This window comes from Musa acuminata, chromosome BXJ3-7 (assembly GCF_036884655.1).
Source record: "Musa acuminata AAA Group cultivar baxijiao chromosome BXJ3-7, Cavendish_Baxijiao_AAA, whole genome shotgun sequence".
Taxonomy (NCBI): Eukaryota; Viridiplantae; Streptophyta; class Magnoliopsida; order Zingiberales; family Musaceae; genus Musa; species Musa acuminata.
The window spans coordinates 319,253-553,506 of record NC_088355.1 but is presented as its reverse complement, the minus strand read 5'-3'; the positions used below and the strand labels follow the sequence as shown (position 1 = coordinate 553,506).

Genomic DNA, 234,254 nt, shown 5'->3' with positions numbered 1-234,254 from the left:
GGAAGCGTAACAAAGTCCTACTGGGCTGCACTTCTTTCGGAGCACGGCGTTAAGACGGATCATAGGAAGGTTGTACTTGCAGTACAACTTTCAGCATGAATTGGTCTGGAAAAGAAGGAGGTACAGTGACCGCACATAATCTTGCTCGAGAGCAACAAGCAGAAATAAAGAGCGTGCTGCATCATATCGAGTAGAAGAACAACTTTCAGCAGGAATTGACAGGGAAAAGAAATCCGGTAAAGAAGATTGGGAATGTGACCGTGTCAGAGATACTGTGCACTTTTGCCCACTCATCATGTGTGAGTCTCGAGTGTAAAGAGGTGCACAAAGCTGCAGATGCTCTTGTAAAGAAGAGCGAGCAGAAAGCATCTTGCAGCAGCATTGGAGGAGGAGGAGGAGGAGGACAGGGTGTGGCAAAATTGGATGGGCCTAATGAGGCATTCCAGGGTAGCCCGTCGTACACAGGAAGCTTATGAACAAAAGCAGGTGATGGAGATACGATAATAGTAATAGAGGATTCACCAAACTTTTTCTTCTTTCAACAAGAGATAACTCTTGTTCGCAATATCTCATCATAAAGGACCCATCATCAACTCATATCTGCCATTGGATGGGGTTCACTGACAAATGACAACATCTCAAAGTCAAAGTTACTGGACCAAGTCATTTATGAATATCTTGCTACCTACTTCATAAAGACCTTCGATATACAGAAACAATTTCATCACCAAAAAGAAGAGGATTTTGAAAAGAAAATATGTTTCGTTTAGAACTACAGCCATAGATGTGAATTTGCTCAGTGTTCTAATGTACGATCATAATAGTGTTGGTCGGTCACGTACAACATTGAACAACTAGTGTCAAATCCGACATGGGTTCTTATTTCTCTATCCATTACTGTCATGAACCCAATTAACAGAGGTATCCTATAATTCAACATAAAAAAAGGGGTTAGATCGATGCAGTTACCTGAAAATTTCCGACTTGCTGAAAGCGAAGGCGAGCGTTGTGTCGATGACGGTTGGGCCTAAAGCCCGTCATCCGGCCTCCAGCCTTGGCCTATGGCGCCGCTCGTGTCTCATGTTGTTCCGTTGCGGCAAATAAACAAACAGGTCGAGCGCAGGATGCGGCGTCGTCCGCAAACCCAAGCCTTCCGAGTGAGAGAAAGATGGGTTCTTCTGGGTCGTCGGTGTGCCCTCAGAGATGAGGGTTGGTTGCCTTCTTCTCGTGGGATAGCATTGCTGAGATCTCGGCCATGGAACATACCTCGAAGAAACGACGGAAGCTGTTCTCAGGCAAACGAAAGAGATCTCTGGATCACCAAGTCAAAGAGGCTACATGAAATCCCTCTGTTCGTAGGTGTTAGAACAGTAAATTAAACTGAAATCGAATCGTGGCTGCATCAGACTTTTCCATGTAAATTTAGATTTGAATTAAAGAGAAAAATTTTAGTAGCAAACTCTCAAGTGGATTACACAAAATTATGCATGACATCATCTCAAATTCGAGAAATAAACAATAAAAAAATCAGATGAAAATAGAGGTCTAAATAAATACGTTTAATCAGATTGAAAAGTAGACGAATCAAAGATTCATAAATTCTATCCCAAAACGGAACGGATAATTTCTGTGAACCGGTGATTCGAACACCGAGTGAGTTTATACCACCACAAAGATAGAGAACCGAGAACTGAGGTCGTGTCAGCCTGTTGCATTCCGTACTGACCGTCGAAGTCAAACTGAGACCACAGCATGATTGCACCAAAAGCTAGCAAGGTGGAGCTCAAGACCTTCTACGCTCGGTTGTGGCAGGCAGGCCTCGAGAAGGGAAGAATACGAAAGAGGATCGATGCAAGTGACAATCGATCGATTAGCTTACCTTGCCAGAGGGAGACATCAGCTTCTCCTTCTTCACCTGTGTTCCTCAACACAGTTTTATCAAATGGAAGCAGTGAGGTTAAGAAAGACTTAGCGGGACCAGTTGAATCCCAGGCACCTGCCGTGACCAGTAGAAGCAGATGCCACTCACTATCCTCGGCTTCTTTCTCATGGTTACAAGCGTCGAAGAGTTGGAAGTTGTGGCTGTTCCCATCCGCTCTTTCCCACCGCCAAACTTAAATACCATATTTGTCGTGTTGATCGACAATGGCGAGCTTAAATACCATTGAGGCTGGCGGTATTAATGATGGCGGAGGGTGGGCGAAGAGGAGAGTGACGAGACAAGGAAAGTGTGACTCGGTTTCCAATCAAAACAACAGCATCTGCGCTGGTGTCGGAGAAGAATAAGATGGGAAAAAAAGCGGCGAGTCAAAGAGGATTCCCTCTTTCCATCCCGAGCTCCACAACTCCACAGAGCCTCTTTCCTCCACGTGGTCAAAACCCCTCTTCTTCCTCGGAAGAGATGAAAGATGAAAGATGAAAGACGAAAGCGGTGTTGTCAACTCAATCAGTGGAACAGTGTCGTGGTCTTCTCACCCACCACCTCGCCTTCGCATCATCCAACTGAACAAACACTGAAACACTCGGAAAGTGTTCTAGAGAAGGGTGTCGAAGCCTTCTCAGGAGCAGTGGTCGAGGTCTTCTGTCTGTCTCTTTGACTCTGTGTTTCTTCTCTCTCACTCTCTCAGTTGAATGATGCTGAAACAAGTCACCCCAGAACATAGAGAAACAAGTTATTGCCACATCACTTGCATTTTGCATCTTACATGTGTTGTATGTCGAACAGCAAGTGGGAAATAGGAATGAGAATTAGAAATTAGAAAACTTCGTATAATGTTGTAGCACACTATTCGACTTGAGATATGAAGGCTAGTGTTGTTCATGTGCTCTTTCTTTTTAGTAGTCCCTCGTATTATGTTTCGACCACACTGCCATCTCGACGCAAGTTTTGACGAATTGACACACTGTTTCTCATGGAAACACGAGTGTGAGATAGAACAAAAAATATCAAGGCATGGTCTGCAATGATGGCTTGTTTCACCTTCAGGTGACCTCACCGAACATTTGGTTTCTTCCACCATTCTCGGCCATCACGAGAGGTCAGCCCACAGCAGAGGGATCGAAGAAGCTTTTGGGAAACGAATCGTTCCACCAAAAGAAGATGTTCTGCAGCGCAGCCGAGAAGAAGGACGCGAGCCTGAGACGAGCAAACTAACAAATTGCTGGAGGGGCCGAGCGAATCCGCGATAGAGACGGGGCAGCCACAAGATTCTGTACTTGTGCCGTCCATGGAGGTAGGCAGTGAGTGCCACGTCAACTCACTTATCCAAGGATTAATCTTTAAAGAATACTGTGAAGGGACTATGATTGGCTTCCCTTATGGGCCAATCCAATGCAAAGGATAGGAGATTGCTTTTGGATATCGGGATATTTTTTGAGAGTTGAGGTTTTTGTAAGAGGATTAGACCAATGTAATGCATGTGTAATTCATATTCTATTCATTTTTCTTTATTTCCATCAGGAGTTTTTTTTGTGACAGTCTGTATGATCCTAAATTGTTGCTAGGCCTGTCGTTCAGATTTAAGCGATACAAACTACTGCTGGGTAATCACTCACAAGATCATCCATTCTTGTTAATTATACTTGTTTTGGTGTTTCCAGTAACAAAGAAATGTCTCTGATGCATGATGAATCTGTTCTTGAACCAAAATTTCTCCTTTCACAGGATTCTCAGGTGTGGGTAGTAACATTGGGTTACAGTAAAGAAAATGCCATCTGTTACCCAAACAAACGGATTCTTGACATCCTGATCAATATTCAGAAATAAGTACTGGGTCAGTGAAAAACCTAAAATGCATCCATTCTAGGAAGAAAAATAAATCAATCATCCATGTCTTATATCTGATGACAAGTGATTCAGGAATTCTTCACTTACATTCCATTACTTTTCTGTGTAGAACATGCAAGCTGTACAAAAATGCTAAACTAGTATTCTGAACTCGATACTGATAAAAGATGTATAAGGCAAGAATAATACAACAACTAGTACAAACAACACACATTGTACTTTTTGGTTACAGGCTGCACAACTCTCAAACGCAGATCTTATCAAGTTTTCCAACCCCGCCGCCATTTAGATGATGATTGATGTTCTTTTTTCAAACATGCCTCAATGCGGATGATGATTGAGGTCGTCCCGTGATGTCCATCATTTCAGAAAAAAATTGGAAGACAATAATAATCCTACAAGTATTCACGCAAGTCACTTGGAAAACTAGACACCATCACGTTCTTTTTTCAGCTGGATCGCCACTGGCCGTTCGATATTGTGTCCTAAATCTGTGCTACCAAGGGAAATCTGGTTTCTAGAATAGTTATGAAGAGTGTTTGGAGAGATGATGCTTGCAGAAGCATTGGCATTCAGCATGCTGTGGTTGCTGCTTCTTGCTGCTGGCACATCATGGTTATGTTTCCCCTCATATGTTGTTATAACCGCTTTAGGATCCGTTGAAGCTCTTTCGACATGCTTCCTTACGTTGCATCCAGAATTAGTGCACTTGTAGTAGCTCCTGCATTTGCATCAGAAGTTTTAGATGAAGTCTGAGGACTACAAGATATAGTCTACTTGAAACCGGCACATCGCCATAGCCATTCAGTTGCCGGAGCCATGCACAGTAACAATCATTTCAAAAGACTCCTCAAGATCATTAGTCCATGAAATCCTTCTGAAAAGTTAGTTGGATGTGACAAATTTGCTCTCCATCTTGATCAATCAGAAAGTTTGAGTGTCATGATAAGCCAACTGAAAGATGATGAAATTTACACAAATCTTGTGATTATGGTGACTCAGAAAACAAGTTCTGAGACGGTTTTCAGCAAAATAGACCTTAATGCCAAGAAATAATCATTCTACAAAATTAAACAGAGGAAACTGAAGAAGCAATAGTCCATGGTTTTGAAAATAGCTGTGCGGTTGTCCCCTGTGCTTAACTGTAATCTAGCTGATTGATCGTCCATCAAATTCTAAATTAATTCAAGTAATAGCAGCTACAGATAGATTACATGTACAAGATGCAGAGGAGGTTAATGGTTTTGAAGCTAATTCAAAAAAGAGGAGATTCTTCATGGTAGGATGTCCCATCAAGCAGTATAAATTGAAAGATTGAAGTTTCATAAGATAAAAAATGCATTAGCATACATGTGATACAAATGCGATTATACAAAAAAGGTAAATCATGAGAAGGAATGTATTTGAGAAGGTTGCTAAGGTTATATCAAGATGGAAAGAAAAATTTCCTGATAAAAGTAAAATCTAAAAGGTAAGGTTACATCAAGAGGCTTTGCAGCAGCAATAAAATTATAATATTTGATTCAACATTTGGTAGCAGTAGATCGATCAAACAAGAAAGAGACAATTATTCCTAAAAATTATTGTAGAAAGCTGCATCGATTTAGACATTCTGAATTCTGAACTCCATTCTCCACACCAACCACAATGTTTATAGTGGAAAAATATCATGTGTCAGAGAGGATGTATCACCTGGGATGAGGATTTCCTTTCACCACTTTTTGCCCATATTTCCTCCACCTATAACCATCATCCAAAAGATCAACTTCACTTGTTGTTTGAAAAATAACTTTAGGCTCTGTCACTGTACAGTATGATGCTGATTGGTTGTTTCTGATGTCCATTTTCCTGCCAAATTAAACAAGAAGCTGTCATGGATTGAACTGGAAAATACACACAATCAGATCATATAGTCACAAATCTTACCTCCTCTTTAAATCTGGCTGATTTTCATCCAATTCATCTGTCCTCATTGCAATTTCTCCAGCTTCTTCATCATCACTAGAATCCGATATATACTTGCTTGAGTCATGATCAGATTCCAAGTTTCTCTTGTATGTAGTCTCGCTTGATTTGCCGAAACTTTCATAGAGACCTTGTGAAGCAGGTTCAGGTTTTGAACCGTTAGACCCGCTTGCCAAGCTACCACCTTCCTTTGCATGCCGATTCTGCTGAGGTGGCTGATGATTGTGCTGTCCCTTGTAAACTATTTCAGTCACTTGCCCATCAAAAGAACGCTCGACCTTCTTCTTAACTGGGCATTTCTGATGCGTACATTTGTAGTAGCTCCGAGGATATTCACCACCTTTCACCTGCTTCTGCCCATATTTTCGCCAATTGTAGCCATCATCAGCAGGTTTGTCAACAACAAGGGTTGAAGGTTGAGATCTTCTATCACCATGTGCAGATTCAGAAGTGGAGTTATATTGGGGCATCTGCTGCGCTGAGGAGAGATTAAAAGGTGTCGGCAGGTGTCTCAAGGAGGCTACTGCTGTTGTTGCTGGTGCTGCAGAGAGAGTAGAAGAATATGAAGTTGGATCATATGCATGAGACCGTGCAGCCTGAACTGTAGCTTGGGGTTGGTTCTGCTGATTCAATATTCCATACTGTCCCTGCATGAGTTCATTATCCAAACAAGATGTAATTATTTGCCATTGTTTTTCCAAATGAGCATAAATAATATTCATCCTACACCAATGGATTAAACTACAACAATCTCGCAAGTTAATATGATGTATACAAGCACATTCGTATCTCAAATATGCATGTAGTTCCAAAAAATTGATGTTCATATATGACATGATTATACTGACTATTTCAAACATCTTCAATATATTGTTCATGTAAAAAGTGTATGTATGTTTGACAATATCCATAAAAAGCATCAAACAACATTCACAGGTTAGGCTTTGCTAATGATTTGCCCGTTTCAGAGGAAAACACAAATTTTTTGTTCGATAATGTCCATGCCATTGTCATCCTCCAGAATCAGACCAGTCTTTGCTGATCTCAAACTGTCAAAGATCCTCTAACCAAAAGAAGAAAGAACAAGTAATCCTACTAAAGCCTACTTTAATCAGACCCAAAAGTGACCTGAACAGATGAAGGATGAGGAGGACTTCATCTCCATCTTCGTGTTAAATTTATTAGACTGTCTCTTTAACTTAATAGTATATGATCGCCCGTAAGAACTTGTGAAGTGACAAAAGTAAAAAGTCAATTCTGATTTGCAAAACCACGCACAGATTCTTCTTCTTTAACTAAAGCATTAATCCAAACAATCCTTCACCTGCAACAACAATTGTTGCAGGAAAAGCTTCGAATGCTCACCTGCACAGGGGAGAAGAGTGAAGGAGGAGATTGGAACAAGCTCGATGGGCTGATCCCCTGAGGGAACGTGATGAGCGGCAGCCGCGTTGACGTAAGATTTACCGGTCGGCTTTGTCCCAGGCTCAAAGCCACTTCATTTGCTCCTCCTCCGGACTCCCTTCTCGCCTCGTGCCAGAATGGCGGCGGCGCCGACGCCAGAGGCCCTATGGCGCCGGCGAGGAGCTGCGAGAAGGACGGATACTCCAGGTCGGGGTCCGCCAAGAGGCTCGACAGGCCGGGGCTGACGTCGGCGGGGCGGAACAGGCTCTCAATGGAGGAGCGTGAAGGGAGGGCTATCGCCGGCCGTGGCGGAGGCCGCTGAGCCCCGCCTTGGGGCTCCGCCATGGCAGCTGAGTGGAAAAGGAACGACCTTTTGGGCCTCGACTCTTCACCGGTGCGTCGATCGAGATGGCGTTACGACAAATTCGGTTGTGGAATCGGCAGTTGGAGATCCTGGGAGGCGGCCGACGCCGTGGTAGTTCTTGGTCGGGGGAAAGTTCTCCCCTCCCCTTTCGAAGTCAAGTCAAACGCATGCCCGTTCGTTGACTTTGAAAATGCCGGCCCTACGACAGTGATTGGAGTCGTTGACTTTAGATTTTTTAGGATCAAATTTGTCTGTTTTGTGTTTTAAGAACAGGTGACGAAAATACAAAATACGATTATTACGGCCTGAAGTGTTTAACACCTCGTTCATAATAATTTCCTCTTTTTTTTTCTTTAAGGGGGTTAACAATAAGATAAAAATATAATTATAATGGAAACAAAGAATGCACAATAATATCTATCATATAGCCTTGTAAAAGTGCAAGATGGAAAATATATTTTCTCCCTTAAATATATGCTTAGCTCATATGAGCATGCCATGAAGCTGGATGACTAGCCATAAAATAAAGATCCAAAGTCATGCTCATCAAACACTCTCGCCAACTCTCTTTCAAATCGATCACATGATAAATTTAGCCAATGGTCGAATTGAATGATTTAGTTATTAATGGGTTTAATTTACTTGGATGTGAAGTTTCCTCTTTGTTTTTTCGTATTTGTAGCTTCAAAACTCTGCTGCCATTGACATCACATTTAGTGCCTTGCCATCTAAGTTGAGTATTTTTAGATTAATAATCTACATGATCAAGACGTGTTGTTGTTCAAACTTTTGAGATTGGATCGTACAAACAATTGATGATGATGATGTTTGAACAATCAGCCATACTAATTGGTTTCTGTACATTATACAAAAAAAAAAAGAGAGATTATTATATGGCAATAAATTGCTGAATTTTAGGAGAACAATTTTTGAAGCCTGTATCAAATCTGGGATTTATTTCTGAAAACAATCACCTTCTTTCCATTAAGATAGTCTCATCCTGCAAGCATGCATATACACACGCTGGGGATCATATCAGTAAGGAATCTTTGAACAGAGTGCAATCTTTAAGATACTTGGGTATCAAATTACAGTCTCAGAGAATCATGAAGACCACCATGAAAAGCTTTCTGATGCTTTGCAATGAGACCTTATAGACAAAAATAGGTGTGTGTGTGTGTGTGTATATATATATATATATATATATATATACCAGCAGTTCAGACCTCACCAGCACTGATTTAATGAGCTTAGACTTCATGGAATTAACTGTTTTAATGAAGTTCTTTACAGTCAAATTCTTCTCAGTTTCAGGTAAAAATGCAGCATTTATTATGAAATGTACAGGCTGTTATCAAGAACATATGTAAACCACATTTCACCAGTGCAAGCATCTTCCACCTGCACTACAAAGAACTCGGTCCGAATTCCTCTATAGAACAATCATGACAAATTTAGTGCTTGCTTTCTACCTTATGGAGCAGGGAGACTGCCAGGGGGGCACCTCTGCCTACGACATCGCCTTGTTGTCCTTCCCCATCCGATCATACACCTTTCGCTGACTCCTATCTCACAATTGCTGGGTTGTGAATGTGTAGAGGGGCTGACTTGAATCTCCTCAGTGGTAATGGCCAAACTTCTAGGCTGCCTCCTTCCCTTTGTTTGGGGGTTCATGCCATTTCGACTCGTGTTTCGTCTAGTTAAACCTGTCTGACAAGGCCTACCTGATGCTTTCATCATCCCCCCAATGGTTTGAAGGTCCTCCGATACTTCATGTCTCGACAGTGATGCAAGACCAGGCAGGATATCTTTCTGGAAGTCCCTTCGCTGCCGCCTCTTTCTTGCCTGACCACGCCGAGGCTTTGTGTAAAGCAGTGAAGCTGCACCTATATCATCTTTGTCTTCTTTTTCATTTTTGTTCTCAAGCTCCTTAGGTCTAGAGGAATGCTTATCCATCTTAATCTCTTCAAGATTCAGCATCATGACCTCAAAGAAATCATAACCATGATCATCTGAAGATTGAGTACCGACATCTCCTCCATCACTCAGCAGCTTTGGATTTTCTGCACTGCATGATACAACCTCTGCAAACCAAGACAAGGTGTCAAGTCCAGGCAGAGATAACTGGTGGGAACTGATTTCATCTGAACGACCCCTGCAATCCATAGAGATAGAAACTAAATTCTCTGCAGCAAATCTAACGAGTATATCACAAGAGTAGTCCTTTCCCTGTGAACCATCATTCTTGCTTAAAGGAATGTATTTATGCTGATTATAAATAACAGTTTCATCCTGAGATATGGGTACTTCCAAATCAATGCCAGAAGGAATTTTTACACCAAATCTTGGTGTGTAGTGTGATGACTGAACTGTGATCTCACCTTGAGTTAATATATCTGGAGATACAGGATCATCAGTACGTGCAAACTCAGCATTCACATTTATGTGTTTCCTAAAGCTTGCACAGTTTTTTCCAGAACATATTTCTGTAAACGAACAACCAATGTGAATCTTTTCCTGTGAATTCAGAACTTTTGTTTCATGTCCCAAGTCTGAAAAAATCATGTTATAATTTTCCATAGACTTAGCATTGTCAGTTAAATGTCGTTGTTTCATATGTTGAACAGAAGCAAGCATGCTGCTTTGCTGACTTGTATTATCAATAATAATTCTTTTCCCATAGCTATCAGAAACTTGATTTTGCTGCATCTTGTTATCCTTAAACTGAGAATTTGATGCCACATCCTGTTGTTTGCATAGAGAAAAATCTAGCTCCATTTCTCCTTTCCTCTCAATTTGCGGTGCAACAACCATCAAGCTGGAACTAAGTGGAGGATGTCTATCACAGATGCTAAGATCCACTTTGGCAGCATGTTTCTTCAAGTAAACAGACTCATTAGAAGATGGTTTTATTCTAAGACAAGATAGACCCCCTGACAAATTGTCATATTTTCTGTCAACATCACAAATAACTGCATCCTGTCTGACAGCAAGCCTTGCTTCAACACCGGTTGCAAATGCTTGGTTTAGGTTAATGTTTATTGGAGTGCCTATATCCCTGCTCAGGAAACTCTTTACATGTCTTCCAGGTAAATGACCATGGAGATCTTTGTTGCTGCCATCAATCTGGTCTGGCTTGGATGCAAGTTTTGGATGTGGTGCTGATGCTGAATTAGAATCCAGATGAAGATAATGGTGAAATCCATTTGTATGAGACACCCCAGTACCAGAAAGGAGGCTTGTGTTCTGGTTCCCATCACTCTGCCACTTTTCACAATCAATGGGAGTTGGAGCATCTATCTTGGAATTCAAGTTCTCATTACTAGGATTTGATGATCCGCTGAAGCATGGAAGTGCTTGAAGCGCAATGAGTTTGTTGTTTATGCCGGTGGCAGGTTTTCTCCAAGATGAAACAAATGAAGATGCATGGCTGGTTAAGTCGATCTCACTAGCTGTGATTGAAGAAGACACTAAAGGAGACAACAAAGTGGAATTTGAGCAGGTGCAATGAGGGACTCCTACGGATGTCTGGATACTATGAGTTGGCTCTTGTCCAGAACATGTCACTGGGTTACTATGATCAAGTGAAAATATTTTTGGACATTTCTTAATGTTCGATTGTAATGTTTCACATGATGTTCCCACATTTCCGTTATTCCAGGTCTGAGCAAAAAATTCTACAGTGCTCCTTTTCTTACCTGTATATCAAAAACCAAGAAATAATGATGAGAAAGAAAAGGAAGTTTGAACAGGTCAGAGAAGTATAACCATCCAAATTCTGAAAGCAGGAGTTATACCATGCATAACACAAAGAAAAAGGACAATAAAAAAAAATTGAAGCAACTAAAAGGTAGGTAAGGCAGAATTTACAAGTTATTATAGTGGTTTAATAAGAGAAATTAAATGATTGTGCAGTTGATAACCATATAATTTGCTTGAAAATTCTATGGTTGAAATATATATTTTCTTAACATTCTGCAGTGGATATTCTAAGAAACCAGTTGAATCATGAGATATACTGTCCTTATATTCAAGCCATCAATTTATCCTACATTCTCGGAACCTCTTGGCCTCGTCAGCAGAAAAGAAATAATTGTCATCACATCTCAATCTCGGTGTTCATATGATCATGGATTTGAGTTTCGGAAAATTGGTCCATGCCTTATTGTGCCAGCATGGTGTAGGCATGTTTTTGTCATACCAAAGGATTGCAACATTTAGCACACTTCTGGCTTGTGCAGCCAGCATGGAATTCATGCTTTATCATGCCAGCACATCATGACATGTGCCGTGTTGGCAAAATTAAAACTTTGGGTACCTTGCTTCCTTTTTGTCAAAAAGCCAAATGGGGGTAAGATACAATACTCCAACAGATACGCACCACAAATATATCCATGTTAATAATATGTTCATGAAAACCTAAGCTGGTTGTCAGCTAACTAGTGAAATCCTTCAGAATTGTGATTGATTATGAAAACTTATATGTATACAAAACAGACGGTGTTAAGTAAGCATTCAATCAAATGCACGATAATGAACATCTAATACTGAAGATGTAATCATGCCATCTTAATGAGCATCAAATAATACAAGGACATCATATTTATTGATAAATGTTTGTAATCGTGCCATCTTTAATGAGACACCTGATAAGTAAATAATGGTTTAGACCAAGTCAATGAATAGGACTACATAAACAAGACAAGGAATCGAAGAATTACCAGAGTCATCAATAAAGAATGGCCATTCTCTTTTTGTGTGTACATCTGCATCCAAGTCCGACATAGCCTGTTGATCACCTGGCCCATCCAAGAAACTAGTATTTGATCCAATCGATAAATGATGCTCTTGATTCTGTGAACTGTGATTCTTCAAGACAAGTAATTGAACAGATTCCAAGTTTACTGGTGCTTCAAAACATACTTCTGTTTTAAGTTTATTTAAATCAACTATGCTGAAGGCTGATTTACAGATTTGTGTTGGTGAGTTCGAGATGTGACAGTCTTCTCTGTGATTGCTTCCTAGACTGAGCTTCACATCATTCTCAGAATACAGAGAGCAAGTTCCATTCTTGAGAATACTAGCACTAGGTGATACCTCAGCAATATTCGTCAGACTGTATCCATCAGTATCTTCAATATCTATATACTCGTCAGCTGGAAGTTGAAGGTCAAACATTCTCCTTCTCAGAGTCTGGCAGTCTAGTGCCTTGGTGTCCTTTCGAGAAGCTTCATTCAATACTGGGATCTGATCAGATCGAATGCTACCTTCCCTTGTGAAACAAAAATGGTTCTTCTCAGTGCGCCCAAAAGGTGTCTTTCTGCAACTGATCCTTCCTATAGGGAAGTGAGACTTCTGTGATGACATCTTTTTGTTGCATTCGGAATGCATTTGAGATGAAAAAGAGTTTGAGTGTGATGCTTCTGCCAGTATGGATGATCCATCAAACCCTCTAGTTTGATATTCATTCATTAGGTCCTTCTGAATTCTATAAAGACGATGAAGTTCATAGACCTGAATGACAAAGGCAACAATAATTATTACAAAAACTGCATGGAAGGCTTGAAATTAACAAGACAGACAAATTCAACAATAATTCAATGCAGTTGACAAATGCAACAAGAAGAGCCTACTTCTTCCCAAACACATCTCCTTTTCCATGTTCCCTAGCATAGATTATTTTGGCTTGGATTTCCTTATTGATTAAACTTGGTCCCATATTTGGACAAAAGGCAGAACAAAAACTGTCCGATAAGCTGAGCCTTCCAAAGATGTCAACTAGCTTGGTTGGTAAGAGCCTTGACTGTTATTAGCAAGGTCTTGGGTTAAATCATATCTTAATTGCTTATCCTTCAAAAAAAAAACCTGGGCCTTTCTTTTGTCAGTTTCTAAGTGCAGTGACCAGGGGAAATTAGCAGAATTTTCAATTAAACAAATTTCAATGAGATTAAAAATTACAAAGTCATTCTACTCCATTTTGGAATCAGAAGCAGCATATGCAGGAGTCCATACTATTTCTGAAACTTGAGAATATAAAAGTTTCACAGTAAGAAAGACTCGAAGATCATCAATTTTAAATCAAGTGACCTACACATTGAAGTCTGAGCTTCTGAACCTTAATTGATCGTTTAACTTATAAAAAAAAGCAGGGGACACTCCTGCCTTTTTGAGTTTATAAAAAACTTCCAAACAAAGAAGTACTGAAGAAACTTATAATTTTCAAATTACTATAAATCTTTAGAAAAGGATTCAATTTGAAATGAAAATTATTTTATCAAAACTATTCAAGATAATCTACAAGATATAAGTTATTAAGACGTCAAAAGTTGCAGATGACAAAAAGCCAAAATGGAGGAAGGTATGTCAATCAAAATATTATTTAAGAAAACTGCATTAACTTTAGCAAATTCATGTAAATGATGGTAAACTCCTCTTGCTTTAGAAGAAATTGGATCAAGATTTTAAAGATACAATACAATCTCAAAATCTATTTGACATGTAAATGAAAATTATCTGGCTAAAATCCAATTTAAGATTACATCGAGAAGGATTTTCATTGCATATTGGTAGCTAAAAAAGATGCCTCCCTTGTGATCAACAATTGTGATCGAAAAAGTGTTTGATGTTGAAATTCGTCACTTGGCAACTTCCACAAAGAACTTCAGAATAAATGTGATAAATCTCATCCATGGGTCACATATTAGAGCTCTGGGGATCCAAATCAACCAAAGTACAAGACAGTTGACATGTATTTAAACACAATTTGATACAATCAACTAAATTTTGTTGGGACTACTTGGTCATCAAAACCATTAAGCACAGATGGGATGTAATAGCCAAGCTATTTCACCCAGGAAAGAGATGAGGTGCACCCAAGAATGATAAAATTGAAATGAAAAAAAATTAATTCAACTCTAAGGTAATTTCTCTCTAAAATTGTAATTGAGAACATTCAACCTTTACCTGCCTCCTAAAAATAGCTTCATGTTCAAGCATTGTCCGCTTCAACATTTCTTTATCCTGTGCTGAATCGTTCACTGACTTTGGCATATAACTATTATAGAGATGCTCACTTAATTTCTCATCCTGATAGCAACTAGTCCAACTACTTGCATCCTCCTTAACATCCTGCAAAGGATAATAGCCTGGAAGGTAACTTTTAATCTGCACTTTTGTTGCCATTCCTGAAAGTTGTAAAGATAGTCAGCAAAGAAAAGTAAGAATATGATGCCAAAGGGACTCAACAAATTTCCTATCTATGGAAACACATGGATAATACATGAATCATGAACACTGGAATGTCAGAAGGGCTTTCATTTTCCCTATATGAAGTAGCAAAGTAATGCCTATATGCAAATTCTAGAAAGAATTAACGTTCAACATAAAAAAAATTTCCTCGATCCTTAAGGAACGTCTGCTGGTGGTTAACAAGAATGATATTTGCAGTTGAGATGGACCACCGCCACCACCAGTAGCAATAGCATCAAACTAAAGTAATATTAGTTAGTAATGACCATAATTTCTTCTTAAAATAGAAAATGAGGTTGATAACAATCACATTGCTTACATATCTTCACCGAGTGTCTGTTCAACAAGAAAGAAGATACAAGACAGGGTACATATATCATGATTTAATATTGACTATACGGTATTCATGCCTCCAATAACTGTCACTAACTTAGTATCGAACATAAAAATGTGTGACTCTATGGAAAAGATATGTAGCCAAGGAAACAATGTGGGACTTCCAAATTTACAAATGTTGCCAAAGCAGGAATGGCATAACTAAAGATCACTAAAAAGGTTACGGTACAAGAAACGCATGAAAAGATGGATAGTTTCCACTGAAATGGAACATACAAATCTATTTATAAAATAAAAGAAGAAGTCACAGTGAGACGGAATGCTGGAACCATGAGCTTCTGCAGATTCTGTTAACTAGGTCCACGCTTGTGCAAAAATTAGGAAGGGGTCTTTGTATTAGAAGTAGTTCCTGGTTCTCTTATTCAAGGAGGAGAAAAGGCCTCTAGAACATCAGCAATAACTCCATCGCAATAGATCCAAACTATTTCGAATCTGACTAAAAAATTAAGAATATCAATCATAGCATAATTTTAAATGGAAAAGATTGTACACAGAAGTAATGATACTAAACTCTAAAAAATTAGAATTCCTATGTTGAGTTCTCCAATATAATAACAACACAACAGCATGACAAAATCCCTGACTATTTGGGGTCCACTACAAGGTCTTTTCTCCACAAACAAGCTGAATAATAGAGATCTATAGCCATACTGGATTTCATAAGATTATGTATACCAGTTGTCTGCAACTAATGCAACCCTCCTATTCATGGGTTTTCTAAAAAGGGTTTAACTATGCACATAAAGGCTTTTTTTTACTGAAAACACAAGCTTTCCATTTGTAACTGAAGATCATAATTTCATGATGAAAATGAATGGTAGAAGATAGGTCGAAGAATCGGCCTACACAAATCGCTGTCTTGAATGGCTATCACAAGCACAAATCAATATGATATCTATAGCAAAGAATAAAACAGGACTTCATTAATCTTCTATCATCATCATAGTTCAGCTTCATCAAGACCAACATTTGTAATATTAAAAAAAAAAAAATTACTTACATGAATAGTTAATGTAGGATGTTGTAGTTACCAGAGTATTACGTGGATAACTGGAAAGAGGGAATACGAATCCAGTTAGCAAAACAGGTTACAGCCACTTGAATGTGATTCCCATTAAATCCTGGATAGAGTTGTTCAACATGGCTGCAGCAATCAGCAAGCGAATTATCTGAAGCACGTTAGCTAGAAGAAAGTACTATTTCGAAAATCGAATTGGAGTTTAGGCTTCAACGCCCTCAAGTTGATGCCCGACTTCACAACCAAAGCTGATCAATTTGGTCAAAAACATGCTCTTGAAGACTGTAGTCAGAAGAAAGCCTCAGCTTTCCCAGTCACGGAGAGACCTAACCATGCGGTATCAAGTGAATTAAGGAACATATAAGAAGCATTAAGCTAAAACATAATATGTCAAAGCACTGACAAGAATCATAAGTCTCGAGGCCAGAATTTGGAAACTTGCAGTCCCCACATGACTAGAAACTAAAAAATAGAAAATCCACCAAAGAAAGAGTAGAATGAAATCTAGCATGCACATCATGTGAATCAACACTAAGAGGTGCATTGGTTAGCCCAGTGGAAGCACAAAGAAGATATCTGTAAAATCACAGAAGGGGTGCAAGAGTTACCAACCTTAAGGTCAGCAACTGAAGCTGAATAAGCCCTTCTTCCCTGAGTCCAAAGTTCACCGAGGGAAAAAGAACAAGAAAGAAGAAGACATGACTAATCGACACGAAGGGAAACCTTTTGGTTTCATTCAATGGAAAAAGGACTTAAAACTCCATGGTCATAGACTGGGATACAATCACATAAGAACAACAAAACCATTTCTTTGAGAATAGAATTGGAGTCAAGCATGTTCTCGAAGACATCAAAACCCTCATCAGAAATCAAATCCACCAGAAGAAATTTTTAACAAAAGCCAAATGACCACCTATCGGAATCCAAATCAAGAAACCAAATAAGGAACAGAACAGGAATTTTTCGACGATGAAGGAAAAATTACCTCCGCCCACATCGCCGCGAACATCGCTGTAGTGGATTCAGCATCAGAACGCGGAACATCAAAAATCCAAGCGGCCGCGGGCCTTCCGCCATGGCAAAACGTCAACTTTCGTCGTACCGCACCAGTACCAGCGACAGGAGACGACAAGCGCCAAGGGTCTCAGCCAAAAAGACCGGATTTTTGGGATCAAAAGGCGCTAAAGGTGAAGAGACGGGCATCCGGAATTGGCCATTGGCAGGAGACGCTGCCGCAGATCGAAGGATATCGATCCCCCCTGGGCCACAAAGAAAGGGAGAGGAGAGAGATCCGAGATAAAAGGAAAAATCTCTCACAACAACGAACGACCTTCTCAGAACAGTGACAGGAAATTTGTCAACATCTGGTCTTTTGATTCCTTCGCTCTCTGTTTCTCTCTCCTGTGATTGGCTTCTCGTACTCGTCCAGTGAGTATCCTTTATTGGGTTTCGGCAGCAGCGGTCACGATGGCATTTTTATTTCCCTTCTTTATAGGCTCAGAGATTCTCTCCTCCCCTTGTTACCTTGGGGTGTGGGGGAATGGAGACACTCGAGTTGCGCTGCCACTCGAACCCTGCAATTCCGAGCAAGCAAACGCGATTCCTAGAGAACACACCAACCAATCCTTCTACCTTTCTTTTCCTATTGCAAACAAATCTTATTCTCACTGGAAGGTGAGGCGATCTAGCGCTGGATCTTTGACAAGATCATCTTTGTTGGCTCCCATGTTCCTTCCAGCTGACAATTTGTGGACTGGTGTGGGGGCCACTGAGATTGGGTGGATGCTGGGAATGCCATTTGTGCGCGGCCCAGATTTCGTAAGAAGAGAAAGATCTCGAGGAGAGTCGAGGACAGCCGAACGAGTCAAGAACTTGGTGGCGACTCCAAAACGGAGTCTTTTCCACCCTGCTTCCGGTTAACACAGGGGAGCCGGTGTTGGAAGACGGGAAATCTTTGATGGAGTAAGAGCGAAGCTGGATTTAAATCCTAGGTTTGATGGAGATTCCTTCGCCTGTGATCTGACACTGACACTTGGTTTAGGCCTCTTGTTTAGGCCCTCAGAAAGCACATGATGCAGCCACTGTGGGTTTGCCATCTGAAAAAGCACTGCTCTCTGGACCACAAACAGCTGCTTCATCTTACTGCAAACCAAAGATTGGCACGATTTATCCATCTCTCAGGCGTGATATAAAATCATCTGAATTATTTCTCAGATCCAACAGCTCTGTTCTTCATCATCTTCTTCTTCTTCTTCTTCTTCTTGTGGGTGCCTGCATCGGCTTGAAAGCTTGGATCATTCTTACCAGCGTTCCCTGATCAAACTCGTTAGATGTAAGAGCATGAAGTAGTGGTCCCGATGCTCGAATCTAGTCACGGAGAAGGCATGAAGCTCTTAACCGGCTGCTGCGTTCCGGGAATTTATGGTTGAGAGTTGGAGGTGGGTAGAGAGTGGCATGCAATCTTGGCCACGGCCATGAAACTATTGTTGTTGGGCCTTTATTTCAGGGATGGGTCACCAGCTTTTAGATGGTCTACCGGAGGAAGGATAATGTACATGGTGGTGGTGGTGGACATGGCACAGAACGAAGCAGAATGGCGCCGGGCACTGATGGCACACAGGCCACCCACCATAAAAGCTCTATTTATGATTTCACAGTCCTTTGGCCCGCATGTGAGAGAGAGAGAGAGAGAGAGAGCAACAGAAGCTCTCCGAGGTACAATGGCGAGCGACTGCCCCCACCTCTCATTCTTCTACTACGACCACCGAGGCAGTAGCATCTGCAACCATTCTTTACTGTCTTCGGTCCTGACTGTTAAAAGTCGATCTGGAAAAGTGACTTCAAAAGGGTTGGGGATGTGCTCATACGAGTAGAGGAGTGCAATTATGTTTACCATTCTCATGTTTGCGATTTCAAGCGTGATAATACTTGTTTTGGTTTTGCCAGAAATCCAAGGCTGTGTTGCATCCGAAGCATTCAACTATCTCTTCTTCAAGACTGTGGTGTCACTGAGCATACTTCAAATTATAGGCGGAAGGATTCTCTTTGATCCTTTACATCATAGTATCCTTTTGAATCTAAAAAGGATGTGAATAGCTGAAGGATTATATAGTATATGTGCTTTTAATAACTTGAATGACCTGCACATAATTTTAGGAATTCATGAACTAGTAAGCAAAAAAGAATGATTAATCAATCATATGAAAACATTAATTTTTTCTTTACAATACTATAATAGGCATTTTTATTATGATCACTGGTTTCGATAGATGTGAGAGATGGTGACTATATTGTTTTCATATGAAAACAATATATTGTTTTGATGGCCCATTATGAATTAACATGGGAAAATTCATACCTATATTCCTTTGTATTAAAAAAAAGAAAACTTCATCAATGATCAATGGACCCTAAAACAATCCATTTCTAATGGGAGTTCAAATTAGAAAACAATCGAGTCAAATGAGAGTATAAGAACATGCAGCGCTTTGGCTCTACTTCAGATCTATGTTTCTGCCTAAAATTGGATTCCATGTATTAGAGTAGCAATAAGAGGTTGAATTATTCACCAGCTATTCCTAATCATTGAACTTCTCAAGAGTTCCACGACTCTCTTTGTTTTGGTTGATGGTATCTATTATTATTATTATTAGATGGATATCATTGTTCTTATGCTTCTATAGAATAATTGATCCCTGTCTTTTTTTTTTTTAATCGTCAACATTCTTATTTTCTTTTCCATCATTTTTGTTTGGATATATATGTGAATGAATAAATATAAATGAATGATTATGATTATTTATATATCGAGAATAAGTAGGAGATTGTCAGGATGAACATGTCCCCACATGAGTGAGTGAAGGATGCTTCTTCATCTGCTATTAGAATTGTGATATGGGTTCTCTCCATCTGCTGTCAGAAGAAATAATTTTAATATTTTATAAATATTAAAATTATAAATTTTTTGAAGATTCTTATCAACATGTATGGTTGTTGATATATTTTTATCTTATATTTATTTTTAAAATAATATTATAGTTCTTAATAAATTTAAAGTTTAACTTGAAAAGATTTTTTAATCAGTTATGATCCTATCAAAAAGATATAATCTTTTTTCGAGTAAAAAATATTTATTATTATAAAGATAAAGATTTAAATTTAAAAATAAAAAATAAAAATATTATATAAGATATGAATATTAAAATAATATTTTTTATATAAATATGAGGTGTGATAATTAAGACTTTTTCTTTAAAAAAAAGGAAAAAAAAAATCATGAACGAAACAAGAAAGAAAGGAAAATTCATTTTTTTCATGTATCATGCAAGAAGAAAAAAAAGTGCTATAACCCAAGTCACAAATGGCGAGCAAAAATTGTGGCTGATGGAGACTGCAGCAGGCTAGTGGCAATCGTTATCATTTGGTAAGAAACAGATTTAGGAGGCTGCAATCCTAAATCTGTTCAATTTGGAAGAAGAAAAATATGGATTGATCGCATTTTAACAGACAACTGACATTAAGATAAGTGGACAATATAGTCAACGCAATATATGCAAAAAGAATTAACTGCACATTTCAATATCTCATGAAGACATCCTAAAGTTTCCCAATATGGAAAATGAGTTACTGTGTAGTTAATATGCATGTCCTCTAAATTTAGAGGACAAGTAAAGAACCAGAAAAGGTTGAGAAAAACTAATACAAAGACTTGAAAAAAAAAAAAGAGAGAGGAAAAGAAAATCTGCATGCCTCACAGGACAAAATAATCCTGGTTTCAGTATGTACTGGTCATGCAATCAGATGTTCCACCACTATAAGAGCATCATTTGTTCCAAAACAGGGTAATACACCCTCCAGAGTACTTTGAAGAAGCACCTTCAATATGAGAAATACTGATTACTATCCTGAAAAATAGTTAGAATCTTCCATGTTGCAGAAGTAACTCAAACAGGCCAATGAGAAGTATGTCCCATTTTGATTGCGTTGCTAAGGTAACTGAATTCTTGATTTAATCAGTGGTTGCTAATATCTTGAGTGAATTATGAGTCATCACGTTGTCTTCAGATATTGTTTATGCCATCCAGTTTTCGTGTCGTTATTGAGGCTCCAAGATATGACAGCTCCTTATGAAGTCATTGGTATAGTTTACATGCCTCGTCCAAAATGGCTGGAGGTGCTTATATCCAATCTCTAGCCATGGTTTGCACTGTCCATTGTAGTGAATTACAGCAGCCTTCCTCACACTATCTGTGTTTGTCATCTCCTGATAGCCCAAACCTAACATATGCCATGATGAGTCTATAGGATGCACATAACCTCTGAATGCTATCAGGGCTGGTGGCAGTGTTCCAAGCTTCCACAGTGTCACACTGGATTTTAGATTCTGCCGAAAAAAAAAAAAGGAGATAAAAGTTAGCAGCGATGCCCGATAAAACAGTAACTTTTATGCCATTGACACATCTAGAAAGCCTTTACTTATGAAAATAATCAGTTTAAGCATTTGATCATTTATATACTGCAGGTCAGAAGGGAAAATACGAATTGGGTATCGCCAATACTAACAAAGAGCAATCAAGCATTCAAAAATTGTATCGGACGATAAATACACTAGAGGTGATAGGTTTAAGATGGACCAAGAGTTCATGGGCAATCATGGAACACCTCAAGTAGTTCCATCATATGGCATATTGATAACCTGCTTTTTTTTTTACTTGTACTGATCCTAGCTGGCCAACACAGAATTTTTATGGAAAGTAGCAGCTAAGGCAGGCCCCAAACCTATCCCAGTTATAAAAATTAAAATCAAAACCTGCATTAGGATTGAGTCAACAGTCAAATGTTTTGGCAATTCCTAGTGGGGGATAAATCAAATATAATTTTGCATAACATCTTTGTTCATCCTTCATAATAATAATATCTCTGGGTTTACATCAATAACTTAGCATATCCACTATACCATGATTTGACCTTGTATTGGATTTGTACAAGTCCATTATGTGCCGGTGTATTGTAGTGACCGGTGTGGATCCTGTATGTGCCAGAATACTGTAAGGACTCGTACGAGTCCAGTACATACTGATACACACAGTATGCCAGCATATATTATAGAATTTTTTAAGACTTGAGTATACATGGTATCGGGAGTGAGTTCATATTGTCGAGCCGATAGGTCATCAGACCGGCACAATCAAGTGGTACATAACAGAACCATGCACCATACAGTCATTAACTAATTGAAGGAAGGGGCAGATAGTACATAGAGAACAACATATATAAATGTAGGCCTGCAACCTACAGCATGGTAGAGAAAGCGTAGTGCTCAACCAAAGTTGGAAGAGAACTGAAGGACATATGATATTTTGTACAAGTTCCCATAAATTTCTTTACAACTGTAAGAAGTTTGATAAACAAGTGTCACCTTACTATAGGCTCATTATATCAACCTACATATAACTAGTCATGATGTCACATTAAATTGTGATCGACTATATGAATCTTCTCCCCCCATTGAGCCCTATTTGGGGCCAATGTACTAAAACTAAGAGCATATTTTTTAAAAAAATTAAGGGGCCTTTTTAACATCTCTCATGATCTCCGCACATATCACTAATCTTAATTGATTCATCTTGTCTAACTAGGACTTCCATATATCCGTCTTGGTCATGTCTATATCATTTAAAATATTTTTTCTTATTTTCTTTTGGAGCTACACCCAATTGTTCATAAATGTGAATTTCCTATATATTTTTTCCTTTCTGATAATCCATCTCAATCTCCACATCCCAATAATACTAACTTTTTTATACATGTTGTTTCTTAACTGTCTAATATTCCAACTAAAGCATGGCGGACCATATAACTGTCAATAACTCCTTATGTTTATATCAACATGTTACTAGGATCATTTGTCTTCACTTACCATAAAATGCTTTCTTGCAAAATTAGCACCAACCATATGTACCAAGATAACCAAATTTAATCGACATTCTATGAAGGATAACAAGAATAATCCTAATGTTAATTAAACTAAATTTATAGACTTGTTTGGTGAGCAACATGGAGTAAAATTCAATGAGATATGAAAAGATAAAGAATCTTAATGTTCCTTTGTATAAGGAAAGTAAGACAGATGAAGACAAACGATGAGATGGCAATGGAGTTCAAATACTACCTCCATCACCCATAAAAGGTATGTCTCTCTGATGTTCGTCTTCCTCCAAGCATTCAAATCAAAAATATTCATCCCATATGCCCATGCACATTCATCAGGATCCAATTTATCAGCTATGAGGGGATGAGAGAAGTTGAAATACGTCCTGAAGCTCTTAGCCATCACCCACGTATCTTCACCTTTACAAGTTTCTACAGCACCATTTACTTTTCCAGAAAGATCAATCAGCCATAGTGGTGACAAGTCACGTTGAACAACGACATCATCATCCAGAAACACCACCTTGTTTAGGTTTGGAAATATCTGTTTAAAAGGTTAGAAAGAGCATATTATTAACATTTTTCATGAAATCGCTTTAAGTTTTGAACTGTAGAAAAGCTTTCTTTTTTCCTTTACTACAACATTGGTTCTCCAGAATCATTGGTTCAACCGTAAAAAATATATCAAAGTAAAAGGATCTCAGAAACATAGACTAATTTACCTCGGGCAGATATATGCGCAAATGGTTGAGCAGAGATATATATTTTGGACTCCTTGCCTGCAGTTTAGAAGCGAAGACCCTTGGATTTTCACTAACATTGGTTCCCACGATATGATTTCCATGATAGTGATTTCTAACACCATGGTAATTTGCAATAGCTTTAAGAACAGGTATAGTTTCTCTCCTTAACCAGTGAAACTGGTGAACACCTTTCACCTCAATTATAGCAGGGGAAAGAGGATTCAAGGCAAACCATGCATGCATACCCGGATAGGTTTTCTTGTCAGTTATGACATGGAAAACAACCCTTCCAGGATTCATTGAAGATCTTACGACCGAGGTGACCACAACAGAGGCTGCAAGAATGTTATCAGTGGCTAGAACAAAATGGTGACAAGAGTTATCAGAGAGCAAAGATAGCAACTCTGGCGCTGGCAACTGTTTACGTGCTCGGGAATTGGATGAATACTCATCAGTCAAGCGTAATGTGAGACAATGTATGCCTTTTGGAATAGAAGTTGCTACAAAATGTTTGTGCAGTTGTTCTGCTAGTCTTGATCTTTTAACTTCTTTGTCCATATTTTCAATCTGCAAAGGACATACAAATCAGAATTAGAAAACCACCCAAAATAAGTTCCTAATGATTGGTTCGGAGAAGGACTAGCATTTTTATCTACAAAATAAAAATAGATGAAAATGACCACATTTATGTGAAAATAAAAAGAAAATAATACCTGATCAGATAAAAATATTATTTAGTCAGATGAAAAGAAAAGTCTTTATTAGGATTTCTAAATCTAATAACTCAATTAATGAAAGAAACTTTGAACTTTTTCTGGCTCTGAGAATTGCAATATTTTCTAAACTAAATCTAAAAAAAACATCACTTTTATTATGGATATGCTAAAGAATATTAAATGCAGTCACATGGATGTTAAAGGCATGCCAGTTCAGTCTTGACAGGAATATCAATTATATGTAAACAGTTGACATGGATATACACAGGACTTCTCCATCCCATATCTGCTCGTTTTCAAACCCAATCCACTAAGGCCCTACAGAGGATTCACCTAACTCTCACATTGTTGGTGCCTGTGACAAATGCAGACACCATGTAACTTTTCTTATGAACAGACAACATCTAACTCGAAGAAGGACATGAAGGTAGATCTGGTAGTTTTTAGTTGTGCTGGATTAGACAATAAATTCTAAAATAAGAATCACATAAGTATCTTCAAAGATCATGGACTTATGCAATGATCATGTAAGTTTCAACATTGTGTTGGATGATAGCAGTAAATTGATGATAATATTCAGTATTATATATCAAGTCAGTTGACACTTGTAAAATGCAAATGCATTTTTTACGTACTCTTATCTATTCTTGTACATTTCATGTATGTTTATATAGGTAGGGTAGGGTTGATCTAGTAGTTCATGAGGAGAATTAATGCAAAGATCATCTAAACATATATTATTGATGGACATCTCAAAGGTAAAAACTAGTAGAGACTGTCTGCCCATAACAAAAACATTGCTAATATTCCATTCAATGACTTGAAAGAAAATAAACACACAGAGAAACAGTTTATTCAGAATATAGAATATACGAAAAATTCATTCTTGAAATATGAAAAAAAGACTATTTCGTTTAAATTTGTACCTTAAACATAGAAACATTTTATGAATACCAATATGGGAATATAATATGAAAAATCATCCAAAGAATCCATGCTTGAAGGTCCATTACAAAATAGGTATTGAGGAGGTATCTCATACTAAATAAAGATAAACAAGGAAGAGATTCACAAGGGCTAATGAGAACTCCAACATCTAAAGAAGAAACAAAAGACAAAAATATAAAATCTTCAAAAGAAGAAAAATGAAACAAAGAATAGTTCTGATAATCCTGCAAAGAATGACAAGCAGTATAACTTTCCTCTGGATAATCTCATAAAAATTACATTAATATGATGAATCTAAAAGCACAAAAGTTCAATGGCCAATTAATCCAGCAAGATTAGATTTGCTGAACATCTTTAGTTTTGTTCTGGGAAGGAATGTAACAAACAAAGGAATAATGAATAGCATACCATCGCTTTTAGTCTTATGGCAAATTTCTTGGCATCATACTCTTTATCTTTCATGTCAGACAGAAACTCACTGAAAGATTCTGGAAATTTCTCACTGTCTGGAATTTCCAGAGAGTTTACTTGTTCAAGTATCTTGTACAATTCTTTAACAAGCTTCTGTAAATGCATTCATGTGATTCTAAGTAAGACATCGTCTTCACGAAAGAGATAATTATCCATGAATCATCAACTCAAATCGCAAAGAATAGAAAACACTACCGTGGAATCATCACCACTCCAACCAAGAAAACTCGGACCTAGCCGCCTCCTCAAACAATCTGAAACAAACAAAATATTACCAACAAAATTGATGTATATTTGTCAAAGCTATAAGCGTTGCATTCAAATTATGTTCTTCAGCAACAAAAAATTAGAATCAGAAAAGTGGAACTAATTAGGTGCTTGGTATAATCTTCTTAAATTTTTGTGTCCATTCACTATATGGACATGTTTGTGGCATATCTTCAAGGAAACCCAGCTGAAGTAAAGCAGTAGAGATGTTGCAAGTAGCAGGTTAAAGATAAATCCATAGCAAACAGGTGGAGACAACAGCTAATTGCAAAACATAGAAATCCAAATATCAATACAAGTAATTATGATAGGAGAACGAAACAAGATGCTCCAATGCAAACATTGTCAGATTGCTTAAGAGCACGATTAACATCATTTGTGAATATTGTCTGAATTTCAAATGAAGTATGGTAACCAACTTCATGGCAAAATCCAGGCGGCTGAAAGAAAAAAAAAAAGGATGAGGAAATGCTGGTAAGCACTGCAGAATTTAGATAAGGAAAAACATATATATATGAAACACAGATTTAAAATCTGATAAGATGCCACATATGATGAAGGATAATGCTGAACAAACAAAATATCCAAGCAAGCCTTACTTCTAACAAAGTTAACAGAGTTTCCGTGTGGAATTTCCTTTAAAGTGACAGTTGAGGAAAGATCAATGCAAAAAGTAATATCTCAAACAAACAGCAGCACGCATAAGTTTGATAACTAAGACAGCAAGGTAGATGTTTAAATGAAAATTAATTCGACTAAAGGATCGTTGAAAAAGTGAAAAAGAAAAGAAAAGAAAACCATGCATATGCACAACTGCTAAACTAGTATAAAAATCAATTCGCAAGATCCTAGAAAGTAAAAACACCTATAACAATCAATTGTGTTCTGGTAAAAGGATAAGCAATTCCCATCAAAATTCGACTAAAGGATCGTTGAAAAGATTTAATCAGGTCAAGTATAAAAAGAGCCTAAAATTGACAATGTAATAAACCTAATGTTCAACCTAAGAAACTATATCACGAAGCAACACCACCACTAGACCTATACTGAATCCTGGATATGGAGTGAGGTATCGGAATTACTAACTTGTCAATCAGAGGGAAAGGTGGGAAAATATATATGTCAGCGTAACAACAGGCAATAAAATTTCAAGATTGACCAAAACGGATCAAAGGGGCAACAATCACCAATAATCAGATTAGCAATCAGCAAGTATAATATAGAATCATGTGAATGACGTGTTTTCAGTATTCCAAATGCAAATCATCCAATCTTGCGGCGTCAGATCCTTTAGCGCCGGCGTAACCAATCCAAGATATCGAAATGCAACCAATTCAAGACCCACGAGAAGGGGTTTCCGAAACCTACCCGAGGAAGAGCAATCGTTGACGCCCTCGAGAGTGTCGACGGCGGTAAGGATGAAGACAAACGGCAAGAGGAAGGCCAGGGCGAGGACGGTGCAAAAGATGGTCCGGTTGGAGAAGTAACGCGCGGCAGCTTTCACCTTCATCAAGTCGAGGAACCATTGCTGCTCAATACCTTGATGCCTCTCGTGCCAAGAGAGAACCTAACCTGCATCGTCGTCGTAGCCGACGCCGCCGCGCCAGCTGCCTCCGTCCACGTGGCAGCGCCGGCGACACCAGATTCCGACGCCTCTAAGCAAAAGAACGCGCTACCAAATCGCCGAGGGATTCAGAGGCGGAGATCGCGCTACCGGCAGCTACAAGATTTGATCGTTGGAGCTGTTCATGATCTGGCATTGGGTTTCGGATCGGAATCAGGACGAGAAGAGAAGAATCGGTGCTCGTTCTTGGCTTTGGTGTCCAAGAAATATTGCACCGAGATCTTTGGTGTCCAAGAAATGGAGAGAGAGAGAGAGAGAGAGAGAGAGGTGAGGGGAAGGAATTGGAGCGTCTCGTAACAAATTCCAATTTCTGTTCCTTGGATATATATATATATATATATATATATATATATATAATTTTCCCTCTTATTTTAATATTATTCAAAAAAAGATAAATTTCATTCAAAAAAAAGATAAATTTTAATATTATTCAAAAAAAGATAAACTCAAAACATAAAACAAGCTTTGGAAGGATCGCAGCAACACTTGGCTTCTAGTCGGAGGGCTTCCATGGGAGGTCAAACATGCACTGAGAGATCGCATTTCTAATTCTCCAATGGGGTCCATGCCATGCAGGATCTACTTAGAATAGAATTTAAAGATCATTATCATCTGTAGTTGCACTCCATGTCCATCGAACATGAATGCAGCTTTAGCTCTGGCACTACTAGCTCATGCAAATCCCATCGTCACTGTAATGGAAGACGGTAGCGAGACAAGCTGTAATGTGAAATTATATTTGACTCTAATCCCAATTTTCTCATGTTCTTGTTTTTTCTTCTGTTTGACTCTTTCGTTGGAAGTTATAACTTTGTTGTTGTTGGTATAGTATCTCAAAAATAATATGTATGAAAACAAAAAAGTATTGTTTGTTGAGATTTTCTCCATTGTGATATTAAAACAACCAAGGCAGGAAGAAGAAGAAGAAGAAGACCATATGCTCTTCAAGAAGCATAACAAGAATCTTGGGAAGAGAGACCAAGAGAGGGTGAAGTGGTGGAGCAAGAACACTTCATGCCACCTCTTAACTTGTACGATAAGATCCAAGTGACACATTTGCAGTATGCTCAAATGACACATTGCTTCTTCTCAGAAAAAATCAGTGAATTTTATTTAGCTCACCCAATGAGAAGGTCATCATTATTTTATTTTTTTGCTTTTTGCAATTTAGTAGGTGGATGCTTTGTTACATCCCCAACAGGACAATGAACTCTGTCTGCATATCTTCTTATCCCACAAGTGTGTGACAACCTTCCACAGAAAATGGCACTTTGTTCTGTGATTATCAACTTAAATTCAACGATTGACCTTATAACTGATGGTTATGAGCAAGCAAAGCATACAAGATCATCTAATACAACCTACATATCAGTTTAATTCTGATATTACTGATGTAGTGCTGCAAATTAATTTATCTACAACAACATGTAACACAAGTTACAAGTTAATTTAGGTATGCCTACATTAAATTAATTTAGCATCATGGTGACCAGGGAAAAGCATACCCTACTAAGGTGATGTTCAATGTCTGCAGCAGTTCGATGAGTCCTAGTAATCCGCTTGCCTTGTTGATGCAAGATATAACAAGAGTTTTTGAAGCATCTTCTCTAATTTCTTCAGCAACTCTTAGACAGACAGCCATTTAGTTTATTTGTGGTCTCCTCAGCCTTGTACACAGCATAATGTTCCGATTCATGAACTGATTGGTTCTCAATGCCACCTGAATCACGAAAGTCATACTTGTATCTGTCTTTTGCATCTGAGAATCCCCAGGATGGTGCAGAAGCTGTCCCTATTCCTTGATCTTCATTATCGCCAAATTGATGGTTCTTAAATTTTGACTTGTTGACCGCAAAGATTTAGTGGGCTTGCTGTTTAGGTCAAGTTCCGAGTCAGAAACAGAATCCAAAGGGTTATATCCAGAAAGTCCAGGCTTCACATGATGTTGCCTATTGCCTGGTAAAGGAGTCCTAGTGCTCACCTTCAAAAGGAATCAGTGATCGAGTGAAGAAGACAGAGATATCAACAGAAGCAGTATTAAAAACTGGACAACATGACCTTGAACTAGGGGAAAAAAATACAAGTATAAATGATTCATCAATATTTTTTTTTGTTGAACTATGAGCACAAGTACAAGAAGCATGCCATAAAACTAATGATAGCAAACGAATAGGAAGTAAATCATAAAACAAATGGTAATGAAAAAGAACTTGAACTCTATCATATAAGATATGACAATAAACCTAAAGTAATGCGCTGAGGCTCCTTCTAACGCAAGATTTGGGAAGGGTCAATCTACATAGTCTTACCTTTACAAGTAAGAAGTATGACTTTGTTGAATCACGAATTCTGATAATGAAATCAATTGATGAGTTTATTGGTCTAAATATGTTTTTGAGATGAGTGACGGAGGAAATACTTCAATCATAAACTTGGAACATCGAAGGGCCAACTATCGAGCCAAAGGATTGATCAATGTGTCGGAGATCGGACTTCATGCTATAGGCTTAGGTATCGTGTCGTAAGCATCGGATATTGCATCGAAAGATTAGATGTTGTGAAAAAGTCGGCATATCGATAGAATGGGCGATGTGCCGGAGGTTCGGACAAAGTGCTGAAAGATCGGATAACATACCAAAAGAGAGTACAACGTGCCAAAAGCTTCGTAAATGTGCAGGATATATGATTGATTTGTTAAAGTCTTGATTGAGATCATTTTGGGTCAATTTGAGTTGGTATTAGATCGAAACAAGGCCAACTTGTCGAGAAAGCCATTGAGCCTATTAGAAAGCCAAACTTATTGTTATTCACTTTACTCGTAATCCTTACTTGCACTCAATATTTGGATAATCGTGTTTCGATACGATCAAGCTTTAAAGTTGGTTAAAAATTTCTATAGCACTAATTCGGAGACACAAACGAATCGGCCAACGAAAGAAACAACAAAATGTGTAGCCCATTTCCAAAAGTTACCTTTCCGTAACCTGTTGGAGAACTAAAGCTATCGAAGAGGTAACACTACACTAAATCATGTAAATCACTTGCATACCTAAAAAGTAAGCTCACAAGATAACATTATTAGAACCAGAATTCCAAGAAAATACTTGAAAATTCTCAAGACTATCAACTACACAAAAAGCCAGAGGGGGGGGGGGGGGGGAGGACAGTTGAATGAAAAAGAAAAAAAAAAAAGAGGACTTTTTTGAGCAAAAAAGAAACCGAGAACAGAGACAATAGCAAACAAGAACATCAAAGAGAGGAACCCTAAGACAAATCATATAGCTTACAGCAAAACTAAAACAAATCACTCCTAGACCGCAAAACCCAAGAAAATACCTAAAACGCTTCAAACTATCACTTCGACAAGTAAACAAGGGGAAGAAATACCCGACCCAAAAATTCAAAAAAGAGACTTTTTTTTTTTTTGTGAAAGACAAACCGATAACAGCAGGAGAAGCAAACAAGAAGAGGAACGTACCTTGGAGATCAAACCCGTGTGCGATCGCAAGAATCAGCAGCAACGACTGTAAATAAAATCAAGCGAGAGGTTAAGAAAAGATCAGACTTTGCTCCGCGAGACGACGATCGCGGGAAAGAAAGAGCGCCGCTAGCGAGAAAGCGGAGCATTTCTACTTCTTGATTTGGTGACGGGATCCGTACACTGTTTTTAGATCGGACGGCCAAGAATGATTCCATCTCGGTGGATCTCAGGTTGGAGTTATTATTAGGGCGAATTCGCAGGAAAAACTTCTCTTTTGGGATTTTTCTTTTTTAAAGGCGCCCCTGAATCCCTAAAGCTCGTTTTTTTTCTTTTTCTTTTCTAATACAAGAAGTATCTTAAGCCATTTATTTTGCACGCTCGAGAGCCAGTTTACTCAACCGAAGTGTAAGTCTCGGACCAATGATGCGGCTCGTAGGTTCGTGAGAAATTATCCATTTTGGACGATGAACGTACTCATATGATTTTATCTTTTTTCGAAGCATGTGAGCTTCAAAAAATACCTCTACGGATAAGAGAGACTATGCGGAGTTATGAGCCCTTCGTTCCCATACTCCTCGATCAATGTTAGACTAAATAGCCTTATAATTTAGTATTATTGAAAATATTATGATTCTGTGTAAACACATTTAAACATAATATTTTTATAAATTTTATTATTGAAAATATTGTAACACAATGTAAAATATTCATATTATATTATAAAACATAATATTTTTATAAAATTTATTATTTACAAAGAGTAATTTAAAAATATTCATATTTTTTTAATTGAGACAGTAAACAGTGATCTCCCATTATTATCGGGCAAAATTAGGTACGAGTCCTTTCTAAGTCAATAGTTTCGTGGGGAATAGTATTGCAAATATTGCTACTCCTCGATCCGAGGAAGAGATCCGTACCACTGTATTAAGATTGGACTGATTCCGTGTGGTGGATATGATCCGAGGTTGGAGTTCCTATTAGACAAAATTGCGTGTGAATTCTTCCAAGCCAATTATTTTCGTATTTATTCTTGAAACCAAAAACTTAATTTTTGTTATCATGATAAAAAATATTAGAAATTGTTATCATTTTATTTATTAAAATTCAAAGTATGTATAGTTAGACGTGATCAATGAGTTCTCTAGATAGATATTATTTATAAGAGGGTCATGTACATGATATATATTTTATTAATATTTGTAAATTAAAATGGGTTATTTCCAAATACATATCATTATTGATATCATAATTGACCTTAAAAATTTTGCTAAAAAGAATTCGATATTTTAATGATATCGCATTCTACAAAATTATATGTTGAAAAAATATTTATGTAACCAACCTTAAATGATTATGATTATGATTATTATTATTATCATTTAAAATAATCGGATGTAGTTCTTCTCCTGTGATGAAGTGGGTCGATAAACTTTAATTGAACTTACTTGAGACGAGATGATGAAGACATGGAAAGGGATGGACTGAGTGCGAGGTGTTTCATCAAGTTTCAGGATTAAATTTTAATTTTAATTACTTCTCATGAAATCTGATCTTTAGAAAGAGTGTTGATGGCCTCAGATGATTGGCTGACTGATATATCATGTCGGCATGACTGTGAGGGTGGAGAGTAGAACCCTATAACATGGTTCCATTCCATCACACTGGGTGATGAAAGAGAGACTCTTGTTCGGATGAATGCTGTATATATCAATCATGTCAGCATTTATGCAGTACCAAGCCACAGAAAGGTTGATTGAGTGACAACAACCCGAATGAGAAAAATTACCTTGTAAGTTCCATAAACTCCTAGCGGTGTAATAGCACCGGAACTGATACGTCAAACCCTAATGAGAAAAGGGTTTATACTCGATAAGCTCAGTAATCTTGACAGGGGATTCTAAGCTTATCCTTTTAGTCGCCCAAATCAATCAGACAATGTTCTGTCGTAGACACTGTTGCATCATCGACAGCACTAAATATAGTGCTTACCTGTGGTACGAGTAAAGAACATGAGAACACGGCATGTACTGTTTCTTTTCTTTTCCTTTTTCCTCTTCTTCTTTGTTGTCACATAATTAATTGTAACATATTGATGTCCTCCTCTTAGTCTATCCTTAGCATTCTCTTTCTAGGCCATGGTGGTGCTGCAGCGGCAAATAAAAAGGAAATGGAAGAAAGCAGAATGAGTAACACGATTTTGTGGCCTCACTATCATCTCAAGACTGGTGCATGTGATGCGAAAGCATTGTAACATAAAGAATAAGAATGCATTTCTATTGAATTTTAGATGGTCTTCTTCTTCTTCTTCTTCTTCGGCTTTAACAGATAAAATATCTCTTCGTCTTTTTTTTATTTTTATGATATCAGAATTAAATCGGAGAGACCTGAATCAGGCTAACAGTGCATCACGCTGTGTAGGGTTTCCAAACGGCTCCTGATGTTGCTTTCAGACAAGATTGCGGGATATCTTCCAGAGCAAGGCAGCATCACCACTAAATGAAATGGCCAGAGAGAAAGCAGTCGCTCCACGGGTAATGGCGACAGTGTAGGAGCTTATTGCTGGAGTATTAGTGCCGTCACTGAAGTCATCATATGCGAACCTTATTAATGATACTCCAGACGGAAAAGAGCCCGCTCTCGTATATACTAATACGTGTACCGTTTGGAACATCTGAGCAGGTCAATCATCAATGGAGGTGATGCACTGTCGAGGGGCTCCAATGAGTTCCATCCGAAAGGAACGTGCTTTAATGCGATCCAAGTTAGGTTTCGAAAGATTCGAGCTGTGGCCCCACGATATCTCCTCCACTGTCCCCTTCACGGCAACAAATCGATGATAAGATCGCTACAAATCCCACCAAATCCTCGACTAACCAAAGAGGAGAAGATATCTTCCTTCCAATGAAGATATCCAAAGAAACTGTGCTCGACAGTATTAAACTCGCCTTACTTGTTATCAGAAAGAAGAAGGAATACTCGATGATATGTTGGAATTTTGTGAACATTTCACGATGCTGCACTACTGGGAGGTGACACAATGCTATTTGTTCCTCAGAAAAACATCCATTTGTCCAAGTAAAACACTTGATAAAATGCTCAAGGATTTCTTAGGTTGTGATCCTGAGATTTTTGCATGGCTTACATGTTCCCTTCCCACATCATGCCACGCATAAATTGCTAAAAGGTCTTTCTTCAAATATGTGGTGCACACGAAGGAGACAAGCTGATAAGAAGATCGCATCAACCAGTTGTCGAGAAATCTACAGGGCATACCCATCCAACAAAGACTTCTTTTTTGTCTTGACCAAGTCCACCTTAGCCGAAGGTGTATACATACGTACTTAGATTACCTTGTAGTCATCAAATTATAATGTAGTCATCAAATAGAGCACGGATAGAACGAAAGAATCATTACTCGTATAAAAGATTAGTATGAATTTTTGTGTTGTTAGGATATCTTTAGACACATCTCACTTACCTTTCCCTTCTTTCACCCCAAACATACATATACGGTGCAGAATGAAGCCTCCACATCAACACCATTTATTCCGTAATCAATCGCCATCCGCATGGTAATAATAGTTCATTTAATGAAACCCTCTTCGCTTAAAGGTTTTGGAGCAACGACAATGTGATAGGCGAGCAAACCGGGAGTGAAGTATATGGTACTACACAGTCAAACTCATGTCACAGTGGGATTTCAAGATGGTGAGTCTCAAATAATAAATAGTTCATGGTGCACCACAGTGCTGCTACTACTGCCTGGGATCCTCGAACTATCCTGGAGTTTTTACGATGATGAGTCTCGAATAAATTAATTTTATTCATGGTTAAAAATTAATTTTGTAAATGATTCAACACCATCATCATGTCAATTAGGTCCTCCTGTCACATCTACATTAGCATCTACTTGATGTAACTTCGAGCACTCAATTCTCTCGACACGTGAGATTAGGTTAATCATATATATAATAATAATCGTAATTCTTAAATTTTTAATAGATATTTTTTTTTGATCGACCAACTATTCCACATAATTATCCTATTATTTTCTTACTTAATTCTAACTATTATTTTCTTACTTACTTAATTTTAATAGAATTTTATATAAAATTTCACCGAACTATCTTATCCTTTACCCGAAAGCTTGTGACAAGATCAAGTCCTGAACTGGTGTTGGCTCCAACCATAATTTGTATCATATATATATATATATATATATATATATATATAGTGATTCTTCTTCCCGGGTTACAGTAAACTTCTAGGTACCTAATGTTGGGCCCGCGCGGACCCACGTGAGGCCACTATTCCAAGACCCATGACGAAGCGGGTAGTTCTGACGGGTCGGCGTCGACGTGACAGCCAAGAAAAAAAAGTAAACTGTGTCGAGAGAGATGGCTTTGGCGGTAGAGAAGCTTCCGAAAAGTACACCCCAAAAGCCTCAACGCGTCTTAAAAAGATCAAAATAACGTAATAAGGAAGACGAGCGTCCTCTTACTAGTTTGGCGGTGGGAGGGGGAGGGGAGGAGAGAGAGAAAGAGAGAGGCTGAAACACTTACCTTAACCCTACGGCAACCCTGAGGCGGCGCCAGCCGATCGGAACGCATGGAAGAACAGGAGGAGGGCCTCCCGCCGCTATCCGACGCGTCCTCCAGCTGGAAATCCTCGGCCGACGGCGCCTCCATCTCGATCGCCTCCCTCCGCGACCTCTGCGTCGGGGAGGGCCTCGACTGGGGCCTGCCCGGCGGGATCGGGGACGGAGTCCCGCCGGCGTTCGATCTGCCGTCATGGGTGACGGAGGAGCCGAGATCCAGCGACGCAGCCACGGCACTGGCGGCGTCGAGCTCGAGCGACGAGCGTCCCGGCGGGAAGCCCGCCGAGAAAGCGTGAGTCGCTCCGTTTCATAACCGAACCCCCCGTCTCTCTCTCTCTCTCTCTCTCTCTCTTCTCCGAATGGCAGACTCGTGATTATGTCGCACTCAGAGGGGAGCGAATTCAAGCGGCGGAAGGAATCGAAGGCGATCGGAATTCGCCTCCTTTTCGCTTTTCAGGGTTCGTTTCAGACGAAGAAAAGTAGAGACGTGTGACGGTGAGGGGCAACCGCGTAAATAAAGTAAAGTGTCGGGGGCATGGTTGGGATCGCAGCGAAGCCGCCATGGCGGCGGGAATTCCGTGTTTTATTACTTAATATTTCGAAGATTACGCGATTTTCTTTTTTATAATAATAAATAATTTCTTTCCGAAGTAATTAATTTATAGAATAATAAGCATTTTTTGGGTTATGAAGTCAATTTTAGTGACGTGTGAGCGGGGAAGACCGATGATGAGAAAAGCCAATTAATTTTTATCTTCGTTTTCTTTATCTACTGTATCTGTTTAGACTTGCGTCAAACGTCAACTCATCTCGGCTGGCTGTAGGAACACAAGTGCCGAAAGGGTGCAAAAGGGGACTCGTCAACCGAGGTTTGCATTCATGACCAAGTCTGAAGTGGATCACCTGGAAGATGGCTATCGGTGGAGAAAGTACGGACAGAAAGTCGTCAAGAACAGCCCATTTCCGAGGTCAGTCGACGTCCTCCTACTGCAGAAGCTCATCATCATATGTTCCTCGTTGCATGGTGTTCTTTTGCTCCGGTCGTAAACTTTGACTAGTTGTTGTTTTCAGAAGTAAAAGCAATTCAATATTATTTATTCCTTCTGCTGAAGTAGCTGTCACAGCTGAAGCAATTTCATGTTATCATTCGATCGCACAAGTTAGGAAGTCCCAAATGCTTTTCTCTTTCTTCTAAAGTCGTTCGATCGTGTTGGAGTACACAGTCAAAGATTGCTGGATGAATATGTGCGATGATGAAAACATCACAACCGATCTCACGACTGGCCGTCGCTCATGCAGGAGCTACTACCGGTGCACACACAGCAAGTGCAATGTAAAGAAGAGAGTCGAGCGCTGTTCGCAAGATCCCAGCATCGTCATCACCACCTACGAAGGCCAACACTGTCACCACACCGTCTCCGCCTCCCCTCGCACCGACGCGTCGCCATCTCAACAGCTTGCCTCATCGGCACCGCAGATTTGTCTGCCGGCGATGCAGTTGCATCGGAACCCTCCCGTGCTTCCTGTCATCCGTCCAGGCCAAGTAATCGGTCCACGGTACGAGGAGCGAACGTCGATGGCGATGGAGAGAACCTCGCCGGCTCCCACGGACGAAGGCCTGCTGGATGACGTCGTGCCATCTGGAATGAGAAGGAGATGACGAAAGTAATCTGGTATCGAAACTTTAAACTTGCTTATGGTATACATGTTTATGTTCTGCTACAACACATCACCGATAGTATCCTCATTATTCTACATAAATCTAAAGCAGCGAATCCATGATGAAAGATGCATGAGTTTAGGACATTTTACTCGATCTACATGAAATCTTATTCACTATGTGTAGATTCTTTAATGTCACAAGCTGATCACCTTTTCTATCTATCTATGTTCGTCCTCATAAGTTTGCTTCTCTTCGTGGCAACGATCTTTCTTGCAGGTTCCTCGGAAGAAATCGAAGCATGGAAATATATATATTCATCTACGTGGCTCCTCTTTCGGTTATTAGACTTACTTGATGCTTGGCAGGTTTTAGGTGTTGCCATCCGGGCTCTGCTCCTTCCCTCTCCTAATCATTTGTAGCTCTTCTCATTTAATTTCTAGATCTCCTTCTGTTGTTGTAAGAGTTCATGTCGGAGAAAAAGAGAACTCATAGCTATTCATGGGAAGAACGAGATCTCAACCTCTTTGTTTCCTACCTCGTTCGTCTCCGGTCCTGCGGCACCTGAGAAGAGAAAGAAGGTAAACAACCGCGTTCTGAATGATGACGGCGACTTCTCTTGTCTTGTCTCATCGGTTTCTTTCCTTTCTCCTCTCTCTCATAGGCGTTTTGAACTTGACCTAAAGGTCAGATAAAAGTGAGAGAGAGAGAGAGAGAGAGAGAAAAGAATACGCTGGCTTCCTCGGGAACAGGAACTGTCCTTCGTGGAAGAGTTGTACGTCAGAACCAATTTGCATGGCATGCACGTCATGTGCCCTTTTGAAGAGCCTATAGAGATCTATAGCAGAACACAGGGAATTGGGGCCTTTTGCCTCTCTATTCTCTCTCCTCCTTTTAGCTTCAGTTACATTATATGAAACCTAGATAGATATAAAGAACAATAAATATAGCACCTACATTTGGTCCGATCTAGCTCACAGTCATATGGGACGATTAATGACGTGACCAATTCATCATTTCTTCAAACGAGATATTTTCTGACACCATATCGAATTATTAAATCAATCCTATGGAGCAATTTCCTTTTAGGTTTTTTATTGTAAAAGTACCTCTGTGTTTTTTCAAGGAACGGTATGTTTATTTTTTATAATTCTATAAATATATCTCTCGTCCTCATTGCCATCGTCGTGTCCGCTCACTTTTGTCTTCTCGAGAGTGTGAGTGCGGAAGTGACATTGGAAGTAGGTGACAGATTCACGACAACACCATAAGAATAGAAGAGATGGTTGGGCAAGCAAGCAGCTATAGGGAGTGAGGCCCTACGGGGCAAGACGAGGGGGAAGGACAACGGATAGAAAAGGGTGTTCGGTAGGGAGGGCGAGATGATGAAGGTGACAGGGCGGAGGAAATGATCACCGAACAATGAACAAAAGACATTTACGATATTACTAGATTTAAGAGCACCATATGAAATAAAAATAAAAATAAAAACAGAGTCATTCCTTCCGTGAAAAACCCAAAAAAGCGAGTTTTTTTTTTATAAAGAAAATCATCCGTATTTTACTGTTTCCGTTGAAATAAGATCATTGATGTGACAAACTAATAAATCCTAAATCAACTGTTGCGTCACGAGTTCTAATCATATGTTAGGTTTTCAGTTCATTAGCATCGTGCGTTAGATATGTCACAAAGCAGATACAAATAAATTCCTAATTTCACTACGTCACTTGTTCAATAAGCAATGTTGCAGATCAACATCCACGTGAGGTATTGTATCCAATCAATATGCCCCATAAAAATTATTCGGGGTTTTGCTCTTTTGTTCCTTCAGCTGCAGATGAAAATTCCAGCTCCAAGGAAACATGACATAGAACAAGAATAAAATACGATTTAACGGAAAACACATTAAAACATAAAAAGCTTCTCTGAATCATTTCAGAAGAGCCAACCACTCTATTCGATCACCATACAACTCTATACATCACTTGGTTAATGGAGGCATAAAGCATAGCAGCAGATCAGGTGTTCATACGAAAGACAGTTTCAGAACAAAATCAACTCACGACCAGTCTGAAGCACAGATTACTATCTAAAACACTTTCCTACATTTAGAAAACAGAAACTAAGTTGTTCGATAACCCCGTCACTGGTTTTGCAGACCAAATTGATTGGTGTTTCCATATATAACAAAAGTCAACATGTTGCAACAAAGTTGTTCGATAACCCCAGAATTGAGCAAGGGCATTCTTATTGCCATCAGCTCTTGCTAGTTAAGATCTCCTGCTGTTTCTTCACCATGGCTTTGTGTTTCTGCCCAGCAATATGAATGTCAAGGACTTTTTGGCTGTTGCACACAACGTTGCATAGATAACAGCCTCTAATTGCATCTGCAGCCGCCCCTTGTTCCAAGACTTTCCGTCTCTTGGTCTCCAAATCCTGCTCCAATGCTGGTCCGGTCTTATTCTCTGTTTCCTCAAAAGCAGCTGGGTTTTCCATCTGTAAATCTACAACTTGATCATTTGTAGGCTTTTCTGTGAAGGTCTCTTGTAGTTTTTCCAAGTTTTTTTTATGTTTTTTCCCCATTTTGTGCTTGTTAAGGACATCTTCACTATTACAGCTGATATTACAAATTTCACAATACAGAGGCTGTACAATCCAGGAGGCAGTGTGTGAGCCACTTGTACAGGCTGGAAAAATAGTCTCATTGGGGGAAACCATAGATGGTGAATTGGAAAGTCTTCCCTGGGCCTGTAACGTGCAATGCTAAGGAAATCAGTTGTCACAAAGTCATTATATCTTGAACCGAACATGAATTGTTAAAAGATACAGTTAATTGCTGTAAATCGAGAATAAAAAGATTATGTAAATCAGATAGGTAATATTTGCAGGCAACACATGATACATGTAAAGCGAGATACAAAAGGCCTGCTCATTCACACTCTTATGGTTCAATAGTTGGTCTAAGCCACGACCACAATTGTGAGAAGTTTACAGAAAAACTAAGCCATGCTTACCAGACTTTTAAACAGCATTTCTGAGGAATGATGATTCCTTCTAGTACATAATATAATGATATTTTTGAAACACAATCCCTTTCTGATACATAGGAAGACCTCCTAATGCAAGTTTCAACTTTAGGGACTGTCAACAACCTTTCTAACACTCTTCTGCAATGTCCGTATTCAATGCTCCATGTAAGTTTAGCAAGAATGTATACCCAAATATGGCCCTCGGTCAATTTTATTTTTCCACAACATCATGACAGGAACATGTGCTGCTATTGCTGACTTGGTTAAGGACAGGAAAATGTTACTGCATTAGCAATCCTAAATATGCTGTTAATTAAAACAGTCAGCAAAGAATATAAGCTGAGAGAAAAATAAGTACACAAATCATGCCAATTTCTTTACACATCATATACAAGAATGCAGAAACCTCCTCATGTATAGGCTCGATATTCTAGACACACCATCATATTTCCATGCATATCAATGTAAATAGATTGTGATCCACTATAGTCAATTAAATTGGTTGAGCATCTGTTACCTTAAGGACGTGCTTTTCTCCTGCAAGATGGGAGGCAAAGGCCTTGTCGCTGTTGCATACAACATCACACAATGTGCAAACTCTAACAGATTCAGCTGCTACACCTCCTTGAATTACTTTTGATTTCTTAGTCTCCAGATCTTTGAACTTTGTCTTGGTACCAGTGGCACTAATCTGGAACATACATATCAAATATATATCTGAACATGTAACTTTTGATATAATGCACGTCAACACAGACAAGAATGTATTTAAGTACAGTCGAGCATCTATTTACCTTCATGATGTGCTTTTCTCCTGCAAGATGCGAGGCAAAGACCTTGTCACTGTTGCAGACAACATTGCACAATTTGCAAATTCTAACAGATTCAGCTGCTGCGCCTCCTTGAATAACTTTTGATTTCTTCGTCTCGACATCTTTGACCTTCGGAATGGTACCAGTGGCTTTCATCTGGTATGTACATATCAAAATGTACATCGGAGTATGTCACTTTTGACATAATGCACATCAATACATATAAGAATACATTCGACTCAATTTTATTGATTATCTGTTACCTTGATGGCGTGCTTTTCTCCTGCAAGATGGGAGGTAAAAACCTTGTCACTGTTGCAAACAACATTGCATACTGTGCAAATTTTAACAGATTCTGCAGCTGCGCCTCCTTGAATAACTTTTGATTTCTTCATCTCCAAGTCTTTGACCTTTACCTTGGTATCAATGGCTACTCTTATCTGGTAGATATTATAATGATATCTAAGCACGTGACTTTGGATATAATACACATTACCAGCTAAAACTAAGTGGCTGTAAGCTAGCAGGTTCTGTGTAACAAGAATTGTGTCTGTCCTTGCTAATAAACTATTTTAGAGATCATTACTAGAGCAATCAAATGCCTGAACAAGAAAGTACCCAGAATTAAATCACATAGTATTGCCAGTTCTCTAACCTAGCTTTACTTGATAAAAAGCATTCCTCAAAACTTTGAAGAAGCCAATTGAGCAGTCAGTTAATTACATTGCTACATATCACATTTTGTAAACCTAAAGGATGCATTATATTCAGTCCAAAAGTACATAAAGGTTTGAGTTCCCAAGTGCAACCTGTCTCCATGTACCCTCATCCTTTTAGCATATGCAGTGATGTGGTGTCCAAACACCAACCCTGAAAAGAGCCATTGCAGCCACAACAAGTTTACAGAGCGAGATGCTCCTTTTCTTCTTAAGTCCACATGGAGACAATCATCAAGAATAAGGTTTATCCTCCAATAGTGATAGCCATGCCATCACTTGCAATAATTCATGAGAAAAACATTGAAAATGGAGGGGCATAGGAGAGAAGTAAAAAATGAATATTTGTGGAAGAAGGGCAAAGCTATAGAGAAAAGCTCAACACTCATCAAAGCAATTAGTCTTATCTGCATTTACAGTGAGTTGGACCTCCCAACTCTATAGGAACGGTTTCCACTTACCTGCATCCATGTTTCTCCAACATTCACTTCCTTACTCCTGTGAACCATGATGGTAATAAATGAAAATGTAGTAGTTAATCATGAAACTAGAGCCCAAGGTGAAAAGTCTATCAAACTACTAGTTGAAGTAGCCTTTCATATGGGAGAGACCCCCCAATCCCCTAGTTCAAGTTTGAAAGCAGACTCATACCTGATGTGCATCAATGCGAAAGTGCTTTATCTTTCGTTCATTTTAGGAACTTATCTTTTTGTTTTGTAGTGAAAAACAAGTAATATGATGTCAATTTTATCATTTTATAATTGACAACAAGTAATATGATGTTATTTGCCAATGATATTATCCTAGTTGATGAAAACCGAAGCGAAATTAATTATAAACTTGAGCCATGGAGACAATCCTTAGAAACTAAAGGTTTTAGATTAAGGATGATTAAAACTGAATATATGAGATGCAATTTTAGTGATACTAGGAATACACAAGAGAATATAATTGAGTTGGATGGACAAGAAGTTCCTTTAGGTAAAAGCTCTAGGTATATTTAATCAATTATTCAATAAGATAGAGAGATTGATAAAGATATTATTCATAGAGTAAAAACATGATGGTTAAAATAACAAGGGGAGTTGTGAGACCGACAATATTTTATGGATTCGAGTGTTGGGCAGTTAAAAAATAACATATACAAAAATTTTGTTTTGTTGAGATGAGAATGCTATGATAGATGTGTGGAGTTACTAGGAAAGATAGGAAAAAAAATATTTTTATTCGTGAACAACTATATATCGCTTCGATAAAAATTAAGATGAGAGAGAATTATTTAGAATGGTATGCACATATGCTTAGAAGACCTTCAGATGCGATAGTTAGAAGAGATGAAATGATTAATGTTAGTGATACAGGGAGAGATAGAGAAAGACCTAAAAAGCCTTTAATAGAAACCATAAATAAATATCTAAGTAATCTGAACTTAACTAAACATATGACTGTTTACATATCTCAATGGTGGCAAAAAATCTATGTAGCCAATCCCAAATAGTTGTGCTTTACGACTTTATTGTTGTTATAATCAATAGCTTGGTTGCACAAAAGCATCTACATTGATAAGACCAAGTGGAACAATATATGAGCTCAACTTAATTTGGTTGTGTGGCATCTCAAATTCAACTTAACTTGATATTTTCTAAAATGCCACGTGCTTAACATATGGTAAATTGGCACTATATAAATTAAAAAACGAAGACGCTCATGCATGAATAAACTAAGTCAAATTCATGTAATTTACAGTGTGAAACTCAAAATGCAATAAAAAAACTAAATCAAGAATTCAATTTGACTCGATCAACTAAAGAAAGAGTCGAGCCAAGTTTTGTGTTCCAGACAGCAGTTGCCACCCTAATTCAAGACAAATTAATATCTGTCTATGTTCAAGAAGCAAAGATGAAGTTGACGTGAAAAGAGAACTTCTGTCAGTAAGTTTTGTTTCAGAACCAGGATCCACAAGGAACAGCTAAAAGCTCAAGCAAGGATGGAGTTCAGCACTAAAACTTTCAGAACTCCCTTCCCTTTGGATTTCTAATATTTCAAGACACGGAATTGTTTGATCCTCTTGCCACCACGCAAGACTTAGAATGACGGTCAATATTGTGCAATTTCTGCCAATTCCAGATAGAAATCACCCTCTTTTAACAGCACGAACTTCAATCTATCAATAAGGAAAAGAAGACGAATCGAAGGCCAACCCATAAAAGAAGATTAATGAACGGCTCAAGCTCGAAAAAATGAGACGAGGCAAGAGGCAACTCACGGGACCATAGCTCGAGGGATCCACATGAAACGGCAGAGCGGGGAACTCCTGCGCCTGCCCTCCGGCCATGTTATAGTAAGGCGCCAAGCCAATCCCACCAGCAACCGTCATCGCATAGGGCGTGGCGATCCGGTGATCGCGGACGTCGAAGGGGTTCACCCCCGCCGCAGCATCGGCGGCGCTCGGATTGGGGTTAGGGCACGTGAAGTAAGACAGCGGAGGGGAAGCGTAGGATTGGGGTTGGTACGACACCGGAGCCGCTTCGTAGAGAAGGTGGTGGAGGCGGCGCTGATCGTTCTGGTCGGCTGCCGGAACCGGAACTTGGGATTGGCGATCCATTCGACGGGACAAACCAATAGACCAAGAGAAGTAACGGAGATCTCATCACAATTATATTATATTTGTTTCACATTATATATATATATATATATATATATATATGTATGTATGTATGTATGTATAACACTAAAGCACTCCAAAAACACTAAATCATCCAAAGTATTACATGTAATCCCATAAATTAATAAAATTTATTATTTACTCACTTAATATATTTTTAACATGCTTTATATGGATGGTTTTTTTAAAAAAAATCCATGAGTCTTTCTTAAATATTTTTTTTTATTTTCTAAGATAACAAGAAAAGAGTTTTTCTTTAATAATTTTTTTAATTTTTAAAAATATTTTATCTAACCAGGGCTTTTAAAATGATATCCTTGATCATTAATTTGATGAAAATATTCCTCCATCCTTTACCAATCGCCCTCGACCACTATCGCTTCACCTATTCCTAGTCTTAACCTTCGTTGCCTTTATCACTGTCACCGCTGATCCAATCAGGGGCGATGTCACCCGTCGAACCTTCTTCCCTCACTCATTTCTCTTCTCCTCCTCCTCTCTTGTCGCTTGCCCTTCCCCGTCATCTATCGTCTTTTTCCTCCTCCCTCCATTTTTATAATTAATAAAATTTATTATTTACTTATTTAATATATTTTTTTACATTCTAGATATGGATGATTAAAAAAAAAACCTGCAATTTTGAGTCTTTCCTAAATAAGTCTTTTTTTTTCTAAATTTTCTAAGATAACAATATATAAGTTTTTCTTCAAAAAGTTTTTATTTTTTTAAAATTAAGATATTTTACCTAACCATTGTGCTTTTACCAAATGACATCCCCGTAATTGTTTTAGCATGTCTTTTTTGTTAATTTGATAAAAATGACTCTCCATCCTCTACCAACCCCCGCTCAACCATTATCACCTCCCTTTTCATTAGTCCTAACTTTTATCTGCTTTTGCCACCATTATCCTCACTCTCCTCACGAGCGATGCCATCCGTTGAACCTTCTCACCTTTGCCATTCCTCTTCTTCTCATGCTCCTCTTCCCTCGTTTCTTGCCCTTCCCTATCATTTGTTGCCTCGTCCTCCTCATTTTTTTTCTTCTATCTTTTCCTTATCTTTTGTGTCCTCTCTCTCCTTTGTCCTTCCCTATAAAGAAAGAGAAAATAGAATAGAGACGTTTCTCATGGTAAAAGCGATGATGGTCAGGAGAAGTGATAATGATAACGATCAAGAGCAATTAATCGGAGGCGTATTTTCATCAAATTAATAATATAAAAAAGGGTTCATCGTTGTGCTAAAAGCCCAATAATAATAATTTTTTAAGGTAAAACACCTAATTTTCTCCAAAATAACAAAATTATCTTGTTGACAGCGAGGAATTCACACCATCTCAGCTAATTGAACCAACCAAATTGGTTCAGTGTCAAATTAAATCGGTTATAATACTTTTTTAAAACGAGTTAGAGTATCGTGGTTCATTAATCGATAATCCTTTTGACTATATTTAAATTATTATATCTTTTTAAGTAGATTTTGGATCCAATCACAACTTCAGCACTTCAAAAAATATTGTAGCAAAATTGCACTGCTCAGAGATATTCTATTTCTGATGATTCTTTCTTCGGTGCATACATCTTGAGTTTTTATTAATAAACACCTGTTCATCATGTCCACGGCATGAAATGAGCAATAGATATCTATTGATATGCCACTTAGATAATAAAATCGATAGATAAACTTGTGAATAATGTAAGAAATATTTGTATTATAGATTCGGACCATCAAAGAGCCAAATGTCGAGTTAGAGAATAGTGAAAGATTATTGTATCAAGGAATTATATATTGTTTTATTGGGCTTAGCAACCTATTCCAAACAATGGTACTATCTAACACCCTAGATTCGGACCATCATGATATCGTTTTGACAATTTCGTAGTCGTATTAGTATTGCTTAAAGCTCAGATATTTTCCTTTATATATTTCATATTTTGGGTGGTTGAGACCTTAGGTTGGTGAGTGAAGGTAAGAGTTCCTAAGAGTTCTTCCAAGTGACAACTCTTTCACTTGTTTATATGAGTTATTCTTTGTTGAAAACCAAAGAGTATTGTAACATTCTCTAACTCTCCGAAAGAAAAAGTATAAATGGTTGGAACAAAAGTACAAAGTATAAAATATTGAGAGTGAAAGCAGGACATGATGATTGAATTTTTTTTTACTCAATTGAGATATTAAAGCTTGTCTAAAGTTTGCACTATTACTGATGATCCTATGAATCCTTATAATTAGTGGCACGGATTAAAAATGAAAAAAGCAATTCAGCATTTGATCAATAGTTTTTTTTATTTAAAATACAAAAGGTGAAATCATACATACATATATTTATTTATTTATTTATATCTTAAAAACTTGAGTAATTAAAATGTGCAAAAACCTTTAATACGATGCTTAATCCAACGGCTAAATCGTATGTTAAATACTTACCTTAAATCATCACCAACTAGCCGTTGAGAGGTCGCCGCCTCCGCACCCACAACGTTATAATCCCTCCGCCCCAATCCAACCTCAAAACTCCCACCTTTTTCTATCTCCCGCTCCTCTCAGCCTACTTAAACCCATCTCCAGATCGTCGAGCTTCGTGTTTAGATTCACTTCTTCCGCTTCCGACTAGCTCTGTGATCGATTCCGGGGACCGGAACGGCAGCATGACGACCCCTGTCAAGAAGTACCGTGCCCCGAGATGTTATCTCTCGGAGAACATCGATCCAAATGTTGCCGCTTCCACTCCGCCGAGATCAATCAGGTCTCCGACGATCCTGTCCGCAAAAACGAAGAAATCGGTGCCGAAGATGTCGTCGTCTCCTTCCCTAGCAAATGCTAAGCGAACGGCTGCTGGTGAGAAGGATTCGGTGAAAGGAAACAGGGATTTCAAGTCCACGAAACGTCGACAAGTCGCCAGCGATGGCCTCGGCACACCGCAGGAGAAGCCCTTTGCGAGAATTCAGGCAGATGGAACAGAGAAAATGAAGAAGAATCGCGAAGAAATCTGGTGTTCGCTGGCGGAAGAACCAGGGACTGGAGAATTGGAGGGGAGTTCGAAGATGAGGATGATGAGGAGAATGATGCTGGAAGAAGCCATGAGTAGCTTACCAGAGCCGGGGGCCGGGCGCGTGATGTATCTGGTGAAGACATTCGAGAGGCTCTTTTCAATCTCCAAGGAGACCAAGGGCGACGGCGGAGGCCAGAGCAAGCGGAAGGTGATGACTTGGGCCCTGCCAGCTTTGCAGCTTCCGACGAAGGTGGATGTCACTGGGGTCTCCTGTTCCCCAGTTGCCTCTTACTCATCCTCTTTCCATGGTGAGGACGACGACGGAGATTCCACCATGCAGTCTTCGGTGAACAGCAACGGTGATAGGTCAGTGATACTATCAAGACATCTTTTCTTTCTGATTATTGTCGGTAACCATCGATTTAATTTTGTTGCCTTCTTAATGTTGCCAACAGATGGAATAGTGAATCAGATGGCCGAGCTAACAGATGCAATGTATGAATTCTTCCATGCATAATCTTGTATATCTCCTATTGTGTAGATCCTGTTTGGCATATCAAATTTGTGTTGCTTCTTTATAGCATGTTTTTTACTCGATAAGTAAGGTTTACGTTTCTTTGGCATTAACTATTTATGCATTCTAGAAGAGAACTGGTTCTCCGGGAAGTAGCCTGAATAAGAAGCCTAAAGTGACACACCAACCACTCAAGCTGAGGACTGAGGTATTCCGACGTTTAGATACTGATATCTTCTCTTTTTGTACATAGAAAATGATAGAGAATATAGTGGGTTTGAAATTAGTTTATGGAAATGAGGTCCTAGAATCTGACATTTCATCCAAACACAGTATTGAGAGAATCAATTCTTCTTTTCCGATTAAAAGTTATTTGTACTCTTTTTAGTTTAAGAAAGAATGAAATGCATAGGAGACCTTTCTTTTCCTGGAATTCTTTTAGTCTAAGAAAGATGAAAGGCAGGAAGACTAGTGTGGGCGCTTGCCGCATTCGCACATGTCATGGCCTCAATTTTATGGATCTGCATGGGTTGTTGACTCTGCTTAGATGACTGATGACAAAGCCTTGAGAAACAAGGTAATTCATTTGAATTTGAACCTCAAGTAGTGGTAAATCAATGGTGCAAAGAGGCTTCCTTCTTCTTGGCAAGGAGCAAAAAGTAATCTGGAAATTCGTCGGATATTCAGTCTCAATATCGGCTGCTTCAAATCCACCTTGTCATAAAAAATGTCTACAAGAATTTTACACATTTCTTGGATAGGCATTATGCAAAATCTGTGTTCATTTAGCATGCTATTTCTGTTGGAAGGATTTACTAGACAAGTGTGCAATTTCTTTCGTATCTGTCCTTGTTCCTTTTCTCTTCCTCGAGATCAGGGTTAGTAATGCCTGAAAACTAAAATTCTGTACATAATTTCTAATCAGCCTCAGATAATATGAAGTTTCAAAATAGATTTGGTTATAAGCTTATTACTGTTCAATGAATCTGAACAGATTGAAAATTTTCTTTGACAGCAAAGAGGAAGATGCAAAGAGGAGAACTTTACCAAGAAAATAAGAGGGGTGCTTTTGGAGGAGGAGAAAAGAAAACCCTTCACGCAAAGGCTCACATGGAATATGGAAGAACCTGAGGTTTCACATTTAATCACATTCTTAATTCTAATCAGTTGCATGCATATCATAGAACAGAAGGCAGTATTTAGTAGAATATTCAGTGGCACTAATAGAGGTCCTATAACAACATGACTAATTTTTTTACCTATCTTCAATTTGATTATTCGGCAGACTGAAGAATTATATTCATGCAATACATATTTAGATCAGTGACGATTGAACAAAACCATCATAAGATGTCTGGTTAGCGTTAATTGTGACAAGAAATTATGCTAGTAAATCATCACAATAACAACCTTGAAACATCTCAGAACATAAAAGAAATGATCACACACAACCAAACCAAATGTAGCTTGCAATAACTGAAAGTATATATGCGTGTATATATATATATACACACACATAGACACACAATCTAATGAATTTTAAATATGAGTGCAATTTAGTTTCAACCTAGATTTTGTAAGAACTAAAATGGATCAAAATTTTATAGGAAATTTTGATTTAAACGCTACTGGATTGATACATATGGTCTGTTTTATATTGAAAATTGGCCAATCTGATTGTATTTACATATTCCATCACTGATAGTTCAACTCAAGATCAACTACCGATAGTGACATTGATCTTTGATGCAATGGTACCCGCCAAAGCCTGGCATAAAGGAGCTAACTGAACCAATTAATCTCGTTCTTCATTGTGAACATGTTGAGTTTGATCTTCACGTAGGCTTCTACAAAATTTTTGTTCAAACAAATGCCACTTTCGTTTAAAATTGTATTTTCCTCATTATTACATTGTGATTAATGTGAAAGGCTGCTGAGCATGTGGATTTTATCAAGCAGGCAATGTTAGAGAGAGAGAGGCAGGATAAGGTATACGATCTAAATTCAGAAGACCTCAGAATAGCTTCCGAACATAAAGTACGTTTCCTTTCTTCATTGTCATGTGTCATTACAGTTTCCCTTTTCTCACTCATCTAATATGAGTTCTGTTTGAAAGTTTAAAGATCAAGACAAGGAAATAGGAAGAATCAGAATCCAAAAGAGATATAGTACTGTGAGACCAGCCCATGCTGTACTTTGATCAACCCTTCAACCCGAGAAAGTAAGCATCTAACTTGTTTCTTGCTCTTCACTGTATTCTGAAACCTTACTACTCTTACGGAACCTATTTAGCTCCTTCATTATATGTTTCATTTTTGTAATAGAGATCAACAAAACCTTGCACGGTAGTTCCGAAAGAGTTGAGATTTAATCATATGCATTGTGAAGGAACAATTAGCGTCTTTGAACCAGTAAGCTCAGTGTCTTAAGTCAATCAAGGAGGACTAATAACGTGTGGATATTGATTATTTTGAGTCTTTGCTTGTCAGAAAATAATTTCTGGCTGGATATGATGATAGCCACAAGAGATGCTAATATAATTCATTTGTTTAGCATGTAGACAAATTCTATTTGATGATCAGCAAACACTTGAGATTTATCGATGATGGTATGTTCTCACTCATTTGTTCATGTTCTAATGCCAGGTAAATGAATCGAAGCGTGGATGCATCTGACAGACCAATTCTTTTAAATACCCAACTGTCGTTGGTAAACTAAATTCTTCTAGCACTCGTGAAGGCTCAAGTTCATTCAAATTGCAAGATGCATTCTCAGCTAAAGTTCTCAGCATTTGGAGCTGACCCTTTTGTTTGCCTGACTAAGCAACGTTTGAAGCTTCTATTTTTCTTGCCTTGATCTTTGTTTTTTCAGTTTGCGATGCAAAGAATAATCCATTTACATATTTGTCTGAGCAAATGTGAAAACTTTATGTTGGCACATTTGACTGCTTGCGATTAGAAATAACTGTAACAACTGTACGGCAAATGACAAGCCTTGTTCCTAGAAGAGGGTTAAAATGCATTCATTGTTTCTCGCCTCACTTGGCATAAACTTATGAGCTTGTAAGCAGAACCACATGAAAACCTCTTGCGACTGAGCACAATTGTCCAGATTTTTATGCATCATTGTAAGGAACAATGTCATTTGTATCACAACTTTTATTATGGAGAGAATAAGAAGGATTGTAGACATTGAGCTCAGCTGTAATGCACAAAACCAGAAGGTCAAAAGCCAAGACAGTGAAGCCAAGCTTTCCTACATTTTATAGAGCATATGTTCCCCCCTGACTTGATGCCTATAATAATGCCACGAGGATTTCTGAATGACATACAAAAAGTTTGTGCCGCCCAATGAAAAATAATAACACCTCCATCTTTCAAATAACTAAATTACCCGTATATGGAGGATATCATCCTCGAAATTATACTCATCTAATTCTTATAAATTGCTTTATCTCACGTTGGATGAGGAAACAAAAGAAATGTTATAATCTACTGAGGTTAAAATTAAAATAAATTTAGATAGTTACGAGAATCATGTAATCTTATTCTTGTCTCTATAATAGTTCATACCTTAATCTTTATCCAAGGAAAGCTTAATATATCTACTCTAAATTTCGTTTTATAGATTGACTCCCTTCATGTGGCTTGAGTACTTCACTAAGTTTCACGTAAATTGTTTTACTAATCGATTTGTATTGAGTTGATAGTGGACCTCGTACTTACTATTCCACGGGTCAGTCCTCCGTTAAGTCTGATTCTCATATTGGCTTTAAGTATGTCTTATAATGTCTATCAACGTATTACCTCGTGTGAGGTCATACAATGACTTCTCATCACTCGTTAAATCCATTGAGCTTTATAGAACTGTTGTCTTGAGGTACCTAATCAACATGTGCAGTTTATTACATATAATTCTCCCTCTAGAAAATTGAAACTTATCCTTCTTGGATATCTGTCCCATTGGAGCAATTTTTCTATTCTTATCTTTCTCTTTGGAAGTTTCAATACTACTATCCTCTTGGACTATTTTCTGTCTTCTTAAATAAACTGTGCATTATTCCTCACTATGAACACACTTACTAGATTACAACTCTCCGGCATTACAACCTCCATTATATCCCTCAAGGCTTAGTAACATGCTAAACCTATTATACACTTTAGTCTCCTATAGATGTATCATTCCTATACGGAAGAGAAAATTTTTATGCTTCATGACATTCAATTTGATTGCCTTAGTATAGCCATGGATAGAATATTGTCCACGTATAATCCTTTGCATAAGTATTGAATTCATCGAGTTAATAATTTTAACATAATTTACACTTACATGATTAAAATGATTATAAAAACTAATTAAAATGAGGCTATTAAGTCTACTATAAGCTCTTTATATTTTGTATAAAACATGAACAAAATTAAAAAATATAAACATATACAAATACTGTATCGAATATCCCTTGCATAGATTTGTTTATGATAACGAAAGGAATAACCAGCATGATGGAGGGAAGTGATTGATGGAGGCGAAGGCACAACCAGGAGAGAGCAGGGTGGTAGCCAAAATGGGTAGAACGAGTATTTTGAAAAAAAAAAATCTCTACTTGAATTTCTCTTGGAGTTTGAATTCATCCTTTATTTTTTATATCAATTTTTTTCATGTCATTACACTCATTACAGTTATACATATTTATCTAAATTTAAAAATAAATTTATAAATTTTGTTTCTTACTTAAAATTATTTTTAATTAAAAATAATAAAAAATCGATGATTCAAATAATAAAATAATAAATAAATAAATAATTTAATTAAAAAATCACTCTGATTCTTGTTTTTGAGAAAAAAATAGAAAAAAAAAAAAACGATTGATCCGGAATCAAAATCAAACAACGGTGAGGACTGGCTATTTACAGGCAAACGATGAATCAGATCAGATCCATCTACTGAGAATTTGGGCCTAGAATTTTGGGCCGGCCTTCGATTCCAGGATCTGCGGTTGATAGGCACACGATGGTCTCGGGTCAGATCCATCAAGTGAACCGTGCTCCCCAACTTTTAGAATTTTGGGCCGGTGAAGTCAGTGGGCTATGAGGAACCTGCCACTGAGAAATCTATTAAGCTCTCTCTCTCTCTCTCTCTCTCTCTCTCTCCTCCCATTCTCCCTTCCCCTAACCCTAGCCATGGCGATCCGTAAGCTCCTCACCCTCTCTCGCCGCCCCCTCCTCCTCTCCAGCCGATCCGCCTCCACCGCCGCTGCCCTAGCCTTCCCAGACCTGGCCGCCCCAGCCCCGGCCAGGCCCCCCGTCATGCATTACGACCGCCTCGCCGAGGCCGTCCGGTCCAAGATCAAGCGCCTCGACGACCCCGACCCCCGCTTCCTTCGCTACGCCTCCCCCCACCCCGCCCTCGCCGACCACACGTCCGTCCTCGCCGCGCCGCAGACCCGCGTCACCACCCTCCCTAACGGTCTCCGCATCGCCACCGAGTCCACCCTTTCCTCCCGCACCGCCACCGTCGGCGTGTGGATCGACGCCGGCAGCCGATTCGAGACCGACGAGACCAACGGGACCGCGCACTTCTTGGAGCACATGATCTTCAAGGGCACGCAGTCACGGACGGTGCGGCAGCTGGAGGAGGAGATCGAGAACATGGGGGGGCATCTGAATGCTTACACCTCGAGGGAGCAGACCACCTACTATGCCAAGGTGTTGGATAAGGATGTGCCCAAGGCGCTCGAGATCCTTGCGGACATACTTCAGAATTCATGCTTCGATGAGAAGCGCATTGAGAGGGAGCGGGATGTCATCCTCAGGGAGATGGAAGAGGTATAATTCATAATTTAGTATCTTGTACCTCCTCGGTTGTAAAAGACCAACTTTTTCTAAAATATCCACTTCAAAGTCGATGAACATTGTTAATTACACTTTTTTCCTCGAACAAAGTTCACAGTTACTCTTTGAATCCAACTATGATTGCTTCTTGTTTATAGTTTGATTGTATATCAGCCAGTTACTAATTTGTATCAGAGATCTTATGGCTTAAAGAAAAAACAAAAGAAGGTCAAGAGACTGAATTGATGAGTTATACTAACCTTGAAATTGATGACATCAGTTCTGGCTGTCTCTTATTATACTTTCTGCTTTCATTGCGTTGTTATTTTATATTAATTTATTAGACATTTGATCTATATTTTATATATTCGCTGATCCATTAGTTGTTAGCAAACAGATTTGGATACTGTAGGCAGGATAATTAGTTTACATGAGTAATTGGCTAAGATAAAACACTTTGAATATGTTGCTGCATCAAGATGCTAGGTACTTATAAGCAGTGTGTGTTAGAGGTTTTACATGCATCATCATACAACTGAGGAAATATAAGTGAAAGTCCATTGATAGTATGTTGTTGGTAATACACGATACAGTGGGTTCCTAAAAAGTCTCTGTGCTTGGTGATTTAGCATCTTCTTATGTTTCTGTCAGACATCTACTGTCTAGATACCACTTAGCTTTCTGGTGAAAATAATTTAGTAGGTTATGACAGGAAGCTAGCAAGAAAATCACACTGGATATACTCGATCTTAAGTTTTGTCTTACATGACCTATCAATTAGTGCATCAAAATAAATTATGAGTTTTAATGTACACTACAATGTAGACATGGGAGGTGCTGGGAAAAGATTCTGTTGATTCAGTATCTTTTTTTCTGGCGTACATATATTTGTTTGTTTGTATCTATATCAGCAAATGGATATATAATCGTGGAGAGGGGTCTGATGGCTATTATTGACATGGATATTAATGACAAAGTAGTTTATGGATAAGCAATTGGAGAAGTGCCTATTGTTCTTTATTAATCTTCATATCATCTATTGTAATGGTTCACTCAAACATTTGCTTGTTGATGTTTCTTATTTCATTAATTTATTGGTGTTGTTATAACATACATCTGTTAGTAGTCAAATGTGTCTTCTGTTTTTAAAGTCAATGTTGAAGGATGTTGATTCTATCGGCTTATATTTTTTTATAATGGGTAACATGGTGTACAAAATACACGATTATATTGATGTTATAATTCTGCCTATTTATGCCTATTATTTGATCATTTTAACTGTCTGCTCCAATCCCAAGAAAAAGGAAGTCTGTTCAAAAGCGAACAAGTGAAATGTTCTTGCTTAAAATTTTGAGATTTGGTCCCTGTAATTGTGGATACTGTCTGTAGTTTTTGAATTGAATATGAGTTGAGTATGATGATTTATAGTCCTGGAATTTCTTTTACTAGTTGTTTCTGTCTGTTTCAATTTCTGTTTTGAATCATGTTGGTTGGTTTAGCTGAGGAATATTTGATTGAGTTCATCTTCATGTGTTCTTTGTGATAAATTATTTGCATATAACTTTGATGGAACTTATGTAATTTATATTGCTTGTAACCCAAATGTGTCCTGCCCACAATTTTTAGCAGTATAATATTTTCTTACTCTATGCATAAACTTTGGTTTGCTTGTGTTATGGCAGCAAAAGATTTACGTAGTTGATCCCAAGTAGTTGGGTGTTATGACTTTGTTGTTGCTGCTGCTTCTTGTGTTATGTTACTGTAGCTGGTTTAATATTAGCAGTTTGAAAAATGATCCGGAAGCTGTGTTCCTGTTTTTTTTTCTTCCCTTTTGTCAGGTAAACATGCTAGCCAGGATAACCTAAGGTTATTTTATCTTAACATGTCATCACTTGCATACCCTTTTCTTTATATAAACTTTTAAAGTGAAGCATATTTTAATTTTATGGAGTTCATTGGATATACTGATCTCCCAGATTTGTGTTTTTGACATCACATTAAACATTTGTTTTAGGAAAACCTCAGTAAACTTGTTGATGATTACTTTTATATGAACTTTTAGTTGGTACTGTATGTTAATATCATCTTTCTCTGTCATGTAGGTTGAGGGACAAACTGAAGAAGTTATTTTTGATCATTTGCATGCAACTGCATTCCAGTATACTCCACTTGGCAGAACCATTCTAGGACCTGCTCAGAACATCAAGACTATTACTAAAGAGCACCTTAAGAACTACATATCCACTCATTACACAGCCCCTAGAATGGTGCGTTTTTATTCGGATTACCATTCTTGATTTTCTGTGTGATCATTGTATTAGACTGACCCAGCCACCTGCTTTTTTTATTTTCTTTTACAAATTTCCCTAGTTTTAGCTGGTGTAACTTTTAGTTTTTGTTTATGATGGTTTAGGTCATCTCAGCTGCTGGTGCTGTTAAACATGAGGACATAGTTGAGCACGTTAAAAAGGTGTTCACAAAGCTTTCAAATGATCCTACTACAGCATCCGAATTGGTCGCGAAGGAACCGGCTATTTTCACGGGTTCTGAGGTGGGAACTCAATTTTAAATGTTTGGCCATTATTCTCTCTTAGATATGTTGTTTTTTTATCACAATATTCTTTCTTGCCTCTAAAGTCTGCCATGTCCAGGTTAGGATAATAGATGATGATATTCCACTTGCGCAATTTGCGGTTGCATTTAGTGGAGCATCTTGGACAGACCCAGATTCTATCGCATTAATGGTCATGCAGTCTATGCTAGGTTCTTGGAACAAGAACGCTGGTGGTGGAAAGCACATGGGGTGGGTTGTTATAGTCTTCTTCATAGGCTCAGATGATATTAATATTTAAATCCAAGTTTTGACCTGTATTGATCGCATGCCCGATTTTAAGCAGTTCAGAGCTGTCCCAAAGAATAGCCATTAATGAGATTGCTGAAAGCATGATGGCTTTCAATACAAACTATAAAGACACTGGTCTGTTTGGTGTTTATGCAGTTGCCAAGGTTAGTGATCTTTTATGTTTTTATCCAGATAGGAAATGCTGAAGTTGATAGTGGATATTGATAAATGGTGATTGGTTCATTAAAAGCGATATTTCTAGCATATTTTCATTTTCAAAGATGTATGCAGCCTGATGTGTAAAAGTTTCGCCTCAGGTTTCATTGCTTTTGGTGATTTGTGAATTGTGAAAATTAAGCACAGGATTATGTCCAGAAACTTGCAATTTCAGTAGAGTTGCTTTCAGTTTGTTGATTTTTACTGTTATCTAATTGGAGCAGTTAGAGGGAGCTTATGGTCTAATTTTGAGTTCTTTTTATTTGGATAAGCTTATAAATACTTTGACCATTTATAATTCAAATGATGATTAAGATTCTAGCTTATCATTTAAGTTTGAAGATATTTACTCCAAGGATTTAAATTTTGAACCAGTATCAGTTTGGGTAACTGGTTGGACTAGTATATTGAGCAATATATACACCTGTGCTGTCTAGTATTACTGGGAACAAGTAATAGTTTTATGAATTTCTGTTGGGAGAACAAATTGTAAGATAACAAGTTTCTGAAGTGGTCTACATAATTCGATCTTGATCCTAATTTGTCAAATCTTAAAACCACAATTTGTTGAATCAGCTCTTAGCAAAGTGAATCTGTGAATTAAAGAACGAACAGTATCCTTTCACCTTATCATATCTCTGGAAAAAAGTGAGTCTGTATCTATTCTGTAGTTTTATTTGCCTTAATCATCAAAAGATACTGGCAACAATATTAAAGTCCTGTACATTTTGACTTGCAATTGTTTAGTTCTGATATAGAGGCCAACTACAAGGTTGCTTCTTCACCACGTAGGATGGCCATGATTTATTTTTGGTTGGAAGAGTAATTGGAACTTGAGGTGTCCTTGTGAGGAATGAAATCGGTTAAGACTTGACACAATCAATTACACAATGCACATGTTTGCTCTTGCATGACACCTGCTCCACTGTCAGTGCTAAATTGCATGTAAGGATGGATCCTTGTAGCTGGCAAGTTTTTGTTCAAAAAAATTGTTATTTATTTATAGTAATCTTACCAGAGCCTCCTGTTAAACCTGCTTCTTAGTTCTTACCGAACTTTGAGGTGTACTTAATCTTTTTTTCACTATACGATGGTATATGATATGCACTGATGAAATATGGCCGTACAATGGGAATTGTGATACTAAAGTAGTTTGTTTGCGGATGACAAAGGAATTGTTCTTTGTCTCTGAACAAGTTGGCTTTGCAATGATGAGTCATTGAGAAGGTAGTTTTCATACTGCTTGTACGGAATCACTACTATGAGGAAACTGTTTAAAGCATGTGTTGACATTATGTAGAAAATGAATCAATTAGGCTTTACCCATACTGAAATGTGTCATGCAAATTCTATTTGATAGCTTGATGCAAGTTTTACCTGAATTTCCAGTCTTAAACTTTGTGTCATCCTTAGTTGTGCAGCAGTCTTTCAGAATGAATTTCTTTTAAATGCATAGTATTTCATACTGTTCATCATATAGATACCACATGATCTTTCAACTGCATGAATCTTACCTTTGCCTTATTTATGAGAATATGCTGTTTGTTAGTGGTATACATGGGCTCAGTTATAATGGTATTAATGGCCAGATGGTGATTACATCAAAGCATTGGAATATGGATTCTGTTTTACAGTGGCTTTAAATATAGGAATCATGATTTTGTTTGTGCAAGTTAAAATTTGTTGGCTAAAATTTCTCCACCTTTCATGAGCAGCCGGATTGTTTGGATGATTTGGCTTATGCAATTATGTCTGAGATAAGCAAGCTGTCTTACAGAGTTTCGGAGGCTGATGTTACTCGTGCACGTAATCAGGTAATTAATTGACACATGTGCTTTATTTGTTCCATTATGGTGGTACTATGGAGACTCGGGAGTATAACCAGAGAATCTTATGTTCAAGAATATGTCCAAACTATGATGAATAAGCAAAAATTACATACTGGTAGAATGTTCTATTGAATTTCTTAGCTGGTCTATAAGTATAAGCCACAATCAATCGATGGTTATTTACAGCTCAAATCTTCTCTTCAACTTCACATCGATGGAACCAGCCCTGTTGCCGAGGATATTGGCCGTCAGGTAATGAGTTGTTTTATTTTGTTAACATGCTTTTTTCTGTTACTCTCTCATAAAAAAATGCTTACTTGGTCACAATAAGTCTTACATCATGTACCCTGCTCTCTTTCATATCTTTATTAATACTTTTTTATGCTTGCAGATGCTTACATATAGACGAAGAGTCCCAGTTGCTGAACTCTTTGCAAGGATAGATGCAGTCGATGCTAGCACTGTTAAGCGTGTTGCCAATCGTTTTATATTTGATCAGGTATAGCTTACTTTTCTTATTTACAAAGCGATGCTTTATGATTGATAAAAAAAAAGTCAGTGATACCGAGATAGATGTAGGGGACTTGAGTGGTATCATAAATGATGCTAGAATCAAGCCTGCATTTCAGTGTTAGGTAGCATCTGTGATTGGAGTTTTGTCTGCAAGATTTGTGTTAGAATCATGTCCAATTTTTAAGATTTGTGTTACTAGTTGGTGAGCCTTGAAGTTTTTCTTGAAAAAGTCTCCCTTGTATATTTTCACTAATCTGATATAGTGAGAATGTGTAACACCACAGGTCTATATTCTTTTCCAGTCTGTGGTACCCTTTGTATTATCATCATGTAACTCTGGTGCGACTTTGGCCTTGCAGGATGTTGCAATTGCAGCCATGGGACCAATCCAGAGCCTTCCAGATTACAACTGGTTCCGGCGCCACACATATTTGCTCCGCTATTGATGGTGGGCACTAGTTCTTAATTATTCTTTAGATCTTCAGAATGGGATCTTCACTGGCCCTTCCTGTTTTGCTGTTTATCATAATCACCATGAAAGTTTCAGATGTCTGGAAGGATTTTGCTTTCCGTTCACAGTACTTGTGATGTAACATTCCAAGATCAAGTGAAATAATGAATGCCAGATACATGAATTCGTTTTCTTTTTGCCTGTAAAACCTGTTCCAAGTTTGGATCATGTTTCGTGTTACTACTATCTTATTGGAGAATGGATTCGTTGATCCTCCTGCAGTCTTTGGTGAATAAACCTGTTTGTCATTATAATTCACCGGTCTTATTTATCAGGCCTCTGACACGTGACAGGATCACGCGTGGATCATTGCCGTTGCTGCCTTGAGGATGAGATCAAGCAAAAAAATTCTGCTGATTAAATGGTGAGCTAATTATACTCCCCAGATAAATGGTGAGTAAATACTACATCTTAACATCTCGTAATAAACTTGAGCTGTTTTCGAGATCACACTATTATATATATATATATATATATATATATATATATATATATATATATATATATATATATATATATATATATATATATATATATATATATATATATATATATATATATATATATATCGTGATGTAGTATTTAAATGGCCACTTAAAATGCTACTAACATGACTCTTACAGCCTATTGGATGGTGTGCGTCACGTGAGACAGGGGGAAGGATAAATAGAGGGGTCCATGTCATTAGTATGCTGTGATTGGTGGTCTGGCTCCGTTCCCTGTCTCCGCCGATACAGGCGAGCCGCAGCCCCGGAGCATTTCTCCGCCTCTTTTATCGCGTCGCCCGCTCGACCCGCACCTATAAATACCCGCCTCTCCTCCCTCTCCCTCTTCCCTCTTCCCTCCTCCCTCCTCCCTCCTCCCTCCTCGGATCCTTTGGTTCTCCTTCTCTGGTTCGAAGTTTCCCGTTCTCTTCTTTTCCTCTTCCACCCTAGAAAATCCATGTCGACGGAGAAGGTGAGGGAGAGCCATGTCTATATGGCCAAGCTCGCTGAGCAAGCCGAGCGCTACGAAGGTGAGAGACCTTTCTTTCCCCCTCCCCCCCCCCTTCATTTATTTTTGTTACCTCGATTTTACCTGTAAAGCATGTTCTTTTCGATCCCAAAGATGAGAGCTTGACAAGTGTGTTTTCCGATGATAAAGACGATCGTTTCTCCACAGACTTTGAGGGTTTCAGTTAAATTTCGTCCCTTGGGATTAATCTAATCTTCATCTTCCGTCTTTAATTTTGTTCTTTAAAATCTAGCAAGTCGTTGATGGATTATAATAATACGTTATTATTATTATTTGGATCATCGAGCCCTCATTTGCCTTTTTAATTTTTTGGTTGTTGCATGCAAGACTCATGCGGTTTGCGATTCTTCTGGCGATCATACCTAACCAGGTGGATCGATTGCTTTAGGTCCACGTCCCTATATCCATTTTAGGCAATTCATTTTGGATTTATTTCTGGGAAAACGATTTCTTTGGTTTTCTTTGATGCCTGAAGCATTAAAAAATGATGGTGATGAGAATTGTAACAATACTGATCCGGTGCTTGTCACGATCTCCACCCAGAAATGGCTGAAAGCATGAAGAAAGTTGCGAAGCTTGATGTGGAGCTGACAGCCGAAGAAAGAAACCTCCTCTCGGTGGGCTACAAAAATGTGATCGGGGCTCGCCGGGCGTCCTGGCGCATCATGTCGTCCATCGAGCAGAAGGAAGAGTCAAAGGGAAACGAGCAGAATGTTAAGCTGATCAAGGACTATCGGCAGAAGATAGAGGAAGAACTCACCCAGATGTGTGATGACATCTTGGCCATCATCGATCAGCATCTCATCCCGTTCTCCAGCAGCGTCGAATCTAAAGTATTTTATGCCAAAATGTAAGAGATTTTTCTGCTCGCTTATGTTTCTTCTATTTTATGTTGTTTATTACATCCGTCTCGTATCTTTTTGATCTTTTGTGTTTTTGATTGCTCACTCGTTCATCTTTATCGTTAAGCCAATGGTATCGATATGTTACAAACATAAATATTTTCCTTGTGCTAGATCAAAACTAAACATGATCTCTAGCTTTCTGGTTGTGTGTCTGGTATATCTATCATTCACTTTCTCTGGTTTTCCTAGTGGTGGTATTTATGTATTATCGGTTCTTGGACCGAGTCGTAGCCTATTCGAATCTTGTCTCGATTTCATCACGATATGGAATAGCTGATTTGGTGATCGTCTCCGGAGTCCTCTTTCCTGTTATTTAACATGCACAACAACTCTGTTTACAGGAAGGGTGATTATTACCGCTACATTGCAGAGTTCAAGACCGAAGAAGAAAGGAAAGAAGCAGCCGACCAGTCTTTGAAGGGCTATCAGGCACGTCCAGTGTTTGTTTGTTCTCTTGGTTCTGATCGTGTTGTTCTTTATTATTATTATCTTCTTTTATTATTTTTGTAGGATGCCTCTGAAAAAGCCAACACTGAGCTGCCCCCAACCCATCCAATTCGACTCGGTCTTGCTCTCAACTTTTCAGTTTTCTACTACGAAATCCTGAATTCTCCCGAGAGGTACAGTCGTTCCTTCCGATTTCTCTGTTTTGTTTGATGTGCGAAAAATTAAAGCGCTCGGAACCTTTTGTGTGTGTGGGATCTCATCTCAGGGCATGTCAATTGGCAAAACAAGCTTTCGATGAAGCGATTGCAGAATTAGACACCCTGAGCGAGGAGTCATACAAGGATAGCACCTTGATCATGCAATTGCTGAGGGACAACCTTACTCTTTGGACCTCTGAGTTACCTGAGGACGGAGGTGATGGTGCAGTCAAGAATGAAGCGGGCGTAGCAGCTGCTGCTAAGCCTGAGGTACAAGATGCTCAATCCTAATGTTTTGTGGCTATCCATTTCCATGGCATTATCTATCCATTTAGAGACACAGAAGAATCAATTATTGTTAACCTACCATCCATCCATCCATCCTCTTCTCAGCACTGACGGTGATTTATTTCTTTGATGCTACATTTATTTTTATGCATGAACGGAGGCATAAAGTTTGATGTAATAATCGGGCCTCTGTTTGTTTGGCTATCTTCTTCCCTTTTTGTCTTTTGCTGCATCATCCATCACTCCCCTTTCATCAGTTCAGCTGCAAAAGCATTGGCAGCGATCCGTACGTACGTAATCTCCAAAAGAGGTTGTGCTGCTGCTCTCGCTTTGTTCTGCCGAGGTTCTTTTTTTTTTTGTTGAAGTATTATTCATGAATCACCAAAACTCTGCAGTGGATCATTCGTATTCTCGGTACGAATCTTATCACGTCCTGTTGTGGAGATTCGTAAACATGACAACACCCGGTCGGTGATGTATGTATGGGATGTCATCACTTGGGGTTAACTCGATCATGGGACATCCTACACATCCCTAAAAACAATTTTTATCTTTGACGAGGCCATAGAATTTTTATATCTGGTTTACCTCCTCCTCCTCCTCCCTGCAACAGAACATCTTACGAATGGGAACCTACTGGATTGAGCAACTGCTAAGATCATTTAAGGAAAGGGAGGATGAGCCCACACCCATTTTCCAATCGATCCTTACAATTCTGAATGCATCGATTGATGGTGACAAATGAATTTTTTTTATTATAAAAAAAAGAAAAAAAGAAAAAGAAAAAAAAAATGGTCTTCCCTGTGCTGGAAAATAAATCCACTGTTAATTATACACTCAGATATTTTTTTAGTATTTTTGTTTTTTAAATTAAAAAAATCATATTAATATTTCTATAATTATGAAAGTAAAAAAAAATCTAATTTTATTTATTCATCGATTTTACTGATAAAAATATAAAAATAATAAATAAAAATATAATTTTAATATTCTAATTAGTGGTGATGATCGACGACACAATTGTTAAGTTACACACCGTTTGGGGTCGTGGGTGACTATTGTGGATCAGGAGTAAGAGCGACAACGAGATGTGAGGATTGTTTTGTATTTACGTAAATGCCGACATAATTGTTAAGTGATATGTCAATGCAGTTATGATGCAGATGTAGAGCGATCTTTTCATCACTCGACAACTGTGTCAACGTCGATACAGATGCAAAGCATCTTTGTACCTACATCGACACCAATGCAGTTGCAAAGCAGCGAAAGGGTTTCTTGTTAACTGTGTTAGCATCAATGCAAAATGACTCTTACCTTTCGTCGTCACTCTCTTCATCCACAATAGTCACATGCGGGCCCCGACGATGTTATCGTCCCAACATAGTTCATTGTTACTAATTGAAAAAAGGGATTCTTTGTTTAAAGTCTCTGCCTACTAATCAATCAAAAGTTAAATTCAACCTGTTAGCAGATTGATTCCGGTAATCCACATGCAAACGAAGTGGTCGAATTATGGAACGCCGGTCAGGCACGCAAATAGATCTAATTCGGATATACGAGAAATTTTTCTATGCCGCTTGATGTTTTATTTTATTTTATTTTGAGTCGTCTCCGATCCGTCATATATATGTATATATCTTTCCAACTGTATGCCACCTCCCAGAAAATAGAGCGATAGCTGGCGAAGGAAATGGTAAAACCTCGTCAAGCACATTTGTTGGAACGACACGTGAACAACGATGAGATACCTCCGTTTGTATGTGATGGCAATGGAAAAAGAAATGTGAGCCATTAAGCTTCAACCATCTCCGTTTGTTATTATCATTTCATATTTCATACCGAGTTTGAGATTTGCATGTAAATATAAAAACTGTAATATCAAAAAACTGAGATCATTCAATATAAATATACAATTCCTACCTTTCGATATACAAGATGAGATCATTTAATACCAAAAATTGATATCAAATAACAAATTAAATATACAATACATAGCTTTTGATATCATTCAGAAAGTCTTTATCTGATCTACAAATATATCGCTGTCAGATGCGAAGACATCAACGATATCGATCTATAATAAGAACTAGATTTGTCTTATTTTTCTCCTTCACAAACTCGCTTGTATCATGGATTATGGACAAAGAAAAGATTAGAAAAGATTCATAATATTTTATTATTTTATCTCTAAAAGGTCTTATTCTTTTATAGATGAGAACATAGAGGTAATTAGAAAAGTCCTTCGTATAAAGATGAATTCTATTAGGTTTTCTTTCTATTGATCGATCAATAATCATAATTAAAATTTAATTAGATATGATCTTATAATCTAACATCCCAACACTTATAAATTATAAAAATGGCGATCGAGTAAGCAACGAACACTCGTCCTAGTGTAAGAACTTGGACTTGGAGATAAGGTATTAGCAATGTTAGGCTCATGATGAATTAGAGTGATAACTAACTTCGCAGGCAGATATCCCGACTTGTTGTAAGCATTATTGTTAGTCTCATGATGAGAAATCTAGTATTATCTATGAAAATAATTTCAAGTTTTGTAATAACCATAAGGGTTGATAGGATTTTTACTTGTGATTCGTCTTAGTTTTCTGAATGAATGCTAATAAGAGAGAGGAGTAGTTCATATGGAACATCATTATATACTGCATCAGGTTTTTTTATGGGCAGGAAATTTCTCGAGTTATTGGGTCAGCAGAACACTGGACTATGCATGTGGAGCTGGGGCTGATTGCACCCCCATTCTCCAGAACGGAGGAGCTTGTTACAATCCCAACACCGTGAGAGCCCACTGCTCTTATGCTGCTAACAGCTACTACCAGAGGAAGGGGCAGGCACAGGGGGCTTGTGATTTCTCAGGCACCGCCACCCTTACCACTACGGATCCAAGTAAGTCACCAGCAATCTTCTTGATTCCCTAACGAGTGCAGCAATAATCTTCATCTGTTTGACCGCAGGTAGCAGTGGCTGCGCTTACCCTGCATCTTCCAGGTTCATCTCTCACCATTTTCTTTTCTGTGGAACGTAATCCAGCATCTCTTTTACGATGTCTTCTTCTCTCTGCTCGCTGTTCTTCCTCCAGTGCTTCTGGCACAAGTTCGACACCGGCAACAAGCACCCCACCCACCACCTTCACTCCGACCAATGGGTTACTGGGAGGATTGGGGCCGTCCGGTAGCTTGACCAGTGACGTTAACCACGGTGGTTTCCTCCTCAGGCCGGGGATAGGTTGGCTCCTCCTCACTCTCATTTGCTCGGGAATTGGCTTCGACGCTACAGTGGTGGCGATGCTTGTGCAAAAATGGATATGTGATTCTGCTGATGTTGATGCAGAGGCATATCTCCTCGTAAGAGTTTAGTGTGCTTGGGGGAACCCCGGAATGGTTGTCTCTCTTCTTCTTCTTCTTCTTCTTCTTCTTCTTCTATTCCGGGCCACATGGGCTCTCTTCTCTGTTGAGCTGTTCTTACTGTCAAATGGACCAACCCTGTTTTATTCTTCATTTCGATCGTGTCATGCATCCCTATAAAATTCCTTCTGGAGTGTTCTAAAGATAGATACAGCTAAATAAACATCAACAGCAAATGGAGAGCAGCTTCTTCTAAACATCCAAGTATGATGTACATGAAAAAGTACCAAGAGAAGAAGCATGCTGGTGGTGCCTAGTTTCACCACTCAGCATGCCTACATGCAGATGACAAAGTTGGCAAATTTGATTTCATCACCTGATTAGAATCACTGTCCATCATAGTTTTTTTTTTTTCATTCAATGACGATCGAAGAGAGCAATTAACTGGAACAACTTCACATGCAAGTTCTTGTTGGCATTACCTTGGTGTGGTGGGTGATGCATGCATGTTCTCTTTGCTTGGTGCTTGCTGTGTCACAAGCCAAGATAAAATGCACAAAGATGGATGGGAACCGATTGTCCGTCCATGCCTGCCGACAGATACAGATATACTCAAATTTGACTAAACTTAAGCTTCTCATTAGGATAAAGCAAATATACTTAACGGGGGGTGTTGAAATGTTGGTTAGCTCTGTGAGAGGAGCTAGAACTACAGTTGCTGTCCAGAAGCAGGAAAACATGGATATATTGTTGTTGAGGAAGCTACGATGAAATCTCTTCATGCGGTGGTCGCAAGGGGGCCATAAACCAAGAAGGGAGCGGAGCTGATGAATGGGTCATAGGCTGCCGATATAAAGTGATCAATATTATTGACTCAGACTTGAACTTTCCTCACTAGGATCAGAGAGAAAGATACATGGGTATTGAAATTGTTCGGTACAAATTAACCTTAAAACAGAGCAAAGAGTCTGAAATTTTTGTCCATAATTATCATCAGTCTCTTCCACATGAATGATACCGTTGTCTCTACCACACGAAGAGCAATAAACATGGTAAAAACATGATGCACCTATTGATACCATTGTCTCTTCTACATGAATGATGCCAAATGCTGCTCAAGCAAAATAGAAATATTGTTGCATAACGAGTCTAGTCTATGTCAATCATCTGTAACTCGGCAACCGACCTATTTAGAAAGTGATTGCACTTGTCAAGTCACAAACCAACATATTTTCACCTCGAAGGTGAAGACAGTCTGGATAACCAGGAATCCTTAGGATATAAGGACAAATATTACTAGCATCAATATCGGGCATCCAACACCATAAGACACTTTATCTACAACTACTTGGTCACATATCTCACACGTTGTACAGAAAACGAGTGGCAGCAGAGACTTCAAGAATGTACCTATATCACCTTCGTTGGCTCTGCAATGACCTTGGGGACCCTGCAAAAAGATCCAGCAAGTATTCCTCCAATTCATCTGGGGAGTACTTGATGTACTTTTCTCGATGTCTCTCACCATCCAGATAGCCAGCATGCCTACTTTCAAAAATCCGATATGCTTGTATCAACTTGGTGGATACAGAGATCCTCAGATCATCCCGGAGTCCAGCATTCGGAACTGACCATGCTGTCTGTGCGTTGTAAACCTCTTCGAATGCATGGTTGAAACCTCTGAATCTGTCCTTAAGGACTGTCGAGGAAGGATTTCTAGAACTTGTCCTGCGAATCCCCTCTTCCTTCAGGAACGAGAGGACAGAAGTCCATGAGGCCCTCTCATAGTCCCGTGCATGCTTTTGGAACATCACAATGTGCGCCCGAATCCATTCATCACCAAAGAAGTTTCTAAGGTCAGACTGTTTAACTTTGTCAACCATGTAACAGACATTGTTCATCATAAAAATGCTTTGCAGAGAGACATCACTGTATAGCTGGGACTTATGAGCAAGGTTTGCTTCCAAAATTTTGGTCACTGACTTCAGATGCCAAACCAGTGGGGATTGATTCGAAGAAGTTTCTCTGTCACCATCTTCCATCACTGAAGATTGGTCTGTGCCCTGTTGGCCCTCAAGAACAGAACCAAGTGTCTCCCCATAAGCAGAAAGGGCTTTGATATAATTCATGACATACTTTGTAAGATGATGGACTCCGCCTCCAGGAAATGCAGTATATGATATGCTTGACTGAATATTATATTTGAACTCCTCTAGAGTCCCACTCACAGATTCTTTCAATCTCAGTAAAACTTCATGACATTCAGTTAGTATGCCAGATCCATAGTCTTCCGGGAGGAAATGCTCCATGTCCACAAGAAGATCACTTAAAACCTCGTATGTATTGAGTGTCTGAAATAGCCTTTCTGGCTTTCGAGGTGCAAGGGCTATGGCCATAGCAATACTGAGAAGTTGAAGAATTGAACTATTTGAGATATCGACGAAACAAGGTTCTCTGATTGATCCTGGAAGTTCTCCAAAGACAAGATCACAAAGATGTCTTTCCCTAGCAAGACAGACCCGAACAAACACCTGCATTGCTTGCTTCCACTTCTCTATCGTGCGATGCAAGACATTCCACCCCATTTTGAGAACTTCTTCAATATTGAATCTATCGAATTGGAGAACCGACAGGCACTCCTCGACTGCATCTTTTCTGACTATTACATATGCCTGACAACACTCCTTCTCGTAATTGCATAGACACATGAAATTGGCAATGGCTGTGATATCAGAAATTAAACCATGATTGATCAAATCAATGACAACATTCTCTGACTCTCTGGCGGTATCACTGTGAGACATGGCCTCAACCGATTCCTCATCAAAAGAACTGTTTGAGAAGTTGTCCATGCTGTCTTCTTCTGCAGAATGAAGAGACATGCTGTCAGGTTCCAAAGGTTTGCAGCATCGAGTGAGAAGTTGGACAAACTCATCCTCAAGTCTTTCCATGGCCATCTGAAGAGTGATATCGGCAAAATTCAGGAGTTCATTATGTTTCTCATCTTCATTGCTCAAACATAGTAATCTTAAGACTCCACCAAGTTCCCAGACTTCATTCACATCCTTTAAGTACTCGGATACTTGTGGCAGAACTTGATCCTGTATCGGTAACGTATCAGAATCACGTAACAGAATCTTCTTCTCCAGTTCCTTCAGCTGCTCTTCAATGTCACCAGTTCCCACCTCTTCTGCAATTGTCAAGTCCGAGTATCGGATGCCAATATCAGCAATCATTTCTACCATTTCATCAGTAAGATTTTGAGTCTCTTTCTGCGCCACAACACATCTTCCTTCCACCTGAGCTGTTCCTACAGAGACCTGACCTTCCATAGAATGATGTTGCTATGATCCCACTACTTCACCACAGTAACATGAAAAGAGGATAACAGCAAAGTAAAACCCCTCTGAGATCCTTCTTCTATGTCATTTAGCACCTTAACGTGCTGTCATAATCAAAATCCTAAACTTTTTTCTGAGTCTTATCCTTTGTACCACTGATGCAAAATTGAGGCACTATTTGCACAGATCAACAAGAAATAATGACACAATGAAAAAGGAACCTTGAAGAAAATTTTCAAGAATTCATATTAGAGCATAACAAGAGAAATATTGAGATTGTAGCAAGAGGACCTTGCGATTCTTTACCAGTTAAGCTGACTGACACCTTCATCGGATTGCACTTAAGATTAGATATCTTCAACCTCATATGAACTCACGAACAAATGAAAAGGGAGAAGAAATCTGACAGGACATAAGCAAATACAGCATCTAACCCTAACCGTAGCAGACTGTATGGAAATTGTAGCTAAGTGGTAACTGTAGCAACAACCGGAAGAGGGTTTCATGAGATTTTAAGCCAGAATAGATCGTAAACTCCCCATCTCCGTTCTTCTCTTTTAGGTTCGATCATTATGCGATCCTGTCACTTATAATCAGAAGCAAACAAGGAAGAAGACATGGAGTTGCGAGATTATCAACAGAAACATAAAGTAGCAAACAAGAGACCGGAATCGAACAGATGATTTCCAACTCAAAAATCGAATCTTCTGTATTCTAGGGCAACGAAACCCTCCCTCCTCCTCCTAAAGCGAAGATCAACTCGGACAAGTAGCAACAGCAAGACTGGAAGTCAATCAAACAACGAGACGGGAAGATTATACTCTTCGTTCGAAAATCGTGATCAGATTAAAAGAAAAGGTGGAGCAAACAGCTGTGGAACTAAAAATCCCTCCTTTTCACGAACCGAGAGAGAGTGATCAGATGAAAAAGACCCCCCCCCCCCCCCCCCCTCCCCCCCCAAAAAAAAATAGCTTTCTGTCGGAGGAATATGGCGGAGAACCTAGAGAGAACTTAGGAGAGATGAGGAAGGTGATACGAAGCTTCCCACTGCTCTAAAAGATGGCCTCTCTCCTCTCTTCTCGCCTTTCTCTTCCCTTCGCGTTAGATTGTCTGTGGCTCTCGCAATCACTATGACGACGGAGAGAAAAATAACAAACAAAAGAACAAGATCATAGTTTTGCCAACCAGTTCAATATCTACCCAACTTTACCAATCCTTTTACTGGCTGGAACAGCGGGCCCTCCTTTTTCACAGAACTTCATGTTCATGGTAAGACGAATCTTTTAGGGATGGAAAGCATGAAGGATGGGGAAGAAGAGGACAAAGGATGAAACAGCAGGCTCCCATCACAGCCGTCGACGTGTTGGAGAAATCTAACCGTCCGATCGGGCAGCCGCGGAGCCTGACGCGGTTGGACCATGACGACCGGTTTGGTGGTGGCGAGTTGTCGCGACCACCGCGGGAGGGAACGTTGACTCGGCCAAATACTTTCGTCTCTCAAATAAGAGAATATTCTTGGCCTACCTGACTAAGGTACTCGCATGGCCACCTTCGTCGTTATTCGGGGTGCTGATGGGCCCAGTGGCGGTATGGCCGCTCTTTGTCACCGGAACACCTCTCTCTCTCTCTCAGTCTGTGACAGGCAAATGTCCTTTTATCTTTCTATTTAGGGTTGACAATCTGAGATCAGGGATGATATATTGATGTTGATCCAATCCGTCTCCAGTGTGTTCCAATTAGATCGAAGCAACTTCTTTGATCCATCGTTATTTTTGTGCTTTAGATGAGACCACTCTGAAACTTTCCAAGATGCGCACAGCGCAGATGCATCCCCTATCACCTCAACCCAGCACTAATTTCCTCTACAAGAAGCTACTCTCTCTCTCTCTCTGTCTCCACCACAAATCTTCCATGACCTCCATTGGTCTGTCAGAAAGCTACTCTCTCTGTCTCTCTCTCTCTCTCTCTCTCTCTCTGCATGTATCTCGACTGGGGAAGAAGTAATATTCAAGCATGGAAAAAGATCTTACAAGACTGCTTTGAACGACTGACTTCCTCTCTTGGTTCTCACATGTTGCAGTAATGCTGCAGTTGTTTTGACTTGTGTGTACGAGCATTATGCCACCCCTTTGAGCAAGTTAACAGTGTAAGGAACCACTGAAGATAAGGAACTCCTCCTGGTAAAAGGTTCTCTTCTAGCTCTACAACAACCCTTGTTTAATTAACTAGAATGACCAACCAAAAACAAGCTGTATCGAGGGGGCTCATGGACACCCAAAGCTTGTCCGGTTGAGAAGCATATTCCTCGATCTCTTTCTGCTTAAGAGGACATCTTCGATACTATTTAAAGAGGAGCACTCTTCCTCCCTACCTTGTCCTTGTGTCCCTACTCTTATATAACAACTCAAATGGATAACGAAGAGTAGTGTTATGGGGGTTGGCTGGGCATATATCATTTCACTGACAAACAATCGTGGGACACCTAAAGTGGGCAACATTCAAGGTTGATTTATGGGATTGACGTTGACCAGAGAAAGAGTTCCGGCAAGACTAACAACTAGATGACCGGTGCTGGTTTCCTGCTACATCTTGAACTTTCCACCTGTCCAAATACCCAGATGATAAGCTTCTCCTCTGCATCGTGGATGGTAGAACACTGTCTATTATTTGTTAACCTCATAAAATGTTTCAGCTACACTATGTGCTCGAGTAGTAGTAGCTCGATCATCATTCGTTGTCCTGCATGCTCAATTATGACATGGAAACATATTAGACAGTAGTTGGGGAAAGTAGGTTTTTGTTTTTGATATGTCTATATAGTGCTAATAAAAGAACAACTTGTACTGAAAAGAAAACGAAAATACTTGCACGTACTCATCTGAAATACAAGTATCGATTTTGCAAGGATTTGATGTACATAAAGTTCATGTTTTTGTCAAATGTAAGAAATCACTGTCGCTTTACGCATCCCGAACTCAAGAAGGACCGGTCAGAGCAACAGCCCGGTCTCCGTTGCCATTGAAGACACAGTTCGCATCCGGTGTGCGTGGACCCCTTTCCATGTTGGAAGTCTTAGCATCGATGGAAGGTTTGGATTTGGCCAAGGCAAATAAATGGGTCTCACCGAAGTGGCCGTGGAGAGTGATTCCTTCCTGTACTGTCATCAGAGAACCGGAAGATGGAGCAAAGAAAAGCCATCTGACTCGAGAGTCTCTGGTTTGAGGAAGCAGAATACCCCCTCCCCTCTTTTCATGTGAAAGATATATATATATATATATATATATATATATATATATATATATATATATATATATAGAAAGAAAAGAAAAATATAAGATTTATTGCCTGGTTGATGAAATATATATATACAAGTATAAAAAAAATAACATGGGAGGAAAATTTTGTTCTGAGTTGTCTAAGGAATTATCAAATATTTATCCTTTAAATATATATATTTTTGATAACTCTGACGCTTTATGGGCAAATTTAATATTTCATCTCCATTTTTACTTCATTATTAAGGTTCATTTTTAGTGGATCTGTATTTACCTGATTTGTAGATACTATCTGTTGGTGAACAAATGTATCGTGGTTGGTGAATCAGCATGGCTAGGTCCACGGGTCGATGTTGAGAGTTCTTTATTGGTTGAGCTGGATGCCGAGGTAGGTCGGGCCTTCACGACGGGATGTTAGTCAACGTTTATTGATCCAAGCGTCGTTCTCGGGATAGGTGACAGCTCGCCCTCATTCATTAGATGGTGATTTATGAGTCGAGGCGCTCGTGGCTTAGGGTGACCGCTTTCCTGCAAAAAAGGCTTTCGTCGAGTGATTCCCGACTTTGGCCTCTCTAACGAGCAAGTCAGTTGTGGGTGTAATTGTTTTCCTTCCCTCTGGCCGGATGTCGGTCAGAGGTCTTTATACTATTGTCCAAGGGTCAGTCGCACATGGATTGACATGATGAACGTACCAAACAATACCTTAGTATGGATTCTGACTTGACGTGTGACATCAGCTGTGACGTGTCTTGGACCCAAAATAGACCCTATCACTACCTACGTCTATGATATTTTATTTAGTCATATAAAAGATCGATCAATTAGGTTTGAAGGTGAATTGGATACGAGGAATCTCGACGCTGCACTTACCATATGAAGCTCACGAGAAAGATTAAATGGTTCTTGATCAACTCCAAATCATTCGAAACTAACAAGTGTTCTTCGGAGGACCATTTACAGGCGGAAAAACCACACTTTGGTGGATATATTTTATTTCGAGAGTTGACGCGGGCTCCACACGGCTCATCTTGGGTCCCGTGGACACGTGCGAGAGCGGCCCCCACGTGCCCCGAGCCGCCCGGCGCTCCATCCTCCCCTCTTTTTTTTATCTCCAGAGCACCAAAAACACCGGATTCCCTCCGCTCGCGACGCACTTGAGTGGGTCCCACGTTGCAACTCTGTTCTTCATCCGGGCACGTGTTCTCATCGTCGTTCGATGATTACAGCCGATCATGAGAGTGGTAATAACGAAATCAAATAAATATGTATAAAATTCGAGTCGCCAAAACGGAAATAGAAAATATTTTCACAGCCGGTAAAGTCTGTGTCAGTAGAATAACGAAGAAGCTTATTATTATATTGAAAACTCGACAGGGAGGGAGGAGAAAGAAAAGAAACTGTGAGAAAAAAAAAGGGGAAAAATCTCGTCTTTCTTCTTCTACTTCTCTCCTTCTGCTTCTTCCTTCAAAGAAACCCAAGATTTCTTCGATTTAATTTGGTTCTTCCGAGCTTTCCTCCTCCTCCTCCTCCTCCTCCTCCTCTCCCATGTAAGGCTAGAGTTGGAGTTCTGTGAGACTACGACGACCTTCTTGTCTCCCTGCGATTTCTGGCGACGTATCCTTGGCTGCCCAACGCAGATGAAGTCCCGCCGGATAACCCTCGCCTCATCCTCCTTGTCCTTCCTAGTCCTCCTCTTGGCCTCGATCTCCGCCTCCGGTGGCGGCGGGGATCTGGACGCTCGCCAGGCGGAGAGATCCGCCCTTCTCCAGTTCAAGAGCTCCGTCCTGGCAGACCCCGCTGGTCTCCTCCACGGATGGGGCTCCTCCGCGGACCACTGCTCCTGGCCCGGCGTTTCCTGCGACGGCCGATCCCGAGTCGTCTCCCTTAACATCTCCGCGAAAGGTGGCTCTTCCCCGCTCCCTTGCTCCCGATCCGGTCCTTATCGGCTGAGTTGCGGCGATCCCGGCCGGAGGATGGCCGGAAGGCTGAGCGCAGCCGTCGGGAGCCTATCCGAGCTCAGGGTGCTCTCCTTGCCCTTCCATGGTTTTGATGGCGAGATCCCTGACGAGATCTGGGGTTTGGAGAAGCTGGAAGTGATTGATCTCGAAGGAAACTCGCTCTCGGGTGGCCTGCCCTCGCGTTTCCCTCGCCGGTTGCGTGAGCTAAGTCTGGCTTCCAATTTGATCAAAGGTGAGATTCCTCCCTCCCTCTCGAGATGTGTAGATTTAGAAACCCTAGACCTCTCAGGCAACCAGATCAACGGAACGATTCCAGGATTTCTTGGTGGTTTCTCCAAACTTGAAGAACTGTATCTCGCTTTTAATCGGCTTGATGGGTCAATTCCGGATGAGATTGGAGATGGGTGCCGAAATCTCCAAATCTTGGACTTGTCTGGAAATTCCTTGTTTGGAAGCATTCCGTCCAATTTAGGCAACTGCACCGAGTTGCGAGTCCTATTGCTATTCTCCAACCTTTTGGATGGTCCCATTCCTTCTGATCTTGGTCGATTGAATAAGCTTCAAGTTTTGGATGTCTCGAGGAACAGTTTGAGTGGATTCGTACCTGAGGACCTAGGGAACTGCCTAGAATTGACTGTCATTGTTCTTCTTAATCTTTATGATCCAATTCCGGAGGAGGTAGCTTCGACTTCTGTTGATATAGATGAATTCAATTGTTTCCAAGGGAGACTTGCTGAAAACATCACTGTTCTGCCAAAGCTTAGGGTGCTTTGGGCCCCAAGGGCAAAATTTCAAGGCAAGATTCCTAGCAATTGGGGTACCTGCGAGAACTTGGAAATGGTTAATTTGGGCCAGAATCTTTTTACAGGACCAATACCTAAAGCTTATGGTCAGTGCAGAAATCTTAGATTTCTTGATCTGAGCTCAAACAGTTTGACAGGTTGGCTTGAGGAGGATCTTCCTGTGCCATGTATGGATTTCTTTAATGTCAGTGGAAATCAGTTGTCTGCCTCCATCCCAAGGTTTGCTCACAAGGAATGCTTCTTATATCAGTTCCCTAGAGATGACCTATCCTCAGCTTATTTTTCATTTTTTGCGTATAAGAGCCGCACAGGACTTAACTTGCCCATATTTGAATCTGGTGGTGAATCTGCTATATATCATAATTTTGGAAAGAACAATTTTACGGGTAGTCTACTTTCTTTACCATTGGCCACTAATGGGTACGCTAACCAGACTGTTTATGCATTTTTGGCTAATGACAACCACCTTTTTGGGTCGCTGAATGGCATTATTGTAGAAAAGTGCAACAAAGTGAATCATTTGATAATCGACTTAAGCAACAACATGGTGCGTGGTGGGTTTACACAAGAAATAGGTACAACATGCAAGTCTCTTGTGGTTCTGGATGTTGCCAATAATCAGATATCGGGAACAATCCCTGCAACTATTGGGTTATTGTGGAATCTTGTTAGCCTGGATCTAAGTAGGAATCAGATGCAGGGTGAGATTCCTGCCACCATTAAACAGTTAAAAAGCTTGACTTATCTGTCGTTATCTGATAACAATTTAAGTGGCCGCATTCCTTCTGGCATTGATCAGTTGCAATCACTGAAGGTTTTGGATCTCTCATCAAATTCCCTTACAGGTGATATTCCTAGCGATCTTGTGAAGATGTCAAATCTTACTACTCTGTTACTCAACAACAATAAACTTTTTGGGAATATCCCTTCTGCTTTTGCTAATGTGACATCGCTTACTAAGTTCAATGTTTCATATAATAATTTATCTGGACCGTTGCCTTTAAATGCCAGTACACTGAGATGTGATAGTGTCCTTGGCAACCCTTTACTCCAATCTTGTCATATATACTCTCTCTCTGTTCCGTCATCTGATTTGCAAGGAAGCAGCCAGAACTCGCAACCATATTCTGAGTCACCACCAAACGGCTCACCAAATGATAGCGGTGGTGGTGGATTTAGTTCTATCGAAATTGCTTCAATCGCATCAGCATCAGCTATAGTCTCAGTCCTCCTAGCTCTGATAGTCCTCTATATTTACACAAGGAAGTGTGCACCTAGGTCCACCACTCGGTCTTCTGGAAGAAAAGAAGTGACTGTTTTTGTCGATATTGGGGTTCCTTTGAATTATGAGAGTGTTGTGCGAGCCACTGGGGGTTTCAATGCAAGCAATTGCATTGGAAGTGGAGGTTTTGGGGCCACATACAAGGCTGAGATTTCACCAGGGGTCTTGGTGGCTATAAAGAGGCTTGCAGTAGGGAGATTTCAAGGTGCTCAACAGTTCCATGCAGAGATCAAAACACTTGGAAGATGGCGGCATCCTAATCTTGTGACACTAATAGGTTATCACATTAGTGACACTGAGATGTTTTTGATATATAATTATCTCCCTGGAGGTAATTTGGAGAGATTTATACAAGAAAGGTCAAGAAGGCCTGTGGATTGGAGGATGCTTCACAAGATTGCTTTAGACGTGGCGTGTGCACTTGCTTATCTGCATGACACATGTGTGCCTCGTATCCTCCACCGGGATGTTAAACCTAGCAATATATTGCTGGATAATGAATTCAATGCTTATCTCTCTGACTTTGGACTGGCTAGGCTTCTAGGAAATTCTGAGACCCATGCAACCACTGGTGTCGCTGGAACATTTGGTTATGTTGCTCCTGAGTATGCCATGACATGTCGTGTTTCTGATAAAGCAGATGTATATAGCTACGGTGTGGTACTGCTGGAATTAATTTCAGATAAAAAAGCACTAGATCCTTCCTTCTCTCCATATGGTAATGGTTTCAACATAGTTACTTGGGCATGCATGCTGCTGCAAAAAGGCCGGGCCCGTGAGTTTTTCACCGAGGGGCTTTGGGATGTGGCTCCCCATGATGATTTGGTAGAGACCCTACACTTGGGTGTCAAGTGTACTGTTGACTCACTGTCTATTAGACCCACTATGAAGCAAGTTGTTCAACGTTTGAAGGAAATCCAACCTCCACATTTTGGGCACAATCAACATACTTAGAGAGGTATGACATGCTATATATTCTTGGATATGAAGATTTAGCTACAGTTTGTGTACCATATGATATATCTTTTCAGTTGCTGATTCTGTGCTGTCGACTGTTGTTACATTTGGCTATTACTAGAAAATAGGGCAGCCATGTTTTATCTAGACCGATTATTAAGCTTGTGTATTTTCATGCTTCCAAATCATACATGCTTTAGAGATACTATACTCTTAATTCTTGCAGGTAAAAAAGATTTTTCCCCTGTGTAGCTTTATGCACAGGAAAAATATGTGGATGATATTAGACTTTGTCAAAGAAGAAAAGAAAACAGATTTTTGTAATGCTTTTATGATTACAACTCTTATTTTTATTCTATAAAATCTAGACAACTTGGACAATCGGTAGTGAACATGTAGGCAGAGTTTGAAGATGAAACTGATGAAGAATTATGATGGCCTATATATTTTTTATTTTTTTTTGCAGTCTCTACTTCAAAGATGGGTCCTGCATAATATGGGAGGGTAATGGTTCGTATCTGTCTGGAAACTTTTCACCATTTCTACTTCTTGTTTCTCATCAGTAGTAAAAGTGTCTTAAAATTCAATAACAGGTGATATGAGACATTCTCCACACTGAAGTAATTGAGCTGTTTTAAGGTTGCAACACCAAGGAGTTTTGTCCAAGTAAGTTTCTTTATATGATATTGCTGGTATAGTCACCATCTTGCAGATGTTTTTTCTTCATATAACCTGTCAGAGTGGGGTGCATTTTTTTCTTTCTCTACATTTACTTGGTAACAAGGGCTATAATAGTCATTATTCAAATATTTTCTACAGAGAGTGGTGAAAAGATCGTGTTCTCTTATAAATAGATAAAAATGTGAAAATGTATGTAAATGCACTTAATTTATACAGTTAAATTGTCATTATATCTTATGCATTTGTGCTACCTTTCTTTAATCAAACCGTAACTTTTACCTTCATATATTTCTATATTCTCTCCTATGCATATTACATAAGTTTTGATTTTTCATTCTCTGATATATTGTAAAAATTAAATTTTAATTTCTAAAAATCTAATCACTTTTTTTAAGCTCTCTGATCTAGTTACACCATATGTTGTTTTGATTAAAAAAATTCTTTACCCTAGCATGACTGATCCATAAAATCAACATAGGTAGGGAATTGCTTGCAACATTACCATTGTATTCTTACAAATCTGAGCATGCTAATATTATATGGAATTCAAGCATCATCTCAAGGTTTTTTTGAAACTAATGTACATCTAATATACAAACTATACCATGTCCGGCGCATGATATTTTGATGATCTAAAGCTCGCTAGTCAGCAAGCTCTTATCTTTTTTGTTCTCTTCTATTTCTCACTTCTCTATTTTCTTGAATCTTCTGAAATCATATTAAGTTTTTGCTATTGAACATTTCCCACAACACATTACGAGAACTTTCCAGTCCAATTCAGTTTATTTTTTATTTATTCAGGTCCCAATTTGATACTATACCTCTGGACAGCAGATGTGCATCATGTAAAATCTATTAGCAACCACTGAATAGACTATGATCTGAAATGGTCAATGACTATGGGTGACTACTTCAGGTTGTCACCTGATAGCATAGCTCTGGACAACAGGTGTGCATTGTAACAAAGCTATTGGTCCCAGCTGGATACCTGCAGTGATTGGTTAGTATGGCAACCACGTACACCAACCATGATGATTTTGATTCCAACAATCATCTAATTCGACAAATGAAGCATATTTAAAAAGGTGGGTGGCAAGAAGGATTCCTGCCAGTTGCTTATTACTCCTAAATGTGTAGTTGTTAGACCAAGTAGCCTGTTGGTCCATTAACTAATGTAGACCAAGAAGCATATTTAAAAAGTCATAAATGCTTAAACTTAAAATCATCCCTCAGAGAACAATCTCCTGTAATGGGATTATTCAGATATTGCAATCTCTTTGGTCCATGGCTTTAGAATCATTCTTTGCAGAAGTACACAAGGTAATCTCCATTCTAACATGTTTGTGCACATAAGAGGCTCACAAAGCTGCTACAGTAACTATTATCATGACCTTGAGTAGCCTATGACCCTATTAGCACAGGGAGATAAAAGTTTGGCCATGGTGGTGTTGCCTTCCTTGCGTAATCCCATATTATTATACATACATACATACATACATCTTGTCTAAAGATGTCAAGCTTCCTAGGTTATGATGGTTTATCATGAATATGCCCCATATATTTTTTCAGTTGCCTGCTTCTTAGGAATTTACAAAAGAGTCATCATGAATATGCCCCATATATTTTTCAGTTGCCTGCTGCATAGGAATTTACAAAGGAGTTGCGAGTAATAGGAGCCAGAGGAAGTAAGTAATGATTAAAGGAATCATCAAGACAGGACTTTTCAGAAGTTCATAATGGTGCATAAGGTTTCAAGAGGCTGTTAGTGGAGTATCATTGAATAATGACAATTACTGAGCGGGAAAGTCCAGATATGAAACTTGTAAATTAGTGTGTGGGAAACTTCTGTTGCATTATCATTGAATAATGACGATTACCTATAGAAATTATTACCAATTTGGAAACAAAACCGTTACATGATTGTGCTGCTCACTGACTAACAATATACTGCCCCTCTAGCCATTGGTTTGCCTATTGGGCTTATAGGAAGAAGGGTTACCAATTCCACAAGGTTGGAAAGTCTGCATCAAGAAATCCATCTATCTAGACTTCATGTGGAAGTTAATCATTGTGGCCTGCATTTTACTCTATAAATCTATGGATTTCTTCTCCCTAATCTGAACACTTAGGATGTTAAGATCTATGGATTTGTTTACCCTACAATCTTTCTTTTCTTTCTTCTATTTAATATGCAATTATAACATTTTCAACCATGGGAATTCTGGTTGCATATATTATTCCAGCTAAGTAGCGGGCTTTGGTCCAATAGTAAGACTTTATGACATGGAAGACAAGGTTCTAATTGTGGTTCGCTTTATCGATCCTTACTGATGCACCAACCAGCCATCGGTATGGTATGTACCAATTCATATCAGCGTATCGACACACAGTATGGTGGGGCATACTGATAGACCGGTATGTACCGCTCATATTGGTCTTTTGTTGGACTGATACATACTGCCCGTATCAGGCGGTATACCGTGGCGTGGTGAACCTTGGTTATAATCATGGTGATATAAAATAACCTTTGACAGAGAAAGATTCTTTTATTTAAATAAAGATGAAAAAAAATAGAGGAAGAAGAAGATAATAACAAAAGGATAATTATAATCCTTGCTCTATCTCGAGGAGAGAACTCCTTGGATGAAGACCTCATACCTTTATACATATTGCATGTGTACGATAGATTCATCGAGAAAACATATATGACCTTGCACTGCTCATAAATAACGTGAGAAAATAATTTATTCTTCATTAATTCATATTGTTAATGTTCTCATTACAATCACCTTATCCTTTTTTTGCAACACAAGTGTAAGAAGAAAAAATAAGAATAAAATATAATCGTATTAATGTAAATCAAATAAATAATTCTTTATCTTCCCCATAGAAGATAAATTTTTAGATTCACCTCATCAATTTTTTTTTTCTTGGTTGATAGTCTTCCTTTTTTGTAACTAGATAATTCTTTTATTTTTTATTTTCTTTCATTTTCTTCTCTTTAATCAATTTAAGAAATAAAACTAAAGTATCCTAGATATTGCCACATAACAACTTGTAGAATTTGCAAGATTCCTTAAACTAATAAAAACTGTACTGCAATATGTTTTGTATCTTGGGCTTTCACTCCATAGAAGTTCACCCCAAGTTCACATAATTGAAATGGCCAGTTAAATTCCTACATAGCGAAAATGAATGATGCAGGATATTCTTAGTCCTTTCTTATTTAAATAAGATTTTTTATAGTTTAAGGAATCTTTGGCATGTGGCAACACGTAGAATATTTCTAATTTTGTTTCCTAAATTGATTAGTAAGAAGAAAATGAAAGTAAATGAAGAAAAAAGAAAAAGAATTATTTAGTTTTAAGAAAAAATAAAATCAAACATTGAGAAAGAAGATTACTTGGCGAGCCAATCTGGAAACTTTTCTTCAAGCAGGTAAAAAATAGTTTATTTGATTAGCATTAATATGATTGTTTTTTCTTTTTTGTCAATAAAAACAGAGTCAAAAGATTATGATGGAAACATCGGGGAGATGAATCAATGAAATATGAGTCCTTTTCTCACGTTATATGTTAGTGGTGTTAGATCATATTTCATGACATAAATCCATTATCAACGTATGAGAAGTGCAAAGATGCGAGATCTACATTCCAAGAATTCTCTCATTGAGATAGAAATAGTATGATAGTTATCAGGTTTCTGTTCTTATTATCTTCTTGTTATTATCTTTCTTCTCTATTTTTTGTCCTGTATTATCACAGAAAAAACCTTAATCTGTTGATTATGAGCTCATCCTACATCATGTGGCCATGGCAGTATAGAATCTGCAGCATAACCTACTTATAAAATATTCTGGGAGAATGTTACAATTGCAAAGTATGAATATTATTTTGGTATTTGACTTGGTTACTAGATTTGCTATATCAATAAACAAGATCTGCCAATCATATCAATCTTACAAGCAGCTTCTGACATTAGATATCATGTAAACTGCATCTTTTCTATTAGCAGATCCTGTTAAAATTCTTTTAGAAGCTCATTACTATGGATGCTGCTTATCATAATTAATTCTCTTCGTATATAATAAAATGAAAATGGGAGTGGATTTGGGTTGTTGGGCTGAAATTGAGATGAGAAACGATAAAGGACCTGTGACTAAGGTAGACTGAGATATTAAAACATATAATAATCTCAAAACGTGGACAGATTTCTTTAATTGATATTTGTAGTGGGTGTTCTATAAATGTATCTCTATAAAGTTTCTTATTAGCTTGATACCTTGCAAATTCACAATGTTTGTACTTTGTACCCTATAAATCTTGTTTATTGTGAGCAAAACCCTGCATTTACCTCACATTCAATATCCTAGAATTAACTATAGTTTCATTAGATCATAAGTAAACAAACAGGTGAGGTTGTGAATTGCCCTTACCATCTTGTTTGTTAAAAGAAATTATATGGGACCATGTTTTTGACTTTTCATTAAATTTTTGTACCTACAGCAAAGGTGTAAAACTTATGTTTGTAGGTTGTTTTGAATGTGATATGCAAGCATTTTGTAATGGTGCAGGGAATATACATTGAAAAGGCAACCGTGCAATGGACTTACAGATTGTTTCTTTTAGCAAATTTTAGTAACCAGTAGTGGCAGTGATGCTTCGTTGTAACAAACAGAATTATCATTTAAACTGAATTGATTAAATAATGAATCAATACTTATTTGTTCTTCCTGCAGAAGATCTGAGAGTTCTTTGAAGGGACAAATGTGGCCATTTTCTTGCGTGTAGCAGCGTACATATCCTTTGTCATGCTTTTACAGGTCAATTTCCCTGATATCAGGTTTTGGTTCCTGTACTGAGAGAAGTTTTCTCTGTCGAAGATGAATGAGGAACTTCTCTAGGACCATAGCCACAGTATTTAAGTGGCTTGTATCTTGGAATGCACAAAGGAGACAAAGCCTATTATGCTTTTCCACAAATCCAGTCAGGTCAGCAAGCTTTATGTTGCTTATGGAAGTCTTGGCTTATTGCAGATGGATTCTGGATTTATCGTGCAAGTGGTTGTGCAGCATGTCAATCTCCGTATCAGGTTTTGGCACAGAAGGCTACCTAGGTTGGTCTAATGCTGCAGCATCTGTAAATAATGAAACCATGATCTCATTGAAAGACCAAAAGAATCTTAATGTAAGAAAATCTCATTGTAAGGGTGTGTAGATCTTTTCTCCATTTTGATCCGGCAAGAAGTGTCAATTTGAAAGTGCAAGTATAGCTGCATTTTTTATCACTAAGCTGATGGTATTATATTGCAACCAAGGCCTACCACATCAAATATCGGGTTGGTGAAACTGATACTTACCATTGTACTCATAGGTTCTTGACCAGTGTATCATTTTTTGGCGATATCCATTGGTACAGATCAATGTATCACCCAGTTTATAAGAATCATATCGATTGGTTCGAAACCAAGATTGTAAACCTTGCTATCACGCAGGGTTATAATTAACTGTAACTTCTGATAACAATTAGTTGATTTGCTTTAAGTTTGATAACCTTAGATCATATTTGTCTTCTCAGGATTCTTCAGTCGTAACTATAAATTTAAAATTGTCTGAAGCTACTATTATCGTTATGGAGTTGGTTTGTGGACATGAGGGGGTGGTGTATTCAAATCTCATGTTTTATTGTCCCCTCGAAAATTGTAAGTATTTTGTATAGTCTTAAGTTGCCTTAAAATTTTATGTTGTGCTAACTTTATTAGCACTCATTTTTCAGAGTCATTGTCATGGGCATAGAATGAGAGTTTATGTGTGGGATATTTATATCCTTGAAGAAGTAAATAGGATAGTTTTAGATGAGGCACATGGTATTTTTTATATCTAGATGTTGGTGCAGGTCAAAGACAAACAGAAGATTATATCAACATGACTGTGGAGTTTCTATGCCTCAATGACTAGATTATCCAGCTAAATTTTGTATGGGAGATTTCAATGTTGGTGCAGGTCAAAGAGAAACAGAAGATTATATCAACATTACTGCTTCCTGATTTTAGACCACTTGAAATGTTAAGATGTTCTATCACTAGAACATCGCTTGGCCAATTTTATGAGGTGATCCTTTGTTAACTTGTTCTGCTGACTTCTACCGGTGCTTAAAATCCTTCTCCTATTGGATTGCTCGGCCATAATATTTCTTTAATGTTAATGGCGGCTCATACTTGATTCTGTAATTTAGTTGGACAGGAATTGTTTCTCGGGTGGACATCGACGATCACCGTTGCCCCCCTGCCTGCTATTCTTTCATCGAATTTTCAGGTATTCCTTCGCCATTTTCCTTCAGTTCTGCCCAATCTTATAGGAGGAATTTGCGCTACATTCCGAGCCTTAGACTAATCCCCCTGACATCATTCTGTGCTTCGAGACCTGCGAACGTGACTCCTCCGTCTTCGAGACCTGCGAAGCAGAAGTTAGTGCCCGACTTCGAATCGGTCGCAGATAACAACTGATGGGTCCCACATGTTGCCGAGTCCTGGGAAGTGTTCCTCCCAAGCAGAATGAGTTGGGTGTTCCAACCGCGACATTCTACCAGCCACCACTGGACTGTACCGAGAAGTGTGGGGTCCACATAATCTTATCGTGCCTGATGAGGTCGACCGCGAACTGCGTCGTCCTTTGGACGGCCTAGAATTCGCGTGTTTTGCAGCCACGTCTGGCTGTGGGATTCCTCGATCGATCTTCGTGGAGGAAAGCGTCAGCGATGGCCAGGATTACTTGAACACGTGTCCAAAAATTAGAAAGGGTCAGCGACGGCGCGTATCTACGCGTAGAATCTTTCTGAAACTGGCCCGTTTGATTTGGTTAGGTTGGACGACGGAAGGACACACGCTTTCACCTTCGGCCGTAGAATAACCCGCCTTGCTTACCCACACACTCAGATATCCGGCCCCATATATTCGTCACGGGTATTGTACACGGGTGAGTTGATCCGATTGATTCACTGTTGCCGATTGATTCACTGTTGAAGATGCAGGGCTTTTATGTGGTGACAGAGAGTCGATGTTTATATCTCTCCTCGTAGATCGATCTTAAGTAGGTTGTTAATGATCGTTAACGGCGGTTGGTTCGTCTGCTCTGGACGACACAGGCCGACTCTTCACCGCGTTGGGACGCCTATGTACAATCCCGAGCGGCACGGTTAAATTATTAAAAGAGATGATAATTCACTAAGTCAGAAGTAATTATGATAGGTATTGGATCTTATAGATAAGATCAAATAAGAGCCAATGAGAAATTATTGAGTAGAGATCTACTAATCCAAGAGGCTTTGGTAGTTGGTTGGAGATCTAGTACCCAATAGGACATGATCCATTATGGTTAAATTGATAGAGACTTCTATAAATAGGAGAGAACCAAAGTGACATATTCTAGACCCTTTTTGCCAACCATCTTCTATTCTCTTACCTCTCTCTCCTTCTCAGTTGATAGCCCTAGTTTGGGGTGTATGGACAACAAGAAGGTCTAGCCCTTTCTTGATCACTTGGTGCATACGGAGAGAAAAATCGTGTAGCGATTTGATGGAACCAAAGGGGCATATTATAGAGATCCACTAATCCAAGAGGCTTGTGTAGTTGGTTGAAAATCCAGTACCCAATAGGGCATGATCCATTATGATTAAGTTAACAAAGACCTCTATAAATAGGAGGGAACCAAAGGGGCATATTGTCAATCCTTTTTTGTTGCCACCTCTTATTTTCCTACCTCTCTCTCCTTCTTAGCTGACAGCCCTAGTTTAGGGCATGTGGACAATAAGAAGATCTAGCCCCTTTTTTATTACCTAGTGCGCATGGAGAGAAAGATCGTGTAGCAATTTGATAAGTGTCTTCGCCATATCTACTATGTGGATCACCGTTAAAGAGGAGAATAATTGATCTCATTCATCCACTTCTATAGATCTTAGATTTTACAGGGATATATGATCTCTCTAAATAACAAATCTCACTTGATACGCATGGTTTCGATTTTGTATTTTGTTTTGCGTACTAATCTTTGCACGACGATGTAGCGCAAAATCTAGTTTGCATCAAAATCTAAACTTAGTTTGCATCAAAACGAGTCCTCGTAAACTTAGTTTGCATCAAAATCTAAATCTGTTGTCATGCTTGCTGATGTAATTGAAGACATCAGTTATTGCTCCTCGCGAGCTAACTTTCGAGTCGCAGATTTTTCTGCTTCTCCTTGTGCAATTTAAAGTTGTAACTTTGATGTGAGAGTCAAAGAAAAAAAAAGACGAACTTAGAAATCTAGACTTGTTTGCTTACATGCCTGGCTGGGTCACTTTCCTTGCTGATTTGGATCGCACATCCTCCGCTGCTTTTTTGGCATGCCTTGTTCCCTTTACCTGCTAACATCACAATGTGCCATGTCGCAAGCACAGCCCAATCTCTGGACCGAAACCCTACACGGTAGTCTCCTGATCCACAGTGATCGGGTGGCTACTTGGATCACAACAGTTCTTCCTCTGCTGCACCAGATTCGGCCATCAGAACGAATGCCTATGCCTGTTGCTGTACTGCCTATAACTGATTCAAGCTCAATGATAGTGAACACATAAATGGTGTTTCCCACGAACGGCTCTCGTTTCTTTTTCCTCTACGACCATCTCTTTCCATGGAAAAGCCTACTCAACCACGCTTCTTCGTCTCCCCCGGAAGGTGATGGTGTTATGGCCTTCATGCACTTTAATCCAACAACCAAAACGTAAGAGACAAGGATGGTAAGAAGTCGGTGAACAAGATGGTGGAATTAGTTCCTGATGTCCTTGATGTGAGATGTTCAGTAGGGATTTCGCTGCTTGGTAGCCGTGATCCAAGAAGACTGAATGAAAGGTGCACAAGGGGGATTTACGCAATCATAGAACCATAGAATATCTCGGAGGATCGATTTTGCGATCCAACATCAAGAAAAGAGGCCGCGTTTGGTGGTTTCGTGTTCTTCTTTTGCTTGTGTTTATAACGACGAAAAGGTATGAGTTGTTGGCTTTGGTCTATTCTCCCGTGCTTCTCTAAAAGAAGGAAACGCAAGAAGATTTCATTTATGTCGCAGCATGTCCGAGGAAACATATTGCTTGTCCTTCTGCACTCGAACGCTGCTGGGTTTGGGTTAGTGTGCTCCAACCGAACTCATGAAAGAATATTCTCCTTGGCTCTTTGCAATCAAAGTAAGAAAAAAGCACTGTCCATCTGCAGTAGATTTCATAACCAAAGAAGATTACCTGTCTTGTTGTTGACTTTTCCTTTCCCAGGTAATGGATTCGACTCTTTGTTTGGACCAGCAGCACCGGAGAGCGAGAATGCCAACCACAAAATGACATGGTTCTTCAAGATCGAAGTTCCCCCCGAGCAACATCATGTACGTAGCAGCTTGAGATAAGTGTTTCGGCACGAGAACCGTTAGATCTTTCATATATTCTTATTCTGCGTTCGGCTTAGCGGCAAATCTTTGGTACTCACACTGCTTCGAGGATATGTAGCACGATGAGGACACAAAGTTGCGTGGTCCTCCAAACCTAGAGGATGCTCAAAAGGCGTATTGGTCCTCGTGCTACACATGTGGTAGCTCCCTAGGGTTTAAGCACGGGACGGCATCTTTGTGTCGATTTAAATCAAATAAATGAGCTAAAATTCCAGCTCTTTCCTCTTTGGCTTTTCAGGATCTTCATCTATCTAACGTGAGCTTTCAGCTGGGTGAATCAGTTAAACTCGCAAGGTTTTTACCGACGATTAGAACCATCAGATGGCATCTGTATTTGTTTGCATTTATCTTCCTCGATTGTGATCAAGAAAAAAAAAATGCAATAAGTCGAGATATTTCAAGAGATGACAACGCCATCGCGAGACACCGATGAAGATGGTCCCATCTTGAATGGGTACTACCTCCATTATTTTACTGCTGTCGATCATCAACCACCAGAATATGTCCTCGTGGCTTCCTTTCCTGAAGGTGCTAAAGCGTTCTCCTTTAATTAGCCGATTCAGTCCATCAACATATTATTACCTCACCAAGCATGCATATACTAGGGTTCATCATCTTCGGCGATCGATGCTAGAAATCCCTGGCTTTTGCTTAGGGCTTGCACAAACCGAGCATCTCTCTCCTTTCTCCTCGTCGTTCATCATTTCCGAAAGGGTTCGGCGCGAATCGAAGGTAGAACTCTGCCCGTCCTCTTTCCGAAGTGTGTTCTTCGTGTTCCGTCTTTCTCGAATGCTTAATCCCATTAAGACGACAAAGTTGTGGTTCCTGATTGCTGGTCTTTGAATTGTTTCCGAGCAAAGACTCGAAGCAAGCAAGCCAAACAAAAAAAAAAAAAAGCAAGCACCAGAAAGAGGGGGAGATCCACGGCAGTATCAGTTTTCTAGTATTTTTGGTGTATTTCTTGAACATATGATGATATCTATCAATGTTGTTTTGGACTAGTATTTATTTAGGTCATTTAATTTTCTCCAATTTTGTTGTTCATCTCACGATCCTGAGCTCTCACATGGCTACCATGACCGACATATGCATACGGTTTGTGCTCTTGTTGCATGCATATTTGCCACTCTTCTTTCTGTAGAACATACACCATGTTAATCAAACTAACAAAGAAGAATAGAAACGATTTCTCCAACTTGTTATTGCATCTTTTCTATATTTTATATTCTCCTCTCACGAATGAAAGACAATTGTTGCCAAAAATCTCACCTCTCCTTTTTGTTTTGTTTTGTTTTGTTAATGAAAGAACACATGCTCGCCCGATAAACAAACAAGATGTTGATTTCGGAATACCGGTAGATGCAGTTCATCCTGCCGAAGAAGATTTGGGTGGATTGCATTCGTCTGCGACTTCTATTGCGACCTTTTGAGTAACGAAGAAGGGATGATGAAAGGCTTAAGATGATAAATAGATCGAGAGAAAAGGAAATTACGACTAAACAAGAAGGTGTTCCGAGCGATGACATACTCTCAGCCACTTCATCAAGGCTATGGCCGGGACTGAAGGAATCGAGAATCGTGCGTGTTCCTCGTGCGTTCGGAGGAAAAGATCGGCACAGCAAAGTCAGCACCATCAGAGGATTGAGAGACCGGCGTGTTCGGCTTTCGGTCCCGACTGCAATCCAGTTGTATGATCTCCAAGATAAGCTCGGGGTTAACCAACCCAGTAAGGCGGTGGATTGGCTGCTGAATGCTGCACAGCATGAGATCGATAAGCTTCCTCCGCTTCCATTTCCACCAGCGAGCTTCACACGGTTCTGTGGATCACTGCCGATCTCTCAAGGTGCGAATCTGAGTGGTGCATGTACGACGGCGGAGGATGTTGCATGTACGACTCATAGAAATGTGAAGCGTGCAGCAGATGAAATCGGAGACTGTCACCTGGCATTGTTCTCTTCAAAGACAAACGATGAAGGTATAGGGAATAAGGTATTTGAGCCAGTGAAAGTTGCAAGTTTTGCGTTGAGCTCGCGTGCCGGAACAGATGATACGGAAGGAGGCAATTCCATCAGGGTTATGGAGTCGGAAAACGATGGGGTCGGAAGGTATCATGCTCGAGCTTCAGCTGATGTCTCTCTTCCGAGGCCTAATGATTCTTCACTCGCCGGCTTGGGAAGTAATGTGATCTCATACGATTCCTGCTATCACTTGGATTCTGCAAGCTTGGATGGATACTACGAGCATCAGCTCGGAGGTCATCCCGTGCCATCTCCGCTGTCACTGTCTTCGGGATCTCAGCTAGTCTTTTATGCATCCGGAGGAATGCCATCAGTGTTTTCACCATATATGACCACTCTAAATGGCTTAAATCCGGTGCAGTTGAACCACTTTCAGGCGGCAGCTTCACAATCGAGTTCGGCCAATCTTCTTCGGAGTGGCAGCCCAATAATGGTGAGACCTTCACACCCAAGGTCGTCATCCGATCACCACAATCCTTACAATCATCAAACAAACTAGCTGATATCTTTCGGTGCAAGCGAGAGCAGCCAGGCGATCCATGTCAAGCATGTCATGCAATCAAACTGTCGATAAGAACAGCTTCAGATGTCAGGCATTTTGTTCCTCTGTGTGGTTGTCATATCCAACCCAGTTACTTTGTCTTTCATAACCGGTAGATCTCGAGTGTGGATATTCTAGATGTATCCCATTTGCTATTTAGTGTTCTTCGCTCAAATCAAGGACAACTCCATGTCCACATGCATTATGCAGAATGATTTTTATGGGAAGGTCCTGCTCTACCATATATGATTGCTCGAGCCACTCGATCGAAAGAACTTGTTGCTGCAAACTTTGAGCTTTGCATTACTGGTTTCCTCGCAGCACTGTCAAATCATCTCCTCTTTTCTTGCTTTCTTTCGACCTCTTTTTTTAGGACAGCTACAGGCATCGCTACTGACCGGATGATGCTCGGTGGAAAGCCGCCATGTAGATCGAGGGGAAGCATGGAGAGATGAGGAGGCGCCTGTTGGAATGAGACATGGTGGAGTTTGCAGTAAATACCAAAGCTGGAGCTAAAGTCTGCTGTTGGTGGAGGTCTCAGTGTAGCACAGCACAGCACAGCACAGAAAGATGGCAGATTTTTATGGTCCCATGGAGGAAAAAGATGCATGCATAGGCCTGTAGGGTTTTGCATGGTTTGGTGGTCCACTTCGTTTCAGAAGGGCAAAGCTTTCTTACATGGTCCCAAGACGAGCTTCCATTGTAGCCATCCATCTTTCTCGAAACAAGTCCTCGGGCCATTGGCATTGTATCTTTATTCTGGTGGGGCCATTGGCATTATGTCCGAGAGCATGACAGTGTCTACCTGGCCTCCATTTACCTGTGGCCAAACGTGGCCACTACTTGGCCGACGCAGCACCGATATTTTTGTCAAAAAAAAAAAAGAAGAAGAAGAAGAAGAAGACGAAGAAGAAGAAGAGAGAATTATCAATTTTTTTAGATAAAAATAGGACAAGATGATTAATGGGTATAAATAATAATAATAATTTTTGATCTCAGAGTAATTCTAATTTTCTTTTATAATAATAATAATAATAATAATAATAATAATAATAATAATAATAAATTGTTCACGACATTATTTTTCATTACAACCTGAACCTGAGAAATGAGATCGAACATAAGCCCACAATCTTACTACTCAAATTAAAAAAAAAAAAAGTATGGAGTCATAAAAACAACTTATAGAGGAAGGAAAAGAAATTACATCTTCATATTTGTTTAGTTTTGTATTGTTAATTTTCTGTTTTATTCCTTAAGAAAAAAATTATGTAGATTTTTAAAACAGAAAAATAATTTAAAGATAACAGTAGAAAAATATGAAAAACAAAAGATCATATAGAGAATTAGACTAGAAATTACCTCAATCTTTGTCTTTTTTTCTTTTTATTCCTTATTTGACTCATGCTCTGTACCTCCTTTTAGAATGTTCTAAAACTAAAATCCTTCCGTCTTAAGCAAATATAAAAGTAATGCATCCATTGGCTTAAGCACCTCAGGCTCATATTAATGATAATGTTCCTTCTGATCTCCCAGAAATACCAACATCTTTCAAAGCGTGATTTTGAAGACAGAATTTTGATAAACCAAAATAATTCTTACTCATTTTCCTTAAAAATTTAAAATTAACAAACTTCACGTGTCTGAAAAAAAAATCCTAAACGAAAAAGGAGAGATCTACACATTTAGAAAAATGAGTAACATATTTAGCATATTAAAGAAAACAAAACTATAATCATGAGAATAAATAACCCTATGAACCAATAGTCAAAAACACATAAGAAAAAATAGAACATTCAGGAAAGTCTTTTTTAATACCATTAAAGCATATACTAAAATAACCAATCCAATTATATTGAGCGCAATGAAATATTGGCAACTAATGATTCTTAAAGCCTTACCTCAAAAAAAAAAAACAAAACAGAGGATAAAAAAATTCCTAGAACAATTTCAAAAAAAATAAAAATATATCAATTTACTTTTGAAGGTGGAAGTGCGAACTTAGATTTATCCGAGGAGCATTCACAGTATTGAACAACCTCCACAACAAATCTTCCAGACAAACTGATATTAAAGCATCTCAGTTAATGACTACCAGGATTACCATATATTTTGCCGTTACTTCAAAAAGCAAAAGTTCAAGCTTTGATATTAAAGCATCTTAGTTAATGACTACCAGGTGACAAATTGCCCTCATCATCATCATCACCACCATTACATAAAGATAAGCAAGACTGAATCTTCAGCAATGCACTGTTGGCATTGCTTGCGATCTAACATGGGGCAAAATCAGCCCTGGGTTCCATTCGATTTGTCACCTGTCTCATCTTCAAATCGTGGTCCTTGCAATTGCCTCTTCACTAGTGCAGTATAAATGCCATTTTTGCTAAGAAGCTCATCGTGAGTACCGCTCTCAGCTATCTGACCATCAGATATGACGGCAACTGTATCTGCGGTTTTAACGGTCGAGAGCCTGTGAGCTATCACAAGAACGGTCCTTCCTTTCATTAGAGAATCCATTGCGTCCTGCACCAGTTTGAAAAATTATTTGACAAAGTTTGTACTTATCAATCTCGAGCTAGATTTCTGCCACTGGATTCTTTGATGAATCCAGAAACCATGGTCAACAGAAATTCCTGTACTGGGCCTTACTGTGAGGCCCATGCAGGAAAGAAAGAAATTTCTTCAAATGGAACAAAGGTTGTTCTGATCATTTTATAAGAGAACTTGGAAGAAAGATGGAAGAGAGGCAGTTCGTTTGATCTACCTGCACTAGATATTCACTCTCAGCATCTAAAGCACTCGTGGCCTCATCCAACAGAAGAACTCGTGGGTTCATCAGTAAGGCTCTTGCTATGGCAACTCTCTGTTTCTGGCCTCCAGAGAGCCTTATGCCTCGTTCACCAACAACTGTCTGATATTTATCAGGAAAATTGGAAATGAACTCATGTGCATTTGCCATTTTCTGTCATTTCAGCAAAAAAGCTTTAGTTAGCAACTTATAACACTTGAAAAGATAGTTGGCCCAAGAATAAAAACTTACAGCAACATTTTCTATCTCACTGCTAGTGGCTTTTCCATCGTAACCATAAGCAATATTTTCTTCAATAGAACAATTGAAGAGAACAGGTTCTTGACTAACTATGCTAACCTGCAATTTGGTAACTAATGGTGAAAACATATACAATAAGTACTCATTCAATACGTATCCATTAAAATTATCATTCATAAATAAAAATTCTTAGTTTTCTTCTGATAACTGAATTGGGTATTATTACATGAATGGCATGTGTTATAGTTTATAAAGCACAGTCACCAAAAATGCTAGAACTTCTTTTATTTAATCCCTTCTCATTTGTGTGATTGATTATGAAAACACAAAATACTGCTGTAGTTACATAGACTTGTAAATCATAGACTCCCAGTTTATTAATTATTCTTTCTGATACAAAAAATGGGAGGTAGCAAGTCTAATGAACTCAAAAGAAGAACTAACTGATAGAAATTCAGAGACACTGTCATTAATCTTATAAATATGTTTAAGTTTACTACAGATCACATAAGGAATAGCCATAAACTAACAACAAACACATTACAATCATTGAAATGGCCATCATCTGCCATATGCTAGAATTGGTTTGCATGACTAAAATCTGCTATATCGCTTATGTATTTGATATCACAAACATCTGTTCATTTTCAGTCTATCTATCAATGATAAATAATAATTACCTGTCTGTGGAGATAGCGATGTGATATATCGACCAACGAAACACCATTTAGTAAGATCTTTCCCTTAAGAGGGTCATAGAACCGTTCAATTAAATTTGCTATTGTAGTCTGCATCAGGAATGTAATTTGCATGATTAGAAATGTCACACAGGTAGTAAAAGACTCGAGCAACCTACCTCAAATGGCAGGGTTAAACAAATAGGTAGAGAAACATCTAAAATTTAGTGCTTATCAGAAAATTACTTTTCCACCACCGCTTGGCCCAACAAGTGCAACCTTTGAACCAGGCCTCAACTTTAGTTGAATACCCTGCAAATTGTGAAAAGTCCCAGGTTTAGTTCAACCTCTAATGAAACTTCACCACTTGTATATAATATATGCAGATGCCCTTCTCATGCTTCAGCTGACTAGGATTTTATAAAACAGCATCTGAACACAATTAGAACAGTAATAGTCTACATTACAACAAAAAATTGTGATGTCATTTTAAAATGAAAAATTGTACATAACTCTGCAAGATTTTATTCATATTGGAAAAAAGAATGGCCTAATGCATGAGGTTCCTACCAATGTGAGATAAAGTAGTCCGAATGCACTAATTAGGTCATGAATTCATTTTAGGACAAGGCTTTTTCATATTGCCCTAGAAATTTTGTACATCATATATATATATTTATGTAAGAATATAACATTTCAAAGCACATCAACATACCACCATTAGGCTGCAAATTCTAGAATCTAATATTTAAGTGGCAGATGTGTTTCAAGTTTCATAGGGGCACATGATTTTTTTTTTTTTGCAGGAGCACACATGCAAGTTTTCCTTGTAAAATTATACTGATAGTTTATTCAAGTAACTATAATAACATAGTAACATCAAAAAGGCTTTTCCTTCTACAAGAATTCCTTATACCAGATAAAGACAAAATTTTGCCTTAGCTTTTAGCATAATACTGAGTTTCTAACCAATGACAATAGTTTATATTGACTCAGTGTTATAACCCAACGTGACGGATAAGTGACTCATTAACTTGATGAATTTGAACTAGTTGTCCAAAATGATTAAGCCCAAGCTAACATTAATAAACTTAATCTAGCCCTATAAATTAACTCAATTGGCCACATATTCAATGTTAGATTAAACTTCCTTCTCAAGGTCCAACATAACCTAGAATAGTTCCAATATAGTGCATGAGAGGCCTGCCTATTGGTGTCGCAAACCATGATATGCCTTCAACCTTATCCATGAGCAATTCATTCCAACCTAAGCCCCTCAAGAAGCCTTATTCATGGATAGTTCTTTCCTACTTTGGTCCCTTACAATGCTAAATACTAGGTCCATTTTGATACCACTTGTCATGATTTGACCCAATGGATTAACTAACCCATTAACTTGATGAGTCTGAACATTGGTAAAAAATATTTAAATCCAAGTAGATTCTCTCTAGCCTTATAAACTAACTCAAAAACACATCCTTTGTGGAAGTAAACCTGGGCTGTTGGTGTGTCACACTCAAAGACATAATTAGTTGTCAAGAAATGCAAGGAGCTCCACCCTTTACAGAGATCAGCGTGCACTCTCCTTGCTTGCAATACATATTTACAAACTTTACCAAACAAACAACATATTAGTTATATATTTCTATTTTAATGAAACTGCTGATAGTTAACTAGATAGGTAAAATTGAAATCAAGGTTAAATTAGAATAAACGACTAAACTAAGAATTAATTTAAATTGTGTTAAAAATACATTTTTGATCATACCTTAAGCACCATATGAGTCGGACGAGAAGGATAAGCAAACCAGACATCATCTATCTCAACATCTCCATCTTGCTCACTGTCCGAAAAGTCATATCGTTATCACAAGAATAGTTATCGAACTTGCTTCAAGTATGATACAAAGATGTTTTCAACATCTACAACTGACCTGAGGGGGCACAAGTCCCCAGATTTTGGCATAGAGGAGACACGATCCAGAAGCTGAAATACTCTTCTGCTTGCACCGGCAGCTTTCATTGCTGTTGTGTATAATCCTGATAGGGCGGATACTGACGAACCAACTGCAGGTGGGCAAGAATAGATAAAACTTTTCCAAAGGTTCTCAAGTAATACAGATGCTTAATAAAAGCAAAATTTTCTAGCCATCCATTTTATATTTATTTGATGGCTGAGATCTAATAGGAATCAGTTTTGCCACTTGTATTTTGTCATACATGAGAAGTTTTCAAGTTGAGAGATTTACTTTCTTCCCTAAAAGTAGGGAAAAATTTACAGATTAATTAGGAATGATGGGTTAATCAGTTCCTGGATAACAGAACAAAAATGCATAAGTTATAAATGGATTAAAAATAGAAAAAATTTATCAGATCCTTTTTCTCAGAACTATTAATTCTTTTTTAAAATAAATGTAAGACCTTCAAGGAGTACCTGTAAGACTATAAAGAATGAAAGATGTAAGAGCACCAGTTGTCATAGATCCATTTATGGTTAGGTTAGCTCCATATATAACAACAATAACAACTGATAATGTTGATGCTGCATTCAGTCCTCCAGCAAAGAGACCAACAACTTTCTGGCAAGGTGTGCAAAATTCATTATTTAGGAATACAATATCACTTTCATACTATTAAAAAATAAAGCAAAGAAAAGAATCTTACAGCCTGGTTGAGTCCAAGCTTCAAAGTTTCATCTACTTTTACAGAATAGCGTGATATTTCATAATCTTCTTGAGCGAAGGACCTCACAGTGCGAATGGCTCCAAAAGATTCCTGAATTGGACATTCAATTTTTAGATTTTATGGTTTTGTTTGTCAAAGACCAGATAAAGTGAATGAAACAAATAGACAGATTGACAGAAGCAAACCCATAGAGTCATATGAAAAATACTATCTAAAGTTCTAAACGTCATATCCACTTTCATAAACAGAATTATGGTGGAGAAATCCACTTTTATTTTTTTAAAAATCCATGTCAGCTTTTACCATATCATTGTGTAGTATTATAAGTTATAACCATAACTCAACCATAGCAAATAAAAGTAATGATCATCAGATGTGAATTTGTTTGAGAACAATAAAAAGAATGGTAAAAATAATCAAACCACATAGCATTACAAACTCAAGTAAATGGAAAGAGATTTAGGTTACTTATCATTTTTATGCCTTTTTATTTAATTTTATGAAAATATCGACGCAGAAACAGGATATATGGCTTGCTTCAGATACCAACAATCTCTCAAGGAAACTTCAGGGAAAAGGTGATTTTAATAAAATCATGACTTGTTTACCACCATTACTCAAAAGAATCAATTGTAAACCTGGATGCAGTCTCTCATGGAAACTTAGGAAAAAAGGAGGTTTTAATAGAATCATGACTTCTTTTACTACAATTACCTAAAGAACCAGTTATAAGGATCCAACAAACCTCAGCAATTGATGCTGCAACAGCTGCTGCAGCTTGAGTCTTGTGGGAAAGTTCACGAAGATAACGCCCAAACTGTCGGACAGCGACAGAGACAACAGGAACAATAACAAGTGCCAAAACTGCTCCAAGAAGATATCATTGGATTTTATATTCATGCAAAGAACTATAAGATTTACCTCATTAAAATTAAAGAATAACAGTTGTCAAGAACAGATAAGAGATTTCATAAGAAATTTGTGAAGATGTAAAGAACAAATATGAAATTATAGAGAAAAATCTAACACAATATTCATTAGGAAAACAGTTAATAAGTGAATGCTAGAGTCTAAATGAGATTTATTGTATCATTTCTTGCTGAACAATTTTCCTAATCAAACAGAACTGCTCCATGACAAGTAGCAATCTTATCAGGAACAAACACAAGATGCTAGTAGCATGAGTAATAAAGATATATGTAGAAGTTGAAATCCATATACAGGATTCCATTGTCTTTGCTGCTGAAGCTTGCAACTTCTGCAAGACAATAGAGCCTTCCATGTGACAGGCAAGAATCTTGAAATTTTGTATGGTTCTTTTAAATAGTCTTTAAACAGAAAAGTTTTCTTATGCAAATTGAAATTTTTTGCTATTTAAATACAGAATACAATTGACACTTTTATAGTTCCTTGATACCTTAGCTGTTTATTTCTTTTTTTTTGTCTATAGCATGCAGTTTATGATAAAATTACTTTGGCTTTCATCATTAATGACGTATGAATATGTCTATAGCTGTTTATTTCTTGCTACTGATAAGAGGAATATTAAAGAAAAAGTGAATTTATAAATTAATCAATTGCAATTATTATGATAAGAAATTATGATGTGATTATTAAGTAAGAAGCAGCAATTCTTAATTATCAAGCAATTAAAGAACTTACGTGTTAATTTCCATGATGTGGAGAACATAAAACCGAGACCAATAAATGTGGTGGTAAGATTACGCAAAGCCTCTGACAAATTGGTTGTTGCAGCATTTTTTATAATTTGTGTGTCTTCAGATAGTCTGCTTAGAAGTTCCCCAGTTCGAGTTACATCGTAGAAGGCTATTTCCTAGCATAACAAAATCAAAAGATCACTCAAATATTCATTTGATGGGTATAGCATTATACATGATATGAACAGACAATTGTTACTCACTTGGTTCATAAGATGACTAAACAAGTCTTTTCTCAATCGAGCAACTACCCTTTCACTGGCAGAATTGAACATCCATGCTCGCAAAGTAGTACATATTGAACTAAAAGATAAAATCAAAATTATCATTTAGCAATTAACATATATGTTTCAACATTTCAGCTTTATCAACACTTCTAAGGTCCATACAAAAGAATTGAAGAAGTCAGCAAACAAAAATTTGTGTTAGAATGAGTTACATAAACTTCTAAACATAAAAGAAAAGAAAAGGCTAATATAATATGTAGCGATCACCACCAGAACTTTCAATTCATGACATGCATCCACAATAAGCATAAGAAATTCAAGATTCGAGAACATTTACACATACCCTATGACAACAATCACCATGATCTCCAGCACGGTATTTTTAACAGCATCCAAAGCTTCAGCTTTCTGGTCAGGCGCTTGGATCCCTCTTGATACGATGTCTATTATCTTCCCACCAAATTTAGGCTGCAACATAAAAAAAAATTCGGAATAAAGCATGATATGTCTTTCATAAAAAAAATTGTAAAAAAAATAGAATTCCACTTATGGTTATTTTTTGGTAAGCATTCAATGAAATTGCTTTTTCTTCCATTCTATTTTACCCACAGCCTTTGATTTTAGAAGGATATTATAACAGAGGATTAATTGATCAAAGGCCAAGAATCTAGATGCTGCCAACATGTCATCCACTGTGCCACAGGTGAAGAAGCCCAAGGAACAAGTGTATGCAATACGTGATGGAGACATAAGCTCTGAAACCAAAATGGCATAGGACAACCTGCCCTAATACGACATCCAAAGCAAGACAATTGCTCCAGCACAACATGATAGCTCATGCATGGAGGGCATAGAAAATATACATACATTGGGATAACAATGCTGGAAGAAAAAAGAAAGAGGTAAAGAAAGAATACCAGGCCCATCCCATCATGTGTCTTGCACATGAACAATGGCAACACATCATCGAAAAATTTTAGAATAAGTATTAGACTCGCTCTAGCTATAGCCTATAGGAGTCACTTCTAGGAATGTGAGCATGTGCAATTCACATGTATTATGAGAAAAAAAAAATCATTTATTCATTCCCTAAAATTTTATGTTACAATCTCTTTCCTGCTTTAAATAGACCCTTAGTATAAGAAGAAAAAGTAAAAATTATAAAAAAATTTACACGATTAAGAAACCTACATTCCTTAGAATCTATTCTTTCTGTTCTGGAGAAATAAGTACTTTCATATTTATTTTGGCAAATAATCCTTCTTGTTTCATGATATTTGAATGATATACTACCTTATAAACTTTTTTATAGATAGATTTAATATGAGATTATAGATCCTTCAAGATTAAATTCATTGTGGAGATGGCGCTCTAATCAATCCTTAGAACTATTAATTAAGTAAAGATTTGTCTTGTTTCTTTTCTTTTCCTATTTGGCTACTTTTTTATCTAAGTAATAGAGATACATAGAATATGTTGTCATGTGGCAACCTAGAATGACATAATAGCATGTTCTTGGTAATGGCAACATATAATAGCATGTTCTTACCTAGTATGTACCATGATATATGTTGAGTGGGACATGCACGACAAGTGATGCTTAGGTCTTTGAGCAGAGCACACTTTGAATCAAGATCATATACAAAGAACTAAATTTTCAGATTTTATAAAACTTACTCTACAAAAGCAATAAATCATTGCTGCTATACACACACATGACGTATCTACGCAATATATAGTATCTAGTCTCTAAAGTTTAGACATTATTATTCGCATAGAACAATATATTGTTGTCTTTATAAATAGATACACAAAACATATAAAATGTATATATGTATTTGAAACTTCACCTATAAATCCACAAATTAATGAAAAAGTAACTTTGGTTTTCTTTTGATGTCCAGTTAATCCTCATCATTTGCCGAATGACAATTTCCTGTTTCTTTAGTGACCTAGGTCCTGAGAATTAAGCTTCATCCTTGACTTCTTTTCATTCAAAAATGTCACAGAAATTTTGAATTAATTTGAAAATTTCAAAGTTGTGTAGTTTTAAATTTTTGTGCCCTTTTATCATGTCTATTGAATTAATTTAAAATGCCTTTACATGTGTGTTGTGTTACAATTTTTATTTGGAAGGTTTGTCATCGGTGGTCTACACTTTCATTCCTTAAATTAATCTAATTTAGTAGACCCACAAGAAAAAGGATGACCCAGCTCCCTCCAAATGTAAGGATCTAGGAAAGGCCAAACCATGCAATTTTACCCTTATAACTAGAAAGGTTGTTTTTGTGATTCAATCTTAGTATCCTTGATCAGAGAGGAGCAATCTTAACATGGTGCTAAGGCTTTCCGTAAATTTAGCATAGCCCACTATTCTCTCCTAGTCAATTAGCAGTTATAGCTAACTGTGGGGGAAATTTCTGTAGGTTGGCTATGATTGAGAAACAGAGATGTTGGTGTTTCTCTTGAAAAAAGGGTCTAATCCTTTGTGCTTGAGAAACAGGGACTAGTCAGTAGGCAATTAGCAGTCCTTTGTGCTTGAGAAGAACAAGTCTAATATCTTACTCCTCCATCTTTCATGCTTTGCTCTGGGTGATTGCTACAGCTCTGATGTGTTCAAGGCATCTCTTGTTGCATGCACATCATCGTAGACCAAGCTTTTCTCATTCTGGAATGGATCCACCGATAGCCCAAGCCTCTACCCTGAAGACAACTCTGATTGCTTATTCTACCACTAACATCTGCTCCTCTATTCAACAGACTGAACCAGGTACAAGTTGCAAAATTCGTTTCATATTTCATTAAGCTAACCACTGTCTTACATAAAATACGGAAATAAATGCTCTGTATAAAGATCCATTTGGAAACAATTAAGTGGTTTGATTGAAGATAATTGGAAAAAGAAATATCATAAGTTGATAACAAATTTCAAATATCATTGTAAGCAGCATTAATCACAACTCTGCAACAGTATAACTTGCCTTTATAGTCTCTTCCTTTTATTTTTCACCTTAACCATGTTGGAGAAGGTATTCCGATGATTATAAACCTTTCAAAAGACCTAGTGAATCTACTATTAAGCTTTCACAAATACAAAGGCCATCATGACATCTTGCTCTCTTTTCCAAGAAGTTCAGGGATATATGGAGAATGACCAATGGACAAACTTTGGGAAGAAAGGTTAATGAATACATACAATTAGGATATTTGTTGTAGACGCTATCAACAATGCTACAGTAGCAAGAACAAGTTTCCCTGCATCAGGTTTCGCCTACAAAAGAACAGCATGTCAATAAACTCTACATCTGTTCAGCTTTAAAGTAATTAGGAAAGGATATCATTGCTTACCAAGTGTAAAACTCTAGAGAAAGTGACATTGGCTGGCTGATGTTCACAAAGCAATCTTGTCAGTATCATTTGAGAGAAATACAAGGTAATGTAGGTGAAACAATGAAAGAAAGGAAATAGTGCACCTAAGTTACCTGAACTGTATCACCATGTTCAAGGTCCGACAAAGCACGGCTTGAGGATTCCTAAGTTAAAAAAATCCAGCATTAGCTAAAAACCCTTCAATCACGTCATTCCTAAGAAAGATCCTAATGTAAAATGACTATTGTTTTCAAAATGGAACTATTAGATGGATTGACAACAGATAAGGAGGCTTAGAAAGACAACGACATCAATAAATGCATTGCAAACTGTAAACAAATAAGAAGTCCCAAAAATGCAGGTCTAACACAAGTGAATAATGAAATTTCTCATTCCCACTTGTTGAACTTGTTTTGTAATTTAGTTTCTTAAATTTGAAATCCTGTGTAAAACATATGAAGTCTACATAGAATCTTCGTAGGAAAGATGCGGATACAAACAACCATGATACCAAGGCCCTCAAGATTTCTCAATTAAATGTTGTCAAAAACCTTAAAATTCTTTATTGGATCTGGAAAACCAAGATTCTCTGCATCACAAGCTGCAGGTCTGATACAATTAATAGCTAATCTTATTGGATTATTGCAAATCCACAATATAAACATCTAACCAAATGATTCACGCAATAAAGATTGTCAATTCAGAACACAAAAATGTCATAAATGTTCAAAGCAAAGGGTGCGCGCAAACAGACGATCTTTCAGGTAATTTAAAGTCCAAACCAGACATAGATGAACACCAAAACAAACGTCGTGACGCTGCAAGCAAAGAAAAAGGACATAACAAACTGAATTCAACACCCAAAGCCCACCAAGAAAGGAGATAACATCGGGCAGACAAGCAAGATATCACCCAAAAAAGGGGAGACCACACCGTCTGCGATACCTCGTGGTCCAGCAGCGGGCTCCTGTTACTCGACGCGGTCTTGATCCTCATGTTCTTCCCCATGGAGACCTTCTCCCTGTTTTTTTGGGAACCGAGATCGTAGAGAGGAACCGGGGACGATCAGGTTTAGCGAACCCCAGTCACCAGGTATTCGTCCAAGATTCCACGGACCGGGCGCCGGGCTCGCCCCGTCGAATAAGAGCACCGAGCAAAGGGACAACAGGAGAGAGCAGCCGGGCTAGTGGTCTCCGGGATATAGGGATCCGAACAGGATGAGGTTGTCTTAGACTCTGTGGGGAATACGGAACATGTGGAACTCCGAGACGGCAGAAGAAGAAACCTGGGCGAGGGAGATGGAAGCAAATTGTTTTGCTTCCATCGACACTATGGCCTTTTGTATAATATATTGTACATATATATTCTTGTACTCGAGAAGGCTGGGATTGGTGGTGCGGGAAGGATCCACCGCAGGACATATAGGTCGTATCTGAGGGAGAGGACACCTGACCGCCAATAAGGAAGCGGGGCAGCGAGAGGGATGCGCGGCGACAGCAGAGTCATGTGCAAGTCTTTTGTTGTAAAGGACACCCAACTAGAAGACAAGATTATTATCTTTGATTTCCAATTGTTTTCGTCAAAGTGTTTGGGCGATTTTATTTTTCTTTCAGTTTTTCAAAAGAAATATCTTAATTTTTAATTTTAGATCTTTATTTTTTTATAATACTCATGATATTCGATTGAATATTTTCACCCGAGCTATCTCTCTCCCCTGTCTCACTGTATATATCATTTTATGAGGTCACTTATCTATCAACTCGTCAAGTCTTCCTCTTCATCTCATAAGATCTCATCTAGGCCCTATTATCTCTCTCTCTTATATCTTTTTTTTTCATAGTTATATCATCGCTCTCTTGCAAATTTTTTTTTCTTAATTTTCGATAGATGTGAGTGAGAGCTTAAGAAATTGTATAGAGTAAAAATGGATGAGAGCGATGATAGAGTCGAGAGTTAGGTGAAGGAAGAATCGGTGAAAACAATGTGATGGGACGAAGGATATTTTAAGTATTTTATAAAAAAAATAGAGGCACCAAATAAAAAAAATAAACTAAAAATTATAGTTAAAAAAAGTGAGTATTTGATCAAATGTAAAAAAAGTATTTGATAAATTAGGTGGGCGAATCACATGGTATATTAAAAAAATATATTTTTCAACAAAATACAAAAAAAAAATCGATAATAAAATTGTTGGGTGTTTTTGATGGTAAATTCAATCATTTATTTGTTCCCTTAAAACATTGACCATCAGGATCAAATCCTGTATTCTTTGTTTTCGAAATTATTATTTGTTTTTGGGAATCACGAACCCAGAAGAATCCACTTCGATTTCGATGCCCCCACCTGCAATTTGCTCCTTGATCGGCTTTCTTTCATCTTTAACAGATGATTACATCAAACCGCATCGGAAAGGAAGCTTTAGGAGAGAGCATCGACTTCCGGAGAAAGCAGAGGTCAACGAGAGAGATGGCTGTGGGTGCAATGAACCCATCGGTCAATTTTCTCAGTACTCACCTAATTCATGAGAGCAAAACAAAATCAATCTTTTCTAAACTCGTGATGCTGATGATTCAACCGCCAAGACTCGAAATAACAGGTTTTTCTTCACACACACACACATATATATATATATATAAATAAAAACTTTGACGATCTAGAATGCTATGCTATTTCAAGATCGACAGGTCCATCAATGGTGTCAATTTTGGCCATCATCTATAACACTATTTCATGGGCCAAGTACCAAGAAGGCATTGAAATATATAATACGGATTCATACAAATAAAAATATGTTATCATATTGAAATCTTGGATGGCTGCTCGCTGATGGGACGAGTGGATTAGACGATCAATAAATCATATTTAGATTTTGTATAAATATATAATATACAGTAATCAGTCCCTCCATGGTTAGTAATCAAAATAAAAATCGAGAATAGCCTCACAACCTTGGAATTAAGCCCTATATATATATATATATATATGCTTGCATTTATGTTTGATATCTTTTATCAAGCAAATGATCCAATCAATTGATTCATAGTTTTGATAATTATGGATTTAGTGTCTTATCAGACCTTAAAAATCAAATTTTAGTTAGTGGTAGCCCAAATGACGGACTCGAATCGGACCCAAATCCATCTAATCTCGAGCTCAGACCAAAAGCGGCCCAAGTAAACCCCGAAGCTACCCGTCCAAAGCTGCTCCTTAAATCGTCGGCCCGAGTCTGGACTCGTTGAGCCCAACTCGCTCTCGTTCTCGCTCCTTCGCCCATGGCGTTCTCCCCGAGGGCGTCGTCTTCGTCCTCCCGCGGCCGCCACGGTCGGCGCTCCGATCTTTACTCCACCGTCGTTATCCATGGAGACGACGACGGCGGATCCGAACCGGATGCCGCCGCCGGGGACGACGACGAAGAGGAGGAAGCCTCTTCCCTCCCTCCCCTCCTCCAGCGCGTTCCCAAGGACTTCGGCGCCGCCGTCGACGACGACGACGACGAGGACGAAGGCGGCGATTTCTCTGGCACATTCATCGTGAAGCGCGATTCGCTGCTGTCTCACTCCCCCACCGCCCGCCGCACCCTCCGGTCACCGTTCTTGGATCTGAAACGTGCCAGCCCTAGGAGCAGGGGGGGCGAACAGGACGATCCTTACTCCACGTTCTTGATCCGTTCTACATCGAGGGAATCGAGCCTGAGTGAGTCCGTGTCGGGGACCGTCGTCCGCAGGACGGGCGGCGGTGGAGGTGGGTTTGGGTCACCGTTTACGAGCGGGGCGGTGGAGGAATTGAGAATGGGGGAGGGAGGAGGCTTTAGACAATCCCAATGGGAGGAGGGGAAACAGCAACATCAGCAGCAGCAGTCCCAGAGGAGGAAGGCGTCCGTGAGTTCGGTGCCTGATAGCGTTGCCAGGGAGGATCCTTCATCCAAGTATGAATTGCTCCATGAGCTAGGTAAGCGCTGCAACCTGAGTACCTCTTCTTTCGCAAATCGCTTTCGAGAAAGCGATGTTTTTCTGGAGACAATAAGCTTTAGGATGGTACAATGGAAATAGATGCCTTCATTGGCTTCTCTTGAACTTATAATTCTTGTAGCCAATGGTCGTTGGAACTGCTTTGAAGGATATACTCGTTCTAGAAATTGGTTGTTCTATGATTTCTCAATCTTGCTTGGCAAATGTTTCCTCTTGGACATGCTTAGGAAAGGGTTGTTCAGTGGTCGGTCATCATTCAAGTTATGGGTTGCCTTAATTAAGGCATCCTAAGGTACCAGAGAACTTAATACTAGTCTTCCTGTTTGAAGAAATCAAATATTCAAGTGTTTCGTTGATAAAGGGTCTGCTTTTTACTGGTTTTGATTAGCTTTGCAATTCGGCATGGGCAGGCAAAGGTTCTTATGGTGCAGTGTACAAAGCTAGGGATTTAAAGACTTCAGAGCTTGTTGCAGTCAAAGTGATATCCTTGACTGAAGGGGTATATCCTTTTCTCCGTGCTACTTGATAAATCTGTTGGTTCTTTAGGTGCACCTAAGTAGTATATCATTGTAAGGCCTTATGTTGACATGGCAGAAGCACAGATATGGCAGAAATCAGGGACCATTACTGAGCATCATATCTTAAAGTATAAAAGAATAAAAAATGTTTGAAATAAATAAATTCCATGAGAAAATTTATATATTATGTTTTAGGAAGAAACATTTTAGAATTACCACCCCAGTATATGCCTCATACTAAAGTAATATTGAATATTGCCTTTTTGTTGATTTATCTACTGAGTTTTATACCATTTTTTTTTAACTATACTATTTTATATTCTTATATATATATATATATATATATATATATATATATAGAGGCAAATTAGTTTGTTGAAAGCTTCAAATACAATTCAAACAACCATACTTGGTAATAATGCATCCCGTTCTTGTTTAGATTATAGCAGAAGGCAGCCAAAATCATCCAACATTGAAAACCATGTGGTAAATACAATTATTAGGAAAATTTCACAAATGGAACTACAGATATCTCATAAGAACTTGTATCTACATTTCTAGCTCTCTGCTGAATTTAGACGAATATTTATATTTACAGATATCTTGAGCTTATTTCCATACTAAGTTAATCAAATGGTTACTAGTTTCATTGTTACAAGAAATCTTGGAAAAGATCAATTCATTGCAAATAGATTGTGAATGCTTAGTTGCCTTTCAATGAAAACTTTGTTTATATGTAAATATCTTCATCAGGAAGAGGGTTATGAAGATATCCGTGGAGAAATTGAAATGCTGCAGCAATGTAGTCATCCAAATGTTGTCCGCTATTTTGGGAGCTACCAGGGAGAGGAATACCTATGGGTATGTCAAATGATCTTCACATGCTTCACAAAGCAGTAACACTAATACATATAATCTTTGCTTGTCATGTACTATAATATGCAACTTTACTCATACAGGTCCCGTGAAGATTACTTAAATGTACTAGTGGCCATTTTTTCACATATTGTCCTATTTTTTCTAGAAGAAATGTGGCTTGTGGCATACGAACTAGAGTGATTGATATAACTAGCATGCTATCTTTATGTAGGCTTTTGTCCTGGTTGCAAGTTCAACCTAATGTAATATCTCAGGTCGCTCAGTGAATGCTCTATATTCTTCTGAACTTATTTATGCCTTCAGTGACTAAATTCTCTTAAAAAATAAAAGAAATGTTTGAAAACTATAGACTGACCAGTTTTATCTTCTTAGGAACTATTTACTGGTACTCACTGCAACTTCTGGTGTTGTGTGTTCCATGATGCGATGTTTGTGTGACTTACAGTGCAATACTTGCAAATTGGTTCGATTTTACTTTGTATCTGAAATTAGAGCTTTCTTAAAAAGTTGTTTATTTATCAACTTTGTGATCCACATATCTAGCGACACATTGATAGGGAAAAGATGGATAGTGTTGATCTTAAAAAGTGAAATTCAGATTATCATTTTTTTCTTGACATTTTAATGCTAGTAAATTATAGTTTTTTCCTGTACTTTTTAGGTGATTAGTGTGTTTGGTGTCCATCATTCTTTTAATTTGCATTTGGCAGATAATAATGGAATATTGTGGTGGAGGAAGCATTGCTGATTTGATGAATACTACAGAGGAGCCTCTAGATGAGAACCAAATCGCATATATATGTCGAGAAGCTTTAAAGGTATCAAAACTTTGTCATTTGGCATTTGTCAGACTACTAGTTTGTCATCTAAATTTATTTTCTTTGAGAAACTTAAGAATTAAATACTGGGTGAAAATTTTCTTCTATCATCAAGACAAATGTTGGAGATCACTATATCATATTCTCATGAAATACACAGAAGCAGTTAGTTACGTTTTGCACTTGCTGCTGCCAGCTCTCCATCATGAACAACTTTTTTGATTTATCTTGATAAAATATAACTCCTTATTGATGAGACAACAGTGCCTTTGCTGTAACATACCAATGCTAATCACTGTTGGACTTTAAACCGTCAATACACGAGAATCCTTCAATACGAATCCTATTGTTTGTGAAAAAAATTAGAAATAAATTGTGCATCTTGGCAGACATATATTCTAAAGTCATTTGCTTTTGTTAGGTTCCTCATAAGATGGCTGGTTGTGCTTTTCTCCATTTCCTTTTATTGCATAGGCAATTCTTATTTTGTCTTAACAAATGGAGACAAATTATTCCTTTATGCATGATTTCTAGCAAATGTAGATTGATCCTTGCAATGTTGTAAAGAAAAGTCAACATCAACTTGGAAGAATGAACTGTAGCATGGAGAAGGCAGGCTTGGCCAATTGAAATCATATAAGAGCACAAAGTGAATCAGAGAATTAGACAGGTTGAGTCACAAGTGGAAGTGGCAGGGGTTGACCAACTCAAGGGACCAGGTCAAATCCTATCAGCTCATAGTCCAAATGGACCGAGTCTTATCGTTTTGCTTGTTTCAAAATTTAGCTTTAGAATTAGACACAGATTTGGTTCATTAATCTTAGCAAACGAGTTGGGAGATTATTTTTACCCATAATTATCCTTAAACTGCATTAATAAAGATGCTAAGCACATCATGCCTGTGTACAATTTTTTTCTACTAAAGGCTTGACATCCTCCTTAAAGCCCATTTCTTTGTTGGTGGCTTCCCATGAAATGCAACCTAAAATCGTTTCTTTGTAAGCAAGTGAAGCACATGATACTAGTGGTGGCTTCACACCATTATGTGTCTCTTGCATTGTCCATAAATTACCCTTTCTTATGGGACTCATTCGTCCATAACAGTCATGATAATCAAGCCTGATAAGTCCATTGGCCCAGGAATCCAAATGCCATACGTGTACATTATATTGGAACAATATGGCATATTGTTGGAAAAAGAATAAAGAGTGATCAATTTATCAATATTAGCTAATCATGCATGAAAATCTTCTTTAATCTACGTAGAAGAACTAAATTATTCGATACTTTTGAAGTAGGCTTTTGCATGCTATTTTTTATGTGATTATTTGGTTATTTTGGATTCTTTATTTTTTTATAATTTGATTTTTGAATTTTCTTGATGTAGGGGCTTTCATATTTACACTCAATTTTTAAGGTCCATAGGGACATTAAGGGTGGCAATATTTTGCTTACGGAGCAAGGAGAGGTAAAGTTGGGTGAGCACTTTCCAGACAAGATTACTCATGCAACATGGTGTAAAAAGATGCACAATGACAACTATAGTTCTTTATGTTCTTTTATATTCTCATGCAACATGGAGAAGAACAGTGCATGTGCACAATGACGACTATAGTTCTTTATGCTGTTTATATATTTTCTACAGTGGAATTAGCATTTTCTCACCTGAAACTTGTGTTCTGTCCTAACTTTGTTGTTGTATCATCATCCTTGTGTTACCTGAACAGGTGATTTTGGTGTTGCTGCCCAACTTACAAGAACGATGTCAAAACGCAACACGGTACATTGTCTTTGCTAGACATGGATGTTTGCTTTCAAACTGGTTGAATACTTGAGAACACTTTACAGTAATATTTAATTCCATTGTTTATTAATATACTCTGTTTTGTATTTTTGTAGTTCCTATTAGATATTTGCATTCTCTAGTATTTGTCCTTGTAAAACACTTCATTAAGTGAATATGCAAGATTTATTCCCAAATGTCAAAATTAGAATGTGGAGCTTTCTCTAAGGTTTCAGGTTTCTTTCATCAATATCTTTCCCCCTTTTTCCCCCTTATTTTTGACAATCTAGTATTCTATCAAATATCGGAGCTAAACTAATCTAATTGGTGTCTGAAGCATTCTCTCAGAAAAGGAAAAAGTTTATCCAGCCCATCTGAATAGGAACTTGCAATAAATTATCCAAAATGGGTTAGGATTGTTATCCTCAGGAAAAATGTCATAGTGAACTAGTAATTTTCTCTCTAACTTGAAGCAGTACTCAGGACTACTGTTATTTCCCCTTTGCCATTTATTTAATTTACAGCCTGTTTTGTGACATTTCTTTCATCTGTCATTTCACATCAAGCATTTTAAATAGTAAACAAAACTTCAAACACATGAAGCTACTTCTGATGCCTAAAGATCCTGTGATATTCATATTCCCGACCCATTCATATTATTTTGCAATAAGGTTGTGTACCCTCTGTATTTGTTTCTTATTTAATGCAATTAAATTAATCTAGAGTGAAGAAAATCTTCATGCTGCACACAACATAAAAATTCCTTAGTTTTATGTAATGTCTTTGCCTGTCATTTTCAGATTATTGGCACTCCACATTGGATGGCTCCAGAAGTTATTCAAGAAAGTCGTTATGATGGAAAGGTAACTTAATTTTTATTACTTTTACCCAAACCTTCCTAGGTATTTTATGCTCGTGTGTGATGTGAAAGTCCTTCAAATGTCGCTAAAAACTTCTATCTATTTTACAAATTCACAGGTAGTCACATGATGTGTCTACAATGTCCATAACAGAGAGAGTTGTTTCAATACAAGATATAGCATTTAGCTCCCAAATTAAGAATTTGGTTATGATTTGTTGTTAAAAAATCTAGGGTTGGGAAAGAGTCCTTAGCCATAAAGGAGAAATTTATTCTTTGCTTTAGATTCTCATGTGTCCATTGAGTGGTGATTGCTATCAACTTGAAAATTTTATTCTATTGAATGGATCTTGTCTCGGCAGTCCTAGTGCTGGCTTGTTCATAAAGTTGACATCGTTTGTTTTAGTGAAGTTCAAGTTATGAAATTTTCGTATTCCCTTTCTTGTAGCTTCTGAAGATTTGGAACTACAAGATGTTGGGCTGATTGGACACTTCTAGTCCTAGCTTAGGAGAGACATTCTTATTTTTTATAATAGAATACATAGTCAACATTATTTAGCTATGCATGAAATTTGAAGAACCTTATCTAAAATTCTAAATTACTTTTAGAGACTGCTAATTTGGAATTAAAATAAAATGTGTATGTTACAAACACATAATGGGGTTACTTCATGACTCAACATTCTTGTTCCTCATTGCACTTGTAAGTCATTTCCATCTGTAGAAGCTTTTATTGGTTGCCAAAGGCTTGCAATTAACATTCATGCATTACTGTTGGTAGTTCACAAGGTTCTTGTGGATTTTTAGTTTCTGCATTTTATTTAGCTGTATATTAGTTATATATAATAATAACAATAACAACAACAACAACAATAATAATAATAACAATAATAATAATAATAATAATAATAATAATAATAATAATAATAATAATAATTAGTGTTAGGCCTTAGGACTATAGGAGTTCCTATTAATTCAATGGAAATTTAGGAGTTCATTAGGGATTTACTTTCAATCCTTATCGTTATGGATGAGCTTGCTAGTCAGGACAAAATTCCATGATTTATGCTTTTGCTTATGATGATATTTTAATAATGAGACTTTAGTTACGATTAATACTAAACTTGGGTGATGGAGATAAACACTAGGAATTAAGGATATCAGTCTAAGTAGGATTAGAACCAAATAAATGAAGTGTATGTAACCTTGATAATGTCAAGAAAAAAAAGTAAGTCTATAGTAGAGATAAGATAGACTGTAATTTCCTAGAGGTAAAAGTTTTAGATATCTTGGATTTCTGTTAAGTAGGAATTTGAGATAGATGATAAAATTATCTATATAGGTAAAGTAAAATTGTCAAAGTAGAGAAGGAGATAAGGAGTTCTATGTGATATATATATATATATATATATATATATATATATATATATATATGTATGTATGTATATATATGTATGTATGTATATATATGTATGTATATATATATATGTATGTATGTATATGTATGTATGTATATATATGTATGTGTATGTATATGTATTTGTATATAAATGTATATGTATATATGTATGTGTGTGTGTGTGTGTGTGTGTGTATCATGTTGGTGTTTCAAAGAGGAAGAAAAAGGAGAAGATGAAGGGACGTTGGAGGAAGAGGACGAAAGAAGGAGAGGAGAAAGGAAGATGGAGGAAGAGAAAGGAAGAGGAAGGAGGAAGCATAGGAGGAAAAAGCACAAAAGGAGAGGAGAAAGTGGAAGAGGAGACGAGGCATACCCATAGGCAACTGTGTGCGACGGAGGCGTGTGACAATGTTATGGTGGAGACCAAGGTATGCAATTTCGATCGGGCGGTACGTACCGGTCCGATGGCATATCGGTACGCGGATCGCCCGTTATCGGGCAGAACGTTTAAAAGTGCCCCATATCGGATGATACAGCGTAATATCGAGCGGTAATAGTTGAAATTTCGACCGTTACCGTCCGGCACAACTCGGTAACGATCGATTTTGACCGTTACTACTCGGTAACGATCGAAATCGACTGATACCACATTGTAATAGTGCTACAGTGCAACAGTCAAATTGACCTTTGGAGCCCTTTCTCATAGTATTTAAACCCTTCTTCTCCCCTATTTCACTCCATTACATTCTCATACTCTCTTAAACTATCTCAAACTCTTTTTTTCTCACATTTGTGCTCTCATAAACTCTACAAAACAACGATTTGTGACGAATATGATTCATGACGATCAACATCACATTGATGCATCAATGGCATACGGTGTATCAATACACTATGTCATGGGACCAATTTCATGATTGGGTTCAACAAACATATCATATTGATATGTAGATGTATAGGATCGAAGACCTCGATCCACCACCCGTGGAGGCCCGTCGTTCGTTTTGGTGGTAGAATCAACAATCAGGTATATCTACATATGTAATTATTTAATCCATTTGAATTTTAGAGTTTATATTATAACGAAATAGTCTAACAATTCAAATGATTTTTCTGTAGATATTTTAATATTTACATAAGGACAATCCGTAAGGGATTGAAATACGAGCTTTGTACAAGATATTCTTCAAAGCCTGAAAAAGATATGTGATACTATTCTTACCTAATTTACATTGATTTTGCTAAAGTTGTGTTATTACTATATTTATTTCTAACTTAAAAACCATATCCTAACTTTTTTTTTTTTTTCAGGTATTTTCAGAGGGTTTTACACCTAAATTAGGTGTACCTCTCGGTACGCCCTAGCGTATCGCTCGGTACATGGTACTTACCGAGCCAATCTCGAAACACTGATATAGTACGGTATTGCATACCTTGGTGGAGACTGCGACGAAGGTGTGATGAGATTGTGGCGGAGGTGTGCGGTGTGCGGTGTGCGTAAGAAGATTAGGGTTAACACGAACATGGTTTTCCTTTTTATATGAACGAGTCAAACCAGAAGCGGTTCGCGTACCACTTCATGCTTGGTTGGTATATACCGCCCATTTCATATCGGTTGAAGCAAAATGTCAATCATTTTGTGTGTGTGTGTGTGTGTGTGTATATATATATATATATATCGATCTATATCGGTGTACTGGCACACGATATATCGATCTATAAAGAGGCATAAGTTGAAGGGCCAGTGGAGGAAGAGGGAAGAAGAGGAAGAAGTGAAGGAAGAAAGAAGAGAAGGAAAAGAGTAGCGATAGCATACCTGGGAAGCAGAGGTAGCAGCGAGGCAATGACATCTTACACGAGAAGAAGGTAAGAAGGTTCACGTTTGTGATGGCGAGGTGGCAACATCTTATGTGATGGCGAAGCTACAGTGGTAGCAATGGCGAAGCAGTGATGGCAAGGCGGCAACATCTTACATGAGAAGAGGGCTCGTGTTCGTGAGCCCTAATCTCATTTTTTTTAACCCTGATTTCGATAAGGGGCCCATAATTTCTTTGATTTTTTTATTAATGTAATTGGACCACCTGAAATAGGGTGGTCCATGTATCGGCTCATACCGGGATCGGTATGTACCACCCATACCATACCATTTCGGGTGGTACAACAAATATATATATGTGTGTGTGTGTGCATATATATATATATATATATATATATATATATATATATATATATATTGGTGTATATGTATATGTGTACCGGGCGGTACGTACCGGTCCGACGGCATACCGGTACGTGGACCGCCCGCTACCGGACGGAACATGCTACAATGCTACACTGTAGCAGTGCTACAGTGCTATAGTAAAAGAAGAAATATATAAAACCGCTCGGTATGCCCTGGTGTACTGCTCGGTACACGGTACCGTACCGTATCGAGCCAACCTCGAAACACCAGTATGGTACGGTATTGCATACCTTGGTTGAAAGGTCAACCAAACTAAGATTACAAGGCATTGCCACAAGAGTTCAAGTGTTGCAAAAATCCATATAATCGACCTTAAATTTGAGACATTATAACTTTTGTTGTTTACTCATTTTTATAATTTTTCTTTCAATTATGATATGTCGTTCGTTCAGATTGGATAAGAGTTGCCTTTTTCTCATGTCCAAAGTAACGTGGTACTCCATAAACATTTTCAGGTAGATGTTTGGGCTCTTGGTGTCACAGCAATCGAAATGGCGGAGGTATGTTCTCTGCATGATGTATTATTTTTTTTATAATCTTATGGTTTTTTCTGTCCTTTTGCTTCGCTTATGTAAACACATTATACAATCCTTTTTTTGGTATGGTAATCTCCTAGTTCATGTCAGGTAATTGCCTCAGATTGCTAACTTCTCTCCCTGCTAAAATGTTGATTTCAGGGGCTACCTCCAAGATATGCGGTGCATCCAATGAGAGTTAGTACATATCTGTGATACATTTTGAAGAATTAGTTCTTGTATTTTTGTCATAATTTGTTGCATTCCATTTTTTTCTTCCATGTCCTTGCATAAGTTCTACTCTCACTGAGTTTAGTGGATATGCCTTTTCTCTAGTTGAAACTTGCGATTTCTGTTGATACATGATTTTTTTACCTTTCATGCACCCATAAATATGCATCTATATAACTGGAGAGAACAAATGCACGTAAAACTTTTGCTTATAATGTGTGTATATAGTAGTTCTCATCCCTAAATATATGGTAGTGAAGAGATTGAAATAGATATCGTGCTTAGTTAACCGAATGAGTTGCTTTTCATGTGTATCAAGGATGAATTTTTGGATCCTACCTCTTAGCCAGACTCTTAGTTTGGTTAGTATTCTGGTATTGTAGTTTTTCATGTTGGCTGTTTGTTTGGCTTTAATACATTATAATGTCATGAAATGTCTTAATACACAAGAAGCACATAGAAAAACAAGAAATAGCCTGAGATGTTCTTTTGACATGCTAACATCTTTTTTATTTGGACTATTAATTATTTATTTCTCTGATAAGGAAAATGCCATTATTCAATAAAGACTTTTGATTCACATGATAGTTGCTTGTTCAGAGCCACAAATATCATTGCCCTCTCCAATTTTCTTCGTGTTGACAACAACAAAAATGATGACATGATAACTTCATATGTATTGAGTATAGGCCAGGGAGTCTCAGATGCGATGGCTAAGGAATCATCAATCTTTCCACAAAATCAGCCTCATGCTTAAACAATATATCGTTTATCTGCTATCATCACGATGAGAAGAAAGTTTGTGTAGATATTGGTGTTCTAAGAATGGATAAATTTTTTTTATGTATCCCTTATCTCACTTATAATATCATAGAAATCCTTATGAAGTTAAAAATACATTAACATTACTCTAAATTTAATAAATTTCATAACTATCGTACTTCCAGAGTACCCTTCTAGCCGATAGATGTTTTAATGTTAGATTAAGCTGCTATAATGAAAATTTTGTCCCTTACGCATCACATATATTCCTGTGGATTGGAGGCTCTTGCTGGGAAGAGAGTGGACCTCAGGATATGGGAAGTTGAGGTATGAGAGGAGACTAAGATTGCATTTGGTGATAAGATCAGGGATACTTTTATGCTCCCATGTGGAATTATGGATATATCTGTAGAACAGTGACCAGTGTTGGCTGTTAGGATAGATATGTCGATTTGCATGAGGACATGTTAAACTCTAACCTCAACCAAACCTTACCTTAGTAATAGGACATCTATGGACAAGCATCGACTATTGTGCACTTATGAAAGAATATGATATTTATAGGGATGTGTTGGATATTTGCAAGTTTTGAAGCATTATATAGGATATATTAAACATTCATAAGGGCTCGGATGTGATTGCCCCATTGGAACAATACTTTTTCCTTTGAGTGGAAGCATGAAACTTTAACCAAAAATACTCGAGGTGGCTTTATACAATGGCAAATTGGTTTCTAGTGAGTAGATCTAAATAATAAATACAAATCACCAATTTCCTGTAAATCATTGAGTTGGCTCAACTGTGTTTAGATTCAGCTAATCAACGGAATAGATTGATCAGCCATAGCATTTTGGAAGGTCATTTCAAGCTATGTCCATATTAGTAAAAGTAGACATGAAATCTAATCGAAATGAAAATGCCAGTAGGGACCAAGAAAACACCTAGAAAGCCAACAAGGGAGTATCATGTTGCTACAGAGAAACATAAACAAGTTTGTTGGATGGATGAGCCATAAGTGATGGAGGGCTAGCCTCTTATACGATCAAAGGAAAACTTGGAAATTGTTGTCCCACCTTTTAGCAAGAAAAAGCTCCTTTTCTTTTTGCTATAGTATCAAAAAAGGGCTAAGGACCTCTACCCAAGAGATCTAAGTGAAAAGTCACAACCAAGGTCCTACTCTATTGCTCATGTTGTGTGTTTTTTTTTTAAATCAGAAACTTGAAATTTGACCAAATAATTATATTTTAGTTGCTTTATTCTTCTTTTAATATTACAATATATAATACTTAATGTTTCTATAAATTTGTGGAAGTGGAGGAACAACTTTCTAAGTTGATCTGCCTTCTCACCATCTGAATGGCTTTGCCAAACTCATGATCCTTCAACAGTCCCACTTTCTTTTTTATCTTCTGTTGAGTTCCCCCTTTAATAGTTGAACGTGACAATATTCTGATCAGCAAATGTTTTTCGGAAAGGAAAATAACAATATTATAGGGCATCCCCATAAAAAGAAGTAATGTCAAACATTTTTAATTATTTTAAGAAAACAAAAGAGCTATGGAAAAACGTAAAAGATAACCATCAATTTGGACTTGCTTGGAGATCATACAAAAAGATAACCTTTTTGACAGAGTTGTAATTTCAATATTTGTCTAACAGGAGAAGTTAGTAAAATAATAAATTGTATATGATATGCGAGTATCTTGCACATGCACTGGTTCTGCTTTAAATTAAATTATAGACAGCAGCAGGAATAATCTTCATCCAATTATGTAAAATGCAACTATCTGCTGTCTTTTCATAAAAAGGCATGCATAACTTTAGTAATCTTGCACTTGATCTTTACTGGGCTGTTTCATTCTAATTCTTCTTCATATTCTTCTCTTTCAAATTAATAAGTTGAGTGTTCTGATTTACCCTTTCTGGATAGGTGCTATTTATGATTTCCGGTGAACCTGCTCCAATGCTTGAGGACAAAGAAAAATGGTATGTTTTTTTAATAGAAATAACTTCTATTTATGTACCTGTCCATTTAAAAGAACATTTGTAAGTAGTTTGCTGCATGCATACAAACAGTAGGTAGTTTGAATTGATTGGCAAAGTAGGAACTGATGGTATTCACAATAAAGGGTTACATCCTGCTTATTATGGTTGATTCTGTAGCTAGTAGTTTTATTAATATGAGAGTTCTTTATGTGACCGTTCTTTTCTTGTAGGTCACTTCTTTTCCATGATTTTATTGCCAAGTGCTTGACAAAAGATCCCCGGTTACGCCCTACTGCAACTGAGATGTTGAAGGTATCCAATATTATCAAGACAAACAAGAAAGTATATTTATTTTCATGATAAATGCCTGGCGCATATAAACTTAAGTAGTTTTCTGATCTGGAGAATATGGGTTAACTGGCACACCATGCTTAACCATGTTCTTTGAGATTTGGCTTCTTGTTTTACAATAAACGGGATTTGATCTAAGAATTTATTGTTCAGTTCATATGATTAATTTGAGGTCCCACTATATTTTTTATTATTGTTATCTACAGCACAAGTTCATTGAAAAATGTAATTGGGGAGCTTCAAAGATGTTGCCTAAGATAAAAAAATCAAGGCAAATTAGGGCAGCAATGGCTGCACAGACACAGAATCAGCAATCCGGAAGTGAAAGTGTATGATCACTTAACCTGAAATTGGTTTCAATTTCTTTTCTTGCTTTTGTTCAAACTTCATGATTATAGCAGGTAGCGCAGGGAATAACTACACAGATTAATGAAAACTATGGAGATACTGTTCCTTCAAGGCCTAAGAGTTACCCACTTAATGAGGATGGTGTTTTAGGGAAGTCTGAAATAGGCCGTAGCACCGAACCTGATACAGGTAATTAATCATTTCGTTGCCAGAGAAATTTTTTGGTCATATTAAAGAACAAATTTCCATATGCCATCTATTTGCAACTTGTGGCGGCTTAAATTCTTCCCATGCAACAATGGTGACATCTGTCTTCTAAGTACCGTGCAGTTTTTTTTGTTTTTGTGGCAACTTAACCTGCAGTTAGAGTTGAAACCAAAACGCACGATTGTTTTAACAGGGTTTACTCAGGTAATTTAAGAAAATGGTCCTGAAATATTAAGGTTTTACTAGTAGTAAGTATTCAGCTTTGGCTATATGATACGCACTGTCATTAGGTACTCCTGAATCCTGATCATTATATGCCAAAGTTAATCTTGTCGGTCAAATTGGATAAAATTATAGTTCTCCCATATGATTGTGTCAAATCTTAGATTTTTCCCTAGAAGAAAATAAGGTTAAGATTGGTTAAGGTTTGGGTGGGAGGGACTCTTCCAGATCTGACATTAAAATCCAATGCCAGTGATGCACCCTCATTTATTCGACTGCCTATCGTTATATCTTTCTTGTGTATGACTAATCAATCACATCTGATGATTTGTTGAACAAGCAATCTCCTAAACCTCCTAAACCTAATCACGTTCAGTCAACAACCTCATATCTTCTAAAGCTCATCAACTGTGTACCATGATTTTTTCTTTTTTCAACTTTATTATCCGAAAAATAAACATGCAATACTAGTTAATGTTCTTTTTCATGATATGGTTTGAATAGTATTGTTTAATCTCAGCATTTACTTCTCTTGATTAACCAATCATTGAACAGTTTGCACCCAAGTGGATACTTGATCTATGTTGGCAGGTTATGCTTCAAAGGCTAATTCTGATTAAGATGTACTTAAACTACAGTGTTATTTCAGTAATCTTTGAAGTTAGTTTAAAATTTCAAGTTCTGGTGTTTTATCTTTGATCTAATCTGCACCGTTAGGCATACATTAGACATGTCCTTCAAACTTTTGGAATTTTCTTTCTTCAAGATAAACATGTTCATATGAGACTCTTATTCTTCTGCACTGACATCTCTTCTCTATGTAGGTGAATTTGGTACCATCATAGTCCACCATGAAGTTGGAGTCAGTGATGAAATTATTGAATCCCCTATCTCTACGAAACCAGAATTCATTTCTGGACTTGGTGACATCAGTTCTTTTACTCATGATCCAAGGAGAGACAGACCCATAGATTTCTGGTATGTTGCAGATATGTAAATTTAACTATTCACTTATTTCTTTTACTGTATAAGTTGCAGAGACATACCAAGTTTTATGTTTTTCATGCACGTGAGGCTGTTATGTTATGTTCCTTCACTTTTGCTCCAATTGTACACTTATGACATCATACTCAACGGTGAATGTGAATGCTCACATGTGAACAAATAAATGATGAATTGGTGTGATGTTAATTAGATAAATGCACTGATATAAGGATAGTTTTGTCAAAGAACTTTGTTGGGTATGATTACAGATCATGAACAACGGGCAAGGATAATAGAGCAGTGAAGAAATAAGCCTGCAAAATGTTACATGTCCATTGTTCATGGGAAGAGTTAATTGCGTTTCTACATTATTGAACAAAAATTAAACTTGAAATCAATGTGACAACTTAAAAAACACAATATGATGGATACATATTTTAGTTCTTGCTGGGGCAAGAGATCAGGGAAAATTACGAGAAATTTTACATATAATAATGTAAGGATTTTTAAGCATAAGATGAAAAATGAGACGGTTTCAAAATCAGATGTGATAATATTAATATTATTTGGACTATGATGACCAAAAGATTAGGGGCTTAACAAAGTAGATTCTTAGAGAAACTAAAGTAGAATTTGTAGCCTTGAAGAGAGAGTTGGTGGTATGAGGAAGATCAAAAAGCAATTACTATTGAAGGATCATGCTTTAGAGATTAGCAAAATTATAAAAAAAGCAAAAATGTGAAAGTATATACAATCCAAAAACAAGGCTAAAGTACGACAAGATATAAGGCTTATGATAATTTCATAACAAGGTAGGTACGAAGGATGGGGAAGAAGATATACATCAAATTGTTAAAACCAGGGAAAGAAAGTACAAAGAGTTAGGTAATATTAGATGTATTAAAGATGAAGATCAACAAATCGTTATTAATGATAATGAATTTAGATAATGAAACTAAGGAAAGATGTGGAACTTATGCTTATTAATTATTTAATGAACATTCTAAAAATGAATTAGTTTTAAAGATAGATCATGGTGCTAGGTTTAGTAATCATAGATTTTTTCATAAAATAAGCCTTAAAAAATAAAAATATGTAAGAGTGTGGGACCTGATAGTATCATTATTGTGGTTTGGAAGAGTTTAGGAGCAAAAAGAAAAAATTTGGTTAACTAGTTTATTCAATAAAATTCTAAGATTTAAAATGATGTCTGATAATGGAGTAATTTTTTTAATACTAATTATAGGGAAATTAAAATTATGAGCCACACTGTGAAACCTTAGGAAAAACTTTGGGAAACGATAAATGAAAGTAGGATAAAATATAAATTAAATATCTTTAAAATAAATTTGGTTTTATGCTTGGTAGATCAATAATAGAAGTTATTTATTTATTAAGATGATTAATTGAAAAAATATAGCAAGAAAAAAATTTATGTATGATTTATATTGATTTAGAGAATTCTATGGTACAGTTTGTAAAGGTTTATTATGGTGGTTCTAGAAAAGAAAGTTGTATCCACTAATTATATTGATATTATGTGTACGATAGTGTAGCCACTAGCATAGAAATACAGGAGATTTTTAGTGGGTTTCCAATTAGTATATGACTAAATCAATGCTTAACCCTTACATTTTTAAATATTGATATTAGATGAACTTATTAGTTATTTATAAAATAGACCAAGGTTCGCTGTACCGTGGTGTACCGCCTAGCATACACGTTACATATCGGTCTGATGGGGGATTGGTATAGGTGGTACATACCGATTTGTCGGTATGTCTCACCATACCGTGTCAATGTATGTGTGTGTGTGTGTGTGTGTGTGTGTGTGTGTGTGTGTGTGTGTTCCATGTCCATGCTATGTGTTGTCCTACGACTCTAATATTAGCCATGTCACCATACTTGTATTTGTTGCTTCAGAGGTAGGTTTTTGACTGTTGTCAATCCATTTATGTGCATTTAGTGTAGTTCGCAGTTTGCTTAGTGTATATGTATTTTGAGCATTTAATGTATTTTGGCTCCAGCGGTTCTGAATGTTTCATGGAAAACAAGTTTCTGCTTGAGACAAGTCTAAAGTTCTCCCTTTGGTTGGGATTTGTTCTTGTCTCCTTGACAAATGTGCAAGATCCATGACCATCTTCTTTCTTTCAAGGAAATAATTTACATATACCATTGCCAATCTCAAAAAATTGCCTACAGTTCTCTGTTCATTATGATGCGGCGTTTGTGTTCTTTTCTTAATGGTGAAGTTGCAATTTCATGGTTGAATTTGGAAATTGAAATCATGATACTGTCTCAGTAATTATCAGAGGTAAGAATTAAGAGTGTTCTTCAGTGTACCTGCTTCAACTGCTGCAGGCTGCATTTAATTGAGAGCTGCATTTTTCGTATTCCTTTTGTTTTTGGTCAAATTGTGATCAAGTCCTATTACCTTTTATATGCACTTTATGTTATACTACTTTGAAAGCTTCTTTTGTCATTTATATTTTTTAGAATATTCTGGATTATGGATATTGCTGATACCATCAGAAATCAAAATATCTTGGGTCATCCCTCAGGGTGGAAAACTTGAGTGGGACGCTTGTTGCCAAAAAGACTGATACGGAGGAGAAGCCTGATTCCCAGGCAATACAGGAACAGTTGGCGCCGTCATTTGGCTTTCCTGAGGAGATAGCACATTCAGATGAACAACACAGCTTAGTCAACAATGCTGCAATTCCTGCCAGTAAAGCTAAGCGTAGCACCTTGAAAAGTGCAAGTATTAGCCGTAAAGCCTTTTCAGTACAAGATAAGGTACTTTAGCTCGAGTGATAGTTTGTACTCTTCCTAATACTGCTTTTTGTTCTCAAGTAAACATGGATTAAAGTATCTCTGTCTTTTCACTACTAATGGAGCAATTCCTTCGCCACTTAATTGTTTGCTCACTTCCCAGATCCGGTCTATCTATGCTGCTGGCAACACAGTACCCATTCCTTTTCTCAAGGCAACTGACATATCTCCTCTTGCACTTGTTTCGGAGAATGTAGTGGGGGATAGCGTGCAGGAATCAAGTGGCCATGCTGCCTTGGAGGCAGTGAAAGAACTTTTCAGTGGTGATGGACAATCTAAAAAAGGACGCAAAGGGCAAAATGAGGTAACACCAGCATATTTTGTACTATGTTGTATTAAACTATTAGTCAAATTCTACCTTTGTGATGTTTGGGGATTCACAATCGGCTGCTCTGTTGGTGTAGATCCAGCTTCCTCCAGGGGTACATCAGAGATTGACTACAAGTCCAACATTGATGAATCTAGCTCAGGCTTTAGCTTATCATAAAAGGTTAGACTATATTTAATTTTGAAAAACAATTTCTTTTGTTGTCCACAATTTTGCCATCGTTGACATTCTTTATCCTTTTTTTGTGCCTCATGTTATTAATACATTGTTTCCAGGTGCTATGAGGATATGCCTCTCCAAGAGCTTCAAGCAGCACAAGAAAAGCAGACTATTCAAAACCTTTGTGAGACGCTCCGTACAATTCTGAGGCTATAGACAGTGACCTCAGGATCGAGTCAGCAAAGAGGAGGAAAAAGCAAGTTAAAAAGCAGGAAGGGGTGAGTGCAGTGATCGATAGTCGTTACTGGTAAATAACTGCTTATGTTAGGAAAGGTGCATTCTTTGGAAGTAACTTTTGGAAATGAGCTGCACCTCAACGAGAATAGTATAAATTATGTCAACATGTCATGTTTGCCCATCCATTTTTCCCTCCGAATTGTCTTTGTTAATCATATTTATTGCTAAAAATCATCTCCCCTCATCTCTTATTTCTTTTTTGTTTGTTTCCTTAGTGACAACCTCAAATAGGCTGTTGTAAAGCACAATGCATGTGTCAAGGTGCTCGATCAAAAAATGAGCATGCAAATCTTGACAGCTAAAGCAATGCTGTCAAGATTTCTTTTATTCTGCGTGTACACTATAACCCTTTTGTCATTTAACTTCGACTACCTGATCAGTTATGTAAAGGATGGATGTGCACACAGTAACAGTGTGATCAAAAGTACTTGTCACCCTCCTATTGACATAATTGACGTTTGTCTCGTATCTATGTTCTAATTGTTTTGTGAGATCATCTATATTTGCCATTTCATCTTGGTTTTACTTGCCATTTTTGTTGGTTTTCTTGCTCGTTTCTAGAGGCGCCCCATAGATATTTTAGGCTTTCTTCAGGACCCAAGTCTTGATGGCCTTATTATTTAATGATGATTTAATAAATAATTTAAATTTTATTGATCAATCAAAAAGATCAATCTGATTTGAATTGTTATATCCATTAATGATAAATGATATGATTCTTGGATGGTTGTGTTTTGGTGTATAGATTTTGAGATTGAATTGAGCACTAAAACGAATCGTCCTCCGAAGCAATCCGTCGAACAGATTCCAGGCAACGGTCAATATTCTTCTCCTCCAACTTACCTACAACGTACAGGGTATTCTTCTGCACCGGAGTTCATGCCGCTGCTCTTCCCCTCCGCTTCGGCTTTCGATCGAGAGGGAGGTCACGTGAAGTGCGATGAAATCATTATACGACACCCTCAACTCACGTGCAGTACACGCGACAAGAAGAGGAGCTAGATCACGTGCAAGACACGTGATAACTACACGATAGTTAGCCTCAATAGTATTATCGAACAAAAACAAAATGCTATAAAATCTAATTAAGTCAACAATTTGATTTGATAATGCTTTAGACCGCTGGCAAATCAAAGATTTTGCATATATTCTGCATGCTATGTATTTCAAATATAGATTATTTTTTTCAAAAAAGATCTAAATGAATTCGTGTCTAACATCTAAAAAGCAAGTCAGCATGCCATTTGTATAGTTAACCAATTTGCAATTCAATTCCCCGAGGTGCCCCGACGTCGGGCTAGAGAGGTCGCCCCGAGGTGCTGACGGTAAGCAATAACATATGAGTAAGTGTAATAAGTAATTAAATTAAATAATAAAACGAAAAGCATAAAATGAAATGCATACAGGATTTATAAAGGTTTGCAACCTACGTTTACTCCTGATTCCTCCTTCGTCGAGGTCGTCGGCTTTCACTAACGATTTTTTTTTCAACGGACGAATATCGACTATCATTGTTACAACTCTTTTCTCATTTTTCTAGGCTCAGGAGAGAACCATTTTAACTCTCTTTTACAAGTAATTCTCACACCTCTCTTATAATGACTTAGAAGTCAAAGGAGGAAGAAACTCAATACTTCCAACAGAGATTACACACTTAGAATCACAAGTTTTTTATGCTCTTTTCTTACTATCTTAAGCAACAACGAGTAAGATATTTATAAGCCTCAAATGACTTTAAAAATAGAGCCAAAGATTCTCATCCCCGAGTTTTTGGGGTACTAACGGTACTATTGCTAGTGTTGGGCGGTACCATTGCCAACCACACTGAGCATTGGCGGTACCACTACCTACCTTAGTAGTACTATCGTTAGTCTTAGTAGTACTATCGTTAGTCTGGATGGTACTATCGCTTGAACCAACTTCACATTACTGAATTGGCCTTTTAATAGGCTCAATTCAGTCCTGATTCAAGCCTAATGAGTCTTTAATTAAGTTAGTATGGTTATACCTAAAACTAACTCAATTAGACTTCTAAACTACTTCGATCAAGACACAAACGATTATAAAAATGAATCATATATCATCCAATATATCATTAGTTCATCCGACACTTCATTCAAACTCCCGGCGTATTGTGATTTCCTTTAGCGTATTACCTTATTCATCGACATATTGATCTCTCGCAACATTTGACCTTAGCACAATTTTTGATACTTCCGGCTCGATGCCCGATCTTTGACTTGATCCACTCTGGCCCAACATATGATTCTCCTACTTCAGTCGATTTGCCTTTTCAGGATCGAAGTTAGTCTTGTATTACTTTTCTTAAATACTCATTGGTTCATAACATCGTCAATTGATTTCATCATCAAAATATAGGATTCAACAAGATATCCAATTAGCTAATGAATTATTGAATCTTTTAGATGAGACCCAATAATAATAAATAAAGATTATTGGATGGAGATTTACAAATCTAGGAGACTTAGGTAATTGGATAGAGATCCAGTACCCAATATGGTAAGATCTATTATGGTTAAATGGTAGGAAACTCTATAAATAGGAGGGGCCAAAAGATGGCATAAGCTAGTCTCCTCTTGGCCACCTCTCCTATTCTCCTCCCTCTCTCTCTCTCTCTCTCTCTCTCTCTCTCTCAATTGATAGCCCCAGTTTGGCCTATGTGGATAGCAAGAAGGGTCGGCCCCTTCTTGGACATGGTGTAGCCTTTACGGTATACTTGAAGAGGAAGATCATGTTGTGATTTGAAGAGCGTCAACGCCATCTGCCATGTGGATCACTACTAGAGAGGAGGACAATTGACCTCTTTTATCTCTCTCATACAAATCTAGGATTTATCAGGGATATATGATCTTCTTAGGTAACACATTTCACATAATACACATAGTTTTTTAGTTTTATATTTTTTGTGCACCAATCGTTGCACGATGATAAGATATTTTTCTTTGAGAAATTTAGTTTTTTATTTTCTATTTTTCCGTTGTGCATCTGATGCTCTGATCAGATTTTTCAACACGAACTAAGAATCTCAATCGAAGGAGAGGCTCACGGTGACATGTAAAGGAAACGAAGATTGGCCCCCCCCCGCCCGAAGAGGGACCACGACAGGAGAACCCATGCACCTAGTGGGATTATTGACCCAGCCAAAGAAAGTGCCCAGTCCATGAGGAACCCGACACATGCCCCTTTCGGAGGGGAAAGAATGATAAAGCATATTTTAGTATCATCCCCACAACTACAGTCAACCGCTATGTCGGAGCCGACATGGTGCTTCGGTGCTGACGTGATGCACCGCGTTGATGCAACACCTCAGACCCATATGAGATAGTCACCTGCATCTGCATCGCCTATCGACTGGGCCCACACCACCCGAGGTTGTATAAGACGACATCGAACGGTATAGAGTAGCTCGAAAAGCATGAAGCGACGCCACACAACGTAAGATCAGGCAAGTCGGTCAGCACCTATGCTGGGCGTATGGGCCGACCACTTGAGATGTCGGCAGCCACGAACCAACGCGTACGACGACCTCCGATTGCGGGTTTAAAAACCGACCTCTGGGCTAGTGCTAGGGGTCGAACTTTGAACACCCAATATCGTCATCACTTCTCCCTACTGACTTCAGCTTTGGATGGATCGAGTTTGGAAATCCACTCCTAACCTCGACTTGTGTGCTGGAGGCTGGAGCTCGATGCAGAAGGAAAGAGCGTTGCAAAATGAATGCACCCCGACCCAACCTCCCACGGATCGAACTGATCTCCCTCGGACCGACCCGATCAGGTACCAACTCGCTCCGGCCAGGAAGCCACGTTTGACGATCTCACATATCCATCCGCTCTAGACCAAATCATACAGACTCCACTTCCACGACATAAAGTTACGCTACAGATCTCAACATAAGATTCAACGATAATGTTATGGATCCCCTCTCGTAAAGTTGAGTTTCGGTCCATCTTTGATCGCAAGCATTTCAACTCTTAGACAATTGACATCAGGAAGGAACACCCAGCCAAGCCCCTAAATGCTACTCCGCTTTATTATGAAATGTGACATCAAGCTTCCTTTCAATGCACTCTCAAATTCTGATAGCAAAAGTATAGCCAAAAAAAAATAAACGAGAACTCTCCACACAGGTAGCAGACATGGGTTTTACAAATGCTAAATCTTGCAAGTCTCTCCGTATAAGATGGTTTCCTAGGAAGGAGATTCCAACAGAATACATACACCCTGGGAATCAATGGAAGTCACCAGAGGTTAGTCCATGACTTCTGCTGTTGGATTCAGAGCTCAACAAAAACCTATGGGCTGTGTTAGTTGATGATTGCCCCTTGAGGTCGGTTGTCCATACAAGTCTATCGTCGTCACAAGGAGTAGTATAATGGGAGATCAATCCTGATTACCTAATTACAGTTCACTTGGTCTAAGATTTGTGCTAAAGCTATAGTATCCCGATGACCATTAATAAAATAAGAAATAAAAGTATCACTGTAATTCATTGAGATACCTGGTGGTGTTGAGAGGATTTACCATCGATGATTGAGTCAGTCCGATTCGGTTTGGACTCGAAAATATGGGGGCATTCAAGGAACCCTCGTTAGAGCCTTAATATGTGTGAGGTGGTCTTCATGTAATCCCGACCTACCCGAGGTGGTTTTGAGATCGGTCGAGCTGGAGTTCAATCTCTTCAGTGGGTTTTTGTAAGAAGGTCAACGTCGGGGGGAGTTTCCCGACTCGATCTCTCTAACGTTCAAGTTAGTTTTTGGAGATTGTCAAGAGTATGAGAGGTTTTAGGAAAGAGGTATGACCCCTAGACTAACATCGGGGGTCAGCTTTTATACTTGACCGGTTGAGGGAATCATCGGCAATAGCATCAATGCCATACCCTTTGATGTTTTATCCATGGGGGCGACAAGCCCAAACGATCTCCCGTGAACTATTGTCTACGGAGGCCAACAAAGGGGGGATAGGCCCGAACGATCTCTCATGGACTGCAGTCCATAGGATAAGATCGGCTCGAATAACCTCTCGTGGACTGTTGTCCATAGGAGCCAATAGATCATAACCTCCCCCACTTGGTCCTTTTATTCATGTCAAAATATTTCATATCATCTAAATTTTAATTTATTAATATATTATTTGGTGAAAACGTGGCATGCAAAGCATTTTATTTCTTTTGTCTAGATAGAAACTCGGTCGAGAAAATTTCAAATTAAAATTTTAAGAATATATTGGATTCTGAACTCACTGGGATTTCTGATGGTAAACGATATATCTTATAAATATGGCAACACCGAACTCAGAATTAATTGGAAAATTAAGAGATTTATGTGATTATTTTGAATTCCTTTGACTCAAGGCGTTTGCGTCAAATCGTTTCCATTCATATGGTAATCTAGACATTTGGGGTTATGGGATCCGATCCGCATGTCATAATTGTGGAATGCAAATCCATATTTGGATCCTGTGTTTGTATATTGGATTTAGGTTCAGCCTCCTGAGTGGATGTGATCCGAAAACACCCGTCGCCTCATGCATCGATTCAGAAGATGAGGTAAAAGATTTGTTCCCTTGGGTTCCTACTACCTGATGTATGTATGTATGTTAAATTGGAAGTTGGGAACGTCGAGGAATCCGAAAGGGGGATGATAGAATATCTCACGTACTCCACAATCAAAAGTCTTCCTGAAATCAACTTCCTCCTGAATCGAGAGAAGTTGTTGTTGTTTGGGGGGGCGGTATTCAAATCTGCATGACTAAATTACAAAGTCTGTCTATTTATAGACAACGGATGGCGGTGGCGAGGGAAGAAGAGTGGGAGAAATGGCATTGATGAAGGATGAGGTGGACATCGTGATCCCGACGATACGGACCTTGGATTTCCTGGAGTCATGGCGGCCCTTCTTCCAGCCGTACCACCTCATCATCGTGCAGGACGGGGACCCGAGCAAGACGATCAAGGTGCCGGAGGGGTTCGACTACGATCTCTACAACCGGGACGACATCAACCGCATCCTCGGCCCCAAGGCCTCCTGCATCTCCTACAAGGAGTCCGCCTGCCGCTGCTTCGGCTTCTTGATCTCCAAGAAGAAGTACATCTACACCATCGACGACGACTGCTTCGTGAGCCCCTTCTCCCCCACCCTCTCGTGGGGTCGCAATGGTTCTAAGCAGGAGTCTTGGATGTTCTCAAACAGGTTGCTAAGGATCCCTCCGGGAAGGAGATCGACGCGGTGGAACAGCACATCCAGAATCTCATCACCCCATCCACTCCCTTCTTCTTCAACACCCTATACGACCCCTACCGCGAAGGAGCAGACTTCGTTCGTGGGTACCCTTTCAGCATGCGCACTGGTGTTCCGACGGCGGTTTCGCATGGCCTGTGGCTCAACATTCCCGACTACGACGCTCCCACGCAGCTCGTCAAGCCTCGTGAGAGGAGCACCAGGTAAACTCGCTCGCCGGGCGGGGGCGGGGACCGTCTCAGAGGAGGAGTACCGGAGTGGCTAAATCCTCTGGCTTTTCATGTCAGGTACGTGGATGCGGTGATCACGATTCCCAAGGGGACGTTGTACCCCATGTGCGGGATGAACCTGGCGTTCGACCGTGAACTCATCGGCGCTGCGATGTACTTTGGACTTTTGGGTGACGGCCAGCCCTTCAAGCGTTACGACGACATGTTGGCTGGATGGTTGAGCAAGGTCGGCATTTCTATTCAATATTTATATATATATATATGTATATATGATCAATCTTTAATTTTTGTTTAAACAATAAGTTTACATATAACAAAGATTTTTTAATACAAAAAATATTAAAAGCATTAGATGAATCTCTATTTATCCAGAGATAAATTCGACTCGTTTGATGTTTTGTTATTCCGATCACATCGATCGGTCCCGTCTAAGTGGAATGACTTGCACCGACTTTGACGTGCAGGTAGTGTGCGATCACTTGGGATTGGGGGTCAAGACGGGACTGCCCTACATCTGGCACAGCAAGGCCAGCGACCCATTCGTGAACCTGAAAAAGGAGTTCAACGGCCTCTTCTGGCAAGAGGAGCTCATTCCCTTCTTCCAGTCGGTGGTCCTTCCCAAGGAGTGCACCACGGCACAGCAGTGCTACCTTGAACTGGCCAAGCTCGTGAAGGAAAACCTCGCCAGCATCGACCCTTACTTCATCAGGCTTGCAGACGCGATGGTCACATGGATCGAGGCTTGGGACGAGTTCAACCCCCCGAAACCAGCTGCCTAAGTGCCCAATGGCCCCGCCAAGGACAACCGATAGATGTCCGCAATTATATCTACCATTTGTTTTCTTGAATCTCATTACCTTAATCTTTACAATAATAATAATAATAATAATAATAATAATGAGTTCATCGTCTTCGTGGCACCCTGGTTTTGTGTCCTGCATTTGTTGATCCTGGGCATGGTGTCTGTGTTCTTCCATCATCGTGAAGACCCATCTGCTAAACTATTTTACTGATCAAAAGGAACCGTTTCCAGTCCAGACGTCCATCGTTGTGTGGCGTCTGAAGCTGCACGCATGCTGATGGGTGACAGAAAGAAATGACCGATGATCTAACGAGGGAGTTGTTTCGTCCTGAACCGACAGGATGGATTGTCTGTCGGGGGGAATCAACTCGCGACGACCGCACAACGTGCATGGCATCAGTACTTTTGCATGAGCATATTGGTGTCTTATCTAAGTTATCCAATCTCAGACAGAACCATGACATTATCAACTTGCTCCATCGACCATGGTGTCTGCATATTGTAGGGAGAAGAGTCTTGGTTTCTTTCTTGAAGTTGACATGTGGCTTTCCAAGTCATCCTCCTATCCTACGACTTGATCCTGACTCATCATGAACTCATCTTAATATTCACTGTCTTTTTGTCTTATCAAAAGTAGAAAAAAGGAAAACACCCGAAGCTGGAACTGTCATTTAAGTTCTCAACTATTAGACCTTCTTTATCCAATGGTTCACAAACCTTGAGGCCATGATGCAAGATGAGATCGATAGGGTCCAAGATGAATGAAAGGTAAGCCACCTACCTTCCCATGGATTCAGTACTACTCCCCGGCTCCTGTCTTCGAGAACTTCATCGACCCCCGCCAACTCCACTAACATTGCTGGAGAAGGCCAGAAGCCCTCCATCTGCATGCGTGCCATAGCACGGATTTGAAAGATGCAATGAACTTCTAGCACGCATCTCGAGAGGGCCTGAATGATTAAAGGGGTGACAAGTGTCGAGTGCCAACTTGGAATAGGGCGGCCTCCAGCGGTCAGCAGAGCATCGTCGAGCTCTTTCTGCATCGCTCCCTATTATCACAGACACAATTAGTTGGTCATGCAGTGCAAAAGTCCTACTTCCCACTGTTGGGGGGTGGGGTCATGAGAATCTGACATGTAAATGTGTCTTGTTTGGTGTGGCCAAGTTACTCCAATGATTCACACACCTCCGATACAATAATGTTGCAGGTACACTCCAAAGAAGAAGATGTTGCAGGTTTTTTGCTAACATGTTGCAGTTTTCTATATTATCCTAAGCAGCAACACTAACTCTTAGGGTACTGACTGAGCCTTGGGTTTCCTTCACCCACATGCAAGGTTTAGAAATCAGTATTTGGGAATATACTTATCCACAAATAAAAATTGTTGTGGGTTCTGTTTCTGCTAACATGTTGCAGTTTTCAATATTATCCTACGAAGCAACACTAAAAAATCACAAGGCACTTAAAACTTTCCATTTGTTTACTTACCATCCGCCTGGCCATATGGATCAACTGTTATTAACTTAGGTCGTAAGTGTGTGTAAATTTTGGCACTCGAGTTTAGAGCTGAATTTATATATAAGATCAAAGGAATCAATTATCATTAGTATTATTATTAACTTAGGTTTAAGCATTTTGGATTATGTAATAAAAGAACTTTGAGCTCTAAAACGTTTAATTCTCTTTCTTATGATGAGAGACAAATTATGCATCGAATTTATTTCATCTCATCTTAATCAAAATCTAGCTGCACAACTTTGCTTTTAGGTTGCTACTCACACAAACTTACCATCATGAATAATGTTTAGAATATATCTTCATGCACACGACCCTCCATCGCTAAGATATTTCATGGTCAGACCTATCCACCAATCCAACAATATTAAAGTGCTCTCTTTCTTCTTCTTCTTCTTCTTCTTCTTGTCTACGTCTTTATTCTTGAATTAAATGGATTTGAGAATGAATTTATCTTTCTTTTTATTGGCAAGAAATATTAAAAATTTCACTTGCTTTAATCTGGAGGTATGAATTATTGTCCTTTACCACTAAAGACAAGTATAAATTGTCCATTGGTGCTTAGGACCACAACAATAACATTTTATAATATTCTAAATATTGGGATTTGTTGTCCTTTTTTCTATTGTTACCGGTCTATTTAGAAGGCAATGCCTTTGATTGATTGATTTTTTTTTAATGAAATGAACAGTATTTAAATCTACCTTCATTGTTTCTAATAACAAAGTTGTCTTTGATTTTCCTATCTGTTCTCTCTCCTCCCTCCTTTGACAAATCAATTCACCTCATCTAATAATTTCTTACAAAATAGTTAAACTGGTAATGTCAGTTCGAGCATTGTTTATAGTAATAATTTTGCATGATCATCTACTAAACCTCTATTTCTTCGACACAGGGTTGGTTTGCAACAAACAAGAATATGAAAAGCACAGACAATCAAAATCTAAGATAGCAAAACTATTTAAGAGATCTGTTTTTCTCTTATTGAGCTCCGTAAGAGATAATATCTCTAATTAAACCAAAATTATATTTATAATTTATAGCTACTAACCCCAGTCATCTCCTCATAACATGTTAATATCGTTTTAGTTGATTTTTTTTCTCATTATATTTTTTGATGGGAACTATGTTTAGGTTGAGGTTGTGGTCTGAGTCATCTCCCGAAGAGAGAATGGCGACACCCGAGAGAGTCATAACCACAAGAAGAAGAAGAAGAAGATTCCCGTGTGTTTGGTATGCATGTGTTTTGTTCACAGTCATCATTTTATAGGTCTCCATCCATCTCGTCCTTTATAGAAAATTAAGTGGCACTTGTGATTTCTCTGTGGGTTTACGGCGACTATATAACACTCTTCTTATGGGGGTATGCAGCAGCATATATGCGGTTCGACTGTACGTGTTTGAGGAGTTAGTCTTAATATATAGACTGCTGTTTCAGTTAACAGTTATATAAGTTATTATATCTTTGGAGAAATAGTATATATTTATTTAAATTTAAAAAAGACAAATACAAAAATCTCACTACGTTGGGATAGGAGTAAAAAAGAACAGGTAGCGAAAAAGAAAACAAAAACAAAAAACAAAAACAAAGAAGGAGAGGATTATTATTATTATTATTATTATTATTATTATTATTATTATTATTTGGAATGTATCAAAAACGATGGCTTCGATCCGTACGATGATAGGCGGGCTGCCACTTGACAAACACCCTCGCTAGCCAATTACTGACCAATCACCGCTCGACAACGTGTTTGCCAGGATACCACCCTGGTTTCTACAAAACTGCTCTTGACTCCCCCGCCCCGCCCCGCCCCACCCAAACCAACCGCCTTCTCTCTCCCTCTCTCCCTTCTCTTAAATTGCTACTGCTCCCGTGTTTTTTGTTTCACTACCCAGAATCCTTCTTCGAATAGGTCCTGAGAAGGAGATCGATCGAGATGGGGAGGGGGAGGGTGCAGCTCAAACGGATCGAGAACAAGATCAATCGGCAGGTGACCTTCTCCAAGCGCCGATCGGGGCTGCTCAAGAAAGCCCACGAGATCTCCGTCCTCTGTGACGCCGACGTCGCCCTCATCATCTTCTCCACCAAGGGCAAGCTCTACGAGTACTCCACCGACGCCAGGTGCGTCCGCGCTTCCCTCGTTTTCTGCTTTTTAATCTCGAACCCTAGGGTAGATCTTCAGTTCGTAGTCTTTTCGAATGTAACTTCATGCTTGATGGACTGTGATTTAAATCATGCTTTCGTTACATCGTTTGATAAAGTTCCTTGTCTCGAATGTAACATCCATCGGATTTCATTTCGTTGCTTTGTGTTCTTTTTTGTACTCCCGACAAGAGATTAGGGTTTTTGTTTTTTTGGCCTCCTATGCGGCTTTCTCAGATTTGAGTCTCGACCTGTTCGAGTCGAGTGGAATGTCTCTCCCGATCGAACAAGTTTGTCTCTTAGCTTAAAGGAGCCGCTACATTTCGGGTTATCTTAAAGAAGGGAGCCATCGCTATCGTGCACTGGGCGTGCACGTTTGAGAGGAAACCGTTCTTTCCTCTTTACTATTTCGGCCACGAAATGCCATTTCTTATTCTTTTCGATCTCCATCCTCTCATATTTGTAGCTTGGAGTAGATCTAGAGTTTTCTTTTCTCGGGTTTCCCTTCTGTACCTTCTCCGCTCCGTGATATGACCGCTGAGCATTTCCGAGGGCAGTCAACCGTGACTGTTGATGTTTTTCTAAGTTTTGAGATTAATTCTTTTTATGACGGATTTAGTCTTCCGTGCGATTCTTCTCAATGCTCTCATCGTGTTCAGCGGTTCATGTTCTCCAGAGAGAGTGCGTTGCTAGAAGCAATTCTATGGTTTGATTATTTACTGTTCCAAGCACCTATTCGTTTATCAATCACTTGGTAGCGATTCAAAACTTCTTCGTGTTCTCTCTCCACTCAACCTATATTCAAATTACATCTACTTTTCTGATGATCAGCCACTTGTTTCGATCTGTTTCTTTGTTGTTCTTTGCTTTAGCATAACCTCAGTTTCAAAAACAATTAGTTGCTAGGTTTAAGTTCGAGATCCTAATGATGCTGCAAGATTTAGTTCCGGTTCCAGTCATTCCATCCTTTTGTTGAAATGGATATCGAAGGCTTCGACTAGCAAAAACTCATGTCAATTACATGCTTTATCTCAATCATATTTATGGCACTTCGTTTGTAAATCTACTCCAAAAGAATGGACTTCTCTGCACCATTTCGATCCTGTAGTTCCTATTCGTTATCTATCATGATGGATGTAGATCTAGCCTTCTTCTTTTAGCATCTTCTATCCTTGTGATCGACCATTTAGAATATTAAGTTTGATATTTTCGTTTTCATTCACATGTCTACGTTGGTGTCTTTATTTCCCTGAACATAATTCTGGAAAATGTTGTCTTTGCCTTCTGCATGTTCTCCTATAACTTCTAATCATTGGTTTTGAACCCAGACTTGCATTCTTCTTGAAGAAATTTTATTCGTCATTTAATTACTAGGCTCCAATAAATCTGTACATAGGGACATATAAAGTGAGTAAATTTTTACATGAGGAGCTGCTAGGATCTCAACTAATAGGTGTGTTATTTTGTCCATGAGATCCTAATGAGAAAAATGCAACATTGTGATTTTTCTATTGACCTATATTTTTTTGAAGAATTTGTTCACATGCTGACCTTTATGTGGGAGAATTTACGATATTCTGAACATGCATTATCTGTATATTAGTTTAAAGGACTACACTAAAAAGGAAAGATGTCACTAATAGATGACAGCTTATCACTTGTTTTCTCGTCATGACTTGTACCAACACTGCAATTAATTAGCGAAGTAGGAAGTGCGTACAGGAAGAAGAATAAGAGAAACACAGAGTTATGCTAGTTCTTTAACAAAACAAGAATCGTCCCTCAAAAGATGCCAAGGACGGACAATTCTGGCGTTCTTCTTAAGAACCTGAGAATTCATGGGATGTGAGACGGGTAACGAAATTTCTTTTACCAAAATGATCATGCTCACAACGAAGCAACTGATACAAAATACAGTGGACCTTTTGTTACAATTTATATTTGTCCATTAGCTGCAGATTCAGTGGTGAAGCTATTGAGGTACGAAATAAACACTTTGAAGGAGCTAAAAGCAGAACTTAGTTTCTTGGTTATAGACGTGGATTAGAACTCCACTTTTGGGCTTAGCCTTGAAACTGATATAGGGGCTACGCTCAAGACTGCACATAAACCCAGAAAGTTGGCTGGGCATTAGATATATCCAGTCTATATTAATCAAACCCTAAAACATGCTGCAAGAATTTGTTAGATTGCGACTGCAGTAAATTGAGGTATCTATGCAATGGTATGTGGTGGTTTAAGTTAATTGAAAATATTGAAAAATTTCATGACACTGACGGCTGAATGTCTCCGATCTCGTAGGTATCTAGAGAACTACAATATTTAGATATATTTTCTAGAATTTAATAGCTAATTCATATTAGACTATTTTTGCCTGGTCTAATTCTTATTATCCATATTGCTATGATTGTTTAAACAAAGTGTTATTAAGATAAATGAGGTTGATCGAAATCTCAAGAAGGAAAAAGTTATCTGTGGGAGTCCTCATGTTTGGACTTGGAGCATATATGCTTGTACGACTCTCACAGCCAAAATGAGAGTGAAGTCTTGCTATTCTGGCTTCCACATTTAACGACATTGTATGGCTGTGATTAGGAGATTGCTTAACTTCACTATCTCAGCATTGATTGCAATAGTATATTAATTTACTTATGTCCCTGCTAGAATCTTGGTCTTCACTATCACAGCATTGATTACACTGGTGAATTATTTTCCTCTTTTCCTCTGATCTGGTCTTCATTAGTATATTCTTTAGTGGCATAAGATGGCTTAAAAGACTATTCAATGAGAGATAGAAGAAAATACATAAGACATATTTGGTGTTTGTCACATCTTTTTGAACCTCACATCAAATAATAACATTCATAATATTCTCAGATGTTTGAAGTTCTATAGTGATTTTGATATATATTTCTTCTTTCAATAGTTGCTACTATATAAGTGCATGATGATAAACTAAAGGTTACGATCATAATTGGCCCACAACAATTACAACTTTGTTTGATTGGCATAAGCAACCTAGTAATCTTATTGAAGATGACAAGCAGAAAGCTAAAGGAGCCAATCAAATATACCGCTAAAAAAGATTGAGATAATAAATGCAATATAGATTTATTTTTTTATTTTTTCTAATCATCTTTCCTTTAAGAATGTAATTTGTTGACCCACAATTGTGCCCACGTAAAAGAACTGATTGTCTGTTATTTCCTAATTTTATTATGATCCTTAGATGGACTAGTTGGGGACAGATATTACTAAAAAAAAAAAAAAAAAGAAGGGTCTTGTGGTCAATTCTTAAGAATAGATAACTCACTGTTCATGTTATTAAATATAACTTATATAATTAAGTTACGTGGTTAGATATGGTGGCATTAACAACATTGCAGACCCAGAACGTTTTCATTTATGGCAATAGAGATGTACGTTCCAATGAGGTTAGTCATAATTAGGACTAAATTACATGCATGATTTTGTTCGACATGGTTTAGCTGAGGAAGGGAACAAAATGATACACAAAACTCTCCTGAATCAGTGTTCTTTTGTTTCTCTCTCCATTAAGTCATATACAATAGGAAAGAAACATACCCATTTCCTTAAATAAACTACGAACTTTATTTGTTGATCGTCGTCTTGAGTAGAATACTCTGACTTCTAACTCCTTTAATCCGTCCCTCTCAATGTTCTAGAGCTTGGTGCCCTATAAACCTTAGTGACATTCACTTGGTGTCCTTTCTTTTTCCTAAAGCGTAGATTATTAGAGCATGATCTCTCTGCAAATTTAATTGGAAATTCTTTATTCTCTTTTTGTTTTTGCTTCGTAGTTAGACAACTACCGATTTGAAAATTTTAATCGTAAATACATTTAACTTAAAATGTGTGCGAGAATGAGCAATTAAATTATTTAGTAATAACTAGAAAAATATAAAGAAAGATGTAAATCGGATTTATACTGGTTCGATCGTTCTGACCTACGTCTACTCCCGATTTCTTTTCCCCTGAAGTTATCAGTTTTCACTACCGATTTTTTTTCTAACAAATAAAGATTAACTATTTTTGTTATAAATTTTTTTCTTTTTCATTGGCTTAGGAGAAAACCTTCACATATCTCTTTTATAACGAAATCTTATACCTATCTTAGAAAGACTTCTAAACTCAAGGAGGAAGAGACTTAACACTTTACTAGAGAGTTTACATACTTTCGATTATAAGTTTTTGTTCTTTTTTCTTCTACATCAAGCAACCATGAGTAAGATATTTATATGCCCCAAATGACTTCAAAAATATAGTCAAAATTTTAAATTCTTGGGTTTTCAGGATACTAGCAGTACCACCGCCTGATAGAGCCTAAGAACCAGGGCTCTAGCGGTATCATTGCCTGACACAACTTAGGAGACTATGTTCTGACAGTACCACCACTTGATTGGGTGATACTATCGCTTGACACTAGATGGTACTATCACTAACTCTGGTGGTACTATAGTCGGGTTTCTCGAAAAAGTATAATCCGTACTTTTTAACTCATAGGCGATATCATTGTCTGGCCTGACGGTGCCATAGCCTGGCCCAACCTTAGGTCACTGAATTAATCTTCTAACTAGCCAAATTCAACCATGATTCAGGCCCAATGAGCTCTTAATCAAGTTGAAATGGTTATATCCAAAACCAACTCAATTAGATTCTAAACTACTTCGATCAAAACTCAATAACTACAATCATGAAGCCTACGTTGTCCGACATGTCACCAGTTCATTCGGCACTTCATCCAAACTTCCAACGTATCATCCTTTCCTTCAGCATATTGCGTGATCCATTGACATATTGACCTCTCATAATATCTGATCTTCTTAGCGCAATGCTCGAACCTTTTAGTCTGATGCCCGATCTTTGATATGATGAACTCCGACCTAACATCTGATTCTCCTGCTTCAATAATTTATCTTTTCATGATCGAAGTTTCAACAATCCCAAATACTAATATTCAAAAAGATGATCGTGAATTTCATCATAGATTCTTCATTAAATTTTAATATATAGTCAAACGCTAGTGCAATTAGAGGGTGACCAACATTGATTGCACATCTAACGCGTCATTTGGAACCCTCTGTTTTGATTCGCAGATCTTTGTACCGTTGGAATCAATACAATCGATTCAGGAGATATATTGAAGATGCCATATGAAGATTAACTTGAATCTCCTGTTCGCATAAGATATTGGTGGAATATTATAATACCACAATAATGATCAATCATGTTGGGCCAGTGTCCATTTTTCTATTTTATATTCAATGTCGGGTCTTTGTTACACTTTTTATTATAATTAATCTGATTGCATGCGATACATCGAGGAACTTTTTTCTGATTAGGTTTCCTAACCATTTTTTCTGGTTATAAAGGGTCTACAAGAATTCAGCTTGATAAAGAAGCTTCTTTGTACTGACCCAAAATAATCCCAGTACAATTGAAACTATTTTCTTTTAGAGGAGTATGATTTCTTGTCCTTATTTAACTATACCTGAGCAACCCAATTATTAAAGAAATGGAAAGAAATATCACTTGTGATTTAAAATATCCTTATAAATCTCTAAGAACTTAGTCATATTTTTTCTAAATTAACAAAAAATCATATGAGAATCTTAATTTTCTTTTTATACAATTACACTAACATAATGAATGAATAGCTTATATGGTAGTTCTTCCAACTATACACTAAAGTAATTCTTCAAAGCTCTCATCTTATAGCTTGTTCTTCCTTAAGATGTCATAAAGTTCATAGAACAAGTAGCAATAAGTTCATATTACATTTAAATTCAATTTCATAATGATACGTTTAAGCGTTTTATGTTTAATCCACCATGCATAAATAAATATCTCCTGTTCCCATTCATATGCCATGTTAAGGTAATTCAATTTCAAATTACTGAGTTCTTAAGGAACCTGATGCTTGGAGAATTGTGACAATTGTCACAATTTGGTTGCACATTTTGATATTTCAATTAGGTCCTGTTGTTTATCTGACTTAAAGTCAACCTGTACTTAGTTGACCACAATATTTTCTGGATAAAAATATGTTGTGTATTTGTGATGACTTTAAGATTAAGATTTGAAACTACAAAAAATAGATACTTCAAATACTTATTTGCTTATACCATGTATGTGCCGGAACATGTTCTTTCTGGATATCTTCCAGTATTATTGGGATTTTTCGGAAAAAAATGTTTGAATACATATGTATCATAAATTTTGTTTATGATAGAGGATGTTATATGCACGAATGGTACCTATGTCAATTGCCAAATGCTGTTTGTTTATTAAGACTGCTAGAATGGATACGCTTTTGACTTATTATGGATATGAGAAATCACCTTAACTTATTTTATATATGTGAATACCTTTAGTGCATGGTTTTTATGCAGTTTAAAAATGTTGTATATATGCAATAACACAATATCTAAGTGTGTGCGTTTGTGTGTACAAATGATGATCCTAAATTGTTTAAACTATGCAAGATCTTACTATAAATTTGTGATAATATCAAATATATTGATTAATTTTGAAAAGTGACTGATGTATATTGGACATCATTCTCTTTCATAAGTTGTAATTAATCATGACTATTTGCTAAGAAAGTTATATTTCTACAGTATGGAAAAAATTCTTGAACGATATGAACAGTACTCTTATGCTGAAAAAGCACTCGTCTCATCAGATCTTGAATCTCAGGTCAGTGAAGTCATTGCTCATTTATGCATCATATGTAACTCATGCACCTCGAAACCATTTATTGTTACGTGTTCCTATCTGTGTTTCATTACCTCTTTCACATATTAGTAGGGATATCTAATTGTGTTTTAACAGTAATGGGGGTCCACTAATAATGTGAAAGAGGTCATGTTTGGTATTATTCCAACGAGTTCAAATGATGCTATACTAAAATTCTTTATCATTTCTTGCTACTACCACCATTGAAAAAACAGTTGAATTCAGTCATCCCACAGGTCTAGATAACTTAGGCTTTGGTGCATACTTGACAAACTTAGTTATCTTGACAAGGAAATGAAATTAATAATTAAAGAAAATTAAATCCCTGAGTTTGGTTTGCATTCAGCTATTTGGTCAATCTAGACAATAAAAGGTGTTGATGTTGACTGTGGGAGATTCAATAATAATATTCTAGGGAGTAATTATGCTAAGCTTGATGAAGCCTGCCCATGCTCAAACTTAGCTTGAAAGTAATTATGAGTCCAAAATAAGACAGTTTGGATGATTGAACCTCGTTAGAGTCAATTTAAACAAATTAGGGTAGGTTAATATCAAGAGGCCGGAATAGTCCAATCAATTATGTCTATTTCATGCCTAATTTCGACTCATTGTAAGTATCAACTGAACTCACTATTCGAAGCTTCTATATACATAAATACATTGTTGGAAAGTATACAAGATAGATTGTTTTCCAAGACTAGAAAAACGTTCGTTGAAACCAGTATAGTGATGCTGTTCAAACTCAGATTTTTTAAATTTTAACTGAGCTTAATCGAGCTTGAAACTGCATCCGGCTAGAGACATGAATAGCCTGGTACAATCACCATCCTTATAGCATACTGATGATTCATCATATAGAAGCAAGTCCTATTAGAGGGAAAGGACTGTCCAAATCAGTCCAGTCTATTAAAATTGGATTGACTGACTTTATTGGATTAGAAGATGAGGCAGAAACATGGATGTAGAAATGAAGAACTAGATGCATCAAATTGAAGGCCTCCATCAAAATCAGTAAACAGCAAAGCATTCAGGCTCCAATGTACTTACCATGTAAAAGGCACACAAAATTATATTGCCTAAGATGTTCAAAATGACAGCATCAATAGCTCATGGAGAGATGAGTATAATATGGTATGGTTTTATGTAAAGAATGAAGATGTTGTATTCTTAAACAAAATGAGCTCACAAAATATCTACCTAGAAAATTTTCAAGATACATTATCAGGTATAATATGTTGAGAAAAAAATTGAATTGGAGGAGACATGATACGATTTAATCCTTTTGTTTAATATGTGGAGCAAAACAAGATAATGGAAGGGAACAATGGACAGACAAAATGAATGTGAACTCTCTAGTGGAGTCCTTGATATCTTATTATTGAGAAGAATCCTTTCATGAGTATGCGATTTGCACTCTTGTTCACTTGATCAACTGTAGTGTGTTTCTTGTGCCTGGAGTGCTGCTCCAATCAAAGACATTTTTTTTTTCTCAGGACACCAAAACATTTTTGTAGTTAGCCTGTATTATCTAGAAAGCATTCTTCCTTTTATCCTTTAGAGTATATGCAAGAGTGTAAATTGCATTTGATTTTTCTTACACATTTGCATCATCAACTTGCATAATCATTTGTTTCTGATACAGCTAAGGACTTAGATGTCTTCTGATATTAGTGTGAATACAAAAGGCTTTTAGACTAGTTATATGAAGTATTTGGGTGCCTAGGACTTGATACACAATTCCGTTAAATTGCTGCATCATTTTGTGGTATCTACTCGTGAGTGTCTTGGTAGAACAGATTAAGAACAATAAATTTCAAGCAACAAGCAAATTGTAAACCACTAACATTTTGTTGGACACTGCACAGGGCAACTGGTGTCAAGAGTACAGCAAGCTTAAGGCTAAGGTTGAGGTTTTAAGCAAAAGTCAAAGGTGATTGATAATGATTAAAAACAAGAGTTCTAATCAGAAAATGATCACAATTAAAGAGCTGCATACCATGTGATATACCAATGACTTATTACAATTCCTTCAGGTATCTAATGGGAGAACAACTGGACTCCTTGAATCTTAAAGAACTGCAACAACTGGAGAATCAGCTTGAAAATTCTCTGAAGCTTATTAGGTCAAGAAAGGTAAAACCTCATAATTTTTGCTAATCTCAGGTATATTTATTAGATAAGATATATGCTCTAAGAATGATGTATAGTGACCGGAGAATTTCAAGTTATTAATGCCTTTTATTCATGGTACAGAACCAAGTGTTATCTGACTCCATTGCTGAGCTTGAAAGAAAGGTAAAAGAACTGCAACCAATTTTGTCCATAATTATTACCTTGTTGTCGTCCTTATGCATATAAGCTTATCTAGTGGCCTAAAAGCTTATCATATTTGATACATTGTGGTCTGATTCTGGTGATGAGCATCATTAGCATTGTTTCTGACCAAATAGTTATCCTGCTTGTAGTTTCAATTTATCGCCAATAATTACCGTGTTTAAGAAGATGAAGCACAGGGCAACAACTAAACATGTAAATCTGAGTATTCAGTTGTTAAAATTAGATATATGGTAAGTGTAAAACATTTAGCTTTTAGTCCATAATGCATGTCTAATATGGATTGATGTGACATGATACGAATGTTCCAATACGGTAAGTTCTTTCAGCAAACCTTGACATTCATTTAAAGGGTAACATATATAGTCATAAATAATAACAAATATTTACAACCTAGATTACCTAGAATTTCTGGTTTTTTCAATTTGATGAAATGATTAAGCATGACGTGAGGCTCTATAATCTATACGAACGATAATAAGTAATTGTCCAAATCAAGCTCTTCTTCATCTGCATTAAGGGTGACATCTTCTGGTAGCCTTGCAGGAGCTACTTGATAACTAGCTTAGGATATCTTCAGAGAACAAATTGATCTTGTCCTGTAAAAATCGACAGAGGCACCAATTTCCATCTTTCTAAAACAGAATGATTGCAGAGTAAGTTCAAACGATCTCATAGGTGGTCCAGCTTACATGCACAAATAAATATACTTCATTTTAAATTATATACTTGTATCCTTTCTTTTAAGAAAGGGATCTATAGTTCTATTACCCAATTTTCCTTTTGAAGTTTTACAGACAAGTGATTAATAATTACAGCATATGGTCACCGGAAGCATATTATTTCTGTGCTCAATTTACCTGTTAGAATATTAGCATGCTAGAGTTGCATTTGGCTATGAATTGTCAATTTAATTTGTTAATCCTACGAATCAAAGCTTCTTTTACTAAACATGATGAGACCATTTGTCTCATAGTCTAGTGAAGCAAACTAAAGAACCTTGCCTGAATGCAAACAGATAAAAGTTGGTTTTGCCTATAGATGATACCAACATTTGAAGTTCTCTTTGGTGCTTTCATTTACCGTGCATGATGATTCAGTATATTCCTTCTTTTTTTTCCCTCTTTGTCAAGCTAACTCCCATAGAATTTCCATGCTTTAAATTCATGACATCATTCCTTTTCTTACGTATAGGAGAAGACACTGCAAGAGGAAAACAAGAATTTGGAGAAGCAGGTAAGTGTATTGTCTGTTGCTCAAGTAAATTCATCTCTTCTACACTGTAATCACCTATATCGTGATCCGAAACAGATAATGGAGAAGCAGAAGGCCAAGGTTCTCACGCAAAATGCACGCTGGGAACAAGCCCAAACAAAGTCCTTGTCACCGCTCTTGTTAATAACCGATGCTCCTCCTCCTCCTCCAAATATCGGGTATTGACTGACAACTACACAAGCTTGCCATCCTATATATATCGGAAATAGTGGTTTAGGCATTGCTGCCAATGGTTTACCATATTCATCAGATTCGTCCAAGTAAAACAAAGACATGCATAATTTGTGTAATTGATTTTACACTTGTGATATCATTATATTTATTAATCATTTGAAATCACGTCGATTGGCATGTCAGCTATAGCTGTCTTCTGCTAAAATGAGTAAATTATGATGAAGTCATCTGGTATTGAGATCATCACCCCCATATTTCTAAGACAGTTTGATCCTGTGACGCAGATGTTACCAAGGAAGGGCAGCCGTGGGCGCCGAAGAAGCTGCTGCACAACAACCTCAGGTACGGATCAGCAACAGCTTGTTGCCGCCATGGATGCTCAGCCATTTGAACGGCTAAGTGTGGTATGTCGTCCGCCCACGCATCCGCCGATTAAGACAATGCTGCTATGATGCGAGACGCGGTGTTCCAGCAGTGCGAGTCTCGTCCTGGTATGTCTGTCGAGGTACTTTTGCGTCGGCATCCGTTAGTATCTCCAATTAAGTCATTGGGACCTTAAAAAACCTACCTACCTACCATCATCTGTAAATTATTCTTTGTGCCAGTCTATTTATGATACAACAACAAGCTCTTTAATTTATTGCCACTCAACAACAAGCTCTAGTTAAATTTATTTGTTTTAACATAGTAAAGCAATTCATCATACACAACTGTCTTTCACCAATATAAACCTCATTACATCACATGCCTGGTTCAACAATTCTAACAAATCTCAAGGCAGCAGCAAGTCTCTATAATACTATTTTAGACTACTATGCAAACAGCAAACCTTGTTACTTGCCGTCTCCGTTTTGATTCCAGTAGGATCGATGGTGTTGTGGCATCAGCAGCTTCTATCTTAATTTAAAGTTTTCGATTCTTTTAGGAGGGAAAAAAAAAGAAGGGAAAACTAAGTGAAGAAAATAAACGACAAATAACATTTTATTATAAGGCTAATATAATTATAGATATTATCTTACAGTCATCAATGCTAAATAAGATACAGGAGCCACTTTGAAGGGATTTATAAGAGAAGGAGAAATAGGTCCTACTGGAAGCATATTCGAGAAGATATTTTCTTGTAAAATTACCTTACCAGTAAATTGACAAGAAGAAAAAGAGCTTCATATTATGTATGCAGTTTCATGGAAACATAATATGGATTTGCCCTCGATATTATGCGGAAAGAAGGCATAATATAATAGAGAGCAAATCCAAGCGCTTGGATTTCAGTTTGATGGAAGCAGCAACTCATGACAAGCGCTACCACCAGTTTCGTTTCATGTGCCATGCGAGGCTGCGTGACCCTACCAGTATACCTCTTTGGTGATCTGTGTCGTGCAACCCACAGCTAAACTAAACTAGCCGTATTCTAAGTTAAATCAATATTAATAAAATGATTAATTATAATATTTATTTTAAAAATTCAACATAATTTTTTTCATAGGTCTACTAGTTTGGATACTTTAAGAAATGAATTCGATCAATATCTTTACTAACTAACTAAACTAACATTATTAAATAAAAATATTAAACTACGGATCTTTGATAAGTGAGGGAGATTGGTACACCATCTTACTAATATTTTACATGTAAAATGTTTAACTCTTGATAAATGAGTTATATATATATATATATATATATATATTATTTTTTAAGATTTAAATTTTTATTTGATAAAATTTTTGAGGATGTCTAAAGGATTTCGATGTTTATTAAGTAAGATGTCGAGTTTCCATCTTATCTACATCACTTATCATTTATGAAAAAAAAAATACTATCCCTAAATTATTGATCCGGTAATCCCAAGATTGGTGGTACTCAAAATCAACCTTCACAGATTAATTTATGGTCAACCGCTTGAAGATTCCTGTTGTCACGTGCTCCTCATGATTCGCGTTGCTTCCACCACGCGTCTCAGTCTCGGAACCCTTATTTCCGAGATCATCTCAGACGAGCAGTGGAGATCGCACGCGAGCGGTTGTCGAGTCGACGGCTACGTTGACCGATTCATGGCGACCGCAACATCCGCCACCTACCGCCGTTTACCGCTTTCCGACACCGCGTGGCTTCAAGTAGAGACGACGACACGACCAAACACCATCGTCGACCCTCTCTCTTTTGTTGCAGGCATATTTCCAACCACAGGTTCATTTCTTCCCCCTCTTTTTTCTATTGAATTTATTAGTAGGATTTCGGGAGACCTTTTTTTTTTTTTTTTTTGAATCTATCTGCGCTGGTATTTGTTTCCACTGGGCAATCTGTTCGATAAAAAAATTAATAGCCAAACAGCCATTTCTGTTGATGCAATCTCAGTGAAAACAGGGCGATCGTGTTTTCCCTTTCCTTGTTAGGGTTTCTTAATTAGCCTTGGTGCAAATTGTTCTTTGATATGCAAAATCATATATCACAGGAGAGAAAACATTATACTTCGTTATCTATAAAAGAGAATTTAGGTTGTAGTTGGGATACTTGGTTAAAAATTGAAATCTGTATAAAATAGGAATTTGCTCTGATCCAAGTGTTAAACTGTTCGGTTTACCCTTTTAAGGGGAATAAAAAAAAATCGATTTTTTTTTTAAATTTATGTGCGTAATTTGTTAGATAAAATCGATTCACTAGAGTTCCTCCTTTTGGCGTAAGCTCTGAGGAAACAGGGATCTTGTATTCCTTTACCTACTTAGGATTTCCAAACAGATCTTTCTAAAGAATTCTTCTTTGAAATGCAAACTTTAATATCAGAGGACTGAATTTATTGACGATATTGGTTAATTTTATTTTCTATTGTTTCAACGTTTTTCTTGTTTCTGATTAAAAGAAAAACAAGGTTAAAGACCTATGGTTCATAGAAGAATAGGAAAGAGAAGAAATTATAGGAACATATAAAAATAGAACTATTCACTTCAATCGAATTTGGACTTGTCTAGTTTATTTTTCCTAAACTCAGTCGAGAAAGCATATAAACTAGAGTACTCTTTGTCTAGGTAGCAACACATCTAGTATGAATCAACCCACTCGGATCATGTTGGACACAAAAGCATGTCTCCAATTTAAACATTTATCACCATCCTTGATTATAGTGTTTGAATATCAAGTGACAATACTGGACTTTTTTTGGTTCTCAGGAATCTTGTGGGTTTGCTGCAAGCACCTTACAAACTGTGACCTTAAGGAGTCAGATTTATCAGCCCTGTTTAAGGATCAGGTTCTGGTTTTGAGATTTGATTTCTTAATATGGAGCATAATTAACATGTAAGATAGGTTAAAATCTCTTGTCAACTTTCTCCTTGCGTCCCTTAATGTCTCCTTGTTGCATCTGACACTTCAACATGTGTTGATATCTGATTCCTATGACCATAACCATATGGTAAGACACTAGGTACAAATGGGAAACACCTAATTTTTTTTTATGAAATAGAGATTTTACTAAATGATATAATATTGAAATATGGAGATCTGTTAGAGCTATAGTAGTTTGTGGATAATTTGCTAATCCATTATTGACCTCTGATACCTCTTGCCCATTCCTATTGGGAAATGAAATATTTTTCCAATTAAGTGCAAGGACCACTATTAGAGAGAAAAGAGAGAACACTGTTGTCTGACATCTATTGCAGATTTCAAATAGTTTCTTCACTAGCGTAATTGGTTGAGTTAGTGCTAGAAACCTACTTTGAGAACTAATTTTGATAATTCAGACGTTGTTTTGTTTTATAAAATTTGACATTTATTGTATTTAAAAGTTGCTAGGCTGACTTGCTTGAAAGAGCAAAAAAATTCCTTCCCTTAATTTTAACTGGAAGAGCAAGTTGATCTGGTTTTGCCATGTAAGCTGCTGTTATTTATAGGACTTAGATTAGATCAATGTTCAAGTAGAAGATGTTGCTTTTGAATGGGTTGTTTTAACACTGTTAGTCAGGAATTAGACTCAGTTGAGGGGGCATCTTGCAATTTTTTCAGTTTAACTTTCAATAATAAAAAATTAGGTTGTTTTATACTATGTTGGTTATAGCGATATGATTGTTTTATCTAATCTTAGGTGAAGATGAAAATTGATATTTCTTTGTCAAACATGCAGCTATATCGGATCCATGACAAACTCAATAGGTGAAAAGAAGGTAATCAAGATTGATGTTAGTTCAGACACAGTGTGCCCTTGGTGTTTTGTGGGTAAGCAGAACCTTCAAAAGGCTATGGATTCAGCAAAGGATCAATTTGATTTTGAGGTTTTTTTTATCCTTCCAAGTTGAATCCATGTATCCTTTCTTCAGTTACCTACTTTTGATTATTTTTGATGTTTCCTTTCAATGTTTCATGTTTTTTCTCACCATCAGGTAAGGTGGCATCCATTCTTTCTCAACCCCAATGCACCAAAAGAAGGAGTGAGAAAGACTGACTTTTATAAACAGAAGTTTGGGCCTGCACAATATGAGGGAATCATCTCACGGATGACAAAGGTTATATTGCAGTTGTTGTGTTTGGATTTTAGTTGCTTATATGACCAGTCAATATGTATGGCCTTAGAGTTTTTGTGTTGCAGGTATTTCAAAGCCTTGGATTTCAGTATGATACTTCTGGGTTGACGTAAGTGGATCAGACAGTTTTGAACTTGCTAAGTATAAGCATTAAGATGGTTATATTAACACAAGTTGATTCAGGGGAAATACAATGGATAGCCACAGGCTTATAACATATGCTTCAACTCAAGGCTATGACAAACAAAATGCTCTTGTAGAGGAGCTGTTTCTCAATTACTTCTGTCAGGGAAAGTATATCGGAGATAGGTATGAAAATATCTAAACAATGAGAAAGGAATTATGCAATGGGCCATTTGGAGTTCTTTTTATTGGTTGCAATGTAAATAGTTTGTTCGAGCTTTTTAATTTTCCTTTTGCAAAAAAAAAAGTTTATTCTTATATAAGAGTTTAATATGTTTTTCCTTGATATGTAATTTAATGTAAATAATAGCCGTTATTTAAACAACCACCTATATGCTTTCTTATTGTTTGGTGCATGCTTGTGCCAAGCTGAGTGTTTATTTGAAGGTGATCATGTTACTGTTGGAAAAAGCATCTTGCTTGCAAGGTGGGGTCAATGATGACTTCTTTGAAACCTTGATTTCCATCAACTAAAAAATAAATTGTTATTGTATTTATGATAAAATTTGATGGTTTTCTATTGATTTCTCCCCTAATATGTACTCTGAAAGAAGTTGCCTTATTCATGTTAAATAGAAAAAAATTTATTGCCTTTGTTTTTTGCCCTAATATTACAGTGACACCAACAAACAAATTATTTAGTGCTCTTTCCTTGGAAAAAGAAAGAGAAGGGGGTGCTTGATGCTTCCCATACTCTTTTCTTGGATCTCATGACAAACAGTTATTGTAGAGTACTTGGTGTTTATGAACAGTAATGATTAGATGTTCTTTTTTTTTTGTGAATATGGTTATCTTAAGCAATAACATACAGGCAAGTTCTTTTGGATGCTGCACAAAAAGTCGGCATAGGAGGAGCAGCAGAACTGCTTGAAGATCCTACAAAGGGGATCGAGGAGGTGTGATGCTAATAACAATTTGTTCTCAATTTCTTTTAAACTTCTGACTTCATTTTTGTGGTTAAACTATTTGTCAAAATTATTTGCTTTGCTATTCAAAAGGTCCAGGAAGAATTTGAAAAGTATTCCTCAGGTATCAACGGAGTCCCGCACTATGTGGTAAGAGATTCTCACTGAACATTTCATTTGTCCTATTTCTGGATCTTTTGTGACTCCTTTATACTTACCCCATGATCTGTTTCTTCCATCAGATAAATGGGAAGTACAAGCTCAGTGGTGGCCAACCTCCTGAGGTGTTCCTGAAAGCATTCGAAGCAGCCGCAAATGATGCGTCTTTCTAATTCTACAACAGCCCGCTCAATGTCGCTACAAGCAACTTGTTTGCTATACAAATTTCCAGCAATGATTGAAGTATAATAAGCTGATGAACTCTATTAAACACTACTGTCAGTTCCCTTTGTAGATCTGTGAATGCTTAGGGATACATGTTGTACCTACAGGTCTCAATGCCTCTTGAATGTTGGGTTTCTCTTCTAATGATGTATGGTTGGGAATTTCTTTTTGCTTTACTCTGGTCGTCTTATGTATACAGTCTTGATGATACTAATAAGTTCCAAACTTGGTCACGAACTTATCGCTTGCCATGATTCAGAGCATCGGCTTTTACAGCATAAACGAAATCCTATCAGCACAAAATTTATTTCAACTCAATTTTCGATTCGCTATCTCATGCTTCAAAATTTTATTGGATAAAATTTGAAAGATGTTAATTGATGTAAAAGTGTTGATCGTTGTTATTGATGTCTTGGTATTTATTTCATCTTCATCACTTTATATATATATATATCAATCAATCAATCAAAAAACATTCAGTCAGCTTTATATCTTTGTTTTTGTGTATACTGATAAGCCTATGACAATAATAATTCACAAAAATAACAAATTTTTTTATGACATATAATTCGTTCAAGTGGGAGAATATGTAAAATACCAAAACTGTTTTGAATAATATATCCATTTTTTTTAAATGTGGAGAATCTTAAAAAAAGAATCATTTCGATTGATAGCAACTTCTGATAATAATGGAGCATAAATTAATCTAAATGTCATATATATATATATATATATATATATATATATATATATATATATATATATATATATATATATATATATATATATATATATATAAAGTTTTTAGGTTTCGGATCAGAGGGATGTGTACAAAATATATATATATATATATATATATATATATATAAAGTTTTTAGGTTTCGGATCAGAGGGATGTGTACAAAAAATCATTAGTTTTCTGATTACATGTATAACCTTTCTAAGGTATATTTATTTATAGTTGAATAATACTTTGGAAGGTTTCATATGCAAAGATCCCACTATTTGATTCCTTGCGTCAGGTAATGCCGCCGCGGGAGGTTTTCCCGCTCTTAACACTCGCAAGTGAAGGAGGACGCGAAGCCAATCCCGCCTCTACACCTGTAATGAGGCAACGGGAATAATTAGCAGCCGCCGTCCCAATCTCCATTCACACCCCTTTCGCTCCGCTCCGATACAGCTCCCCCGCCCTCTCCCGACCGTCTCCTCTGCCCAACCATCGCTTCCTCGCCAATCCCCCATCTACTTCTTGAGGTACCTCTTCGATTCTTCCTCGCATCGATTACTTGCTGTGGATCACATCACCGGACAAGCACCAGACGCTCCGCTGTCGATCTACGGTTCAATTCCTCTGTCTAGGGGGGCAATTGCTGTACCTTTCGCATCACCGTTTTTCGATTCGCGGTTATCATATCCACATCTTCTCGCTCGATTCTTCATCCAGAAGACAGAAGCATATCTTTTACAGTCTGAGGCTTTGAAGGTACATCAATTTTCCCTTGATTTATGTATCCGATGTTCGGTCTTCCGATTACTGTTCCATCTAGCTGCTCTCTCATGATTTTGCTACAAGTTGCATCTTGAATCCATAGTCGACAGGAATGCATCAGATATGCATGTGATAAATGCGAAAATTGTAGCCTTTTCTCGCTTTTACAGAAAGATATGGTTCAAGGATTTGTAAATGAAAAATCTGGAATCCATTCATCTTTTTCTTCTTTCACCATGTTTTGTAAACAGAAACCTTATCGTGTTAGACATCCCTGTTGAATGCTACATAAAAGGTCGTGCTAGGATAACTTTATCTCTTTGTCTTGGATCTGGATTTGCAAGATATGTGCGAGGCCCATTATGCAGTAATATGTTCGGATATATGAAAGTACTTGGAAATTGTTTGTTTGTTTGGAATGATTTTGTGATGTCAATAGCTTGCACAGTTCTTCTTTTTCGGAGTTTAACTCTCTGCTGAAGTTTTCAAAGGATAACAAGCTTATTTCTGGCTGGTTTCCTTATAAGAGTATATTCATCTTCATTTTTGTTATATGATAATTAAATTATGTAACTTTTGCACCAATTCATAGGATTTTTGCATATAGTGAATTTGCATGTACAGCATAACATATTCCTCCTATGTCTAATGTACCAGGTTCAAAAACTTCAAGTTTGAAGTTTGAAGTCAGCAAGATTCTTTTTGCCAATAAGGTCATCATGTTGCCTGTTTTACTGATTAATGACTGTGGAACAGTTCTGCTACCGAAAACATATGCCAAGGAGCAATGCTTTGAATTCTTCATTTGTGAAACCTTGCAAATGCTCTGAACTTTTCAAAATTTTGATAAATACATAATGCACAAATTTGGAAGGAAGTAGACATCATTTAGCTAGATATAAGTTCTGATATGTTAGATGTAAGGTAGATCTTAAACTAGTATATGCTTAGAGCATTTATTTAATCTAACAAGACTTCTAAATATATTGATATACAATATGTATGAATTTGGAGTTTCTGCTTAATATTTCGCATGTGTGTTCAAAAAGAAATTGTGACCTATTATAAATTATATTTCTGATCATGAGCCATATTAATTAAATTATACATGCTCATTATGCAAAGATTACAGCAATAAACACAAAGCATGTACTTATTAATTGTGTGTTCATGCTGTTTAGTGCCATGCTTTCTGAAAAATTGCCATGTTAGATTGTTAATACTCTGGTGTGTACATGTCCATGCTTCAGTCAATGTCAAATTCATTGACAAGCCTAACATGAATTTAAAGACAAGTACTGATATAGGGTGTGCTTTAAGGTCACAATGAACTTGTCTCACTTATCTCAGAAGACAGTTCTATCCACCTATCTCATATTTTAATATCAGTGCTCTTTTTGGTTTTATGAGATAAATTTTCGTTTTTTAATTGACATAACCAGCCAAGCAGTCACTTGAAATTAAAGTTGAAAGCTATAGTGCAATTTTTTTCACCTTTTGTTGCAACATGATCCTTTCAAGATAAGTCATCTTTTGCAGCTTATTGATACATTTCATACAAACAAATGGATCTGTAGTGTCCTATTTTTTCACATGTAAAGCCTTTTCTTGTTAATGATCATTTTGAATTTTTCTTGACATGTGCTATTTTTATGTACAGGCTTAGAGAACAAGGATATTATGGCTAGAAATGCTGATGGTGTTGATTCTACAGGTTGACTCTAAATCATTTGTTGAGTTAACGATGTTCAATGCTAACTTTACTAGACCTTTGTGTTCACAAGAGAATGCTCAAAATATTATAATTTTCACATTCATATGAAATGGAGCTCATCCTTGATCTCTGTAGGATGGACCGTTTCTAATTTGGTGAAGTTTTTTCATTTCAGTCCCATTGGTTGTTCAATGATGATGGTTCTGCATATTGATGCATAAATAAAATAGGCATGTGGCCTCTTATTTATGTTATTATAACATTATACTAAGAATACTACATAAGGTATCCCAAATTTAATCAAGATTTATGCATCTGTTTCAATTAGTTAATTATATTAATTGAGTGTAAGTTGAGAGCTTGCTAAATATGTTGAGCAATATCTTCATTTTTTGCTAACTTTAAAGGAATCTAGTAAAACTGATGTAAGGTGCTTAAGATTTATAATTTGGCAGCACTTCCATAATTTAACATATACCAATACAAGCCATCATGGACTTTCTGTTTGTCTGTGAGTGCATAGGATTAACTCCTTGATTTTTTGGCATGCTGTTTAATGAAATTATGCAGTGGCATTGCTTATGTTGCCTGATAGGAGCTGGTACAGTTAACATGCCCAACTTTTGTGTGGAAGATTAATTTGCATATGTTAAATCATCAAAGGTTGCAACATTGCAGTAAGTTTGTTAGAGAAAGATACCCTTAATTATAAGCCATCCTAGAAATGGATTGAATTGTGCTGTCATTTGAAAATCAGCTTTTTGTGTCTCCACATCCTCCAGTGACTCTGACCACATGACTTTTGGTATCAAGCATTACCCTAGTCAAATTTATAAATGGTGTGTGATGGTCATCTAACAAATTAGCAATTAAGGGTATTTGTGATTATTTGAAGAGTGAAGACTGCAGGCACCATTGCGGGTGCAACAAGCTCAAAGCGCACCACTGACATAAAATTACATTATAAAAAAAAATTGATTTCTTAATGAGATTTCAAATACTAAATATACATATATAGAATTAAGTTAGCACATAAGTTCCATGTGAAATGATGACTTGCAATTTCAAATATAAAAATGAAATTTAGTCATGCTTGACCTATACAATATAAAAATATTTAAAATAACAAAAACTGACAGGATCATCCATCATCAACAATATTATTAATAAAAAGTTGGGATACTAAGGATATTCACAGAAAAAAATTGGGTCAAAAAGTTTTATTAAGATTGATTTAAGTTAATTTGATTCATTAACTTGGGTGTTAAATTATATCAATTGCTAAAAAAGACTCTTTATTGTAAATCAACCACTCAAGACCTTTGCTAAGCAACTGCAGTAGCGGCCAAAAGCTTACCGCAATTGCCACGGGCCAAAAAGGCAATTAGCATCCGCTATGCTTGTAGGCCACCACCTTTTGTCATTACGATGGTTATTGTTAGCCATTCAACCATCTCTTAACTATTAACAAAACATTCGCTTCACATTCCTGATTTAACTATTTACACCAAAATTTAAGTGAAATTGAGAAATCACAATATAAAAACGTTTTTAGCAGTTTTTATGACCAATTTATTTCTATGTTCATGATTTTGCAATTTTTTAATAGTTCCCATTATGAAATCTTTCTGCATCCATCACTTCTATGGGTGTCTATTTATGGTAATAATTACTTTGTCCCATAGACTGAATTTTGGAGCCTTGGGTCGTAATCTCTGGATTCATTATATCAAAGCTCTCTTCGTAGTAGTCTCTAGTTAAACTCTTCCTCACCCTTTGGTTATGCAATCATCAAACTCTCTTGCCTCGTTTTGTCATAATTTCCTCCACATGGATTATGTCGTTGCTAATCAACATATGCCACACACTGTATGAAATCCTAATGATCTATGCAATAGTTTCTTATGTAAGGCTCAAGCACCACTCTGTCAACTTTAATATTCCTTTGTCCCACAGACTGCCTTATCACCTTGTTGTACCTGAAATCCAATTATGATTGATTATTTGACTGCCATTGTTCACCTAATGTCTTTCATGGCCTCCATCAGAATGCTTTTCTCTTTCATTTTGACATACTCATTTCCAGTGGCCGATCAATTTTTTCCATCTTCTTAGCCACCCTCGAGACATTTTATTTTGATCTTGTCAAGCTGTTGATTCCAAGTTTCTCAAGTTTAATCATGGATGTGATTCATTTTCACGTTCAGGTCTCATCCACTTATTCACATGAATGGCGATGGCATCTTCTTCGTTGTTTGTTTGATGGTATACATAGAAGGCTTGACCAAACTTGTGTTTAAAGATTTTATAATTCCCTTTAGAGCTTGTGTTGGAGGAAAAATTATAATAGTTAAATTAGGTCAAATATAGTCTGTACTTCTGTAACTAGACCTAGTCAATGAGCTTTCCTTGTCTAGTGCATACAATCATTGTGCTAAGCAAATTCCATTTATCTGCCCACATCAGTATTAGGGAACTTTGGATTTTGCTTATTAATAGGCAATATAGCTTTAAAGGTACTTGTTTATGGGTTTGTATGAGGCCCTAGCTGGGCATGCACTAAAGACAATGAGGTAAGATCATGTACTAATAAATAGAACATTAGTAGTCATCTTCTTTGAGTGATCACAATGGGTCTTTCGTTGTGATTTTTTTGGAAATTATTTTGCTCTTGTATGTGGAAGTTGTTTTCTCCAAGCTATAGATGAGAATATCCATGTTTTAGTTGTGATTCTTATTTTGTTTTCACATACTTTCTTTTTAAGAATATTCACCTAAACATTTTCTTCTATTTGTTTGTTACTCTTTCTGTATGCTTCTGTTTTTCTTTTCCTTTGACGAAACTTCAACTAAACATTTCCTTAGCAACTAAACTTCAACAAATTATTCTAATTTAGGAATATTTGTTCTGCTTCTAGTCCTTGGCATATTGTCATGATTAAAGATTTAACTGGCTTTTCAGGTATAAAGAGGAAGGTCAGAGGGAGACCTTCCAAAAAGAAAGAGAAAATAACAAATGACTCATCTACGGAACAAGAAGCAGTGGCAAGTTTTATTGAGGATCTTGGTAACAACCTTGAGAATGGTGAAGAGGTTGTCACTCGCAAGAGGCCAAAGCGAGCAGCTGCCTGTTCAAATTTCAAAGAGAAACACATAAAGTTATCTGATGGATCTTTGTTAGTTGAGATAAAGAAAAATCAAGTAGAGAAAGATGAGATTGTTGCAGTTCAGATGACCAAACTTGGACCAGATGATATCCCACCATGTAGAAAGCTTGTGGATTTTATCTTGCATGATGCTGATGGAAACATGCAACCATTTGAAATGTCTGAAATAGATGATATTTTCATAACTGCTGTTGTTATGCCCTTGGATGATAATTTGGAAAAAGTGAAAGAAAGAGGAATAAAATGTGAAGGATTTGGGCGGATAGAATCTTGGTCAATTTCTGGTTATGATGATGGATCACCAGTAATTTGGCTCTCAACTAACTCTGCTGACTATGAATGTGTGAAGCCTGCAAGCATTTATAGGAAATTTTATGATCTTTTTCATGAGAAGGCCAGCATATGTGTGGAAATTTACAGAAAACTCGCCAGATCGGTTGGTGGAAATCCAGACTTGAGTCTGGAAGAGTTGATTGCTGCAGTACTCCGTTCAGTTGGTGGAACCAAGAGCTTTTCTAGTGGATTAACTAGTAGAGATTTTGTTATCTCTCTTGGTGATTTTGTATACAACCAACTAGTTGGATTAGATGAGACTTCAGGAAACAATGATGTCCAGTTGGCTACACTACCAACTCTTGTTGCTTTGAGAGATAAATGCAGAAGAAGAACAGCATTTAACAAATCATCAAATATCCCTAATGGGAGTTTGAAGATCAAGGAAGGAGACAAAATGGAGGTCATTGAAGATGAGGATGTGAAATTAGCACGCCTTTTGCAGGAAGAAGAGGATTGGAAATCAATGAGGCAGCGAAGGGGTCGTCGTGCTATGACTTCTCAAAAGAACATCTACATAAAGATCAGTGAGGCAGAAATAGCTAATGATTATCCCTTGCCTTCATATTACATACCTTCTGTCCAAGAAACGGATGAATATATCTTTTTTGACAGTGATAGTGTGTCCTATCTTGATCTTCCGAAAAGAGTTCTTAACAATTGGGCTTTGTATAACTCTGACTCGAGACTCATTTCTTTGGAACTTCTCCCAATGAAACCTTGTGCAGAGGTCGATGTGATGATTTTTGGATCTGGGATAATGAGAGAAGATGATGGTAGTGGGTACTTTTTCGAGACTGGCTCAGGCCAGTCTTCTTTGAGTGTATCTGAATGTGTGGATAATGAAGGGATTCCAGTCTATCTGAGTGCAATAAAGGAATGGATGATTGAGTTTGGCTCTTCAATGATTTTCATCTCAATTCGGACAGATATGGCCTGGTATTACTTATCAATGATTCAATGATCTTTCTTGATCCCATAATACATGCTATTTTCCTTATTCTTGAACAAAGTAGAATTGATTTACTCTTATGAGCTGTCTAATGTTCCATACCGCGTACACTATAAGTAATATAATATAAGCAAGGTCTTGAGCATTACAGGGTCATGTTTATCCTACCTTGCAGTACCATTTTAGTTGAATATATTCTTAGTTTAATGACATTCTTGGTACTATGTATGTCTTTTGATCACAGGTACAGGCTAGGGAAACCATCCAAGAAATATGCTCCGTGGTATGAACCAGTCCTTAAAACTGCAAGACTTGCCATTAGTATAATCACTTTGTTGAAAGAACAAAGCAGGGCTTCAAAGCTTTCTTTCATCGATGTGATCAAGAAAGTGGCGGAGTTTGACAAAAGCCATCCTGCTTATGTATCATCGAATATGGCACTGGTTGAGAGATATGTTGTTGTACATGGGCAGATTATTCTTCAACAATTTGCTGAATACCCAGATGAGACAATTCGGAAGTGTGCTTTTGTAATGCGCCTTTCAGAGAAGATGGAAGAGAGACATCATACCAAACTTGTCATGAAGAAAAGAGTTACAATGCAGAAAGAAGCAAACTTAAACCCAAATGCGGTAGTAAAACCTCTTTTGTCTAAGAGAAAGGTGATGAGAGCTACTACAACAAGGCTCATCAATAAGATTTGGGGAGATTACTATTCTATTCATTTTCCTGAGGATTCAAAGGATAGCGAAGCTCATGATTCTAAAGAAGTTGAGGAGCAGCAAGATACCGAAGAGGAAGAAGCAGACGATGACAGCATATTGGTTGATGAGGAAAAGGCTTCAACATCATGCTCATTTATGCACTCTGGTAAGTTTAAACCTGCATCTAAGGAAACAAAGTGGGAAGGGGAGCCAACTGGCAAAATGGACTCTGGGGAAGCTCTTTACAAATGTGCATTTGTTCATGGGCATTGGGTTGCTGTTGGTAGAGCAGCAATTGTTGAAGCTAATGAATTATCAGAAGTGCCAGCTATATTGTTTCTGGAGTATATGTTTGAAAAGCATGATGGTACAAAAATGTTACATGGAAGGGTGATGCAGAAGGGGTTAGAGACTATTCTTGGAAATGCAGCAGATGAGAGGGAGGTCTTCCTTACCAATAACTGTATGGAAATTGAATTAGGATATATTAGGGAACCTGTAAGTGTGGAAATCCAGTCACGACAATGGGGACACAAGTTCAGGAAGGAGTATGCAAATGCTGATAAGATCGATAGGGGAAAGGCAGAAGAGAGAAAAAAGAAAGGACTACCAGTGGAATTCTACTGTAAAAGCTTATATTGGCCAGAGAGGGGTGGGTTCTTTACTCTTCCTTATAAAAGTTTGGGCCTTGGAACCGGTGTTTGTGACTCATGTGAACAAAAGGTTTCCCAGCAAGATGAATTTCTAATAAGCTCCAAGACTTGTTTTATCTATAAAAAGTCTGAGTACAATGTGCATGACTTTCTGTACATCAGACCTCAATTTTTTGCTAAGGAAAAGGAGGAGGATGGTGGAACACACAAGGCTGGTAGAAATGTGGGACTAAAAGCATTTGTAGTGTGCCATTTGTTGGAAATTCAGACATCTCTAGGATGTAAGGAACCTACCCCAAAATCAACCCAGGTTAGAGTAGGGAGATTTTACAGGCCAGAAGATGTTTCTACAACAAAAGGCTATAGTTCTGATATTAGAGAAGTAAGCCTCTCTCTCTCTCTCTCTCTCTCTCTCTCTCTCTCTCTCTCTCATAATTTTCACTTTCTTATTCTATTGGATTATAGATGTAACGTTATGTAGAAGTACATTGTTGGACAGTAGAAAATAATCAAGCGTCTTAGTTAACCATTCTTTGCAATTTGGTTCCACCAAAACTCATTGTAGAACTCTTTGAATGAATGAAATCCAGGTCTATTACAGTGAAGAGGTTCTGATGGTACCTGTAGAAATGATAGAAGGTAAATGTGTCGTCCGAAGGAAAATTGATTTTCCAAATATGGAGCCTCCTTTTATAATGGATCATGTATTCTTCTGTGAGTATGCTTATGATCCTGTTAAAGGATCCCTTAAGCAGGTATTCCATTTAATCTTAAGTTGATTAGCCTCACTCTGAAACTTTTCTGGCCATCGTTTATTTGACTGGATAACATCATGCTTGACATGCAGTTGTCTGCGAATGTAAAGCTTATCTCATTGAGAAAGCACACAGCTTCTTCTGCTTCAAAAAGGTTAAAGGGTAAGGAGAAGTGTAAAGAAAATATGCAAGATGACTCTGATCAACAGAAAGGTCTGCACAAAGAAAATTGCTTGGCTACTTTAGATATTTTTGCTGGTTGCGGAGGCTTGTCAGAGGGATTGCAGAAATCCGGTAAGCCCTTAATTCTATATACTTATTTAAGTTTGAAGATTAAGGAGGTGGTATTTTGACATTCATGGAAGAGATAAATCATTCAAGTTTCAAAACCTCAGGTGTTTCATTTACAAAATGGGCAATCGAATATGAACAACCAGCTGGTGAAGCGTTTAGTGTTAATCATCCGGAAGCATTGGTGTTTATAGACAATTGCAATGTTATCTTGAGGTGAGTTGTTTTGTAAATAATCTGTGTATTCACCTCCTCGGCAACTACCAAATTGGATCCACATATTTGTTTACTTGTTATCAATAACTTGCATGGATTTAAATGCAGGGCGATAATGGAAAGGTGTGGGGATGCAGACGATTGCAACTCGACACCTGAGGCTGCAGAGTTGGCAGCTGCATTCGACGATGAGAAGATTAAGAATCTGCCAGTGCCTGGTGAAGTAGATTTTATAAACGGAGGCCCTCCATGTCAGGTCAGCTTTTTATGTATCTGCCAAATGCCATCTTATCGGCTGTTAGAAGTTGTTAAAAGTCTTCTTGAAGTCTAGAACGTAAAGTTGCCTTTACACTCGTGTCTTTTTCGTTTGTCAGGGATTTTCTGGCATGAATAGATTTAATCAGAGCACTTGGAGTAAAGTTCAGTGTGAGATGATTTTGGCATTTCTTTCTTTTGCCGAATATTTTCGGCCAAGGTACTTCCTTTTGGAGAATGTCAGGAACTTTGTATCTTTCAACAAAGGACAAACATTCAGATTGACTCTAGCTTCACTTCTAGCTATGGGTTATCAGGTATGGATCACCTTCTATTTTCTTGGTAAAATGCCAAATCATACTATCATATCGATTCTTGGATGTCTTGATCTGTTTAGTCAAGCCTGAACTTTGGTTTGGAATTCTACTACCGACTTGTGTCCATTCTCTGGACAATTTCATGGTTTTTTAGGTGCGCTTTGGTATTCTAGAAGCCGGAGCCTATGGTGTTTCACAGTCGAGGAAAAGGGCACTTATTTGGGCCGCTTCTCCAGATGAGACTCTTCCAGAGTGGCCAGAACCCATGCACGTCTTTGCTGGCTCTGAGCTTAGGATATCCATGCCTTGTGGTGTGCATTATGCTGCTGTCAAGAGCACTGCTGGAGGAGCACCATTCCGATCGATAACTGTTCGTGATACAATTGGGGATCTCCCACCGGTGCAGAATGGAGCTTCCAAATCTCCTATTGACGTAATCATTCTCCCTCCCTTTTAATTCGTATAACTGATGCCCAAAATTGCTTTGCATCTCTCTATTATTATTATTATTTTTTGTCAGTTCGTGAAAATTTAGTCAAGTCTAGTTTCACTCATGGAATGTGCTTAAGTAGCCCGCTGTAGTTCCTTGATGCATCTCAATTTGCTCTCGTCTATTTTCATTGTAGTATGGAAGTGAGCCTACTTCTTGGTTCCAAAAGCAAATAAGAGGGAACACGATGGTTCTAAATGATCACATATCAAAAGAGATGAATGAGTTAAATCTCGTAAGATGTCAGCATATCCCAAAGCGTGCAGGTGCTGACTGGCATGATCTCCCAGATGAAAAGGTGATCCCTTCTTTTATGTCCATGTCTCCATAAAGTTCACTCTATGATTTTACTGCAACTATTTCTAGCACAACTGGACTGTTACTTCATCATGATCAATGTCAACTCGATGATTGATAATTCAGCTATTCTTGGCCCACATCAGGTTAAATTATCAAGTGGTCAGACAGTTGATCTGATACCTTGGTGCCTACCAAACACAGCAAAAAGGCATAACCAGTGGAAAGGTCTGTTTGGAAGGTTGGATTGGGAAGGGAACTTTCCTACTTCAATCACAGATCCCCAACCGATGGGTAAGGTGGGAATGTGCTTTCATCCTGAACAAGATAGGATTATTACGGTCCGTGAGTGTGCACGATCTCAGGTACGCTCTTCCTCATATTTGGTTGCATATAATTTGATCGATATGACACTCAAATGACATATGATTTGGGTCATATGGTGGTGTTAACATTGGAGGGCATACTGGATCCTTTCTTGTTCTCTCTGACAGCAGCCATGGTAATGGTTGCAGGGTTTTCCCGATGGCTATCGGTTTTCTGGGAGCATACAGAACAAGCACAGACAAATTGGGAATGCTGTGCCGCCGCCACTTGCATACGCACTCGGGAGAAAGCTCAAGGAAGCTGTGGAATCAAAGCGACCGTGAGCGTCTATCGAGCATTGCCAATGCACCATATTTTGGTTCTGGCTGCTCCCTGCAAGTATACAGTATACACAGCCCGAATCTTGGTGTCTTCGCTACAGGTTCTACAGCTGATGATGTTAGCTTCTATTCATCTGATGCCTCACCTTAGTAGGGTCGGCTTTCTACAAGTTCTATATGTGAGGAACTATGCTGATCATTATTATTCAAGTGTGGCATAAGGGATTCTTTTCCATGTCATTCAGATAGGTTGTCATAAAAAAATAAATAAATAAGATTTATATGTAAGGAACTTGGATTGGTGTTTTATGCAGGTTATATGGACACCAAAAAATGCAAATATCTTAATTACTTTAATGAGTTATGTATTAGAAAAAATATTATTGAAAAAAATAAATTATGATAAAATTATCATGATATATTATTATGATTTTAAATTATAGAAATTATGATAATATATTATCATGATTCTATCAATAATAAAGATCATGATCTTAATGTCATTTTTAAATTATGAAATAATTTAGTGAATATTTTATATTTATTATTGATTAAAAAATTATGTAATTATTATATTTTGTAATATCTCTTTTGTGTATATAAATTCATATTTATTATCAATTAAAATTCAACTAGTCATTTTTTCTCATAGTATCAAAGCTATAGTTACTTCAACAAGTTTTTTCTTTCTCTTTGATCCTCTCTTTGTTATGGTTGAAAATAGCATTACAACTTCTATTGAGCTTTATGCTCTTACAAGTCTCTCTTTCTTATAAGTTATTTCATATCTTTTTCTTCTTCACTTAATATCTCTTCAACTAGTTATTCATCTTATATTACCCTAACTTCTTTATTCTTAAAAATACTATTGTCTCCGTTGTCGTCTAAGATTTTCTTAAACTCATATCCACAAACTATATCTTTTGGTATACTTAATTTTATTTTTTTTTAATTAATTATGATTTTATGGGTTATGTAGATGACATCATCACTTGCCCTCTACAAATGATTAAAGCGAATAATTTTAAAATTATTAATCCAAAAGATACTTTTTGATCCATCAAGATCATCTTCTTAGAAGTGTTATCATTGTCTTTCTCTATTTTTAAATCATTCTCTATGTAGTCTCTACAAAATCCTCTTATGAAGTGTGGTCCAAGTTTGCAATAATACATGCTAACCAATCTCGTGGTCGCCTCATGTAACTTCGAGAAACTCTTTTCAAACTTTTTAAAGGTACAAAATATATTTCTAACTATATGTGGGCTATAGTCGATGCAGTTGATGCACCTCTTGATGATTAAGAGATCATTTTTTATACATTAAATAGTCTTAGTTCATATTATAAGGAGATATCAATTGCAATTCGTACTTGTGATAGTCCTATATCTTTTGAAAAACTTCATAATAAGCTTTTTGACTATGAAGCTTATCTTAAGTGAGAGTCACTACCTTTTGCTTTTATTATTGTTAATTTTGCTAGTAAAACTTATTCTAACAACAAAGGTAAGATTCACAACCAGTAAAACAATCGTTCAAACAATTATTCTGGAGGCAACATGTAACAATGTCACAACAAAAGTGATAACAAATCTAATCAACAATTCAACAACAAAGTCACATGTCAAATATGTGACTTGCAAGGCCATGTTGCTAAGAAACGTCGTCGCTTGCAAGCTACTATGTCATAGATGTTTCAGCCTTCATACCTATCTTATTTTTCATATTCTACTACACCACATACTTGGTTTTTATTACCACTACCACGTGCTCACTTTGTTGCTTAATCTTTTCAACATTCATCAAATTAACTTATTGATTCTAGGGCTTCTCATCATGTCATGTCTGACTTTAATAATTTATCTCTTCATTCAAATTATCATGGTTCAAATGATATTACAATGGGTGATGGTAAATGTCTCAAAAGAACTTATACCGGTTCTACAAACCTTCACTATTCTTCAAAATTCTTTTTACTTTTCTGATGTTCTACGCGTTCCTGATATGAAGAAGAATATAATATCTATCTCTAAAATATGTTCTTCTAATAATATTTCTATTGAATTCTAACCCTCTTCATTTATTATGAAGGATCTTAATAGGGGAGCACATCTCATGGAGGGGCTCAATATAGATGAAGTTTGTGAGTGGCTAATTGTTGCACTATCCAAATCGATCTTTGTTTTAGCCACCATCGAAGCTCCATTTCAAAAATGGCATAACCGCTTAGGGTATTTTTTTTTAAGGTTCTAAATCATATTATTCATTCTTACAATTTATCTTTATCATCATCATCTTACCATTCATTTTCGTGTAACTCGTGCAAATTACAATAAAATGCATAAGCTTCCATCTTCTAAATCCTCTCTCATAAATAATTCACCTCTTGAACTTATATATTCTGATATTTGGGGTTTTTCATCAATATAATCTCATAATGGATTTAACTACTGTCTTATTTTTGTTAACAATTTCATAAAATACATATGGTTATTTCTCATGAAGTAAAAATATGAAGTATTCATCATTTTTCTAAAGTTAAAATTTACTGTTGAAAAGTTCTTTGAATGACCTATTATTTCATTTTACTCTTATAATAATAGTGAATTTCAAAAGCTTGGTAACTTTTTTAAAACTAATGAAATCTCTCACCCCTCCATATACTCTGAACATAATGGGACCATGGATTATCGTCATTAGCATATCGTCCAAACTAGCCTCACACTCTTTACTCAAACTTTCTTATTTCCTCAATTTTAGTCTAATGTATTTTTCATATTAACTTATCTTATTAATTGCATGCCCACTCCTAAACATAATTTCTAAACATTTAAAAAACTATTCGAATTGACTCTTAACTATAGTAAATTATGCGTTATTAGGTGTCTATGTTATCCATGTTTAAAACTTTATATGCATAATAAACTAGAAGCTTGATCAAAACCATATATATTTTTTTATATTCCACTAATCAAAGTGCCTTTAAATGTTTTGATCTATCAATCAAAAAAAAAAATTTATTTCTCATCATGTTGATTATGTGGAATATGGTTTTTCTTATAAATGACTTGACTCTATTTCATTTAGGCTAACTTCCAACAACTTTGTTAATTGGGTTCTCTAAATTCATGAGTCATCTTATATTATCATTTCCGTTCAAGTTGAAACATCAATCTTACCCATCAATCCAAATACTTTATCCACTCAGATCCCACCAAGTCCTTCCTCAATGGTGTATAATGAATAATATATTTTCTTATCCATCTAACTGCTCATAAGAGTGTTACACAATAAGAGAATCTACAGTAAGGTTTAGTTGACTCTATGCCAATTCATTTGATGGTTACTAGATTAAAAAATCAAGTCTTTAAACTAAATATTTTTTTTATTTTTGTAAAACAATCTCAAAATTTTATTTTAAGTCTTCCACTATTAACCAAGCCTTAAATATTCTCGAATAACGAGCAACAATATCTGAAGAATATAATGCTTTGTTATGGAATGATACATAAGACTTAGTCTTATCACATCTAGTCTTAGTTGGATTTCATAATTTTCAATCTAATAATTTATTATTTATTTATTCTCATGAAGGCATAATCATGTTTTTACTAGTTTATGCAGATAACTTAATTATTACTATTAATAAATCAATAATAATTGATTAGTTTATTCGGTAGCTTGGAAATAAGTTTTCTATCAAAGATCATAGGTCCTCCAATTATTTTCTATCAAATAATTGATTAGTAGTCCACACGATAAATGATATATTTATTTCTTAACAGAAGTATATTCATAATCTTCGTACAAAAATACTGAAAGTCAATATTATTACTATGCCAATCAATCTTCGTAAGTGTTTCTCTTTACCCTATTTGATAATGATAATCTAAACGATGCTTTCCATAAAGACGAAGGGATGAAACACTGCACCGTCGTTCGAGCGTACCAAAAGAGTTGGAAAACTCGAATGAAAAAGGATATATCGAAATGGGCCACAGATCGAGACGAGAAGGAAAATAAGCGATGGGGAAACTGGACTTCTCAATCATTCATTACCTTCAAGGGATTGGAGTGATCGAATCCGAAGCTCAGAAGGCGAAAGGTCGACCAACGATTTCCCCGTCTGTTCCCCTTTTTCTTCCATGCTTCCGATGAGACGGACTTCGCGTAGGGTAGGGAGGAGGCGGACGGTGGGTTTTTGTAACATCATGATTCGAATTTAAAGATGCAGATAGCGAATCAGTTCATAAATCAGAAAAGTCCGAGGAGCTAATTGCAAATTTTGATTTTTCTTTCGGCTTCAGCTAAACCCGAACCCCTGGAGAGCTCAGTCTCGTTGGGCCAAGTTGGCTTCGGCCTTTCTACTTCGGCCCAACCCAAACTGAACCCGAGTCGAACTCACGGTTGCGGTTGGCAATAAAAAATTGAGTCTTCGTTATCTTTTATTCTCCTTTTCGTCGTCATCCCGCTGCACGTTTGAGTGGCTTAATTGAGTCATAGTATCCATATACTAACAATCGAAATTGGAAAAATATTCCTCAAATAAGGTAATATTTCTTTAAATATAAGGGTTAGGATGCAATAGCATTTCAGATTTTCTAACTTGAATGTTGCAGAAACCTTATTCTTTCACCGATGTTAAGAAGAAGTTCGTTCGTTCGGAAGGAAGAAGAGTCGGAAGGGTGCTATATATCAAGAGACGAGCTGCATTGGTTTTGCATGTGCAGTTTGCACGCATGCATGAAAACCACACGTAAGGCAGAATCATCAAAGATGCGATTCGCAATTGCCGTATGAGCATCGGGTTTCATCGCACCATTTCTCAGATGGGTGATCGAGTTACGTGCTCGTGACATAGGGTGGGCGTTGACTTGTTGCTGCAACTTCGACGGCCATCAAAACCTACGTCCTCCCTCTCTTATATACACATCTCTCATGATCGGGGACCAACCACATAGACATAGTGAGAGTAAACAGGACCTGAGACCTGAGAGAAGACGAGGGCACAGTGCTTCCGGCGACCAAGACCTAAGCCAAAGAGAAGGACTAAACAGAGACAGAAGCCAGCAATACGGCGCTTCTGGCAATTATCTCAGAGAGAGAGAGAGAGAGAGAGAGAGAGAGAGAGAGAGAGAGGGGGGGGTCAAACTCGATTGGAAGGCGATCTAATGTGTCGCTTCCTGGTACGTACATCACCTTCTCCCCTGGCTGCGAAATGCTCACCCTCACCGGATTCACGTTCCATGGCTGTCTCCCACGATGAACTCGTGAAAACAGCCTCACCAATTTCACTCTGTGCTGATCCGGTTCTGTATGCATACAGAACCATACTGTTACTGTTACTGCTCCGAAGCGCAGAGAGAGAGAGAGAGAGATGTCGTCCTTAGCTCCAGTCTCCAGACTTCAGTGACATTATACTACCAAATAAGCTACTCACGTTGCTAATCTCTTGAGAGAAGCCCTTTTATGGATCTCAGGATCAAGTTTTTATAAATTAATCGTAATTTAATATATATTTATGAAAGAACAACAATTGAAGAAAAGGACAGCAGTATCCTTTCAATGATATGGGAAACAAAATTTTAATACGAGGCAGACATGCAATTCCATTATATTGGTTATATCGAATTATATATATATATATATATATATATATATATATATATAATAAGGTACAAGCAGTAGCACTGGAATAAATAAATAAAACCGAAACCAATCCATAAATAACGGAAGCTGAGAAAACGATGCAACGACGCCTATAAAACACCGGGTTTTGTAAACTACACGTCCGGCAAATCTCCGCCTTCTCCTTCTCCTTCTCCCTCTCCCTCAATTCTCCCTTTCCGTCTGCTCGTGTGCTGATGTCGAGGTCGCCGCAGGAACGTCGCGAACGCGACAGCGAGGGAGAGGGCGAAGAGGAGGCCGTCGCCTCCGTAAGACACGCCGTGGGCCTCGGCCGCGGCACCGGTGGTCCCTCGTCGTCGCGGCCGAGGTTGTCCGCGGAGGCGGTCTGGCCGGAGCACTTCGTCGAGGCGGTCGCTGCGCGGGTCGCCATCGACGCCGCGCGCAACGGCGGGCGGCTCGCTGCCGCTCCTGCCATCGTCGCCGTGTTCCAGGTTCTCTCTTCTCCTGCTATATATCTCCACCGTGACATCCAAGTAGAAGAATGCATCGGTTTCTATCTTTCTCATCTCGCCTTGCTAGATAGATCAGTTCCTGTTTGTTATCGGGATATCAGGAACGCAAACTAGGTTTTTGTTCTTGTTGCATTAAATATGGTTTGGAACAACGAAACCACGAAGAACACACTAACCGCTATGATTTTGGAATGACGGAACATGGAAGAATCGGCTACGAAAAATGACAATGTTGGAATAATAGATAGCACTGAGAGCAGAGCCGCTATTCCATAACGAAAGCTCCAGTAGCTTATTTCCACATATAGATTATCTCCGTAGAAGGGTTTTCTTTGGGTTATATTTGTTGTTGTCTACAGGAACACCCTTTGGAATTAGAATGGTTCCTTCTGCTGCTACTCTCTGACCGCCACTATTCTCCATATCCATGCTTCGCCTTTGCCTTCCATTTTCTTCGCTCTCGATAATGGGTGGCTGGCTTTAGCTGTACCCTTTGCTCTTTGCAGTGAAAATCTATTGCGACTCAACGTGCTCCTGCTGCCTCTCCTCACCCTGTCAGCGTTCATTATTTCTCTCTGCCCTTTTTTCTTGCACTCTGCCGTCCGATTCTGACCAGAGGTCTGCGCATAGAGCCAGTCGTGGGTGGTGGCGTGTGGTACTCTGTTCTTTTGACCCTCGCGTCGGCACCGCTTCCCGTTCGATTAACTCTACTCGACCCATCCCTGTCTCTGCTTTATTTACATTAGCGGAAAGGAACGAAATGAAAGAGAAAGCTCGGGGTTGGCGTCATGCGGCTGAGACGGTGGAAAGCAAAGGGGGGCGGGGAAAAGAAGCCAGCCAGCTACCTTCTCCCTCGCGCATCCCTTTCGTTTCCGTTTTGGGTTTTCTTTTATCGGGGTGGGAGAAGGATACAACCGCACAGCCTCTTTTCTTCCTGCTTTCAGTTCACACTATAATGGGGGTTGTGCTAATAAGTTAATATACTACAAGGAAGAAAGAGACGAGAGTTATTCGGGACCGTCCCAGAATTGTCACATGGGTTGACTGACTTCAAAAGAACGGCCTCTTGCTGTTTTCTTTTGTTTTGTTTATTCGTGGGTGGGTTGTTCTTTTATGACGTTCCTTGGAAATGAAAGTGCGGGGGAAAACAAGCTGCACGGGCTAATGTTTTTTGTTGTATGGGCGGACGAAAGCTTCGCTGCTTCCGACGATTTGGTTTGGCTCCTTCACGCCGCACCATGCATTGACCCGTCTACCTCTCTCTCTCTCTCTCTCTCTCATTGTCCTTGAGATAAGAGGGACGCATTGGCCCCAGCTGCTGGGGCCCTCTGTGGAATTCCTAATTTTTGTCCTCGACAATAAACAATCTCACAAGGGACGTCTAACACAGTCCCTATATATCCAAATCCATCCATCCGCTGCTTTCTGCTGCTGACACATCTTTTCCATCACATGTGCACCTCATTCTTAGAACCCATATCATATTATCTCCTGCGTGATTGATATGTATGATCTATATAAATCTGAAGAATAGGTGGACATTGTTCCAACTTATGGTGAGTCCTTGTGTGCCCATTTTATGTTTGTGTTTTTTATGAAAAGCCTCGAGTCGTATAATGTTTTATGTTGAGGTCAAATGTCTGGGAACAATCTGGTAGTTCCATGCTGCCAAAGCTTGTTCCAAGTCCCACCACCTTCCGACGCACATGGTCTCCCTGCAGAGTCCAACGCCGAGGAGACTTGTCGTTTAGTCGCCTTTGCTTTTTGATGATGGGATGTGAGGACCAAGCATTGGACGGAATCAGACTCGGGACTCTTTCACGGAGAAAGGAGGGTTTAGAGAGAGAGAGAGAGAGAGACACACACACACACACACACACACACACGCATGGGTGGCTCGTGAGTGGTTATAGGGCTTTGGCATGCATGCGAAGGGACGTCGACCGTCTAGCAGAGGCTGGACTTGAGCAAACATCAAACGTCATGTGTCATGGTCGCTTTACACCACCGTCACGGATCACATCTCTCTCATCAGGCGCTGATATCAGCCGCCCCGATCGGACTGGATTTTACGACGTACGAAAAAGTACGTCGTCGAGATCGCGGTTCGGATTAGGGGGAACAGCGAGCCTGGCAGCAGTACCTGTGATGTTTTGAGGTAACGCAAGGAAGCGCGAATGCTGCTCCCTTCGTTTAGGGTTCATGGGACCACCCCATAATCTAGTGGGATCGTTGGGATTAAGATGATTCTTCTCAAAATTGAATCCCTATACTTAGCTTTCTTTATCCTCTCGTGTCGTTTTGCAGCTCCCCTCCTGTTTTAGTGGCCGTCGGTCCTTGAAACACGCGAGGAGACCATCCGCTGGTTCAATGGGTGTGAAGGTGTTCGTAATCGAAAAGCCATGATATTATATTGGAAATAATAGTCATTAAAAGAAAAAATACATACAAGATAAACAATAGAGGAGACATTATGAAATTAAAAACTTACTTGTCTATATCTTCAATCCCAGGGGAATATGTTATATCTAATGAGATTTCTTATTTTTCATTATTATTGTGAGAAATCTTCACTTTCTTTTAGTTTTTATGTGATGAATTTTTTTTTATTTATCTTCTAACAATCAAAATAAGTGAAAAATTGTACCTTTTCTACTTGGAGTAAGTGGAAACAAACATTGATGAAAGGGAATGTATAACTCAAAGGAGTGATCGGATTTATCGAATTAAATTTGAGGAGAGTTAGAATCGAGTGAACGAACTGTGAGAGGTCATCATATGCACCTCGTACAGAGAAACGTACTATTGGATGCATAATAAGGTTAAGATAAAAAAAAAAAAAAAATCATAAATAATCCATCGCGCGAGCTGCACGACAAGAACGATCGAGTTGAGATGATCGAGCTCATCGTGTGGCTCCACATGATCAACCTAATGTAGCATAGCACTATGTTAATGTGAGCACTTTACAAGGGAAAATTAAGCTCGAGGGAAATGTTAGAAAATAAACTTAATTTACTATCTTATATAATCATATTAGGAATAGATATTGAAATGAAAGATTATATGGAACAAGGTCACCATGAAAAAGGTGCAAGCATTCTGAATGAATAGGTATATGACCTCTGATTCCGATATATGGATATAGATAGAAGGGTTTATGGCATAAATTGTATAGATTGTAAATAAAAAGATATAATCGTGTGAGGATCATTAAAATCCTGCCGTCATTGCTTGTGCTGAGAGCTTTTCGTTGCATGATTGGTTTCACAGCACCTCTTGCAGGTTCACCACAAGTCCAGTGTTTCCAACTTCTGCAGTCCCCCATGTAAGCAATATTATGTAGCGATTCATGCATGTTAGCTATGAAATTGTACATAAAATGTTAATCCTGCTGCATGTTTCTTTTCACGTTCTGCATAATCTTTGCACATAAAATGTCAAGGATAATTAATCGTCTACATTCTTATTCAGTGATCATTTCTAAGTTATGCTTATAGATATTATGAGACTCAATTTCATGGGAAATAGCAGGTGTGCGCCACGTGGAGGGCTGTTTCCCGTTCTGAGCTCCTGTGGAAGGACCTGGCCGGCCGCATCTGGTCCCGTCAACGCTCCTCGCTCCCGTCGTGGCGCGACGAGTTCGTCCGCCTCCACCGCACTGCCGCCAACTTCCGGGTTCGCCGCTCTGCTTACTCTCGTCTGCTGCCTCCCTCCGCTGCGCTCTCTTGCCGCCGTCTTACCCTGTCGGACCGCCACCTCGCCGCTGGCTACCGCGACGGCTCGGTCCGCTTGTTTGATCTCCCCGCCGGTCGGCCGGTCGCCACTTATCGGGCCGATCCGCACCGCGACCGACTCGGACGCTTCTCTCAGGCTGTCTCGGGCGTCGTCTTTCTCGCTGAGCCCGATGAACGCCTTGCGTTCGCTTCCCAGGACGGAGATATCCACGTGGTGAGCCTCGACGTGTCCGGAACCGTCCGGCGGGCTCACGCCGGCAACCTCGTGGAGGACGGAACGCTGGTTGACTTCACCGGAGACGATCGCCGGTGGGTGGGCTTGTTCGCGGGGGTTCCTGGCCGGTCATGGCACGTCTGGGACGCCGCCACGGAGCAGCTGGTTTATGTTGGTGGAACCTTGACGGATCCCGACGCCGTATTGGGTTGGCACATGCTCACCGACTTGTCCGGGCCGGTGGTCGGCCGCGTGAGGGTTGCCGAGCCAGAAGTTGCGGTAGGGTGCACTACTTCGAGCATGGAGGTGGTAGACCTTGATGATACCGTGACGACGCTAAACCGGCTCGATCTCCAACACGGAGCCGCCGTGGACTCGGTGGACGCGTGCGAGGGCCGGGTGATGGTGGTGGACGCGCGAGGTCTGGCGAAGGTGCACGACGTGCTGACGCTGCAGGAGATTTGCAGGTTTAGCACGTTGAGGAGGGCGGAGGAGCAGCAGCAGCAGCAGAGAGCCGTGGGCGTGGTAGGGTGCATGAACTGGGGTTACGCGTTAGTGTTCGCTGCTCGCGGGTTTCGGGTGTGGGACGCGACGACAGGTGAGTACTTGTACAGCTTTAGAGAGACGATAGGCGAGGCCGCCGCCGTGGCCGCCAGTGACCGATACGTCGTTGCTTGGGCAGACGACACGGGATTGCACCTGTGGGATTTTGGAACCATGTAAATGGAGAAACGCAAGCACGATCGGGTTCGAAAACTAGACAGAAGTTGCCGTCGCTGTTCCTTGCATCGTAAAACATATATGAGTTGGGTTGGTAAATCAAGATCTAGAATTTGTATCCTTGTGTTTGACTTTGACCAATCCAGTCAATGATGAACGTCACGATTCCAACAAGATCTAGAATCTGTATCCTTGTGTTCGACTTTGACCAATCCAGTCAATGATGAAAGCCACCGTTCCAACAAGATCTCCCCGAGGTTTCTTGAGATTGGCATATAATGGAATGGAGACCGCATGCGTTGGTGGAATAGTGTAGCTGTTTTGGGTCTCCCAACTCCACCAAGCCGACATAGAAGTTCTTCAGATTAAGCATGCCACTTCCTTCCAATCGCTCGAGACAAAATGAAGCAGGAGAAAAGGCGTGCGTAGATTTAGAAGAGCAGCAGTCCGATTCCTTTTCACCAGAATCAAGATACTTCCCTGGCAATTTTCACCTATCAAAGAAGGGTATGACGACGGCCTAGGGATGAGAAACAACCTGAAACGATCGCAGGATCGACCGGTTTGCGTTTGCTGCATCGGAGCCACTCGAATTCAAACGCGTGGAAGCCGGAGGGCATAAATAACTATTTCTGGATCTCGGTGTTCGCCTTTTTGGTGCTTGCGAAAGCACGCCTAGAAAGCCACAAAAGCCTCTCCTCCTTGGATGTTCGCTGTAAGTACGGAGCGAGCCCTTCAAACACCCGGGGAACCCCAAAAATACACCCCACCATAACTTTTGGGAGATCCATGGGAAGCCAGAATGCTGATCCCATAGTCGTATGCTCATCTGCTGCAGCGAATCAAAGAGATGAGGGAGGAGACTGCTTGCTGAAGCTGAACGTCCACCCACATGGTTCTTCCACCATGACTTGATGCATTGTTCCAGCCCTCTACGTGGCTCTTCATCCCCTCGGATTGAATGCCATGTCCACTGCGTCGACTGCAGCTCGTTTGAGACCTCGTTATCGTTAGGCTTCTGGTCCAATGACGTGCAATTCGCTTGACTCTAGGACCCTATGACGTTCTATTGGAACAGATGTTGACGCTTCTCTGCATCTGTATAGTTCTACTAGCTGCGTTCCTCTCTCTTTTGGATGCTTCTTCCTTCTTTCAAGAACAGGAAGCATTGGAGACGCAGTGTAATCATGGTTAGCTGCTTTCTCCCTCAAGTTGTGGTTTTGTCTCGTGAGAAGATGCACCATTTTCTAATCTATCTTCAGCCTACTTGTCACACTTGGCTGGTTCACTGACAGTCTGCTGCTTCTGCTTAACCAGCACTTCTTTGAGACCACTCATTTCATACCTTTGTTATCTAATGTGTTTTTTTTTTTGTCACGTTCGTCGTCGTGTATACAAAAATCGATCCCCACCAATTTTTTCTTTCATTAGCTTCAAGCATCTGCATGGAGAGAGAGAGAGAGAGAGAGAGAGAGAGAGAGAGAAAGCATAAGATGCAGCAAAAGTTTTAAGGAATCAGCTTCTTAAAGAACTTTTCCTCCAATGATCCATACATCAGATTCCATCCTTCATAAAGAATCCGGTTTGCAAGGACTCTCTTCATATTTGAATTCTCAATCCTCCAAATAATTTAAATCTGAGTAGAAACTCAAAAATATATATGAATAGTAAAATATAAGGGACCATTTGGTCAGTCGACTATTACTGTAGCCTGTAGGTTCACGAAGAATTATCCGCTTTAGGCGATGGGCATACTCGTACGGTTTTATCATTTTGGAGCATCTGAACTCCAAAAGATACCTCTGAGGGTAAGAAAGACCTGGTGAACTTATGAGCTCTTAGTTCTCATACTCTTCAACCTATGTGGGCCTAAATAATTTTATTAATGCTCCCTCCTATAGGGGAGACAAAGGCTCATAGTCAAGGTGCACAGCTCAGGAGCAAGTTTGCTCGGTCGAGGTATAGGCCTTAGGCCCTCCTTCTAGCGCCAATATAATAAGGGATCATTTCTCGATTTGTGCGTGTCATCCTTACGCAGGAGCATACTAATCTTCTTTATATCGTTTTAATTTTATTGGATGTCTCTGAAGAGAGGGAGAGAGCACTGATAAGGCCATGAGTCGTGCACTTTGGCTATGAGCTTTTGGCTCCCCTATGGGAGGGAGCATTGATAAGGTCATTTAATCCCATATTAGTTGAGGAGTATGGGAACCAAGGACTCATAAGTCCGTTAGGTCTCCTTTACCTTTAGAGGTATTTTTTGGAGCTCACATGCTTCGAAAAGGACAAAACACCAATGGTCGACCGACCAAATAGATTGGACTAATGGGTCGCACATAATTGCGATGGTTGTGCGTGAGGGGGGAAAGAAAAAAAAATAGAGAAAATTAGACGAATCGAGGGATGAAACAAAAGATAAAATTAAAATATTTATTTCTTACATATAAGTCTTTATATATTTTTTTTTCTCGTGATAAAACTCATCTATTTATAGGGCCATAGATGAGAAAACGCAATTATTAACATGAGATTACTCACATGGCAATTTGTTTATTTTATTTGATCAAGTTGAATAGGGTGGGGAATGGACTCTCCAAAGAAAAGAAATATATTTTGAAGACATCAGTTTGTGCTTCTAAATTTGACTCTGTTGAGAAAAAAAAAATGATAATTTCGTTAGTCCTAACTCATATATGCTTATAGTCACTTATTGGAAATTAATAAGTCGATTATGACCCAGTGTGATATGACCCCAAAAAGACGCAAAAAAAAAAAAAAAAAGGACATGAGTTGTTCTAGCGTTCGGTGTAACATTGACATTTCTAAGCTGGTGACAATTCTGTATTTATGTGATGACAATGACCGTCTACCGAAACATAACAAGGGCTTATGAAGCTTGTAGAAGTAGACTCAAATATGAGTAGACATTTCATCATGGCTAAAATACTTTTCTTAAAGTGCCACTCACACACACAAACACCCACATACACACAGGTGGAGGAGACGCAGAAAGGGGAGATCTGATCATCAGCAGGCATGGCGTTCATGGGAAAGCGCGGCCCTCTGCTCGGCATGATCTACGTGCAAGTGGCCTACGCCGCCATGTTCCTCATCACCCGCCTCGCCTTCACCCGCGGCATGAGCCACTACGGCTTCGTATTGTATCGCCAGATCATTGCGGCAGTGGCGATCTGCCCCCTCGCTTGCTTCCTTGACAGGTACGTCCACACCGACAAAGTCTTCTACTGCATGCATAGTAACGTAGCGTCTTCTTTCTTTCTTTCTCTGGTTTTCATCACTTCCTGCTGCATGCCCTCGTTGACTGCAGGGAGATTGGGAGGCTTCCAGTTAGATGGAAGAACGCGGGACAGATCTTTCTCTTGGCACTGATGGGGTAAGCGAACACGCAAGAACCAATCTGTCGCTGCTGATGAATCAATCTTGTTTACGACATAGAATTCGGGGTAGCTGACTAGTATGCTGCCGTAAATGCGTCGTGTAGGATAAGCATAAGTCAGAACTTCTACTATGCTGGTCTGGCTTACACTTCCTCCACCTTCGTCAGCACCATGACCAATCTCCAACCCGCGATTACTTTTTTGCTGGCGTATCTCCTCAGGTACGGTAAGGTGGTAAAAATTCCCTCGGTCTGGTCTTTCTTTACTGCTGTACGCTTGTTGGTGCTGATCACTTGGGTAATCAGACTGGAGGAAGTGAGCATAAAGAACAGGACGGGACAGGCTAAGATTCTCGGCACGTTTCTGTGCGTGGGAGGTGCCATGGTGATGACCTTGTTCAAGGATCATAACGGAGGCCAGGGGCTACAAGCGCAGATGGATCCAATTTTCTCACCTCACGTCCGACGACTCCATGGCCTCGGCGGCGGCACCTCCTTCGTCCTCGGGGCCTTGTTCACAATCGTGGGAACTACGGCGTGGTCAGCTTTCCTACTCTACCAGGTCATATCTCTCTCTCTCTCTCTCTCTCTCTCTCTCTCTCTCTCTCTCTCTCTCTCTCTCCTCATTTTGGACCCACAAGTTCAACCGAAAGAAATCAATTATTTTAGTGTCATGGAATATACTTATTAGCAGCTTAATTCATTTTTTATATGAGACTAAATAGGCACAAAAATTAATCTTATCCACCGACCTTTCATTGAATTGGAGATGAATGATGTTGCAATGTTAAATAAGCCTCGCCATTAACTTCAACCATGTTATTTCTTTTGCATAGGGAAGAGGTGACAACACTTGGTATTAGGTCGGTACGAATCATAAACCCTTAGAGGATATTATTGGCTACAGGTAATTAACTCACACGATGCACGCATGAATTAAAAATTATGGAAATTAGATACCAGAAAGCAGCATTCGATTTGTAAATAAAGAATAAAAAACAAATCTGTTTATTGATTAAGGACAGCACCTGCATGATTCATCCTCACCTCCACCCTTACTCCTTGGTGGATACGATGTGACCGAGAGAGAGAGATTCGACGTTGTTTGTCGTTTTCTTTGTCTTCAAACCCAACTCCAAACGTCTATTAACTAATAGCATTTCATGGGAACTATTCCACATGCAACTATTGCATGTTTGGACGGTGATACATCTAACACGTTGGTAATCGTGGAGCCCATCGTATTGCATGCAGCAAGGAAGCAGAAAGGACGATAAGCTCTGATTTGGTCTCTGCGAAAAGTCTTCTTCCTCGGATGCATGCGTACATTTACTTGTATTAAGAAGCCGTATTTATACGTATAATTAAAGGTTATGTTAGAACCTGCACGTGCACCCTTTCGTTTTGCTTTCGGTAACAACTCGAAGCTTGACTTGATGTTTACTATCACTCCCGATCACAGGCATGTGTCGTGGCCCAATACCCTTCTCAGCTCACCCTTTCGGGGCTTGTCAACTTGGTGGGCGGCCTCCAATGCGCTGTTATCTCACTCATTTTTGAAAAGCCTGCAGCTCTGAAGCTCGGGTGGGACTTGCAGCTACTGGCCATAGCTTACAGTGTATCTCTCTCTCTCTCTCTCTCTTCTTTCCTTCTTCTTCTTCTTCCTTCTCCATGCTAAATCAATCCGTCAATGTATATGGTGGCGTTAGGTGGACGTGATCTAGGTACTGAGAATGCCATGTTCCTCATCACATTGCAGGGAATATTCTGTGCAGGGTTTGGGGTGTTCGCCATGATGTGGTGTGTGAAGGAAACGGGCCCAGTTTACGTTACCGCTTTCAGTCCCGTGTCGACGGTCATGGTGGCCATACTGGAGCCATTGCTGCTTCATGTGCAACTCACTTGGAGCAGGTAACCACTTGGATCCTCCCTCCCTCCCTCCCTCCCTTCTTTGAAGTAGTAACTACTGTTGGATTAACTTGGTTCTTCTTCTTAGCTCAAACATCTATTTCCAAATCCAAATTGAGAGAAGACTTAATAAACTTATAATGATTGTATCGACATACTATCATTATTCCAGTCTTGAACATTTTAGACCATGCTATTCTAAATTCATCAAGTATTATAATGATCAATCATCCTTGCATTAATTGTTCTATGTTCCATCCTTGCCATTTTTTTAACTGAAAAAAGAAAATATATTTCATATTAAGGATAAAATTTTAATAAGATCAAAATTGACTAACTTATACTTGTCATCCCTATAGGCACATGACTAAACATAAAAGAGCTAACACCCGCCTTCCAAAATTAATACCTTTCGATGCATCATTGGAACTTCATGTATCATTCTAATTGTTTAGATTTACATACATATGTTTTGGATTCTTGGAGTCAATTTCTTAGGTGGACAAGAAATCCTAGTGCAAATATATATATATATATATATATATATATATATATATATATATATATATATATATATATATATATATATATATATATATATATATATTGTGAAAGAAGAAAACCCTAAAAATTAGGGTTTGATTCTTCTATCAACACTCTATATATTTCTAGGTTGTGAGAAATATTTTGTGTGCTCCTGGGTTATTTTCTAAGACTTCTAGAGAGAGTTACTTTAGAGCTTCCAGAGAAGATTATCCATTAAGATTTGGTGAGAGAAAGAAAAAAATATAATTTCTAGAGAAGGTGATCATCGGAATTCATCCTTTTTCTCATTTACTTCCGTCCACGTAGCTTGATAGCCATGGTCATGGTCATCGGAGGCCTCTTCTTGTTTCTGTGGGGCAAAGCTCAAGATAGCAGCAAAACTGGGGAGTCTTTTGCTGCAACTCACGGAGTGGGAGAGTGGGACAGAAATGAAACGAGCGTCTACGAAGAACCAAGCAACCAGGAACCGCTGTTAGCCTAATTGTCTGATCTACTTAGACTGTCATGCCAGTTTAAGAATATATAATCCTTGTTTTAGCGTTTGTATTACTTGGTAAACGAGCGGAGTTACTTGTCTTTTCTCTTCTAAAAATAAATATGGGATTTTGAGTTGCCTTATTCTTTTTTTCTATCCCCTTTTGATGATCGAATGAGGATGATAAAGCTATTATAAAAATATCGCCAGTAATTTCCGATGCTAAACTACAATCACAAATCTCCACCTTATAAACTACAATCACAAATGAAGATGATATTGCTAGTGATGACAGTATGTCACCTTATAAACTACAATCACAAATCTCGACGTGACATTATTCGGATATTAGACATCCTTCATAAGATGTTGAATTCGTGACCAGTAAAAAGCCCGATCGTATAATCTCTTCTCACGCACAAATCAAATTAGGTTTGACGCGTAAGATGAATCCGAGCGTCAGGTAAAAGCAATTTAAGTGTATTGTAATCAATATCAATTAAATGCCACGTGAGACAAAATTAAATAGATATAAGGCTCTAATTGAATAAATAGTAATCACCAAAGCTCAATCTTATATTAAATTCTAATAAACCTTGTCGATGCTTAAGATATATTAGTATGCAGACAAATTTCATGCCGCACCATCACGAGAAAATATCATTTGATAGGAGAAATATTCTCGAACATGTGGTAATAATTTGATTGACATAGATGAGATATTGCCCCTTTCGTCTCGACATAAGTCCAAAAGGCATGGTTATGAGTTGTTTCCTAAAAAAATATTTCATCGGATATTTTCATCCTTTTTTACTTGGTATAAAAAAAATATTTTTTAAATAATCAAAATTATTTATTTTTTTATTATTTTCATTTATTAACATTGGGACTAACTTAAGTGTCGGAAGACTAGATTAAAAAACTCATACTCGATCTTGGTCTTCGTGTAGATCATTCCCAAAACACATGAGCTTATCTATCTCGCTCCTTGAAAAAATATTCGTTCATATTTTTCCTCTAACACCATTATTAAAGTTATACACAATTAGATATTCTACTATTAGTAACTAAGTCTTAAAGGATTTTGGGCCTCATGTATATCTATTTTACTAGACTAGAGTTACCAGACTAATGATGAGATTCTAGTGAGTGGATTCCCATCATTAGAGCATATGATAATTACATATTACCCCATATAATTAACTATGATTAGTATTTCGATCCATATACTTTAAAATGTAGCATCCGAGTCCTACACTTATGAAAGTGAAATATTTAACCCTAATTCTTCTTATGTCATCAACTTCATCAATAGAAAAAATTGTACTTGTTGTCACGTGAAAAAAAAACACACTAATACAAAGAATAAAAACATAATTTTACTATTTTTAAATTATTAAATTTATATCTATTTCTCGCCCTAATCGATTTCTCTTCCTCTCCTCCTTTCCACTTATTTACCCTCCACTCGCCCATTGCACTCGCTCGACCTATATCTCTCTGCTCGCTGTCATTGCACCAGACCCAGATCACTCATCGCACCCACTCGACCGTCGCACATGCTCACCCATCGCACAATTGAGTGCATTTGTTGTGGTGCCGAAGCATATGAACTATTGCCAACAAATATGGAAGAGGACCTTGCTGCATATTTTCTACCAGCAAATGTCACCATGAATCCTCCATTATTGATACGATAAGGAAAGAAGTAATAGTTTGGTTGATGATGTATTTGTCTAACAATATAAGAACACATTTAATGTAATATTCGAAGTGAAATTAAATATATTTATCAGGGTGAAATATTCGATTCATATGTATATCAAAATAGAGGAGATAAAAAGGGGGATGAATTGTATGAAAGGGGTTGGAGGTGGTGTTGACGATGATGACGGAGATCTCATCGACCTTGGGGTGGAAGACGATGAGCTGAGCACCATGGGAGGAGAGGGAGAGGTAGTTGTTGCATAGGCAGTAAGCTTCTCTACAATGATGAAACCATCGTCAATCAGGGTGGGGATGATGGGGCGACGGGCATGCTGGGTTTGGTGCGGTGGTGGTGAGTGGTGTAGGTGTGGCGGCAACGAGCAGTACATGAGAGAAGGTGGTTGAGCAATACAGGAGCGACGATGGTCGAGCATACAATAGACTTTTAACATTACATACATAAGGAATATTCATATTGATTTTGATTGAATCTTTCGCTTTTGGTAATAGTTGTATCATTAGCTAAACAATATTGTATACTGAATCTCTCTAATACTAAGTCAATATTTCTTTTCTAAGATAGTCATAGTGATCATTAAGATCTATCTCTCAACATCTCAATGTAAATAACATAGGCTACCTCGTTTATATCAAGTATATTAAAATTCTAAGTGAGAAAAAGCTTGATTTTGTGTAATAAATCGAGATCACTACTAGCAAATAAAATATCATCCATATATAAGACTAATATAATAAACTTGCTTCTATTGACCCTCAGATATATACACTGATCAATAATAGACGACCATCATGGAAGAGGTGGGGCGACCGCGGTGAGCTCCAATGATGAGGTGGCGAGCCGCAAGAGCAACATCGCATAAGAGAATAAGCAAAGAGAAGTCAGGAAGAGGAGGAAGAGAGCCATCGATCGAGGTCTCAATGTTGAACCAACCATATGCAACGAGTGAATGGAGGAGGAGGATGTGAGCACTGCATATGCTAAAGGTGGTGCGGGCGAAGATGGGGAATGGAACGCTATAGCAAGTGTTTGTTAGGATCGAGTCGACACTAAGAGGAGGGGTGAATTAGTGCAGCGGATAAAATTATGTCAGTACCACCACCTGACACAGTTTCGGAGATTGTGTCTTGATGGTTTCACCTGTTTGGTCATTATTTGGGCCTTTCACTTGGCCCAACACATCCCAAACTTAGGTAACTGAATGGGCATTTCTCTTGGCCCAAAATAATCATATTTTGGGCCCAATTGGCCCCTAATTGAATTGGTCTAATTACATTCTAAACCAACTCAATTAGATTCTAAACTAACTTAATCTAGACATAATTGATTACAAGAGAATCATATGTTGTCCGGCATGTCATTAGTTCTTCTGGCACTTCATCCGATCATTCGACGCATTGTCCTCTCCGGTGTATTGTCTTTTCGCAACATTCGATCCCTTATGCCGATACATCGATCATTGAGCATCCCAGTGGCGATCATTCTCACTGCACTGTCGAGATGCTCAAGGTGTAGTCGTTGTCCTGCCTAGCTCTTAAAGGTCATCCCTCGGCCTTCGTTAGCCTCGTTATCACCTCCTCATTGAGGTCATCTTCGATTACATGATCTCCAATCCCATCTAACTCCTCTCCACAACCGACGACATACTTACAAAGCTGCTCACTATTAGAAATGAAAAAGATGTTAAAATTATTTTTTTATCTATCACTTTCACATCGATCCAGCACGTGGTGTCACGTTCACATTGGTCCAACACATGATGTCACGTTCATGTTGATCTAGTACTTGGTTTCACGTGTTATATTTTTCGTCAATGTACCTAATAGTGTTATGATAGATAGTGTTATTTATTTAAGTAATGGTGCCAACATAAATTTTTTTAAGTATGGGATCACAATGCTAGTATGGTTAAGGAGATAATATTTAATTTGTTCCTAAAAAAACGAGAAAACACTAATAGGGCTACTGATTACCCTAAAAAGTCCTTCAATATTTTCAAAATACCCAGAAAGTCCTCACTTGGTTTCCTTTTGTTGATCCACCTGGGAATGCTTCCGGCACTGTCAATGGCGGCCAAACCCACCACAAGGAGACCACTCTCCACCTCGTCTTCCTTCTCCTGCTTCGTCCCTTTCCTCTGCCTCGTCTTCCTCCTCCTACTCGCCCTCTTCTTCTCCGCCGCAAGGCCCTCCGTCGTTTCCCGGTACGATGACCTCCTTGGGGAGCCAACGAGGGATAAGAATCGCTGGCCCTGCAACTACTCCGATGGGGCCTGGGTCCTCGATCCGGATCCCGTCGCCCTCCGTTATGACCACACCTGCAAGGAGATCTTCAAGGGCTGGAACTGCATCGCCAGCGGGAAGCACAACGGCCGCGATCTCCTCCGGTGGCGGTGGCAGCCCTCTCGCTGCGGCCTCCCTCGCCTCGAGCCCCTCCGCTTCCTCCGACGCTTCAGGAACACCAACATAGGTTGGTTGCTGATGGCTATAGGACATATGATCTCTGTTTTATCTTTTGCAAAAGTCAATTCTTTGGGTCGTCCTTTGGTTGGATTCATTAGTGCAGGGTTTGTGGGGGATTCGTTGAACAGGAACATGTACGTGTCGCTTGTTTGTATGCTGAGATCGGTGAGCAGAGGGGTGAGGAAGTGGCGTCCCGCCGGGGCCGATAGGGGTTTCACCTTTCTTGATTATAATCTCACTGTTGCGTATCACCGGACTAATCTCTTGGTGCGGTATGGCAGGTGAGTAATGGTTGATTACCTGCAATTTTTTTATTTAAAAAAAATCATATATTACGTACAAAATCGAGCACAAATGATCCCCCCCAAAAGATGGGAGTTTGTAGCAGATTATGCCCCGATGGCCAAGATCCTCTCGAACAATAGTGGCATAATTATCTGGCAAAAATAAAATATTTTTAGTTACAGTGAGTGATTAGACCAATGAGGGGTATAATTTTGTTCAAAATGCCTACTACTGGGACTTTAGAATCAGAATCAACCAAAATTACGGCATCCTCACAATAAAGAGTATGCTTGTTCATCATATTCCTGCACAAGAAAGTAGATAATTGCCATTAGTCACCATGAATTGTAAAACCAATTCCTCCATCTTGATTTTGATCCCTAGATCCATCACGATTAACCTTGTTCCGACCAGATAAAGGTCTTGTGCAACATATAAATAATTGACGTATCTCTTGGAAGCCTTCAGAAGAAGATTTCTGGGTCAGCATTTAGACATAAGAACTGTAGGCACAACAAAATAAGGAGTATGCTCAGTCCCATCAAAAGTTCTATTGTTTCAGACTTTCGTAAAAAGATTACCAGCAAATTAAAACTGTTAATCTGTTCTATCTTGTGAAGTTCTTGAACATATTTGATACTGGAGTTGACTCTGTATGACATATTACTTCTTTTTTTTTAGGTATAGATCTTTGATTCCTAGGTGCCTTTGATTTGTTGTGAAGGCCAAGATTTAGTTATTTACTATTACAACTTTTTTGTTAAAATATGAAGTATAACTTCAATTGAGAATTCATGTTCAGAAGTTTGTGCCTCAAACCATCAAATTTTTGCATGATCAATTTCATATTTGACCTGACATGGACTGGGGATGATATAATAATAGTCCTTATTGGCTGTAGTGTGTGTGTGCGGTTTATATATATGTGTATATTTGGGAGTGATTGGGTTTCAGAGGATTGTGTCTGAGAGATTGGGCCTGCAAAGATTGTGTTAGATTAGGTGGTCTCCAATTAGATTGGGTTGTCTAAGTGATGGGCTGACCAAGCTTAAGGTTAGGGTTAGATTGACTTGCACTGGGATCAAGTAATCATTTATTAAGTTGGACAAAGTGATTGATTGACTAAGCTTTTAAAGTTAGGGTTAGATTGACTTACACTGGGATAAATTTATCTTCCGTTAACTTGGACATGTCATTCTCTTTAATTAGAGGCTAACCTGGCATATTTATCTTTGTTCCTAACAGTCCATTGCTAGGTAAATTTCACAGAAATTCACTTATAGGGGCATATACATTATATTTGCATGTTATGGGATAAATTTGATTTCTCTGTGTTTTTTATGGATTTACATAAGAAATTTCCCCTTAAAGAAATATGACTCTTTTTTTTTAATCTTTTTCTTGTTTCATATGACTTTCAGGTGGTCAGCAAGCGACAATGGAGGTGCCTTAGAATCCCTTGGTATCAAACAAGGTTACAGGGTGGATGTTGATGTTCCAGAACACACCTGGGCAGAGGCACCTAGCTTCCATCATATTCTGATCTTTAATACAGGTCACTGGTAATTGTAATTTCTCATGATCAAGTGTTTAGTTCTGGAATTGAAGGCTGTTGCTCAGACTCTTATGAATTTCTGTTGGTGAATGTATATCATGTGAATCCATGTGTGTATCTCTCATTTGATATTGAGATCCATAAGAAAATAGATGCAGAACATATACTGTTGTCTGTTAGATAATGGCTGTACATAAAACCATTATCAGCTGAAGACTAAGTGATTTTTGTTATAGGAGGGACCCTTTATATATTCATTGATTTGCATGCCTGCTAGAGGACACAGTTTTAGAAAAGGATGTTGCTTGTACAGTACTAGGGCAGAAGAAAGTAGGAAAGAAGGTTTAGATTCGAAGAAATACTGTCTGATTTATATTTCTTAAGATCAACTAATCGTACAGCTTTGGAGTTCTTTAGTAAAAGAAAAATCTTTGGCATTATAAATGTAACACAAACATGAAAAGTTATAAGAAACATACACTATACAATACAATCATATCGCCCTTTGAACTTGTTGAATCTATCTTTTTTACTTTTATATTTGTTGCGAGTTTCATTCATGTACCGCTTTCTTCTCAAGTTTCTGAATCAATGATTATGCTATTCTTCTAGTTTGTTTTTAAGTCTTGAGACATGGAGGTATGCTTTACATCATAATAGGCATAGGTTGACTTAGAGAAACGTTAAACAGGTCGTATTATATGGTTTTAAGGACTTCGCTTGAACTGTAGTTATTTATGTAAATGGATTTAATCATGTTCTGCATAGGGTTATATGTATATGATGTATTAATTGAAAGCCATAAGATATATAGTCTATAAAGTTATATAAATGAACCTTTTACATTAATTTTGTTAATTTTCAGGTGGTGGGCTCCCTCAAAATTTGATCCAGAGCAGTCACCAATGCTCTTTTTTGAAAAGGGATTGCCAGTGTTACCTCCAGTAACTCCAGAAATTGGCATAGATTTAGCTTTAAAACATATGGTATGACAATGAATTATTTGACATATTGATATTTGTGTCACTAAATGACTGAAAAACCAATTATGACATGCTAATTATTTATTAGTGGCTTGATTTGCTTATATTTGTTGAAAACTTAAGATAGCATTTAATGATATTTTTGAAGCATTTCATCAAGCAGTTTTGTTGTATTCCTTGCTAAATCATTGTTAGATGTGTATCAGTTAGATATACATCAGATGTGTTGAACCTCAGAATTTTATTGTAGTGACAAGTACAATAATGATTTAGGCTAATGATAAATCCAATTACCAAAAACAAACTATGTATATACTAGTCAAGTTAAAATTCATGTCATCAGTATTATTCATTGCCTCCAATAACTCTATAATGTCAGTGATCTCCTCCAAATTTAGAAATATAGCTCTCGCAAACCTGCTAGCCTTTCATTTCCCACAATTGGATATGAGGTGCTTTGTTTTTTCAGATCCTTCTTTCTTAACTGCTTGTGATATTTTTGCCTTATAACCAGTGGGTGGTCCCTAAGTCCTTGTTTCTCCCTTCTTTAGCACTTGAGGTAGCAAATATGAGTTTTGTGTAGTGGACCCTTCTTTTTCATCTAAATTGAGCATTTCAATTTGGTAAGATAGGCAAAAGCTGGCCCTTCTTTTTCTGTTCACCTATGTATATATTGCAAGAGCGGGTTATTGCACCACTTCACACATGGATGGCTCCCATATCATCTTGCCTGCCAATGTGCATCTTGCTTGTGCTTCCTTTTCTTTCTGAAGAGACTGCATGCTTTAACTGCGATACATCACATGAATTGCATGCAAGGAACTATGCTCACTCCACTTGACTCTACCAAGCCTGAGAAAGTAGGCCAACAAGCAGTCAGGGAAGATTATAGTGCCATATTAGGTGAAGAGGGAGCCAGGGCATATTATAAAAAAATGTTAGATGGATATAAGGGTTGCATGACAGATGTAATGAAGTCCGTAACATTGTTGGAATAATATGTTGAGATAGAATTATAGATGTCCATATTCTTAGATGATCATATTTTTTCCATGATCTTGATCAGTAATGGTATACATTTCCTATGTAGAACAAAAAAAGAAGATTGCGTTAGTTTGTTTGTAGTGATGAAAGATAGGATAGGTTAGGTCTTCCCCCATGAGGGTTGTGGCCTTCATCTTTTTCTTTTTCCCTATTTTATTGTTAGTTAAGGTGTAAAGATTTTCTTTTAGAAAATTATGATCTGACATTCCCACTAAAATATTGAAGGAAATATTTGGATGGCATTTCAGTTCGCTTTTTTCTCCTTGATTTGAACTTTTAACCTTAGAGAAGGTTTTGGCATCCTTTTAGTAGTTGTATTCCAGATAAGGAGAGCTCTTGTACCTGATATCCAATTTTTTGCCTTTGTGATGAATATTGGAGCAGCATTTTGCAGAAGAGATCCTTTATTTGTTATATAGTGTAATGTGTCATGGAACCCATATCTTGATTTATCTTGTTCATTTGTTGTATTCCTTCTCATAATCTCCCTTGTGGTAACCTTCTTATCATGGAAAAGATATCATATGTGGAGAGAAGAGCAGCTAAGGGTTCAAGAACATTCTTCCGGACACAATCACCAAGGCATTTTGAAGGTGGTGACTGGAACCAAGGTGGATCATGTCGACGAAGAGAACCTTTATTGTCACATGAGGTGAGTTCTTTTGTACTTATCATAACTGGCACAGAATCCCTCATTAATGTCTCTTTAAGAGATTATTTAGCTTAGCGTAGCATTAGCTTATGGTTATGCCACAGAATCCCACATCAATGAGGAGTTCATGAGCCAAGAACATTGTAAGAGCTGGCAATTCATCTCCTTGAGGTCCCTCATGGACTGGACCCAAAGGACTAGACTATGCAGGCCGTAGCCTAAAGTTGATAATATAAAAAACCTCGGACCAAGCTGTTGCATATTGTATCCTGATATCATTTTATGCATTTTTAGCCACACCAAGTGGTCTTCAATATGGCCCATATTTGCTGTCGTGATAACTTGTTATTCTGGCTTGTTAGAATTTGCAGTCTCTTTCTTGGATCCATTTGAATTTCCATATATGACATTCTTGATAGAGAAAGGAGAGGCTACAACAAGAAAACCATCCTGTAGCCATGCATCTCATAGAATGCAGATGCTTACACATGAAGTAAACTAACATGATTAGAGTATCACTTTATTCACCTTTCAAAGGATAATGTAACTGGTTCAGGTTGAAGAGCTCTTTTCTGTGGAGAGGAATGCAACAAATGCAGAGGTACGTGTCATAAATCAGCATCTTTACAAGGCCCTTCAGAGATCAAGCTTCCAGGTATTGGACATTACTCGCATGAGCGAGTTCCGAGCGGATGCTCATCCTTCAACCATGGGCAGAAAGAAGCACGAAGATTGCATGCACTGGTGCTTGCCCGGGTTGACAGACACTTGGAATGATGTGCTCATGGCTGCTCTGGAAGACTCCACCAGCTAATTCTTTTAATTTGTTGGTTACTTGTTGATTTTTCATGTATCGGTTGATCTGTAACCCTAGAATTGAATCCAGTCATACAAAGGGTGGTTGGGTCAGGTGTGATTGAACCCGGCAATCAAGGAATTATGTGTTTCGATCGAAGGATCGATGATTCAAATTTATCGACTTAATGTGGTTATATTGAACTTGTGTCAAAAATTGTGGTGTTCCTTCAGTCTCATTTATGGATATGGTTTTGTTATTTGGAGTTTCTTATTCGTGTGTACATTTCATCTGATTCATTGCAAGAATTTGTCAGACGAGTTGGCTTTTTATGATCATAGCATCTTTGTCAGACTCGATCAAACACAAAACTATGCACCACAAAGTCTTTATGCAAACAAACCATTCTAGAGAAGTGGTAAATCCTTTTCAAACAATTCCTCATATAAAGACAATATACATCCTGTCTCCAATGATCACAATGCATACTGAAAACAAAGAAATTACGTCATTATGAAAGAATGATGAACACACTATCAATCTTGAGCTAGAACTATGATGTGAAGTCGAAGAGTCATCATGGTTTTAGCCTCCGAAGAAGGTTTTGCAAGCTCTGGTAACAAAAAAGCTGAGTGTTTCCTTTGGGTGTTAGTCAGTGCCTTGCCTTACAGACTGCAGCAATACTTTGGCCATCATCATCATCATCATCTTTCACCATTAGTAATTAGGAAAGGTGGTCCGCACGACATCCACAATTGGGGATCGACAGATCGGACACAATCCACTGTTCCACTGCAATTGGCAGGCACACTTGAAACAGGTGCACATATGCCCACACCTGCAAGTATTCCAGTTAGATTCCTGTACAGATTAGATTCTGAGAAGAGCCATCCAACTATTTGCATCAGTTATGTAAATTATTTATGATTACAACTCTTTGGATCAGTTATATAAATTATTTCCGTCGTTGAATTCTATACATAATAATAATTATTATTAATTAAATAAGAATATCTAAATCTTTATTTGTAGTTTCTTGTAGAGTTGTCTTAAATCTTATCTATCTCTTCTCGTATTATTAATAATTGCCTCATCCGTTCTAACTATAATATCCATATCGCATTAATAATTGTCTCATCTAGTATTATTAATATATATATATATATATTTTTCTCTAATCAGATTGTGTTCTAGAGTAATATAAAATGGACATGATACACAAAAGTCGTACACAGAGAGCATATATACCTGTAAAGCAGAGAGTCAACTTGCATCTCACAGCATATACAGCAACTTCCTCTCCCTCCTGGTTTAGCTTTGGAACCCTGTGAAACACTTGCTGTTCCACCTGTAAAGCAACCAATTTTGCAATTCAGATTAGTCATAACATAATAATGTTGCAGATTAAGTATATGACCAACCGTAAATGATAACACTATAATATGACTACTCCAAATGATTTTTGGGAAAAAAAGGCACATGCAAACCTGATTGATGTATCGCATCCATTATGTCATGCTTGATAGATTGTCTAAGTTTGGCCTGCCAGTCCATGCAACTCTCGATCAATGCCCGCAGTTCGCTGATTTCTTCATGGATTTGAGCCATATCACTCCGCAAGTCACGCATAGCTTCCATGTCCTACCATGATGGCAGCAAATGGTGGTCATATAGAAGCACATACTTCTTACCGGAGAACCGGCGAAAAGATGGAGACAGAACTCACTAGCAGATTGTGAGAAGACTGGTGAGTGAATGAAGTATGTTGCCAGTTCTCTGGGTGGTGCAAGGTGTGATATTGTAGAGGTACCAGCGATGATGAGACGGATGCATCTTGCTCAGCGTTACAGTACTCGTCACTTGGTTGCCAGAACGGATAATCCACATGTGTTTCTTCTGAATTCTCATGAAAACTTTGCTGTGTTTGTCGGTGTAAGAACGACAAGATCAGTTGATTCATCTTATTGCAAAAATCGCTTGCAAGAGAAGTTGAGACTCTTCTTCTGCAGCACAGAAAATTGAAGGAGATGGCACATAAGGGTGCAGAGCTCTGAACACAAAAAGTCTGGCAGCTCTAAACTCAACACAAGCAGACGAGATTGTTGTTCCAAGAAATAAACTGGATATATAGTAATCATGACATAAAATTTCCAGATTGCAATGTATCAACCAACAATTACTTCACAGGAAAATCCAGAACAAGCTTTCCAAGTGAGATGCAACACAGGTATTCTCTATCATCATCACTAGTTTGAGACCACATGAAAAGATGAAATCATGCTTTGTCTACTGATATGAGCAGAGAGGAAGAAGAATATACCTCTCAAGAAGCTCCCGGATCTCGACATTATCAGAGAAATTCTGGAACAAGTCATGATACGCATCAGGTTTCCTGTTCGCCCCCCATCCTGTCCATGGATCGGAAGGCCTGCTGATCCAATTACTCGTGTTTTGCTGTGGGTATGATTCAAGCTCCTCTGCAACAGCCTCACCGTGCCAACCATTTGACGGTCTTTGCCAGTCAAGGTTGGTCACCCATAGGTTCCTTTCGTCCCAAGAACCATCAACACTTTGGCTTCCTTCCTGTAGGTAATCACTCCTGGAATATGATGAGTTGGTCTCAGGTGGAGCGATTTGGGGATGAATCACAATTTCCTGATACTGATTGTTGTCGCTGGAATATGTATGGGCTGAACCTTCAGCATCCATGGGGAACTGGACTTGTGCACTGCTCTTGTAGACGGTGTCTTCAGCATCCATGGGGAACTGGACATGGGCACTGCTCGAGCTCTCCAGAGCTCGCTTTCTGCCTCCACAATGCTGTCCTATGTGGTTAAATCTCTCCCTGGTGTTTGTCGATCGAGCAGAACGTTAGGGTGCAATTCGAGCTTGCCAAATTCAAGGATGACGAGTGCAGACTCAAACAGAGTGAGTTCCTATATGGACTTAGCCTTTCTAAATAGTGACGGTAAGCTTCTAATCACATTTATTCTGCAATGTCTGTTCTACAAATAGACTGGGATGTACCTCAGATAAGAGATTGTGGATCCATTGTGCAATTGATCCAATTCCGAAGCTGTCGAAGGGCCCTGCATTTGATCGTGCACTTCCACTTGTCGTCGAAGAGATTTGAGCCTCAGCATCGACTACGGAGAATATGCAAAGAAAATGTTGTACAGATTGTGTGAATATATTGTATCTCTTTGTCCATGAAGATGAAATTGTATTAGCCCTGTAGAACTCTGTTCTATCACTGCAATTGTGAGGCTCCAAACTTGTTTGTGCACCAAAATTATGTTGCCAAACAAAGAACCGAGTCTTAAATTCTCATGTCTGCGTTATTTCCACGAAGAGAATAGCGATTAGGTAGAAGAAACGATGTCTCAGTTTTTACCTGGAGACGGCCGCGATATGGGAATCGTGAGACGTGTTGATGCTCGGCCAATGCCGCGAGCTCCCTCCGCCGCTCCTTCTCCATCCTTGCGACCAGGTTCTCCATCTCTCCTCGCCCTCTCAGCCGCCTTGGACTCAGAACGGAGGACGACCCCGTGCTGCGGAGCCTCTCCGTCTTGTTCGTCGCCACTGGATTCTCTCGCCCCGATGGCTCGTTCTCGCTGTTCAACGTCGCCATGAACCTACGCGCGCCATGGCCTGAGCTCAGCATCTTCACGATGCTCCCCACCCGGCTTTTCTCGTTGTCGTTCAATGAACATGAAGAAGAAGAATTCGCCGTCGTCGTCATGTCAGAATTCCAGTCCACGAACGCGTCTGACTCATCGGAAAAGTCGGAGTTGCAACCAGAAGGTTCGTCGGCCGAGAACGAAGCAGCACTGGCGTTCTCCATGGTGCCACCGCCGCACACCGTGCGGTGCTTCGGGGTGAGCCCCGCCTCTGCCTCGAGCTCGCGCCACATCTGTATCAGCGAGGAGGCCCGGACGTTGGGCGGCAGATCTCCGGCGCCTGCACCAGCGCAGGAAGAAGAGACGGCGGCGCTTCCAGCGGAGCACTCCGAGGCCGAAGGGGACGCCTCGCGGAGCAGCGAGGCGGCGCGGACAGAGACGGGCTGGGAGGTGGTGGTCAACGTGGAGATCTCCGCCTGTTGGGCGTGCCGGTCGATGGTGGTGACCATCTCCCGCGCCTGCTGCACCGCCCACCGATGGTGGATCTGCGACTGCCGCCTGCGCGCGGTCGCCGGCGACCCACCGTCCTCCTCACCGGCGACAGAATCGCCGGCAGCAGTCAAAGCTGAGGAAGAAGAAGAGGAGGAAGGAACATCCTTGCTCTGCTGCTGGCGAACGAGGACTTTCTTGAGGTTGGCAGGGGTGAACGAGGTACGACCGCGGGCCGCGCCGAAGACGGCGGCGGCGAGGCGGCCGGGGTCATGCCACTCATCGGCGGAGGGTATGCGGGCCACCGAGGAGGCCATGCCGAGCGGTGAAGGTACGGTGAGGAGTACAACGAAGACAACAACTATCACTATGGTACGTGTGGAACGGTGGTAGACGAGTGCTCAAAAGCTACACGTCCAAATCTTAGTCCGACGTAATAAGATGGCGTGCTATGCTAAAGCATAGAGTAGGACAAGAGAGGGATTGCCGCGTGTGCAAGCAAGAGAAAGAGAAGCGCAGCCTTCGGTGTTGCTGCCCTTGTTTTGCTTCTTTGCAGCTTCGTCGAGAAGGTGGAGGCCAACTGCAGCGTCATGGAGCACAACAGGAGCAGGAGGAGCTTTTAAATGGTGATGGCAATCGAACTGATTCATCCTTCGGATGCGATACTGTGATCGTCCTTCCATCCAAAAGAGAAAAGGCAGTAGTAATTGGTGTTTTCACTGTGAGGTTTTAATGGAGGAGGAGACGGGAGTCCGAAGCCTGTGGAGGAGGAAGAAGAGGCATGGATGGGGGATGGGGCGGGTGTTGCGGTGCCTGTTTTGACGCCTCTCACCGAGATGGGCGCACGGCCGGCCATAGAAATGGAAATGAAGGGGCGTAAGATCGTTGACAGCGAAGACTTGAAAGGTTACATGACACCGGTTGCTTTGACCGATCATCCCATCACTTAATTGTCATAAGGATTAAAACTAATATATATATATATATATATATATATATATATATATATATATATATATATATATACATATACATATACATATACATATACATATACATATACATATACATATACATATACATATACATATACATATACATATATATGTCAGCTTTAAGTCTCTTATCCTCTTCTAAAATTTGATATAATCCTTAAAACCAATATACAATAGAAAAGGCAAAAAAAAGTAATCTTTAAAATGTTTGTTTTTCCTGGGAAGATGGAAGCATGTCATGGAATGGAAGAAGGAAAAGGAAAACTAAAAAATAATAATCAGCACAAATAAGAAGAGAATTTTAGATATTTAATTTGTTTATATTTAGGAGATATATATGGTAAATTAATATTTATATAGACACAAATATGTTATTTTCAAACTTAAATGATAGAAATGAAAAAATAGAAATAAAATGAAAATCATGATGAAAACCTTATTACTTGTTGACAATGACATTATTATTATTTAGGGGAAGAAAAAACAAAAAAAAAAAAAGGAAATAAGGAAAGAGATGTTTCATCTACCGCCATACACTTTGTTAATTGGAAATACTCGTGGCTTTTCTCTATTGGTTAGGTGGGTCCTAACAACACATCGGAAACCCCAATTGCTTGCCACCACGGATCATTGAGGTCAAAACAAGCATTCCCTACAACCCATCTTTCCCATCATCACAATCGACCGCACTATAACCAAGCTGTCCCACCCCAAGCAAGAAGACTTCACCTGCACCGTCTCAGATCAGATCACACAGCAAGGAGGAGGAGATGGCGACGAAGAGGGCAGTGCTGGTTGGCTGCAACTACCCGGGCACCAAGGCGGAACTCAAGGGTTGCATCAACGACGTGAACCGGATGCGCCAGTCCCTTGTGGAGCGGTTCGGCTTCGCGGAGGAGGACATCACCGTCCTCATCGACACCGACCGCTCCTACACCCAACCCACCGGCGCCAACATCCGCCGGGCCATCTCCGACCTCGTTGCCTCCGCCCATCCCGGCGACTACCTCTTCTTCCACTACAGCGGCCACGGCACCCGCCTCCCTGCCGAGACCGGCGAGGACGACGACACCGGCTACGACGAGTGCATCGTCCCCTGCGACATGAATCTCATCACCGGTCAGCCTTCACTCATCATCTTGTTCTTGAGTTGGTTGACTTGATATACCACCAACATATGCTCGATTTCGATTTCCATCTACGTTCCTTTTCCCTGAATCAAAGTCGTCTTGGATCCGGGAATTTGCCCAACAGTAGATTCTTGGAGAGATTGTGATGGGGATGCAGCCCGTTGATTGTTTGTTGCATTCCTGGGGAATGATTTGGTCCATTTGCTGCTCTCGCAGACGACGACTTCAGAGAGTTTGTGAACAAGGTGCCTCAGGGCTGCCGGCTCACCATCGTCTCTGATTCCTGCCACAGCGGTGGCCTCATCGACAAGGCCAAGGAACAGATCGGCGAGAGCACCAAGAGCTCCGACCAGGTTGGATCTGAGTCGGGCTTCGGCTTCCGATCCTTCCTGAAGCAGACCGTTCACGAGGCATTCGAGTCCCGGGGGATCCACCTGCCCCACGAAGGCCACCGCCGCCGCCACGAAGACGCGCACGATGCCGAACGAGAGTACCGGGAACGAGGCGGCCAGGGCTACTTCAAGAACCGCTCCCTCCCGCTCTCCACCCTCATCGAGCTCCTGAAGCAGAAGACGGGGAAAGAGGACATCGACGTGGGGAAGATCCGGCCCACCCTGTTCGAGGTCTTCGGTGAGGACGCCAGCCCCAAGGTGAAGAAGTTCATGAAGTTCATCCTGCACAAGCTGCATCGGCACGGGGAGGGCGGCGACGGCGGAGAGGGCGGCAGCCTCATGAGCATCGTCGGCGGCCTGGCGCATGAGTTCCTGATGCAGAAGCTGGATGACGAGGAGGAGGAGGAGGAGGAAGTGAGGCCGGAGGAGGTGTACGCGAGCGCGGGCAGGAAGGGCCGGGAAGACAATGGCATCCTCATCAGCGGCTGCCAGTCCGACCAGACGTCGGCGGACGCCAACCCGGCGGGTGGCCAGGGCGGAGCTTACGGCGCTCTCAGCAATGCGATCCAGACCATCCTCAGGGAAGCCGACGGCGAGGTCTCGAACCGGAAGGTGGTGCTCCGGGCTCGGAAGATGCTGGAGAAGCAAGGATTCACGCAGCGCCCGGGTCTCTACTGCAGCGATGACCATGTGGATGCTGCTTTCATATGCGAAGCATGAGCTGTGTCGTTGATGACTGTGGAATGGTGTTGTGTTGTGCTCTCTTCTCTCTTTCTTTCCGCCGGTTTATTGTCTGAATTGAGTTCCGCAGCTTTTTCTTTGAAGGTGAACTGAAATGTGGATTGATCATAATGGATTGATTTCCTTCCTCAGCTTTAGTGATGTTTTCTTCAACGGGAGTAGTAATGCCGACAGAGTAAAGGCTGTACTAAACCAGAAACAATAAACTCTTCTTCCAGTGGCTAAGATGGTTAAAGGAAAATAAAAAGAACTGATTTGATTTTGATGTCTCTTTTTAACTCTTGCAAAATTTTAAAAAATAAAGGATGAATTCTCGAAAAATATTTCTAGTTTTCAAAAATTCTCTCAAAACGTTTTAATTTAAAAAAAAATCTCAAATGACCCCTCTTGCATCAAAAAGATTAAGATTATTTTATCACAATAATCACAGGAATAGAAACATCATTTTATCGTTGTCTTCATTAGATCCATTATTGATTTTGTCTTGTATCGATCGCCTTACCTCCCATTCCCCTCTATCAAGGATGTCGACAAAGTGGGGAGTTGCAAGCATAGGTGAGCTCCTAGTTGCGTTTCTACCCCCCTTCGTCTCGAACAATGGTCCATTGCTCGCGGTGCTCTTGATCGCCTCCACATGGGGCTCGCTACTTTTGTTCCTTACTTATGGCTAACGCTAACAGTGAGGGCGTATGGGTCATGCCCTCTCTTTCCTTGCTCATATACGACGACGAAAGCATGCGAGCTGCATCCTCTTTGTCTTCACTAATGATCAACAGTAAGGGAGGCCTACGGGTAACAATAGCGACGAAGTCAACCAACAGGGGAGGTAGCTAGGGTTAGTGTCACCAGATCACTAGCTAGCATACGAAGTTAGCATGGCCAACGACAAAGACACAAGTGTGTTCGATGCACAGGGACGACACGAAGGTGACTAAGGGTAAATTCATCATTTATGAAAAAGATTCTTTGCAATAATTTTTTAAAGTTGAAGCATTCTAAAAAAATTTATAAAAATTAAAGATTTTTTTTTTTCGAGAATTTACCCCAAAAAATTCTTCTATCATTAATTTAGACTTTAATTAAATGAATGGACATAACACAAGGATCTAGAGGTAAAATTCCTAATACCAAATTAAAATAAATCATTGATTTCTCCTTAACTAGGTTGGCCTTTTCAAATTTCATAAAAGGATATAATAACATTTAAAAAATGAATTTTAATCAGTTTGGCTACCGATTATGGGTTTTAAAAATGTAGAAACAATTATATTTGTTAGTTTTTGCATATTTTTCATATATATATATATATATATATATATATATAAAACTATATATAAAAACAAATGATATATCTATTATTTTCTAAAGATGCAATTTGCAAAACCTGTGTTTCTTTTAATGAGATTCTATGTTTTTTTACCCGGCTCGTGTCTTATGCTGGTAAATAACTTGATGAAAAGTATTTCTAGCGGTGAAGAGAAAAAAACATACATTTGGCAAGAGCTAATTTCCCCTATTTACAGTATTACATGGATAAACAAACCTGAAGAAGATGATCAGTTTGCTTGCAGGTATAGAGACCAGCAATTCATTCTATATTTTGTGCAGAAATCAATTGATGGTTGCGGGAAAGATGGACACAAGACTGGTCTTCAATACCTGCAAATTTATTTAGAAGAAATTTAGTTCATCACCATCTATAATTCCTACTCTGTTATTTGATCTCCAAGTCTTCTGCCAAGTTAGGGTGATGGATGGGTTTCAATTTGAAGTGACAAAACAAAAAGGGCTACCAAACTCTCGGAGGAGTCGAGAAGCTTAGTTGTGAATGCGAGCACCTGCTACAACTGTGGTCAGATATTCTCTCCACTGGTTGGGAATAATATGAAAAGCTGAACCTGACAACACTGATGTAATTGCCTGTCAACCCACATAAGCCTTGTCTCTTCTCTCTCTCTCTCTCTCTCCCTTCATCACATGTCCTTCCTCATTTTTCACGATCACATTCCTGTCATTCAGACACATCTCACATCAGCGCTACTTGATCTCAGCTTACAAACTTTTCTGCGAAGAGGTCACAGTAGAAGCGGGTCGGAGAGGAGGAAAGGGAGGTGACGACGACTTCAAACGAATTCGAGAAAGAATTCGACTTCTTACATCGTCGTACCTATGCAATTCAGAAAGAAAGAATATTCTAGATTTGATTCAAAGGATGGACATTCCCATTAGAATTTGGTTAGCTTATATTGATGACTAAGATCCCCATATCATATTGGGTTTCAATGTCAAGTCAATAACATGGCTACTTTAAAAACCCTCATAACATATATAAAAGATCAATTCACAAGTATCGTCACAACCTTCACAATAATTTAAAAAAAATAGGAATGTAAAGATCAATTCACAAGTATCGTCACAAACTTCACAATAATTTTTAAAAAATAGTATGTACCGATCAATTCACAAGTATCGTCACAAACTTCACAATAATTTTTAAAAAATAGGAATGTAAAGACCAATTCAGAAGTATCGTCACAAACTTCACAATAATTTAAAAAAAAAATAGGAATGTAAAGATCAATTCAGAAGTATCGTCACAAACTTCACAATAATTTTTAAAAAAAATAGGAATGTAAAGATCAATTCACAAGTATCGTCACAAACTTCACAATAATTTTTAAAAAATAGTATGTACCGATCAATTCACAAGTATCGTCACAAACTTCACAATATTTTTTAAAAAATAGGAATGTGCAGATCAATTCAGAAGTATCGTCACAAACTTTACAATAATTTAAAAAAAAATAGTATGTAAAGATCAATTCACAAGTATCGTCACAAACTTCACAATAATTTAAAAAAAATAGGAATGTAAAGATCAATTCACAAGTATCGTCACAAACTTCACAATAATTTTTAAAAAATAGTATGTGCCGATCAATTCAGAAGTATCGTCACAAACTTCACAATAATTTTTAAAAAATAGTATGTAACGATCAATTCAGAAGTATCGTCACAAACTTCACAATAATTTTAAAAAAATAGGATGTAACGATCAATTCAGAAGTATCGTCACAAACTTCACAATAATTTTAAAAAAATAGGATGTAAACGAAAATGGAAAAAGAAAAACAAAACAAAAAAGGCCAAGTTTGCATTCTTACCCGCTAACTCAGATGTTTCTCCTTTAGGTAGGCTTATCCAATTTCCCAGCATATCCACAACAGTAATAGTGATAGCCAACAAGGTAGAAATCAAAGACATTTGGTTCCGAATCTGAACAAGTCCCCATAATTTGGAAAAGGAAACCAATGAATTTATGCTTTTGATTACAATATTATGCTGTAGGAAAATAATTTTGTAAGAATTATATATATGGCCTGCTAAGGTTTGATGCCCATTCCTGTTGTGTGCAGGCCTCTAGATTCTCCAAAGAATATTTGGTGAGACCATAAAATAGCAACCAAAGAAACAGAGAACCGCAAATGGCTACAAAATTTTCTCAAGCTGGATCGATCAATTTAAACCACAATCATTTACACATTGTGGGTGGCAGATCCAAGTAGCCTATCTTCCTCCTTTGGGATTTCGTTGCCGGAGAGTTCCAAACTTGGCTTGCTTGATGTTATCTTGTTCCATTCATTTTCAACGCGAAAGAAAATCCACTGGAACCGCCGCATGATCTCCAAAGCTGTTATCGTAAAAACTGTCAAATAGTTGTGCCGAAGATGTGCCGAGAGCTTGTAGGTCCATGTGCATCGAAAAATTAAGTTGCTTCCGATCACCCAATAATAGACCTGCAAGTCCACACAGGTTTAGCAAAAATAATATCCCACTCGAAAATTGTTGGATTTAGGAACATACCCATTTTCGTCCATAAAGAAGGTTTGTGCAAATATGTGGATTTTTAAACTTGAAGATACGAGTGAACACACTGCAGATGCAAGACCAATAGATTAATACAACAAAAATGAATTTAACACTCAAAACACTCATGAAGAAACCGAAAAACTGGTGCATACCTCAAATCCCAATCCCGAGTCACATCCCAATAAAATGAATATAATGAGTTTATGACACTAGAAATAAGCCAAAGAGGGCGGTAAAATTTGGTCCAACTGTCTGGGAAGACATGATACTTGAGAGCCGAAAGAAAAATCACAGGGATTGCAGTTGAATATTTTAAAGCTGGAAAGACAACAAACGACCATGTTAATAAAATAAGAAAAGGATAAAAAGGGATAGATAATCCAGTACATCAGGACAACATTCAAGGATTAAATGCAATTGTTCATCAAAAAGAAGAGGAAGAAAAAGATCTAAATTATATGCAGCTGACGATAAAAGGAAATCCAAGATATCTATTGTCTTTAATGCTAAGAATCTTGAGACACAATATTGAATTAAGCTTGGATTAGCTCATAAGTACAGCTCTTATGGGCCTAATACTTGGTCAAAATAATATTTAATAATGACTAAGTTGTAGACTGATCTTCGTCTGAATGTTCAAGCACTAGATCACAAGGTTTTGGGAATAATTATCATATAGAATATGCAATACAGCTTGGATAAGGTAGCATATAGCTTTGCTTCCTCATAGGTCAGAATACAAAGAACGGTTTGAAATTTTAAAAAGTTAGTACTTGAACCAAAGCTGCAACACATTGAGATGGTTAGCATCAACTATTCAAGAGAACAAATTTTGTTGATCTCTTCTATTACGTATCTCAATGAAGGCAAAAGATCTATGTAGCCGACCCCAAATAGTTGTTATCATCGTCATCCTATATGCAAAATAATTCACTCGTTGGAACTTATTCTAGAATTAGAAATGAAAGGAGAACTAGATTGGTTTTTAAGGATGGATGAGCCTCTTATCATTAATTTGGAATTAAATATCTTTAGACTAACTAGCAAGGATATGAAAAGAAATATTTTTATTTGTAAACAATTAAGTATAGCCTTGTGAACATATGCAAGGGAGATGTTCAGATAATATAGCTATAGGATGTGAAACAATTAATGATACAAGGTGAGATAGAGGGAGATCTAAGAAAATTTTACTAGAAATTATGAATAAAAATTTAACTGATCTTAATTTAACTAATAATATTTTTTTTTTTATAGAGTTCAATAGTGGCAAAAAATCCATATAGCCAATCCCAAATAGTTGGGACATTGCGACATCTTATTGTTGTATAGTCACCTAAAAAATTAATAGTTCGATTACCCCATACCCCATCTTGAGTGCAGTCATGATAATTAGTACGAAAGCATATCTAATATTAGACATCACAAGGTATTTAAGTTGGAAATGACTATCCATGGATGAAGTTACTAACACATCATGATGTGGAATCACAATGGGACTAGGCCTGACATCCACAGTTGGACTTGATTTTCAACTCCAAGTTGGGCCAAGGGCATTAAGTAAGAAAAATTGACACTCCTAGATGGCTATATTGATATCAAATTGGACTTAAGCATCTTTGCCTATCAAATTAATAAGTCAATTCATTTCTCAAGCAAGGTAATGACATATCAGATCTACATATACCATAACAAAAGTATATAAAAAGGAACAAAAAAATATGGGATCAACCAAGAAAAGAGAGAACATGGTCCAATAAGTGGTCCTTTGTTCCTAGACTTGAATACCTAAACATTGTTCTATAATTATATATAAAAAATCATTTAATTATACAAAGACATTGAAACCCCTTGAACAAACAGATAACACATCATGCAACAGAATTTACATCATAAATAGGGACAATAAAGTTTAATAAAAGTATGATAAAGCATAAAATGAATATATTTACCATTAAAAAGGCATGTCCTTTCTCTGGTATCCTTATATTGACGTAAGCACTGGAAAAAACGGCATAAATAGGGAAAGACAAGCACCACAGGGATTACAACAGAGTGACTGCCACATACAGAATCAGCCTCAAACCAAGCTATTGTTGCAACCTGAATATGAATGAATCCACATAAAAGATGTAATTCATGAAATGAGAGAGACTGCAAGCCTATAGAAAGATTGTGACTGTAGACACCAGCAAAGGATCACTATGACAGCAATAAGAGGAGAAATTAACATTGCTTACTAAGTACATCCCAAAGACTGTGGCTGCAGACACCAGAAAAGAATGACAGCAATAAGACAAGAAATTAGCATTGCTTACTAAGTCCATAGTTCCCTTTTATCATCCTTGTGGTTCTGGAATAATTTAATGTGACAGTAAACTTAGCTTGCAAAAAGTCAACCAAACAAACAGCATTAACTAATACATGATTAATTCATTTGTCATACTGGCCCAGTTATACATGCTATTATATTAACTTGTCAGATACAGCAAATTGTGTATAATTTCCATGGCAATGTATAAAACTGTGCAAACTGCAACACAAAATATGCAAGCCACTATGGACTAAAGGACACAAATGAATACTCAATCAGCCAAATTCCTACAAATGTTACAGAAGAATGTCTATCAACAGATAAAAGAGAGGGCCATAGAGATAAGCCATAAATCTGGTTACAGAAAGTGAAAGTCAGCATAATCTGAAAGCCAAAATTGTGAAGCATGTTTAGAACTTTGACAATCATCTAAGAAAAGAAAATAGTATATACTTGCACCACAGATTGTATGAGCAGAGAGATGGATTTAACACTTCTATACTAACCTGTTTGTTAACCATCCGACAAACTGAACGCTCCAAATCGGAGAATACCTAGAAATAATTTGAACAATAACAAAAATTCAGTATAACAGGAAAATTCATGTTTAGCAAAGCAGGAAAGCAGGCATGTCTCATTAGCTCTCTGAACCATTACAGGATAAGGACGATTCAGTAGATGATATATGCTTGACATTTTATTGATAGGTTTGATCTAATGCAGGGAGAAGCCCTGTGGTCAAAACATAAAACAATAGAAGTTTGAGACCTAAGACACAACGACAATCGTAGATTAGATGATAGTAACAATTGAGGCATCCAATCAAACAAATTAAGAGGCCATGTTGGTTGCCTCTAGCGGTTCCAAATAAGTGATACAGTAACAACTCATAGTATAAAGAAGCACCATACACAATCTCCTAATTGGAAGATTATTTACCAGCTGTATGACAATAACTAAATGGAGAATATTATTTAAGTTTACCTTTGACATTGATGTCATGATATCTGCCAAGAAGAAATCAGAAAATGTGATTGCCTGCATTTGCAAGGAAAAAAAAGCTGATTATCGCAGAAAAAGATATTTAAACATCCTAGGAGAACCATCTAAGCAAATTGCAAACAAAAGTCAAGAGTTTCCCCCAACATGCAGCCATATCTTGAAAAGTAAAATATCTCCAGTTACTGTTCAATGACAACTTGAACACATTAGTCCTATTTATGAAGTTCAATATATCAAGGGAAAAGGGACAAGTTAAGGAGACTGGAAAGGGAAGCAGACAGCAAAGTCATGCTACAAAATATGTTAACTAATGTGCTTATACCTTTCATCCCTTCCTAACAATGAGACATTGATCATGGTAAAAGTTATCTCATAGATAGCAGATGAAGCCTAATTGTCTTCCAAGTTTTGAGCTAGAAATGTTTATCTCAACTCTTCTATAAAAGTTTCTTCAGAGTAAAAACTAACACTTGCCTGTAATGGAAGCATTATACGCCATACAGTCCTTAACAAGTAGTAGCGGGATGGCAAGTAAAAGATCTCAAAGGGGAATATGAGAACCATTAGAATGGCTGCATATAGAATAACCTGCAGTTCAAGCTAAAAGCTTAGGATGATTCAACAACAAAACAGCCAAAGAAGAAAAATTAAAATGTAAAACAAATAATTTGGCGCCAGATACAATTGAAAGCATAACATAAGGTTATGTCAAATTGAACTCATGAGATGCTTGTAAGATGCATAAAAGACATAAATGAGAAGCACATATAATTGCTATATGTTCTAAGAGGGACTGATATATATTATACAACAGAAAAGACATAAGCATTAGATTCAATTTAGAGAGGGACTGATATTAATACTGGTTGTGATGCAGCTAGTGATACTTCGCCATGTGAATACAAATAAAGATAAGCTGCCATACTCGTAGGAACAATGATGATCATCCAGGTTGCACACTGCAAATATCATTAGGAACTAGTTAGCACGAACTACTTACATATTCTAATAAGTCAAAATCTAATGAAATAAGCAAATAAACAAACCACTTAAATAATCAATATTATTTTTGTTACAACCCAGATAGCGCCACATCAGAGGTGAGAGGATAATTATGATAATATATAGAGATTAGATGAGTTTGCTATCATTAGCTTAGGCTCAAACATCTTAGATCATGTGGTCACAGGCCAAACAAGATATGAAACAGTTTCTCTGTTGGACCTGGCCATAATAATTAATATCAGAGCAGATCTAGTATTAGGCATAATGTAGGAGCAAGTATTAGGCAGAGAATACGTTTCAGCTTATCCTTCTATGGCTTTAAAATTCTTCATGAGTAGTGCTATAATATTGATTATTATTGATATATCACAAAGCCCTGGTATTTAGACAGAATGGAGTTGGATAAGCAGATAGGTTCACAAAATTAAAAAGGCACATGAATTTCAAGTCCTCGATCAGACTGAGTGACCTGACCCTATCCAAACTTGATGGCTTAGATGGGTCGAGTCCAGGTAGTGATGATCAGACCTGATTATTCAGATTCATATAAAAGATTTTTTTTCAACAAGAGATTCATACAAAAGATATATCACAGTAACAACATATCTGACATTAGTAGAGATGTAAACCTCACTGCTCACAACCTTGCCAGTAGGGATTTTACATGTCACACTAGGATCATCAAGGGAGATGATTTTGACTGACAAGATTCTACTGTCAACTCTTTCTTTTTTAATATCAATAGTTAAAAGTCTTTACATTTAAAAAGAAAACAACATATTTGGACTATGAAGAAAATGTGATTTCCAAATATTTTCTTGAACCCACAGAAGTGGCTGACACCTATGAATTTCACTTTCATCTTTCCTCACAACTTATCTTCAAAGAATATATGGTCAGAGGCAATGGATATTAAAATTGGAAATCAATACCTAGAACTTCAGAAACTAAAATTACCTTGAGGTTTCAGAAATGGAAAATGAAATCATATGTATGAATGTAAAACACTAAATTAAAGCCTCCAACACCTTAACATGATTAAAAAATAGGGAAATATTGCATCCTTAGGTAAGCTACACTTTAGAATGGTTGAACATGTTCTCTCCATATCAACACAATCACAAACAACCTCCCCATAAGTTGACCCCTTTTGAATGATATTAGTAGATGATCAAAAGGAACTAGCTCAGGATGCATATTTTATATATATATATATATATATATATCAAAGTAAAGACACCAATAGTGATGTTACATTAGTACTTTAAAAGATGAAATCCCTTTTGGAGGGGCACTAATACATGACAAGAGACATAACATGAAGGAATGCACATCAACATATACCTTCCATATCTCCCGATGTGTGAGATGAGTGTGGTCAAGATCAAATACTTTTGCATAGTTAACAGATGAATGAGAAAAAATCCATAGATTCACTCCCCAAAGCCAAACCATCAACGTCTGCAATATCAAATCAAAAGAAATCAAGAATGAGAGAACAATCAATCAGAATGCATCCGCCTTGAAATGATTGAGCCACTTAAATATGAGAATACACACCACAAGAAGAAGTGGATTAAAATACAAAAAGGCCTCGTAAAGAAACAAATCTCGTTTATCTGCATTCATTCGCATTACAGAGTCCCAGCCTATCTGCAAGCAACAAATGTGAATCACATGTCTGAAATTTATTTTGGCCACTTATGCATACCTGTTCAACACATATATTCAGCAAATATTAAGAACTGACCTTACAACAACTGATGCCCCACAAGAGAAACAATACAACCTGAAAGATGTTCCTAAGTTAGTATACAACATCTAATGGATGAACTTCACTTTTATGAGTTGTGAACACAAAACTTGCAAAAAAAAAAAAACTCTGCACCATAGGTACATCCCTAATATATTCTTTGAATATATTAACATAATCAAGAAACTACATAAATTTAGGAGGAAACTTATCTAACTCTGCACAAAATCAGGAAACTACAAAAATTTAGCAGATACTAAAACAGAAAAATTAATCGAAAGAAATCAGGAAACTCGTATTAGAATAGCTAGAACAATGAAAGATCAGAAAAGCAAGACATAATTAGGAGGAAAAGTTGTACACACACACTACAAAAATTAGGTTGCTCCAGTTTCTGCACTGACAACCCTTCATTACTTATAGCTACTAAAAGAAATGTGGTCAATAAGTTCAACTCTTGACAAACAGATTGATAAAGATCGATTTAAGCCAAAATTCAAAACTAAGTTCAGTTAAGGTAAAGTCCAGAAGCATCAGAGTTAAGTTTTCCATTTTTTTTGTTTGAGGTATAGGTTTTCTTTTTCTATTTTCTAGGTATTCAGATTACTTCATTAGAGTATTAGGAAGAAAATTTTAACACATTTTTATAAATTTTAGGTAGGTTAATATTTGTAAAGGTATTAGTAGTTCAAGTTACCAATTGGTTGTTGTCCAAAATTAACAGATTCAGATGAGACAAATCTGATAACTCAACAAAATTAGTTAAACATAATTACAAGTCTAGCGACAAATCTTGGATAATGTATCAAGTTTTGCAAGTTTTTAACAGGTCTTGTGAGTTTCTTCATGGAAATGCCATAGTTATCCTCATCCCTCATGTATTGTGAGTCACTCTACTAGTACTACGGTACTACCAATCAAGGATCATGATTTCGTATCGTACCGGAGTTTCGAGCATAGCTCGGTATGGTACGATACAGAGTACCGCTATATATATATATATATATATAAGTTAAAAAAAAAGGCGACATCGCCTCCTTTTTCTGCCTGCGTGGGGAGAAGAAACCGAGGTTTCCTTCTTCCCACACAAAAAAGGGCGACGAGGTGACGGCCATCGCCTCGTCGCCTCGTTTCTTCTGCCCATGTGGGGAGAAGAAACATCGCCTCGACAACACTCTATTTCTTCTCCCCACGACGTCGCCGATGCTTCTCCCTGCGCGGATGAGGAGAAGTCGCCGACAACGCTGAGGCCTCATCGCCTCAGACGAGGAGGCGACATCTTATCTGCGGCGTCCGCACGAGGGAGGGCGGCGACGGATCGGGATCGTCGAGGGAGAGCAGCGCCAGATCTCTAGGTTCTCCCTTTTCTTTCTTCTCCCTCGGCTAATACCACCCAGTAACGGGCGGCGACGCGACCGATTTAGGGTGGTAACGGGGCAGAAGCAGCCCCAATCGACGGTACCGCCCGATTGTAGACGGTCCACGTACCGATCTACTGGCGGACCAGTACGTGCCGCCCGATACGGGCGATATTATTCGAAATTAAAATCATTGCTACCAATCTTTATTTTCGCTACCATGATCTTTCTGTCTTTCTCACCCTTTGCTACTTTTATTCTACCTATTTTACCAATGTTTGCATCAATTTGGTATCAGAGTTATTTTGTTTGCAAGGGTACCCAATCTGTTTTCTATTTCAGATCATTTTCAGTTGAAGCTTCATCATTATTCTTCAGCTAATTCTGGTAGGATCATTTCAGTTAAACTTAGATATTATATCATTTCTATTGGAAAATTCTATTAAAAAAAACACTATGGAGTTTTCAGTTGATCATGGTCCCATAAGCCAATGGTGTTCAATAAAGTACTAGTTTTACACTAGCCAATTGAGAGGAGATTTCAAGATTAAAATCAAGGTTCAAGGGTCATTTGTTTCTTTGGGGTTTCCTGCATATAACCCTGCATAATGCATTTATGATACAAAATAAAGCCACTACATTATGGTTATTGCATCTCAACCCATAAAATGCTCAGATAACCAACATGCACCCTCTCCCATCAATGTCCATCATATAGATCATCGTTAACACCATTGTTTTAGGCAATTGAAATTAGAAGCACAACGTACTTTCCTTGACTCAAATTTCCAATATCACATCCAAATCCGAAGCTACCAACTCCATCCTAAGATCTAAAAGTTCCAAATTTGCCCACAAAACCTTATCATGACAAGCTAAACTATTGATCTTTGCTACATTCCCTACTCCCTATTGTCATGAACTCTGAATACTTTGCATTTATTCCTAATCTTTCTCCAACAACATTATCATCATCATCATCTCTGCCAGAAAAGTTGCTGGTTTGCTTCTGACTATAATCGTTGAAAAAGAAAAAAGTTGTTTAGATCCTTTTGCAATTGAAGATTGAGTATGATCAAATTAAGACTAAAAACTAGGTCTTTCCTAGAGAGTTGATTTTCAATTGTTCATATTTTTGTTGATACCTTCTGTTGAGGAGTTCATTAGTTTATAAGCTTGAGTTTATTGCAAATAGGACTCAAGTGCCTCATGTTCCAAATTTCTATGTTTTGGCTCCATGTAAGCTTAGTACATTTGTAATTTCAGATTGTCAATACTGGCTTACTGTTAATATATTTCATTCATGAATTTGTGTTCTGTATAAATAGTTGCTTGTAATCTTATTAAGGTGTTTGTTTACAGGATATCCATGGAAGTTGCACGCATTTGTTACAAGGCAATCTTGCTTTCGAGGTGCAGTCACTTAGAGAGGAGCATACCTGAGAGTCACACGTATTGCTGGATATAAGATAGCTACCTCAGAATGGGTGGATAATAAGATAACTGACTAGACAAGGCTTGAATCTATATTAGGTGTCAAAGTTATTGCTGGAAACTTAGGTTGCCCATAACGTTAAGCATATATCATGATTCATATGTTATCAAGAGGAATGGAAAGGAAAAAGTCATTCAAGATGATGTATGTCAGCACAGAGGAATCATATAAGAAGTTTCTCATTATGAAAAGATAGGCAATTTAAAGAAACCCTACAGGTATTATTAGAAATTATCATCAGGTTGATGTGAGCATTCCAAAAGATGTAAAAAAACATATAAGTATGGACATCTCCACGAAGCTTATAGGAAGTTGACAATCAGCCACACAAATAACAGATTCTTTCTAACTTCAATCTATGCTTGCAAACAAAATTATCTAGACAAATCATGATGACATGTTATGTCTGACAGATAACACAACTTTATTCTGCAATTTTTATATAATTTAAGCAATATCAACAGGATTAAGCTAAATCAAAATTAATTATAATTATTCCTTGAAATTATAGAAAATGACAATATAAATATGTTGTCTAAATCAGATGACCATTTAGAAAGACTTCTTATCTTCATTCTATGATTAGAATAAATTGGAAAAAGGAGTAAGGATATAAAAAAAATGACCTTAAATCTCCACAAGAAAACTGGTGATGGCATCATTGCAACACCAGATGCTGCCATGCTTGGACTCTTCATCTCATTTACCTCTGTCAGGAAAACTAAGCCTATGTCATTGGCAATTCCAGGTTCAATGAAATCTAAAAATGAAAGTTAAATATGTGACATGCATAACAAATAACATCTAAAAAGTTGAGTAAATAAAGTAGTCGTGAGCAAACTAATTTTCTTTTACCCTGATCAGTGAAAATAGGTCTGCTACCAGCTCGACGAAGATGGGGACTTTTAGCTGATGGCAAAGGAACTTCAAACATATGTGAAGCTAGTGAAGGTCAGAGAGAATGAGTGTCATCAATACTTATGAATACCTGAAAGCAAGTAAACCTACTGTCATTTAGTCAGTCAGTGCAACCAATTTGAAGGTTGCTAGGTTCATATCCAATGATCAGGAACCAAAGTTGTGCTTGATATGACAGTATACATGGTGCAATCATGCAAATTCAGTTAGTCATACCAAAACAGTGCCATCATTTTGAAGTAACTTAAAGGATGCAACTTGTGGAAAAAATAATAGTTAATAACTTGATATGATAGAATTGAACGTTGCAGACTAGATTTATTAGCTATATGATAAGACAAAAAAACATTGAGCAACCATTTGAGCTTTTATAAATGGACATATTCATGCTACTCTAGCGCTAGTAAGGGCCACGTTTCTCTTGGATAGGGGTCCTCTGTCAGAAATATTTGGTGAAATGTTTTAATTATATAAAAGACCAAACCACTGTTCCATAAATATTTCACGTCTTTATATCTTTTAATAATCGAGTATCTAACATTCACATGCAGCTGTTCCTCTCTCTCTCTCTCTCTCTCTCTCTCTCTCTCTCTTTCTCTTAAAAACACTAAAAGGAAAATTAAATAAAAATACAATGCAAGAGAACGTGCCATAAACAACCCTGTGGGCTAATCTAGATCTATGCATAAGACTGCTAAAAGAATCAAAGTTATACTGGATCGACCCCAGTCCATCCCTAGTTCAATTGTTGACCAGATCGTGAGTCAGATCAGGCAAATCAAGAAAAGAAAAACTAGATCCATATCCAATTTTCCAAGATCCACACTTCAAACACACAACTTTTTGCGCAAGCAAAGGGAGGAGTATCAAGTAAGGATGTCACGTCCAAACGTCCTTCAGATTCAGAACAGAATTGAACGAAACGGACGACTTATTCACATCCTAATTCAAGAAAAAGCGAGCGATAGCAGAGGTCCATGACATTTTTGAGCAAATTCTACCAAATCTATCCAAGGGATTGGAGCGAGGCGCAGAGATCTGTTGGTCAAAACAAGGAGACGAAACAAGCATGTAGGGTTTATTGGAGAAGAGATTCTACCACGGAGGAGTGGCAAGATCTGAGGCTGGAACTGCAAGCCAGCGGCGTGAGGCGGATCGAATGGCGATGCAACCTCCGGGACGAGGCGGAGAGGTCCGAGGGCAGGCGACGCGGCCTACGGCTTCCGGCGGACAGGATTGCGGCTCGGCCTGCGGCGAAGAGGATTGCGACTTGGCCTGCAGCGTGAGGCGAAGCGACGGGCGAAACAGATGAGATCATGAAGAGGAGGCGAGGAGGAACGCAAGATCAGGCACAACAGGGCGGGGAGATGGGCGAGGCTGCCATCGTTGTCTTAGTAGGTCTTAAAGCTGCCATAAATTCCGCTCTTCTAAGGTCTAAGATGGAATTGGGAATTGGGAATTGGGTATTGCAGGTTAGATAGATAATAAATACATCACTCATCTTCTATTGTTATATCACGTTGAAGTACACTATAACGTTCCATATGGGAGTGTATTTTGTTTCCTTCGAGGAGGTCACTTGCGTAAATTGGGGGTCAATTGGTGTCTGATAATGGAATTGCACGCTGATGTGGTCAACCATAATCCATGTACGACTAAAAGTCGACACGGCTATCGTTGACAAACCGGGTCGGAAACAAAGACCTTCGATTGAGAACCTCACACTCCTGTAGCCCTTCCATCGTTATGCCTGCTCTCTTGAGCTAACTTGCGAGACATCTCACACTTGAATCCAAACTTGTAGCCAGCCTAGGATTCTACTCCTATAGAGATTAGGACTCTAATTAGTACACCGTATATTTATTATTATTATTATTATTATTATTATTATTATTATTATTATTATTGTTATTATTATTATTTATTTAGCTCTCAAAATTAGTGGTTCGATTCAGCACCTGTGCGCAGCGCGAGGACTGTCGATCCACTGACACTCATCTTCCATTCTCCATATATATAGTCATTCAAACCCTTGAATCTTTTGTTCCTCGCTTAAGTATTTGAGACTTTGCATATCCTTACGCACGTCTTCTTTATCGACTTAATAGCCACTAGATGCAAGACGAATTTGATCAATTTTAAGGTATCTCAACTTTCTTACCGTTGATCTAAGGAAGCTCAATTGGTTTGCTTGTACTTGATCATCTTCTTCTCCCTCGACTCTAGTTATTTCTTTTTGAGGTTGAGGGATCTAATGTTATTACTCCTCCGGATGTTGAGGACTATGCTATGCTGATAAGATACTCAATTATTATGATGTCTTTTATATGTTTCTTTCCGTTTTCTTATCTTTTAGATCAAATAAATTATTCGTGACCCTTTTGATCCAAAAGTTACACTTCAATGTCTGAAAATAAGTTTAGACTGAAAAAAAAAAAAAAAAAACAAAGAACATGAGAAGTGATGTGTGTTTCTGCAAATAGAACAGGAAGAGTATGATACAGACCGAACAAACTTGATGAAAAACTTTGAAGCAAATTGCCCAAGCGAGAATATTATCAAAAACAAAGAGGAGAGGATTAGCATCATGTCATCTGTGGAACTAAAACTTCGCTGCTAGTTGAGCTCCCAACTTGACGGGGACAGATAATTAGCAATCCGGTTAACGGATCGATTTCCCTTCCGGTTTGAACCTCGACAGGTTTACATTCTTCAAACGAATGATGAAGGTCTTGCTTGCTTAGCACAATATCTCTGACTCATGCTATGCACAGTAAGGATTTACTCCCCTTCTTTACTATGCTTATATTTCTTTCAAGCCGTAAGAACACTATATTTGATCCAAGCAGCAATTAGAAAAGATTGCCGGAAGGTCCTAAAGCGAGAAAAAAATTCACTGAAGAATCAACTTAATCGAATTTGAAGCCAACACTTTTTCTCGTGTGGTCAATTTTGAAACATCAGGATCTATAATATATTAGAAAATAGATAAATTGATTCATAAACATCTAATTATTAAATTAATTATCTCGACAGATTAGATTATAATAATTGATATCAAATCCGATATAGCATTGAATATGATGAGCGGCTTAAGAAGAAAAAGATTATTTGTAGAGAAAAATCAGTAGGATTTTCTTAGGATTATAACGAGAACATTCCAATTTACTCAATACATCGAAGATGAGTAAATAATAATAATAATAATACAAATTGGCTTATAAGAATGTACCATAATGAATTTTATTGAGTTAAATGCTTTAGACCAAATAAATAATCATGAGCCAATGGGATAGGTAGTGGCGACGTCCTTGACCAAACCGAAGCGGTGAGTAAGTACTCTCTTCTTCCTCTCCGCCTCTGGGAGGGAGGCGTCGTGTGGCCATCCTGTTCCCCGCACCACGAGCTGCACCAGAGGCGACGACGGTACATGCTGCGCCGCCCGAGCTAACTTGTCTTTCGTCGCCCGTCTCTCTCTCCCCTCCTGGCTTTGCTCCTTTGGCTTTTGTGTGCTCAGAGATCACTGTACCGTCGTGGGACAGCGAGGAGAAAATGAGGGCACGGCCGTCGGTGGTCCGTACCCAACGTGCCGAAGGGACTGCAGAATTGTAGGGTTCGTCCGAATTGGTGAGCCACGTCTTCAACCGGGAGCGCTTTTCGAGCCGAGTCACGGCCGGTAGGAGACCGTTGGACGCAGTTCTTGTGCGTGGAAACCGCAACCGGTTATTCCTTATTCCTCTTTGATCAGCGCTGCTGATCCCCACTCGTTGGGACCCACCGATACAGCTAATCGACAGAAACGACACTACTCTTTCGCTTTTAAATCAACACAATACTAATAATCAAGAAATCGAGGGAATCACCAATCGACAATAATAATAATAATCAAGAAAGTAGAGGGACAAAACAAATATAATCTCTCTACGTTATATTATGATAATATAATCTCTCAAAATCGTGTTATTAATAATAATAATAATAATAATCAACAAGGAGAGAAGGGATGACACCGAGGATTTCCGTTGTAGTGGAAAGAATGAATAAATAAATAAATAAATAAATATATATATATATATATATATATATATATATATATATATATATATATATAGTTTTTTTCTCTTTCTCTCACCGTTGGTGGTGTTACCATTTTACTTGCCCTGGTAAAAGGGATGGGATGGAAAGGAGAGATGAGAAAGAAAGTGCTCGGACTGGGATGGTCGATGTGATAAAGTAGCGGGGTAGGAGGTGGATCACGCGATCTCGGGTGAAGGGGGAAGGTTGAGGTCGAGATCGAAGGGGAGCATCTTGTGCGAAGCCGGAGAGCGGTGGCTAGGGTGGAGATCCACGATGGAGGAGTCCGAGTCGCTATCAACGCTGCAGGCAATCGCGGCCCGCGGATCGGCGAGGATCGTGGGCGGACACAGCGTGAGGAGGTGGTGGCGACTGATCGCAGCCGCTTTTTCCGATCTGACCGTCATGTCGAAGAGGAGGCGCGGGTATCCCGCCGGCACTGTGGTGGCGGCGACGGTCGGGTATGGGTGGAAGGGAAACCGCTTGCAGCCGCCGACGCCGCCACGGTGGTGAATGTTGAGGTCGAGCGGGGGCGGGAGCGGGATCTTGAGCGGCGGTCCGGTGGCTTCCCTGCCGTAGGACTCCACCGTGATGCTCTGGCTCCTGGGGCTGCCGGGGTACGGGTAGGAATCAGGGCGGGGGAAGTTGGTCTTGGCCTTGGAGCCGCGGAACTGGCGGGCGGCGTCGTCGTACGCCCGAGCCGCCTCCTCGGCGGTGTCGAAGGTCCCGAGCCAGACCCGGCTCTTCTTCCCCGGGTCCCGTATCTCCGCCGCGTACCTCCCCCATGGCCGCTTCCTAACCCCCCGGAAGTGCGTCTCCTTCCCCCCTCTTCCTCCTACTCTGCCGGCGGTGGCCAACTTCTCGGTGGACGCCATGGGTAAAGATCTGTCACCGTGTTATTTGCACTCTTTTTATTTCCTTTGCCCAGCTAGATGACGACTCTAATCCGAGAAGCGAGGGTGGGTTAAAGGGTGGGGGTGGGGCGTTTATATATCGATCGATCGCTCGCAATTTACATTTGGATGGTGGAGCGGCGAAATGGAGGACACTTGGGCGCCGGCGGCCTTTGCCCACCATCTGTCCGCATCGACCGCTTGTGCGCCGTCTAACTCGGATCACGCAGTGGGTCCCGCCTGCCACAGACAGCCCATGATGTGTCATCTGGACCCGCGGCTGCTGAGCAATGGGCTGCGCTGCGGTCCTATCCGAGGCGAAGCGGCACGGAGAGGTGATCTCGGTGAATGGAGGGCCGAGATGAGCCGGTTGGGTAACAATGACCTATCGGATATGGGCTACAGGGACGGGCTTGCTGTTAATTACAGTGGGCGGTGGTACGTGGCGATATGGTCCCATCGTTGGTGGTCTACTAGACTCGCTTCTGTTGGCCATCGTCTCCTGGTAGAAGAGTTAGGGGATAACTGTTGATATTATGATTGGAATCAATGAGATAATCGATCCATTAAAATTTAAAATAATTAAATAAATAATAAATAATAATATTGATGAGGATAATAATTGCGATAAGACTCGCATGACGTCAGTTGTCCCAAATAACGCCTCAAAGCACTTGGTCAACACAGACCGGAACACCGGTCGAGGCACATTAATACTCTGATCAAGCTCGATCGCTCACGCCATGTCAACGTCGGTGTCAGATGCTACCAGAAGTACGATCCTGCCCTCTGCGGGCAGGCACATCAAACAACGGTAACCCTCACTATAAAAATCCTCGCGCTCCGAGGGGAAGGAGAGGGAAAAAGAGAGAGGCACACAAGAAGACACAACTTAGCTAAAGAATTCCCCTGCCACTATCCGCTAACTTGATCGTCGAAGGGGTAGGGTCGAGCTTCCCGACCCGACCTGTGTGCAGGTGCGAAGACGGTGGCCTCCCACTAAACGCCCAAGCGAGGAGCCCCCTTCTAGAGGGAACAACGACCCCTTTTCCGATCGGACCATCGCAGCCGACCACCTCAGCGGACTCAAAGGTCATCCTGAGAAGATCCCCCATCATCTGGACCTGAGGCCACAGCTTAAAGTTGGTTACACCACCATTTTGGCGCTAGAAGGAGGGCCCTGATGTCGAGGGATCACCTGATTGGCTCAGACGAGCCCGCGGTTGAGAGGTTGCACCCGATTGGAGCTTCGGGGGAACATCCCCCGCACGGAGATCATCGTGACGAACACCCCGCCATGACCTCAGAGCGATATTGGCGGATATTCAACGACCCGAGCTTGTCGCCGCCCGACGGTGCCCTCGCCGACCCGTCGCCCGTGTCGTCCGAGGCCTTTCACGACCTCACCCACCAAGTCCGAACTATGACCGCTATGGTGCAATCCATTATTCCACTTGTTTCTCGTCCGCCGCACTTGCCGGCCGTCCAACCACTGCGGCAACAGGAGCCACCCGTTCAGGCTCACACGCCACCTCGAGAGCTCCCTACTTCGCTTCGGGTCCCATCGGCCCCACTCGAGGATCGAGTGACGGCAAACCCGAGGCGTTGTCTTCGGATTCTACGGACTCCCTGCAAGCCTAGTTGTGCTTCGTCAGCCAACGACTCGACGAGGTGCAGAATGAGCTTCACAGGTCCAAGGGAGAGCTCGGGGAGGACGCACACCAGGGATCTCTGTTCACATCCGAGATACAGGATCATACGGCCCCCCCGAACTTCCGACTCCCCTCCCTAGACGCTTACGATGGCTCCACTGACCCGGCGGACCCTGTAGCTGCTTTTTCGCGCCCAGATGGCACTGTATGGAACTTCTGATGCTTTGATGTGCAGGGCGTTTCCCACCACCCTGAGGGGGTCGGCTCGCACGTGGTACAAAGGCCTGAAGACCGGGACTATCGCCTCCTTCGACCAGCTAGTCAAGGACTTCGAGCTTAACTTCCTTGCCTACACCCGGCCGAAACCGTCCGTGGCACTGCTCATCAGACTCAACCAAAGGGAGTACGAGCCCCTCTCACATTTTGTGGATCGCTTTGCCACGCAAATACGGGGTTTGCCGGACGCTCATCCCTCTCTGTTAATGCAGGTGTTTATGATAGGCCTGCGACCCTCTAGAATTTCCTGGTCCCTCGCGGAGCGACTCCCCACCACGATGCCAGAGATGCTCTAGTGGGCTAACCAGTCCATCGCGGCGGAGGCCTGGGTGGCCGTGAGGAGAAGGGACGACCTTTAGCAACGGGCTCCATAGAAGAGGTCAAGCACCCGCGGTGGCTATCCGATGTAGTCCTCGTGAAAAGAAATCTAGGCCCTGCCTCAGTCTCTTCCGGGCGAAGACTGCCCGAGTCCACGCCTGCGCGGCCTGCCCGCCTGCGCCGTGCTCCTCGGCTGCATGTTGCCCGAGACCACGCCTGCGCAGCCTGCCCGCTTGAGTCAGACTCCTCGGCCGCAGCCCGCCTGCGCCATGCTCCTCGATCACATGTTGCCCGAGACCACGCCTGCGCGGCTTGCCCGCCTGAGCCATACCCCTCGGCCGTAGCCCGCCTGCGCCGTGCTCCTAAGCCGCATATTGCCCGAGACCACGCCTGCGCGGCCTGCCCGCCTGAGCCATACCCCTCGGCCACAGCCCGCCTGCGTTGTGCTCCTTGGTCGCATGTTGCCTGAGACCACGCCTGCGCGGCCTGCCCGCCTGAGCCATACTCCTCGGTCGCAGCCCGCTTGCACCGTGCTCCTCGGCCGCATGTTACCCGAGACCACGCCTATGTGGCCTGCCCGCTTGAGCCATACCCCTCGACCGCAGCTCGCCTGCGTCGTGCTCCTCGACCGTATGTTGCCCGAGACCACGCCTACGCGGCCTGCCCGCCTAAGCCATACTCCTCGGCCGCAGCCCGCCTGCGCCGTGCTCCTCGACCGCATGTTGCCCAAGACCACGCCTACGCGGCCTGCCCGCTTGAGCCATACCCCTCGGCCGTAGCCCGCCTGCGCCGTGCTCCTCGACCCCATGTTGCCCGAGACCACGAGGCCTGCCCGCTTGAGCCATACTCCTCGGTCGCAGCTCGCTTGCACCGTGCTCCTCAACCGCATGTTGCCCGAGACCACGCCTGTGCGGCTCGCCCGCCTGAGCCATACCCCTTGGCCGCAGCCCGCCTATGCCGTGCTCCTCGGCCGCATGTTGCCCGAGACCACACCTGCGTGGCCTGCTATCATTTGAATCTCGAGATAAAAATTTTGATGGATTTCTTGATCGGATCCGCGACCAAACACACAATAGCACCATTGATTAATTCCTTTTATCCAGAAAAAAAAAATGCTGCCATTTCAAACACTATGTACTAACTTTAACATCGTGGTAAAAGAAAATAATCGTTACCATTAAACCCCGCCTTGACACTTTTTTTACATGCTGTGCTTCTATATTGACTTCCCTTTCATAATCACAGGCAACTCTGCCGGCAGCCTAAGATGATACAACATTATAATATACAATGCATGGAAAATACAAGTCTCTCATGTGTTGCTATCAATTTCTATCTTCATTTTCTTTCCTTTGAAAGCTATCCTACGATCGTTCCTGATGCCATAAGGACAAGTAATTAAGAAATGCCAAAGCCCATCATGCTTACATATCGAGCCAAGTGCTATTATCCTGCACGTAGTTAGTCGCTATGCTGGTGGCAGGGAACGCCGGCAAGTTGGGCATTCCATTTTAATATCCATCCATCTCTGTAAGCATCCAGTATGGAAGAAATGATCACATGGTGTCACCTGTGCGATTAAAGCCAAACGATTAGGTTTCTAACCAGCAATTCAGTTCACAAGGGAAATGAAATGCAGAAGCTCCTCGATACCATGTAGTCATTGGATCGTTGTTGTGTGAGGAGGTCAATACCAGTCATGCAAATAACACAATCAGCAATCTGATTAGTATCGTTCTCGAGCTTCCGGTAGTAGCAATATTTCTCTGGTAGGATCTGAAAAATCAAATGACCAACAGTCAGATCACTAATAGTTAAACCAAACACGGACTACAGATGATGAGCTCTGGTGGCAAGACTCTAGACAAGTTAGTTTTCTCACTGCTACATAAAACTTAAACATGGTGATCATTATATCCAATAATTAACTGACCAACTATATAACTCAACTATCTAATGGTGCTAAAGAAGAAATACACGACAATATTGGTATCAAACTCAAAACATTAACTTCATGACTGATATGAAGGGGTGACTAGGGGCATGAATTAGCAGTCATCCAAATAGAAGAACAACAAAGTTCTACATCTTTTCTCTTCAAAAGAGGAGGTTTCAGATAAAGACCTACCTGACGAGGAATAAACCACCGAGATCCAAGAAAATACTGAAGCAGAAGAATCAATGCTTGCAATCCCATAAATAATCCCAAAAATATGCACCAACTTCTATCAACCTGTATGCGCAAAAAGTTGCTCGGGCAACCGAATACATATAACGGAATTGCAGCCCGAGTGAGAGTCATGCCTATTATATAATGAGGGTGCAGGGGTTTCCTTGTATCCCGAATGACATTAGTGATTATTTGGGGTATCCAAAAAGAATACATAGCAAAAAGAATGGGGCGTAGTAAATTGTGCAGCTCATACATCAATAGAATGCCTCCCAAAAGAATGCCATCTGCAAAGTAGCACAACTTGGTGAAGCATTGATAATATAAAGTAGCACAACTTGTTTAAGAATGATAGTAACCAACAAAAACATTAAAATTTAAGTTAATTATGAAATATCCGATAATTCAAAGATCTCATTGTTCTATAAATCTAGCTCATTCTGCTCATGAGATGACAAATCACAGCTAAATTTATTGATGTTCATTAGCAATAAGAAACAAAACCAAGCAATCAATTACTCCACAAGAAAAGGGCATCCAATCTGGCAAGAGCACATTGTCATGAGAGACGTTCATAGTATTACAATGCATCACATTCATATTAATATGAAACACATATCACATTCTTATCATTCTGACAGACATCATGTTTTTGCAACATATCAGGTATACTGCATGGTATGAACCAGCCCATAGTAGCATAGCAGTAGTGACACATGAACCAACTAACCCTAAAATTTAATTTGTTTTTACCAGCTTGTCCATGAAGTTTCTGTGAGCTTCTTCTTCAGTTTTTCCCTTCCTTTTCTCCTGGCATCCCTTGTATCTTTAAAGTAGATACTCCCCCTTCCAACCCTCCATATCCTATTGGCTAATGGCCTACCTCCCCTCATTAACACCTTCCCCTTCTCTTATGATGCTGACTGGCTGTCTGGCAGCCTCCATTCTCTGGAAAAGCATATTTGCAATGAACTTGATCCATTCAGGCAATCTATGCCTCTTGTTGCGGCGTTGCGCATTGGCTGCTCACAGCAGTCCATAGCAGAGACCTCCCAGAAGTGATCAGCAGCGAGTGTTGCACTATTATGTCACAGTGAATGGATGAAATAATTGTCCTTTTTTTATTTTGTTATTATTTTCTAGCCAGTGTTTGTGAATTTTTATTGTACTTGTGCCAGCCATGCCATCAAGACATCAGAGCATGCCATGTGTCAGCATATGATTGTACTGGTTAGTAGCAGTTTCCCAGGAACCAAAATAGTACCAGAATTTGAAACTGAAATCATAACAAAAAAATCATTTTTTGCCTATTTCTATCCTAAATATATTTTCACCTTGAGTCCATGGAGGGTTGATAAATAATCAGCAACGTCTAGCTTACCCACCACTGAGAATTTGGGACTTCCTCTTGAGGAGATTTTCATAGAAAAGAATAACTAAGATTCATCAAACTATGAAAGAACTAGCATTAAATTCTTCTCTAAAAATCAAATGAACAAAAGGTGGTTTTAGAAAAGGAATTTCACAATACTTATTGTGACCAAAAGCAACAATAGGTTTCAGCATGATAAGAAAGGCTGGAGAACATCTCTAGTCTGCAACATGTGAAGCTTGTCGTTTACTATTGTCATAGAGCTAACCCAATCAGTTTCAAGGATGCCAGCCTCAGTGATCATGTGCCTTTACTCCCTTGAATACAGATTATCTTATGACTGATCTCAAGATCTCATGATTCGCAAAGTTGCATTTAATTATTATCTGCCTAATATCTATCAGGTTGAGCCAGTCATATAACATAAAACTGAAAACAATGTGCTGCTCCATGGTGCCACAGTGCCGTCCTTAATGGGATAAGTATCTTTGATAGTCTAGGTTCCTGGTATAGCATTTGGATAACCTAGAAGTTAAGTGAAGTTGGACATAAAATGGAAGTCGAATCACTATTGTTCCTTAACCTAGAAGTCAAGTGAAGTTGGACATAAAATGGAAGTCGAATCACTATTGTTCCTTTAAACATGAGCAGAAATAATATGAGTGCACATACTACAACATATTTCAGAAAGTGGTCGTCAGATCATATCAACTGTCACATTGGGAAGTCCACATTAGATACTATGACAAAAGGACTAATTCCAACTATTTGTGCAAATTCTGAATTTTCCATGCGAATTTTTTGTATTATTCACATTAACTAATGTAGATGCCACTTTGTATAAAATCTGCATATATCTTCTACAAGGACCTTAATGTGAGACTGGTCATTCAAGTATCCATTGAACATAAATGAAAGAAACTGAAACATTTCCTTATTTTATGTAAACCATGAAAAATGTTTGGACAGTTAATAATTCAATTTAAGAACTTACAAAAGCGGCTATATAGAACTGACAGTTCACGCCTCATAGTCTCCCAACCTTCTCCATTATTCATAGGTCTACTTGCCTTCCATATGGCAAGAAGATATCTCATCTCAAAAATGGAGAAAACAACAAATTTGAAGAATGCTGCTGTTGCAAAAGCATTGAATAGGGACTCTGCAACCAGAAACAAGCAAAATTATATCCACCGAATGTTTAATTCAGTAACAGAAATAGCTTGAAATTGGCCAAATTGAACGATTACTATCAGTGGATATGCACATGTTAAAGTTCAAGACAATAGAAGAGTACAAGAAAGAATTAAATTCTTCTTCTTGTTCTCTAACATTTATCCTTCTCATTCCCTGGTAGCTTCCCTAAGAAAGATTAGTGATGGATGCTGTGTAACCTCCAGTGGGTCTAGTGAGAGAACAGACTTCTGTTTCTCAGTTTCCTCTCCCTCTTCTTTTCCTTGTCCTCATCTCCTCTTCTTCCCCTTGCAGACACCTTCCAAATGTAGATCATAATCGGTGAGCTTTCTCGTGTCACTATTGGTGTTGAGGTTTCCATAGGGATGGGGTTGGACCGTTGGAGGAGGAAATCTACAAGTTACCTCCGTGAGAACATGGAGTTAAAAAAGGAAACATCTCCTCAGTAAAAAAATTCTCAGATTGGTTGAGTCAGCTAGTCAGGACAGGCAGATCTTTGTCAATCCCGGCTAATATTTCACCTAGCCAACCCACCCCCAAATAATTTCACATACATATATGTGTGTGTGTGTGTGTGTGTGTGTGTGTGTGTGTGTGTGTGTGTGTGTATATATATATTCTTATCAGTCACTTCCTTAGCTAACATGGCACCTCGGTCATAAAAGTTATATATTTTTATCAGCTACTTCTTAGCTATTCATGGGAGAATCCAACCTTAAGATTGTAGCTTTATGAAGAAAAGGTCCAAAAATATCAAGTGGCTTGATAAATCCATCAATTATCAGATAGGCTAATACTAAAACCCAAGGTTCACCATACCGTAACATACCGCATAGTATGGGCAGTATGTACCGATCCAACAGGAGATTGGTGCGGGCGGTACATATCGATTTGTTGGTGTGCTCCACTGTACCATGTCTTGGTACATTAATATGGTTCAATATATATCGTATCGATGGTCGATATGGATCAATAAGGCAAACCGTGCTAAAAACCAACATGAACTCTTTTTGGTAATGTCTCCTTAACTGCTAGTTTTTAAATGATAATTTCTAACATATGATCATCACTAAATAACAATAACTTGAAAACAAAGTGATTGTTTTCTTGAATGTTTCCATGAAAAGTTAATCTAAGGAGGCTACAATATTATCCTGGCAGTGTTTACGTGAAGAGGATGAATATTGGGTTAGACAAAATGTAGTAGAACTAGAAACTATCACAGACAAAACAATTTGACGCAGAGTAAACATTTTGAAAGTTGGTCAGGAAAACAAATAAAGATTTATGGTCATGCAGATACCTTTGATAATGCCTAACATCAAATAATAGGCAACTATTTTTGTATACGAAGTAAATGATTACTTGGGTGTTACAAGTCACAAGGGGAATTCAACTTCAAAATGTTTCTTTAAACTTAACAACAGCACAGGTTCAAGTATCGCAGTTTATTGACCACACCAGTCTTATCAAACCGTTAACAATACATAATATAATGTATTAAGTACCAACACCAACTTATATATTTTTTCAGTGATATCTGTGGCAGAATATAATGTACCAACATATCAAACTGGTCTGAGTGGAGGCTGATATGGAATTACAACCTGAGGTTTATTTCCTAGCACAACATAGTATGTACAAAATTTCCCTCTAGTAGACAGCAAAAGAATTTTTCAAATTGCACATTTTACTAGCTCTAAACTTATTAAAATACTCACACAACATCAACAGATTTAGAACTTACCAACTAAGATTCCTGCTGTCAAATGTAAAAGACAGAAATACGCATCCATGATAGCTTGTTGTCCAATCATTATGACAGAAACCTTGGCAGCACCCTGTAAATAGAATGAAACCCACAGTGGCATACAAGTTTAAAAAATATTTGATCATAGAAACAAATGGACATATGGTGTGCACTTGCTGGAAATGTTTTTTATTGGATGCTAAAGTAGAGACTCACAGACTGGGTATTGCTATGCTCCATTTGTCTAATTAGCAGCAGAACTTGAAGGAAAGAGACCTAGAGCATTAGCATGTCAAGGCTTCCAAAAAGGAAAGCGAAATAAATATTTAATAAATGCATGATCGCTTGATCATGAAGGATACAAAGGTGACCATCAGTGTATAATTAACGGCTTTATTGTAGTAGACCTCAGTGTTCAATGAGGTAGCATTCAACAAAATGGGGGAAAAGCACTCCCCATCATCATCGACCTTTGGACTCTCCAATAAGCCCTCCAAATGATAACGTTCATGATCTCCATGTACTAAAAAGAGACATAATTAGCAAAGGGAATCTTCTAGACTACTTAGCATATATATTTAAAGTAATGGACTCATATCAATGAATACAGTAAAAATATAACATATTCAGCTAAGCATATGATCATGTTAATAAGCATGAAAATGACTGAAAACCCAATTGTTTAAAATTTATATATTGATTAAGAAAACCCAGCATGCCTACATATTGTTACCATCAAAGGCAGCAAATGAACATTAAAACTTCATCAGTACTCAACATGAAAATATTCCAACAACTGACATATATATAAAACTTGTTGATAATTAAAATAATTGCTTATAAATCCTCAGAGTTCAGAGTACTAAACTATGATGTTTAAACCACATAAAATCAACATAAATTGCAAATGCAAAATATACAGGATGGACCAAGATAGAACTACCATATGCTACCTTTGATGCATTTGTGCATATCTGACAAGTGAATTAAAATAATTCCTTATAAATCCTTGGATACTCAACTATGATGTTTAGAAAACATAAAATCAACATAAATTGCAAATGCAAAACATACAGGATGGATCAAGACAGAACAATCATGTGCTACCTTTGATGCTTTTGTCAATATGTGACAAGCACATTATGCAGCAATTGATATAGTGCTATGCTCGTGAAGAATGTGCATTTCTAATCTTTTGGTCGAATCAAACTTATCATTCAAGCATATATTCTGCAGAATCATATTATCTGAAATCACATATTATTTTCATTTAGATTTTCATGATTCTCAGTAATTATTTCTTTACCGATAATCATATACTTATAGTTCGATGAAAGCAAAGATTAATAAATGGAGAATCTGGTCTTTGACTTACTGAATAAGCCTTGTCTTTTCTACTCCTAGTGTTACATCAAATAATTCTATGCATATGATCAAACTTGATAGCATTCTGCAATAAAATTATGGTGGTAACAAGATTTTGCATACAGAGATATGATTCAAGCAGTGTTTATATGATTTTATGCTCTATTAAAGACTAAGGATGATACTCTTTCCAAAACTAATAAAAAGAATAATGCTAAGTGATCTTCCAAGACTGTCAATAACACCAGCATAACATTATTTTCATCACTAATTAAACATACAAGAAACCACCACAAAACAATAAAATATGAATAAATGGAAACAGGTGAGATCTAAGAAATCAGTACCATGTTGGCCAGATGTGCGGGAAACTTGAGCAGCTATTTCTATATTACAATGTTTCTCCACATCATAATTTAAAGCTGATAAAGCAAGTGATACAGTTAAAATGTTAGGTAACGTAAAAGAGAAACAATTTAAAAGGTAAAGGATAAAGATTTACATTTTCTCCTCCAGATTTTATCTTGGTGAGATTCTTGAAGTACTTGAGAAGAAAACACACCAAGCTGTCAGGAAAAACACAGAAAATAACTATTCTATGGCCTTTTACTCGAAAAGAAAGCAAATGCAGTAAAAATCCTAATAGACCATAGCTACCTTGAACTAAGGTTTTAAATCTCAATTTGATACTTGACTGGTATGGCACCAGTGTACCGGGTGGTATACTGATCCGTACAATCCAGTATCACCCAAAATAATAATAAAACATAAAGATATCGAACCACATAGTCCAATACCAGTTATTTGTCAGAACAGTATTTGAAACCATGTTTTGGACAATGCTGAGAAATAAGTTAGATCATAAAAATGTTGACAAAGCCATCACATTTCTGAAATTTTAGAAGAGGAGTCATATTCCATATACCATTGCATTGATAATGTGTCCTTATCAGCACAAAACAATCCAATTCAATGTCACATTCTACGCAAACAAAAGAAAAGAGAGTTTATTGCACATATTTGACCTCAGACATAAACTATGGTGATTAAGATTTAACTTCAAGAAAATTGCAATGTCATGCCTAGGCTGTAAAGTAAAATACTGTTCCATGTTGCACAATCACATAATTATGAACATTAATGTAAGATAAGTAATAAGTAAACAAGACAAAGATAGTGTTCCAGCATACAAGGCTACAACTTATTGCCATAGCTAAAATTCAGTAGCTTAATTTCCCCATGCTAAATAAGCTCAGTGGGCCATGTCATGGCCTCAGGAAGCTAATGCACTTTCAAACACAGTAAGTGATCATAGTTGACATGGGCTTCCAACTTTATCCATTAGATTTATAATAACCCTCCAGCAAGTCCATCAGTATAATCAACTTTGAAGTGAGTAAATATGCAACAGAAATAAAATCACTAACTGTTGGACAAAATTATTAAATGAAAATCACTGGAAAGTTCTCTAACACCGAACTACACCATGCCATCATTCAGCCTGCAGAATGTAACAAGTATCAAAGTAAAACAACTCATGCCGGGGGCACTGTAGCATAACGTGATAACCTAATCTCATATGAAAAAGGTTTTCACTTAGTTAGGTGAGTGGCTTATGCTCTCTTCCATTAAATTTAGATTATCTTCTACGAGTTTAAAATCATTCTCTTTAGAAAGTTCTCACAAATTTAGCATGCTAAAATGATAACCATATCATTTAGTTTTGATAATGGATGTAGCAAAGAATTAACTGCTTCTTGCCAATTTTATATCATTTAGATATATAGCTCTGGTTTTCTGGAAAGAAATAAATAACAGCTGCAATTTGCCAGAAAATAGAACACCAAAAAACAAATGTTCAAATATCTTCCATCAGTGTATTTCAATGAGAATATGGTGAAAAAGAAAGGTTGAACTTTAATGAACTAAGAACTCATACCAAGTGATATGGATTGGACAAAAAGTAATCTTCTTCTTGAAGTACCTTGCCATCTCCTCCACTATATATAACAAACTTATATTACAATAGTTTCAAAATCCTACTAGTCATAATCTAGTACTTAATCCAGGATTCAGAAATACAATTGAGGTGCACATATGGAAAGTAAGTAAAATTAAAAAAATAATAATAATTCCAAAGTTGCACAAAAGCAGACATTGAGAAACTAGATTCAGCATGAACATAACATCTAAAACCAAAGTAACCAGCATGAAGCCAAATCTATGTGTATCACGTGTTTATGCTCCCTTCTTTCTTTCCCTACACTGAAAAAGCCATCATAGGACTAATATAGCTCAAGAGTTCAAAAGGAAAGGGAAGGTGAATTTCTATAGAGTCAAAGTATAGTACAATGAAAAAGAAAACTTCACAGAGAAAAGAAAGATTTGGTCCCCTAGAAGTAGTGAAGTCACCCTTGGAATGCATTGACACCAAGTCATTGTAAACTTCTCTTCATGCACACCCTAGAGAAAGTAATGATATCCCTACTGACCATAAGTTTTTCATTGCATTTAGTGAAAAACACATTGGAACCAAGGTTCACAATTCCATGAACTATTCTGATCAGGGCTTGGACCAATATGGTACCGGTCCATACCGAGTACAAATGTTGGTAGGCCAATACATATCGAGTTTCGAAAAAAAGCTAAAAAAGACTAAAGAACAGAAAAACACAAACTGCTTGGTACAGAGCTTGCAGTGTCCTATACTGAGCTTGTACTGTCCTATGATGGATGGTACCATCCTAGGCCATCACAAGGAAAACTATAACCAAAATTCTTTTTTTTTAGTAGTAACCTAGAACCACATGCAACTAAATCACCTTTTACTAAAATCAGTGAAGCTGTATACAAACCTAAAGCAATGGCATGATGAACCAAGATGTCTCTCGGACCTGTAGCCTCCTATCTAAGTGTATATATCAAGTGAATATGATTATCAACTAACCCATCGACACTTAAAAACTAATGCTAGTAAATATATTGCGTCATAACAAATTTATGAAATCATCAGAATAAACAAGCAACTAAAACAACAGACAATATGCCAAGGATACAAGTGGCCCCAATGGGACAATGCAATACAAGCAGTGATTTAAAAAGCGCTAGGCGCCAAAAGGCGCCAAGGTCCAAAAACGCCCGAGGCGCTAAAATATAAAAATATAAAATATAATTAATAAATATAATTATTTAAAATTTTAAATAAAAATATAAAAATATATAATATAATTAATAAATATAATCACATTAACAGTATAAACCTGCTGACGGAGAAACGAGGAAGCGGCGGCGGCAGCGAGCGGCGGCAGTAGCGGCGGTGAGCGACGGCAGTAGCGGCGGCAGCAGCAGCGGCGAGCGACGGCAGCAGCAACGAGAAAGGGAAAGGGAGCGGAAGGCGCGAGCAGCGGGAGGCCTCGAGGGAGGCGCGAGCAACGGGAAGGCTCGCGGGAGGGCTCGCAGGAGGCGAGAGGGCTCGTGGGAGGCGCGAGCAGCGGGAGGGCTCGCGGGAGGCGCGAGCAGCGGGAGGGCTCGAGGGAGGCACGAGCAGCGGGAAGGCTCGCAGGAGACGCGAGCAGCGAGAGGGCTCGCGGGAGGCGCGAGCAGCGGGAGGGCTCGCAGGAGGCGCGAGCAGCGGGAAGGCTCGCGGGAGGCGCGAGCAGCGACAGCGGCGAGCAGCGGCAGCGGGAGTAGCGGCAGCGAGCGACGAGATCGCAATCGGGATCGGGATCGAGAGCGGCAGCGGCAGCAGGTTAGTGTTGGGTTAGGGTTAGGGTTAGGGTTGGGGTTATATCGGTTTAGTTGGTTCGATTGAACCAACTAACAACCGAACCAGGACCGAACCCCTTGGTTTACCCAGGCGCTCGCCCGAAGCGCCCAGCGCCTGGGCTCGGGCGAGCGCCCAGGCGGCGCCTGTTTGAAGCGCGCCGCCTGAGACATTAGCGAGGCGCTCGGGCCTAGCCTCGCCTCGCCCGAGCGCCTAGGCGAGCGCCCGAGCGCCTTTTGCAATCACTGAATACAAGATACATGTAATTTTCAAAAACAACTATCACAATATGAATTTTCAAAAATAAAAAATAAAAAAATTAGAAGAATCCTTTAATGTCTTCATATTTAAAATAATAATAATCACGAGCAGCAAATAGTGATTGTGTGTCGTACACTTCAACATCTAGAGGAATTTGTAGCTGCCAGAATCTTCAGTAACCATAATTATCTAAACACACAAGAAAATGACCATGATTTTGAAACCTATGGTGAAAGATGAATAATACAACAAATAAAAACCAACACTTGTACTGAATTACAAACATCTCATGGTAACAAAGGTAAAAAAAAAGAAAATGATAGATCTTACCTACTGGCTACCATTCGAAGCTGCCTGAAGGGCCAAATATATACTCCTTCTAATCTCAGTTTGGAAAATACATGATCATGCATGCTGTCAAACACGTCATGAAAAGTGACTGCTCCCTGCCATGACAAAATAAGATTTGAGGTGTTGATCCAAGATTATGAAGCGTACAATAGATCCTTTAATCCTTGATTGGGTTGACAGTGCAACAGGATTGTGAAACTAATAAGACTAGTTTCCATGTCGAAAGCTGTTCAAATTCTTGTGATAAAGATAAACATGGGTGTCCAAGTTCTTGCAAAGATAGTTCCCATTTTAAAGGAACAGGCTTACACCTCTTTCAAGCACAAAAATAAAATCAAAGTTGAGGAATCTCAATAAGTGATCATTGTGAAGGATAAAATGGTAACACCAAAAGATATCTTGCTTGAAGAGCTAATGCAAGTGATGGTTGCAGACAAATTTGCAAATCGAGAAACAATTTAAAGCCAAGGTTAAGATGAAAGCCAAAGCATGTGCAACCTGCCATCCAAAAGCCATCTCAACTATTTAAGGATTCTACCAAATCAATAAAAAAAAAATTTCAGGTTCCATGCCTGCCAAAATCACAACAATCAACAACAAGCATGTTTCTTTTTTCAGGTTTTAATTTTGTCCTACAAGAATGCCAGTGATGCATCATTGCAAGCTGAGCATGGTTTCATGCTGATTGGCACTATCTGTTTGCCAAGATAACAAACTATTTGAATGCCACCAGCAAGACATGAAATCAGATCCCAAAAAATATGATGTTTTTTGAAGCAAAAAAAGCTTTTATATATATATATATAGTCAAATATTACTATAAAGAAGCAAAAGTTCAGAAAGATTATTTCACTATATATCATAAAATATCAGATACTTAGTAACTAAATTCTTATATACGTTCAAAATAAAGGAAGAAAATATGAATGAAAACCTCTTACACAATCAGAAGGGATATAACATACTATGATGATAAATAATAAGCAATATCATACTAAAATGATGATAATACTAATGAGCAAACAGAGTTAACATCATTTTTACCTGAACATAGTGTACACCACTTATCTTTGTCGAAGTACTCACCAACTCCAAAACTGATTCACCATTAGAATTCCCAAAATCAAAAAGCCTAGAGGATCCATTTGTGGTCTCTACAAAGTTCCATCTTCCTGTGTATCACTATAAGAGTAATCAAGATTCATAAAGAGATATGGAAAGTAAAGTTAATATGACTAGCTACCTCATTTTGTTGGGTATAGCACATTCTTTCAACATTTCACTTGCAAATCATCAAATTTACCGAAGTTCGTAACCAAAAAAATCAATTATGTGCATTTTTTTATGTTCAGATTAAGTCCTAGAAAACAAGAAGAGGATACAAACCTTTATATGTTCCTGTTATGTTCCATGCAGAATAAGGACTCAAGTCACTTTCGTAGCTTCTAAGAAAAAGTCGCTGTATGAATGAAAGTAAATTGGACATAAACAAACCAAATAGCAAATGCACATGAGTTTCTATCATAAAATAGAATACAAAAATTAATATTCTAATTTCCTTCAGATATTACATCAGTAAGAAAATTTAATAAAACTACACAAAGCGAAAGAGCACATCGTTCATATCATGACATAGGGTCGTGCTACAGTTAAAGAAGTATAGCATTTTCAAAAGCATCAATCAGCATATCATACAAAAGATGAAGGCATGTTCTTAATTAAGTGACCTATAATGCACGCAGTAGTGAAGACAAAACCTCTCAACATTTTCTAAATGGGTATCATAAGAAATTCAAAAATCAGGAAATTGCATTAACAACTCCACAGAGAAAACATCAAATGTTTGCCTTTAAAATTACATTAACCATTAGATGCAAGGTGTAACCATTCCATGATCCACTCAGTACAAGAATTAGCATCACTAGCATCATAAAATGGCTAAGGCTTCTTCCAGTGAACCCCACCCTATAATAACAGAAATGTCTAGTATCTACTTCTTGCAACGTTCGTTGAGGTAGGTTCTCCGAGTTACTACGAGTCCCAAATTCTCAGCCTAAAACCTAATGATTCAAAATGTAACCAATCGTCCTGTGATCCAGAAAAGGATAGTTTAAGGCTCTTTATACTCGAGAATCCCAAGGAAACCATCATTGCAATCAAGAACTCGAAAATCATCAAATTGGGAAGCAAGAAAGGGCAAGAAGCAGACCTCATCACCCCAAGAACCCCCACCAGCTGCAGAGTCCCTCTCCCTGAGGGGCCTTAGAGCCACCAAAGGTGGAACCAGACCAAAAAGCACCACCACCACAGCCGCCGCCGCCGCCGCCGTACTCCCAAGAAACCACTTGTCTCTCCGACTCCCACCCATTGCCTCAGAACGCAACCCTGAAGGCAAGACGGAACGACCCAAAGCCCAAAGCTTGCAAGTTACGCCCGAACCTCGCGATTAAAATCGGCAAGAAAGGGGCGGATTGCTTCGGACGGAGTCAACCATCACCAACCGCGAGGAGTAGGAGGGGGGAGAAAGGAGAAAGGGAGGCCGCAACGAACTGATGCGGAAACCCCACCAACGACTCCGCCCATCGACGAGGCACCGTCGAGCCAGATACCGCCAGCGATCCTAGTTTAATTCGAGAAAGCGACGGAAAGAGAGATTAAAGAAGCGGAAGGAGGAGGAGAAGAAGCGTGGAGAAAATTCTCGCTTCGCGTCAGCAGGGATTCGCCGTCGGAGAGGACCCCCCGTCGTTTTGGGAATGGGGGGATTCGGATCAAATGCGAAGAAGTAGAGTAACGAAGAAAACAACGAAAAGGGTTCATATCGGCCGTTGACGTTAGGATATGATCCATCTCGGGGACACGCGGTCTGATGTTATCGGGTGCTGAAAGTTGCAATGCGATGGACCAAACACACGAATCCAACAGGAGATGGGTAAGTTGGGAACAACAGTGTTTGTGGTTGTGAGTTAGGAGGGGATGTTAGGAGCAGCCGGTAAAGTTGCGGCATATTACCGAAGAGCCCTCAGCTCTAAAGTAAGATTTCCATGTACCAAACAAAATCCCCAACTTGGAATCATCAAAAACGTTTTGTGAGTAGTGTTTTCAGGGGTGGGTGGTGTTTGTGGCTGACAAAGCAAACCACATCCAGCCGATCTAATCCTCCCTAGGAATCTGTTTTGGGTGATTCCCATCCGTCTAATTAGTGGCGGCATCTTTGACGGAAGAACATTAGAAATTTATTTTGGAGGGCCAAACCCCAACAACGACTCGGCCTTTCTTAATGACGGA

At 38.7% G+C, this 234,254-nt stretch overlaps 25 protein-coding genes, 1 long non-coding RNA gene, 1 other non-coding gene and 1 pseudogene across 51 annotated transcripts; 16 read left to right on the top strand and 12 right to left on the bottom strand.

Annotated features, from left to right (window-relative positions):
- Window positions 1-3,851: 3,851 nt before the first annotated feature.
- Window positions 3,852-7,636, bottom strand: LOC103990996 (probable WRKY transcription factor 4). The gene is made up of 4 exons (XM_009410331.3): window positions 7,118-7,636; window positions 5,714-6,399; window positions 5,480-5,635; window positions 3,852-4,508 (listed from the first exon to the last, which is right to left on the bottom strand). Exons 1-4 carry the CDS (start codon window positions 7,499-7,501, stop codon window positions 4,214-4,216), a joined length of 1,521 nt encoding a protein of 506 aa, XP_009408606.2. The 5' UTR covers window positions 7,502-7,636; the 3' UTR covers window positions 3,852-4,213.
- Window positions 7,637-8,757: 1,121 nt separating this feature from the next.
- On the bottom strand, window positions 8,758-17,935 carry LOC135643677 (uncharacterized). 2 transcript variants are annotated; one of them, XM_065160948.1, is made up of 5 exons: window positions 17,168-17,935; window positions 16,165-16,508; window positions 14,484-14,704; window positions 12,242-13,034; window positions 8,758-11,218 (listed from the first exon to the last, which is right to left on the bottom strand). In XM_065160948.1, exons 3-5 carry the CDS (start codon window positions 14,700-14,702, stop codon window positions 8,994-8,996), a joined length of 3,237 nt encoding a protein of 1,078 aa, XP_065017020.1. In that variant the 5' UTR covers window positions 14,703-14,704; window positions 16,165-16,508; window positions 17,168-17,935; the 3' UTR covers window positions 8,758-8,993. The 2 variants fall into 2 exon arrangements, with proteins under 2 accessions (XP_065017020.1, XP_065017019.1); XM_065160947.1 differs by having other exon boundaries at window positions 16,196-16,508.
- A 3,195-nt stretch (window positions 17,936-21,130) lies between these two features.
- Window positions 21,131-27,980, bottom strand: LOC135643126 (probable galacturonosyltransferase 13; annotated as a pseudogene).
- Window positions 27,981-29,171: 1,191 nt separating this feature from the next.
- On the bottom strand, window positions 29,172-31,546 carry LOC135642023 (uncharacterized). The gene is made up of 2 exons (XR_010497854.1): window positions 31,360-31,546; window positions 29,172-29,862 (listed from the first exon to the last, which is right to left on the bottom strand). It is a non-coding gene; the product is annotated as an uncharacterized LOC135642023 (long non-coding RNA).
- Window positions 31,547-35,845: 4,299 nt separating this feature from the next.
- LOC103991000 (probable WRKY transcription factor 57) lies at window positions 35,846-38,159 on the top strand. Its single transcript, XM_009410336.3, has 4 exons — window positions 35,846-36,254; window positions 36,787-36,930; window positions 37,262-37,635; window positions 37,902-38,159. The coding sequence occupies exons 1-3, from the start codon at window positions 35,974-35,976 to the stop codon at window positions 37,620-37,622; spliced, it is 786 nt and encodes a 261-aa protein (XP_009408611.2). The 5' UTR covers window positions 35,846-35,973; the 3' UTR covers window positions 37,623-37,635; window positions 37,902-38,159.
- A 1,368-nt stretch (window positions 38,160-39,527) lies between these two features.
- LOC135642056 (uncharacterized) lies at window positions 39,528-44,826 on the bottom strand. The gene is made up of 5 exons (XM_065157839.1): window positions 44,446-44,826; window positions 41,727-41,903; window positions 41,446-41,619; window positions 41,169-41,342; window positions 39,528-40,370 (listed from the first exon to the last, which is right to left on the bottom strand). The coding sequence occupies exons 1-5, from the start codon at window positions 44,782-44,784 to the stop codon at window positions 39,879-39,881; spliced, it is 1,356 nt and encodes a 451-aa protein (XP_065013911.1). The 5' UTR covers window positions 44,785-44,826; the 3' UTR covers window positions 39,528-39,878.
- Window positions 44,827-47,293: 2,467 nt separating this feature from the next.
- Window positions 47,294-51,503, top strand: LOC135642271 (microtubule-destabilizing protein 60-like). Of its 4 annotated transcripts, none has more exons than XM_065158273.1 (7): window positions 47,294-48,199; window positions 48,289-48,328; window positions 48,481-48,555; window positions 49,363-49,479; window positions 50,277-50,384; window positions 50,464-50,568; window positions 50,993-51,503. In XM_065158273.1, the coding sequence occupies exons 1-6, from the start codon at window positions 47,490-47,492 to the stop codon at window positions 50,545-50,547; spliced, it is 1,134 nt and encodes a 377-aa protein (XP_065014345.1). In that variant the 5' UTR covers window positions 47,294-47,489; the 3' UTR covers window positions 50,548-50,568; window positions 50,993-51,503. The 4 variants fall into 4 exon arrangements, with proteins under 4 accessions (XP_065014345.1, XP_065014344.1, XP_065014347.1 ...); XM_065158272.1 differs by having other exon boundaries at window positions 48,478-48,555; XM_065158274.1 differs by having other exon boundaries at window positions 47,295-48,199; window positions 48,478-48,555; window positions 50,307-50,384.
- Window positions 51,504-53,471: 1,968 nt separating this feature from the next.
- LOC135643532 (probable mitochondrial-processing peptidase subunit beta, mitochondrial) lies at window positions 53,472-60,310 on the top strand. Its single transcript, XM_065160592.1, has 9 exons — window positions 53,472-54,172; window positions 56,281-56,445; window positions 56,592-56,729; window positions 56,830-56,981; window positions 57,076-57,184; window positions 58,952-59,050; window positions 59,252-59,317; window positions 59,457-59,564; window positions 59,938-60,310. Exons 1-9 carry the CDS (start codon window positions 53,528-53,530, stop codon window positions 60,022-60,024), a joined length of 1,569 nt encoding a protein of 522 aa, XP_065016664.1. The 5' UTR covers window positions 53,472-53,527; the 3' UTR covers window positions 60,025-60,310.
- A 69-nt stretch (window positions 60,311-60,379) lies between these two features.
- On the top strand, window positions 60,380-63,172 carry LOC135642388 (14-3-3-like protein GF14 iota). The gene is made up of 6 exons (XM_065158513.1): window positions 60,380-60,482; window positions 60,713-61,104; window positions 61,647-61,953; window positions 62,350-62,437; window positions 62,519-62,628; window positions 62,721-63,172. Exons 2-6 carry the CDS (start codon window positions 60,768-60,770, stop codon window positions 62,941-62,943), a joined length of 1,065 nt encoding a protein of 354 aa, XP_065014585.1. The 5' UTR covers window positions 60,380-60,482; window positions 60,713-60,767; the 3' UTR covers window positions 62,944-63,172.
- Window positions 63,173-65,580: 2,408 nt separating this feature from the next.
- On the bottom strand, window positions 65,581-70,599 carry LOC135642386 (exocyst complex component EXO70E2-like). Of its 7 annotated transcripts, none has more exons than XR_010497959.1 (3): window positions 67,716-70,599; window positions 66,788-66,895; window positions 65,581-66,503 (listed from the first exon to the last, which is right to left on the bottom strand). XR_010497959.1 is itself a non-coding variant. In XM_065158509.1 (2 exons), the coding sequence occupies exon 1, from the start codon at window positions 69,635-69,637 to the stop codon at window positions 67,721-67,723; it is 1,917 nt and encodes a 638-aa protein (XP_065014581.1). In that variant the 5' UTR covers window positions 69,638-70,599; the 3' UTR covers window positions 66,525-66,895; window positions 67,716-67,720. The 7 variants fall into 7 exon arrangements, 4 of the variants coding, with proteins under 4 accessions (XP_065014581.1, XP_065014584.1, XP_065014583.1 ...); XR_010497960.1 differs by having other exon boundaries at window positions 65,581-66,425; XR_010497961.1 differs by lacking the exon at window positions 65,581-66,503 and adding an exon at window positions 66,971-67,148 and having other exon boundaries at window positions 66,525-66,895.
- A 3,702-nt stretch (window positions 70,600-74,301) lies between these two features.
- Window positions 74,302-84,163, top strand: LOC103991006 (LRR receptor-like serine/threonine-protein kinase RPK2). Of its 6 annotated transcripts, none has more exons than XM_065159611.1 (5): window positions 74,302-77,922; window positions 78,388-78,431; window positions 78,515-78,587; window positions 83,341-83,592; window positions 83,674-84,163. In XM_065159611.1, the coding sequence occupies exon 1, from the start codon at window positions 74,559-74,561 to the stop codon at window positions 77,916-77,918; it is 3,360 nt and encodes a 1,119-aa protein (XP_065015683.1). In that variant the 5' UTR covers window positions 74,302-74,558; the 3' UTR covers window positions 77,919-77,922; window positions 78,388-78,431; window positions 78,515-78,587; window positions 83,341-83,592; window positions 83,674-84,163. The 6 variants fall into 6 exon arrangements, with proteins under 6 accessions (XP_065015683.1, XP_065015685.1, XP_065015684.1 ...); XM_065159613.1 differs by adding an exon at window positions 79,404-79,687 and having other exon boundaries at window positions 83,344-84,163; XM_065159612.1 differs by adding an exon at window positions 79,404-79,687 and having other exon boundaries at window positions 83,341-84,163.
- A 4,499-nt stretch (window positions 84,164-88,662) lies between these two features.
- LOC135581945 (transcription factor TCP5-like) lies at window positions 88,663-90,857 on the top strand. Its single transcript, XM_065161047.1, has 2 exons — window positions 88,663-88,803; window positions 89,378-90,857. The coding sequence occupies exon 2, from the start codon at window positions 89,533-89,535 to the stop codon at window positions 90,586-90,588; it is 1,056 nt and encodes a 351-aa protein (XP_065017119.1). The 5' UTR covers window positions 88,663-88,803; window positions 89,378-89,532; the 3' UTR covers window positions 90,589-90,857.
- Window positions 90,858-92,752: 1,895 nt separating this feature from the next.
- Window positions 92,753-103,700, bottom strand: LOC135643347 (ABC transporter B family member 25-like). Its single transcript, XM_065160181.1, has 17 exons — window positions 103,304-103,700; window positions 102,472-102,522; window positions 102,338-102,373; window positions 102,186-102,260; window positions 99,333-99,457; window positions 98,966-99,065; window positions 98,707-98,878; window positions 97,790-97,908; window positions 97,024-97,134; window positions 96,794-96,938; window positions 96,294-96,426; window positions 96,128-96,203; window positions 94,606-94,671; window positions 94,363-94,470; window positions 93,674-93,781; window positions 93,398-93,595; window positions 92,753-93,156 (listed from the first exon to the last, which is right to left on the bottom strand). Exons 1-17 carry the CDS (start codon window positions 103,364-103,366, stop codon window positions 92,920-92,922), a joined length of 1,923 nt encoding a protein of 640 aa, XP_065016253.1. The 5' UTR covers window positions 103,367-103,700; the 3' UTR covers window positions 92,753-92,919.
- Window positions 103,701-105,581: 1,881 nt separating this feature from the next.
- Window positions 105,582-124,246, top strand: LOC135643448 (serine/threonine-protein kinase 1-like). 3 transcript variants are annotated; one of them, XM_065160421.1, is made up of 18 exons: window positions 105,582-106,306; window positions 106,737-106,825; window positions 107,598-107,705; window positions 108,434-108,541; window positions 109,929-110,019; window positions 110,269-110,321; window positions 111,125-111,187; window positions 115,280-115,324; window positions 115,502-115,537; window positions 118,263-118,318; window positions 118,549-118,630; window positions 118,876-118,998; window positions 119,080-119,206; window positions 120,271-120,424; window positions 122,992-123,226; window positions 123,366-123,566; window positions 123,667-123,752; window positions 123,866-124,246. In XM_065160421.1, exons 1-18 carry the CDS (start codon window positions 105,631-105,633, stop codon window positions 123,963-123,965), a joined length of 2,433 nt encoding a protein of 810 aa, XP_065016493.1. In that variant the 5' UTR covers window positions 105,582-105,630; the 3' UTR covers window positions 123,966-124,246. The 3 variants fall into 3 exon arrangements, with proteins under 3 accessions (XP_065016493.1, XP_065016492.1, XP_065016491.1); XM_065160420.1 differs by having other exon boundaries at window positions 119,071-119,206; XM_065160419.1 differs by having other exon boundaries at window positions 119,068-119,206.
- A 5,638-nt stretch (window positions 124,247-129,884) lies between these two features.
- Window positions 129,885-131,315, top strand: LOC135642748 (probable UDP-arabinopyranose mutase 1). The gene is made up of 4 exons (XM_065159147.1): window positions 129,885-130,184; window positions 130,259-130,509; window positions 130,594-130,762; window positions 131,001-131,315. Exons 1-4 carry the CDS (start codon window positions 129,885-129,887, stop codon window positions 131,313-131,315), a joined length of 1,035 nt encoding a protein of 344 aa, XP_065015219.1.
- A 3,336-nt stretch (window positions 131,316-134,651) lies between these two features.
- Window positions 134,652-146,206, top strand: LOC135642226 (truncated transcription factor CAULIFLOWER A-like). The gene is made up of 8 exons (XM_065158195.1): window positions 134,652-134,979; window positions 141,642-141,720; window positions 143,625-143,689; window positions 143,793-143,892; window positions 144,013-144,054; window positions 145,288-145,329; window positions 145,405-145,526; window positions 145,827-146,206. Exons 1-8 carry the CDS (start codon window positions 134,795-134,797, stop codon window positions 145,939-145,941), a joined length of 750 nt encoding a protein of 249 aa, XP_065014267.1. The 5' UTR covers window positions 134,652-134,794; the 3' UTR covers window positions 145,942-146,206.
- Window positions 146,207-147,547: 1,341 nt separating this feature from the next.
- Window positions 147,548-151,761, top strand: LOC135642142 (uncharacterized). Of its 3 annotated transcripts, none has more exons than XM_065158028.1 (9): window positions 147,548-147,729; window positions 148,707-148,833; window positions 149,660-149,807; window positions 149,916-150,038; window positions 150,122-150,165; window positions 150,240-150,365; window positions 151,051-151,135; window positions 151,238-151,294; window positions 151,387-151,761. In XM_065158028.1, exons 1-9 carry the CDS (start codon window positions 147,594-147,596, stop codon window positions 151,474-151,476), a joined length of 936 nt encoding a protein of 311 aa, XP_065014100.1. In that variant the 5' UTR covers window positions 147,548-147,593; the 3' UTR covers window positions 151,477-151,761. The 3 variants fall into 3 exon arrangements, with proteins under 3 accessions (XP_065014100.1, XP_065014102.1, XP_065014103.1); XM_065158031.1 differs by having other exon boundaries at window positions 147,675-147,729; window positions 148,707-148,786; XM_065158030.1 differs by lacking the exon at window positions 148,707-148,833 and having other exon boundaries at window positions 147,550-147,729.
- Window positions 151,762-152,642: 881 nt separating this feature from the next.
- On the top strand, window positions 152,643-164,091 carry LOC103991166 (DNA (cytosine-5)-methyltransferase 1B-like). Its single transcript, XM_009410524.3, has 13 exons — window positions 152,643-153,011; window positions 154,678-154,731; window positions 157,694-159,170; window positions 159,428-160,922; window positions 161,131-161,295; window positions 161,388-161,589; window positions 161,691-161,802; window positions 161,911-162,058; window positions 162,177-162,374; window positions 162,529-162,807; window positions 163,001-163,162; window positions 163,308-163,526; window positions 163,677-164,091. Exons 2-13 carry the CDS (start codon window positions 154,698-154,700, stop codon window positions 163,809-163,811), a joined length of 4,626 nt encoding a protein of 1,541 aa, XP_009408799.3. The 5' UTR covers window positions 152,643-153,011; window positions 154,678-154,697; the 3' UTR covers window positions 163,812-164,091.
- Window positions 164,092-169,583: 5,492 nt separating this feature from the next.
- On the top strand, window positions 169,584-174,771 carry LOC103991167 (transcriptional regulator STERILE APETALA-like). Its single transcript, XM_009410525.3, has 2 exons — window positions 169,584-169,927; window positions 173,483-174,771. Exons 1-2 carry the CDS (start codon window positions 169,673-169,675, stop codon window positions 174,620-174,622), a joined length of 1,395 nt encoding a protein of 464 aa, XP_009408800.2. The 5' UTR covers window positions 169,584-169,672; the 3' UTR covers window positions 174,623-174,771.
- Window positions 174,772-176,611: 1,840 nt separating this feature from the next.
- On the bottom strand, window positions 176,612-176,713 carry LOC135643880 (U6 spliceosomal RNA). Its single transcript, XR_010498371.1, has one exon. It is a non-coding gene; the product is annotated as a U6 spliceosomal RNA (small nuclear RNA).
- An 821-nt stretch (window positions 176,714-177,534) lies between these two features.
- On the top strand, window positions 177,535-181,146 carry LOC135642259 (WAT1-related protein At5g07050-like). Of its 2 annotated transcripts, XM_065158249.1 has the most exons (7): window positions 177,540-177,837; window positions 177,948-178,013; window positions 178,122-178,238; window positions 178,323-178,578; window positions 179,479-179,634; window positions 179,776-179,927; window positions 180,777-181,146. In XM_065158249.1, the coding sequence occupies exons 1-7, from the start codon at window positions 177,656-177,658 to the stop codon at window positions 180,949-180,951; spliced, it is 1,104 nt and encodes a 367-aa protein (XP_065014321.1). In that variant the 5' UTR covers window positions 177,540-177,655; the 3' UTR covers window positions 180,952-181,146. The 2 variants fall into 2 exon arrangements, with proteins under 2 accessions (XP_065014322.1, XP_065014321.1); XM_065158250.1 differs by lacking the exon at window positions 179,479-179,634 and having other exon boundaries at window positions 177,535-177,837.
- Window positions 181,147-184,715: 3,569 nt separating this feature from the next.
- On the top strand, window positions 184,716-190,644 carry LOC135642290 (protein trichome birefringence-like 13). The gene is made up of 6 exons (XM_065158303.1): window positions 184,716-185,140; window positions 185,237-185,414; window positions 186,840-186,980; window positions 187,839-187,959; window positions 189,518-189,652; window positions 190,209-190,644. The coding sequence occupies exons 1-6, from the start codon at window positions 184,720-184,722 to the stop codon at window positions 190,464-190,466; spliced, it is 1,254 nt and encodes a 417-aa protein (XP_065014375.1). The 5' UTR covers window positions 184,716-184,719; the 3' UTR covers window positions 190,467-190,644.
- A 382-nt stretch (window positions 190,645-191,026) lies between these two features.
- Window positions 191,027-195,424, bottom strand: LOC135643428 (uncharacterized). Its single transcript, XM_065160360.1, has 7 exons — window positions 193,843-195,424; window positions 193,476-193,594; window positions 192,769-193,293; window positions 192,175-192,451; window positions 191,936-192,089; window positions 191,697-191,796; window positions 191,027-191,286 (listed from the first exon to the last, which is right to left on the bottom strand). The coding sequence occupies exons 1-7, from the start codon at window positions 194,872-194,874 to the stop codon at window positions 191,166-191,168; spliced, it is 2,328 nt and encodes a 775-aa protein (XP_065016432.1). The 5' UTR covers window positions 194,875-195,424; the 3' UTR covers window positions 191,027-191,165.
- Window positions 195,425-196,219: 795 nt separating this feature from the next.
- LOC103991017 (metacaspase-5) lies at window positions 196,220-197,946 on the top strand. The gene is made up of 2 exons (XM_009410368.3): window positions 196,220-196,671; window positions 196,899-197,946. Exons 1-2 carry the CDS (start codon window positions 196,323-196,325, stop codon window positions 197,792-197,794), a joined length of 1,245 nt encoding a protein of 414 aa, XP_009408643.1. The 5' UTR covers window positions 196,220-196,322; the 3' UTR covers window positions 197,795-197,946.
- Window positions 197,947-201,088: 3,142 nt separating this feature from the next.
- On the bottom strand, window positions 201,089-213,032 carry LOC135643725 (uncharacterized). 5 transcript variants are annotated; one of them, XM_065161050.1, is made up of 14 exons: window positions 212,630-213,032; window positions 211,468-211,600; window positions 211,239-211,321; window positions 207,757-207,795; window positions 207,567-207,659; window positions 207,351-207,467; window positions 205,865-205,960; window positions 205,476-205,589; window positions 204,984-205,037; window positions 204,506-204,553; window positions 203,638-203,788; window positions 201,838-202,003; window positions 201,680-201,749; window positions 201,089-201,612 (listed from the first exon to the last, which is right to left on the bottom strand). In XM_065161050.1, exons 2-14 carry the CDS (start codon window positions 211,544-211,546, stop codon window positions 201,352-201,354), a joined length of 1,371 nt encoding a protein of 456 aa, XP_065017122.1. In that variant the 5' UTR covers window positions 211,547-211,600; window positions 212,630-213,032; the 3' UTR covers window positions 201,089-201,351. The 5 variants fall into 5 exon arrangements, with proteins under 5 accessions (XP_065017122.1, XP_065017123.1, XP_065017124.1 ...); XM_065161051.1 differs by having other exon boundaries at window positions 211,468-211,616; window positions 212,630-212,766; XM_065161052.1 differs by having other exon boundaries at window positions 211,468-211,554; window positions 212,630-212,748.
- A 2,563-nt stretch (window positions 213,033-215,595) lies between these two features.
- Window positions 215,596-216,548, bottom strand: LOC135642574 (ethylene-responsive transcription factor 4-like). The gene has a single exon (XM_065158827.1). It carries the CDS (start codon window positions 216,477-216,479, stop codon window positions 215,784-215,786), a length of 696 nt encoding a protein of 231 aa, XP_065014899.1. The 5' UTR covers window positions 216,480-216,548; the 3' UTR covers window positions 215,596-215,783.
- A 1,798-nt stretch (window positions 216,549-218,346) lies between these two features.
- LOC103991169 (uncharacterized) lies at window positions 218,347-218,721 on the top strand. The gene has a single exon (XM_009410527.2). It carries the CDS (start codon window positions 218,347-218,349, stop codon window positions 218,719-218,721), a length of 375 nt encoding a protein of 124 aa, XP_009408802.2.
- Window positions 218,722-219,898: 1,177 nt separating this feature from the next.
- On the bottom strand, window positions 219,899-233,816 carry LOC103991020 (transmembrane E3 ubiquitin-protein ligase FLY2). The gene is made up of 14 exons (XM_009410372.3): window positions 233,179-233,816; window positions 232,356-232,428; window positions 232,014-232,141; window positions 230,949-231,064; window positions 228,534-228,594; window positions 227,097-227,160; window positions 226,942-227,016; window positions 225,592-225,752; window positions 225,446-225,505; window positions 225,227-225,320; window positions 223,280-223,447; window positions 220,872-221,200; window positions 220,397-220,519; window positions 219,899-220,313 (listed from the first exon to the last, which is right to left on the bottom strand). The coding sequence occupies exons 1-14, from the start codon at window positions 233,335-233,337 to the stop codon at window positions 220,212-220,214; spliced, it is 1,713 nt and encodes a 570-aa protein (XP_009408647.2). The 5' UTR covers window positions 233,338-233,816; the 3' UTR covers window positions 219,899-220,211.
- Between the last annotated feature and the right edge of the window lie 438 nt (window positions 233,817-234,254).

Bases quoted from the DNA above. Each gene is read 5' to 3' on its own strand.
- LOC103991169 (XM_009410527.2), top strand. From the start codon at position 218,347: ATGGCACTGTATGGAACTTCTGATGCTTTGATGTGCAGGGCGTTTCCC.
- LOC135642271 (XM_065158272.1), top strand. From the start codon at position 47,490: ATGACGACCCCTGTCAAGAAGTACCGTGCCCCGAGATGTTATCTCTCG. The intron at 48,329-48,477 runs GTATGAATTCTT...TATGCATTCTAG, and splicing joins GCCGAGCTAACAGATGCAAT to AAGAGAACTGGTTCTCCGGG. The intron at 48,556-49,362 runs GTATTCCGACGT...TTTCTTTGACAG, and splicing joins CACTCAAGCTGAGGACTGAG to CAAAGAGGAAGATGCAAAGA.
- LOC135642226 (XM_065158195.1), top strand. From the start codon at position 134,795: ATGGGGAGGGGGAGGGTGCAGCTCAAACGGATCGAGAACAAGATCAAT. The intron at 144,055-145,287 runs GTAAAAGAACTG...TCTTACGTATAG, and splicing joins TTGCTGAGCTTGAAAGAAAG to GAGAAGACACTGCAAGAGGA. The intron at 145,527-145,826 runs GTATTGACTGAC...CCTGTGACGCAG, and splicing joins CCTCCTCCTCCAAATATCGG to ATGTTACCAAGGAAGGGCAG.
- LOC135642388 (XM_065158513.1), top strand. From the start codon at position 60,768: ATGTCATTAGTATGCTGTGATTGGTGGTCTGGCTCCGTTCCCTGTCTC. The intron at 61,954-62,349 runs GTAAGAGATTTT...CTCTGTTTACAG, and splicing joins AAAGTATTTTATGCCAAAAT to GAAGGGTGATTATTACCGCT. The intron at 62,629-62,720 runs GTACAGTCGTTC...ATCTCATCTCAG, and splicing joins ATCCTGAATTCTCCCGAGAG to GGCATGTCAATTGGCAAAAC.
- LOC135642056 (XM_065157839.1), bottom strand. From the start codon at position 44,784: ATGGATCGCCAATCCCAAGTTCCGGTTCCGGCAGCCGACCAGAACGAT. The intron at 41,620-41,726 runs GTAACAGATAAT...TGTACATACCAG, and splicing joins GAGAAAAGCACGCCATCAAG to ATGAAAGCCACTGGTACCAT. The intron at 40,371-41,168 runs GTAACAGATGCT...TGCACGTTACAG, and splicing joins GAGAAAAGCACGTCCTTAAG to GCCCAGGGAAGACTTTCCAA.
- LOC135643532 (XM_065160592.1), top strand. From the start codon at position 53,528: ATGGCGATCCGTAAGCTCCTCACCCTCTCTCGCCGCCCCCTCCTCCTC. The intron at 56,446-56,591 runs GTGCGTTTTTAT...ATGATGGTTTAG, and splicing joins ATTACACAGCCCCTAGAATG to GTCATCTCAGCTGCTGGTGC. The intron at 56,730-56,829 runs GTGGGAACTCAA...TGCCATGTCCAG, and splicing joins CTATTTTCACGGGTTCTGAG to GTTAGGATAATAGATGATGA.
- LOC135643677 (XM_065160948.1), bottom strand. From the start codon at position 14,702: ATGGCAACAAAAGTGCAGATTAAAAGTTACCTTCCAGGCTATTATCCT. The intron at 13,035-14,483 runs GTAAAGGTTGAA...TTTGTCATTCAG, and splicing joins AAGCTATTTTTAGGAGGCAG to GTCTATGAACTTCATCGTCT. The intron at 11,219-12,241 runs GTAATTCTTCGA...TTTGATATACAG, and splicing joins ATTCTTTATTGATGACTCTG to GTAAGAAAAGGAGCACTGTA.
- LOC135642574 (XM_065158827.1), bottom strand. From the start codon at position 216,479: ATGGCGTCCACCGAGAAGTTGGCCACCGCCGGCAGAGTAGGAGGAAGA.
- LOC103990996 (XM_009410331.3), bottom strand. From the start codon at position 7,501: ATGGCGGAGCCCCAAGGCGGGGCTCAGCGGCCTCCGCCACGGCCGGCG. The intron at 6,400-7,117 runs GTGAGCATTCGA...GAACTCATGCAG, and splicing joins CACTCTTCTCCCCTGTGCAG to GGACAGTATGGAATATTGAA. The intron at 5,636-5,713 runs GTAAGATTTGTG...TTAATTTGGCAG, and splicing joins CAGCCAGATTTAAAGAGGAG to GAAAATGGACATCAGAAACA.
- LOC135642259 (XM_065158249.1), top strand. From the start codon at position 177,656: ATGGCGTTCATGGGAAAGCGCGGCCCTCTGCTCGGCATGATCTACGTG. The intron at 178,239-178,322 runs GTACGGTAAGGT...TTGGGTAATCAG, and splicing joins TTGCTGGCGTATCTCCTCAG to ACTGGAGGAAGTGAGCATAA. The intron at 179,635-179,775 runs GTATCTCTCTCT...ATCACATTGCAG, and splicing joins TACTGGCCATAGCTTACAGT to GGAATATTCTGTGCAGGGTT.
- LOC103991006 (XM_065159614.1), top strand. From the start codon at position 74,559: ATGAAGTCCCGCCGGATAACCCTCGCCTCATCCTCCTTGTCCTTCCTA.
- LOC135643347 (XM_065160181.1), bottom strand. From the start codon at position 103,366: ATGGGGAAGAACATGAGGATCAAGACCGCGTCGAGTAACAGGAGCCCG. The intron at 99,458-102,185 runs GTATGTATTCAT...TTTATGTTGCAG, and splicing joins CTACAACAAATATCCTAATT to CCTAAATTTGGTGGGAAGAT. The intron at 97,135-97,789 runs GTTTGTTGGATC...TGTCCAATTCAG, and splicing joins TTGCAGCATCAATTGCTGAG to GAATCTTTTGGAGCCATTCG.
- LOC103991020 (XM_009410372.3), bottom strand. From the start codon at position 233,337: ATGGGTGGGAGTCGGAGAGACAAGTGGTTTCTTGGGAGTACGGCGGCG. The intron at 232,429-233,178 runs GTCTGCTTCTTG...TCATTCATACAG, and splicing joins GGGGTTCTTGGGGTGATGAG to CGACTTTTTCTTAGAAGCTA. The intron at 221,201-223,279 runs GTAAGTTCTTAA...GCTACTTTGCAG, and splicing joins AGTTCTATATAGCCGCTTTT to ATGGCATTCTTTTGGGAGGC.
- LOC135643428 (XM_065160360.1), bottom strand. From the start codon at position 194,874: ATGGCCTCCTCGGTGGCCCGCATACCCTCCGCCGATGAGTGGCATGAC. The intron at 193,595-193,842 runs GTAAAAACTGAG...TATTCTCCGTAG, and splicing joins CATATCGCGGCCGTCTCCAG to TCGATGCTGAGGCTCAAATC. The intron at 193,294-193,475 runs GTACATCCCAGT...GACAAACACCAG, and splicing joins TCCACAATCTCTTATCTGAG to GGAGAGATTTAACCACATAG.
- LOC135581945 (XM_065161047.1), top strand. From the start codon at position 89,533: ATGATAAATAGATCGAGAGAAAAGGAAATTACGACTAAACAAGAAGGT.
- LOC135643725 (XM_065161050.1), bottom strand. From the start codon at position 211,546: ATGTTTGAAGTTCCTTTGCCATCAGCTAAAAGTCCCCATCTTCGTCGA. The intron at 205,961-207,350 runs GTATATGTTGAT...TGATATTTGCAG, and splicing joins CACATCGGGAGATATGGAAG to TGTGCAACCTGGATGATCAT. The intron at 205,590-205,864 runs GTATTAATATCA...CTTGAACTGCAG, and splicing joins CACTAGCTGCATCACAACCA to GTTATTCTATATGCAGCCAT.
- LOC135642142 (XM_065158028.1), top strand. From the start codon at position 147,594: ATGGCGACCGCAACATCCGCCACCTACCGCCGTTTACCGCTTTCCGAC. The intron at 149,808-149,915 runs GTTTTTTTTATC...TCTCACCATCAG, and splicing joins AGGATCAATTTGATTTTGAG to GTAAGGTGGCATCCATTCTT. The intron at 151,136-151,237 runs GTGTGATGCTAA...GCTATTCAAAAG, and splicing joins CTACAAAGGGGATCGAGGAG to GTCCAGGAAGAATTTGAAAA.
- LOC103991000 (XM_009410336.3), top strand. From the start codon at position 35,974: ATGGAAGAACAGGAGGAGGGCCTCCCGCCGCTATCCGACGCGTCCTCC. The intron at 36,255-36,786 runs GTGAGTCGCTCC...GGCTGGCTGTAG, and splicing joins GGGAAGCCCGCCGAGAAAGC to GAACACAAGTGCCGAAAGGG. The intron at 36,931-37,261 runs GTCAGTCGACGT...TCGCTCATGCAG, and splicing joins AAGAACAGCCCATTTCCGAG to GAGCTACTACCGGTGCACAC.
- LOC103991166 (XM_009410524.3), top strand. From the start codon at position 154,698: ATGGCTAGAAATGCTGATGGTGTTGATTCTACAG. The intron at 161,803-161,910 runs GTGAGTTGTTTT...ATTTAAATGCAG, and splicing joins AATTGCAATGTTATCTTGAG to GGCGATAATGGAAAGGTGTG. The intron at 162,375-162,528 runs GTATGGATCACC...ATGGTTTTTTAG, and splicing joins TTCTAGCTATGGGTTATCAG to GTGCGCTTTGGTATTCTAGA.
- LOC135642748 (XM_065159147.1), top strand. From the start codon at position 129,885: ATGGCATTGATGAAGGATGAGGTGGACATCGTGATCCCGACGATACGG. The intron at 130,185-130,258 runs GTGAGCCCCTTC...GTTCTCAAACAG, and splicing joins CCATCGACGACGACTGCTTC to GTTGCTAAGGATCCCTCCGG. The intron at 130,763-131,000 runs GTCGGCATTTCT...TTTGACGTGCAG, and splicing joins TGGCTGGATGGTTGAGCAAG to GTAGTGTGCGATCACTTGGG.
- LOC135642386 (XM_065158509.1), bottom strand. From the start codon at position 69,637: ATGGAAGGTCAGGTCTCTGTAGGAACAGCTCAGGTGGAAGGAAGATGT.
- LOC103991167 (XM_009410525.3), top strand. From the start codon at position 169,673: ATGTCGAGGTCGCCGCAGGAACGTCGCGAACGCGACAGCGAGGGAGAG. The intron at 169,928-173,482 runs GTTCTCTCTTCT...GGGAAATAGCAG, and splicing joins CCATCGTCGCCGTGTTCCAG to GTGTGCGCCACGTGGAGGGC.
- LOC135643448 (XM_065160419.1), top strand. From the start codon at position 105,631: ATGGCGTTCTCCCCGAGGGCGTCGTCTTCGTCCTCCCGCGGCCGCCAC. The intron at 123,227-123,365 runs GTACTTTAGCTC...CTCACTTCCCAG, and splicing joins CCTTTTCAGTACAAGATAAG to ATCCGGTCTATCTATGCTGC. The intron at 123,753-123,865 runs GTTAGACTATAT...CATTGTTTCCAG, and splicing joins GCTTTAGCTTATCATAAAAG to GTGCTATGAGGATATGCCTC.
- LOC103991017 (XM_009410368.3), top strand. From the start codon at position 196,323: ATGGCGACGAAGAGGGCAGTGCTGGTTGGCTGCAACTACCCGGGCACC. The intron at 196,672-196,898 runs GTCAGCCTTCAC...CTGCTCTCGCAG, and splicing joins CGACATGAATCTCATCACCG to ACGACGACTTCAGAGAGTTT.
- LOC135642290 (XM_065158303.1), top strand. From the start codon at position 184,720: ATGCTTCCGGCACTGTCAATGGCGGCCAAACCCACCACAAGGAGACCA. The intron at 185,141-185,236 runs GTTGGTTGCTGA...TCATTAGTGCAG, and splicing joins CTTCAGGAACACCAACATAG to GGTTTGTGGGGGATTCGTTG. The intron at 189,653-190,208 runs GTGAGTTCTTTT...TAACTGGTTCAG, and splicing joins AACCTTTATTGTCACATGAG to GTTGAAGAGCTCTTTTCTGT.